This window comes from Saccopteryx bilineata, chromosome 12, assembly GCF_036850765.1.
Source record: "Saccopteryx bilineata isolate mSacBil1 chromosome 12, mSacBil1_pri_phased_curated, whole genome shotgun sequence".
NCBI classification, from domain to species: domain Eukaryota; kingdom Metazoa; phylum Chordata; class Mammalia; order Chiroptera; family Emballonuridae; genus Saccopteryx; species Saccopteryx bilineata.
This window is the reverse complement of record NC_089501.1, coordinates 21,027,269-21,236,207: the sequence shown is the minus strand read 5'-3', so window position 1 is coordinate 21,236,207 and position 208,939 is coordinate 21,027,269. Positions and strand designations below refer to the sequence as shown.

General features: G+C 38.1%; 1 protein-coding gene and 1 pseudogene across 1 annotated transcript; one reads left to right on the top strand and one right to left on the bottom strand.

The window, feature by feature from the left end:
• Positions 1 to 30,692: 30,692 nt before the first annotated feature.
• Positions 30,693 to 168,940, bottom strand: RNF217 (ring finger protein 217). The gene is made up of 6 exons (XM_066248150.1): positions 167,649 to 168,940; positions 84,090 to 84,323; positions 69,747 to 69,911; positions 47,305 to 47,506; positions 41,647 to 41,718; positions 30,693 to 40,310 (listed from the first exon to the last, which is right to left on the bottom strand). Exons 1-6 carry the CDS (start codon positions 168,816 to 168,818, stop codon positions 40,237 to 40,239), a joined length of 1,917 nt encoding a protein of 638 aa, XP_066104247.1. The 5' UTR covers positions 168,819 to 168,940; the 3' UTR covers positions 30,693 to 40,236.
• A 5,759-nt stretch (positions 168,941 to 174,699) lies between these two features.
• Positions 174,700 to 174,815, top strand: LOC136316558 (U2 spliceosomal RNA; annotated as a pseudogene).
• The last annotated feature ends 34,124 nt before the right edge of the window (positions 174,816 to 208,939 follow it).

The following is a 208,939-nucleotide window of genomic DNA, read 5'->3' as shown; positions in this document are numbered from 1 at the left end:
TTAAGCTTAGGGCCTGTAGCACTGTAACTCATACTGAATGAAATTTATTAAGCTTTTAAAGTTATATGTTTTGTCCCTAACACACTAGACTGCACTTCATCACTGTGCTTGGGGGCTATTTTAAATAGTAACCCCCCCACACACACACACACAAAGCACAAAAATGGTTTATTTGTAGTCTGTGAAAAGGAAACTTGTTTACAGTCTAAGAGCTGAAACAAGAAGGCAGAGCTTAGCCTTGTGTGACCTCAGCTGGAAAGGTATGCGTCTGTCTGCCCAAATTTCTCAGGGCTCTGCCCCTGTCTGGAAATGGCCATGAAGGTACTGCATTGATTTCGGTGTCATAAATAAAGTCTAATGTGCAGGCAAATTCACAAATATGGAACTTGCCAATAATAAACCAACTGTGTATATATTTTCTAGTTCAAAAACCCACAGGCCATGTCTATAGGTTGATGAGGCAGTCACATTTTTAAGAGAAGACTAGAAACTTAAGAGTTCTGCTCCAAGCCTGGGTTGGCACTGTGACTAGAAAGCATGGCTGAGGCTAGGAATGATCAGCTCATGTCTCACCTGCTCGGGTCCTTAGCTGTTACAGATCTCTCCCCTCCCCCTCCACCCCAAATCTATATCATCTTAATAAAACAAAGTATAGTATTTATTTACATTTGGTCTTGGCTTGCTATTTTTTCAAGGTTTTTTTTTTTAATAGTAAAGTTTGTCAGGGTCAAGTGTCAGTCCCATATTTCTTATCAAAGAGGCTTATACAAATTCATACCTTAAAAATGATTCATTGAATAAACAATTAACTAAGCCAGTAGGTTCTGTTCCATTTTGTATAAGTTACTGCCAAGGTATAGACTTAGTAAATGTTAATGGACTCTTCAATCTTTGCTTGAGAGAAGGAACATTCGTGATTTCCTGGTACATATAAAACACATCAGGATTTTCTTAGTTGTTGTTATGTTCAAGGTATCACTGAAATTTAAATTGCTCTATAGAACACCAAGCATAGAGCTTTTTAAATGGCTTTTGGTGATAGTGACCATGGATGCACCAACCAACAAGTCAGAATCAGTGATTAAATCAGTTTTAAACTCTAGTCAGTTGTTCTGGTCCCCACTCCCCTAGAAATTAAACACCAGGTTAGGCTTGACTCCCAGCTGTTAAAAGGAGCTAAAAATAGTCAATGACTTTCCAGTTTGAGTCATTTAACCTTCACCTAAGCTCTGACTCATTTTTCTCATTTATAAAATTTTAAGCTACTACCTACCCCCTTAACATCTTATCATTGTTTATAATAAAATATTGCTATTTATTCAGAAATGCTTACTGAATCTTCTCTGTGCCAGGGACAGTGTTAAATGTTAAGGCTAGAAGTAAAGGGCACGTTCCTCTTTACCCAGGGAGCTCATGGTTTGGGGAGGAGGAGGGCAAACAGATGCTTTATAAAGCAGTGCAGTGCGATGGGTGCTGGGCCAGAGGTGAGCCTGGTGTGGCACATGAGCAATGAGGGAGGTCCAAACTCAGGCTGCCGAAGGGATCAAGGAACATTTCTGTGACAATGTTTGCCTCAGCTGAGTCTTGAAGGATTAAGGAATTAACCAGATATATTGTGTTAGCCCCCAAATAATGGTTTAGCCAAGGGACACTATGGTTACATCCTTCCTTTTTCCTTAGTAAAGCAGTCAACTACGCCCTCTGTTTTTTTTTTGTTTTTTTTAAATTTTTTTAAATAATTTAATTTTTTTAATGAGGCGACATCAATAAATCAGGATACATATATTCAAAGATAACAAGTCCAGGTTATCTTGTTCAATTATGTTGCATACCCATCACCCAAAGTCAGATTGTCCTCTGTCACCTTCTATCTAGTTTTCTTTGTGCCCCTCCCCCTCCCCGTTTCCCTCTCCTTTTCCCCTCTCCCCCCGTAACCACCACACTCTTATCAATGTCTCTTAGTTTCACTTTTATGTCCCACCTACGTATGGAATAATGCAGTTCCTGGTTTTTTTCTGATTTACTTATTTCATTTCGTATCATGTTATCAAGATCCCACCATTTTGCTGTAAATGATCCGATGTCATCATTTCTTATGGCTGAGTAGTATTCCATAGTGTATATGTGCCACATCTTCTTTATGCAGTCATCTATTGACGGGCTTTTCGGTTGTTTCCATGTCCTGGCCACTGTGAACAATGCTGCAGTGAACATGGGGCTGCATGTGTCTTTACGTATCAATGTTTCTGAGTTTTGGGGGTATATACCCAGTAGAGGGATTGCTGGGTCATAAGGTAGTTCTATTTTCAGTTTTTTGAGGAACCACCATACTTTCTTCCATAATGGTTGTACTACTTTACATTCCCACCAACAGTGTATGAGGGTTCCTTTTTCTTCACAACCTCTCCAACATTTGCTATTACCTGTCTTGTTAATAATAGCTAATCTAACAGGTGTGAGGTGGTATCTCATTGCAGTTTTGATTTGCATTTCTCTAATAGCTAAAAAAGATGAGCATCTTTTCATTTATCTGTTGGCCATTTGTATTTCTTCCTGGGAGAAGTGTCTGTTCATGTCCTCTTCCCATTTTTTTATTGGATTGTTTATTTGTTTGTTGTTGAGTTTATGAGTTCTTTGTATATTTTGGATATTAGGCCCTTATCTAAGCTGTTGTTTGAAAATATCATTTCCCATTTAGTTGGCTTTCTGTTTATTTTGTTATCAGTTTCTCTTGCTGAGCAAAAACTTCTTAGTCTGATGTAGTCCCATTCATTAATTTTTGCTTTTACTTCTCTTGCCTGTGGAGTCAAATTCATAAAATGCTCTTTAAAACCCAGGTCCATGAGTTGAGTACCTATGTCTTCTTCTATGTACTTAATTGTTTCAGGTCTTATGTTTAGATCTTTGATCCATTTTGAGTTAATTTTAGTACAGGGGGACAAACTGTAGTCCAGTTTCATTCTTTTGCATGTGGCTTTCCAGTTTTCCCAGCACCATTTATTGAAGAGGCTTTCTTTTCTCCATTGTGTGTTGTTGGCCCCTTTATCAAAAATTATTTGACTATATATATGTGGTTTTATTTCTGGACTTTCTATTCTGTTCCATTGGTCTGAGTGTCTATTTTTCTGCCAATACCATGCTGTTTTGATTGTCGTGGCCCTATAATATAGTTTGAAGTCAGGTATTGTAATGCCCCCAGCTTCATTCTTTTTCTTTAGGATTGCTTTGGCTATTCGGGGTTTTTTATAGTTCCATATAAATCTGATGATTTTTTACTCTATTTCTTTAAAAATGTCATTGGAATTTTGTTGGGAATTGCATTAAATTTGTATATTACTTTGGGTAATATGGCCATCTTGATTATATTTATTCTTCCTAACCAAGAACAAGGTATATTCTTCCATCTCATTATACCTTTTTTGATTTCCCTTAACAATGGTTTATAGTTTTCATTATATAAGTCCTTTACATTCTTTGTTATGTTTATTCCTAAGTATTTTATTTTTTTGTTGCAATTGTGAAGGGGATTATTCTTTTGAGTTCATTCTCAATTGTTTCATTGTTGGCATATAAAAAGGCTATTGACTTCTGTATGTTAATTTTGTATCCTGCGACCTTACTGTATTGGCTTATTGTTTCTAGTAGTCTTTTTGTGGATTCTTTGGGATTTTCGATGTATAGGATCATATCATCTGCAAAAAGTGATACCTTTACTTCTTCTTTTTCAATATGGATGCCTTTTATTTCTTTGTCTTGTCTGATTGCTCTGGCTAGAACCTCTAATACCACATTAAATAAGAGTGGAGAGAGTGGACAACCCTGACTTGTTCCTGATTTAAGGGGGAAAGCCTTCAGTTTTGTGCCATTTAATATGATGTTAGCTGATGGTTTATCATATATGGCCTTTATCATGTTGAGATATTTTCCTTCTATACCCATTTTGTTGAGAGTCTTATACATAAAATTGTGTTGTATTTTATTGAAAGCCTTTTCTGTGTCTATTGATAAGATCATGTGGTTTTTGTTCTTTGTTTTGTTGATATGGTGTATTACGTTAACTGTTTTACATATGTTGAACCATCCTTGAGATTCTGGGATGAATCCCACTTGATCATGATGTATTATTTTTTTAATATGTTGTTGTATTCGATTTGCTAGTATTTTGTTTAGTATTTTAGCATCTGTATTCATTAGAGATATTGGTCTGTAGTTTTCTTTTTTGTGCCATCCTTGCCTGGTTTTGGTATGAGGGTTATGTTGGCCTCATAAAATGTGTTTGGAAGTATTACTTCTTCTTCAATTTTTTGGAAGACTTTCAGTAGAATAGGAACCAAGTCTTCTTTGAATGTTTGATAAAATTCGCTGGTATAGCCGTCAGGGCCTGGATTTTTATTTTTGGGGAGGTTTTTAATGGTTTTTTCTATTTCTTCTTGCTAATAGGTCTGTTTAGGCTTTCTGCTTCTTCTTGACTCAGTCTAGGAAGGTTGTATTGTTATAGGAATTTATCCATGTCTTCTAGGTTGTTGAATTTAGTGGCATAAAGTTTTTCATAGTATTCTACAATAATTCTTTGTATATCTATGTTGTCCGTGGTGATTTCTCCTCTTTCATTTTGGATTTTGTTTATATGAGTTCTTTCTCTTTTTTCCTTGGTAAGTCTTGCCAAGGGTTTGTCAATTTTGTTGATCTTTTCAAAGAACCAGCTCCTTGTTCTATTAATTTTTTCTATAGCTTTTCTGTTCTCTATTTCATTTATTTCTGCTCTGATTTTTATTATCTCCTTTCTTCGGCTGGTTTTGGGTTGTCTTTGTTCTTCTTTTTCTAGTTCCTTAAGGTGTGAAGTTAAGTGGTTCACTTGGGCTCTCTCTTGTTTGTTCATATATGCCTGAAGTGATATGAACTTCCTTCTTATCACTGCTTTTGCTGCATCCCATAGATTCTGATATGTCGTATTGTCATTTTCATTACTCTGTATATATCTTTTGATCTCTACACTTATTTCTTCTTTGACCCATTCAATTTTTAAAAGTATGTTGTTTAGTTTCCACATTTTTGTGGGATTTTTTGCCTCTTTTTTGCAGTTGAATTCTAGTTTCAAGGCTTTATGATCAGAAAATATGCTTGGTACAACTTCGATTTTTCTGAATTTACTGATGTTGTTTTTGTGGCCCAACATATGGTCAATTGAGAATGATCCATGTGGAGAATGATCCAGTATACTGGAGAAAAAAGTATACTCAGTCACTTTGGGATGAAATGTCCTGTAGATGTCTAGCATATCCAGGTGCTCTAGTGTTTTGTTTAAGGCCACTATATCTTTGCTGATTCTCTGTTTGGATGACTGATCTAGAGCTGTCAGCAGTGTATTGAGGTCTCCAAGTATGATTGTATTTTTGTCAGTTTTTGTTTTAAGATCAATAAGTAGCTGTCTTATATATTTTGGTGCTCCTTGGTTTGGTGCATATATATTAAGAATTGTTATGTCTTCTTGATTCAGTGTCCCTTTAGCCATTATGAAATGGCCATTTTTGTCTCTGAGTACTTTTGCTGTCTTGTAGTCAGCATTATCAGATATGAGTATTGCTATGCCTGCCTTTTTTTGGATGTTATTTGCTTGGAGTATTGTTTTCCAGCCTTTCACTTTGAATTTGTTTTTATCTTTGTTACTTAGATGAGTTTCCTGTAGGCAGCATACAGTTGGATTTTCTTTTTTAATCCATTCTGCTACTCTGTGCCTTTTTATTAGTGAGTTTAATCCATTTACATTTAGTGTAATTATTGACACTTGTGAGTTTCCTATTGCCATTTTATAGATTGCTTTCTGTTAGTTTTGTGTCTTATTTGATCCTTCTCTTTCATTTTTCTATCTTTTGTTTTTATTTGATTGTATTCCATACATCTTTCTTCTGTTGCTATCTTTTTTATCTCATGCGCTTCTGTGGTGGTTTTTTCAATGGTGGTTACCTTTAAGTAATGAAAAGGGTTCCTACCCTGTTCATTGTAGCGCACTATTTTGTGAGTACTTTTGCACTCCATCGTCCTTTGCTACTGTTAATCTGCATCCACTCCCCCCCCCTTTATTTTGTTGTTGTCACAGTTTAAATTTGGTTTTATTGTGTTCTTCTTGAAGCTTTTACTTGTGGCTTTGTTTTTTTTTTTGTTCTTTGTATCTGATTGGAGAACCCCCTTTAGTAATTCCTGGAGGGGGGGTTTTATGATGATAAATTCCCTCATCTTTTCTGAATCTGTGAATGTTTTTATTTCTCCTTCATATTTGAAGGATAGCTTTGATGGGTATAGTATTCGTGGCTGAAAGTTCCCCTCTTTCAGGACTTTAAATATTGGGGTCTACTCTCTTCTAGCTTGTAGAGTTTCTGCTGAGAAATCTGATGATAATATAATGGGCCTTCCTTTATATGTTATATTCTTCTTTTCCCTGGCTGCCTTGAGAAATTTTTCTTTGCCATTGGTTTTTGCCAATTTCATTATGATGTGCCTGGAGTAGGTTTGTTGGGGTTAAGAAAACTCAGAGTTCTGTTTGCTTCTTGAATTTGAGGCTTTAGTTCTTTCCACAGACTTGGGATGTTCTCATCTATTATTTGTTTGAGTATGTTCTCCATTCCATTTTCTCTCTCTTCTCCCTCTGATATACCTATTATTCTTATGTTATTCTTTTTGATGGAGTCAGATAATTCTTGTAGGGCTATCTCATTTTTTTAAATTTTTGAGTCTCTTTCTTCTTCTCTCTGTTGTGCCTCAAGTTGCTTGTCTTCTATTTCACTAATCCTCTCTTCTATCTGGCCTGTTCTATTAGGTAAGCTTGTTACCTCGTTTTTCAGCTCGTGCATTGAGTTTTTCATCTCTGTTTGATTTGTTTTTATAGTTTCAATTTCCTTGGAAATATATTTTTTGTGTTCATTGAGTTGTTTTCTGAGCTCCCTAAATTGCCTTTCTGTGTTTTCTTGTATGTCTCAGAGGATTTTTAGTATTTCTATCTTGAATTCTCTGTCATTTAGCTCCAAGGTTTCCAATATATTAAATTTTTTCTCCATAGATTTTTCCTCATCTATCTGTGTTACCTCTCTTTCTTTTGTATCCATGATATTCGATTTTCTCTTCCTTAATGGCATCTGAGGGTGGTTTTGTTGATAGTATTAATGAAATTTAATAAAGAATAAAAAGTTAAAAAATAAAAAATCGAAAAGAGTTGTTTTTTTTAAAAAAATTAATAATGAAATAAATAAAAATAAAATAAAATAAAAATTCAAAAAAAAGGAAATTATTCCCCCCCTCCTTTTTTCCTCTCCTCTCCTCTCCCCTCTTTCTTGAGAAAATCTTGTGGTGAACTGTGAATTATAACAAACAATGCCTGTAATGTTGGGCCTGAATTGGGGAAAAGTAATAAAGGGGCAAAAAAAAAAAAAAAGAAAGAAAGAAAAAAGAAGGGGGTATGGACCCACAAAAAGCAAATAAGGAAAAAATTTGGGTGAAGAATAAAATGATTTGCTTTTAGGTGTTGGTTGACTAAGAGTTATGATGAGAGGAATATGAGGGAAACAGGAAAATGGGGGGCAAATTAAAAAATTACTATTGTATTTAGTGGAACAAGAACTAGATAAAATGGAGAGCCAGGGATGGGAGCACTGCTAGTGAGTTAAAAAGGTGAAGTAAAAAATCCCCAAAATGCCACAAACATAAGTTTGATTCCCAGATAAGATAATTTGTTCGTTATTGAGGTTTGAATGAGAGGAGATGTAAAGGAGAAAGGAAGAAACTAGTATAGAGGGAGAAAGGAAAGAGAGAGAGAGAAAAAAGAGGGAACCACTAAAAGGAGAAAAAAGAAAAAAGAGGAGAGAGAGAGAGAGAGAAAGTTAAAGGTTTTGGAGTGCAACCCTCATAAAGAGAAAGGAAGAGGAAAGAAAAGATAATGGGAGATATAACACTTATGGGTAGTGTAGTTCAAGGAGAGGACAGAGTAAGACCAGCAGAGAGTTAATCGACCAAATTGGAGGAGGAAAAAAAAAAATTAAGAATGAAGATAAGAGAAACAAACGAACAAATATAATAAAATGGGATAGGTTATAAAGTCTGCAGATTATTCTTGATTTTGAGAGGTTATCTTTTTGCTTTTTCTTTTCTCTCCCTCTTCCTGGTCAGTGACTCTGTACCCGGGTTCTGCCCCTTTGGCACACTTAGGTAGAGGTTTGCAGTTGATAAGTCTCTATGGTGATGTCATGTATTGTGCTTTAGTCTCGTTGGCAGTCAAGGCTCATTATCATTTATAGGCTCTGACAGTGAGAGAGTCCATGTTCCTGGAGCCTCTCTCCTAGTCTTTCCTTCCTCAATTAGTAGCCTAATAATCCAGCTATGGGGTTGCTGCTGTCTCTGCCTGGATAGTAAGAGGCCCAAAGAGCTGGCAACTCCCCACTCTATTTCCACTCAGCACAGGGCTCTGGGTAAGGCTTAGTCAGTCAGAGCTGCTAGCATAATCAGGCGGGGCTTCCGCCCACTCAAAGACCTCTGGCTCTGCCACTCTGTCTGGTAACACGGGCGGGCGCCCACTCCCGGGGCGCTTGGAGGAAACTCTCGCTCACTATCTGCACGTGCAGACCAGGATATCAGGCCGGTAGTCTCACACTCTGAGTAAAACCCCCACCCGCATGGAAAAGTTCCAGCGTCGGAATTGGCTCTTGCTCCATCCCCGTGTGCGGCTTTTGCAAGGTGCTGGGACGGCCCGAGATTCCGCTTTTGGGCCCACACAAAGGCCCCTGACTCTGCTCCTCTGTGGGATAACACGGGCGTGCACTGCCGAGGCACTCGGAGGAATCTCTCCCTCACTATCTGCGCGCGCAGACCAGGATATCAGGCCGGCCGCCTCACCCTCTGAGTGAAACCCCCACCCGCACGGAAAAGTTCCAGCGTTGGAATTAGTTCTCGCTCCCTCCCCGTGCACGGCTTTTTCAGGGCGCTGGGGCAGCCCGGAGATTCCGCTTTTGGCCCACACAAAAGCCTCTGACTCTGCCTCTCTGTGGAGTAACACAGGCTCCCACTCCCGGGATTTTGGAAGGAATCTCTCGCCCACTATCTGCGCGCGCCGACCAGGGGATCGGGGAAAATGGCTGCCCCACTTGTCTTTCTTTGTCTGGGTTTGGTGCGAGTGTTAGCTTGTATTGCCCAGATTGCCACAGGAACAGTTTTTCCTTGGCTTGGATCTCCGTGCCACAGCCTGGTTTGGCCGTTTGTGCCGTGGCCTGGATCTATTCACCCCCTTTGCCCGCCTTAGTTTCTATATTCTCAGTTCCCAGTGAAAGCCGCCCTGTTTAGGTTAGTGAGGAAGGCAGAGCATTTCTTACTCCCTATTTCTTTCATGGTTTGGTTATATATTTAGCCAATTTTTTTGCTCGACCATACCTTCAGGTGTATTGCGAAACATCTGGAGGCTCCAAGGATAGGTTTTTCTGTTTCTGGTTGAAGATCTTGTTGAGTTTTGGGGGAGATTTATCGGTATCACTTCCTACCCCGCCATTACTCTGACGTCATCTCCCCGCCCTCTGTTTTTCACCTTTGTAGCTACTCCACAGAAAAAACAATGAGTAAATGTTTAAGTCAATGTAATCCCAGTTCACTCTTGAAGAATTGATCTTTCACCTGACCAGGCAGTAGCACAGTGAATAGAGCATTGGACTGGAATGCAGAGATCCCAGGTTCGAAGCCCCAAGGTCACTGGCTTGAGCACGGGCTCATCTGGCTTGAGTGCCTCACTGGCCGGTGCATAGGATCATAAACATGACCCCATGGTTGCTGGCTTAAACCCAAAGGTCACTGGCTTGAAGCCCAAGGTCACTGGCTTGAACCCAAAGTTTCTGACTTGAACCCAAGGTCTCTGTCTTGAGCAAGGGGTCTCTCACTCTGCTGTAGCCCCCTGGTTAAGGCACATATGAGAAAGCAATCAATGAACAACTAAGGAGCTGCAAGGAAGAATTGCTTCTCATCTCTCCCTCCTGTCTGTCTGTCCCTATCTGTTCCTCTCTCTGTCTCTTTCTCTGTCTCTGTCAAAAAAAAAAAAAAAAAAAAGAATTGATCTTTCTGCAGAGGTAGGGATGCAGTGGACTTTATAAATTAAAAAAAAATAAAAAAGGATGATGTACACAATAGTCCTTGCCTCGCCGACTTTGAGGTCACTTGTAACATAATATGTTGTAGGTGTCCTTGGAAGGTGGGCAGGGCACAAAAATGAGAGGAAAGAGAAAGGACAAATAAAGTATGCAGCTCTGGCTCACTGGCTCATGACCATTACCAACACACTGCAGGACAATGGGCTTTGCGGGGTTTATTAAATGTTTACGCTGAAAATTATTGTGTAACCTAAGGCAAGTTTCTTAGCCTTTCTGTACCTGAGTTTCTGCATTTTGTAGCAGATATTATATGAGGTAGAATTGATGGGTTCTTTCCCTCCCAGCTCACTGGGGACCTGTCTTTCTAGAGCAGTGGTCTTTCTAGCCAGCCCTCTTATGCATCAGCACCACCCACGGGGCTTTAAATCATTTCTGATACTTGAATCCCACTCCTCAGATATTCTGGTTGGCTATTATTATTATGAAAGTTCCCACCAAGGTAAAGAAAATAATGAAATAGATGTGAGTAGGCAGAGCAAGGACTTTTCACCACCTGCTTCTAGAGGAGTTGGGGAGGGAAGAGAAGATTGAAGGAGAGCTTTGACATGTGTCTGTCTGTGTCTCTTACACTTTCTTTTCCCATGCTCATCAGATCAAAGAGGACCTGACCTTGACAGCCCATGAAGAACTCAGATGACCTGATTGTTCTCAAAAAATGTTAAGAACAGAGTGACTGTCATTTTGTATTTCCCACACTCTCAAGTGGTATAGGAAAACATCTAGGCAATTCCTTGAGTCCCATGTGGTGTGATGAAGTTAGGAGAGAGACAACCAGCTAGTGAGCCAACATTCACAGGATGAACACTGATGGAAATAGAGAGTCAAGAGGTGAACATCAGATGAGTGTAGCTTGAAGGTATAAGGTTCAGAAGGCGTCACTCCAAAATGTGCCTTTGTGTTATGTTAGTTATTTTGATCTAAAGGCAACCGAGTCCCTATAAGCTCAAGAGAAGCTTCTACCCTCCACCCCTTAACTACCTCGAAGAATTTGAGCTAGGGGCTTTACCCATACTAAGAGATTATCAGAAATAACCTCTTTTGCCTTATCTACATGGCAGGACAAAGTATTAATTACTGAACATCTTATGTTTTTATCATCCTGAAATGACACTCTAACATCCCAAGGTGCCTTACTTCCTCCTCAGCTCAGAATGTCACAGATATCTGTACCAAATTTCCCTTTCTGTTTCTGAACCTGTCATGTATACAAGGTCTCTGATTCCATTATGTATGTGGGAGTGTGCACAAAACTAAACTTGATTTTTCTTGTCAGTCTGCTTCATGTCGATTTGTTTGTTCAACCAGCCATAAGAACCAGAAGAGGGAAGAGGAATTTCCCCTTTTCCCCACAGGCCATCAGCTAGGGTCTACTAGGGTCTAGGGAAACCTGAATGTCTGTCAAACTCATCCAGTTAATTAAATATGGAGTCATTGGTTTCATTCCTTCCTCTCAACCCCCACCTTATATTCCAAGAGGAGCTGGTACCTAGAAGAAAGAGGAGAAAAAAAAATCAGGCTAGCTTTTTATTTGTAACTCTCCGACACACACTTTCGTGTATACACACCCAAACATAGAGAGAAGGAGGGAGAGAGAGAGAGAGAGAGATTTTCCAAGCAGTTTTACAGGAAGGGAGAAAATACTTACTTTGAGACTGAGAGAAAACTAGATCATATACTAATATAAAATTGTGTACTAACAAAAAAACTAACAAAACTTAGTGAGTCTATACCAGCTGTCTATATGGGAGCCATTTTTAAGCCAGTTGAGGAAATAGTTATTGGAAAGGTACAAATATTTTGTTTATTCCTCAAAACATGTGACTTTTCAATAAATTAGTTACTCTATATAAAATCCTGTACAAAATAATTTAGTGTACACAGTTTGTTTTTTTCAAGTTTCTCTAAAATTTCTAGAAATATTTTCTGAATCCATCAAGTGTCCATGAAAGTTCAAAGAATTTAGAAAATTAAGGTGTTTTCTTTTTCGTTACAAAGAGACACATCATTTAAATGTACATACCTGGACATTCCTAGACACTTGAATGTTAAAGCTTACTCTTTTATACATTAAAACTTAAAAACGATAATCATTTTTAAAGAGCAATTAAAAAGAATTGAAATGTATTTGTTTTCCAAGGTCTTAACATAGGGCATTTCCACTTCACTTGGCACGGCTGGCCACTTTACAAGCAATTCTTAATTTTTTTAAAAATTTCTTTTTTAAAGAAACAGAGAGAGAGAGTCAGAGAGAGGGATAGATAGGGACAGACAGGAATGGAGAGAGATGAGATGCATCAATCATCAGTTTTTCATTGTGACACCTTAGTTGTTCATTGATGGCTTCCTCATATGTGCCTTGACTGCGGGCCTTCAGCAGACCGAGTAACACCTTGCTCGAGCCAAAGACCTTGGGTCCAAGCTGGTGATATTTTTTTTGTTCAAACCAGATGAGCCCACACTCAAGCTGGCGACCTTGAGGTCTCCAACCTGGGTCCTCCGCATCCCAGTCTGATGCTCTATCCACTGCGCCACCGCCTGGTCAGGCTACAGGCTAATTCTTTGTTGTATTGTGTGGTGTGTAGGAACATCTCGGGCTCCTCCTTCCCCCCATTAGATGCCAGTAGCAACTATTCATTTGTGGCAATCAAAATTTCTCTGGACATTGTCAAATTTCTCCTGGAGAGCAAAGTGATCTTCTTGGGTGAGGACCATCGCTTTAACTTTTTCTTGAAGATCCCGAATCATTATGAATAAAAATGATTGCCCTGTATAAGTCATGGAGCCTACAGTACAGGAAGGTCCTCAACCTTAGCCAGGGAGGAGACTTCTGCCATTATTTCCACATAGAGCTGCTGTTAGAAATTTCCCGTTTCTGTCATCGTCAGTCACTCCTCACCTGCTGCCTGACCAGGTGCCACTGTCTGAGAAAGAACTCAGAAGGGCTTTACCTTGTTTCCACAGAAAGAGGGGAAGAACAAGAGCAGGCGGCACGATCAGTGTGGCTCTCGCCCTGCACTCTCTACGGGCACCATACCAGAAGGTCTTTCTCTTTTTTTTTCTTTCCTTTTCTTCCCTTTTTTTTGTATTTTTCTGAAGCTGGAAACGGGGAGAGACAGTCAGACAGACTCCCGCATGCGCCCGACCAGGATCCACCCGGCACGCCCACCAGTGGCGACGCTCTGCCCCTCTGGGGCGTCGCTCTGCCGCGACCAGAGCCACTCTAGCGCCTGGGGCAGAGGCCAAGGAGCCATCCCCAGCGCCTGGGCCATCTTTGCTCCAATGGAGCCTTGGCTGCGGGAGGGGAAGAGAAAGACAGGGAGGAAGGAGGGGGGGTGGTGGAGAAGCAAATGGGCGCCTCTCCTGTGTGCCCTGGCTGGGAATCGAATCCCGGTCCCCTGCACGCCAGGTCCACGACGCTCTACCGCTGAGCCATCCGGCCAGGGCCTTTCTCTTTTTTGAAGTTGAACTGATTCATATTGGCACACACATTTACTGTCCACGGTCGCAGGGTAGGTCACAAACAACACTGGAAAATGGCACCTGCTGGGAATGCACTTGACCTTCAAGTGATTGTGTTCTTAACCCAATCTCTTTTCTTGAGAAAAGGGTATTTAAGAGGATTGAGACAACGTCACTTATAATTGACCTTCAAGTTAGAATGTGATCATCCGACACAAGGAATCTCAGATGCTGGAGAGAAAGAAGCCCCCAGGTTTGTTCCAGTCAGGTAATGGTGAGCCTGTGACTTTCTGAGATCCTAAAAGCTAAAGTTAGAGAAAATGTCTGTTTTCAAGCTGCTTGCATCTATTTTGCTTATTTTTTGGCATTCTTTTCTGCGTAGTGTTTATTATGTTTCAGTTCAAAATGTTCAATTTTTTCAGGATCACTAAAGAAAGAGAAAAAAAGAATGTGTTGTCAACAAGGACTAGGCCAGAACAGGACACAGCGGGGTGATGGAAACAAGAAAACTCCAAGGGAGAGGCACAGAAAGACAGAATAGAAAGACAAAGGCTTCTACCGCACAATCAGTTCTTTCATTACTCAGATTTTCTCATTTCTTAGAGGGTTTTTTTTCTTGTTTATTCCAAGGTGTGACTTCTTTACAGCTCCAGGATATTTTGTTGCTGATTAGAAAACGCTGAGGTTGGTGGCTGTGTTTCCCATGGCTGCTCTGGCCAGAGTGACCTTTAGATAAGTGGATATCACCACACCATTCTTGTGAAACAGAAACAAAAAATCAGGTGTGGTATAATTCTTCTTCAAATGCAACGGACACTTCTGGATTCATTGTTCACAAGTGACATTGAAAAATTAGAGAAAGATTACATAGACCGTCACAAGGGTTATTGATAAGTTGTTTAAGGAAAGTTGAAAGATGCAGGAAGCTCATTTGTTTTGGTAAAGGGAAATCTGCACACACACATGGTATTAAAATCACAGAATAGATCACAAACCACACTGCAGAACAGCCAAGGATTGTTTAGTGACCACAATAAGCGTTTTCTAAAACTTGCAAGTGACTCTCACATTCTGAAATCATCTGAACTGGGTCTTAAATAAATGTGATCCAAATTGATAAAAAAAACTGTGTAATGTGTCAATTGTGTCATACCAACATAAATTCTGTTATTTCAGCTTATGTCAAACTCAAGGGCCTGACCTGGTAGGAAGGCTTGTCTTAGTTAAGACCTGATCAGAAAGTCAGCTTTATTCCTTATGTGCATAAGTAAATAATACTAACTTTTTATTTTGAAAACTAAAAAATGAAGCAATTTAAGTTCAAATTGAATATACTGTATTTGCCCAGTGTTTTAACATATTTGTAAAGAATAAAATAAACCCATAATTGGGTTTCAACCATGTTTAATGGCAGGGAACCTAAGTTTTTAAGAGACTAAAGAAGTACATGTTAATAGTAGTTGTCTGAGTTATGGGATTATGAGCGATTTGGTTTCTGAGTTTTTCCAGTTGGCAATTAATGAATATATTACTTTCCCAATGAATAAAACAAATATTTAATTATCAAAATTCCATTGAAGAAAGGAACACATGTAATTTTGGTTGGACTAAATGCACAGTATAATTTATGCATTCATTTTTATCTCAAATATTGTTTCAGTTGTTTCAAGTTTTTGGTTATCATAAGCCAGGGCTACTATGAACTTAAGGAATGGAATTGCTGGCTTGAAGGGTATCAAATACAGTGTGTCTGTAAAGTCATGGTGCACTTTTGACCGGTCACAGGAAAGCAACAAAAGACAATAGAAATGTGAAATCTGCACCAAATAAAAGGAAAACTCTCTTAGTTTCATACCTATTCAGTGCAGTTCGGTGTGGGCTCACACACAGAATTTTTAGGACTCCTTAGTTAGCTATCCCGTATAGCCTCTACAGACTCATCACTGACTGATGGCCTACCAGAATGGGGTTTCTCCATCAAACTGCTGGTTTCCTTCAACTGCTTATCCCACCGAGTAATGTTATTCCTATGTGGTGGTGCTTCGTTATAAACGTGCTGATATTCACGTTGCACTTTGGTCACGGATTCAAATTTAGCGAGCCACAGAACACACTGAATTTTCCTCTGTAGCATCTACATCTCGACCGGCATTCCGTGGGCTGCTCCGCTGTATACACGGTGTTACGTCATCATCTGCGCATGCGCACATGCTGCCACATCATCCTACAGAAACTGGGAGGGTTTTCCTTTTATTTGGTGCAGATTTCACATTTCTATTGTCTTTTATTGCTTTCCTGTGACTGGTCAAAAGTGCACCATGACTTTACGGACACACTGTATTTAATTTTAAAATATAATTCTAAATTATTTAAAAAATTGTTTTCATTTTCTCTCATGCTTTCTCAGCCTTGTTTTAAAATTTTTCTCACTCCATATCCTTGTCATGTAAAAATGCTCTGTAAATTGTAAAGGCTATATATACATTGGAATAGACTAATATGAGTGATATTGATCTTTATAATTTTCTTCACAAACTTCATTAATATTTTTATTTTTATGACTATATTTAATTTAAATAAAATGTTTCTTAAGTGTTATCAATCTAGTAGGTATAAAATTGTATTTCATTGTAGTTTTAATATGCATGTCCTAGAATAATAAGATTAAGTATATTTTTATATGATTATTGACCATTATTTTCTCTTTTTTAATGTTCCTGTTCAATTGTTGAGTGCTTTGCATTTTCTGGTTAACTTCTGAAAATTCTGTACAGTTTTACATGCTAGTCTTTTGACAGTTTCATGTGTTGCAAACATTTTCTTCTATTTCGTAGCTCTTCTCATCTGTTTTCTGTATTTTTTAGTGGAAAGACAATCTAATCTAAATATAGTAACCTGGTCAACTTGTAATTTTTATGCTTTTCTGTTGAGTAAGAAAAAACATTTGTTATCCTGCCGTTATATTCTTATATATTTTCTTCTAAAGAACTTAATATTTTGTACTCCATTTTTAAATAAAAATGTCTTCCAGTTTGAGTGAATTTAATTTTGCTTATAGTAAAAAAAAGGAATCCAGTATATTTCCCCCCATATGATCCCAGGTGAATTATTAGTACATCTCTTCTTCCAACAGATTTGCAATGTCAACTCTATCATATGACAGTTCTATATATATATGTGGTTTTATTTCTAGAATATCTATTCTGTTTCATTGATCCACTTATTTACTCCTAGGCCAGTACTACAGAATCTTGTTTAATATAATGTTATACTAAATTTTAAATCTGCTCAGAAACATCTTCTGGCTTGTTGTTCTACAAAAGCGCTTGGCTATCCATAGCTCTTTATTCTTCATGTGCATTTTAGAATTAGCGAGACAAATTCTACAAAAACCACTACTAGAATTTTGATCAAAATATCATAGAATTTATAGATAAACTTAAAGATATTTGACTCCCCCATCCATGATTATACTAACTCCTTTTAAATTTCCTTTAATAGCTTTCAAAAAGTTTTATTATCTTAATAAAGATATTGAACTTCTTTTATTCTATTCATTCCTAAACTTTTGTATTTTGTTGCTATTAATAATAGTGTTTGAATTATAATTTCTAGCTTTTTGATGTTTAGAAATATAACCCAGTTTTTTTTTTTTTTCATTTTTCTGAAGCTGGAAACAGGGAGAGACAGTCAGACAGACTCCCGCATGCGCCCGACCGGGATCCACCCGGCACGCCCACCAGGGGCGGTGCTCTGCCCCCCAGGGGGCGATGCTCTGCCCATCCTGGGCGTCGCCATATTGCGACCAGAGCCACTCTAGCGCCTGAGGCAGAGGCCACAGAGCCATGCCCAGCACCTGGGCCATCTTTGCTCCAATGGAGCCTTGGCTGCGGGAGGGGAAGAGAGAGACAGTGAGGAAAGCGCGGCGGAGGGGTGGAGAAGCAAATGGGCGCTTCTCCTATGTATAACCCAGTTTTTTTAATATTGATTTATTTACTAAATTTGCTAAATTCTCATTTTTTTATAGAACCTTTTGGGTTATTTAGGTAGATAATCATATAATCCTCAAAAACAATTGTCTTTATATTTAACTCTCATCCATGCATACATATGTAACTATCCTTTCTCAGTACAATAATTAAACAGATTGCTAACCAGCAGAAATAGCTATGGCTGCCAAAAGATGGCTTCCATCTCTGGCATCTTCTAAATGTCTTGTGAGAATATCTCACTGGGGAACCTGGAACCCTGACGGTAATGGAGTGGGAGAAGTGTAGTTTTCATCCTTTTAGTCCTGCCACACAGAAAAATACTTGTTTAAAGACAAAAAATCAATAGGCAATACCCATCCAGTATTTTTACTGATAGAGTAAAAGAATTAATATCAAGATTATGTCAGGTCTCATAGAATTGGAAAAAATTTCCTATTTATATATTTCAACACTTGTGTATGAATGACCAGAATACACCCCACAACCTCTGTCTGGGGCTGATGCTCTGCCAATTTGGGATCGTGCTCACAACCAAGCTATTTTTAGCACCTGAGGGGGAGGCTCCATGGAGCCATTCTCAGTGCTCAGGGCTGACAAGCTTGAACCAATCAAGCCATGGCCATGGGAGGGAAAGAGAGGGAGAGAGAGAGAGAGAGAGAGAGAGAGAGAGAGAGAGAGAAGAAGGAGGAGGAGCGTAAAAGAAGATGTTGCTTTTCCTGTGTGCCCTGACCAAGAATCGAACCTGGGACATCCACACACCGGGCTGATGTTCTATCACTGAGCCAACCAACCAGGTCCTTAACTTGTGTTCTGCACACAGATAATGGTCTACTTCCAACTTCTAATTTTCTTTCCCTCCATACCTGGCAACAGTTAAACAACTACTGTCACAGTTAATTCAGTAATAATATCAGAGAATAGTCAAAGAAAATATAAATTAAAAACCAAGTTCAATGGACTAAATTAACCTAAAATAAATGTTGTATAATACTGACTTAAAAAATACATTGATATTCTCTTAAAAATATTGACATGTCTATATCAGGGTGCTTCACCTTCTGTGCTGGGTCAGCAGTTTAAAGCATTCACTAGCAAAATGAAGAAAATTATCACAACCTGACAAACTGCAGGAACTCTCAAGTAACATGGCATTTCAAACAAGTTCAGTAAGGAAAATGCATAATTATTCCCCTTAATTGTGAAATGAGTATAATAGCCACATAACTGCTGGTGAATAGAATCAATTTGAGAGCAAACAAGATCCATCAAATTGCTTGAATAATTCAATGTCCTGTTAAACCTTTTTTTCTTCCTCTTTAAACTCCTCTTATATATTGAAGGATTTTTGCTTTCTACCTTAAATTTTTTAAAAATTCCATCTCTATCTTCAAACCACTTTTGCTAAAATATCACCTTGCACTAATACACACACACTCACTCTAGTTATAATTCTCAATGAGAAGATTCACAATTGATTTTCATTATTTTGTAAGTGAAAGTGTCCCACCAAGATCTCTCTCATTTTCAAATAAAAGCTACACAATAATTTTGAAAACCACAATATATTTCAGTAAAAGAGAAATGTTTTTCTCATCATTTAAGTGTTGTTATTGATCATTTGTTTCACCTTTTACTTTATCATCATGATTTTATTTCCTTTACTCCCCCTTGCTTGTCATTGTACTAATTTCTGTTTGGCGTGTGATATTACCATACTATTCTAAGAAGTCTATTCTTCTGTCAGTATTTTTTTTTGTTTTTAAGGCTGTTTCATTTCTTCCAATAAGCTTCATTCCTTAATTCAATAAGTCTTTTTGTAAAGAAAATAAATGATTGCCTTCTTGTTTGTAATGCTTATACCTATTTTTAGCTCCATAGTTTAAAATTTATGACAAGTGCAGTGATTGTGTTATGTTTCTTTATCTGGACTATAGGTGATTGAGGAATAATCTAACTCATTTGGCTGTGCCTAATATTTTTGTTTTTTTCTTTTAACTCAGCCCCTGTACTACTGCCAATGATCTTTCTGAAACACAGATTTAATCATCTTTTTTTTTAAAAAAAGCTCTCCATATCCAAAGGGCATTTGCCAAAATTTATTTTGCTTGTTACTTTATATATACTTTCCTACAATGAAAACAAATAAGACAGTTTAAAAAATAGACTATTCCAAGATCAAATGTATTGGCCATACATGCAGATTTTCCATTTATCATAATGATAAAAAAATGACTTTGGAAATATTTATTTTCCCTTAATAAATAATTCAGTTTAAATAAAAATAGTAAATAAGTAATAGCTCCTTTGGATATGACAAAATAATCGTAAATGATAGTACCATGAGGAACCAGTGATCTAAGCTGAATACTGATTCAAAACTGCAGTGCCCAATATGAACACCAGAGGGCCCCAAATTATAAGCACTTTAAAACTTAAACTGTAAAAGATGACCTTATTTCAATAACAAATCCAATGATTATAATAGCTGTCATTTCTTTTTTTTTTTTTTTTTTTTATTTTTCTGAAGCTGGAAAGGGGGAGAGACAGTCAGACAGACTCCCGTATGCGCCCGACCGGGATCCACCCAGCACGCCCACCAGGGGGGGGCGCTCTGCCCACCAGGGGGCGATGCTCTGCCCCTCCGGGGCGTCGCTCTGCCGCGACCAGAGCCAATCTAGCGCCTGCAGCAGAGGCCAAGAAGCCATCCCCAGCGCCCAGGCCATCTTTGCTCCAATGGAGCCTTGGCTGCGGGAGGGGAAGAGAGAGACAGAGAAGAAGGAGAGGGGGAGGGGTGGAGAAGCAGATGGGCACTACTCCTGTGTGCCCTGGCCGGGAATCGAACCTGGGACTTCTGCACGCCAGGCCGAAGCTCTACCACTGAGCCAACCGGCCAGGGCTCATTTCTTGATTATCTATTTTGTTTTAAGCATTTTGCTAGACAATTTACATAAATTAACTCATTTATTTTTCACAATGTTCCTTAAAATTAACTATTATTATTTCAATTTTATAGATGAAATAATGCTATTATTTTGTTTCAATTTGATCTTTTGAATATAACATTGTTCTGTGCATAGAGCTAAGGCTTTGATATAAATTATCTAAATTATAATTTTTGAGAACCCTGTGGGTTAAATTATTTTACATTCTTTTTTATAAAAGAAAAACTGGGGTTTAAGAGATTAATTAATTTGCCCATGATTACTGTTTCTGGTGAAGACAAGTCTGTTTGAAGCTAACCCTTCTGATTTCACTAAGTCAAACAGCTTCTCAAGGCTCTCAGAGTAAATTCTTTTTCTTCATCTCTTCCTCATTTTCTGCATGTGCATTAGATGCATTGAACATATTAATTAAGTCATAGGTTAAAATTTTAACAGTAGTCATCATACAAGTCACAACAATGTTGATACAGGGTTGGAAGTTCATTACAAAATTCTTGTGTATCAGAAAAAAAGAATGATAAGTTCACCAATTAACATTAGATGCATTACATGATAAAATAAAGTGACTTATAATAAGGTAAAAATATAATCAAAATTAAAGTCATTTTTAGCTATAGAATTCTGAGTCTTTTTTTTTTTTTTTTTTTTTTTTTTTTTTTTTTTTTTTTTTTACAGAGACAGAGAGAGAGTCAGAGAGAAAAATAGATAGGGACAGACAGGAACGGAGAGAGATGAGAAGCCTCAATCATTAGTTTTTTGTTGAGACACCTTAGTTGTTCATTGATTGCTTTCTCGTATGTGCCTTGACTGTGGGGCTACAGCAGACTGAGTAACCCCTTGCTTGAGCTAGCGACCTTGGGTCCAAGCTGATGAGCTTTGCTCAAACCAGATGACCCCGCGCTCAAGCTGGCGACCTCGGGGTCTCGAACCTGGGTTCTCCACATCCCAGTCTGACACTCTATCCATTGCACTACCGCCTGGTCAGGCAATTCTGAGTCATTTTAGAAATGCAAGAATTAAATACCAAGAGAGTGCTGTATTACAAAAACACAGAGAGAGAGATCCAAAAAGAAATTCCAGGGTAATAATTATAATAATTATGGCTTTACTAATCATTACTTGACTCAGCTAATATTTATGTTACTAAGTACATTTCACTAGCACCCAGAGTGTTCAACACAAGAAACTTTCATTTTAGTTTCTACTAGAATGAAATATATCATGAAGGAAATTTGAATGTGAAATTTATAATACGATAGTAGTCCTACATTAGAACATTAACTTTGCCAACTTGGACTTGGTGAACATGTTAAGGACACTACTCATTTATGGATTGTTGTTGTATTGGCCAAGAGTTTGCTTAAAGGCTTTAATCACTGTAAAAAAAAATAGAAGACTGGATAAAGAAGATATGGCACACATACACTAGGGTATGCTACTCAGCCATAAGAAATGATGACATCGGATCATTTACAACAAAATGGTGGGATCTTGATAACATTATATGGAGTGAAGTAAGTAAATCAGAAAAAAACAAGAACTGCATGATTCCATACATTGGTGGGACATAAAAATGAGACTAAGAGACAAGGACAAGAGTGTGGTGGTTACGAGGGAGGGGAGGGAAGGAGGGAGAGGGGGAGGGGAGAGGGAGGGGCACAAAGAAAACTAGATAGAAGGTGATGGAGGACAATCTGACTTTGGGTGATGGGTATGCAACATAACTGAAGGACAAGATAACCTGGACATGTTTTCTTTGAATATATGTACACAGATGTATTGATGTCACCCCATTAAAATTAATAAAAATTTATTTATATAAAAAAAGAACATTAACTTTACTAATAAGTCACATTGAAAAATATAAATAGAATAGCCCTTATTCCCAAGAGCAAAGATAATTGTAGGATTAAAGCAGTGGTCTTCACAGAGATTTCTCTTTTTTTGTATGTTCTAACCTTTGAACAAGTACTTCTCTGTGACAAACCTTTCTACATTTCATCACCAGAATGTTCTCTAAATTGGTTGAAGCTTATGGATCCTAAGTATAAGTAAGATTTTGCAAATTGCAGGAGTTATAAGTAATAAGATGACTTCCATGGTTTGAATTTAAGCCAAAAATGGCTATGTTTGGATTGTAATGCACACTTTTTTTTTTTTTTTTTTTTTTTGCTATTTTCTGAAGCTGGAAACAGGGAGAGACAGTCAGACAGACTCCCGCATGCGCCCGACCGGGATCCACCCGGCACGCCCACCAGGGGGGATGCTCTGCTCACCATGGGGCGATGCTCTGCCCACCATGGGGCGATGATCTGCCCATCCTGGGCGTCGCTATGTTGCGACCAGAGCCACTCTAGCGCCTGGGGCAGAGGCCAAGGAGCCATCCCCAGCGCCCGGGCCATCTTTGCTCCAATGGAGCCTTGGCTGCGGGAGGGGAAGAGAGAGACAGAGAGGAAGGCGCGGCGGAGGGGTGGAGAAGCAAATGGGCGCTTCTCCCATGTGCCCTGGCCGGGAATCGAACCAGGGTCCTCCGCACGCTAGGCCGACGCTCTACCGCTGAGCCAACCGGCCAGGGCCCACACTTGTTTTTTAATGAGAAACTTTGAAGGGATTGGTAAGCTCCTTATACTCTATGCTTGCATTCTTGAATGCCTGGTGAATTTCATGAGTACACCAGTGAGACCATATTAGTCATTAGACTACTACTTGGGCTAGTGTCCTCACCCCACAGCCACCTCAAATGCTCTGGTTTATAAATTTTGCCAATCTCTGTAGTGTAAACAATACTACTTTTGCAGACTTGAAACTACCAACTTGATGTTACTGAGCAAGGATTCTGGAAGAGATAAAGATATTATAAATGACTTTCAGAAACTGATGGAAACCAGCTCAAGACATGCACATGAATACATAAAGGGGTGTGTGTGTGTGTGTGTGTGTGTGTATTTGAGACTAATGTAATTTTTCTGGCCTAAAATGCCTAAGAAATTGTCTTGCCTCTCTTCTCTGTTGGTATATTTATCTTCACAACACTGTATTGACACCTCTGTGCTCTCACATCTGCTCAGCCCATCCTTTTACTTTTGCCACACAGACGCCATCAGTTGCAGAACAAGTGACACCTGGCAGCCCCTTCCTCACACTTGCATCTTGGAAGCTCTCTGCCTCTACCTCATTGAATGCCCTGTGGACACTGTTGAGACCTTGCGATGCATGTGCAAACATGGAAGTATGGTGAATTCTTTTCCCACAGGGCAATTCTTGACTACAGGGGAGCAGAGCAGGTGGATGATAAACATCTCCTCGTCTGTGTTTGGAGTAGGCATGTGTTTGGAGTAGGCAGTTCCAAGGCACAGTCTGCATGGCTCTTCAGAGGGCTCTGTAGGATGGAAGCACATGCCTTGATAATGTATCCGAATGTATCCTTGGGTAAGCTTTCCTTCCTTTCCTGGTTCATTCTACCAGTGGCTCACTTCTGTTTCTTGGATTCACATCCCAAAATAAACTATTACCTTCAATGAGACACAATCTTGGTCTCTCCTTTTCTGAAGAGCACAGCTTGAGATTCTAGGCTACTGCCAAGGCTATATGATAGAAATTTGATGAAATATGATCACCATCAACAAAACTGAATAGGTTACTAGTCAAAATTCTGTCTACAAAATACTTTGTGTTCTCTTTAGTTTAAATAATTTAGTTTGAAAATTATTTGACTTAGATCGTAACTTCTAATAAAGAAAAGATAGCTTTGTGATAAAATCTAAATGGGCCCTATACAAAGAAGAACTACTTGTACAACACGGTCTATAAAATCAACTTCCTTGAGCTTCTTTTAAGTTTATGTATCAACAAATTATCAAAGACCAATAAATATACATTTACTTCATAAGCTGTCTGTTTCTCCTGCCCATATTCACAAAAATTTAATAATTATAATCATATACTAAAAGTATATGTTTAAGAAGGCACAAAACTCTCACATAGTGTTTAAAATGGTTGTGGAAATAATTGTCATAATATTAAAATAGCAGAACACTGTGATTAAGTTAATTTTTATATCTGTAAGTAAAAAGAAAATATTAATAATGAACTCAAAGGTAGTTTTAATTCATAACCATTCTGGCTTATATTATTTTTGGCTCAGGTTTGAACTACTTGAGTATGATAAGACAATTATTTCTGATTAATGTATTTTTATGCTTTTTCTTCTCTTCCAGAAATAAAAAACTTAATATTGAGGCTAACTAATTCAAATAAAATAAAATAAAATAAGAAACACTTTAAACATACATCATATCAAATAAATAAAACAAATATAAAATTTAAATGTTCTTGAAAACTTTAATGGAAAATACCCAAATACATAACCAGATGAGAAATACATATATTTAATTTGTCTATTTAGAAAAAAAATCAATTTTTCTAATTTTAAAACACAGAATTTGAATCCAAAAGAAAGTCATGTACAGAGAGAACTTGGAAAATGCAAAGAAGAATATAGGGGAAAATAAAAATCTACCTAATATTTGGGTGTCTTACTGGAACTCCAATGTTTCTGAGTCTGTCTGCAGTGTACACTTGCCCAAATCCGTTTACAGCAGCAGTTTGCAGAATAGAAAGAAAAAATAGTTTAATATTGAATTGGCCAATTCAGGGACGGGAAGCTATCGGACTCCCCAACACTGTGGACTAGGGGCTTCAGGGTTGTTCTGGGAGCTGATTCGTTGGCGGTGAGGCCAGGGGAATAAATCATTTCTTCAGGTGTTAAAGACAGTTCTCAGGACTGCTCCAGTGTCCCTCTGTCTAGTCCGGTGGTAGTCAATCTGGCCCCTACCGCCCACTAGTGGGCGTTCCAGCTTTCATGGTGGGCATTAGCGGAGCAACCAAAGTATAAATAAAAAGATAAATTTAACTATAGTAAGTTGTTTTATAAAGATTTATTCTGCCAAACTTAGTGAAAATCTGACATAAAGTACTTGGTAAGTAATTATTATTATATGCTTTAACTTACTGTAACTCCGCTTTATAAATTTTATAAAGTAAAGTGACTTCCCTACTTTATAAATCACCATTACTGTTGGAACTGGTGGGCGGTTAGAAATTTTTACTACTGACAGAGATACAAAGATGGGCGGTAGGTATAAAAAGGTTGACTACCCCTGGTCTAGTCTCATGAAAAAGTCCCCAGAGTGGTTACGTTACTTTAGGGCTGAGGAGCTGAAACATAATTTAGGTCCAGATGTCCTCTTCAGCCTGCTGCAAGTCTAGATGTTGTGACCATATTCACATCCTCTGCAACTGTCTTCGCTAGGGTTTAATCTGAATTTAATGAAAGTCATAAGGTCCCTCGGTTTCAGATGTAGGAACATCATTTCTCTTTTTTGTGTGTATGTAAATTTTAAAACTTCTAAACAAATTCATTGAAGTACAACTGACATCATCCTCTTAAATGTAAAGTGTACAATTAAATTAATTTTCAATATACTGTATGTATAAATCATTACCGCAATGAAGTTCATGCACATTTTTCAAAAATTTCCTCGGGTCCCTTTGTAATCCAGCCTCCAACCTCTTTCTTCTCTTACCTGGGATTCCAAGTGCACATACATTAGAACTTTTTACCTTGATCCATAGATCCTTAATATTCTATACCTTCTCTTCAATCGTTTCTTCCTATTCTTCAGATAAAATAATTTTTATTGATCTATCTTCAAGTGAACTTACTCTTCAGTCAGCTGTCTCCATTACGCTTTTGTGAAGCACAATGTAAAACATCCAATGAAGTGTTCCCTATATGACTTTGAGTCTAAATTGTTTGTTTGGTTTTTTTGAATAGTTATCATTTCTTTGCTGAGATACCGCTTTTCACTGATTTCCCCTTCTCCAGGTTTCTCCCCTCCATGACTCTGCCCCTGTCCTGTCTTCTGTCTGGGGTGCCAGAGGCAGATAAGGCGGCAGAGGACTCTCCTGGAGTTCTAGCAGCTGTGCCCTCTGAAACCTTGCCATTGGGGCAAAATCACTAGGGGAGGACTAAAATCCTTACCACCATGGGGTCTAGTCCTCGTTATGACTCCCTACCGCACTCGGCCTGGTCTCTTGTATTCTCAGTCTCTTCAGGTAGAGGGTTTTTATTTTATTTATTTATTTATTTATTTATTTATTCCAGAGAGAGCCAGAGAGAGGGATAGATAGGGACAGACAGACAGGAACGGGGAGAGATGAGAAGCATCAATCATTAGTTTTTCGTTGCGACACCTTAGTTGTTCATTGATTGCCTCCCCATATGTGCCTTGACCGTGGGGCTATAGCAGACCGAGTAACCCCTTGCTCGAGCCAGCGACCTTGGGTCCAAGCTGGTGAGCTTTGCTCAAACCAGATGAGCCCGCGCTGAAGCTGGCGACCTCAGGGTTTCAAACCTGGGTCCTCCACATCCCAATCCAACGCTCTATCCACTGCGCCCCCGCCTGGTCAGGCGAGGGTTTTTATTTTTGTCTACAGCAGGCAAGGTCAGCTATTAGGGGGTTAAGTCACTCTAGGACAACCTGTACTACTCAGAAAGTTATTTTTGTTTTATAAAACAATTTTTACATAAAAGTATGATGCAAAGGGCTTGTATTTTATAATAAAAATGTTTACCTATGGCTTTAAATACATTTGTTCAGCCTCAAAAAAAGTTTGGGGTTAAGTATTTGGGGCCTCATTTTGGATTATTTAAGAGTAATAGTACCAAGTTGAGCTGGAAGGAACATTTGGAAATGTGTTTCAGAGGGTCATTTGGTCGCATTTGACACTAACCTGTTCTGCTCCTGGACACACGCCTAATAAATTATTGCCACTTTCTAGGTCTTCATTAATGCATTTGCACAGAAGTAGGCAACAAGCATAGTGTTTCTAAGGGCTCTCAGCGAGGAGATGAGAGCAGTTTGAAGCTGTTTCCTAATGACCTGGTAATTGTTCCTCAACGATGTGTGAAGTGTCTCAATGGAAACCTCTTATTGCCTGAGGTGGCCTTAAGAAAAATATCTGGTTTTTATAATTACTGTTAGTCTAACGCTGAACTAAGTAAGTTTGAATACAAAAGTAGTGGGAGGTGAGACCAGTTGCATCAATCAGTCCTTTCTAACTACTTTTCATTTAACAAAACACTCTCAGCTTTTATCCGCATAGTCGATATTTGATCCGTGGTCATCAGGAAGCAACCCTGAGAAAAATGGAATGATTCTGGGAGCCTCTGGTGGTCACAGGAAATTCTACAGTGACGTGGGGGGTGTTCGGTTCACAGATTGACTCCTCTGAGGACTGAATGGTTCTAGCAATGAGCTCGCAACATGACTCCCAAAGTCCTTTGAGTGGCCTCTATTCTTGTTGCTCAGCGTATGGCCTCCCGGAGTTAATTGCTGCCGCCAGCCTTCCCTGCAGGGCCAGCTGCTTTTTCTGGTCAGAGGAGATAAACAGAGGCTCAATGGGAGATCTATTTCTGGGTGTTGAAAGGGCCTCTGTGCTGCTAGTTGGGGGGGGGGGGGGATCGTCCAACCTCCTTCATGGAACGCCTGGATGTTTCTCGGGGCTGTCCTCCGAATACCGAATACCGGCGCTTCCCGCGCCCGATTTCTATAGTGGATTGCCCAAGAGAAACAGCCTGCAGACGTCCTCAAAGTATGCAATCGTGTCTAAATTGGCAAAACGAAATTTTAATTTGGCAAGCCAACATGTGTGAGTTCAAAGTTTAATGACCAGAATAAGAAGCACATTAATTAGGGGGTGGGTCACAATTACAACCCAGCAATTGTTAATAAAATTCTCTGGGTCAAAAGGGATTTGCTTGAGGGAAAGGAGAAGGGAGTCCCCATTTCCTGAATACTGCTTGGAGACACCGATAGCCACAGTCTTCACAGTATGTGTATTCCCATCGTGCAGTTGTTAAAGTAAAATTTAACTTTATAAAACTGTGAAAGTTTTAAAATGCTGTAAATTTTATGACGTATTAATGTTCATTGCATATGTTATTGTGCGTTAGAGAGTTAGTTTCCTCGTATCCAAGGGAAGGAAACTTAACTACAGAGAGATTGGACACCCAGCCAAGGCCACAGCACCTATGAGCAGGCAGTAGAATCCGGGCCATTAGACTCATGAGTCCATGATCTTATCACTACCCCACACTGTAGTATTTATGTGATGTTAGTTTCTTCATTAGAAATGTACATCAAATTTTTGGGTACAGAAGTATCATTTAGGAAAACAAACAAACAAAAAAAAACCCTCTCTCTTTTATAATGATTTTCATTTCTGAACAGAAATAACCTTATGTCTTCTGAAGAAACCATTCTTACTGACACTTTGATTTTGAACTTCTGGGTTCCAGAATTGAGAGGGAAGACGGGTACATTTCTGTCATCACCTAGCTTGTAGGAAATGAATACAACTGCCTTGGTCAGTAGATTTGCAGAACACTGAACAGAGATGGCCACGGTGATCTATCCCAGGTGGTACTTGTGCAGGCTGGCATGCGGCAGGAGAAGATGCCGGGCCTGAGAATCAAGTAGGGGGCGGGGCCTGGAGAGCACGAAGGCGGAGGGAACCAGCCTGTGCCAAGGCCCAGGGGCTTGCCACAGCCTGTCTGGGTTAGAGAAATGCTAAAACTGAAGAGTCTGAACCAATTTTAAAAATAGTTTGCACCTGACCTGTGGAACAATGGGTAGAGTGTCCACATGAAATGCTAGTCGCCGGTTTGAATCTTTGGGTTGCCCAGTCAAGGGTTGCTGGGGACAGCGATGTTTGTGTGCACCAGTCCCTGCTTCCCTCTATCCAGGACTGCAGTATCCTTTGGCGCTCCTGCCGGGACCCAGGGTGTCTGGCTCTTCGGCCTGCTCCATGCACCAGAAAGCATCAGTCTACAGTGGGGGGTGGACAGCGACCTCATGTGGGGGCAGCCGCCCTGACAGGCTCTCTGTACCCTGGACAAAGGCAATTCTGACCTTTTTGTTTTATATTGTTGATGACTGAGATTTGGAGACTTGAGCAAAGGATGTTGAAATTGTGAAAGGGTTTGTCTATCTATTATCATCCTGAGGATGTTCGAGTTTTCACGGGGGGGGGGGGACTGCATATTGACAGGTAGCAGCCCTGAATTGGAATAAAACCTTTGTTGTATTCCAAAATATCACTAAACTCCTATTTTTAGTTTGGTAAACTTTGCAAAATGAGGACAGAAATAACACTATGGAGGTGGGTTGTAAGGATTATGGAAGGATGCATGTGAACATACTATATGAATGCACATACTATATGAACACATAGCAGGCGCTAGATAAATATTTCTTCTGAAATCATCTAAAACAACCCCTCCAATTTAAAGAAGTGAGGAGACCCCCAAAGGTGAAGTTAATAAGAATACACATCAGAGGGTGAGAACCCAAGCTTATGTCTGTCTAGTGTTCCTTCCATCTCCTGCTGCTGTTGGTAAATTCAAATCAGGTGCACTAGCTCTTTTGGAGAAGGAAGACTAATTAGAATCCCTGGCTTCATCATTTCTGGAGTTGAGAAATCTTGGAAAAAATCTCTGTTTTCTGAGAAGTGTTGGCATTTATTTTATAAGCATTTCAGTGCCTGTGATGTACGTACCAGTTGCAATAGAAGGTTCAGGGGACACAAAAGGGAGCAGAGCATGATCCCCAACCTCATGGAACTCATATTCTTTCTAGAAAGCCTCATATACAATACAGGCAAAAATAACTGACTGATTTGTGGGTGATTATAGAGTATGGGAAGGACGTTGTTCTGTTTAATGTTGAGAGTGCCTAGCCCAGCCCCCTTTGTCTAGGGAGCAACTGCCACCCTACGCCACACTCTTACTTCTACAACATTTGCTTCTTTATCACACCCCACATATGATGTTCAGACTCATCTTCACTGTCATGTGCACTTTCCTCAGTCACGACTCAGCAACCCAACACGATCCACCTTCCAAAAAAGCACAACCGTGAATTTCTGTTCATTTCTGCTTCCCCGTTCTCAGAATCTAGTGCAGAAATAACTTCACTCTTTCCAAATTTATGTGGCACTGTGAAATTTTACCTTTTAATCTCTTTAAATTCCAAATCTATAGGAAAGAAAGGACAAGAGTCTTCTCTTTTAAAAACTTTTATTAGGCATTACTAAATGATGCTGCACGGTGTACTGCACACAGCACGGGAGTACACAGCACTCCACAAGCATTCGTACAACAGTTCAGACAGTGACAATCAAAACACTTGATTCCCATTACATTTTTCATCCAAGTAGAGTGAGTGTTGTTATATTCTTCCATGAGATCCGATCTCATAATTAAGATTACTCTTCCATTGTAAAACAACTAACCAAAAACAATAAAAAAAAAAAGAAAGCCCAACCACAACAAAAGGCATAGGGACATTTGAAAGTCCAAAATTAGACTCCAAACTATCACAAGGTATTCATTTTGAAAGGCTTGCCCCTAAAATTTGTGTGATCTGACACTGGGTTCTTTTACTGCCAGCAGCAAGTGAGATTGCATTTGCTAAGAAGGAGCAGTACACTGACACGTATCCACTGAAAATTCTTGAGGTAATAGATTTTTAAATGTCAATGGTTAAAAAAAAAAATCAATTTCCAGGTCCTGTCCAGCAGGACATACCTGTTGGCTGGAAGATTATTATTTTTTTTGTCAAATATTTATACATATGTGCATGTATAGCCTGTGTCTTTGTCTTTTCTAAGCACATGAATTATTTTAATTATTCATCATACATTCATCACGAAAAGTTGAATGATATACTACGGTACATAAAGAATACAACAAAACTAGTTTTTTTTTGTTTTTGTTTTTTGTATAAAGCTAATACAAAGGCATGACTAAGAAGAGCAAAGTAATATATTGTACAAAATGTCTTCATGTCCATACAGCCCACTGTGAATGAACAACTACATGTAAATACTACACTCCGTGGTTTTCAGCATCTGTGTGGAAATGAATGACAGATAACACTTTGCCAAAGACAAGTTGTATAGAACTGGTCAAACTTTAAGTACCCTATAGTTACTTTTATTTGCAATGCTCTTTGCAAAGTAAGTCAGTCCTAATAAGAGCTATAGATAAAGGCTGATAGCCATTCCAACTCCTGTGTTAAACAATAATCATCATTCTCTTTTGTGGTTTAAAAATACATTTCAACTATAATGGCTTCAATTTATGGTGTTTAATATTCTTTTATACTTTAGCTTAAAAATGAACAATGAATTAAAGAAAAATACATTGGCTAACCTGCTGTTTTAGAGATAATACAGTGGATTAAGATAGCAAATGCAGTCTATATACATCCTAAAGATACACTGTCTCATCAGGACTTTAAATAGAAGGACCAAGTAACCTCACAAAAAATATATGGCTCTTTAGATAAGAAATAAAGTCAAGTGAAAAAAATAAGGCACCAATAACATATATAAATGTTATATACTCTCATCACACAAAGCACCGTATGAAAGATTAAGGGAACTATACATTAGTGCTATTGGAAAATGGTAACAAACCCAGTTTCCCTAGCTTTCATTCACCAATTTCTAACTTTCTTTTCAGTAATAAATGTATAAACACTACAATGGGGAGAAAGTACATAAAATTATCTATTACATTAAAAGCACAATTCATGGAACCAACAATAGCATAAAATATTCATTTGGCAAGAAGAAGTTGATTACTCTAATAATATAAAAAATTAAGGTCTTAAACACTTTTTATTTTCCAACATATTTATCTCAACAGAATTTTTTCTTTCCCTTTCCAATGTTCTTTCAGGAATTTCCATGATATTAATATCATCTTTTTATTTCTACCTGCCTCTTTCTTAAAATAGATTCATAACGGTTTCCTCCACATAGTTTTATGAATATTTAAATTAACAGTTTGACATTTTCCAACATCATTGAAAGAGTAAAACAAATCTCTTTTCAACTAGGCTAATTTTTGACATAAAAATATGACATTGTTTGGGAAATGACTACAAATTTTACACAAAATGAAAAGTATGCAATAGAAAAAAATGATGGACAAAATCTGGTACAAACTAGTAATGAGTGTCATTCATCTTACAACTGAAAAATTCTCATTTGCTATTATTCATGGAAATTCAATTAAAATGGGATATATTCTGATAATTAGGAGGACAATTTTACCTTAGAATTGCAATTTCTGAATATACAGTAATATATTAAACATCCAAACATTTTTTTAGTAATTTACACTCAGAAAAAAGAGAATGTGAATAATTTAATTGTCCCACAGTTTTGCAGTAGGTATACATACATATAAATATATCTGTTTAATGAATGTCTTATAGTCAATTTTGTTTAAAATAGAAATAAAACAACAGGTGGGCATCTTAATAAATAATGTGTTAACATAACTTAATATTTTAATGCTACTGTTTTTGCTTTCCTTCTACATAAAATTATTTCTATGATAATTCAAAATTTACTAAAGTTAATAATTGCTTTCATGAGCAACAAGATTGTCAATTAATTTTCATATTAAAAATCTGTAACAGATTGTCCTTGTCAAAGTAAATGGATTTATATATCTATATCTATATAGATATGATATATCAATTACTGTGCCAGGTTTCATATGAATTATAAGGTTGGTTTATTTTTTCAATACTATCTACAGAATTTTAATTACAATGAAAATGATAAAATACCAAAAGTAAACTGTTTCCATATGGAACTTTTTAAAAAAATGGGCCTTAGAAAAAGGGTTTGTAGTCAGCTGATAGAAAATTATATACTGTATCTAGAATTTTCTTTATAAAGGAACACAAAACAATATTTATATCAAATAGTAGGTAGTATTTACTTGAAAAGAACAGTGAAAGTATATTTGGACACTGAGGATATAATATGTTCATGATAAAAGTGTTGTTTTTAAGAATCACTAGATTTTTGAGACTATTTCCCCATTTGGGGCATGAGATGACCACTGAACAACCTTGTAGGGAACCGATGACAGATGGCACAGCTTGCTGGCTCTAAGGAAAGATATGAAATGACACTATTTTTACTATTTGTGGGGCCCTTTAATACCTGTCTGACTTGATCTTGAATTTTCCCACATCATGTACTAAACTGATACTAATTATAGCTTGAGTGTGGCTCATAGCTAAATCATATCAATGAAAAAGCCAAACATTTGCAAATGACAAATGGTTTCTCTAGAAAAAGAGTAAAATCAGAGTCAGTGTGATCTACTTTAGATTATCAAAAATTCCAATTATGAATCCTTGTTTTATATACAAATACTACACTATATAAATGCAGCCCCAAGTCCAAGCTATAGAATATTTTACAAAAACAAAGACGATAAACAACATATTTGGCCATTTTAGGTGAATCATGAATGACTTGATGTCAGGTTGGATGAACGTCCACATGCACTTTCTGTTCAACTAATATGCAAACACAGTACTGACCTGACAATATTCACGAAGCAATTTCTGAAACTTGGCTGTAGAATATTTTAGGCTCTATGATGAAACTGACATCTTCTCATTCATTTTACTTCTTGTAGGACTGGGCAATGTTCTCCAACTCTGTCCCAAGTACTCCTGATATATTTCAATTTACAGATAAAATAAGCCAAGGTAAATAGTTCATTACCATTGCCAAATTATGAAAGCCTTTCAGAGTTTGAATTTCATTTCCTTAGAATCAAAGGAGTTAAGGTGAGAAAGAATTTATCCTACATTTGGCCAAGATAAGAAGGGGACTGCAGAAGGAGAAAACAAGACAACCAGCAAGTCTATAAGAAAATAGGAACTTGATGTTCAAGTGTGAGAATTCATCCCTTCACAAGCAGGGAAGAAAGTCCTTTATTAATAATCATGGAAGAGAGTAACTAAAATGTGGGATAGACCTGAAAAAATATTTCCTATGGTATTAAGTCTGTATGCAGAATTAAAGACACCTAATGACATTTCTTCTATAAGCTAGAAGGAAGTGGGGGGAAAAAGTGTGGCAATATTTTGTGTGTTTTTTAAAAAACAATAATTTATTGCCTTTTATGTCCATTTTGTTACTCTCAACAAGGTCACTTCTTTAGCCAAAAGGAATATAGTTTGTCATAGGCATAATTACATGGTCTAAAATTGGCACTATGTATGTGATATAGGAAGGCTTCTGCTGATGCTTCCAGTGCACAGGTACAAGTCTTACATTACTGTGACTCTCTGCTCCTTGGATTTGAATAGCACCAACTAAACAGTGCACCTCACACTGTTGTGAATAGCACCTCACAACAGTGATATACAATAGAAGCCCCACACATTGTTAGCTATGAAATGAGTGTCAGTTCTATCCTTAAACCACAGTTACAGAGTTCCACTGCGTTTCTCTTTTAAAGGTTTACATCATTGGTTTGCACCTAAAAGGTAACATTTCACAGTCTTAAAAGCTCCCCAGTTTCTGGGCCTCTGCTTTTGGTCAGATGATATTTCAACAATTCTGTAAAATTACTTCAGTTTTATCAAAGTAAAAATTGTGGTTATATATATTAAAAATGGGATTTTAGAACTTATTTTCTGTAGAGGAAAATGTCATCATTATGTTATGAAGATTTCAAAAACCAATATTCTCAAATACAAAAATGCAGTTAAAACTTGCAGTAGCAATTGATATTTTTAACAGACATTCCAGCAAGGTTATTAGGTAACATTGATTAATTACTTGCTACGTTTGAGCTCTTGATACCAATTTCTAGGACTACTTGAACTTCAGAAACTCGGCTACAGTTTTTTCAGGTATATTTTACTTGCTTTAAACTTTCAGCTGCAGATCACGCCCCAAATTTAAACAAGTGACGCATATCTGATAACACTCTTATTCTACTGCCTTCATCAAATATATGTAATCAGTTTCTTTAAATTCTGTCAAAGTACTTAAATGGCACAAGTCGTTTAAAGTGCAATAATGAATTTTAAGGCTATATTAATAATAGATATTAGCACAAAACAATAAAACTGACCACATGGAAAATTACTTTCAATAGCTGGGATAGATTTCAGCCACAAATCGGAAAGGATAAGCGTACCATCTGATGGGAAGACTCACATTAAAGTGTATATGCAGCTTACTTATAAAATTAAAATCTAAAATGGCTTTTGGCATGATTTTTTTTTTTTTACAATTTTGAAGAACTTAATGAAATATACCAATTAGTATTATTTAGGCCACTAACTTTTTAAAAAATAATTATGAATTTAACAGGCAGCACAACGTCTAAGGTTAAAACTAATTGTATTTGTCTAACAAGGGAGAAGCTGGATGGATGTCTTGGCAGGCGTACTCGAGTTTCATAGAGGTCAGGGAGGAATGCCGATGACTGGCACATGCCAGAGAGAGTCCCCAGCCCCTCCAGTCCCTCTTCTTGTCTTTAGTGAACAGGAGCTACTAGAGTATCGGGGGGTAGTGACAAATGAGGTTGGGGAGGGTCAGCAGGGACTAGAAGAGATTACAGTGGTTTGAGAGGATTTTAGGGGAGTGATGGGCCATATTTTGGGTGGTAGGATTCAAAGATAAAGGCTCACCTGGGACTCTGGGACTCAAGAAATGGTGGGTGTTACAGGACAAGGAATCTCCTGAGAGGCACCTCTGAACCCTGACACCGCCACCGAGAAAGTACAATGAAAGATATCAGGTTGACCTGATTGGTGTTTAATTATCTTTGATTGTTTTCCCGTCTGTTTTACCTTTAGGATACACCTACCAGAAAATTAAGGAGGTGGCAACAGGATGATGCTTGCACCAAAAGGTTTGACCCCAATCATTAACTCCTCATGCAGAGGATTTTAGGGAACTGTGGGGATTTATTGTAAAAGGAATGTTTCAGATTATTCCACAATTTATAATTATCTCCACAAACCACCAAACCTTACATCAATCTAATTTATTTTTCTATGGCTAATTGTGGTCATTCGTAATTGCCAACACACTGCTTCCTACTTTTCACAATGGCATAATTAAGTTCCTTTGTGCAGCAACATGCATGAACATGGATAGTGTTTACCAAAAAAAGTGACAAATATGATCAATTCGGTTATTTCTTTTAAATCCCTCAAGTTGTACAATCAGGCCATCCAAATATATCAACGCATCTTTCTTGGATACCTTACAAATATCTCATTACATTTAACTTTTATTGTAATAAGATTAATTTTCCTTTACATGTTTTGGCAAGATCTTTATTTGGCTAATTAAGCAGGAGTAAAATTATCCTGCAGAAGATGTTTTCTGTAAAAATTATGCACTTTCATATAAACTTTTGTTCTCCAAGAAAAAGACCTCAAATATACTATCTCTTTGATCTCATTCACTGAAAATGCATTAAAATTTTATTTCAAATATCTTATAAAAACCAAATTTAAAAACTTATGAAATGCTACCACAAGATGACAGCAATATATGTAAAGGGTCTGCACTGATGCTCTATATTAGAGAAGTAAAAACAATCTTGATGTCCATTCACTAGGGCGTTAATTAAATAAAACAGCTTCACAGTGGGATATGTAGCAATTTATAAAAGAATGAGGTCAATATATTTAAACTCTTATGGAAAGTTGTCTACCAATGTATAATTAAATAAAAAATAAACACAGGATAGTAAGAATGTTATTATTCTATTTGTGTAAGACTAATACACACACAGGCACACACACACACAAACACCTATCTGTATATTTGTAGAAAGTGTCTACAACCCCTAAAAAATAAGGGGGTGGTTAAGCAGAGAAATTTGTATTTTATAATTCTATATGGTTTATTTTTTTAAAAAAATGTATATATTAAATTTAAAATAACATATAAAATGATAAGCTTTGGACAGAAGGCTATTTCTATCTTTTTATCTATATATGCTTCTTTCTCTAAAGTAGTGTTTAGAATTCATCTCCAAAATTACTACAACTATTTTACACCTCCAATGTTCACACTAACATAAATAATCTTTTTTAATTCCTTCTCTCTTTTTAAGATCTTGATGCCACAAATAATTATTTTCAGTCACCAACAAGGCCTAATCTATAACAGCTGTTAAAGAGAAAAATGCATACATTAATTAAAAAAAATCTATGCCATAGAAAAAGAAAAATTCTGTGCAACACAGTCATGCTTGCTTACACACTGATGAAGCAGCCTTCACTGATAACAGATATACTTTGTAATTGGGAAGCTGGGACATTTCCAAATAATATAAAAATATTTCCCAAAGATAAGTTATTCAAAGAAAGAAATAAAAATCCCTGAGTAAGCCAAAGACAACAGATACCTAAGAAAATAGATTATCTAAGACCAGAGAGTATATTATTTAGCCAGTTGGTATATATGTATGTGGCATATGTATTCATATGCATCTATGATCTATGGAAATATTGTATATGTATACACATATATCATACATAAATATATGAATATATATACACATATTTCTATGGACATATTACATATAGATACATATCATACATAAACATATCCACTAGATTTAGAATTTTCATATTCATATTGTCAAACTAACATCTAAGTCTGGGAAAGATAAAGTTACAAAAATTAAGCACTATATGACAGAATTACATAGATTTAGGAGGAAAATTCTCATTCTCTCAGTTTTAATACTAGAGCATATAGACTAGATACTCAAATATTTGTTGAATGAATGGATGCATGGGTGGATGAATGGAAACACGATTTGCTGAAGATACAGCACATCACTTTTTCATGTATGACGTTTGCTTTAGTAATATGCCATTCCAGAACCATAAATGGCATACTGTCCTCTAACTGGAAATAGTCTGGTCCAGGAGCTGTAGTATAACCGTTCTGAGTGTCATTCAGAGGAATGGAAATGGTCTGGCTTGTTCTCTATGCAAATAAACTTCATTAGCATGGACTTTTCAGGTCAAATAAAAATCATAACTGTTCTCATACCTTGGAGCCCAACACAAACTATCCATGTTCATGCATGTTTTATTACATAATTTATTTCAATTCACACAAGGTTGCTCTTAAATTAATGCTACATCTATGCAGATAGCTAATTTTAAGGATTTCGAAACAAGTGAAAACTTTATAGACTTCTTAGGCATCTTCGCTTCCCTTCCCTTCTGCTGATGAATTTTTGTGATGAAAACAAAGGAACAACATATCTTAGTTACTATCCTTTTCTTATTTGTAAGAATGTTTCAGCTAAGTAAAACTTCCTGAAAATATTTCCTTCACTTTTTTTTGGTTTTCTTCTCCAAAAGCAGTTTAGATTTGAGATAAACCGATAAACACAAAAGCTTTTTTTCCCCCCAAATTACTCCTCCATAAGGGTAAGAAGATACCAACACATTATTATGCCTATGAGCAGTAAACATAAAAAAAAAGCCTTCAAAACTAGTATTTGTTTTAATGAGAAATGAGGACAAATTAAAGAGAGAGAATAAAAGAGGTAAGAGGGTGGGGCTGTAAATAACGCCACAGCATTACCTAAAGCAGAATTATCTGTAATTACAAGTTGTTTTAAAAATTAGCAGAATAGGGATTTGTTTAAAAGCATAAGCAGTTCTCTCTACAGCAAACTTGCTAAACTACTAATTTTGCCTACAGGATTCATACAGTGAAAGCATTAGGCCAAAATATAAAAAATTTGAAAAGGCTGAAAGTTCAGGTCTTGAGAATTTCCTAAAATCAATCAGTTTTGTCAGTTTATAAGGTTTGATAATCCTTGGGGTGACAAGGCACACACTCCTGTGTGTGCATGAGTGTGTGTGTGTGTGTGTGTGTGTGTGAGACAAAGAGCAAGAAATAGAAAGGGTCAATATCAAAAGTGCCTGTTGTCTATATTGACTTTAATTCAGTACATCCCCAAATTATGCCCACAAAAGAACCATCATCTTTAAATATATGTAAGAAAATGTGGAAAAATAGTGTAGAAGCATGGAATTTGACAAGGACAAGGTCACTGGGCTGAGTTTTAATACAGTTATTTATACACCCACACATTCTACCTCTACACACATATACACTTCAGTAACTCATGGATTGTTTCATTAATTTAGTTTCATTAGTTCCCTTTTGGGCGCTGATACTTTTTTTTTTTTTAAACAATGATATCATCTGAAGAATGAAGGAATTAGACTGCTTGGGCCACAATGAAAACAGAGGCATACGGTGAACCTTCATCTTCTGAAAAGTGGCCTTGCTTTGTTGGTACAGGTGGGACTTCAGCTGTTCACACTGAGTCTCCCAAGATGGGCTGGAGGAAGGTTCAGGTACAAAGACAGTCCAAGCAGCTCTCGGGAGAGGCATGCTCAGACATTTCTGAGGAAAACTGATTCTTATTTCAAATATTTTCTTCCAAGACCCATTACGAAGTTCAGAATGATAACACAGATGTTTATAGTGTATGAAAGTGACCATTTTTAAAAAGCAGCAATCAGTAGAAGGAAAGGACAGGATACCATGTTGGAAGGACACCAGAGCTGGAGGCGTAACGGCTCGCGGAGAGCCACGGGGACACGAGACGGCAGAAGGTTCCTCGCGGCGCACTGCAGGCCGCGACTCTCAGCGGCTGTGCTGCTCTGTACAGCTCCCACCCAGACCAGCCTAGTCAGGTGCAATCACTGCACTTCACCAATGCATACCTGTCCGTGATCGTTTTCTCTGTTTTTTACAAAGGCAATAGATAGGAAACACAAATAAACCTGGGTGTCAAAAACAAAAAACAAAAAAAGATTAAATTCATTAGGACAAGAGGCATTTACGCTTCTGCAGTTGAAAAAATTTCCATTTTGCAAAAGATTTACAGATAATCATTATTGAGCAATTCATGCGAATGAAAAGAAGGCAGGCACCTGTGCTACAAAATGCATTTATCTCCACAAATTTCATTTGTTATTATTTTCCTTTAGCTCGCTCCCCTTTTAACAACCTCAGGGATACCAGTTTGCATATGGAATAATGGTTTCTATCAAAATTTCAAACCTTAGGTATAAGTCTTCTCTACTCTCTCTAGTTAGACTATGTGACACTATGATATTCACACTTCAGTTTCAGGCAGAATAACATACTACTTAACAACAGGGGCTGGGGAGCGAACGGCAGGTTTCATTCCCAGTTATGACTAGAGCAGGAAGCCTTAATTTCCTCAACTGTAAAATGCAGATAATAACAGTATTTACTACATAAAGTCCGACTCATTGTAATAACTTAAATGTCAGTTACTTTATGATTCTACCTGTCCTACACATGTCCATGACTTGCTAAAATGCAAAGTTATTTTATTTAGAAAATAATTCCATCCAATATGTGAAACAGTCATCAGAGATGCCTTTGTCGATAGCAATTAGTTTAATACTCTCTGAAGCGATGATTCATCAAGTGTGGTCTCTGGACCAGCAGCATCAGCACCACTTGAGAAGTTTTTACCACTCGCTACCCGTAGACCCTGCCCCCACACGGAACCAGGAACTGTGTGGAGGGGTCAGCAACCCGCGCTTTAAACAGCCCCCCAGGTTACTGTGAAGCACAGCGGAGCCTGAGAAACCACTGCTTTGAAATACAGATTTTCATATATTGCATCACCAATCCCTGATATGATTTCTATTTCCAGTGCGTAAGTATATGTTGGGTATTGTTCTTATCACATCAGTGGTGCCTTTTCCTACCCAGGGCGCTCTTTCACTAGAACAAACCAAACACCCAAGGGTGGACCAAAGCCTCTTTTCTTTGATGCTACAATCTGAGCTCAGAATGGGAAAATCTAGGTTCTAGTCCACTGAACTCTGTCACTAAAATTCTAGTTGTGTTAATACCAGTATTCAAAGGTGGTAAGTGATGCTTCATAAGTGTCACACAGATAACATCGTATACGAAACAGGAGCCTCTGCATCTGTAGGTCAGTGCTGAGGGCCTAGCTAAAGCAGCACGGAACAGCTTTCACGTCCACTTCGTCACAGACTCGCATTATTACACTTACACTCATACTCTCTCTATGGCACTCAGAGAATTCTAGTCTCGGGTAGGTTAAGTGTTTCTTACCTATTACAACTGCTATGGCCCCTAGTGCTAATCCCAGGACCAGGATTAGAGGTGCAACAAATAATTTTCCAGCTGGAAAACAAAAGGCAAAATTACTTAAAGAGTCTTAAAATGAATTCACTCAATAATTTCATCAATTTTTTTGTTATACTACAGCTCTGTATGTTATTTTTTTAAGGATGGCTGATTACAATTAAGGCAATATTTCTCTAAGGAAATACATCAGGTGTAGAACAAATAATGTATAGTTAGTAACTCCACTGAAGTCCTGGGCACATTAGTCAAGCACCTCATGAACCATTTATCCTTCATGAACCATTTATCCTTTATAAGCGAAAACTTCCAGAGCAACTGGCTCACTTGATTCTACCAGGACTTTCCACCCTTGTGCTTTTCCTTTAGACCTCTTCGGTTGTAAATTTTCAAGACTCTGAAAGATTAAGAAAGGAGTGACACACTCCGAGTTGTGTCTAGCAAATGTAATTAGCTCAAAAAATGGAAAGCTGATAGGTCCTATAGAGAGGATTTCTGCTCAAGCCCACATCTGAAAAGCGATTAATTTACTTCCTGGGTCCAAAGAAAATGTTAATATGAATACTTAATTAGCAACTACAGATGAGATGTTTTATTACATAATATTGTGAGAGGAAACTACCAATAAACATACAATATATTGAAAGTTATTTAAGTGAATCATTTTTTAACAAATTTAAAAAGGAAGCACTCTATAAAAAGGGCTAAGGCTAAAGGCTGATAAGAATGCCAAATGGCATCAAGTGGCCTTTTTTTCCCATAAATAAATAATTGAGCACTGATTATAATAAACTCTAGTGATATGCAAACACAGCACTGGGCTCACAATTGGAATCCCATTAACTTGGCACAAAAAAAGGAAATAGCACACACACACAAAGCCTAATACAACTATTATCTGGTTAATATCTTGTTAATATCTTGTCATTATTAGTAATCTTGATCTTAAGGCATGTGACAGCAGTGTAGCCGAAGACACCAACACAAGAGATGAGGAAGGAATGGAGGGATTTGCAATAGAATCACATAGCTGTTTAAGAATAGCCTGACCAGGTGGTGAAACTGGATAGAGTGTTGACCTGGGATGCTGAGGACCCAAGTTTGAAACCCCAAGGTCACTGGCTTGAGTGTGGGCTTACCAGCTTAAGTTCAGGGTCGTCAGCTTGAGTGTGGGATCATAGACATGACCTCAGAGTCGCTGGCTTGAGCCCAAGGTCTCTGGTTTGAACAAGGGGTCACTGGCTCAGCTGGAGCCCCCCCCCCCAGTCAAGGCTCATATGATAAAATGATCAGGGAACAACTGAAGTGCTGCAACCACAAGTTGATGCTTCTCATCTCAATTCCCTTCCTGTCTGTTGCTGTCTGTCTGTTTGTCTCTCTCTCTTGCTAAAAATAAATAAGCAATGCTATTCTACATATAAATGACAGTCATTTGGAATAATAAATTACATAAAAAAACAAAAAAGGAACATAATGGAGACAGAAAAAAAATGGTAATATTCTTAAAAACTGGTCTTTGGAATCATTTGGAACTATGACCACACAGATGGGGAACATCGTTTTTAACACTTAATTTAAAAAGATTACCATTCAATTGATACACTGTCCAACCCCATATTTAACTTATACTTTTCGACAATGACAAAATCTATTAAGGAATAGTAAATCTCATTGAACAAATACATTTTGTACATTCTTAAAGCTATGCTTAACTATTTAGAATATAATGGCTTTTATTTTTAAAGAATGTATTTTTTTCTGTACATGTAGCTCAGTAAGCTTGTTCTTGTTTCTTTTTAAAATAATTATTAGTATATTTTCATAATAGCAATGAAACATGACTGCAAGGTAATTAATAGCACTGTTATATTTTCCCAAACATTACAGAACTCCAAGACTCAGACATGTGCTTTCTCTGGAAAGTAATAAACTTATTCCAATTATGCAATCAGTGTTGAATACATGCTTAAGTCTACTTTTAAAACTGTTTTGAGGGATTAAGCATACACTCTTTTATTGCTAGATCACTAACAATTCTTTTATTTATTTATTTATTTATTTTTTGTATTTTTCTGATGCTGGAAATGGGGAGAGACAGTGAGACAGACTCCCGCATGCTCCCGACCGGGATCCACCCGGCACGCCCACCAGGGGGCGATGCTCTGCCCCTCTGGGGCGTCCCTCTGTTGCGACCAGAGCCACTCTACCGCCTAGGGCAGAGGCCAAGGAGCCATCCCCAGCGCCCGGGCCATCTTTGCTCCAATGGAGCCTCGGCTGCGGGAGGGGAAGAGAGAGACAGAGAGGAAGGAGAGGGGGAGGGGTGGAGAAGCAGATGGGCGCTTCTCCTGTGTGCCCCGGCCGGGAATCGAACCCGGGACTTCTGCACACCAGGCCAACACTCTACCACTGAGCCAACCGGCCAGGGCACTAACAATTCTTTTAAAATACCATCCTTAATAGTTAAAATAACACGTTCTCATATCAATTTATCATATCTTTTTTATTCTTATACTTAATTTCTTTCTCTTTTCTTTCTATTTTAAGTTATACTTGCAAATAAACCATTGTTGACTTATCTAGATAAAACATATTAAAATGACATTCATGTTACTTTAATTTCTTTGCAAAAGAATTGCACAAAATTTCCAATTCATTTAGTAGAATATAAAAGTCCAGCATTGTGTATTAACTTGACAAAATATTTGTTAATCAACAGACCAAAAAATAAACACATTTTTGCCCTGGCCAGTTGGCTAAGTGGTAGAACATCGGCCTGGTGTGTGAATGTCCTGGGTTTGATTCCTGGTCAGGGCACAAGGGAGAAGCACCTATCTGTTTCTCTACCCCTGACCCTTCTTTCTCTCTCTCTCTCTCTCTCTCTCTCTCTCTCTCTCTCTCTTTTTCCCTCCTGCAGCCATGGCTCGACTGGTTCCAGTGAGTTGGCCTTGAGTGCTGAGAATGGCTCCATGGCCTCTGCCTCAGGCCTAAGAAGAGCTCAGTTGCTGAGCAATGGAGCAAGGGCCCCAGATGGGCAGAGTATCACCCTCTAGTGGGTTTGCTGGGTGGATCCCGGTTGAGGCACATGTGGGAGTCTGTCTCTATGCCTCTCCTCCTCTCACTAAATATAAATAAATAAATAAGCAAACAAACACATTTTATTTTAAATTACATGTCTCTGAGTATCAATAACATTGAATATTTTAAATTAGGTTTATTGGCTATTTCAATTTCTTCAATTCTGGTTCCAGACTTCTTTGTCCTTTTTTTTAAAAAAATAAATAGTTATTATTGGAGGTGGCTCCATTATTTTTGTTCCAATAAGTTATTTGCAATCTAGAAATCAATTAAAAATCTATATTTTCTTTGCCATTAATGCCTTGAATATTTGCAAGGAATAATATGACAATGAAGAAATTTTTCTCCGTCACTTTTAGTCCCAAACCATTCATTGAATAATCTGCCTACTTTTTACCAGGGAGATGCCCCCATGTCAGAGGCTACTAACCATCCTCAAATCTCTGGCCTCCATTGTTCTCTGGGAGGGGAACCTCTGATCTGTATCTGGGCATGTGGCCACATGGAATACAGACATGGTTCCCATCCTCCAGCTGTGAGAGAAGAGCAGGCCCCTTCTTGGCCTCTGTCCAAGAACATCTGGAGGCTGCAGCCCCAAACTGAGGGAGCAAACTGGGTTACACCATACAAGGACAGAGGGTGGAAGGGCTTTGCTATGATCAATCCATCTTCCCTCGTATATTCCAGGGAAAAGGTAAGTTTGTGACTTACAGAGTAACCTCCTTTCCTGCCCTTTGTGCAGATGGGAGCGGTGGCAACCACTCCACTAGGGGTTATGGCCCAACAGGAGACAGAGGCAGCTGAGATGGAGGTGGGGAATTCGTGTGGGCAGGACAGCTCATCTTAACCCCAGCTGCTCTCTGCTTTGTCAGGTTTCTTTGGACACATGTGTACACACACACGGAGCAGAATACAGGCCCGAAAGAAAACCATTCACAGAAAGTTGACAATAAAAATTTTAAATAAAAATAGAACAGAAGGTACAGAGAAAATCTTTCCCTGCTGACAATGTCTATGGGCTGTCCATTCCATAGATGGTTAAATAACTCAACTCTTGTATGACTGAGAAGAGGATTCTTGTGAATGGAAGGAAACATCTTGTCACAAAATGGCAGTGTTGTAGAAAAGAAAAGAACTAACAACACAGAAAATTTAGGATTTTGTGTTTTTAGGTTGTTCTCAGTATGTATAGACTTACAAATAGGTTATAGCTCAAAACTTAATTTGCTATTAGTTTTCCCATGGTATTACTCTTATAAAATAGGTATTAGATTCCTTGGGAGATTCCTCCCAAGTCAATTTAACTAATAAGTAAATATTGGTTATATGATTATAGTATATACAGTTATAAGCAAATAAAACAATCATTGAAAATTATTAAAACAAATTGAATACTGTTGGCTATGGAAAATTAAGTTTACATTTCACTAAAGATATTTTTATAGAGATCATACAAGATTTTAGAAAATGATGGTACTGGTCTCCACAAGTTAAAATGAGTTTTAAAATACATGTTCTCTCTTTTACCTGATAGAAATATATCATCAGCACCAGCTTTGGTCTGATTAACCATCATTAGATTCTGGAGAGGGCATTAGTTTACAATAGCAATGATTGAGGACTACAGAGGGCTATAAAAAGATTTTTAAGAAATAAGCAAAAGGAGGTAACAAAAGGGAAATGTGGAAGATGTTAAAAGTATTGCACATACACAGGCCAAACTACCACAGAAAGACATATAATAGAGTTCCTTGTGATGAAAAGAGAGGAAGAAATCCCACAGTGGGTACATTCCAGAGAGGAGTACACTGTTATTGAAAAAAACGACTATTAGGTCTGAAGAACACTGCTTCACACAAGGTGGTGGCATTTGGCCAGAGCAGAAATCTGTGTTTATGTTTGCATATTTGTGTATGATGTTGTGTGTTGTTGAGGATGAGGAGGGAGGGAGAAGCTCAATCCAGAAAAACACTGCGCTTGGATATCTAATCTTGGACTTGTATGCAATGAAGGCATTTGAAATTCATTACATTAACTGTTAGCTATTAATATTAACATTTATGCAACAGAAAACATATACAATGACTTATCAACTATATAGATACTATGAAACTCCATTACAGGGCCATGAAACATACAGATATTATTTACTGTATAGCACAGCCTCCATGAATGAAGAGAATGTATGTGTAAGATTTGCTGCTGGGTAATGTCAATATGAAAATAAATGTGACATTGTTTGTCTCAACAAGTGCTTTACAATAGGGTTTCAGAAATTCAAAAGGCTAATTACTTCACATATCTGCAGAGTAATTAATAATTTTTTTAAACAAAATCTGCTTACTTATATAAGTAAGTAATCCTGTTAACAAACATAACTTTTTAAGTTTAAACTCAAAGGGAGAGAGAAAATATTCCTCCTGTTTGGGGCAAAGGCCCCACTAGAATACCTGGCAGGTGGTCAGCATTATCATGGCTATTACATTTCTAAGTTCTAGTATCATTGATTACTTCTAGGGAAGATTCCTGGAAGTCATGTTTGATACTCACCACAGACCGACCCTCGCACTAATCTCCTTAGATGAGGTCTCTCTGGGAGGTAGCGATATTTGCATCCAAATATACTGAGGTTTGATGTGTGGTCTCCAAAGAAACGGAGCTGGCGGTATCTCTCTCCACATCGGTAACAAAAATTAGTGTTACATTGTGAACAGGTCATATGATCACATCCTTCAGTTCTCTGGATGTGGATCTGTATCAGCAAAAAGAGAAAGGAAAGGAAAGGCTATTAACATGTTAAACAAGTAAATCTGGCAAATGTTAGGGAACACAAGTTTCTCCAATATAAAAAAAGTCCTACCTACAAAGCCTTCCTGAGGCGTCAATTTGCTTGTAATCACATCCTCCAAGATTGTATCAGTGTCAAATAGTTCATATTTGCAAAGCTCAGTAACATTTCCAGTTCTCATGCTGTTGGTTGATTACGACTAATATATAAACTAACACATCCTAAAGAAAACTCACATATCTTTCTAGACATACACCTAACTCAATGGTTAGGAGGCATTTTAAAGGTTTTGGAAGTAGATTTTGTTTATGATCAGCAAGAACAAAATGACTTGGGGAAAAGGAGATAAAGAGTATTCCTTAAAAGCAAGGATTATTGTAAACTTTTTGTGAATAAACATCAAGGAACAGAAGGCTCTTTCTGTGGAAGGAAATGATAGCAGCTATAAATGTCCTCACAATACCATTTTAGTTTCCAATTCTAATATAAATATTATCTGTAAAAACATTTATATAATTGTTTGTATAATTCGATTTGCGCAACTAAGTACCTTATTGAACTGCTGCCACCAAGTTACATGTAAATATAATTTCGCTCTTACTGTGACAAGGATTTGATTCCTGAACAGTCCACCATATACCCAATGTGGTCGTCACTATCTCAAGCACTGAGGCCATGTTTCTAATCAAGATTTTACTCTTTGAGATATAACTGGATGCTTGACACAGAATCCTCATGGACACTCATGAATCGGAGCATCTTTCACTCCAGTATGTGCACACGTAGGTTCTTAGGTGAGGATTCTTGAAATAGAACTTAGTATTTCTTAGAAGAAGGTTTGGAAACACTGTCCAACTCTTATATGATTGATACTAAACTTGATCTTAGCCAAGAGGCTGAGAAGCTGTAACTCTTATGTGATTAAAACACATAAGACCAACTAAAAACAGTCTTCCCATTTCACTAAAGAATAGGTACTTATTATGTATATTCAAGTCATATCTCAATTATTCTTACCATACATATATTTTTATGTTCTTAATCACACACACATTATATATATATAATAATCTTTGTTTAAAAAATTATTTAAATGTTTCCTATACCATTTTGACCATTGAGAGTTTCTACTCAAGACTTATAAGACTTGGCTTTGGACTAGTGTTCAGTGAATATTTTCTTGCAATTGTAAACACCACGAACAATATGTGAATGAAACCCTCCAGTGAATGCTTGACTCTTTAGTTAAGCCTTGGTCACAGTCCACATCTTCACATATTTTATTTGAAAGAATGCTCTTCTTCCCTGATACACAGAGTAGCTCCTTATCTTCTGTAGCAGTGCAATTATAATTATAATATATTTTTCAAAAACTGGACAATGAGCCTGACCAGGCAGTGGCACAATGGATAGAGCATTGGACTGAGACGCAGAGGACCCAGATTTGAAACCACAAGGTTGCTGGCTTGAGCACGGGCTCATATCTGACTTGAGCACAGGCTCGCCAGCTTGAGTGCGGGGTTGCTGGCTTGAGTGTGGGATCACAGACATGATCCCATGGTCGCTCACTTGAGCCCAAAGGTTGCTGGCTTGAGCCCAAAAGTTGCTGGCTTGAGCCCAAGGTCACTGTCTTGAGCAAGGGCTTGCTCGCTCTACTGTAGCCCCCTGGTCAAGGCACATATGAGAAAGCAATCAATGAACAACTAAGGTGCCACAACAAAGAATTGATGCTTCTCATCTATCTCCGTTCCTGTCTGTCCCCATCTGTCCCCTTCTCTGTCTCTGTCACAAAAACAACAACAACAAAAAGAAACAAGAACAAAAAAAAGTGGGTAATGATTGTGGAAATGGGATAAAATCATCTAGGAAAAATAGATCTTTAATGTGAAAAGAGAAATTAAAAGGGTGAGAGATAAAGAAAATTATCAATATCTAAATATAACCTTTTCTTTTTACAGGTTTTGCAAATAAAATTTTGAAGTTGCTAATTCCAAATCACATGCAAATAACTAAAAATTTAAACTTCGATTTAAAGAAAGCACATGAATTTTTTATTTTTTCCAAAGTTAGAAGCGGAGAGGCAGTCAGACAGACTCTCACATTCACCCAACTGGGATCCACCCAGCATGCTCACCAGTGGGTGATGCTCTGCCCATCTGGGGCATTGCTCTGTTGCGATTGGAGCCATTCTAGCACCAGAGGCGGAGGCCATGGAACCGTCCTCAGCGCCTGGGCCAACTATGCTCCAATGGAGCTTTGGCTGCAGGAGGGGAAGAGAGAAATAGAGAGGAAGGAGAGGGGGGAGGGTGGAGAAACAGATGGGTGCTTCTCCTGTGTGCCCTGGCCGGGAATCAAACCCAGGACTTCCACATGTCAGCGTGATGCTCTACCACTGAACCAACTGGCCAGGGCCAAGAGACCACATGAATTTTTAAAAGACATTTGAACCTGCTTTTAAAATAACTAAAGATTTTAATCATAGTATTGGTAAAAGTTTTATTTGAGCAATATACATATTTGTGTATCTGTGTATCTATCTATCATCTATCTACCAACTTGCCTATATATTTACATACCTATCTGTCTATATTCCTATTTGGAAAGTTTCTACCTATTTATCCATCTGTATACCTACCTACCTACCTACCTACCAACCTGCTTATGTATTTATATTTATCTACCATATTTTTCACTCCATAAGACACACCTGAGCATAAGATACACCTAGGGTTTTAAGGAGGAAAATAAGAAAAAAAATATTCTGAACCAAATGATGTGTTAAAATATTTAATAAAATACCTCCACTTTGGGGGGAAAAGTGCATCTTATAGGGCAAATAATATGGTATCTATCTGTCTATATTCCTATTTGGACAGCTTCTCAGTGATGGTGACAAGATTGAAGAAGTAGTAACTAAGCAGAGGGCAGCACATTGCAGGCAGCACAATAATTGGCACACAGCAGGCACTTAGTACATGATAAGTGAATGACCCAAGAAAGAAAAGTGTCCTAAGTTTTTGGCAGCATGTTTGGTATTCAAAGTCATTAGGATGATTGTAGGTCTAGTGTCCATTCTCTCCCAGTGGCTGATTGATTCTTGGTAGGTGGTCCCCTTTCTCACTTCTTCACATGGGTGACTCTGGGGTGGATGGATGCTGAACTAGAGAACACCTTCCTGGACAGGTAAGGGCTAATTTGTGGTGAAGGGCATATGAGCATCTACGGTCAAGAGTTATGAACAAATCATCATGTGGTCCATACAGGCAGAACTTAGTTTGTTTTTGTTTGTTTTGCCATTGCTATTGGCTAACCCATGCATTTAAAATTGGATTGAAATTTTTATCTTTTACCCGACAGTCTAGTCAGAGCAGATCCAGGTTTCATGGGTTCTGAAATTGGTCTCATTCGAGAGGCCCTCTTTAAGGAGAAGACTGTAAGTTACAAACAAAAAGTAGATACACAGCCTAGAAAGGGACTTGTGCGAGTGAGGGTCTCCGAAGCTTAAGCTCTCAGCTTCCTGATCAATGCAGCCCTAGCCCAGATTTTCTCCTCTGCTCTGCCTGTTTCTGGGAATGGTTCTGAAGGACGATTATAGCGCCCATCCCCACTTAGCACAGTGGATGGCATTCAGAATAATGTGGGCCAAAGGTCCTGTGGGACGCTGGAACTATTTCTGATCCTTTAAACCACCTGAGCATTAGGAGAGAACATATTCAAAGAGAACTGTTGAGCAGCAAAAATAAAGGCTACTTTATCATATGCTCAACTTTTTAATTGTATATTGTTTGATCTTAAAATGGAGACAATAAAGCTGAACACTTCCTGGTCACAGACCATAGTGATGCATTTGACTTACAAGGAGAAAGGGATGAATATTTGTTTAGAGCCCACTATGTGCCAAGAATTATAAATAGATTAGCACCTGTAAGCCTCATAAGCGTACCATGAGATTGGCATCCTTACTCATAACCAGGGCTGAGACAAGTCATCTGCTAGAGTGAATGGAGAAAGGATCTTAATTCATATATGGGTTTTTTATTATTATGCTAAGCAGCTCTTATTATAAACTTAAAGGTAAAGCCAGAGGTCAATCATATAATTTGTTAAATGACAGCATAATCTTTGCATTGGTCAGACGAACATGTTTGCTTTCCGGCACAAGGCAGTACTCAGCCTCTCTTTCAGCTTTGTCTTTGGGCCAACTCATTTATTTCATTAAAACAGTACAGGAAGGTCATTCTAATAAGTTAAACCTGTCACTGACAGTTTATTTGCCTCAAAATCTCACCTACCATTTTTACTGTCATTTTATATCTGTGTGTAATATTGTTTCACTGGGCTCTAAAATCTTTATATGACAAATTTGCTTTTTCATTTAAATCACAAAGACAGCAATTCATAGTCTCTCTGAGCAGTCTTTCCTTATTTCTAAGATAATATTCTAAATATAGCAAGCAACTGAAATATTATTGGTCCAATAATATTCTGCACAGGAGGTGATAGAATTCTAAGCTCTAATAATACTCTATAGTAACCTAACACATTGTATAATCACATGATTCTATAGATTAATTTGAATGCTTTACATGCATAAAAGCAATGATTTAATTTTGAAAAAATGATTCTACACAGTATACTTCCTTTAATACTACTGTGAATGTCTTGATTATATGTAAATATAATGTGATATTAACAGATACGAATTGATACAATGAAAGTTAATGTACAACAGGAGACACTGCTTTTCACATTTGCTGAGCAAGTTGTAATTTTGGACTAACACCCAGGGAAATATAAATTTCATATAGTAAATGAGTTCCCTGTGTATCCTGGTAAAGATCACACTTGGACAATGCCATCTTTATTTTCAAAACATAGAGCCTTAAAAAGTAGGCTTAGGCCCTGGCCGGTTGGCTTAGCGGTAGAGCGTCGGCCTAGCGTGCGGAGGACCGGGGTTCGATTCCCGGCCAGGGCACACAGGAGAAGCGCCCATTTGCTTCTCCACCCCTCTGCCGCGCTTTCCTCTCTGTCTCTCTCTTCCCTTCCCGCAGCCAAGGCTCCATTGGAGCAAAGATAGCCCGGGCGCTGGGGATGGCTCTGTGGCCTCTGCCTCAGGCGCTAGAGTGGCTCTGGTCGCAACATAGCGACGCCCAGGATGGGCAGAGCGTCGCCCCTGGTGGGCGTGCCGGGTGGATCCCGGTCGGGCGCATGCGGGAGTCTGTCTGACTGTCTCTCCCTGTTTCCAGCTTCAGAAAAATGAAAAAAAAAAGTAGGCTTAAATTACATTTATGTAAATTTCATTTTATTTCTCAATAAAGCTGTTTTGATTTATTATAATTTTATAACATTCATTAATTTAGCTTTGCTAAAAAAACAAATGAACCACCCAAATGGTTATAATTTATAATCAAAATTTTGTTTTTACTTAATCGATGGAGACAGTATGGCAGATGAAATATTCCTAATCCATTAGATTAAACTGACTACTCATAAACCACAAATGTCATTTGGCTTGTTTTTACTCACCAAGTGTTTTTCCATCTATAACAGATAAGTATGGCTGATACTTAGGGAGTTAAATACTTAAACACTAAATGTTGCTTATAACTCTTTATACTTATAAGTCATGAGATGAATGTTCAGAATATGACAGATTTTTTTTAGTAAGAGTTTTTGATATTAAGTCCACATTATAGTAGACAGAAATAACAACACAAACCAATTTTGAGCCTATGCTATTCTTCATAGGATAGATCAACACCTGTAATGAGAGATTATTCATAATATAATATATATTTTCAGTATCTGCCTTCATGTTGTTTACATTTATTTTAATAAATTGTCCACAAAGTTCTAAAAGTGGAACTAAAATTTGGCATTCTATTTTCATACAGAGTCTACTGATCATAAGGTAAAAGAGTAAGAATAAATGAACTGCTATATATCCAACTCATTTTATAATCAAATCAGTACAGACCTACCCATAAGTGTTTATCTCCTTCATCCAGAAATGAGGGCTTCTTTTATTCTTTAACCAGAAAATTATTACTCAATTAAATGTTATATTTTACTGTCACCAACAAACACCTTACTCTATGTTTAAAAGTATTTTAACATATGTGTTTGCATTAGTAGCTTTTTATATCTGGAAGAATTAATTAGAAACAACAATTATAAGAAAAGTTCAAATTTATGAATAGACACTTCTCCCAGGAAGAAAACAAACGGCCAACAGATATATGAAAAGATGCTCATCTTCTTTAGCTATTAGAGAAATGCAAATCAAAATGGCAATGAGATACCACCTCACACCTGTTCGATTAGCTGTTATTAGCAAGTCAGGTAATAGCAAATGTTGGAGAGGCTGTGGAGAAAAAGGAACCCTCATACACTGTTGGTGGGAATGTAAAGTAGTACAACCATTATGGAAGAAAGTATGGTGGTTCCTCAAAAAACTGAAAATAGAACTACCTTATGACCCAGCAATCCCTCTACTGGGTATATATCCCCAAAACTCAGAAACATTGATACGTAAAGACACATGCAGCCCCATGTTTATTGCAGCATTGTTCACAGTGGCCAGGACATGGAAACAACCGAAAAGCCCGTCAATAGATGACTGCATAAAGAAGATGTGGCACATATACACTATGGAATACTACTCAGCCATAAGAAATGATGACATCGGAACATTTACAGCAAAATGGTGGGATCTTGATAACATGATAAGAAGCGAAATAAGTAAATCAGAAAAAAACAGGAACTGTATTATTCCATACGTAGGTGGGACATAATAGTGAAACTAAGAGACATTGATAAGAGTGTGGTGGTTATGGGGGGGAGGGGGGAATGGGAGAGGGATAGGGGGTGGGGAGGGGCACAAAGAAAACAAGATAGAAGGTGACAGAGGACAATCTGACTTTGGGTGGTGGGTATGCAACATAATTGAACGACAAGATAACCTGGACTTGTTATCTTTGAATATATGTATCCTGATTTATTGATGTCACCCCATTAAAAAAATAAAATTATAAAAAAAAAAAAAAGTTCAAATTTTCCCCATGAATAATGCTCAGTTTTTACTTAGCTCACAATACCACATCTTCATAACAGAGGGATTTAAAAAATGTAAACATATACACAAAGCCTTCAAAGATCCAATAGAAAATTATGAACCTAAAATTCTTGCCCAACTATAAAATTAATATATGGGTACAAAAATTAAACAGTTCCAGAGATCCTAAGCCTCCTTTGCACCTTCTCTGGGGCCGTAACTCAAGGAAGCACTCATCAGTGAATGTAAAATTCAAGAAAAGACAATATTACTACATCCAAAAAAACCGATATAAGAAATCTGAGAGAAAAAGCCAGAAAACAATCAGTTTAATTAGGTACAAGAAGTCATTTGGTTTCAAGAACATCTTAAAAAAGATAATGGAATATAAAACAAACAAAATTTCTCAGGAGCCAAATATTAAATAACATGATAAATAAAGTGGTTATTTCTATTCTCAGTAAGGCAAAAAGGAGAACAATGAGAGCTTTCAGGAAAAACAAAACAAAAGGCATGTAAGTTGCAAATCTGAGGCATAACAAAATACGGCATGATCAATAACTGATACTGAGCAAGGATGCTAGGGTCATGTTTCCTAGAAGCTGTGATCTTATAGAATAGGAAATGTAATTCTGGCTCCATAATTACATGTGCTTGACTATGTAAACACTCAACTGGTTTTTAAATGTTAGAATCAACCTTTAGGAAAAAGAGAAGTATCAAATATTATATTAGAATAGAATGTGAAAGTTACTAAATCACACAACAGGAAAACCAAGTGACAGTTGAAGACTACGGGAAATAGAAGCAAAAGGAATTGTAGGAGAGCTAGATCCTCATATACCATTAAAAATTGTTAGAATACTGAACAGGTAACTAAATACATTATTTAAAGGTAAAAGATTATCAAAAGAAGAATTAAAACAATAATAACAAACAATTGGAAAGGGAAGAAATGCAATAGATAGATATGAATTCTCACCTATCACATCACACTAAAAGTGGTTGCCTCTATTATGGTATATACTACACTGTAAAAAAAATGAGATGTTGATTTCAAAATTATTTTGTGCCTCCTGCTAGGTTAGATTTTTAAAATCAATACTCTGATAACTTTAATTGTTCTTTAATGTACTGGTTTTCTTTGTAACAGAAAATTTCATAGATATTTCAAGTTAAGTTTTATGATTAATTCCTGACAGAAAATCTTTGAAGAACAGTGTAGATAGAGTATTGTCTATTCTCATTCTCCAGGGTAGAACTGTACTAAAGATTAGCCCCTAATTTTCTTCCTTCTTTTCTACTATACTTCTCTTGAGCCCATGCCCCAGGTTCTCGGAAATCATCAGATGTCAGTTTTCCCGTCCTTCACATTCACCTTTCCCTCTTTCCCGGTGACTGTACACCGCTTAGCCTGCCGAAAGTTTAGGTATCTCCACCTCCTAATAATCCTTCCTGTAATTCCACATAAACATCTAACCAATAATTAGCCTCACCCTACCATTTTTACCCATACTCACTTCTTAATCACCTCCTTAGTTGTCTGTAACCCTAAGTTGCTGAAACATCCAGATCAGTTACCTTTCTCCAGGAAACATTAATTCATTTATGCACTCAATGAATATTTATTTGTCCACTGATAAAATGTGATATGATCCTGCCCTTAAAGAACTTATAGTCTAAAGTATAGAAAGACATTGATCAATTGTACAAATAAATATACACTCATAAGCTATGACAGGTACTATGAAGGAAAAAAAAAACAACAAATTGTGGAGAGTACTTAATAGGAGGAGCTTGATTTGGTCTAAGGCTCAGAAAAGGCTTCTCTAGTGATGCTTGAGCTGAGAAATGAAGGTCAAGTCGCAGTTCACCAGTGAAGAGGACTCAGAGGCAGGCAGAGCATCCCCAGCACAACACGGTTATGACATTGTATCCATGAAATGAGAAGCAGCCTGTCCTAGCCCTGCTGTAGCATCTCTCACTCCACATACTAAACATACTAAACCTCTTGCATTATCTGCATCCCTCCACTCAAACTCTCTACTGCTTCCATTGGTAAGATCTAAAAGGGCCCAGATCCTGTTCATCTTGTTTACTGTTTTATTAAAAAGATTTACACAGGTCCTGTCACAAAGCACGTTCTCAATAAATATTTATTTTTTTAAAAAATGAGTCTTATCCATGACCTCCTAATCACCAAATCCAATTTTTAAATTCTTATCTAATTATATCTCCCAGTATCATTTAATCAGTTGATCTACTACCTCCTTCTGACATTTCATATACTGTCACTTCAGTGTCACTGCTTTTCCCGGTGCTCCTCTTGTCTCTTAGGTCCCTGTGTCTTCACCTGTCCTGACCCAAGGCTCCCATTTAGCACATATTCTTTGGGTAATCTCTTCTATACTCTTAATGATTTCAACTTTCACCAACTAGATCTCATTTCTTAATTCTCACGGTGGCCCTGGCTCCTTAGCTGCAGATTCATGTAGCATCTGCTTGCTGGTCACACATATCTATATGCCTTAAAGCTATTTCAGAGCCAAATAAGAAAAGCCAAATTCATGATCATTCCATGTCTGCCTCGCCCGACAACAACAAAACAAAACTAGGTCTATTTCTACATTTTATCTCAGTTTATGGTATCACCATCCATTTAGACACTGACGCTAGACATCTGGTGAATATACTTCTATTTCCCTCATCCAGTGGATCACCAAGGTCGGGTAGTTTTAGGCCCAAGATCCTTATCAAACCCTCTCCTCTTCTCCAGCTGTTTGACCACTAGCTTAGCTCATACTGTCATCATGTCCTTCTAGATATTTACAACTAGCTCCTTTCATATAATCAACTACAACCAACCTAAAATATAATTCTGATACCAGCATTCCCCTCCTTGCAATTCTTCAGTCTGGAGGAGAAAATCCAAGTTCCTTAACATTGCATGCGAAACTCGAGCTTCTGTCTGCTTTTCTAACCCAACCTTTACCACTTCCGTCTGTGAACCTTACTCTCAGGGAACCACAAAGTACGTGTGGCTCTTTGCTCACAGCACACATTTCCTGGCACCAGACTCTTGTTCTTTTCTTTTCTTTCTTTCTTTCTTTTCTTCTTCCCTCCCTCCCTCCCTCCCTCCCTCCCTCCCTCCCTCCCTCCCTCCCTTCCTTCCTTCCTTCCTCCTTCCTTCCTTCCTTCCTTCCTTCCTTCCTTCCTTCCTTCCTTCCAAGAGGAGGGGAGATAATGAGACAGACTCCTGCATATGCTCCAACTAGAATCTATCCAACAACCTCATAAGGGGCCAATGCTTGAGTACCAAGTTATTTTTAGCACCTGAGGCTGATGTGCTCCAATGGTGGCTAGGGCCAATGCTCAAACCAATCGAGCCACGGGCTGTAGGAGTAGAAGAGGGAGAAGAAAGGAGAAGCAACTGGGAATTGAACCCATGATATCCATACTCAGGACTGATGCTCTTTCCACTGAGCCACTGGCTAGGTTGGCCCATGTATTTTCAGTTGTAATACTCCCACTCCTGGATACTGTCCATCATGACCAAATCCATCAAATAATCTTTAACAACCCAGCTCTCCCTGGATTCCCCAAGATGAATGCGATGTTCCTTTCACCATGAACCCGCTTACTCAATGCAAAGCCCTACTGAAATGCAGTGTCATATCATTCTTAATGTAACGACTGTGTCTCCGCTTCTGTGAGATTGGCAAGAAAAAGAAACATGTTTACAAAGCACATAATGGAGTCTCACTAAAAGCCCATATAAGGAGGAAAGAAAAACGACACTTGGTCATTCAACAATTTCCTGTTTAGTGTTACACATGCCCAGGACTACTGTAAATGCTAAAGGTACTTTAAGAACCAAAATAGATCAAAGCCCTTGCTCTCATGGCTGTAAAATATATCTACTACTTTAAAATGTGATAAGGGGCCCTGGCCATTGGCTCAGTGGTAGAGTGTTGGCCTGGCATGCAGAAGTCCCGGGTTCGATTCCCGGCCAGGGCACACAGGAGAGGCGCCCATCTGCTTCTCCACCCCTCCCCCTCTCCTTCTTCTCTGTCTTTCTCTTCCCCTCCCGCAGCTAAGGCTCCATTGGAGCAAAGATGGCCCGGGCGCTGGGGATGGCTCTTTGGCCTCTGCCTCAGGCGCTAGAGTGGCTCTGGTCGCAACATAGCGACGCCCAGGATGGGCAGAGCATCGCCCCTGGTGGGCGTGCCGGGTGGATCCCGGTCCGGTGCATGCGGGAGTCTGTCTGACTGTCTCTCCCCGTTTCCAGCTTCAGAAAAATACAAAAAAAAAAAAAAAAAAAAAAAAAAGTGATAAGGGTATGGTGCAATGGAGAAACAATAAAACAGAAGGGGCAGATTACTTACTGAGGTAGGGGAGGGTGGTTACTGAGAAGCTGAGTTTTGCTCAAAGACATGAATGAAGTGGCGGGGAGCTGGCCATCCAGATCTTTGGGGAAAGAATATTTCAGACAGAGGAAGAGCAAGTATAGAGACCCTGATAAGGGACCATGACTGATGTTCCTGCAGCGCAGCAAGGAGGGCAGTGTGCTGGAGGAGGGTGACGGAAGTAGAAGGAGGGCGGAGGAATAAAGGGTGGAGGTGTGTGCACAGTGTGGCCTTTTAGGGTCATTAGGAGAAATCGCGTTAGCTTTGTGTGAGATGGGAACCATGGCAAGGTTTGATCAGAGGGTGACGCAATCTGCCTTGTGTTTAACAGCCCCGTTCTGGCGTCTGCATTAAGAACGCTGTGAAGAGTAGGAAACCAATCAGGAGGCCGTGCAAAAATCTTAGCGAGAGGAAGATGATGATGCCCTGTAACCAGATAAATGACAGTGGGGGTGCTGAGATGCAGTCAAATTCTGAATATACCTCAATGGTACAACCTACAAAATCTAACAACTCACGGATGTGGAGTGTGAGAGAAACAGAGTCTGAGATGACACAAATTCCTAACCTGAACAGCTAGAAGTGTGGAGTTACCATGTACTGAGATGGGGAAATCATGAGAGGAACCACCTTAGGAAGATGGTCCGACAATACGCTGTGTTGGAGAAACCTATGAAGGCCAAAGAAGACACTGAGCAGGCATTTGGATATGCACCTTTTCTCACAGACCCCAAATCTTTGTTCTGCTGCTGATTGTTGCCACCAGCAAAACTGGTACCCTGTTTTGAATTATAAGTTGAATCTGCTACAGAAAAAAAACAAAAAACTCTTAAAACTTGAAATGGAAATAAAAATAAATGGATTATCTAAGAAAGCTTTTGATCCTTTGCAAAACCGGCCTCATTTGTATTCCTATGAAAAAGGGCAACTTTTACTCAACTGTTCCCATTTCCATGCAGTTCACTGGACTCCATCCCTCTCAGTAGCCTTAATCTACAACTGAGACTCTCAATCAGGGCTCTCTGCCCCCTTGAAACGCTTCATTCAGAATCATGGGGGAATTTGGAGGGGGATGTTGGTTGTCACAAAGGTGGCTGATGCTGGCATTTATGGCTGTCCTGCATTGCCGGAGACATCTGCATGTAATTTTCTAATCCATTAGATGTTCATATAGGTGAAAATCTGTTTATAAATATATGGATATAGACCCCAAATCCACTTTACATATAAATGCAAAATAATGTTTGCATGGTTTTAACAGATGATAGATTTTTTAGGTATATAACTACTTTGAAAATTGAGAAAAGGTCAGTTATTTTAGAACCTAACTTCATTTTGTATCTAAGCCCAAACCATGTTTCATGGTTTTAATAGATATTGAATTGTCTAGCAATATAAGTAGGTAAATGCATAGGCATATATGCATATATATATATGTCTTCATTTTAAAATGTAAAATACAAAGTATTAATAATATTTTAGCTTCAAGTTTTCTTAAACCCAATTTTTTTAAAAAATCCAAATTTATGCATTATAAATAGGTACAAAAAGGTGACTGCTTCTTTATGTATTTTAATATCATGGTATGGAGCATTTATATGCTGAAATATATATTATTTCATTATAATGGTGTCACTTATTTCTAGTCTATATTATATTTAGGACAATATATTGATCTCTAAATAAAATGTCATGCATAGTCACATTATAGATTTAATCTCAGGATAGTAAACAAATATTAAAATTGTTTGTAATAGCCTGACCTGTGGTGGCGCAGTGGATAAAGCGTCGACCTGGAAATGCTGAGGTCGCCAGTTTAAAACCCTGGGTTTGCCTGGTCAAGGCACATATGGGAGTTGATGCTTCCAGCTCCTCCCCCCTTTTCTCTCTCTCCCTCTCTCTCTCCTCTCTAAAAATGAATAAATAAAATTAAAAAAAATTGTTTGTAATAAAAAAATGGGGCATTAGCTGCAATACAGTTTATACCCTAGGAAGTATTTGCCATTAAATAAGCAGACTCTTCTCACAAGTAAGATCTTGGCTTTGGCGCACCGAGAAAACAATAGTAGTGATAATTACTGCTCCAAAAGTAGAAGTTTCAAGGCATCTGGAGAGTTAAAAGGGATCATCAGTAGTCAGGGGAGGGTATTTTGTTTTCTAATGGGCAATGTTAGAAAGCAGTCACGGGCCCTCCGAGTGTGAGTCTGTAGCTGTGTGTGCAGTGCCAGAGAGTTATCTGTAAGATCCAACATTAATACTCCAACTTCTTCCGCAGCCACAGACAACATGGCTACATCAGACATAAGAGCCTACAGACATTGTTTTCGTGCCAATTTTATGCGAACAGGGGCAAGTTAATTATTGTCTCTGAAAACACATTCTCGCTCAAAACATCCTATTACAGGATTCAAGAGAATAAAATATCTAAAGGGAAATATCATGCCAAGTAAATTTCTTTAATCCCAAAATCACAATGAATTAATGGATGAACACAATTTATTTCCCATCGCTTTTTGTCCATTTACTTAACCTCTCTGAAATCGTTTCTACATCTTGAAATGGTGGTAATTACCCTTTCTTCACAACTTTCTTTTGAGAATAATTGAATGAGACAATAAATGTAACTTCTAGACTGCATTACTGTGTAAAACCTTAGAGTTTTACCAAAAGGTACTGAATAATTAAAATCTGGATCACACATTGGAATTTAGCATTTTAGGGTAACATCTAAGGATTTGAAGGGGCAACATATGTATAAAACTACAATGGAGATTGATGTAGTAAATATCATTATATGTTAGACAGTGTTATTATTATTACTGTGCTAACACCAAGAGGAAAACAAAGCGTACAAGGACATTTTCATTAATAAAAAAAGAGGACATATCAGAATTCATATCTTGGCATGTCTTTTAAAAACAATAAAATTGATAATCTTGTTCCTAAAAATAGGGAATATATATGTTCTCTATGAACCTGGAATAAGTGACTTAATTACTCAATTCTTTACACATTACTTTATATTAACATATTAAATGTATAATTTCCTAATTATCTCTATTCAATGTCTTAAAGAATGTCCTAAATCGAGATGTGAGATTATTTATAGAACAGAAGAATTAAGGTGGTCGGCTGCATGTAATCTAGCTGGCTGTGATTATATCTGTACCACATTACATAAATGTTTGTAGAAGTATTCCTCTTTCCTGATAGTAAGGAAGAAGGTAATTTGAGAAAGGAATGTTTGAGGAATTCCCCTTTAATTTTCTATTTTGAGAAATATTAACCCAACTTTGCTTTGGTAAACCCATACCCTGAGCAACATTTAACTTTTACCAGAGGAAGACAACAAACAAATCAGCCAAATCCTTAGAGGTTGTGTAGGAGAGCAGAGATATTTAAGCAACCCCAGAGCTGTAATGTTATAGTCTTTCTGTTCTAGTGTTAGATTTTATTTCTAATCGTGAACTATTTCAAACTTTCTATTAATTAGAGATAACGCAATCGACATACAGGGATTCACTGCCCGCCCACATTCAATAATGTTAACATGTTGCAATGTTTACTTCAGAAATATTTTTTGAAGAGACAATGCTTCCTTTATATAGTGCCTTCTTTTTATAATTGTTTCTTATCTTTAACTTCCTGTTTGCTTTAAACTGGCTTACGTCAAATTATCAGTTAAAAGGCCTGAGGATGTGTCTACTTCTCTTTTGAAAGTATGTAAAATAAACATATGTTAAAAAAATATACTCAAGAGGGCAGAAAAATGGCATTTGGAAATATGGGGTTTTAACAATTTAAAACTTCACAAAGAAAAAATATGATATAGCTAACAGTCAAAACCTGGTATGACAAATAATACCAATTGACTAATATTAAACTTTTTGAGTAAGAACCAAAAGATTGGATCATTAACCATTCTTATAAAGTTCTCACTCACATTCTAAAAAGCTCCATAACTGCTTTTTATCTTTAATAATATTTACTGTAATATTAGACAGTAATATTGAGATTTTTAATTCTTCTAAAATCTAAAATTTTAAGGCTTTTAGAAATACTCAGCTGGGTCTTTTGCTACAGATTTATAGTAAATTGAAACAAACATTTATTTTAAAATTTCCTTTGAATAAACATTTAAGAATGTGTCAAACAGTACAATTATATGTGCTTACCACTTTCTGAAAACAAAAACAATAAAATAGGTTACTTTAGTTTAAAGAATCATAATGAGTGCCCACTTTAGAATAGTTTAAGTATTTCAAGCTTTCAAACAAAACATAAATTAAAAAAAACACAATTTGCATATAAAAATGGTTAAGATGCTAAATTTTATTTCTTTTCTACCACAATATAAAAAGCATTACTGGGGTCCTAATATTGTTTCCAAAGTATTTCATTAACACTTTAAATTTAAAGCACATGTAGAATTGCTTACAACCGTGTTTACTTATTTGTTTTGTATTGTATAATTTGTTTGTTCATTTTTAGGTATGCATCCAACTTTTTGTTTTCTTTGCTTTAGCAATTCTTTTTCTTATTAACTCAACTGAGTTTAGTATTTTAACTGTGCCATAAGACATAGTCTCAAAATAAATTTTATATTATTTTGTTTTATTTCTTCTTTTTAGAGAGGAGAGAGAGAGTAAAAGAGAAAAAGAGAGAGAGAATTGAGGAGGAACAGGAAGTATCAACTCCCATATGTGCATTGAGTAGGGCAAGCCCCAAATTTTGAAACAGTGACCTCAGCATTCCAGGCTGACACTTTATCCACTGTGCCACCACAGGTCATAATAAATTTTAACATAAAACTGAACAAATATTTTATTCTCCCAACACAATTTAAATGCCTAATTGCTTTTTGAATTTAAACTTAAATTGATGATATATTAGATTTAGTTTTGTGCTATATTCAAGAAAGACATTTTAAAATTATCATGTATATTCTGTAGGTTAAGAATTTGTATAAAATAGAAAAGACATTTTAAAAATAACAATAGTGTCTAATAAATGACTGATGAATACTATGAAGAAGTAGTGAGATTCAAATAAAACTAGCTGAGTAAAGTTGATGTTATGCTGCTATTAATTTTTCATACAAATGTCCTTATAGATTAATAACTTCCAGAAATGTTTTAATATTTTTACTTTAGTATAAAGAAATCACACTTATGTATAAGTATTTTGATCATGTGTAGGGAGAAAAAATTTTAATATTCATCCTAGTTATTTGCAAAATTCAATGGTAAATAATACTTTTGATTACTCAGCATAATAAAATCTCTTTATAATAGTAGGGCAAATACACCTGTACAAAGTATGGAGGCATTACCATTTAACACTCAGTAGTAGAATAACCTTTTTTTTTTTTGAAAAATTAGCAACAGTAAGATTAGGGAGCTCAGCAAAGAGACTATTATATATAATAACTTTACATGCTTAGAAAAAAATTACAAATTTTTCTCAAATCAATATTCATGGAAAAATTCAATAAACACAATTAGGTTAGATGGTCTCATTTGGAAAGAAATTAGTTTGGTAGCCAATGCATAATAAACATCAGAATAAGTGATGGGTGAATTACAGAGTAAAAAAAGAAAGAAACATAGACCATTTCATTAAACTTTTGGCTAACAGATAACTTTTTAAGCTTAGGAGCAAACATTTATAAAAGATAGGTAAATATATCGGGTAAATATGTATGTGAATAGGTACACATATTTTATTTTCACTTTCCTATATATATTTATATATATGATGTGTGTGTGTGTGTGCACGTGTGTGTGTTTATATTCATTCTAAAAGGAAAAGATGATACATTTGGTCAAACAAGAATTTTTTTTTTCTTTTGTGGCAGAGACAGTGAGAGTCAGAGAGATGGACAGACAGACAGGAAGGGAGAGAGATGAGAAACATCAATTCTTTGTTGCAGTTCCTTAGTTGTTCATTGATTGATTTCTCATATGTGCCTTGACTGGGGGCTACAGCAGACCGAGTGACCCCTTGCTTGAGCCAGCGACCTTGGGGTCAAGCTGGTGAGCTTTGCTCAAACCAGATGAGCCCGCATTTAAGCTGGCAACCTTGGGGTCTCGAACCTGGGTCCTCCACATCCCAGTCCGACACTCTAACCTGGTCAGGCTCCAAACAAGAATTTTTAAAAGTTAAAAGTACACACATACACAGACACAAACTAATTAAGTTAAAAAAAATATAGCACTGATATAAAAAGAAAGTAATAGGCTGAAGAGAAAATATGTCAGAAAAGGAGTTTATGTTTTCAAATAAATAGTTCATTTAATATGATAATAAAATATATTTCCCTGTCCTGGCCAGTTGGCTTAGCGGTAGAACTTTGGCCTGGCGTGTGGAAGTCCCTGGTTTGATTCCTGGTCAGGGTACACAGCAGAAGCGATCATCTGCTTCTCCACCCACCTTCCCTATCTCTCACTTTCTCTCTTCCCCTCCCGCAGTCATGGCTTGAATGGTTTGAGCACAGTTGGCCCTGGGCACTGAGGATGGCTCTATGGCAGGGGTCGGGAACCTTTTTGGCTGAGAGAGCCATGAACGCCACATATTTTAAAATGTAATTCTGTGAGAGCCATACAACGATGCATGTACATTACGCATTATCTAATAAAAATTTGGTGTTGCCCGGGAAGATAGCTGTGATTGGCTCCAGCCACCCGCAACCATGAACATGAGCAGTAGGAAATGAATGGATTGTAATACATGAGAATGTTTTATATTTTTAACATTATTTTTTTTTAATTAAAGATGTCTGTGAGCCAGATGCAGCCATCAAAAGAGCCACATCTGGCTTGTGAGCCATAGGTTCCCGAACCCTGCTCATGGCCTGCCTCAGGTGCTAAATTAGGTTGGTTGCCAAGCAACAGAACAGCGGTACAGACAGGCAGAGGATCGCCTGGTAGGGGGTTTGTTCAGTGAATCGCAGTTGGTGTACATGCAGGAGTCTGTCTCTGTCTCCCTGCCCCCCACTTAAAAAAAGAAAAAAAATTCCACCTGACTCATATAAATGGACAAAGAATATAAACATAAAATTCAAAACAAGACATTACCAACTCAAAAATACATTTATATTCAATCTAAAAGCAAACAAGTATATTCAAAATACAAAAAAATATTTTTAAACTATTAAATTAGTGTTTTAAAATACTTGAAATGCTAATACGAAATGCTCACAAAGGAACAGTTTCTCAAATTTTTTTGGTGGAATTATGTACTGTCCAATCTTTTTACAATGCAAATTGGTAATATGTACCAAATGCTAAAGTATTAACATCCTTTAACTCAGTTAAAGGATCCCTTTAGAAAATATGCTTTTAGGCCTGACCTGTGGTGGTGCAGTGGGATAAAGCGTCGACCTGGAACACTGAGGTTGCCGGTTCAAAACCCTGGGCTTGCCTGGTCAAGGCACATATGTGAGTTGATGCTTCCTGCTCCTCCCCCTTCTCTCTCTCTCTCTCTTTCTCTCTATCCCCTCTCTCTAAAAATCAATAAATAAAATATTTAAAAAAATATGCTTTTAAAGGTCTAAAATACAGAAAAAAGATATATTCAAGATGAATATCATCAACACATTATTTATAACATGTAGATATTTTAAAAACAATCCCCAACCCAAACAAAACCAACTTGGATATCCCATAGCAGGAGGATATTTAAGGAAATATTACATAATTAATAAAATAAATGTTATAGAAAGTCCTTATAACATGAGAAAGGTTTGACATGTTAAGTGGAAAAACAAAACATATCAAATCATCTGCCTACTACAGTTATCACTTTAAAAAATTGAGTTACTTAAATAAGGAATGATTGAGGCATACTAATAGGTTAACAGTGACTATTTTGAAGTGGCATGATTCTGGATTACCTTTTCCCCTTTCTTTTCTAAGTTTTTATCACATATGATCTTTTTGAATAAAATGATCACTTAAAATCAAATTTATTATTACAATTATGAATTAATCTAAATAATTATAACTATGTAGGGTACCAAAATATATACTTTGGTCAAATGTTAAATGTATTTATCATTATTAAAACCATGTAGCCTTGTCTGTCCCTATCTATGCCTCTCTCTGACTCTCTATCTGTCTCTGTAAAAAAACAAAAACAAAGAGAACCAAAAAAAAAAAAACACTATGTGGCCTGACCAGGTGGTGGCACAGTGGTTAGAGCATTAGACTGGGATATGGAGGACCCAGGTTCGAGACCCCAAGATTGCCAGCATAAGCATGAACTCATTTGGTTTGAGCAAGGCTCACCAGCTTGGACCCAAGGTCGCTGGCTCGGGCAAGGGGTGACTCGGTCTGCTGTAGCTCCCTGGTCAAGGCACATATGAGAAATCAATCAATGAACAACTAAGGAACTGCAACAAAGAATTGATATTTCTCATCTCCCTCCCTTCCTGTCTGTCTGTCCTTATCTGTTCCTCTCTCCGACTCTCTGTCACAAAAAATTAAACAAACAAAAAGACCAAACAAGCAAACAAACAAACAAAAAAAACATGTAAAAGTATTCATATGAAAATATATGATCATTGTTTTGTTCACCTGGAAGCACTGTGTGAAATTTTTCTTTTTCACAAACTCCTAGCATCTCATCTTTCCTTTTCATATTTACAAATGTAAAGGGATTACTTATGAAAATAAAGCACTGGAGTATAAAATAAATATTAATTCACTGAGTTATATATCTTCATGCATTTCTATTATAAGAATAGAAATGCTTCATAAGGACAATATTATTTTGACGTCCAACCAAGAAAAAAAATAATTAAGAAAAAGCAAAACTTTAAAGTCATATGCTTAAAAGAAAAACTGAAACCATTTGTATTCAAAACAGGCAATAAAATATGACACAACTGCCATAATTGTTATGGAACTTGAATTGCACCAGACAGTAGATTCTCTGCCACAAGGTAGTCATGTAAACTGGTTCCATCTTCCTTCGCTTCTTTCCTTTCAGCTATTTGAAAGGGGAAGACCTTTTAAAGCCCTAGCCCTTTAGCCAATACTTCACAAGGGACTCAGTATGTATGTTTTCTCTTAACTGTTTATATTTGTTAAAACTAGAGGGAGTTATTAGTGCAATTCAGTAAAGTCCTTACAGTTGGCTGCCTTTTCTTTCTATACATCAAATTCTAATTAAAGTTAGATGAGGTATAATTGTAACAAATGTATATTTTTATGTATTACCTCAATTCACTCAGAATTTCTCCACTGCAAATGCTGCAGTATTGCTGGTTCAGCATACAGTCTCACAGCCAAGCTAATTGATCATTGTTTTCATAGCTTTCTAGAGAGATAAACGTATACTCATGTACAAAGTGTTAGGTGGAATAACTTAACAGCACTCCTAAATTCCTGCTGGCCTTTATTTATTTTGAAAGTGAGCAGTAGCTTTTAATAAACTGGAAAAACAACAGAAAGGGGGCATGGCCTTATTTTTCATTGTTCATTGATGGATAAAGAATAAAATGTATGGAGCAACTAAATGCAGTGATCTGAAGAAGCCCTAAAATTGAAAGGATAATTGCAGATGAATTGGCCTTCCTCAGGGAAGACAAAGAATGCTTCAGCACAAACATCTTTAGACCTCACTTTTAAGAGAGCCAGGTCATCAACTATTTCACAACTTTCTTCCAAGTTGTTAAGAATGCAACATGGTATTTTGTGCAATACTTTTACTACTATTTGAATAAACTAGTATGTGAATTTGGCACAGTGAACTTGTGCATCATATTCATCCTCATTAATCAGCTTCAGATACTTTTATTGCTTCAAGTTGAATTCACAATGATTAATTAAAATTTTTTTTTCTGAGAATTCACATTTTACCTATCTGGTGCTAAATCTCTAGGAAGAAATTGCAGAATTGTTCTTAAAAGGAAATAAAGCCCAATTTAGGCATGATTTAAAAAAAAAATAAATTTGGCAAGAAGCGGAAACCACATACGGTAGACAGCACACGCACACACAAACAATTTTCTAACGTGAGCTCTTTAAAAAACGTCAATTTTCAACAACTCCTATTATGCAAGCATCAAATGCAAAGTTTTCTGGCTGGACTGACTTGCTGACTTCTCTCCAGGCGGCTCTTGGATGGTTTGCATGGTTGACCGTCAATATCAAGGTTGAAGCTCCAATACCTACTAACTCTTGATACTTGCATGATACTTAAAGAGAAAAATGAAAAATAGCACCCGTAAAATTCCTAAGTCCTAATTTTAGCTTCTACCTCACCAGATTTACAAAAGGCAAATGATCAGCTTCCTGTGCTCCTGCAGTGACAAGTGACGGCAGAGGGAGAGACAAGCAGAGGACACAGGGATTCAGAGCCTGCCTAATGGAGACATGATTCTAATACATGTGGCAAACTGGAGATAATACTTTTATACCATTTTCATACTAGCTTTACCCCGCACCCACATCTGCACTTTTAAGTGGAAAAGAAGAATTTGGCAGTTTAAAATCAATATGCGTAGTCTCCCTACATTTGGAAATGCAATGCCAATAAGAATATATACACTGTTCATATATAAAAATTTCAATTTAGTTATGTAACATAATTATTCCTCTAAAATGAAGCAGCAGATATTCCTTTTTCTGCACACCTGTAGTAATAAAGTTATATATACAATTCACTTCAATGCTGTAATAATATTATTCGATGACATCCAAATGCACGCGTTTCTGTCCTTCCCGAAAGGTGACCTCACCTTGCACTTTGGACACTTCTGGGCGTTCCTCTGCCCATGCTCGATTTCGCTGGCCCAGTGTCGCAGCAGTTTGTCTCCTTTTTTGTACTCCTTGCAGTTAACACCTTCATGCCAAGGAGAGTGGCACTTAAAACACCAGATGAATTGGCAAGTGGGGCACTGGATCTGTGTAAGGAAAAGTAGGGTAAGTACTAGTAGAAATACTAAAGTGTCTAAAGAATAAGAAGGGTGATACTTGGGGAAATTAGCTTAAAGCTTATCATTTGTTCAGATGTAAAGAATCTCTTACTCTATAAGACATAAACTACAAGATAGGATTATTCTATTATTAAAGGAGGAAAGAGCTTCTTTGGCATGGATGATTTGGCTGTTTGTAGGCTATATTAGAATTAAATATTTGGGTCATTCTGAAAATCAATCTAGTCTTAAGAAAATCTCCTAGATTGAAACACAGACTAAAACCTGAAGGCTCATAATGCCCCAAATCCATATACTCAGGCTGCCCTTAAATTTGCTTTCCTCTTGAACCAATTACCCAGCCATTCCCATTGCTCTTCTTATCAATGGCTTCATTCACTTTAATAACATCAAAACCCCACCAATGCTCCATCAACTGAGAAGAAAATCCACTGGCAAATGAGCCACAATATCAATATTTCCTATGAAACACCACCTAAAATAATGGATACCCAACCTTTTTTTGCTATTAATCTAGGAGCAGTTACCGTAATTGTTTAAAAATAATAATACAAAGGATCTTATTAGAAATATACCAGTCTTGGTGGTTCTGTGGCTTTCCACTAGATATCTTTGTATTTTCACTGTGTGGCGGCATCTGTGAGAGTGTGTGCAGATGTTCATTGAAAATATTTGTCTGCAACATGATATGGAGGACCGTAGCTGACTTCCTTTACTATGAATGACGGAGGAGTATCTCATTCTCATATGGCATTTCTAGTCAAAACTCTTTAAAAACATATGTGCATTACTTGACTTCCCTAGACCTGTTTGATTAAAGTGAATTAATAAGATGTCTAACTATGAACAACATTGATAACTATTTTTCTCTGAGTTCCTGCATATTAATTACTTCACCGTAACTTGAGTGAATTTACTGACTACATTTTGAAAATCAGAATTACTTTTGATAAACTATATAAAATCACTACTTATTTTTTTTGGAAAACTACTATTTTGACAATGGTGGTTCCAGTATATACACTAACTGAGTGGCACTTAAAATCATAACTTTCGATTTAGAATTCAAAACACTGCAATTTCACTCATGTCAGGAATAGAAAATGTCCTTCCCAGGCAAATAGGAAGCAACAAAAGTACTTGTGCTTTTAATTTATATAAAAAAATAGCATTTTGTTATAAATTTTTAGATCTTTATTTATTTGTTGAAATTGTGTTATATGGTAATGCTTATACTGCTGCATTACCTGTATTACTTAGTTTTATCACCAAAATAATGCTGCAAAGTAAGAACAACACAAGTTTACAAAGTAGAAAACTAATCACAGAGATGAAATAACTTGCCCACAGTAATATAGCAAGCATGTGTTAAAAAGAAATTTAAACAAAAAGTCCATCTGGCTCCACGGCCAACATTCTTTCTGCTATACCAAACCCTTCTCATACTAAACAGCATTCTTTCTCTGATGATTAAAAAGCAAACTGTAGAAGTCAAATAAGGTCATGTTATTAAACTATTTTTTTTAGGTGACTGGAGGGGAGATAGTGAGGAAGAGTCCGGCATGTGCCCTGACCATGACGCATCTGGCAACCCTGTCTTGGGCCGACGCTTGAGTACAAAGCTATCTTTAGTGCCTGAGGCTGACTTGCTGGGACCAGCAGAGCTATTCTCAGTGCCCAGTGCTACATTCAAACAAATCAAGCCACTGGCTGTGGGAGGGGAAGAGGGAGGGAAGAAAGAATGGGAGAAGGAGAAGCAGATGGTTGCTTCTCCTTGAGTGCCCTGACCAGGAATCGAATCTGGGACGTCCATACCCTGGGCCAATGCTCTATCCATTGAGCCACTAGCCAGGGCTAAGTAATTCAGTAAGTCAGAATTTTACATTATTACCAAGATAAGGTAAAATTTGGACATCTTTTTCAAGATTTTACTCACATGAATTAAGATAATCTATGGCTCTAAGAAAGGGATGCTAATAGTCATTTAAATTAACCATTTTTGCCAGTTCTGATCATTAAAGTGAAAAGTCATATTTAAAGTAAGAAGACTGAGTTAAAGTATGTGAACTCCAGATAATAAAAGAATATAAAATTATCATTCCCCTGTGTCACTGAACCATGCAAGAAGGGTCTAACTATTACATGGGGCCAAAAAGTGCACTCATTGCATTTAAATATACTTTTCAAATGTAATGAATGAAATGTGGAAGATGTCAGAAGATTCTGCTTCTCTTCACGTATCTGCCATTATGTCAGTAGGGTCTAACCACTTAATTTAGTTCTCTTCTATTAGACATTATTCATAATTCTAAATCACTGGACTCTAACACTGTCAAACTAAAAACTTTCTCTGGTTTTTAACCAGTTCGCCAGATTATATTTATGAAACGAATAGAAGAATGAATGTAATGGTGCTTTGAATGGAGATTAACTCTGTGGATGTTAGATATTATAAAGGTCCAAGGATCTATGGGACCGAGTGTTGAGCTATCACCTCTACGGATCTCTAATGAAGACATTTAGAAATGTGTGATTCTCTGACAGCACCAGAATGATAAGGAATCTGACACCTACTCTCAATACCAGGGACTCTAGCTATCAATTTTTTGTAATAAACAACTAAGTCCTTCTGCAGATCTTCCTGCCAATCCTCACCATCCACACAGACTTGGTGGCAAACTGAAAGGAGTTTTACACAAGCTCTCAAGTGAATATAAATAATTTCAATTAAATTCAGACTTGACTACTTTCTGTCTCACTGAAAATATTACAATAATTATTGCTTTGTATTAAACAATAAAAGGTCGAATAGCCAATCCCAATAGCCTTGTTATTTAGAAACTGCACCTGAATGGTCCAAATACTGACTTTTTGGTTTAAAGAAGCCTTATTCATTCTGACCTCAACCATGTTAAAAAATCAGCCTTATATAACACACACAGAGACATCAATATTACATCTTCCTCCATTACATTATTTATATTTATTCTTTCACATGAAAAGCCATCTCTCAACCACAAATTTCCTGAACAGAGTGCCTGTCTTGAGTAATTACATTCGCAGAGGTCCCCATGCTCTCTCCTTGCTACTCAAGGGGTGGTCAGAGGAGCAGCACCGTCAGCATTGCCTGGGAGCTTGCGGGGGGAAAAAAATAATTCATGCCACACCCTAGACCCACTGAATCAGAGCTGTCATTTCACAGGGCCCCCAGATGATTCACAGACACAATAAAGTTTGAAAGGCACTGCTTTATACCCTGGGGCCCCACCTCCCTGGCCACAACTGATTTACAGAAATCGGAATGAGCCCCCATGCCAAAAGCATGTGTGTAGTGGCTGGCACGCACTCTGTGCAGCAGGGCGAACAGAGGCGAGCCAAGTCGGGCTTTCTGTCTTGAGGGGTGTAATTGTGATACACATGCTCTCTACGGTTGCAGTGGGGCAAAGACAGAGGAGGACCTAGTGAGCGTAGTGCAGACCGGGGAGAAGGGAACAGCAGTCCCGGCTAGAGAGACAATAAAGGGGCTCGCATGCTCCCAGAGCTAGTGTCCAATCCTCCATGAGCCCTTGAGCCCTGCCTAGTGGCTGCTAAGCCTGCTCTCCTACCATACCGACCTCCCGTGAAGCCTTACAGCAAACCTCATCCACGGCGGCAGCTTGGTAGAGCACATCTCTGATTCTTGTAATTGGAGAAAGTCCAAATAACACAATCTGTCTACTGAAATCTTATCCAGATCAAATGCTACTTGCTTTACAATGTCTTCCCTGTCCCTCCCCACCAGAATCAGTTAACATGTAGATGTGTCATCTCCCTAACAGCCTACAAGCTCACTCAGGGCAAAGGCTGCAGCTCCTTCATCCTGTGTTCCCTGAGTTAAGCAACACAGAGCTTCCGGCGCAAGAAGGAACTCAGTAAATTATATATAAAATGAGTTGTTTCGCATATAGCAAGTACTATATATCGGCTAACATTAAGTGAATTAAAAAAACCAACACATCTAACTTATGACAACTGACTTACATGATATGACTTCTTAGGTTAGCAGATGATGTTTACTAAATGTTTTATTCATAGGACATTTATCATGATTAATGTGCAAACTCTCCTACAAGAGTCAGGGCTGCAAGTGTTTCCAGAATAAAGTTATCAGAGTTAGGAGTCTTAATTAACTTGCTGCAGAATCCATGAAAGATAAAATAACTTTACATTACATTTTTAACTTTTGAATTTCCTTACTTTTTTTTCATAAATATGGGCTACAACAATACTTGGATGACAAGTTGAACCAACCTACTTTTCCTAAGCAAATGGTACTTTCTCTTGATAGTTCATCATGCCAAATAAAGAAATAATCCACAAAATAAAACAGACTTAGCACCAAAGAGCACAGCAGATGTATCTCTCCTTGCCTAAATTCCATATACCGCTACATACACAATTATTTAAAATAAATCACAAAATCATTACTGATCAAACTTTAAACATTAGACATCTACATGTAAATGTAGCATTACAAATACAAGCTAACTCAGGTTTCCAAGAATTTGCTTTACTAAAACTTCAGATGAAGAAAAATACTCAATAATAAAACATATTCATCCATTCATTTGCTCCTTTAAAAAATATTTATTGAGCACCTTCAAGCAGCCATGTTCTTAGTGTACTTATGTTAGGCACATAAAAAAGAATAAAAACACTTGTCCTCAAGGAATTCCCTGAAGGCTTACAAATATAAACCCAGAGAGGCATATAACCATGTAGTCACTGCTAGAGTAGAAGCTTTGATAAGCAGTGCCATGGAAAAGATGTTTCGGGGAACACTGGAAGATAGTGTTCAGAGGGGCCACGACCCTAAAATATGGTGGAATGTCACTGGGACAAGTGATGGGGTAACAGCACGGAGGCCTGAGAGCACATGGTGCACTGGAGAAATAGCGAGTGTTCTAGTGTAGCCCGAACAGAGATGTCACTTCAGTTGACTTAACCCCGAGCTTTGCCAAAGTGTCCAAAAACCGGGTCTAATTTAGTGTTAGATGAATGTACCTCTACTCTTGCTGTGTCTCTCAAAATACACTGTGGTCCAAAAAACTCCTTATCTGAAACATGTAAAACTACAGGATGTCAGACCAGAGTATGCTAAGAAAACTGACCGACATGCAAATAATAGGCCAACTTCCTAGGTATAAAAAGTTTTTTAATGACTTACTATGGTTTTTTTGAAGAGGGGAAGACTCTGAAGAAACACACCGTATTATAAAGATAAGAAAAGAAGTCTTTGATACATGGCTTCAAATGCTTTCAAGAAAGCACTATCTCCTTCCCTAGAAAACCAAATCCTAAAGCCAAGAATGGCAGAGCAGGGAGGTTCTTCACCTGGGAAAGCATGGTCTGACTTCTGGCTTCATTGTTTTCTTTGTTTAAGTAACAGTGTACATCACTGTAATTCAACATTTGTATACACTACAAATTGATTACCGCCAAAAGTCTAATCAACATCCTTGACCATACCACTGCCAGCCACCCTTCACCATTTTGACTCTCCCAGCCCCCTCCACCCAAGTCCCCTCGGGCAACCACCAATATACTCTGTATCTCTGAGTTTGTTTTTACTTTGGATTTCTTTTGCCCTGATTCTCATTCCCTAGGGCCCTGGTTGGCAAACTGCGACTGGCTAGCCATATGTGGCTTTTGGGGCCCCTAAGTGTGGCTCTCCCACAAAATACCATGTGCGGGCGTTACCTCAATAAGGAATGTACCTACCTATATAATTTAAGTTTAAAAATTTGGCTCTCAAAAGAAATTTCAATTGTTGTACTGCTGATATTTGGCTGTGTTAACTAATGAGTTTGCTGACTACCGCCGTGGGGTTTACCTCCTACTTGGGGATTTCTCCCTGACTGTAGTGCATTAACACGTGGCTTCATGAAGCACTGCTCCCTGACCACCGTCCAAATGTGGCCCAGTGACCCTTCCCTTAATTTTTCACAGCATCACTGACATTAAACCAGAAAATGAAACAGAAGCTTTCTTGAGGGCTGGGGACAAAAACGCAGATTAACACATAACTAGATAACCTATATGGCTATATGGTAGTTATTCGTAAACTTGACTGACTTCCCTCACGTTGAGGCCAGGCTCCTTGTACACATGCAGCACACTACTTATTGCAAAACACATTCACTTCAGGGCTAGCTTTTCTGTTCAGCTGGGAGGCATGCTCTTCTAGGGCGGCATGCCAGAAACTGGGAAGTGGAAGTTTTGTCCTTTAAAGAGTCCTCTCTCACCAGTTTGAAAATCCCTGCTTCGTCCCAGTTCATCTTGCTACTACCGCCTGGGAACACTTTCAAGCATTCACAGAGTTCTCTAAACCTCGAAAGCAAGCTCCAGAGAAGTGTTATCTGACAGAGCCTGTTTCTCCTCCCAGGGACTCACCTCCTCATCAGGCATACAAAAGGTACGAGAAGATTCTGTCCAGATTTGTGTAGCCCAAGCTCAGGAGCCAGTGCAGGATGGCATGTTCTGTTTTTAATAGGACACTATTCTGAACACACCAGGATAAGGCTGACGTCCCACAGAGATGACCCTATAAAGTAGCTCGTAGGCCATCTAATTACATAGCCGTGTGAGGAAATGGAAGTATGATATTTTCTGGGACCCATAGGGGAAAGCAGGAGAAAGATAGATCTCAGCCCAAAGGTAGGAATGAATTCTTTCAAAACGGAAAGGAATGATTCTATAAGTAGCAAGTTCCTTAACATCGGAAGAGTTCAGTCAGTGCCTGGGCCACCCAGGAAGCATTCTGTAGAGGGTTCATGCACTGTCGACTGCCACATCAGGTTCCCTTACAGATCTGAGAGGGTCAGTGTGCCAAAGTGAGACTACAGAGTGTGACAGGTGAGAAAAGCACAGTCCCAACATTCTCTAGACCACTTTATAATGAGTACCAGACTTGGCTTAGTTTTTTTTTTACTACTCGGCAGGCGATCAGGGAGAAATGCTTCTTCACTTATCTCTTGTGTTGAAGACCCAAGAAATGATGTGATAAAGTGAAAAACCAACCAACCAAACAAACAAACAAAAAAAAACAAACCCAATTCCAAGCCCCATTGCAGGTCAGTTTATGGTAGCTATGAGCCTTGATTATTATAGTTATTGTTTTTTAACCTTTTAAAAAAAAGAGTTTATTTGTTCATTTTAGAGAGGAGAGAGAGAGAGAAAGAAAAGGGAGAGAGAAAGAAAAGAGAGAGAGAAAGAAAAGGGAGAGAGAAAGGGGGAGGAGCAGGAAGCAGCAACTCCCACTTGTGCCTTGACCGGGCAAGCACAGAGTTTCGAACCAGTGACCTCAGCATTCCAGGTCAACATTTTCTCTACTGTGCCACCACAGGTCAGGCCACAATGAAAGAAGGGGAGATACAGAGACAGACTCCTGCATGCGCCCCGACTGGGATCCACCTAGGATCCCTTCTAAGGCCAATGCTCTGCCCATCTGGGGCTGTTCGCAAGAGAGTTATTTTATGCATCTGAGGCCGAGGCTCCACAGAGCCATTCTCAGTGGCCGAGGTTGATATTCTTGAATCAATTGAGTCATGACTGCAGGAAGGGGAAGGGGAAGAGAGATATAGAGACACAGAGAGAAAGAGATAGAAGGGGGAAGAAGGGAGAAGCAGATGGTTGCCTCTCCTGTGTGCCCTGACCAGGAATTGAACCTGGGACTTCCACATGCTGGGCTGATATTCTATTGTTAAGCCAACCAGTCAGGGCTTATTACAGTTATTGCAGTTTTTATTGCCAGAGGTAGGCTAAAATATCAAATGAATCCCAATACTTGACTTTTGTTGTTAGAAGTTCAAGTAAAGACTCTATAAAATAGTATGGCTAATTAATTCATCAAGAAAGCAACAAAAAACAATTTTAAGAAAGCATGTCATTAGTAACTAGAGGGAGAAATGCATCCCAATAAAATTTAGTAGTACTGCACTATAGCAGTGTGATATAATATGTGAGATGATAATGCCCCATTTGCTTCTTCAAACTGAGTTAGACAACTTCATCTTTCTCTCCCTCACAATTCTATATACTAACAACGATCACTTAAGAAGCAACACTTGTATTCTGTAGTCTCCTGACATCGATGGTGCATTAATGCCAAGAGAAAACAGTATATGTCATAAACTACACTGATCTTGCAGGGTTGATGCACAATCTAATTCCCACTTTGCAAACACTGTCAACTTAAAATGATGGTGTCAGAGAAACTGAAGAGCAAAGCGGCATACTAGCCACACTTTCATGGGGAAGCTTTTCTACATAGAAAGAAATCTCAAATCATCTTCACAAGAAGGAAGTTAAGCACTATTCATTCATTCATTCATCCATCCATCCATCCATCCATCCATCCATTTAATGATATCATACATACAAATTATCATTACTTACAAATAAAGTGGAGCAGCTGGGATTTGAACAAAGGATTGATAGGCCCCCAGAAGCAAAAATAACGGGCAGCCATTGTCATTCTTAGGTCCAAAGACCCAAGGGGGGAAGAAGTTTCTGGAGCCCAGTGAGAATAGGAACATGGGGGAGAGAACACCCAAGGGGAAGCTACTGCCAGAGCGTTGCTCTGACTCAGGGAGGGAGTGAGGATGTAACAACACATCTGCTACTCTCTCCTTCCATCCTATCTTTTCGCCAGTGGCAACCGTTGGCCGAATGCAAACAGAAATTGAGATGGTAAGGAGGCTGGAGAAGCATTCCAAAGAGGCACTTTCTAGAGTACAGAACAGGTCAGAGATGGCTCAATAATAGTTACAGGAAGAGGGCACACTGAGTAGGACCCAAGTTCCAGCCTTTCACTTAAGCATTATTTAAAGCACACCAATTAGGAATAAGACACCCATTGATTTGATTATATTCTTAAAGATCTTAGAAAAAACAGTTTACCGCTTAAAAAAATAATATATTTGTGTACGGTTTTGTAAAATACAATTTCTACCCAGAAGTTTTATAATTATAAGAGAAAAATAAAAAGAATGCTAAAAATATAAGGCAATAACACAGAGCAAGTTTCCCCAGGACATTTTATTGGCTTTTTATTTTACCTTATAATGAGTCAAAGGACCATTTTTTATCAAGGTTTTTCTAAATCCCATATTTGTGGTTAGAAGAGTGGGGATTATTAGTTTTGCTTTGAGAAAACCATAAGGAGAATTATTTCTAACACGTTTCTATGCTGACTTATATATGCCATTAACACACTCCAAATCAATATGGAAAGGGGGATCATTACTTGGTCTACACTTGGAAATAAGAAGGAAACCTAGAACTGTTCCTACTTCAGTAAAATAATGTCCAATTATTTTCAATCTACCTCTCTCTTCCATAAAAAACTTTCTTTTTTTTTTTTTTAAATAAATTTTTATTAATGGTAATGGGATGACATTAATAAATCAGGGTACATATATTCAAAGAAAACATGTCTAGGTTATTTTGTCATTAAATTATAAAAACTAACTTTCTTCACTTCCCCAAACATACATTTAAAAAAATTTTCTGTGAATTCACTGACCATGTCTCACCCCCAAATCTTATTGTTTTCCACCAGATCACTACTGAGCGTAAGATCCATGTTTTCTGGAAATCTCTCAGGTGCCCCAAAGGGTCCTCAAACTTAATGCTATCAGCATATTTTAAACTAATTTGTTGTCCACCCCCTAAACTGACTCCTCTTCAAGACACAATCAGTTTCATCCCTACTTGACTCCCACCATCCATCAGTCACCCAATTGTTTTTTCCACCTCTATTCTTTTTGACTTCTCCATCCCCTTCCCAGTAACCCAGGGTTGCCCATTTTGCCATCCTTCCAAAAAATGAGAACAAGCACAATAATTTCTAGCGTGCATTGAGAACTTAGGATTTGTGAGAGATGCTGTTAAACACTTTACATGCGTGACCTCATTTAATCCTTACTACCCTCTTATGACAGGCACTGTTACTACCCCAGCTACCACTAAAAGATGTAGAAATTGTACTCGAGGTCACAGGGGTAGTAGGTGGCAGGTTGAGAGTTTAAATTATTTTGAAGCTAGGGCTCTACCTACCCTTTTTAGCTTGCCAAATTCAAAATGGCAAGGCTTAGTTTAATGTGTTTATTCTTTAATGAAGCCTTCCCAGTATGTCCTGTCCTTTTTTTTCCCCTATGCTCCCAATATTTTCCACCCACATCTACTACCATATGCATTATTATTTATGCATTGGCCCTTTATTAGTTCCTTAAACAAATATATTTTGAGAGCACACTCTACCTGCCATAGTGTATGATACAGGTTGTCAGCAGTAAGCAAGCTTGGGTCTGGCCTCCTAGAGACCAGTGGGAAAGAGAGACCTTAAACAAACAGCCACACAAATACACCATAAAGTCCCAGATGATAATTGCTATGGAGAAAAACTTGAGGCGCTGCTGCTGCACCTGTCTGCAGGTATCCCGAGTGCCCTTAGGGCCGCAGCCTCAACAGTTTTATTTCCCCACCAGTAACTTTCCCCCTGGATAGATATGCAATCGGAGTCAAATTTAATATAATACATTATAAGAACTGTTTAAGTTAAAATTTAGAATTCTCATTGGAAAATAAATCAACCTTGCAGAAATAGAATGGTAAACTTTTTGGTCTCATGACAAGTATTGAGGGACAAAAAGAGGCAAGGTTGTCTCAATGTAAATCTCTCAGTTCAGGAACGCACTTGTTATATTTGATATAGCATGAGTTTGACAGAATTCAGAACATCATGAAAAGCTCTTTTCATTCAAACTTTTGCCAGAAGGGAGATGCTGAGTCAGGGCTTGGAAGCATAAGCTGGTTCTTGTTACTGTTTGTTGATATGTTCTGTTTACACCTCTTCCATCTGCTGAGTACAAAAGATTTAACAAGTGGTATTTACACACACACACGTGCACGCACACACACACTATTAAAATAAAATCCCCAAATATGATATTTTAAATCTTGAATTTCATGTAAGATGCAATCAAGGATATTTCTTGCTATAAAATAGCTGTGATATTTTTAAGCAATTTTAACTTTCTATGATAAATGCTTCTGAAGTGACAGCTTAAGCCATAATAAATGCTCAAAAAGCGACAATTTAGATCAAGATGTTGTAACTCAATGACTCAAATAGAATAGTACTGAAATATATATTATGAAGGTTTTATTATCAATAGATATGATACCTGCTGTAAATAGCATTATGAAGAGATTTTAACTTGCTCAGACAGGTTACACATTAGTAGTCACTTTTTTTCCCTGTTTCTGTTGCCTTATGACTCAATTAATTACATTCAAGTACAAGTGAATTACATTCACTATTCTTAAAATTAAGATAAACTATACCAATTTGGAAGTGTGTTCTGTTATTGGGGAAATAAAATTTAAAAATACAGCAAACATAAAAATTATTCGTGGAATCACCTCAAAGAACAAAGACCTTAGCCTCAGCTTAGGTGCAATCATGAATGTCGTAGTTGGTTTGCTGTAGACTCCATCTCCCTACTCATTACCCACACAGAGATGGACATATAAGTCAGGTGGCTAATGTTAATGTGAGAACTTGGAATTTAATGATGAAAAGTGTTATATAAATATTACACTAAATAGCCAAATCATTGCTTCAGGAATTGTTTGAATTATTCCTAGATGTTTGTACAATACAAAACAGAGGGATTATTTACCCTTTCTGTTATAGTAAAGAAGAATAACAACCATAATCAACCCCCAGTTCTGTGGCAGCTCTATTTTTCTTGAAATTTGCTTAGTAGTTTTACTCTGTTTTGAGATTTCTATCCCTCACCCGTTCCTGTGCATTTTAACTGCTTCACAAGCAGTAATATTTATTTTGTATTGAATTTCCTCTCTCCCCAAAGCTAATTTCCTTCTCCTCTGCTCATCAAAAGTAGAAAACTGAGTTGATCAGGTTTGAGATCTTGATGCCTTGACCCCTTGTTTCTCTTCTTACCTACAAGCCAACTGATACATGTGGGAGGAAGCCTGATATTGGGAAATGTTAACAGAGTACCCTTGGTTCACTTAGACTTATACTAAGAATCTATATTTTTCATATTTTCTATATTTCACTCTGAATATATGTGCGTTGTGATAAATTATGCTTGTCCCAACATAACTGGGTGATTTGGGACGAAATGAAATCTATAACATTTACTATTACTGCAGTTGTACCTTAAATTATACCCACTTCCTAAGGGAACTATATTTCAAAATTATTTCCACTTTGATTCAATTATGTATTCATCTTTAAATTAACACAAATTCTAAAATAATAGTTGGAGTTTATATGTAAATTACATAAATATATAAATTATATAAATATTTAAAATAATAATGTAATTCTAAACATAATGTAGAAAAAATTAAATAAGTTATGGAGTAAAAACTTCTAAAACAAGTCATTTCTGATACCGTCAAAGACAGAAAATTGGAATGATAATAAAATAATCTAAAAATATACAGTGTCAAATGAAAGTATTCTATTGCTTAATCAGCCTTCAAGATCATGGCGAGAGTATTATTTAGGTTATAAAATTTTGAATCCTCAAAAATGCACTATTTAGAGATGAAAACAAGAAAGGCTTTGTTTGTTTGGTTTTTTTTGATAGTTATGCTTTAAAGAGACTACACTACACAAAAATAGGAAATAAACAAAAATTAACTATGAGAGTGAAGCAGTTTCAAAGCGCAATCACTCATTCAGAGACTTTCCCCTAACCTAATTGAGCTCATCACTGCCACGGTGGGGGAAACTACTTGCTAAACCATGTTCTCCTCAAAGTTACAGAATGAGTAATGTAGCAACCACTGCTTCCAAGACACAGAACATGGGTGAAAACTTACCTTACATGGAGATGACTTCAAACAGCCTTTGAAACCACTTCATCCTGCCCCTCTGCTGCAATGACAAGGATGAAAACTACTGCCACAGGCCTCATCATTTTTCCACTTCATTTACTGCAAAGGTTCCCAATTCTGTGGCATATTAGAGTCGCCTAGGGAGACTCGAAAATTTGCCAGACGATTGTCCTGGGGTGGGCCTGGGGCCTTGGCGTGTCTAAAACTCTACAGGTGGTTCTAATGTGTAGCCAGGACTGTGAATCAATGATTTGCTCCTACAGCTGCCGTCATCGGTTTCCCTGCCTTCAGCCTGCCCTACTGTGACATCCTCATTAATGTGGGTAGAGTGATCTTTATGGAAGCCTACAGAACTACATTCAAACTTCTGAGTATAGCGTAAAGACTCAACAGGATCTGCTCTTGAATAACTGATGAGTTGCCTCTCCCCTGCTGTCTCTCCACGAACTCTACCAAGCACGTTTCCCACACGCCCGCCTCAGCTTCGGGGCCTGAACACTGACTCATCTCTTGCTCTGAAATGATCTCCACTCTTCATCTGTTTATCTGGCTGGAGAATGAGTCTTCTCTATGAAACCTCTCTGACATCCTAACCCTACCCCCTCCATTCACATTCTCAAAGCACAAGAGTACTGGGTTTCACGCTGTGTTTGGTTTTGTTTATTGAGTAATCATACTGAACTGTCACATACAGCATATGTCCCTCACGGTCATTAGTCATTTTCTGGAGCAGGGATGATGTCACATTTGCTTCTGAATCCCCCAAACTTAGCACACTGCCTCATACATAGTGACATTTTGTATTTGCTGAATAAATGGATGAATAGCATTTTATACTACTTTTACTTATTACTGACAGAGCCAAAAAGGGATTCTCATTGGGTATACTGAACAAGTCAAGTTTATACTAAATTTAAAAAGAGTCTTAGTATGTATTTAATATTTTGTAATAGTAAGACAATTACTTTAAAGACTAGCTTTTCAACTAAGCAACTAGATGAATGTGAAACATGGTTAAAGTAAAAGAAAAACCTTAATTAAATCCTCAAGAGTGTTCTTTTATCATCAGCCTCCCCAAACCATATATTTTCAGAATCAAAGCCAATATATACTCACCTTAGACTCCAGTAAGGGAAGGAAGCCCACTTACTGCCCACCACAAGTTGGCCTAATTTGGCTGCTCCCATCATGTGACATCTAACCCACAACTCTGGTGACCATGCTTACTTTGTATTTGCTTTCTGATCTGGAAGGGGTGGGAATATGTCCTTTTTTCTTGAAGGTTGTAAAGTGCTTGCACTGAGGACATGGCTTGGTGCTGGAATCAATACGGCCAAGTTCCAAGAAGTACTTATATTTGATGGAGTCTTCATGTGTCAAGTTATAGATAACTGTTGTTTCTTCCAGGAATTCAAAACATTCTGTGATAGGACATTTGATTTCTACTTGGCCATGTTGTACCTGTGTAAAAGAGCAGACGGGAGGGAAAAGAAAAGGTATTTGTTATTATGTCTATATTCTTTTACTTTCTTCATATAGTATTCTTTATTTAATGATTATAGTAAAAAATTACCTGTTCTTTTTCATGCTTCCTAACATAGTAAATGGTATCACTCTGGTACCTATATTGAGCAGTACTAAAATAATGAATGCTTCCAAAATGATTTACAGCATGTTTAAGCATTCTCTATCATTATAGTATTTGTGAACTTCAATGGACCTAAAACCACAGACTTATGAAAGAAGCAAATTATTATCCCATCTCTGGAAACCCCAGGGTGAGATAGCATTCAGGCAATGTGTCACTAAAGGGACAGCTGGGATGACAAAGCATTTCAGATTTTTCAACCTTAGTACAGAATACCTCAGCACTGGACTTCAGGCACATTTAACTATTTTATTTATTTTTATTTTTTTAAAGAGACAGAGAGAGAGAGTCAGAGAGAGAGATAGAGAGAGATAGTCAGAAACGAAGAGAGATGAGAAGCATCAATCGTCAGTTTTTTGTTGTGACACCTTAGCTTCTCATTGATTGCTTTCTCATATGTGCCTTGACTGTAGGCCTTCAGCAGACCGAGTAACCCCTTGCTCAAGCCAGCGACCTTGGGTCCAAGCTGGTGAGCTTTGCTCAAACCAGTTGAGCCCGCGCTCAACCTGGTGACCTCAGGGTGTCGAACGTGGGTCCTCCGCATCCCAGTTCAATGCTCTATCCACTGTGCCACTGCCCGGTCAGGCAGCATTTAACTATTTTAAAAAGGAACAGCAACAACAAAATAGAGATTATGAATATATATATAAATCTATTTTATATATATGATCTAGTAATTTAAAAATTATCTCCAAAGATGTCTTTATTTTCTCTGACTCTTCCATGTAAAGAACATATAATAAGAGTTCTTATCAGAATCACAAAGCAAGGAAGAAAACAAAATGCAACAGAGTAAAAAAGAATCCTAATGAGACCTGGTTACTACTGCAGAAATTAATAAAATGAATTGCTGCAAATGACCCTGGATTTCTATTAGGAGAGGAGAAGGGTACACAGGAATACTACACTTCACATCTGATGTGGGATTCAGATATGGCTAGTGGTAAAGATTATAATAGAAGATCAAAGCACAAAGTGTCGACACAACTTTTAAAAGATAAAGAAAATAAACTCGTTTGGAACAAGGAGTACTTAGAATTTTCTCCATAAGTGGCGAACAAGAGCTCTTTATACTCCTAGCGTCATAATCTCTTTTGTTCATCGTAATGTACAAAAGGGGGCAGTGACAGCTACAAGTGACAAGCAGCGCTAACCCACTTCTTTTTCAGTTGAGTGCACCTGACATCCTGACAAGGGAAACACAGTGACCTCAGTGGAAAGCGCCCGCTGTGAAGGCAGAGGGAGGAATGAGGAAAAGCTACCTCATTAGGGAAAGCACAGCATCGCTACCAAGATTGATTAAAAACAAACACAACTCTAATATCATTGCAACTTTTCTTTTTAATTGTGCCGCTTACCTGGCACAGACGTGAGGAAAGGTAGTGAAGATGCTACACGCTGAAGGATGCATGAGTACAATTATTTAATACCAGTAAAAGACATAGGCCGGGCTGAGAATGAAATGAGTCTGTCTTTGAATAAGCCTCCTGGTTAGCACCCCCCTGTTGAAAGCATAAATTACTACATAAATTTATGCAACTATTGTACAAAACATGGTCCAGAGAGGTTTTTCAAGTATTTGCCAAAAATAATTTTTTCTGCTTTTTTTACGAGTCTTCCTATAGTTACTATCAGATTTTATTACACCTGTTAGAGTTATGATAATGTTATGTTTTATCATAAATTATTTTCTCTTATAGCTCAAGACAGAGGTCCTCTGAATTTTTTTAAATAGACAAAGACCATGTGTGATATGATAAGAAACTGGTTTAATGAGATGTACAAGACATTTTAAAAATTAATAAATGTTTCCCCTTTTAATATTCTCTAGACATTTATCAAGCCCATTTCTGAGCCAGATAGTGGATTAGGCACTGCCAGTTTGCAAGTGTTTTTCAGTAAAGAGGTAGTTGTGATACCAAGTGGTGAGTGTGTCTGCCAAGGCGACAGGGAGGATATGGGGGAGGCTTGGTAACCTCAGACTTGTGAGGTTCAAGAGACACTTATTGGAAGAAGTGAGATTTCAAGTGAGATCATAAGATTACTAAAATTTAGTCAAAGTAGATTAAAGGTGCAGACAGGAGAAACAACATTGGCAAAAGGCTGCCGGTAAATAGAACACAGCACACCACAGGAGGTATACCCTATCTTTCCACATCCCGGTGGATCACATATCTATTCTACATCCTCACGTGAGATGGCAGCCTCCAGGGGCTAAGAGATGAGCAGTACGGCTGAAGCACAAAGTGTGAGTTCAGACAGGAGGCTGAGCAGATGAATGGGATCAAAGCACAAGGACAGAGCACGAAGCCATTTTAGGAGTCAGGACTTTTTCCCTATGAAAATAGAAAACTTCAGTTTCAGCATGTGAAAGATGATTTTTTTTTTTCATTCTACACTAATGGGGTCACTTGGCCCATCCTGGGTGACTCTTATTTATTGGGAAGCAGCACACTATAAGGGGCAACAGTTGGGATTTTCTTAGTCCCAGGTCAGTGTTTTAATCTGGACTCCCTCACCTATAAATTTATTTACTCTAACTATGTGAATGATAACAATAGAAGTGGTAACTTGGCCCTGGCTGGTTGGCTCAGTGGTAGAGCGTCGGCCCAGCATGTGGAAGTTCCGGGTTTGATTCCCGGCCAGGGCACACAGGAGAAGCGCCCATCTGCTTCTCCACCCCTCCCCCTCTCCTTCCTCTCTGTCTCTCTCTTCCCCTCCCGCAGCGAGGCTCCATTGGAGCAAAGATAGCCCGACGCTAGGGATGGCTCTGTGGCCTCTGCCTCAGGCGCTAGAATGGCTCTGATTGCAACAGAGCGACGCCTCAGAGGGACAGAACATCGCCCCCTAGTGGGCGTGCCGGGTGGATCCCAGTCGGGCGCATGTGGGAGTCTGTCTGACTGCCTCCCCATTTCCAGCTTCGGAAAAATGAAAAAAAAAAAAAAAGAAGTGGTAACTTCACAGCTACTCAGGGTCAGTCAGGTCTTACAGAAATGGAATATTGTTCAAGGGCCAGAACAATGCAGGGCAGCTCCAGGGGGCAGGTGATCTCATCACTCCTGCAGGAGGGTGTCCATTACTACACCACATGAGGACACCTACCGCCTTACCTCCAACCCAGTACCTTGTCTTCCTCAGTGTTTCTCAAGTCAGTCTGCAAAGCTACTCAATTGTCACACAATAGATAATTTCCTACGCTTTCATATTTTCTGTATTTGGCCTATACCATATCTTCTTTCTGAAAGTTCCAAAATCCCTACTACAATGAGCCAGATGATCGCATATTTTATTAAACAGAAGCACTATGCTAACTGTCCCATTGTTGTCACAGTCCGTGTCTGTCCCCACCTTTTTTTTGTCTTCCTTCCTTTTACAGTATAAGACCCAAATCTACTTCCAGGACAACCGCAAGGATCTCTTGAAGTACAGTATTTGTTGAGAATTCAAGTTTCCTGGCCCATGCAGCACCTACAAAAATTTTATCATTGCCGATAAGCTAGTCATTGGCAGTTTGGAACAATTACTCATATAATCCTTAGAATTACTCATACTTCTTCATACTAGCAATATCCCCATTTTCATAATACAGTGCTACTTATGGCCTACATCTCTTGGTCTCTACATGTCTAATCTTTTTTAGAATAATCTCCTAAAAAGATCATCTGAAAAGATCACTAGCAAACAAATCATCATGATTAAGCAAAGTACATTCACTTATTTATTCAACAAGACCTGCATATTTTTTTAAACATTTTAACATCTGAAAAGCCAAGATTATCCTACAATCAATAATCTTTAGTATTGTGTCATAGTTTAATTTGCAGTGTTTTTATTTTCTTGGTGGCTCATAATATAATACTGCATCCTACAACAGATCATGTTTTCAATTTCAATGAAACATGGTTTTTATTAGACAGTGTGATGGACTTTAGATAGATGAGGAGAGAGACGGGGCTTCTATTGGAGGAAATGTGTGATAGACAAGTGAATAAACCAGGCAGATTGTTATGAAGGAACTATACATCAGAGAAGGTAAAACTATGGCCTCAGGGCAGAATGTGCTTGATGTGCCTGTGTTCAGAGAACAGAACTGAGTGAAACACATCTGAAATGAGCCAGAACACACAGACCTGTTGACTGTGATAAAGGTGTGAATTTTACTCTAAGTTCAATATGAATCATTCACTGGTTTTATGATGAGTGACATGCTCCAGTCTCCGCTTAGAAATGGACTTGGAGAATGGACTGTAGAACAAAAGTAGAAATTGGGAGAATTGTAGGACCTGGTTTGCACCTGTTCTTCTTATCAGTGGCATCTGACTGTGGTAGGGTTGTCCAGGCAGTAGATGATGGAAGACAGAACTAGGTAACCAGAAGTAGGCGAATGAGGTTCATTATGGAAGTAGAACCAAATGGGGTTTGGTGACGGACCAGACAGAGAGGATGAAGTAAAGAAAGATATAAAGAATGACTTTAGGTTTTTGCTTGGAATATTCTGATGATTAGTGAGTGCTACTTACTGAGAAGTTTGTAATAAAATATAGTTTATGTAGATATGTGATGTTTGCTGTAAATGCAAATTTACACTGCAAATTTATTACATTAACAAGAATAAAGATCACTAATTGACCCTAAAAACATAGTGAGCTCCAAAAATATTACACTTAAAGGATATAAAGTAGTGTAAGTCATGAATCTTGCCTTCATGGAAATTGAGGACACAGCAATTAAAATTGTATTGACAGCCTTTCCTAGAAACTTGGGATTAGATGGTATTAATTTATTATTTTATCCAATGTAAAATTTTTTAATTAGGGATTACCATAAACATATGCAAAAGTTGGAAGATTAGTATTATGAACCCTTACGTACTCATTCTGCAAGCTTCAATGATAATCAATTCTTGGCCAATCATGTTTTTTTATATGCCCTGACCCATATGGCCCTCCCATATTACTTTGAAACAAATATCAGAAATCATGTCATTTCATTCATAAATATTGCGGTATGGATCTAAAGAAAATAAGTCTTTCGGAAAACATTACCATGGTATCAAATATCTCCCCTGAAGATCATGATTCAATATCAATTTAACAGTTTAAATAATGTGTCCTTTAGCCTGACCAGGCAGTGGTGCAGTGAATAGAGTGCCAAACTGGGACGGAGAGGACCCAGGTTTGAAACCTTGAGGTCGCCGGCTTGAGTGTGGGATCACCAGCTTGAGTGCAGAGTTGCTGGCTTGAGCATGAAATCATAGACACAACCCATGGTCGCTGGCTTGAGCAAGAGGTCAATTGCTCTGCTGTAGACCTCCAGTCAAGCACATATGAGAAAGCAATCAAATAACAACTAAGGTGGTACAATGAATAATTGATGCTTCTCATCTCTCTCCTTCCCTCCTGTCTGTCTGTCCCTGTCTTTGTCTTTCTCTCTGTCTCTGTCACACACACAAAAAAATATTTACAGGACTTTATGTACTTAATACACTTAAAGTCAAGATATTTTAAATTTCTGTTGCCTCAATGCTAATACTACTATTTATATCACTGGAAAATGCACTCTCAATTCTTCTGAACAAAAACATGTCCTTTCTTGTAAAACAAAATTACTTAACTCTAAAGGAATTTCCCAGGGTGTTATTTAATTTGCCACCTGGGAATACTCAAAAGTAATTTAATGGCACAGGTGAAGCAGACCTCTGGAAAAGTGGCATATTAATTAATTTAATTGTCCAGAGAAAACAACAGAGAAAGCAGAAACCTTGGACTTTGAAGTGTAATTTATCAAATGTGTGGTTTATGATTTTGGTCTTGGTTTTAAGTATTGGTCATGATAGTTTACACAGTGCCTTAGCCATTTGCTCAGTCAACACCAGGGGATGTCAGAGTTCCTTTTTCCTTAAAAATAGAACATGTTAATGTGGCAGAGTAGAAGAGAATACCACAACAAAGGCAATGTGGAAATAACGAAATGCACGCAGTACCTCCTATATGCCAGCCACTGTTCAAGCACTTTCTGTGCATTAATGACTTTGTGGAGCATCACAGAGGCAGAAACATTTTCAAGTTCATGGAGTTTCCCATAAGTTTATCGTCTGTAATTATTAGGGGTGGTTACTTTATAAATATGATTTTTTGTTTACTCAGCAAGCTATTATAAAGCACTGTGCTAGACGCCTTTAATTATCAAAAATACTAATGAAAAACATCACACCAAATATCCTAAAAGTTCTCTCAACCCCAGTAAAGATAATATGAAGAAAATCACACTGAGGCACAAAAAAGTGCTAAGTACCAAACAAAAAAGAAGTATCTTAAAAGCTACAGAGGAAAAAGACATGCCCACATAGAAAATGTTGTCCCCAGATGCCTTGTGGGTAAATTCTACTGAGAATTTAAGGATGAAACACCAATATTACACAACTACTCTCAAAGAATAGAGAAACGGGGGGAGGGAGGGGGGCGATTCACTGCTCAAGTTGTTTTATGAGGCCAGCTTAATCGTGATAGCAAAATCTGATAAGGACATTGCAAAAAAGGAAAATTACGACCTCTTCATAAACATAAATGCAAAAATCCAAAATAAAATATTAGAAAATCAAATTGGACAACGTATGCAAAAGATAATAATATAGTATGATCCAAAGATTATTCCAAGAACGTAATTTTGGTTTAATATTAAAAAAATCAACTGGCCCTGGGCAGCAGGCTTAGCAGTAGAGCGTTGGCCCGGTATGTGGAAGTCCCGGGTTCGATTCCCAGTCAGGGCACACAGGAGAAGCACCCATATGCTTCTCCACCCTTCCCCCTCTCCTTCCTCCCTATCTCTCTCTTCCCTTCCCGCAGCCAAGGCTCCACTGGAGCAAAGTTGGCCCAGGCACTGAGGACAGCTCCAGGGCCTCCGCCTCAGGCACTAGAATGGCTGCAGTTACAAGAACAATGCCCCAGATGGGGAGAGCAATGCCCCCTGGTGGGCTTTCTGGGGTGGATCCCGGTTGGTGCATGCAGGAGTCTGTCTCTCAGCCTCCCCGCTTCTCATTACAGGAAAAAAAAAAGTCAATTGATATAACTCACATGTTAATAAAATAAAGGAGAAAAATCATATAATTACCTCAATAAAAAAAAGTATTTAAGCATGGCCAGTGGTGGATAAAGCTTTGATCTGAAATGCTGAGGTGGCCAGTTCAAAACCCTGGCCTTGTGGGGTTAAGGCACATATGACAACCAGTCAATGAGCAACTAAAATGAAGCTACTATGAGTTGATACTTCATGATCTCCTCTACCTCGTCTCTCTGTAAAATCAATAAATAAAATCTTTAAAAAGTATTTAATAAATTCAACTTTCATTCATGTTAAAATCTTAGCAAACTAAGAAGAGATAAAAAACTTCTGTAATATGATAAATTATCTACAAGAAAACCCATAGTAAACATCATATCCAATGATAAAATAGAGGTTTCTTCTTGAGATTGAAAATGGGGCATATATACACACTTTCATTATTTAACATTGACTACTGCTCATAGTCAATGCAAAATAAAGAAAAAGCAAAATGAAAATAAAACAACTGGATATGAAGATATAAAATTCTTCATGTCTTGCAGACTGCATGATTGTTTATATAGAAAACCCAAAATAATGTACAAAGTATTAGAATCAATAAATAAATTTAGCAAATTTGCTGAATAGATTAGTACACAAAAACCAAATGTAGAGAGAAGACAAGATGATGCTGGAGTAGGCGGACGTACCAACTCCCACCTCCCAGAACCAAGGTGGATTACAAACTAATTTTAAGAACTATCATCTGGAAAAATCAACTTTGGACTAAACTAAGAGTACTCTTCAACCAAGGAACACTGAAGAAGCCACACTGAGACTGGTAGGAAAAGCAGAAATGCGGAGAGGGCTGCCCAGCTCCCCGGAGCGAACGGCAGCCAGGAGAGACTCGCGTGGCAGGAAGTGAGTTTAGCAGAGAGGGGAGGGTCCTGAGTCCCAGGAACAAAGCCCCAGCCTGCAGCCCCAGAGCCCAGAAGAGGCATATGGACAGTATTTAGCTGAAAACAAGTCAGGATACTGTTTGTGAGAAAGAGACTGATTTCTCAGACCCAGGATTCTTCTTAAAGGGACTGCGCAGAACACCTCTCTCACAACCACTCACCCGGCACTCCGGGGAATGGAAAGAAAGGAGAGGACCGGAGTAGCAGGAAGACAGTAGTGAGTCGTAGGGTCTGAGCTGCAGTGCCCGCAACCACACGGCTGAGGGCTCGCCGGAGGGCGGGCGGTGGCAGGACATGGAAGTGCGGTTCTGTCGGCTGGGGCAGAAGCCTGCTGGCTGCCACTGGGCCCAGGTGTGAGCTCAGTCTTGCTCGGCTGGGGAGGAGGGGTTGTACAAAAGTGGTCAAGCCCAGCTGCAGGCTACCTGTAATCCAGCCTGCAGGAGAAGGGCGGGAGCCCTGGAAGGGGTGGAGACCTGTCCTTGAGCAAGGGTGCAGGAGCACAGCCTTGCCCCACCCACAGAACCGAGGCTTGTGGCCTGACTTGGAAGCTGGCTCCTCCCATGGGTGTGGAGCCAAAAGCCCAGAACAGGTGGAGTCCCGCTACTGAGCGTGGGCATGCAGTCCTGTCCGGCCTGTGGAGCTAAGGCTTGCAGCAGTCCCACGCACCGGCTACTCCTGCAAGGGCGGGGTGAAAGCCCAGAATAAGGCAGAGACCCACAGTTGAGCAAAGGTGCTCGCCACTGTCCTCGGGGCTGAGATAATGCCAACCACGGGGGCGAGGCGAAGGCCAAGGCCACCAAGGCTTGTATACCTGAGCACGTGATCACAGCCACTCCCTGTGAAGGAAAGGTAGAAACCACAGCAACAGCCCCAGTGGGAAGGCACCAGCAACACCCATACCTAAACGCCCTAGGCAGCAACAGCAGAGAGGGTGGCGGCCTGCAGACAGACCACACCTAGGGAACAGAGGCCACACCCAGTGGACTCCAGTGGCCAAGACCCTCTTTTACACAGAGAAGATGAGAAGGCAGAGAAATGCAACACAAATGAGTCAAGAGAAATCCCCAGAAAAGGACCTGCATGAATCAGATATAACCAAATTACCAGATGCAGAGTTTAAAATAACAATTATCAGGATGCTCAAAGATATTAGAACAACAATAGATGGTCATTACGAACACCTAAATAAAGAGATAGCAGGCATAAAAACAGACATTGAAATAATAAAAAAGAATCAGTCAGAAATAATAAATACAATATCAGAAATGAAGAACACAATGGAAGGAATTAAAAGCAGGATGGATGAAGCTGAGAATCAAATCAGCGAGTTAGAGGACACAATAAATAAAGGCATGGAAGCAGAGCAGAAAAATAAAGAGACTCAAAAAGTCTGAGGAAACTCTTAGAGAGCTCTGTGACAACATGAAGAGAAATAACATCCGCATCATAGGGGTTCCTGAAGAAGAAGAGAAAGAACAAGGGATAGAGACTTTGTTCAAGCATATCATAGTTGAAAACTTCCCTCAGTTAAGGCAGGAAAACATCTCACATGTTCAGGAAGCACAGAGAACTCCATTAAAGAGAAACCCAAAGAAATCAACATCAAGACGCATCATAATGAAAATACCAAAGCTAAGTGATAAAGAGAAAATATTAAAAGCTGCTAGAGAAAAAAAGACTACCACCTACAACGGAGCCCCCATAAGGATGACTTCCGACTTCTCAACAGAAACACTTAAGGCCAGAAGAGAATGGCAAAAAATATTCAAAGTAATGCAGAACAAGAGCCTACAACCAAGACTACTTTATCCAGCAAGGCTATCGTTTAAAATTGAAGGAGAAATAAAAAGCTTTCCAGACAAAAAAAAAAACAAAAAAAAAACACTCAAGGAATTCACTACAACCAAACCAAGGCTGCAAGAAATGCTAAGAGGCCTGTTGTAAACAGATCAAAGAAGAAAAAGAATATAGAAAAAGAGGAATACAAAATTTTAAAGAATAAAATGGCAATAAACAATTACATATCAATAATAACCTTAAATGTAAATGGATTAAATGATCCGATCAAAAGACATAGGGTAGCTACATGGATAAGAAAACAAGACCCATACATATGCTGTCTACAAGAGACATACCTTAAAAAAAAGATGCACATAGACTGAAGATAAATGGATGGAAAAATATATTTCACGCAAATGGAAATGAAAAAAAAAGCTGGGGTAGCATTACTTATATCAGACAAAATGGACTTTAAAACAAAGACTATAGTAAGAGATAAAGAAGGTCACTACATAATGATAAAGGGAGCAATCCAACAGGAAGATATAACCATTATAAATATCTATGCACCTAATATAAGAGCACCCAAATATATAAAGCAGACTTTGATGGATTTAAAGGGAGAGATAACAGCAATACTACAATAGTAGGGGATTTCAATACCCCACTAACATCACTAGATAGATCCTCAAGAAAGAAAATTAACAAAGAAACAGCAGACTTAAAGGACATACTAGATCAACTCGACTTAATAGATAGCTTCAGAACCTTTCACCCTAAAGAAGCGGAATATACATTCTTTTCAAGTGCTTATGGTACATTCTCTAGAATAGACCACATGTTAGGGCACAAAAGCGGTCTCAACAAATTTAAGAAGATTGAAATCATATCAAGCACTTTCTCTGATCACAATGGCATAAAACTAGAAATCAACCACAACAGAAAAACTGAAAAATACTCAAACACTTGGAAACTAAATAGCACATTATTAAATAACAAATGGGTAAACAATGAGATCAAGGAAGAAATTTAAAAATTCCTAGAAACAAACAATAATGAGCATACATCAACTCAAAATTTATGGGATACAGCAAAAGCAGTCTTGAGAGGGAAGTTCATAGCATTACAGTCATACCTCAAGAAGCTAGAAAAAACTCAAATAAACAACTTGATCCTACATCTAAAAGAACTAGAAAAAGAACAGCAAGTAAAGCTCAGAGCTAATAGAAGGAAGGAAATAATAAAGATCAGAGCAGAAATATATGACATAGAGGCTAAAGAAACAATACAGAGGATCAATGAAACCAGGAGCTGGTTCTTTGAAAAGGTAAACAAGATCGATGAACCTTTAACCAGACTCACCAAGAAAACAAGAGAGAGGACTCAAATAAAATTAGAAACGAGAGTGGAGAAATAACAACTGACACAACAGAAATACAAAACATTGTAAGAAAATACTATGAAGAACTGTACGTCAAAAAACTAGACAACCTAGATGAAATGGACAAATTCCTTGAAACATATAATCTTCCAAAAATTAATCTGGAAGAATCAGAAAACCTAAATAGACCAATTACAACAAATGAGATTGAAACAGTTATCAAAAAGCTTCCAAAAAAGAAAAGTCCTGGGCCTGATGGCTTCACAAGTGAATTCTACCAAATATTCAAAGAAGAACTAACTCCTATCCTTCTCAAACTATCTCAAAAAATAAAAGAGGAAGGAAGACTTCCAAGCTCCTTTTATGAGGCGAGCATAATTCTGATTCCAAAACCAGGCAAAGGCAACACCAAGAAAGAAAATTATAGGCCAATATCCCTGATGAATTTAGATGGTAAAATCTTCAACAAAATATTAGCAAACCAGATCCAGCACTATATGAAAAAAAGCATACACCATGATCAAGTGGGATTTATTCTTGGGAGGCAAGACTGGTACAATATTTGCAAATCAATCAATGTGATTCATCACGTAAAAGAAAAGGAAGGAGAAAAACCACATGATAATTTCAATAGATGCAGAAAAAGTATTTGATAAAAATCCAGCACCCATTCATGATCATAACTCTCAGCAAAGTGGGAATACAGGGAACATACCTCAACATGATAAAGGCCATCTATGACAAACCCACAGCCAACATCATACTCAATGAGCAAAAATTAAAAGCAATCCCCTTAAGATCAGGAACAAGGCAGGGGTGCTCCCTTTCACCACTCTTATTCAACATAGTTCTGGAAGTCCTACCCACAGCAATCAGACAAGAAAAAGAAATAAAAGGCATCCAAATTGGAAAAGAAGAAGTAAAACTATCATTATTTGCAGATGATATGATATTGTATATAGAAAACCCTAAAGTCGCAGTCAAAAAACTACTAGACCTGATAAATGAATTCAGCAAGGTGGCAGGATATAAAATTAATACTCAGAAATCAGAGGCATTTTTATACACTAACAATGAACTGTCAGAAAGAGAAATTAAGGAATCAATACCCTTTACCATTGCAACCAAAAAAATAAAGTACCTAGAAATAAATTTAACCAGGGAGATTAAAGACTTGTACTCGGAAAATTATAAAACATTGATAAAAGAAATCAAGGAAGATACAAACAAGTGGAAGCATATACCGTGCTCATGGTTAGGAAGAATAAACACCATTAAAGTGTCTATATTACCCAAAGCAATTTATAAATTCAATGCAATACTGATTAAAATACGAATGACTTACTTCAAAGATACAGAACACATATTCCAAAAATTTATATGGACCCAAAAGAGAACACAAATAACCTCAGCAATCTTGAAAAGGAAGAATAAAGTGGGAGGTATCACACTTCCGGATATCAAGTTATACTACAAGGCCATTGTACTCAAAACAGCCTGGTATTGGCATAAGAACAGGCATTTAGATCAATGGAACAGAACTGAGAACCCAGAAATAAACCCACACCTTTATGGACAACTGATATTTGACAAAGGAGGTAAGAACATACATTGGAGTAAAGACAGCCTCTTCAAAAATGGTGTTGGGAAAATTGGAAAGCTACCTGTAAAAAATTGAAACTAGACCACCAACTTACTCCATTCACAAAAATAAACTCAAAATGGATAAAAGACTTAAATGTAAGCCGTGAAACCATAAGCATCTTAGAAGAAAACATAGGCAGTAAGCTCTCTGACATTTCTCGCAGCAATATATTTGCAGATTTGTCTCCACAGGCAAGTGAAATAAAAGACAGGATAAACAAATGGGACTATATCAAACTAAAAAGCTTCTGCACAGCTAAAGACAATAAGAACAGAATAAAAAGACAAACTACACAATGGGAGAGCATATTTGACAATGCATCTGATAAGGGGTTAATAACCAAAATTTATAAAGAACTTGTAAAACTTAATACCAGGAAGACAAACAATCCAATCCAAAAATGGGCAAAAGAAATGAATAGACACTTCTCCAAAGAGGACATACAGATGGCCAATAGGCATATGAAAAAATGCTCAACAGCACTAATCATTAGAGAAATGCAAATTAAAACCACAATGAGATATCACCTCACACCAGTCAGAATGGCGCTCATCAACAAAACAACACAGAATAAGTGCTGGTGAGGATGTGGAGAAAAGGGAACCCTCCTGCACTGCTGGTGGGAATGCAGACTGGTGCAGCCACTGTGGAAAACAGTATGGAGATTCCTCAAAAAATTAAAAATCGAACTGCCTTTTGACCCAGCTATCCCACTGTTAGGAATATACCCCAAGAATATCATAGAACTGTATGAAAAGAAGAAATGCACCCCCATGTTTATGGCAGCATTGTTCACAATAGCGAAGATCTGGAAACAGCCCAAGTGTCCGTCAGAGGATGAGTGGATTAAAAAGCTTTGGTACATATATACTATGGAATACTACTCAGCCATAAGAAATGACATCAGATCATTTACAACAACATGGATGAACCCTAATAACATTATACTGAGCAAAATAAGTAAATCAGAAAAAACTAAGAACTATATGATTCCATACATAGGAGCGACATAAAAATGAGACTCAGAGACATGGACAAGAATGTGTGGGTTATGGGGTGGGGGGGAAGAGAGTGAGGGGGATGGGGGAGGGGAGGGGCACAAAGAAAACCAGTTAGAAGGTGATAAAAGACAACTGGACTCTGGGTGATGGGAATGCAGCATAAGCAAATGGCAAAATAACCTAGAGCTGTTTTCTCTGAACATATGTACCCTGATTTATCAATGTCACCCCATTAAAATTAATTAAAAAAATCAAATATATTTCTACATTCTACTATCAGCAACTTAAAAATAATATAGAGCCCGACCAGGCAGTAGCACAGTGGATAGAGTGTTAGTTTGGGACACTGAGGACCCAGGTCCAAGATGCCAAGGTCGCCCACTGAGGACTCAGGTTCAAGATTCTGAGGTTGCCCACTTGAGTGCTAGCTCATCCAGCTTGAGTGAAGGCTCACCAGCTTGAGCACAGGGTCGCCAGCTTGAGTGTGGGACTATAGATGTGACTCCATGGTTACTGGCTTGAGCAAGGGGTCACTGGCTTGGCTAGAGCCTCCTACCCCCAGTCAAGGCACATATGAAATAGCAATCAATGAATACCTAAGGTGCTACAACTATAAGTTGATGCTTCTGATCTCTCTCCCTTCCTGTCTGTCCCTTTTTTTCCTTCTCTCTCTCTCTCTCTATAAAATAATAACAATACTATAGAAATGTACAGTTGAAACCTATATAATCTTATTAACCAATGTCACCCCACAAAAGTCAATTTAAAAACATAAAATAATTGAAACAAATAAATAAATATTAATAAGAAAAAAAGAAATAATATAGCAAAATTAAAAACACCAAGTATGAGTAAATCTAACAAAAGTTATCTAATACTTCTACATGGAAATATCTGAAATATTTTTGAGAAAATAAAATGAAGCAAGTAAATGGAGGGATATATCAGGTTCTAGAATTGAAAGATTCAATATAGTAAAAATGTAAATTTAGTCCATTTTTTTTTTTTTGTATTTTTCTGAAGCTGGAAACGGGGAAGCAGTCAGACAGACTCCCGCATGTGCCCCACCGGGATCCACCTGGCATTCCCACAAGGGGGCGATGCTCTGCCCATCTGGGGCGTCACTCTGCTGCAATCAGAGCTATTCTAGCACCTGAGGCAGAGGCCACAGAGCCATCCTCAGCGCCCGGGCAAACCTTGCTCCGATGGAGCCCTGGCTGCAGGAGGGGAAGAGAGAGACAGAGAGGAAGGAGAGGGCAAGGGGTGGAGAAGCAGATGTGTGCTTCTCCTGTGTGCCCCGGCCGGGAATCGAACCCGGGACTCCTGCACGCCAGGCTGACGCTCTACCACTGAGCCAACCGGCCAGGGCCTATTTAGTCCATATTGATCTACAGATTCAAGGCCATTTCAAAAAAAAATCTCCTGTTGCTTTCTTTTTCTTTTCTTTCTGAGGAGAAGGTGGGTTCAAAATTACAAGCTGATTCGAAAATACATATGAATAATTGTGATACTTTTGACCTAGAAAAAGAGAGTAGTAAGACTTGTTCTACAAGCTATAAAATGAAGCATAATGCTACAGTAATCACAAGAGTATGACACTGACCCAAGGATAGATAAGGTCACATCACAGAACAACAGAACAGAATAGAGAACAGAACCACTTATACAGATACTAGATGTACTGACACAACAGAGCAGTGGAGAGGAGTATTTTTTCAACAAATTATACTGGGCCACTTTCCCTTAGCCACCAAAATATGCTTAAATATCCTTAAAAAAATGCCAAAAGCATACAAAAGCAAAAGCCATTGGTGATTTAGTAATGGAAAACTATTGTTCCCTTTCACAAATCATAACATATCCTCTAAACAACTCTGAAAACTTTTCAGTGACACAAGAAAGCAACATTTTGCAAATACAGGTGATTTGAAGTTTATGAGTCAGCAGATTAGCTAGTGCCTTTGACTCAAGTGTGGGCACATTTAAGGTAAGAGATTCAGGAAATACTATTGCAAACTAGACATGTTGGCCAAGAAGAGTAATATAGTAGCTCCCTAAATTTGTTCCCTGTACACAACAAGGTATTTTTAGTTCTCTCTTGGGTCTTTACCCACTCTTATTGGTAAAGGATCTTCAAATACAAAGACAGCTATCACACCCCTCCAGTCTTTCCTTCCAGAAAAAACATCCACATATCTTTATTCCTCACATCTTGTTTGAAGTCTTTCCTTCTTCCTGGCTTTGTTGGTTTGTTACAAAGAGTGACAGTCAGAAATCAAAGCCATCATGTAGGTGTGGTCTGGCCACTGGGGAAAGAGGATTATCCTCAACCACAGTAAAAACTGAAAGAAAGGAAAACTCAAAAGAAAAAAGGTTCCAGGAATTATAACTTACTAAAATTAACCCAAGAAGAAGTGGGAAACATGAATGGGCCAATGACAATAGAAGACTGTAGGGTATGTCTTCTAGAAAAGCTTCGATTCTCTGGGTTTTCACCTATTGCAATGAAATATTTTCTTGTGTTCTCCTTCTCTCTCTTTCTCCTGTGCTTTCATCGCTTTACTTATCTTGTCTGCTTTTCCTTTTTCTGATCCTCAAATCAGAATCCTAAAAAAAATTGATCTTTTAATTCTTAAGGTAGCTTTAGGGCTTGCTTTTTTCTTTTTCTTTTCCATTAAAAAAAAATTACATTTAGTATTATCCTCTTCTTGCTTTTATTTATTTCATTTTGTTATTCTTTTCCTAGTTTCTTAAGATGCTTTCTTAGTCCCTTTTCTATGGTTTCTCTTTGTAAATACAGTTTTTGCTATGTTCTAAAATTTTGGCATAAAGTGTTTGTACTTCCTCTTTTAGGGTTTCTTAATTTCTATGCAGTTAAAACTTTTTGGTGAGTTCTTCTAATACTTATATTCAACTTTATTGATTATAAATAGAGAAAGTAAACTAAAATCTTAATTTAAAAATTATTAAGGTTTTATTTCTAGCCCATTAAATATATATTTTTTTAATTTAGTGAGAGGAGGGGAGGCAGAGACAGACTCCTACATGTACCCTGACCAGATCCACTGGGCAAGCCCACTAGGGGGCAATGCTCTGCCCATCTGGGGCCTTGCTCCATTGCTCAGCAACCCAGCTTTTCTTAGTGCCTGAGGTGGAGGCCATGGAGCCATCCTCAGTGCTCTGGCCCACCTTGCTCCAATCAAACCATTGCTGCAGGATGGGAAGAGAAAGAAAGAGAGAGAGAAAGAGGGGGAGAGAGAGAGAGAGAAGTGAGAGGGGACAGGGTGGAGAAATAGATGGCTGCTTCTCTTGTGTGCCCTGACTGGGAATTGAACCTGGGACATCCACATGCCCGCCAATGCTCTACCACTGAACCAACTGGCCAGGGCCTTAAATAATCTTTTTAAAATGTTTCTTGGATATTAAAATTTTTTTACTCTAATCAAAAGGTGTACAATTTGATATAGATGTCTGTTAAATCTAAGCTTTGATGTTTTACATCAATCCATCTATTAGCTCAATAATTATTTAGCTCCTTCACCTGACCCTGAAAGAGGAGTATTGAAATTGCGTACTATAATTTTTTCAAAGTGTTTGTACTTCTAGTTTATATATTCTTGGTTTATACATTTAACTGCAATGTTGCTGGTGTAAACAGGCTTATTCCATATCTGTAAATAGTCTTCTCCCTATTTAATATTTTTACCTTTAAATTCTCTATCTCATCAGCAATTAATATTGCTATTTCTTTTATGACTTTGCTCCTTTTAAATCACTTTGTTGTAAATAATTCTATGGATTAGTTTCAATTTAATATCCAAGTATTTATTCAGTGTCTACCATGAGCAAGACATTCGAGTAGCTACTGGGGTGGGGGGATTTAAAGATAAACTGCTACCCTCGAGTAATTTCCAGCCTATCAGTAGAGAGAGTCGTGAGTATAAATCAACACAGCTCCAGCAGAGAAGCACAAAGGAGAACTGGTTTCGACTGTCATGGAAAAGAAGGCATTTTAATTTAACCATGAAGAGTGACATGGATTGTAATAAATAGATTTGGCTATGTCTATTTCTTAATAATATGAAAAATAATATAGAGGACACATCTGATAATTTTAGATAAAAATATAATAAACATTGTACTTTTTTTAATTTTTATTTTATTTATTCATTTTAGAGAGGAGAAAGAGAGGGAGAGAGAGAGAGAGAGACAGAGAGAGAGACAGAGAAGAGAGAGACGGGGGGAGGAGCTGGAAGCATCAACTCCCATATGTGCCTTGACCAGGCAAGCCCAGGGCTTCGAACCGGCGACTCAACGCTTTATCCACTGCGCCACCACAGGTCAGGCAATAAACATTGTACTTCTATAAGTATGTAAAAGTATACATAAAGAAACATAAACTGAGAGGGGAAAAAGTATTAATAAAATTTGATTTTTCAGGTTGTTAAAAATATTTTTTCTTATTTAGCGTTCTAACATTTTTGTTAAGATTTTGATCATACAGTAATTTCTTAAATTTTGCCTAAGTGGTTTTTTTTTTGGAACTATAGTAGATGATAGCTCTGGAATTATTAGCAAAAGCAGTAACGAAAACTTATGATTGGTCTTGAAAATAAGACAGAATACACTGGGAATTCCGGTGTAAGTTTCCACCTATCAAAGCTGAAATATGAACATTTTTAAAGGTTATTTCTGAATACACTTGGTAGTCTCAGTTTACGCCATGTATCACTGTAGTAATGAATTCTGGGCTTTGCCCTAGCCCTCTGCCATGTGCCGTGGAGAAAGCAGTCTTGTAACTCAGTATTTTTCAACCAGTGTGCCATGAAACATGGTCAGGTGTACCATGGGGAAATTAAACATAGGTCCCCAAACTATGGCCCGCATGCTGGATATGGCCCGCAGAGGCTACGCTGCCAGCTGCCTCCATCCGAACATAAACATTCCCCTCACAATCCCTCCAGCTACCAGTGACAGGAAGAGTGGAGGCACAGGGAACGCTCACTGACCAATCACCTTCTAGGATTCATCCCGACCATTAGCGATGAACCAATAGTAGGCCGCCTCTCATCCACACCCAGGAAGGTCTCTGCTCCAGCAGCTGCGCACTTGTCATTGTGTGGCTGCGGGGAGTAGTTGAAGCTGCTACTCCTCCCCATGGTTCTGATTTCTAATCCTGGTCAGGACTGAAGGTAAATGTTGCCACCACTAGATGAAGCCTCAGTCTCAGCTGGTTATGTCTATCCTGATTGTGTATATAGATATTTGACCTTTTTCTTTTTAAAAGAGGCCCCTGCAGAGGGTGATATACAATGCATCACAATGCATCACAATGTTAACTAACTTTAAAGCTAAAGTTTGCTGATCTTCCTTTGGACAGTTTTTGGTTATCTGTTGCCAAGGAGTTCCCCATTCTGGCCAACAAAGCTATTTTGACATTGCTCCCATTTTCAACCACATATCTATGTGGCTGAGCTTCTCAAGCTTGACTGCGATAAAAACTAAAAACAGAGAGAGACTGAGAACTGTTGAGGAAGAGCTTCGTGTGTGTCTTTCTACCATTCCTGCCGGGATATCCCTTTTGTGTTCATCGAAACAGGCCCAGGTTTCACACTAAGTGAGTATAAATACATTTAGAAACTATATTATTAACTATATGTATAATATGTACTGTGTTAGAGTGTCATTTTGTGTCATTTTGGTAGGTGGTGTGCCCCAGGATTTTGTAAATGTAAAAAATGTGCCGTGGCTCAAAAAAGGTTGAAGATCACTGCTGTACCTAACTCAGCTAATCGCTGTGGAACTCCCTTCCTATGCAAAGCTGTCGTCATCTCAGCAATATTCCTGTTATGGAGCTGATGTCAAGAGTTTTTTTTTTAATCCAAAACCTTTCTTCTGGAAAATTGTTTAACAAACAGAATAACAAAATTGTTCTTTACTATTCTACGTGTCAACTTGAAAGTAATCCAAGTTCAATACTTTTAAAAAACAGATGTTCTATATTTTTACTTACAACCATTTAAATGTTTTTTTTTTTTCTCCTACAGGTTTTGGTCTTTCAGAATTGGCAAGTATCACTGCTTTCCCAAATGTCAACCAAGTTAACATAGTTCTCTAACATAAAAAGAGAAATTTCAAGTCTTTCATGCCAAAACAAAGTATCTTTGAGTACCATCCACTCAGTTCTAGGAACAGTCTGTTCATTACCTGGAGTTTGTAGATTCCATAAAAAAAATTTCCCTCTTTCCTGGCTTCTATTCATTATTTTCCAGGGACCACATTTTCCTTTCTAGCTATCTCCCTGGAACAAAGTTAAAGTGCATTAAAATATAAAAAGAGAAAAAAATTAAACTTTCTTTTCTTCTGATGTTTGAATTTTATACTTTCAAAGTAGAAAGAAATCTTATTCTAGGAGTATATCAATGTCTTTTAGAAATATGAATGGAATGGAGAAATATCTCAAAAAAGTCTTGCATGATCAATGAATAGAGTGTAAGCTTTCACTGAAAAGTTCTGTGACTAGATTGAAAAAAGGACTGGAAAACTCAGTATTAAATATCTTGATTTACTACAAAGACATTTAAGAAAATCCAATTTTGCTTCAATTGAGATTTTAAAGTTGATTGAGTACAAGAATGAAAACCTCTCAACTTTTCCACTGGTCAACAAGGTAAATCTTTCTCATTAAAATTGAAATAGTTTAAATGTAAGGTTTTTGATTGAAATAATTCACTTAAGGAAACAAGATGTGTAAAATATACACAAAGACAGTAAGAGAGAGACCACATTAGAAGACTGGGAGCTATAAAGAAAGAACACATTACAATATTTTAATACAGTAAATGATTATAAGTAAAATTTTTTAAAAAGTTGTTTTTTTATATGCCAAACATAGGTGCACATGTAAAGGGAAAGTAATAAGACTATTATGTTATATATAGTACTTATATACTATATAAATACTTTATATTTATAAATACCACTTTGCATTAATATTATTTCCAGTTTTATTATATGCTTTCATCTCTTTTTTATATTGAATTATAATAAATTTTGCCATGATATATATTCTAGAAACTAAATCCTTTTGGAACTACTCGAGTGCTTATGTATCAGAGAATTCTAACCTGAGGTCCTAAAATTACCTTTTGTGTGTTGCTTACCTGTGTTGTTGGGGGCAGAGACCCTTATATTTCATCATATACCTAAATCAGTGTCAGACCAAAAACGGATTAAGATAAATAAGGAAACTATAAATTATATTAACAATGGTACAATTCATTTAATGAGTACTATATCTCAGGTACTGTTACTCTTTGCATATGAAAATGCTAGCTGTATTATTAGTACATCACTGTTCTTTTGTGTTTGCTTTCATTCTTTTTATCCAGACAGGGAGATAGATAGGGGCAGTTACATTATTCACATACCCACTTGGTTTCCAAGGAATCAGTGTCACCCAGGTAAGCAGCACAATTCCTGGAGAGTTTACAGACTGAATATGGAAACTTGCCTTCTAAAAGGACTGACTTAATAAATATCTAACTTTGATTCTCTCTTTTTTTCCTGGATAAGATTTTTAATATGTGTTTTAGTTTTATCCTCTCAATACGGGGATGCGCAATGGCATTCTCTGTACCACAGAAAAATGGAGAACTCATGTCATGCTTGTGCTCTGCCGTCTTTTTTTAAGGTCCATGGTTGAAGAACACTGCTCTATAGGAAAGGCTTAAATTGTACACCTTCTAGAAACTTCTGGTATTGTCCAATAAATTGAATGATGATGAGAGCAGCAGCTAGTATTATTGAATGTTTAGTATCCAGGCACTGTTCTAAACACTTTCTATCAATCCCCTCATTTTTTTCCTGGTAAAGATCTCACCAGGATCCCAAAGCACAGAAGAGTAAGTAATTTGCCCACGGTCAGACACAAAGTGCTGAAGCTTTCAGGCAAACTCAGTCAATGCCAGAGCCTGAGCACGTCTCACTATGTGCCTACAGGTGCCTACTCACACTTGGCAAAACTAGCCACTTGGAATAATAATGCCATGTTGCTCCAGGTCACTGGGAATTCTTAAATGCTCCATCAAATGCAGTAAATGCCTTTCTAAACATGGTACTTTGATAACCACAGGCAGTCTAACCTTCATCTGTCTCCTCCAGGCACAGTCCTGTAGAAAAGCAGATGGTTTCCAAGCTCATCTGTGATGTCATTGTTTAGCAGCAGCTCTTCTCTGGGTCCCTCTATGTCACCCCTTCTTTACCTGTGAACCATTTCTAGTTTTCAACTGCTTCCTCAAGGCCTCACCTCCAACCTTCCCTTTCAGCTGACTGATACATATGTAATCAACAACCAAGTCTCCCACTTGACAGGACAAAATCCAGCATGATCAGGTGATGAGAACCCCTTCACTTTCTGTTCCTCTTAGTAGAAAGCAGGGCTTCCTAAACTTCCCACGACGACTATTTCCACCCATCCCGTCAGGGGTCTTAACTCTCTCTGGTAACTCCCAACAGTTAAGCATAGAAACACGCTCAAGTTTCTCCCACATTAAAAGTAAATGAAATAAAAACTCATTAGAACTGCATGTTCCTTATTAACCTTTGTACCTTATTCTCCTTTCATTTTCAGCCAAGTAAACTGAAAGATTATTTAGTGTTCTTGCGTCTATGTCCATATTTTCAAAACCACTGCTATCTGTCGCACCCCTCTACTTTAACTCAGTCTACAGAATTAGCAACAGCCTCAGTTGTCATCATCCCTGTGAATCCTTATCTCACTTGCCTCCTCTGTGGCACTGACACTGTTGACCTCTGCTTCTTTCTTGACCCTTAAGATACCACATTCTCTTGGAAACTTCCTTCTGTCCCTTTTGTGGATTCTTCCAATGTGTATCCCTTAAAGTTTCCTGTGTGTTCCTTAAAGTTTCCTGGGTCTCTAAGGTTTAATTTGCAACAAATTATTTTCACTGAGATATTTTTCTGTGTGTTATTCCTCCACCGCCAGTGTTTCAACTGTACACATACACTGAAGGCTTTCCCATCTGAACCTGCAGCCCAGATCTCTCTACTGAGCTTCTGATATCTACAAACACTCCATACTCCATGTCTCCAGTCAAATTCTTCAAACTCAGACTAAAACCCAACTCAGTGCCTCCCCATCTCTCCCTGACAGCCCACTTTCTTTCATGTTCCTTATCACAGGGAATGGCATGGAAGCCAGAAAACAAAGTGTTAACTCCTCCTGACTTTTATTTTGCCTCATTTCTCCTTCAATTAATCAGTCAATAAAATTCTACTTTATTCACTCTTCAGAGAACCATTTACATCTTGTGATCTCTGCTGCCTCTAAATCAGTCCAGGCTCTGGATGACTCCTTCCAAAACACAAACCTGATCATGATACTTGAGTGATTTAAATATTTCAATAATACCCTTGTGTCCAGGATTAAGTGAAAACTCCCCAGTATGTGAAATAAAGACCCTGTTCATGATTTGACTACTTTTCTGGACTCTCTGCTGCCATTCCTTCATTGCAGGCTACGCCCTGAGTCATACACTGGTGTGCCCCTAGAATAAGTTGTTCCTTAGACCTGGGACAGTTTCACACCTACTTGTTTGTTTGGGTTTTTCTTTGGTTGTTTGTTTTTTGCCCAAACCCTAAAGTCTTACCTCAGGTGGCAAATCATTTTGAAAGACTTTCTCAATCTCTCAAAACTGCATTAGGGGACCTTGTATCACCTGTAGCAGCCTATGCCTGTCATTGTATCTATCTCACTCCAGAGGGATTGCTTATTTTCCCCACTATCCCCTAAACTCTTTGAGGGCAGGAACTGTGCCTTGCTTACTCTTGCATCTCAAATTCCTCCCTCAAAATCTGGTACAGAGTGGGTTCTTATAAATATTGGCTGAAATTCAAGAGGAGGTTGATGTAGCTGGTGTTGGCTTTCTAGGTAATGATCAGGTAACGGGTCTCCAGCTACAGAGGACTATGGTCAATGAGGAGGCAGAGACACCGGTGACCAAGGAAAGCATGGGACCTCTAACCCAAGTACAGCATCAGTTATAGGGAACTAAAAGTGATTTCATTTGTTTTGCCTTGTACATAACATTACCTTGTTGGTAGAATAATTAATAGCCTGTTCTGGACTATATTAAGGGATTCTAGGAGTAATGAAGGGAGTGAGAGCCAAATTGGCTTTGATTAGTAGCTTTAAGAAGATACAAATGAGCAGTTTTAACTCTGAGGGCAGAGACCTCATATGGCTGGAAGGCCAGTCTCCCTTCCGGGGAAGACATATCCATGGCTGGACACAGACTCAGCTGTTGCACCCAACCTGATAACTGAAAGAACAAAGGCTGGGAGATAGGGGAAGAAACGCTTCTGGCCCTCTCTGTGGGTCAGCCCATTCTTATAGTCCAATGCCTTCACGTGTTCCTAGGCTGCTCTGATTAAAGGCCATTCATTTTAATTTTTTTTTTTGTATTTTTCTGAAGCTAGAAACGGGGAGAGACAGACAGACTCCCGCATGCGCCCAACCGGGATCCACCCAGCATGCCCACCAGGGGGTGACGCTCTGCCCACCAGGGGGCGATGCTCTGCCCCTCCAGGGCGTCGCTCTGTTGCGACCAGAGCCACTCTAGCGTCTGGGGCAGAGGCCAAGGAGCCATCCCCAGCGCCCAGGTCATCTTTGCTCCAATGGAGCCTCGGCTGCGGGAGGGGAAGAGAGAGACAGAGAGGAAGGAGAGGGGGAGGGGTGGAGAAGCAGATGGGCGCTTCTCCTGTGTGCCCTGGCCGGGAATCGAACCTGGGACTTCTGCACGCCAGGCCGACGCTCTACCACTGAGCCAACTGGCCACGGCCATCATTTTAATTTTTAATACACCAATTGCCTAAACTGTTATGGTCAACCAAAATCACACCAGATCCCTCCTATATATAATGGAACTATATAAGCTTTATGTAACTTTTGAATAATCTCATCATTTTTGAGGGAGAATAGAAACATATTTTTCTTCCTTAAACCAAAGAGATCTTGTTTGAGCTTCACTTTCTAGAACTAGTAGAAAAACAGATATGACTCACACTGGGGGCCTGGGGTGTGGGAAAGTGCTGGGTGAAAGTCTGGGTTGTCTCTTGTGTTTGTGCACCTGAAAAGTGCTTTGTAAAGGCAATTTAGCAAACTGAAAAGGAAGAAAAATTAGGCTTTGTCTTATTACCCAAATATGACCAATATCAACATTGTCATATATTTCTTTCTAGAATATACCATAGTTATTCCACATGCTCTCCAAATTCAATTTGGAATCTTGCCTTTCCATAACATAACGTGAGCATTTTCCATGTTATTACCATCTGTATGATCATTTCCGAATATGGTATAATATTTCAGAAAGTAGATGAGCCACATTAACCTGTGGAAGCTGTTTCCAATTTTGCACTATTATAAATAAAGCGATTACGAATAACTACATGCATAAAGCTTTTTCTGTATTTCAGATTACTTTTTTGGGATGGATTCCAGGAATTGAAGTGATTGGGACAAAGTATGTGATTATTATAGGACTCTTGACACATATTGTCCAACTGCTTTTCAAAAGCCATATTATTTGCAGTCCATGATAGTAACCATTTACCATGCCTTGCTCTGTATGAGTGCCATCATTAAAAACAAAACAAAAAAGAAGCATACAAACTAAAACAACATAGAAACCTACACAATTTTTGCTTTTAATGTGATAAGCATAATTGGTGATATTATTTTGATGTCTGGTTTTATTCATTTACTGTACTAACTGTAACCTTTAACATATATCAGCATACTTATTTGTTGCTTCCTCCTGTTCTGTGAGTCTTCCAGCCGTGTGTTGACCTGTAATAGCATGATGCTCTGTTATACTGTGCAGTATTCACGGAGATGATACAAAATTCCATGTGAAGTCAGAATACATTCCAGCAAGATGAGCCAAAGCAACAAGCCTGTATCCAACATCCAACCTGAACAGATGTTTGCTTGGCAGGCTAGCTGCAATAATTAACATTAGAAAGCAGGGCAATTAAAAAAATACAAGCGGACCGCACATCCATGAATCATGGCTCTGTAAATGTCCCTAACCATCTGGATAACTGGGATCCGAACCTCCATTTTTAGAAAGACCTACATGACAGCACAAAAAAGAGGGGGGATCTGAATGCTTCTGGGCTGACTCTTGAATCACTTCTCATTCTCCACCTTTTAATAGACATTGATGTCATTGTCTCAAGCGTCCTTTCCTCTGTTATATACTTCTGATAGGCACACACCGCATTTTATTTACCTTGGTATCTTAGAAAATCACCAGGCCCCTGTCTTGCATACAGTAAGCACTTCATATTTATTTGTTGAAATAAATTGAAATAAAATAATCAAAGCCTTGGCAGATGTCTGACCTCAAGCCAGAGGGTGTCTCTTAATTGCGCTGGTAGTTGTTTATCATTACGATAAACAATTCTGTCTAATGTCCTGCTGATGGCGGAAAGTCTGGCACAGGAAAAAGAACAGCCACGCTGCAAAGAGCAGCAAAGGAGAGCACAGCACTTGGCTTCTGAGACAGGGGCAGTGCCCGCCCAGCACGTCTGGGCCATGCCTGGCTTTACTGTGTAGTATTTCATAAAGCTGGCTGAGGTAGGAGGCAAACTGTGACTTCAATCTGATACGCAAAGTTGGCAACATATTATCATTTTAGTGTATTTCATGTTAGTCTCTATTACAGTTGTGTAGACTTTTCCCCAATAAACAGATGGCCACAGACAATTCTCAAAGGGAAAGAGGGGGGGGGTTCACCAGAATTAGCAACTTAGAGATTTTCATTTTAATGTCTCAGTATTATTTGATTGCATATTTTCAAAGCATTTAACAAAGATCTATCCCACAGTCTAGGAAACATGATGATTGCCTTCAATTCTACACCATTTCTTTCACAAAATCAAGATCTTCTCTAAGTCTCTGTACTGTCAAAGAATTTGCTAACGTACTGTATTTCCCCATGTATAAGATGCACCATTTTTCAAAAAATTTGGGGTCTAAAAACGGGGTGCGTCTTATATAGTGGTTGTAGATTTTTTTACTTGCATTTCCCACTTTTCCGTGCTTGTTTTTGCGCTCATTGTTGTAGACAATTTGACACCAGCAGGAAGAGTGAAGAAACCAACTACAGGAGAAGTTTGTACCTGGGTGAAAAAACCCTGGGATAATATCAAGATTGAGATTGTGGTCAAGTCATTTAAGAAGTGTGGCATTTCAAATGCCATAGACGGAACTCAGTAAAAGGCAAAATATGAAGACAGTGATTCATCATCAGACACAGATGAGGACAAGCTAATGGATGGGAGTTTTGACAGTGATAAGGAGTTGTATAAACTTTATGATGAATAAAACTTGAGTTCAATAACTTTATGTAATACATTTTATTTCAAATTTCGGGTCCCAAAATTAAGGTGCATCTTATATATGGGGAAATGTACTTTTAAAAAAAAAATAAAAGAATGCATGACATAATCTGTCCCTTCCATTTCTTTCTAGTTTCTAAGTTTGAAACAATCTCTCTGTCTCTGTCTCTCTCTCCTAGAGCTAAACTTCCAAAGAACCAGATTTCTTTTGTGGGGAATAATATTTTGAAAACAAGATCCAAGCTTCTTCTACTGGGGTATCACTGTCTAGGCCCTTTGTTAACCAGAATTATTAAAGACTTATATGCATATATGTATATAACTTTATATTTATATGTAAATTTAATATATATTTAAAAATAAAACATATTTAAAATATATTTTTCCTTTATTTTAAATCTGATCATTTCAAACTGATGTTTCCAATTCTAACCCAATGCTACAGGGTTCTTTCTCATTTTCTCTCATTCCATATTTATCTCTCTTTTCTCCATGGTGAAAAAACTAATATCAACACATTTATTTATTTGCTTTATTTTTCAATACATATGTAAGTTTCCTAATTGCTACACCAATAAACTAGCAACAACAAGCCACTACGTAAAATCAAGACTTATTTGAAATTCTCTTGGTTCTCAGAAAAAGCACAAAGTACTGTGTTTAAAGTAGTCTGAGGTTAATTTTTTTTGCATCTTTATGCAATCAGTTTGATCATTTAGTTCCCATAATTCTGTTTATATTCTAGATTCAGGATTATTTTCTTTGTAATATATTTCATTAAATTTTATTTTTGATGTGTAAAATCTTTTTTATTTTTATTTTATTTATTTATTCATTTTTTAGAGAGGAGAGGGAGAGACAGAGAGAGAGAGAGAAGAGAGACAGAGAGAGAGATGGGGGGGAGGAGCTGGAAGCATCAACTCCCATATGTGCCTTGACCAGGCAAGCCCAGGGTTTCGAACCGGCGACCTCAGCATTTCCAGGTCGACGCTTTATCCACTGCGACACCACAGGTCAGGCTGATGTGTAAAATCTTAACATGGTTTAAAGTAAAAACTATATCTATTATGTAGATAGACATATCTACATAATACATGTATATATGTACATAATATATGTATATATGTACATAAGATACACATATTATGTATATATATATATATATACTGCTCACAAAAATTAGGGGATTGTTTATCAAAGACTATGAAGTGATAAAACATATACCAAGTGTGTCATATACACACACACACACACTCAGAGTATTTTTCTTCCTACTCTACATTCTACCCCACTCTCACCCATCTTTATAGGTAACCATTCCACTGTTTCTAGTATATCCTTCTTGTGTTTCTTTTTGCAAAAATAAGTACATATATTCATAGACCATAATCTTTTTCACATTTTTCCCCAAAGTATTTTAAATCTAGTTGAAGAGATAAAGCATTCCCACATAAAAGGTAACTAAAGAATGCATGGCAAACTATTGGTGACAAAAGTAGTCCAGAAAATACATGTACCTAGTACTCAACGCTCCAGTGGTCTTCTTCAGTAAATTTGCCTGAGGTATTAGAAACAGATTCTAACAGTCAGTTTAAACATGCATAGAACCCAAAATGCCATAAAGAGTCAAATAGCTGCATTACCAAATATATAACACAGTAAAAATAAAATTTTCAAAATTATCTCAAGTAAGTTGTAGCCATTATTTGCACTTGTTCTGGAACATGAAATGAGCACTAACAATGTGCTATGCACTTGACAAGAAGGAAGGTTTTACTGTATGTAAGACACTGAAAATCATGAAAATCCACCTTAGAACTCTCAAAATGCTTAGCAATAGAAGTAGATATAAGCTGAAAACTCATTTAAAAATATAGTATACAATCTAATACTTTAAAATAGAAGACCTAAAACAAAACAAAATGCCCTAATAAGTAATTCGACCTGTCCTCAGAAGTAAAATCTTTATTAGTGATATGACCTTTAGCTAGAAATTAATGAAATATCCAGACATGATCATATCTGGATTTACAAGTAATTAAGTAAAGCCAAATCAGATGCAATCTGATTTCCTATAGCCTATCCAAAAGTTAATGGATTAAAGAATAAAATATTTTTGTAGTAAAATATTAAAATAGTATTATCATTATTTTAAGACTTTAGAACAGGGGTCAGGAAACTTTTTGACTGAGAGAGCCATAAACGCCACATATTTTAAAATGTAATTCCGTGAGAGCCATACAACGACCTGTGTATGTTACACATTGTCCAATAAAAATTTAGTGTTGTCACGGAGGACAGCTGTGATTGGCTCCAGCCACGCACAACCATGAACATGTGCGGTAGGAAATGAATGGATTGTCATACATGAGAATGTTTTATATTTTTAAGGTTGTTATTTTTTTATTAAAGATTTGTCTGTGAGCCAGATGCAGCCATCAAAAGAGCCACATCTGGCTTGCAAGCCATAGGTTCCCGACCCCTGCTTTAGAACATTGGTAACATATACCAAGTGTGTCATTTTGTTCTCTTCATAACATTCAAGAGGGAATTTTTATTACTGTAATTACCATCATTATCCCCATTTTGCAAATGATGAAACTAAGGCTGTTCAAAAGTTAAGTACATTTCCTAGGGTCACAGAACAATGAAATATTATCAATGTAGCCTAAAAGTCACGTGGCTATGTGACTGTACACTCTATTTTTGTCAATATTATATATGTGTGTTATTTTTAAAAGTCAAATGATTCTGACAATATTGATAATAAAAACAGAGCCTTGGTGGTTGGCTCAGCAGCAGAGCGTTGGACCAGGATGTGGAAGTCCGGGGTTTGATTCCCAGCCAGGGCACACAGGAGAAGCGCCTATCTGCTTTTCCACCCTTCCCCTTCTCCTTCCTCTCTATCACTCTCTTCCCCTCCCGCAGCGAAGGCTCCATTGGAATAAAGTTGGCCCCAGCACTGAGGATGGCTGCACATCTTCTGCCTCGGGTGCTAGAATGGCTCAGGTTGCAGAGGAACAACACCCTAGATGGGCAGAGCATCGCCCCCTGGTGGGCATAACGGGTGGATCCTGGTTGGGCACATGCAGGAGTCTGTCTGTATGCCCCCCACTCCCCTTCCCCTGCTTCTCACTTCTGAAAAATACAAAAATAAATAAATTAATTAATAATAAAAACAGAGACCCAACTCTAATCTTTATTCTGAGAGGGAAAGAATTCTCAACTCTTATCTATTTCTTTTGCTATTAACTCTATGTTTCTAGAGAATATTCTTATAAGATTAAAATTTAGAACCCTCATACCTTTCTCATCATTTTACTTATTTCCTTCCACCCAATAGAGTTGTGCCACCAGTTTTTGTTAATTAGTAATCCATATTTAGCCTGACCAGGTGGTGGCGCAGTAGATAGAGCCTCAGCCTCGGAGGCTAAGGACCCAGGTTTGAAACCCTGAGGTCGCTGGCTTGAGTGTGCGCTTATCAGCTTGAGTGCGAGGTCGCTGGCTTGAGTGTGGGATCATAGACATGACTCCACGGTCGCTGGCTTGAAGCCCAAGGTCGCTGACTTGCACAATAGGTCACTCACTCTGCTGTAGCCCCCCCCCCCCCCCCAGTCAAGGCACAATTGAGAAAGCAATCAATGAATAACTAAGGTGCTGCAACAAAGAATTGATGCTTCTCATCTCTCTCCCTTCCTGTCTGTCCCTGTCTCTGCCCCGCCTTGCTAAAAAAATAAATACATAATCCATATTTAGAATATAGTGACTACATAAGTAATATATATTATTTACTACTGAGACTTATAGTTTAATAACATTTTATTTTTATATAACTATTGCATCCCTAGGACTTAACAATTTCTTGGTTTTTCTATTTTCTAGGTTTCTATACCATTACTAATATTTTATAAAATTCTCCAACTGAATTCTAAGCTTTCCCTGAAGATTATTTTTCACACAATGAAAACAAGTTCATCCATTCCAATTTTTTCATAGAGCACCCTTGCTGGAGCTCTGTCCTGCTCTGAAATGGACTGGTGCTGGGCCTGCTCCTTCTCTCCTGTGTTTTTGTCCCCAGCTTCCTGGATTGCACGTTACCTGTCTTGCTTCACCTCCCCCATGTTGGTAGAGAATGTCCCCATGGGGGCATCACGTAATCCATATTTCAGAGGAGACTGAGGCAGTAAGAAGCTGAAAGATCTGTGAGCTAGCTTCACTGGCGGATTGCATTGTTGTAACCATGTGGCAAGCTGGCCACTTTGCTGCGAAATCACCCGGTTACTAACCTTAGGTATTTCTCCTCGGGTGACACACTCTGTAGAGAAGAATGTTATCCTTTGTACCTGGAAGTGTATGTCCTGTGCCCAGGGCTGGAGAATGTGACCAAAGAGGGTCTAGAAGATTCACTGCCCTCTATGTGGACTTGCCCTCAGATTGCTCCTTTGCAGTGCCCTCCTTCCTAACGCTGGGCCTGTGGCAGCCCTCCCCAGCCTCCAGTTCCTCCAGGGGAGAGGGACTCACCCACTGTGCAAGCTCCAGAGAGGTGAGGGGGCAAGTCGCTCTTCCTTATTCAGATTTTCAACTAATTCTACAAGTTTCAGCTCCACAACTAATCATCTTCTAAGCATTCTGGTGTCTCCTATTTCAAAGACTCTAAAATTCACTAGTGTAGACTACAATTTCTTGTTGCTATCCCCCCCTTTTAAAACAGTTTCCATTGATTTGAGAGAGAAAGAGAAAAAGAGATGAAGGAAGAGAGAGAGAGAGAGAAGCATCAACTCGTTGTTTCACTTAGTTGTTCCATTTCAATTGTGCATGTGTTGATTCCTTCTCTTATGTGCCCTGACTAGGGTTCAAGCCCATCACTTCTGGCATACCAGGTTGATGCTCTATCCACTGAACCACTCAGTGAGGGCGGTGTTCCTTTTTTTTAATCACCGAAGTTTCAAATGGCTCTGGTAAGTCTGTCATGCCTCCATCCATTCTCTTCTAATAAAAAGAAGTCTGGATTTCTGGTCCACTGTTGTCTGTCCCCTTGTTCTCATTGTCCTTGTGAGTTGAAATCCAAGTTTTTGTGAGTGTTAATGTGCTTGGAAAGCTTTAACTAAAACAAACAAGATGTTATGTTTTCAATGAAGATTCTTGTACTCAAGGAGATTTGTCCTTGAAGTAATACAGTGACTTCATTCTGTTGTATCAAAATGAAGTATGAATTAAGCCAACTTCTGAAAAAAAAATTGTAAATAATTTTATATATTTTTAATCTATACCAGTGCCTTCTGGATTTCCAGTAAGTCACTTAGCCTTATGAAAATAAAATTGTAACTTTCCTCAAATGTAACATCGGAACTAAGAAATTATTAAAAATACAAAATACAGACATGAAGCAATAGTATTTATTGGTTCTGTGCTTCATTAATCGATGTTAATGCCAAAGAAAGAGGCCCATTTGCCATGCCTCTATAATGGATAAACTTACAAGTTACTTTATCACACACTTTTGAATAGTTGGCATTAAAAATGCTAGTGGTTATACTTACAAAAACTCTAATTCCATTGATGGTGCACCATTAGAAAGCTGTGTGTAACCAAAAATAGTTAAAACGCATTACAAAATGATTAAGAATAATAATGTGGTAACTTTTGTTAAGAGTAAATGCTTCTCTATATCATTGGCTTTGTAATTCTATATGCTTTATTTTAATCTTTTACCACTGAATGTGTTAATCCATTTGTAATGCTATGCTTATGCCAACCTAACTACCGAACACAATTTGAACAGAAAAATTAAAGCGATTGGTGCCCACATTGTAAAAATATACACTCAGTTAAAACTTAATAACTTCCCAAATAACTTAAATACACATAATTAAGGAAAAATTTTAATCCCTATTTTAATCACAGGATTATATGTACTTGATTTGAGAGGTCTATAAAACATATGATCCTAAGACCAAGTAGGGAGAAATGTGTACAGTTCCCCCAATAACACTACCTAACCAGAAACCTTTTATTCTCTGATAGACTATTTTTTCTAGTTTAAGCATTCATGTACTTATTTTTTATACCTAATTTATAATTTCACAGAATCCTAAAGCAGATTATAATAAGACAAACAAGTGCAATAAAGCTAAAAAATAGAGGCCAACAAACACCTACCTGTCAGTTCATCAAAGAACTAGTGTTGATTAAAAACCTTGCTCAGGACAGCCCTAATTAATCCCCAGATTTAACTCTGTGTTTCCCAGTGCAAAGAAGAATGGGAAAAACCAGGGGTAAATAGCTGTTATTATCCAATTTTTTATAAAGCATTCTAACTCACTGGGAGAAAAAGTTTTTCTTACCTGAAATTCTAAGGAAATTTGTATGACACTTCCCGTAAAATACACTGACTACCATGAGAGGCAGTGTCATCAAAAGCCTTTTCCAAAAGATATTTTTATATGGCCATGTCTTCTTTTCTTTTTAGTTGTATTCACAGCTAAGATTTATGACAGCAAAAGGGAAAATAAGCAAAGAGAAAAAGCACATGGGAGAAGTCCATAGAAAACCAGGTGTAAGTTTCCAAGAGTGTTTTCCCAGTGGCCTTGTGCAAAACGCAGCGATGAACAAGGTATGTGAATGTTCTGGTTCGTTAGAGATCTGAGTGCCACGGTTTTTACTGAGGACAGCCCAGGTAAGCTTCCTCGGTCTGGCATGTACCACAATTCCAGACTCCTGAAAGAAAAGCAAGTTTTCAGGATGAACTATATTGTGTGCACAAACAGTTTAGGGACAGTGGCCCATTTTTAGGGAAAGTTTCAGGTCAATGTAAGAAAATGCTGATCACTCAAGTTCCCACGTGTCAGCCAAGGCACCAACTTGCAAGAAGGACTTTCTAAGACTGTTAGGCTCATGCCTGCTAAGCTAAACATTTTTTCTGAACAGATTCCATTAAACTAATGCACCAACGACCCACTGAGTTGATTTCACAACTCATTAATGAGTCATGACTCAGCCTGAAATCACAGCTTTAAAGTATCCCATCTTGAACTGAGAAAAAAAAAAAATTCTTCTGTTGACACCATATTCCCCTAAATGGTATTTATTTTTCTCTTTCACTGCACACTTTGTCAGTGTTCTCTATTTCATCTTACTTTCTCTCTTTGAACTCAGTATTTAATTTTTTTGAGAAGCTCTTACAATAATGATAAATATCCCTGCCATCTAGCAATAATAATGCTAAACTTGTATTTGCTTAGACTTTCATTTATGTATGTACATTTGTATATATTTTAAGAAACAAAATAGTACAAATGCTAAAGTCTCTTCTGATCTTCCCCAATGCTCTCATTTTCTCATTTCTTCCCCAGCGGCAGCCACTATCCTTAGAAGGCAGGTTTTCAAGCCCTCTTCATGCTTGCATGTATAAGTGTACCCATTTCTATATATTGTTCTGTGTTGTGCCTTTTTTCACTAAACATCTTTTGAGACCTACTTAGGTTGGCAGATAAAGATTTAGTTTTTTCACTTGAATGCTATTTAGTATCCCACATATAAATATGCCATATTTTATTAATCCAATCTGTTTTTGGTGGACTTTGAGGTCATTTCCAAATGTTAGCTCTTAGAAATAGTTTAGCCATGAATATCCCTGAAACATTACAGAATGAGTATCTCAGGAAGTAAAATTCTTGCATCTTTGGGAAAGTCTGTCTCTTTTTTTACATTACTTTTTTTCTTTCTCATTTTAATTGACTTAATTGGGGTGACACTGGTTAACATAATTATACAAGTTTCAGGTGCTCAATTCTACAACACACCTCTGTATACTGTATTGTGTGCTCACCCCCAAACCAAGTCTTTGTCTACCAGAGTTTATCTCCTACATTACTATCTTCTTTAAGATGATGGGAAAATATGGAAAAATACAGACAATATAAATATTGATTTATATTGTAGTATCCACATTTATCTGCTATATGATTATACATGTATATATAATTTAAATAAAATGTAATAAAATAAAAAAATTATACCATATAACTATTATAATTTGCATTCACGATTATATCATGATATGATTACAAACACGAAATAACCATATTTCCTTTCTAAAATATTTTAAAGTATCTTCTGCATATATGGGTGTCCCATTAGTGAATCAGTATCTACTATCATCATTTAGAGTTTTCCATATCTTCTCTACTACAGAATATAGGAGTGTATATCTTAGTGATGAGTATTTGTGTATATGTGTGTGTATGTATGTGGATTTCTGATTTTTTCAGGAAAACTCATAAAATTGCTGACTTTAAAAGTATGAACTTTTAAAAAGAGGTCTGATACATCTAATACATGGTTATTTTTAAAATCAACACTAATTATATGAAGAGCGATTTTAGAAGGATATAAAAGTAATGCAGATTAGGTTTGTAGCTTTTTGAAAATGTGACTTCAGGCAGGGCACTTAATGTGTCCCTTTACTTCCTTTTCTGGAATATCAACAATTTTTGTTGACCTTCTAATAAACACTAGATTAGTTGATCAGAAGGTTATGGGTTATTGTTAAGCTAATAAACACTAAACAGTATATACACTGATATCAAGAAAACTAAGTGGCTACTAAGTGTTAGGTGACAGTCACTAGTATTTAAATGGCAATGTTGATTGTTCTCTGTGAAAATAAAAACATGTGACTAATATGCCTGACCTCTGGTGGCGCAGTGGATGGGGCGTCAACCTGGAACACTGAGGTCACCGGTTCAAAACCCTGCACTTGTCTGGTCAGGGCACATATGGGAGTTGATGCTTCGTGCTCCTCCCCCTTTTCTTTCTCTCTCTCTCTCTCTCACTCTCTCTCTCCTCTCTAAAATAAATTTTAAAATAAACATGTGACAAATGTATATAGTTGCAGGACTAGTTCATCTCAGGACACAGGTGGTCTAAACAATATCATAAGCAGGATCAATGTCATTCATCGGGAAGCAGCTTTGAATCCAGTCAAGCAAATGACTAAGTCCTCATTAATACTATATTATAAATTAAGTAAGAGATGAATGACCTTGACCTGAAATAGTATTAATTTTTAATTAAATAATGAATTTCCCTATATTATAAAAATGGACTTTTCAGAAAATTCTACCCCACGTAAATGAAAGAGTCACTAAAGGAATGAGAGTGTTTATTACTACCATCAAAATGTCAAGCATCTAACGAATATGAAACACTTGGTTTTGGTGGGTTTGATTTTTGAACTTTTTCTAACAATAATTGGCTAAAAGATTCAATTCTTCCTTGAGGATGATTATTCTAGCTAAGGTTGGATGATGTAATAGGTATACAGAAGAACCAATATCTTATTTCCACCATCAGAAAGCATACTGTTCCATTAATAGCTGTACCAAATCATTTAATCAAAATAAAAAGAGGGGGAAGCAGAGCTGTATACTGAATATAATTTGATCTACTTCTATGTGCCTTGGTTTCATCAACTTATTGTTTTCCCAAGGAGTTGGTGAGCTAATGTATGCATGGCACTTAGAGTAAAGCTTGCAGTGCAGTACAAACTTAGTATTAGTTATTACGATCATTGTTATTCAAAAAATCTTCTCTACAATAGTATTTTGATAAAAGCACAGAAGAGCTTCGAATCTATTCTGGAGCACCTAGTTTACTCGGGGCCATCCATTCTGCCTTGACCCAGGAAATATAATATATGTACTGTACTACCTGAGCCTGTCTACATAAATGGCACCCTCTGGAGTTGTGTAACATATTAGCCCTGAATTTTGTCTGGAGACAGTTCCCATTTAGAGAAGCACCTGTTAAATTATAGTCACTATCAAAATATATTTTAAACAGAAGCCCCAAAACAGTATATACATGTGAACCGCTACCCATAATGGGTATATGTAGTGTTAATATAATTCTGTATATAAAACACACTGTAAATATGATAGAGTATATTTAAAATGTTTTCATTGTAGTTATCCTATATTATCAGTTTAACATTTTCAAATGTCAATTTGCAAAAACTTCCCAAATCTTGTCAGGTAAGGTAGTCAAACTTAAAAATCCCCATTCTGTTATGCTTACCAGAATATAGGTCTTTGTAATGCTTTCTATTTTAGTATTATATATATTTAAATATATTTAAAATATTTGAAAACACCTAGAATGCCTCACTTTCCTTTTATTCCTTGAAAGTGTCTTATGCTTCATGTTAAATGTTTTCTCTTTTAAATAACAAGATATCAAACCACCTTTGATTATATCTTTTATTTAATCTAGGCTTTTAATAAAATTCAATATATATATATATATTTGTTCCATGAGTATCTTTTTAAAAAGAAAATGGCTTTTGATTTTAAAATAACTTTCGGCCAGTACCTCTTGATGTGACCCATTCAGCTCCCACTGACATGCATACGAAGACAAAGGAAAAAGACAAGAACTCAGCTTGACCAGGTGGTGGCGCAGAAGACCCAGGTTTGAAATCTCAAGGTCATCGGCTTGAGCAAGGGGTCACTCGCTCTGCTGTAGCCCCCTGGTCAAGGCACGTATGAGAAAACAATCAATGAACAACTAAGGTGCCACAATGAAGAATTGCTGCTTCTCATCTCTCTCCCTTCCTGTTTGTCTTACCCTATCTGTCCCTCTCTGTCTCTCTCTATCTCCGTCACACACACACACACACACACACACACACACAGACACACAAAGAAAAAAGAAAGAAAATAATTCAGCACCAAAAACAGGGCTGGCGGTCAACATCTTACCAGGAAGAATTTCTTTCAATGGCACAGCTAATGGAAGTGGATACAAAGGAGGAAGAGTAAAGGAAAGAAAGAAACAAAATGCAATGGCAAACAAAGCACTGTATGAAAAAATACCATGAAAGAAATACTTGGTTCTTATTAAGCAATCATTTTTAAATTAAAAGTGACTTCTTCAGAACCTAGTACTTCCTTGTTCTCTCATGTAAAACTTCTGTCTCTAATTCAATGAAAGATGCAGCCACACTAATGAATGTTTGCAAATGCTCTACAACATTACCTAACCAAGTGAATTTTGAGTAATTACATAGCATTGTTAACAAGGCTAAAATAATTGGATCAAGAAACTGACAATCACAGAAAATGGCACCTGACAGAGGCACAGAGGCATAGCAGATACTCAGTAAACAGCGGCTATGATTATTACTGCATTATTGAAGATAGAAAGAAAAAGAGAAAGAGAGAGAGGAAGGAAGGAAGGAAGGAAGGAAGGAAGGAAGGAAGGAAGGAAGGAAGGAAGGAAGGAAGGAAGGGGAGAGAAAGAAGAGAAAAGAGAAGAGAAAGAAAAGAGAAAGACAGTCTTTATCTAATTATAATGCCAGGAATAGTCAGCTGCTATGAACCAAAGTCCTGTGGCATATTGACACATTATGTGAATAAGCTCTTGATGGCATTCATCCCCCCCTTTGCCTCTCACTTCCTTCTCACTCTTCCTAGAAAGAGATGGCGTCATCTGAAAAAGAATCACTTCTGCTTCTAAGCAAGTGAAAACAATCTACTGTCTAGGTGTCATATCTCTCAGAGGATTTGACAGGAAGTGTTTCAAAGAAACAAGGGCTCCTGCAGCACAAACAAACCTGCCCTCTTTGTCTGCATAACCTGCCTTTCTCCCTTTCGTGAACTGGCCTGTGACTATGGAGGAGGAGAGAAAAGAACTGGCTAAACAACAGTCTTGATTTTCCTTTTCCAGCAACAACCCAAGAACACAAGAAGAAAAATGGTGCAAGGTCAAAGAACAAATTCTCTTATGCATACATTTCTGACACCTCTGCTCAGAGAAGCCCACTATACCTGCTTGCTTTTACTTTGTGAACCAGCTATATAAAATTGCATGTACTGTGGTATAAAAAGCACACGTGGTAAGGTATCGTTTTCAAATATTAAATTGGGAAAAATATTTTATATGACACTGATTGCTAATGTCAGTATGAAGAAATGAATACTCTCATGAATTGCTAGTGGCATAGTAAATTATAAACTTTTTGGGAAAAGTAATTTGGTGACTTCAGTTCTGTATGATGAATTGAGCTGATTGGAAAAATCTCTGCATTAGACACAAACACATTAAATTACCAAATACACATTTTTACTACTTAGTTAAGCTTGAAAGTAGGAGTACAAAATCTCCTGGATCCAGAAGAGAGAGGAATCCAGCAGGCAGGTGCCAGATTCAGGCTGTATCTGAGGGCAATCGAAGGAAGGGATAGAGTCTAGTCAAAAGGAGACTGTGACCTCAGCTAAATGCACACAGCCCTAGAGGGTTTCTCCATTTGCAGGACTAACCAATACCCTGCCAAGGATGAGAGGCATGCCATCAGCCTTCACTGGGAGTCAAAAGAAAGACGTTCCAAGAAGTTGGAAACCGAGGCCTGGACTGTGCTCAGGCCTGGATGTCCAGACTCACAGTACCCCTGTGACTTATGGACCCCAAATAGAAAACTGGATATATGATTGGTCTGGGAGTAATGTTTAACTTCTTTGTAAGTATGGTACTCTTTCTTCACTGGAGCACAAGGGATGTCTTTGAAAAACAATCCCAGTAAAATGCCTGTAACCCTAAGCAAGTACAAGGTTAACAACACAGACACACACATGTGAGAAGCATTAGTCACCATACACTAGAGATTTCTGCATCCCAACCAGAACACATGGAAAAAGACTTAAGCAGGTTTCAAATGTTCAAACTGATAAAAAGAAGAATACAGAACAAACCAGTAGACAAGAATAAGGCTGCTGCATGAAAAAACAAAAAACAGGTGAAAAAAAGAAATTCTAGATGAAAAAGTGAACCATTAAAATAATCCAATTGACATCATGCAAGTGGCTTTGCCAGGGAAGTGAGCTTACGCACTTTTGCCTTTTCTGCAGCCCTGCACTTAGGAATTGAGTATTACTTATCACCTGCATTAGACAATGCCTCTAGCTGAAATTTCTCACAGTTATAATGTAAATGTTGAAATCTGGAAAAGAAAGTTCAGGGTTTTTTTCTCTTCATTTATTCAACCTTAACATCTCCACCATAATGGGATACTCTACTTCCATGTTCCCATTTTTACTCTAACACTTTAATTGATACCACTATGGCCTAGGAAGCAGGAATTCCACTGGGAAGCATTCGCAAGCCTCTGGTCATTTGCACGGGCTGATACAGACTTTAGCAGCAGCACTTGGCTGGACCTGGCAGAATGCCTCAAATTTTTCTATTAAATGAATAGCGCATTATTGGGTTCTTATAAATGGACACCTTTTCTTGCCTATTTCTCAAGGCTGTAGGACAGACACAGTATAAATCATCCTTACCTGCATTTTAAATTCTATTCCTAGGAAATGGAATATATTTCAAGCCTGAATTTGCCCCATAAATAATAATTTCCCATAATTCTTAATTATGCTTAAACGCCTTATGTTCCACAGAAAACCATATTTAATTAATTAGCCATCTATACTTGCAAGCTTTCTAGTGCATGTGATTCAATCACAGAGAATAACAAATTCATATTTAGAATTTATGGTATGCGATACCCTAGCATTACCTCTTAAAAAATTCAAGATTAAGGGTTTCTTCAAGGTTTCAAAGGTTTTGATTTAAGAAAAACATTCTTTCAAAAGATTTTCAAAGGAAGCTTTGAAGACGTGCTCTAGCAAGCTTAAGTGATGACCACTTGATGACCTAAAACCCGACTCTGATATCTGCTTTATCGCAAAGCAACATGTCCCTGCAGAGATCAGGTTTCTCCCTCTGTTGCTTGCAAACCTGAGTCTTCTGCTTTCTCATCATCGCCCGGGAGTTTCACCTTGACCCGCATGTTACGCAAGATATATCTGTCTTGAAATTGCAGAGCCAACATCTTTCCACAGACTTTTCTTTCCTTTGATGTCTCAATTTGCTGATTTTTCAATGTCAACAAGCTCCGGACACATCTCTGAGTGACTTGAGGCACGGCATTTGAGGGTCAGTTTGCAAAATCAGTCCTTTCCTAGGCAACCGTAAGTCCTACGTATGGGACTTCAAAAAATTCCCTTTTTTCCACTTTTGTCAACTATTTAAAAAAACCTGAATGCAAGGTGGGGCAAAAATCAGTTCACACTTGTTCATATAATACAATAATGAATAAATACTAATACAAGGATAAACTGTGTTCAGCATACTCACATTTGTAAACCTGCTTTTGCCCCACCCTATATTTGTGTGACTATAAAGGAGTGAGACTCACTTTCTAAGAAATAAATCATTTCCACCTGAGCCGTGGCCCTTTTCCTTTGTGTACAGGTTTATGCATTTACAATTTTACCTCTCCCTCTGCACAAAAGGCTTGTAATGACCATAACAGAGATCATTAAGAAGCTTCAGATGCTCACAGAACCTGACTAAGAGCCTTGTTCTTCCTCCAATGATGTTATCACGGCTCAGAACCCTTGTGTACCTGCCTTTGGGTGCTATTTCTTAGTCAGGCAAGGATATCATTCTATTATCTTGAATTTGCCTGACATTTATTCTCCTTCGGGCTAGGGCCTTCACTGCTCTGCTGATCTCCCCTCCACTTTTATTCCCACCCCCCTACCATGTGACTCCTCAGCCCCAGGGTAACTACCCTGGCGGGTGTGTTGTAAGGGTGAGGGCAGAGGAAAGGGCACTTAGAGTTGGAGGGCAGAAGAGAGGAACCACCCTGTGACAACAGCCACCGCTGCACAGGTCCACTGATGGACTGGGCCTCAGTATCAGGCTGACACTTGAATACAGGCCCTAAGTCAAAGAGAAACAGCATCATTAAATGCCTTGTTTCCTTTAGTAATTGGTTTTGGATATATGTATTATACATTTACCTAAAACTTTCCTAGTTATTTTTCCCCCAAACTATCTCTGAGAAGGGTTACTATATTTTATTGCAAAATGTTAAAGAAAAAAATTGTTAACTCACCATTAACAAAAGAAGATCAGACACAAAATCTAATGAAATGGTATGTGCAGAGTTTTGCAGAATTGAAACCTTTTGGCTGCTGGACAATGAGGCTAAACATTGGTGTTGGGATTATTAGATCTAAATTCTCATCACAGGCCTTCCCTAACCTCTCTGCACCTCAATTTCTTCTCCAAAACCATTTACTTCAATTTCTTCTCCAAAACCATTTACCTCACCAGGTGACTTTAAGGACGAATGGACAGCTTAAGTGAAAGGCCACAGAGATCTGACAATAGCTACTCACAGACACTCAATAAATACTTGGCTTTTCCTTTTATACAATTGCCTTTTAATGATAATGATGCTGATGTTGCCATCTACCATTGTTGAGTATTTATTATGTACTAGTTACTCTATTGCCAGTATAACAGGAGGACCCTAAGGTTTGAGGAAGTGAGAAACTTTTCCAAGGTCACAAGCCCACAGGCATATCCAGCTGACTCAAAGCCAGCACTGTTTTCCACAAAGAAATTCTCACTCCCTTCTCTTATCAGTTATGACAGAAACATGTAGCCTCTCCACTCTGCTCCTTACTGATCTGAACTTGAATAAACCCATCATGGGTAACAAAATAGTTTAGATTGATTTAACCCTTTGATTGCCAATCACAGCTATGTATGTCACACTTTGGTAGCAAATACAGAAAAATATTCAAATTATAGAAAGGGACGAAAAATAAGAAATCTGTTTTATTTCAATCAATGCACTGTACAGTAAATGTTAATGCTAACCACTAAATCATAGTACTTGAAGTACTCGAAGTCAAGACTTTAAACCTCATCTACTATGCCCACATATCTGATTCTGAGCTACCTTTACAAGGCTGAGCATGCGTGTGGATATTTATGTATGTGTATATGTATATACGTGTGTGTGTGTATATACTTGAAAAAAACTTTCAAGTATAGATTGCTAATTAGTGAAATATGATTTTCTATAGGACACATGGCATTCTAGCATAATTAAGAATTATGGGAAATTATTACTATTTATGTGGCAAATTCAGGTTTTATATATACGTATATAATATATGTTTTACCAGTCTTTGGCCACCACTTTTACTAAATCAATGTTTCTAATATACAACCAAATTTTCTTCCTTTTCTCCATATTCTCAATGAGGTCTCCAGACTCCACAGCATGCTGGTAACGGTGACCTCTCTGATGTATCTGCCTATTACTGGGGAGCCAGGGCTATCCTAGACATCAGGTAGCTTCCTCCAACAGAATTGGCGAGCCTCTCTTTTTCATTTGCATAGAAGAGAACCAAATAGAGTCCACAATCTACTTTAAGGACTTAGTTACATAAGTAATATCACAGGGAAGATTCCATTGTACTGAGGGATAGGCAGTCTTGTAAGTCAGCAGACAAGTCCTGAGGACACTGGCAGAAAGGAGAGAAGAGAGAAGAGGGGCTCAGGCAGCCTTCTCACAGGGAAGCGAAGGGTCAGAGTTGGGCTGACAAGGAGTACAAGGAAGAAAAGTAGGGAGGCAGCAGCAGGAATAATAGGGAAATGATAATTTGGGGAGTGAAAGTCAGGGAATGTATCCAGATTGGAAGCAAATGAGGGAACAAAACCAAAAGAAAGCACGGAGAAGCAAGCAATTCTTCTCAGTCCTGTGGGGAGATGAGGGGTGGCCAGGACAGCACTGAGATATTGAGATGGAAGCAAAAGTAGGACAGGGTTTCAAAGCGACTTTGGCCAGTTAGAGACCATGAAGCCTGTGATGAGCAGTAGAGACCTGAGGCCGTGGTTGACTCAATCCACAAGCGAGCGCATTGTTCCAGTGCCTGCAAAGTGGCCCCTAACTTCCTCTGCAGCCGCACGGGCCTCCTCACACTCCAGAAGAGCAGCACACCAGGCAGACAATCCATTTACAAACTGACGACTAGACAAAGATTCGGATAACCAAAGTAGGTCTCTTTGGGGTTAGTATTCTTTCCGCCATTTTACTCTCTTACAATACCAAAATTATTTAATGCATGCCATCTATGAGGAGTCTGAAGCTTATAAAAATTCCTGTAAATAAAGATCCTATTTCATACTTAGGTTACAACAGCACTTAAAATATACCTGTAAGGATTATTTTAGTGCACCCCGCCTCGGTGGAAGCACAGTAATGACAGAGGTCTGCCTCCCAATACCCCCTCATCTGTCAGGGATAATTGATGGAGGCAACATTTGCTCTCCAGTTGCTGTGCATTTTTTTGACTTATCGCTGTTCTGAATCACATCAGTCAGCATTAAAAGATAATCATGTTGTTTCCCTCTCTCAGCACAAATAATACAAAATCCACGCAATGAGTGACGCATGGAGGATTCTATTACAATGTGTTCCTATCACACAAGGAGAAACCCTATACCTCCTTCATAATTGTACACTTACAAGGGAAAACCAAACAAGTGTGTGAATTCTGGACTAGTAAGCAACATTCTCTAATAACTGTGATTCAGAATTTAAACTTTACATTTTGATCCTTAAAAGAACGTATTCACGAAATTGTCAGGGGATTAACTGAGTTATTTTGGTTTGCTTTTGTCATATTTTAATTCCTAGCTGACAAAAAATGTATCATTACATCTTTTCTTGTCATGTTATAGGAAACTGAAACTAATAAATGGTAGAGTTACTGTGGGATTCTATGTGTCAAGTCCTCACTAGATCCTTCATTCTATAGCTCTCAAATTATTAAGTCCAACAAGCCTGAAAGTACAACTCCATTTATCTCTGACCTCCGAGGCATAGCCTCTGGAAATGAATGATAGCAGGAATGAAGTATGAGGAAGAATAACACACAGAAAAACAGTAGCAAAAAAATACATTAAGAATACAAGAAAATTTATACTGAATTCAGTATGCCCTAATAGGCATTCTCAGAATACTTTTGCCTTCTTTTATTTCCCTTATGAGAAAAATCTCACAAATCGGCAGTGGGTGAACATCAACTGATAAGAGAATCAAAGGACAATTTAAAAATGAATATTTTTCAAAATGCCAAATCAATAAGTAAAAGGTAATCTCTGAGTTGGTGATTGAAACTTTGTGACTCTATATTCCAAGGCTGTTTGGGTTTTTTTAGAATATGTAGAATAGAAAGACAGTTCTTATATTTTACATTTCTGTACTTCTGAAACACCTCATAGCATTAAAAAGAGAACAACAAAAATGTCTGATATAAGTCTGCTACTCTTCACACCTGTGATTTAACTGTACTCTATTTTTTTTTAAAAAAACCTTTTTATATAATAATCCATTCAGGACCAGTTCTTCCCATTAATGAAGCATGCTACTAAACTATTAAGCATGATTTCAACTGGAACATGGAAAGCTTCTTCAAAATGTGCTGTACATAAATTTTTTTCCACTCCCTTGAAAACATACTGATAGCCTATATTTCAGTCCATATATTTAGATAAAATATATTCTAACATGTCTATTTTTCTAAATGCACACAAATCAGCCCTGGCCGGTTTGCTCAGTGGTAGAACGTTGGCCTGGTGTGCAGGAGTCCCGGGTTCGATTCCCGGCCAGGGCACACAGTAGAAGCACCCATCTACTTCTCCACCCCTCCCCCTCTCCTTCCTCTCTCTCTCTTCCCCTCCCGCAACCAAGGCTCCATTGGAGCAAAGATGGCCCGGGCGCTGGGGATGGCTCTGTGGCCTCTGCCTCAGGTGCTAGAATGGCTCTGGTTGCAATAGAGCAATGCCCCAGATGGGCAGAGCATGGCCCCCTGGTGGGCATGCCGGGTGGATCCCGGTTGGGTGCATGCGGGAGTCTGACTGCCTCCCTGTTTTCAACTTTAGAAAAAATAAATAAATGCATACAAATCAGAAATGTGCTATGTTTCCTAGAATTTTTAATTAATGTAAGGAACAAAGTTTCCTTTAAAACCATGAAAGAATAATATTTAAGGGTAAAGAAGTCAATATTGCATGTTATAATAAAATTTTTTTCTTTACAGCATTTATATTCATATAAAAATGTCAGTGGACAAATTATAACTCTTCTCTGACATCTCTAATACCTCCCCTTGCATTATACATTATGAGTTACACATAACTCATCATATATCATAACATTAGGTGTTAGTGTTTCTTAGACTGAGATCCAATACACAGTGACCACCACTGTACTCACAGGTTTTTTAAAAACCAGTTTTAAAGACAAAACTTCTCTTCAAGTGATTATTTGTGCCTTACACCATTATAATAGGATATGTCTTTATATTCTAGATTCTTCAATAAATTAAAACACTGATTTAAGATCAAGATAACTTAAAAATCAAGATAATGACACAATATGGCAAATTTTGCACTACTATTTGCCAAGGGCTAAAAGGAAAGGAACAGAGATATAAAGGCAGAACATAGATATTCAATAATGAGATCTCATTATATAAACCAGGGTTGATCAGTAGTCCAAATGGAGACAGGCTGGAGAGACCTGAGTCATCACATGATCAATGACAGGGCAATCAGGACCCTATTCACCTGCACTGATTTCGTTTAAGATGGAAAAAAAAGTTCATTGCGCTAAACTGTTCTTCTTAATTTGTGGTTACGTTATGGGTTGTGTAACTGTGCTGGGATCTATATTGAAATTTGTTTCAGTTTCAGCTGTAGAACTGTGTGAGAGGAATATGTATAAAGTACGTGAAAAGCATAACTGGATGTTTGTGTATATTCGAGCATTAACTCTATAGCAGGGAGTCCATGACAGTTTTTTTCCATCAAAGGTGATCTGAATAGCTCCCGATTTTCAGAAATCCTGCTCCATACCTTCCAAAGCAGTCTTTATCGTTCCATCTGAGCTGCGCAGCAGCCCTTCAAAGCTCACCTCCACTGGAGGATCAGGCAAGCGTGGCCCAGTTAGGTTACCTGCCCTGCTTGTAGTTACACTTGAGGCTCTGGCTAAGTACAGTGCTTTTTTTCTACAACATCACACTAACCATATCCGTGAATTGGGATTACAAGAAAAACCATTTGTATTTGCTTATTTTTCTAACAGAGCTGCGAGAGATGAGAGAAGAAATACACTTATAGGCATTCACAAGGCAGAAGGCATCCGGTGAAACTGGAGAGGAGCTGCTGGGCATGTCAGCTGAGGGGGCAGTGAGTCCCTGCCAGCTCCAAGTGCCAACTGCCCCAAGCACCTGCGGTTAGCCACCGATGTCACAAGCAGGCTAAAAACGGAATGGTGAGCCTATAAGAGGAAGTTGAAAATGAAATATCCCAAGACCAGCCAGTCTCAGGACTTGACTAGGAGACTTAGAACCAGAGCTAACAAGAGCCAGCAGCCTTGCTTGTCCTCACAATAACACACGGCATGTTTTCCCTTGTACATTCCTTAGAGGAACTAAGTCACCTTGAGACACGAAGTTGTGTGTTTGATAATAAATTTTGCTATACATCAACTATAAGTTCTAGACTATTTATAAGGCATAAACAGATATATTTTTCTTGAAAACAAAGTCTGGTGGCAAAAAGCACTTTTGAAGGACTCAACTCAACATGTATTTATTTAGTACTTATAACCTTTAAAGCATTGTTCTTGACTAAAATGAAATATAGACAACCTTGCAAACTACAAGTTTATAATCGTCTAGGAGCTTATATACTACTTTTTAAATTTTTTTGTGAAGGAGAGAGAGGGAGAACAGACAGGGTCAGACAGACAGGAAGGGAGAGAGATTGGAAACATCGAGTCATAGTTGCGATACTTTAGGTGTTCCCTGATTGTTTTCTAATACGTGCCTTTACTGGGGGATCCAGCCAAGCCAGTGACACCTTGCTCAAGCCAGTGACCTTGGGCTTTAAGCCAGCAACCTTTGGCTTCAAGCCAGTGACCTTTGGGCTTAAGCCAGCAACCATGAGATCATGTCTATGATCCCACGCTCAAGTCAGCAACCCTGCACTCAAGCTGGTGAGCCCGTGCTCAAGTCAGCAACCTTGGGGTTTTGAACCTCAGTTCTCAGTGTTCCATGCCAATACTCTATCCACTGTACCACCACCTCGTCAGGCGGGTGCTTATACTCTTATGTTGACAAATAATTACTATCAATTTGATAAGGTTATAACTAATATAAATAAAAATAATGTGGTATTTAGAGAATTCTGAATTTTGGGATGTTGGGCAAGGCAGAGATCTAGGTGTGCTAAGTAAGATTTACATTAGAATTTTAAAAAAGGGCCCGGGCTGCTTTAAAAAAGGCTCAGTGGTAGAGCATCGGCTCAGCATATGGATGTCCCGGGTTCGATTCCCGGTCAGGGCACAGAGGAGAAGCGCCCATCAGCTTCTCCATTCCTCCTCCTCCCACATCTCTCTCTCTTTCTCTCTCTCTCTCTTCTCCTCCTGCAGTCATGGCTCGACTGGAGTGAGTTGGCCTCTGGTGCTGAGGATGGCTCCATGGCCTCCACCTTAGATGCTAAGAAGAGCTTGGTTGCTGAGCAATGGAGCAATGCCCCAGGTGGGCACAGCACCACCACCAAGTGGGCTTGCTGGGTGGATCCTGATCAGGGTGTATGTAGAAGTCTATCTCTGCCTCCCCTCCTATCACAGAATAAAAAAAAAAGAATTAAAATAAAAATTTCAGTGGAATTACTCTTCACTTCCTCCTTGTCCATAACCAATGGCAGTCTGTATGTGTTAGAATCTGTTATGGAAATGGAGCATAGAAGAAAAAGGCAGATGTAAGTGACATAGAAAAAAGGAGAAGTAACCTATAGAAAAATGTAGTAATTGTCAGAAATGGCCAAGATTTGAGGCTAAGTTACTAGGAAAATGGAGGTGATAGTCACTGAGAAAGGAGTACAGGAGAATGAAATGGTGAAGGGTTGGAGAAAATATAAAAACTTCCCTTCTGGACAAATTTAATTTGAGGAATGTGAGGAGAAGTGTCTCTTAGGAGATGCCCCCACTTCGCAGTCAGAAAAGGGACTCTGGAGCTTGCCAGACAGATCAGGGCCACACTTAGAAATTCTGGAGTCATCCCTGGATGAGGGCTCCTGAAGCGATGGGACCAGAGGGGTCAAAAGAATACCTACAGGGTGGGGAAAGAAAATGGGTCTGAAAGCAGATTGTGGAAAAACACATTAATGAGAATATAGCATCAAGAGAAGTCATTCAGGGCGAGACAGACATAAAGGCAAAAGTGAAGGGAATATAAAGCAAGTCCCCAAGGACCACAGTGTTCAGGGCTGTGGAGGGGGTGAGCAGAGGGAAGACAGCAACACCCTGCAGCTAACATCAGGGTCTCCTCATGCACAAGCTCCTGTCAGAGCCTGAGGATGCTTTCGCAGAAATAAAATATTTTACCTACAATTGGTTGACATCATTGTCACTTTCTACTCTGACTTCCTCTCCACCACTGTGTCTGCTGCCATAATTATAAGTGAGCAGTCTTCAGATTTGCCTGAGGAGAATTTGAATTAGGAATATAATAAGTCTGAGTTTTGGGGATAGGTCCACATGATTCTTAGTCACTTTTGAAAATAGTTAACTAACTGGTAAGGCCCCAGGGTAGAAAAGACTTCCTGGAAAATCTTACTCCCTTTTGCACCAACTCACCTGGAGTCATGGACATGGATTGTATTCTGACATAATCATGTCTTGCAAAGCCCAGGGCAAAAAATGTGCAGTGAAGGAAAAACAAGGTTTGAAATACAAGAAATAAATTTATTAGCAAGAAAATGTTCCCAATCATCAAACACAAAACGTTTTAAACAAATTTTGTTCTCTCTGCCTAGGTCAAAGAGAGTTCTCTTCGATCAGTTTAACAAAACACACACCATGATTTCTCTTTTGTTTTAATAGAAATAATACAAAATAGAATGAAACAGCATGTCTGTGTGTGTAAGACACAAATTTTACATACTCCAGACAAGTCTGCACGTAAAGGTGCATGTCTTCTACATCCCAGCTGCCGATATTGTAAATATATGACACTTAACTACTTGTGGCAGATATGGACTCTCTTTATACTCTGTCTTCCACAAGTACATTACAATTTCTGTCCTAGAAACAAAGGTAATCAGAGTATATGCAGTAAAAAAATAAAGGCTTGTATGATCATGTACAAGGCAGTTACTACAAATATATCTTAAAATTCTACAACTTTGTAGGATATGTGAGCTTTTTAAAGTTCTAATTTGTTTTTATTTATTTTTTACTACAACCTTTTTTTGTGCCTAATTTTATATCGATTACTTAATATTCTTTGTCTTAAAAAGATACAGCCACACTGTGCAAGCTTCAGACTTCACAAAATCTGGACCTATCTCTGATAATAGATCTTACCTTCAAAAAAGCAACATGGGCGGAACAGTAGGGACAGAACTGCAAAGGATTAAAGAAAATTAAAACTTCATAAATGAAACAACTAAGGTGCAGCAACGAAGAACTGATGTTTCTCATCTCTCTCCTTCCTGTCTGCCTGTCCCTATCTGTCCCTCTCTCTGTCTTTCTCTCTTTGGCTCTGTCACACACATACAAAAAAACCCTCCATAAATGAATCATTAAAAAGTATAGAAAAAAAAGACTACACACTGGGAAAAGATACTTGTAACACACTAACTAAGGAGTAGTATTCTGAGTATAAAAATAGAACTCCTATGAATTTATAAGTAAGATACAAATAATCCAAGAGACAAATGAAAAAAAAAAGTGCTAATGACATGAAAAAGCACTTCAAAGAAAAGATGAATGGACCATAATCTCAAAAAACAACAAAACCATGCTGAATTTCATTGTAAATTAGGGAAATAGCATAACTCAAATCAGGAGATTTTTTTGTTGTTGTTGCTACCAGACTGGCAAAAGACAAAATGTGACACTACAAGTACTACTGAGGTTAGAGTGTAACAGGAGCTTTCACCAAAGGTGACAGCAAGCAGAAATTGGCATAACCATTTTGGAAGCAATCTGGCAATACCAAGCCACACTGAAGATGCACATTCTTGTGAAGCGTTTGTCAGTTTACCTTTCGCAAGCATAAACCCTGGAGAAATTCCTGTACATGTGTGTTATCCGTAATAGAAATAGCAAACAACAACAGGAGAAAAAATTCAAACATTTATCAATAGTATAATGTCTTAGTGAACTGGGGTGTACTCATACAGTGAGCTACAAAATAGCAGTGAGAATGAGCAGAATGCTATGACACACTTCAATATGGATGAATCTCAGAAATTTATCTTTCAACTTAGAAAGCGTGACATAAAAGAATATACAATATACGTTTTCATGTATATAAAGGCGAAATCAGGCAAAAATAAACAATACTGTACGGGGATACATACATCTGTGGTAAAGCTATATTAATAAATGATTCAATAAAACGCAGGATATTGATTATCTTTCAAGCTAAGACCACAGAATGTGTTTTGGATTGGCACCACAATGAACTGAACAGAACAGAGGTACTTTTGTGGTTCTAGTTCTTACGCAGTGTTATTTATTCATTTTATTAATGTTTTTTGAACTCTAACCATATGTTATATACATTCTTTTGCATGTATGATATTTCACAAAATAAAATTTGTAAGAGATTTAGAGAAAGGTAATAAAAGTATACTAACTTGAAAAAATTGTGAGTCAAGGAGGTGGAGGTAAAAATAACAAGCCACGAACATAGCCCTGTTCTGGGCTATAAATATAACTAAGAACTAGCAATAATCTTGTTTAATTCTTTCTTAATGGAAATATAAGTTTCCCTAAGGTGGTATTTGAGTACTTAAGATCTTGCTTTTGCATAATGTTAGCAGCCTGAATTTACAAATAATATTATATATTCCTATATCATCAACAATTCTTGTACTGTACCCCCCCCCCCCAACTATCTCAATGCTATCTCTTTCTGGCAGTGAGCTCCAAATCCCTCAGGCTGCCAAATGTCAGCCACACAGATATAAAATTCAGAGTCAAGTAACAGGTGCAAATTTTCAAGTAGAATTCTTACTCCTAAAACGATAAAAGTGCAATTGGAAACAGAATGCCACATAACTGCCTACGGTAGTATTACTAGCATTGAAGAAAACACTGAGAACCTCAGGATACATTCGCTTCAGGATACATTTAAAAGCAGGTTGTAGAAATTTTTGTTACCTATCTAAAGTCAAGTGAGTAATTTTTTTTTCTCCAGATTGAAAGCAGCAAAGGCAACTGAGTCGGCATTGGAGATCTGGAGTCAGAGTGTGGGCAATCTAGGTTATTTCACTTACAAGTGTGTGAATAATGTCCCTTAAGAGGCAACTGGAAATTTGAACACAGACTAGAGATATGATATTAAGAAATTACTGTTTTTTGTTCTGATATAATAATGTATTATGGTTACATTAAAAAAAGAGCTCTTACGTTATAGTTATACACACTAAACTATTTGCAGATAAATTTAGGTCAGGAATTTATTTTAAAGTGATAACTGGAGGGGAACTGAGCAGAAACAGATGGAACAGAACTGGTCAGGAGTCACTGCTGTATTTGTATTAATATAATGGGCGCATGGGGATTACACTAACCTGTCCATTTTTTACGTTTAAAATTTCACACAATAAGAAGATGCATACTCACATTCATAACACACACACACACACACACCCCTTATATATTTTTTCTCTAGGTTAACATTTTAATTAACTATTTCTTTCAGGCTTGCCATTTCCCCCTCCTCCCATCATGAACTTTCTGCCTTTCTCCAATCCCTCCTCCACACTCCAAGAAAACGCTTTGTTTTCTAAAATGCAAAACATGATTGTTTCATTGACTTCCAATGATTTCTCATTGCCTGCAGGATAAGAGCCCCAAATTCCTTGCTCCAGATGACAGGGCTCTGTGTCTGAGGCCCACTCGCCTCTCCGGAGTCCGCCCTGTTCCTACTGAGCCAGTTCACGTCAGTGGAAGGGCTGTGTCTTTCAGCCGCAGCTTGGTCCCTTCTACACCAGCTCAGTCCCTTCTACACCAGCTCAGTCCCTTCTACACCGGGCCAGCTCCTGTTTCCTCTCCAGGCTCACCTGAGGCCCTACGGTTCTCTCAGGAATCCTTTCTGACCAACGCGTACCTATCCTCCCTCACAGCAGCACCTGCATCCACCCCTTCATGTAGCACCCACTACAATGCAAGACAAGTGCTTTTACTTATTTGCCTACTTGTCTAGCCTGTAATTCCCTGACTTAAAAATATGGCATGTTCGCATTGTATCTCCAGGGCCTGGAATAGTGTATGAAGCATACAAAGTGTATCCAGTGTATATTTGTTCAATTAGAGAATAATCTTATTCTCCCATATTTCCTCAGCCTTTTCATCAAAGAAATAAAGAACTAACTGCATGTTGGTTGATAGGTAGGCTAATGATAATAACTTTAATAATAATAGTGTGGAGGGAGAGGGCAGAGAGTTAATATTTATTAGTGCTTACTATCTGCCAGTTATTATTCTAAATGCTCTGTATTAATTTCTTTAACCAGGAATCCCAAGATACTTATTAAAAATAAAGATTCCTGGGCCTGACCCTAGAACTAATAAATCAGCATTTCTTGGGGAAGGCCCGGGAATCTATTTTTAAATGTCTCATGCATTTTTGATATTAAGTCAGCTTTAGGAATAACTGGCCCAGCAGTACAGAGAAAAAGAAACTTCATATGATACCACATACAGTTTTAATTTTGAAGTTCATTGCTATCTAATATTTATTATTCTAAGATATTTACATTTAAGAATAATCTTAAGTACAGGCAAGGTCAATTATACTGGCTTCTCAGCTTATAAAACAAAAACATTCTGTTAAAATTCTGAATTTAGAAGCCATCACAACAATGTCTTTTTCTGATATCTAAGTATTACAACATCAAAGAAATAAGCTGTTTCAGGTAAGAGAGGCTGCTCGGCTTTATTAACAAATAAGTTTATTAAACTTTCAAGTTCTTTCACGTTAGAATTTGACAACAAAGTATATTAAACAAAAACTACTATCCTGCTGAATAATCATTCTTTGCAAAACTTTGGAATTAGAAACCACCAATATAATTTTATAATATTCAAAAATTAATGCCCTATTTTTCAAAACCAAATCTGAATTTTGCACAACAAACCCAATTTCAATAATAAAGCCTCCCCTCTGTCCACTCTTCTAAATTTTCATTACAGAGACCAGAATGAACTAATATCATCCATTGTTTTACTCTAGGCGGCAGTGGAGTAGCCATTTCTCTGCTTTATATCTACACACCATTAGAAACGCAAAGCATCACAAAGAATCCCCGTTAGGTACAGTCTTACCATGAATGCACTACAGCCTCTCCATTTCTTGCCTTCTCCTGCTTGACTATGTATTATTTATGAAACTTTCATCTGAAAATACAGAACGTGTTTTAATATATGTAGCTAAATGCGAGAGCAATATTAAAGACTACAGCTAGTTTTCTTAGAAAATAGTATCCTAATTACAAAAGTACACTTTTGTGATTACAATGTCCAATTAAAATAATCATCCAAAGGAAGTACTCCTTAGCATTTGTCGAGTGCTCTGCAGCCTGACTAATAATGCAAGTGTGATGCCCACACCGGCTGCACTGGCATCAGCCTGGAGCTTGGTGAAAATGCAGAACTCGGACCCATCCCAGAACTACTGAATCCACAGTGTTAACGAGATCCCACATGGCCTTCATAAGAAAAGCGCTGCTGCCTATCCAGGCGGTGGTGCAGTGGGTAGAGCATTGGACTGGGACGCGGAGCACCCAGGTTCGAAATTCCGAGGTCGCCAGCTTGAGCACAGGCTCACCAGCTTCAGTGTGGAGTCACTGGCTGAGTGTGGGATCATAGACATGACCCCATGGTTGCTGGCTTAAGTCCAAGGTCGCTGGCTCGAGCAAGGGGTCACTTACTCTGCTGTCACCCTCCAGTCAAGGGACAAAGGCACATATGAGAAAGTAATCAATGAACAACTAAGGAGACTAAGGAGCTGCAACAAAGAATTGATGCTTCTCACCTCTCTACCTTCCTGCCTGTCTGTCCCTATCTGTCCCTTTCTCTGTCTCTCTTTCTGTCTCTGTCACAAGAAAAACCCCCACTGTTTTATGATTTTCACAAATCATTTGGATCCCCTGGGTTCAATTCCAATTCTGGACCGATTACCTGAATCACTGTGGGAACTCCCCGTGTGATGACGGGCTCAGAGCAGCACAGTCTAATGAACTTTCTGTGGTGATGGAAAAGTGCTATGCTTGGGCTGTCCAAACAGTAGCCACTGGTTACATAAGTACTAGTTTAATTTTACTATTGAGAGTAAGGAACTGAATTTTAAATTTTATTTAATTTATATTTATATTTAAATAGCACCATGTGGCTATCTGACAGTGCAGGTCTAGAGACTACTGATAATATAAAATCCTTTTTTGTCCTAAAATCTTATAATTCTAGATCTAGGCAAATATCTGTTGAAGACATACTCTGTGTCAAATGCGTCAAATACTCAGGCTTCATCAATGAACAAAACGGACCAAAACTCTTATTCTCGTGGTTTACAATCTTACATGGGAGAGAAAGACGATAAAAATATATGCTGCACATAAATAAAAATTAAGATTACTGGAAGATACTAGGCTATGGAAAAACAGAGTGGATTAAGAAGGGATTAAGAATGCTGGTGCAGAGATTAGGGCTGGTAGCATCTATACATGAGACGCTAAAAGGAGGCCACCCGGAGAAGCTGACATCTGAGCAAGGAATGGAAGAAGATAGGAGTTAGCTGTGTAAATATTAGGAGAAAGACCGCACCCATAGAGAATAGTTTCTGCAAAAGTCATAATGTAAGTGAGGAGCTGGTATGAATGAAAACCAAAAGAGTCCCAGGAAGCTGTATGTAAGCAAGACAAGGCAGGAGAACTGGGAGACACTCAGAGAAGTCCAAAAGAGCAGAGGTTCACAGATCATGTTGGGCTGTCAGTCCACTGTGAAGCTTTGGCGTTCATTCTGAGGATCCATTGTAAAGGAGAAACACATCAGATCTTACATTGGCTTCACTTGAGATCATTCTATAAAAGTTCCAGGGGGGGGATAGTTAGGATCTTATTGCTGGATATCTGGTCAGAAATGATGGGGGTTTTGTTCATAGTGGTAGCAGCGAAAATGGTAAGTAGCTGAATCCCATATATATTTTAAAAGTAGAGATAACAACAGTGCATGAACTATCGGAAGGTAATACGAGAGAAAGAGAAGAGTCAAAGTTGATGCCAAAGTTTTCCTCTAAGTGGCTGAGAATAGGAAATAAGCATCAACTGAGATGGAGGCTACAGAAGGTATAGAGGGAACTATAAAGAACTGAGTTTTTGACATGTCAAACTTGAAATTCCCATTACACAATCAAGTGGAATCATATTACACAGAAGGGTAACCTATTCTGGAGTTCAATGAAATGGCCTAAACAGGAGATATAAATTAGAGAATCAATGGCATATAGAGAATATTTGCAGAAATTGTCTAACAAGACAAGAGCTGTGAGCATACATGAAGAAGAAAAGAGGACCAAGACTGTTGGGAGTTGAAACAAAAGTTAAGTGGTAGCTCATAAGGGGAGAAGTTAACAAGGAATCATAAAGGAAATATCCAGCGTGGAAGGAAGAAAGTAAGGAATCTATAGTGTCTTTAAGAGAAGTGAACAAAATGTTTCAAAATGGAGGGAGTGGTTGATTGTGTCACATACTGTTGAGATATCAAGTCATTAATAGCAAAAAAATAAAAAGGAAAAGACCATCAGATTAAATAATGTGAAGGTCAATGGTGACTTTTACAAGAGCAGTTACAGTGGAGAGGCAGAGGCAAACTTGATTGAAATGTGTTAAAAAGACAATGGAAAGAAGAAAAATTTGATAGCGAGTATAGAAAACTTGCAAAAAATGGACTATAAAGTGAGCAGATAAAAGTAATACTAAATGCAAGGCGAAATAGGGCCACGTGGTGTTTTTATTTGTCTTCATTTTGTGGTTTTTTTTTTTAAAGCAAAGAGCAATTGCAGTCAGTTCGTGTGCTGATGAGAACGATCCAATAAAGGGAAAAGTCAATAATATAGGACAGAGTTCAGCAAACTATTAGGCCTGTAAATTGTTTTATAAGCTAAGAGTGATTTCTACTCTTAGAAATGGTTAAAAAGGAAAATCAAAAGAAGAACAATATTTCATGGCATATAAATATTATAGAGAATTCATATTTCAGTGTCCACAAATAAAGTTTTATTGGAACCCAGCCAGGCTCATCATTTATGTACTACTGTCTATAGGTGCTTTTGCTTAACAATGGCAGAGTTGAGTTTCTATGATAAGAGATCAAAGCTGACATTTCATTAATTCCCTCTGCTGCACAGTGCACTATGAATCACAATGAGAGTTATAACTTGACAGTATTTCAAGCACCACACATATTGTCATGCAGTGACACTTAATTTTTTCCTTACCAATGCATATATCAAAAGGAGATTGAGTCCTTGGCCGGCTAGCTCAGCAGTAGAAAGTCAGCCTGGCGTATGGAAGTTCTGGGTTTGATTTCCAGCCAGGGCACACAGGAGAAGCGCCCATTTGCTTCTCCACCCTTCCCCCTCTCCTTTCTCTCTGTCTCTCTTCCCCTCCTGCAGTCAAGGCTCCATTGGAGCAAAGTTGGGTGCTGAGGATGGCTCCAAAAGCCTGGGCGCTGAGGATGGCTCCATGGCTTCTGCCTCAGGCGCTAGAATGGCTCCAGTTGCAATGGAACAACGCCCCAGATGGGCAGAGCATCGCCCCCTGGTGGGCATGCTGGGTGGATCCCATTTGGGCACATGCGGGAGTCTGTCTCTCTGCCTCCCTGCTTCTCACTTAAGAAAGTAAATAAATAAATATTTTATTTTAAAAAGGAGATGAAATGGATTTCAAATGTAATCCACAGTAGGGTGTGGATTATTTTATTTTTGATTTAGATGGCAAAGCATTTTGTCTGTTATGTAGTAACACCATAGCTACATTTAAAAAATATATATGTCAACATCATCACACTACACACTCATCAAAATATGCCCAACTTATACAAAAGCAATAGTCAGAAAAACTAGAAAATTTAAAACAGAATACCTACCATAGTGGAATTTCTTCACAAGATGTAAAAATTAAAATGAGGTTGCAACCAAAGTTAAGTTTTAAATGCCATATTATTTATTTATTCATTTATTTATTGAGTTTAAAGTAAAAGTGAGTTTATTAGTAAAGCAGAGACAGAGAATGGGCTACTTCACAGACAGAGCAGCCCCACTTTAAGGAATTTGCTTCCTTTATTGAGGTTCATTGAATCAAGGGGTAGAGTATTTAACAAGAAGGAAGATCTTCCCAGGAAAGAAGTGGAGATTTATCAGAGGATAGAAGTCATATTTTTTATACAAGTGCAAAAAAGCTGTTTACCAAGTGTAAGTTAATTAAATTGTTATATTGCATCTGTCAAAGATATGCTTCTAAAGAAAATAAACTTGTTTGGAACTATTAGTATTTTGCTGAGACAACTACTTGCAAATGGTTAAGAAAGTTGGAAGCAACAGAAGTAGTCAATTTACAAGGCAAAGATTTCAAATCATTTTCCATGGCTTTATATGTGTTAATAGATGTACAAATACTGCTTAATTGTTTTATTCTTTTATTTATTTTTTTGAGGAGTCAGTGCTGAGTCTAAAATGATAGAAAATTAGCCTTTATAAACTTTCTGTATGAAATAACTATAGGCAAGGGTATTTTTAAGAAGTTGAGAAGACACAAATTCAGTACACCTGAAGTTGAATCTGCTAAGATGTGTTTTTAACAGATTGTGGTAAAAATATCTGTAGAACAGAAAAAGGCTTAGTCTGACAAATTTATCAAAGCCAGTGAAAATCTAAAGTGTTTAAAGGTTATGCTCACTGTATTATTCATCAGCAGGTACTTTGTAAAAAAAAATATGCAAATCTATCATGTTACTGAACCAGTAGCATCACCAATGAAATTCACTTGCTTTCTTGGACTTAACTGTAATTAGCTCTGTGAATTTTGTCAGAAATAGAGGCTGAATATTTTGATTTGCTTGAACACACAACAGTTTGATAGGTTAGCAGTGGTAAAATTTAACTGCAATTTTTTAACCGCAGGGTCAAGTTGAAATTTTTTGAATGATAAGAACCACCTTCAATCATCTTTAGAGGCTAGCTTTTGCTAAAACTTTATTAGTGAATCCAACCTAAAATCACAGGAACTACAGAACTTATAAGCAAATCATTGTTTAAATGTAATAAAATCATTTTGCCAACTACCATTTGAATTGCAAGTTATGTCAAGCTACTTTATAAACTTCCTGTACTGTAAAAAATTAAAAATAAGTAGCAAAATCTCCATTCCCGTGCAAATTTGCAGCAGAGATATCTTCTGAGCTCAAAGTACAATTCCAATAGCCTTTTATACACCCTGATACAGATTCAATGGAAATTTCATCTTTCAAATTCCATTTAAGAGTCACAAAAGACCACATAGTCTATGATTCTATTTATGTTAAATGTTCAGAAGCAGCAAATCTATACAGACAGGAAATTTATTAGTGGTTTCTTAGGACTGGAAGGTGGGGTGAGGAGGATGCAGGGAGTAACTGCTAATAGATACGAGGTTTCTTTAAGAGAAAACTAAAATATTCTAAAGTGAGATCATGATAATAGTTTTACAACCTTGTGAATACAGTAAGTAACATTTAATTATACAGTTTAAATAGGTAAACTGTATCTGAAATGCATTTGTATAAGGATGTTTTTAAAAATCCATTTAATTGTGCAATTGTGGAAATTCAACCTAACCTTCAGTGGAGGTAATTAGTTTATAATGTAATGACTTTCTAAAAGGCAAATACCAAGAGAAAAATTTAATAAATCTTATAAGAGAATTCTAAAAGATAAATATATACTCATGTTAGTGGTTTGATATTGGTGTTTGGCAATGCATACCTGTGTTAAAAAAAAACATTTGAAGATGAAATATGTAAAATCTCAGTGAGATCAGCATTGACTGATGAATATTTTCAATTAAGACTGATAATAGGGAACACTAACAACATTGAACCCCAATACAGCAAAATGTTATCACATAAGAAATAGCTATAGTTTTCTTATTAGTGGATCTGAGTTACAAGTAAAAAAAATACCCTATTATTTTGTTTACCAGGTTGTCAATAAATATGTAGAAATTTGTTGTTGTTTTTTTCTCTTATCAGTTCCTGTACAATATTCTTGACTCTGCTTCTTGGTCTGCAAAACTTTAAAAAAAATTAATTATCTAGTCCTTTACTGAAAAAGTTTGCCAACCCATGATGTAGAAAAAAGAAGACAGCATAATGAAAAATTAAGTAAGCAAAAAAAGAAAGCTCTTGTACCAAGGAGGAAATTGGTTTAATTCAAACTTTTTAAAAATCTATTTGAAATGATTAGGCAAAATGACCTCATGGAGATAGGAAATATAATCTAAACATGCTAATTCAAAGACTGAAGACAACTGGGGGAAGAGATTAATGATGGAAGCCATGCATGTAGTATCTTTGTAAAAATCCAAAGGATACTTGAAGTCAGTATTTGAAAATAATCATAAAAGAAGTCTGTTGCCTCATGGTTGTCTTCTCCTTCCTCTAACCACAAAACTGCATCTTGATCAATGTGAAGAAAGAAAAAAGACCAACATGTCAACAACTGAGAACAAGGTCACAAAAAGGAAGGTAAGTATTTACAGAAATAGTGAATTTTGGCTTTGTAAATAGAAACACTAGTTTAAGATAAAGAATAGTATTGTCAAGCAATGAAGAATGAAGGCTGATGTATACTTGCACTCAGAAGGGAAATGGAGAATTACGTTCCTTTAATGGAGATGATGATTTCTACTTGTAACCTATCTAGGTTTTATTTTTAAAAGGCAATAAAAGATACTAAAGGCAGAAAGGAATAATCAGTAAAATCTTCATTTAATATCCAGATGAGTAATTATGGACTGGCATACATAATTTCCATCAGAGAGCGTTGGCTAGTTAGTACATAGGGTTACACTGGTTGAGCAACCGACCTCAGAGAGTGAGTTGAAGTCCAGTCATCTTATTTGTGGTATGCTACCCTGTTCTCTGTAAGACATGAGCTATCTAGTCAAAAATGTCAAGCTTACTTCAAAAATAAACCTAGATTCTATGTCACCAGGTATGTCATAAGAGCACAAAGATTATACAATATTAGAGTTAGAAGAAATCTTGGAGACTGCAGTGTTCATACCCTTAATTTTACAAGGACACTACAGAGTATTAAAGTGAACACTTGGTAAAACTTTTTAATTTTATTAAAAAATAAAAATACTTCTTTTCCAAAAAGAAAAGAAAATATTAAAAAGTAGATTAATATATCATACTATATGTATTCTCCAAAATTTCATTGCTTTTAAGCTGCTTAAATTCTGAAACGTGGCTGTTTTTTACTTAAAATTGTATTTTAAGTATATATTGTATATTTATGTTAATACTATAGATTTAGCTAAGTTTAAGTGCATCTGACTGTTCTACTTTATAAATATACTAGAATTCACTCATCCATCTCCTAATGATGAAAGTAGTTTACAATTCCTCAACTATTATAAATACTATTGTGACACATCGTCTGGTACACACCTTTCACACATGCACCTTTCCTGGGAACAAACTGTGTCTAAATATCGCTTTGTTGCCATATCCTAACCAGCACTTGCTTTGCATCAGACAGACTTCTTGATTTTTCCACTTTTAAGTGTAAGATTCTATTACATTTTGGTGTTGTAAATCTGTGTTCTCCTCATTAGTATGTATAAATCATAATGCACACTAATAATGAATACAAACTTTTTTGTATATCTGTATATCTTCTTTGGCCATTTATATCATTAAATTATATTTTCCTAATGAGTGATGTTTATTATTGATTTGTAGGAGTACTTATATACTATTGGTAATAACCCTTATGAAATATATACTCTAACAACACTGCGTTCCCAGGGTGTGAATTGTTCTTTACTGTAACTTATAGTTTAATTTTTCTCCCTCAGAGATTTTTCACTCGGAATCAAAAAGTTATTTTCTCTTATTTAGAGTTGTGTTTCTTAGGTGCTACCTAAGAAATCTTTTCCCATACCAAGGTTATACAACATCTAAAAATCAGATCTAATAATAGATTTCAAATTTTATTTATACATAGAAGCCTTTAGTATATCTGAACCTATTTCTTCATAAAGACTCTTAATTAATTTTTATGTGAGAAGCCAAGCATCCTTATACATTTGTTTATTGAAATGTCCACTCTATCTGTATCGTTTTACAGGAAAATTTCCATTACATCCCATGTCCTCATATAGAGCTGGGTCTCATTCTTAGCTCTTTCCTTCATTCCCTTGACTTATTTGTCTACATGTATAAAAGTACTATACTATTATAATTAACTTATCTTTAAATCATGTCTTGATATTTAGTAGGGCAAATTTTCTCTTCCTACTTATCCAAATTTTCTCTGTTAATCTTGGACCTTTATTCTTCAACACATCCAAAATAAATATGTTGATACACATTAAATTTCTAGATTAATTCAGGAAAACTGACATCTTTATGACATTGCATCTTCCCATTTAATGGGACACATCTCTGCATTAATTCAGGTATTCTTTTATTTCTGTCAATGATTTGTGATTTCTACTGTAAAGATTGTGCATATATTTAGGTTTACTGCTAAGAACCTATTTGAATTTAATTTCTCTTTTTCATTGGTTCTGGTTGATAGTACACCAAGACTGTGCTGCTCTTGTATCAAGCATATCTAAATCTTTTGTTGGCTCTGCTTCTCTCTGGATTCTCAGGGATATTCTAAGCAGGTAATCTCATCCTCCAAAATAATGACCATTTATTCTCTCTCTTTCCAAACTATATATCTGTCTATCTTTCCCATATTGCACTGCCTAGGCCTCACATAATAAAGCTAAACAGTAACAATAACAGCAAGAATCATTGTTTTTATCTAACTGAGTAGAAATGCCTCTGAGGTTTTACCACCAAGTTTGATATTTCCTACCTTGATACATCCTAAAAGCCAAAGAAACTACTTATTTTTAATTTTAATGAATGTTTTTTTCTTCATCTATGGAAACTATCAGATGATTTTTCTCCTTTGATCTATTAATGTGATAAATAATATAAAAAATATTTGTCAATGTTAAATAAAGTATTTGGCATTCCAAAAATAAACTCTTCTTGATTGTGCTACAAAATAGTGTTTTCCTTTTATTTTTTCTTAAGTGAGAAACGAAGGCAGAGAGATGGACTCCAGCATGTGCTCCGACCCAGATCCACCCTGAAAGCCCCCTACTGGGCAATGCTCTGCTCATTTGTGCGCATTCCTCCGTTGCTCAGCAATTGAGCTATTTTAGCACTTGAGGCGAGACCATGGAGCCATCCTTAGTGCCTGGGGCCAACTTGTTCCAACCAAGCCATGGCTGTGGGAGAAGAGAGAGAAAGAAAGAAGGAAGAAGGGGAAGAGTGGAAAAGCAGATGGTCACTTCTCCTGTGTGTCCTGATCAAGAATTGAATCCAAGACATCCACAAATAGTGTTTCCCAAAAATTTCATTTGCTGGACAGAATTATCTAGCTTCCTATTTATGATTTTTAAAATTAATATTAATAATTTTTACAATATTTTTTATTATTTTTATATTATCCAAGTCTGCCTTTATTTGTTAAGCTCATACTAGCTTCATATATAAACTGTACAATGTGCAAAGTTTTCACATACACCAACCCATTAAATGTCTTTCCCAAGAGTTACATGATTACAATATGGCAAGGACTGATACTCAACTGTTCTAACTCCAAGCTTTTTTTTACTGGTCCAGAAATTAAGCACTACATCGGATACAGATCCACAAAGTGCAGTAGAGAATTAATTAATTAATTTTACTAGGGGTTAAAGGTCACTATTATGTAGCCCCCCTCTTACAATAGACAATAAAACAGACTGACCCACATTGTTTTACTAATCATCTCTGTTCACGTAAGTATATGGCTGCAAATAAGTTAGCTTTGATACATAGATATCTACCTTGTAATGGATGACCTCTGAGGTGAAAGGTTAGGACATAAATCTACTAAACCACTACTCAGGCTCTAAATTTACTCTCGTCCTGCCCATAGTTCATCTACTACCTCAACCTTTTAATTTTTGTGTCTTGCTCTGTGCACTAAATAGACTGACTAGTCAGAGCTCAAGCCCACACCTTGGTTATTATAAAAACCAAATAAACAACAGAATTTGGTTGTCTCTAGCTCCCAAGACATGAAAACTTTTTAAAGTTAGTAGCCCTAAACCTTTTTTGGGTAATGGTCTGAAAACTCAATAAATGTTATGGACCAATTCACAAGAAAAAACATAGTTTGCATAAGATTTCAAGGCATTTGTAACCCTTCTGAAGACAATTCACAAACTGATAAGACTCAGAAGTTAAGACTTGCTGGTAAAGGGAATGAATAATGAACAGGAAATACATGGAAAGCTTTTCCTTTAAAACAAAGTACTCTGTAAAATGGTCTTTCTACCGTGACAATTATATCTGTTTCTTCCTTTTTCTCACCTGATAGCAAACCTGCTAATCAAGGCAAGATGAATGACTTCCTTTCAGAATTCTTCAACCTTATTTAGAGAAAAAATCTGAGTAATAAACCCATTTTCATTTGTTACTTGCAGATATCATAAAATCATCAACTTTTGACATGTTTTTCTTTATAAATTTATCAATAATGTATCCAATGTGACTTGGGAAACAAGTCTTTGCATGTAATAGAGACAAAAGTTAAGTCTTTAGAGGTTAGGTAGATAGGTAAAACAATTGTTTAATTTCTTTTCAAGTAGAATCTGCCATAGCATCACAAATAAATTATTAATGATAAATAGTCTATGAGATGGCAATGGTTATAAATTATTATGTAAAATGTATTATTATAAAATGCAATGCATGAATACCTTTTTGGTGGTTGAGGATGGAGTTTAGACTATGGAATTTTTTATTTATTTTTTCTGAAGTAAGAAGCAGGGAGGCAGAGAGACAAACTCCTGCATGCACCCAACTGGGACCCACCTGGCTCTCTGCCCATCTGGGGCATTGCTCCGTTGCAACCTGAGTCATTCAAGCACCTGAGGCAGAGGCCATGGAAACATCCTCAGTGTCCAGGCCAACCTTGCTCCAATGGAGCCTTGGCTGCGGAAGGGGAAGGGAGAGATAGAGAGGAAGGAGAGGGGGAGGGGTGGAGAAGCAGATGGGCGCTTCTCTTGTGTGCCCTGGCCAGGAATTGAACTCACCTGGTACATTCACATGCTGGGCTGACACTCTACCACTGAGAAAACTGGCCAGGGCCTGAAACTATGGAATTTTTATGAGACAACAATTGCATTTTTGCTATAGAAAATATCAAAGTATCTATAAAGTAAGAAACATTGAAAAATATTTTGTATAACTATGAATTAGTTTTTATTTTTCAATAAAATATGTTACTTCTGAGGGAAAATGGTAAAGCTTTGAGATCCAAAATTTAAATCCCATTCATACTTATAGAGGAAAAACAATTAATACACTTTAAAATGAGTTGTTCTTGACAGAAAGATTTAAAAGGAGAAAAAATGTTTAATTCCATGCAAAGAAATGAAATGAGATATTATAAATTTAATGAATGTTCTAAACGTAAAGTACAATTTTTAAACTACTTCAATGTTTCTCAATTGCTTTATAAACATGAAAGTACTCCTAGACACTACCTAGTCCCTATGATTGTTCACATTATTCTAATTTGAAAATATTTAAAATCGAGTAAACACTAGTGTTCCTTAAGTTACTTTTGTCCAGTGATGTTATATGGTAAGACAACCCGCACAAGTAACAAACCTGTTATAAAGACAAATACTTGAAGTTTTCTCATAAATTTTTAAAAAATAACATTTTATTATCTCCAACAGATATATTATTAGTTTTATGATCAATAGTAGAATATAATTAAAGGAAACACTTCAGGACAGTGAAATAAACAAATGAAGTATACAGGGGCAGGGAATTCAGTTAGGTTAAAATCCACAAAGTCAATCTTTGTTGATGTAGTTACTTTATCACTGTACTCTCACTAAAAACAAAGACAAGGACAGCCACAATCAAAATAGAACCGCTATTGTACAGTGAAGCCAAGACCCAGCTGTTCTCGCTAAAGGTAGAGGAAGTGGAACTGACACCAAAGGGAACACTGTTACGAAAACAAGAATTAGGAGTAGGAGATAGATATGTGTAAATAGATAGGAATTAACTGAGGAAACAAAAGACAGTCATCAAAAACAATTTTATAAAGTAAGGACAAGAACTAAGTTGAATTACCAAAAATATTCTAATAATTTCCTTTCAGAACTGAAGGTTGACCAGCAAGACCTCTGTTATCTGTGGGAACGGAAGGGTGGGAGATCCTATTTGTTTTAAATAATGATGAAAGCAAACCAGCAAAAATTGAGGAAATAGTTAAAACAACAAATTGCAAAAAATATTAGGTAGCAGAGGCTAGCTCAACTTCTTAGATAAACTGATTCTGACATACAGTGAAATAACAGCTATGCACACACCTGTGCAAAAGATGTTTTCCTATTTTTCGGTCAGTGACTTGTGACTTGGTGTCTCTGGAACCAAACAATTAAAACCAAGCAAACAAAAGCATCCCAGACAGGCAAGAGATGAGAGGGAATCAAGTTGAACGAGGGTTAATCCCACTAGAAAGATAAAGACTGCAGTCAGTACGTGAGGTTGTACAATTTGGGGATCTGAACAGAAAAGGCTGCAAAGACTGTCATGATGCTCTGCTGTGCCAAAGGCAATGTTGTCCCAACATATTTTTTAAAACACGAACCCCCAAAAGTGACAGGATTGGAGACATAACTGTCTGCGTTGCTTGATCGCCACTGCAAACCACTGTCTCTCTGTCTGGTGTACGGGCTTACCCCGCTCTTTGAAAGTGGAGCGTTCCTATGAAAACTTTCGTAAGCTGAATTGACATAAATGGAAGGAGCAATTACCTTATGACACAGCTTCCTAAGGAATGCACAAAATAAATCACGATAAAGCACAGACGTTCACACAGTTCAGAGCCACGCGGCCTGACGCTGAGACGCTGAGCGCAGCGGTGCAGTTAGTTCCCCAGGAAGGAGCTTGGTGGGGCCGCTCTCGCCGCCCCCGGAGCACTGGCCTTTCTTAACAGCTAACTGCAAAAGAAACACTGAAGGACATGTTCACTTTTAGCTTTATTTTCTTAAAAGCAAAAGTCCTCTTTGGATTTCTTTTGCTTAATGACAATAGGTACTAATTGCAGGTCTTTCGTAAAAGCCAAGCGGCATAGAGCGAACTTTTTCAGACAGCAAAAATACCTGTACAGCAGCTGCCTCCCAACCCCTTTCCCTGCCTCTGTTCTTACCACCCACGCCTCAGTTTGTTCTCCACAGCGAAGCCGGACTCTTTTTAAAGCACTGATTACTTTACAACTGTACTAAACTTGCCAATGACTTCCCATCACCGCTGGAATAAAGTTATCAATTCTATAGAGGGGCTCTAAATGATCTGACCAGCATCCACCTTTGTGAGCCATCTCTGACCAGAAACCGCTCAGTTCCCGGTTCCTGACACGCAGCAGAACCGGACCGGCTTTGTAGCCTCTGTCCCCCTGCATGCAGTACTCTGCTCTGTGCCGAGGTCTTCGTCCCACTGACCACTGCTCACCGTTTAGCTCTCGCCCCTCCACCTATATTTGCCCTACTGTCCACCATGTCCCTCTCCTACTCGTGGTCACCTGCACACTCTCGACTTTATTTCCACAGGTGTGCTTCTGAGTGTGTATGTGCCTGCTCACTCCACCTCGCCTGAGTGACATACCACCACCCCAACGCCCTTCTTTTGCTCTCGCTGTGCAAAACCAACACCATATTTTAGACAATAACCACTTCCAAATTGTTACTCCCATAAACACAGCTTTCTCTTCCTCCAATCACTTAAATCAACAATCAGCATCACATAATTTAGTCATAAACATTTCTTAATCATTGCCTAGAGAGCTTACTTTTCCCCGACTGAATTTCTACACTGGTGAAGTGTTTGAAAAAATTGTCTCTTCTCATAGTGATTAGCATACTGCTAAGCAAATATTCTGTACTCAGTAAATGCTGATAGTAGAATACAAATACTCTAGCTCCCCACTCCTTTGATTCCCTAAACCAACTGAATAGAGCAGGTCCTCAAATAACAGCATTTCCTTATAACCTTGATGAGATGCCATAAGAACTTTATGTATCAGTTAGCCTATGTTAAAATTGGTTGTGTTGTAAGTTATTTCCCTAAAGTCACAGAACCTACCAATGACTTTAAGTGGGTAATAGAAAACATATTCCATGGCTTCACCAAAGTGAAAGAAAAGAAAGTCTTAGTGGAAAAGATTTTCTATGTAGAAATTTCTGTAACCCAACTAATTACGTATTGAAACACATGCTCTATTTTGTTTATCCAGAAATGTTGATGAGATTAATAGTAATTCTTCCAGCTAGTCTCAGCTACAGTCTTAGTACCAGAAGCAGATACTTTATGATATGACTGTAAGATTAAGGGTAGTGTAAGGGTCACAGATCAGAATGTCATTAAATAGTCTGTAGGAAGACTGCTGACCTTGACCTCATTAGCATCCTGAACACACCAACAGGGTCCTAGCCATCTAAATGATAACACACACACACACACACACACACACACACACACACACACACACACACAATTAGAACAGAGTAATCCAAAAGTTCCAGTGAAATATTTAGCATCTTAATTTTAGTTTAATTTTATTCATGTTATAAAACATCTTATAAACACTAATAAAATTACTAAGAATTGTGAAAGCAATGTGTTATAACTGGCTTTCTTATTTTTTAAAAATCTTCATTCACCATTAAGTGATACTGGGCTTCAAAGGTCTATGTACAATTTATTTTGATACATTGTTTCAATTACTGTCATAAAAAAAGAAACAACTCACAGACCAGTTGCCAAAAAGTACTTTGTTGCTTGTGCTTACTAAATCATTTTGCTTGCTTTTCTTTCTCATATACCAAGTGTTCAAAGATCGTTAATAAAATTCAGCTAATAGCGTTACATCTTCCTAAATGTCAATCACCTACTCTTGCAACTAACTAGCAAGTGCTAAATTTTTAAATAGGGTTAAAAAATGTTTGAAACAATTCATTTAAGTGATTTTTAAGCATGAGAAAAGAAAAACCTTTCCAACTTTTTAACATTTATAGTGATTTTTTTTTTTTTTACAGTGACAGAGAGAGTCAGAGAGAGGGATAGATAGGGACAGACAGACAGGGAGAGAGATGAGAAGCATCAATCATTAGTTTTTCATTGGGACACCTTAGTTGTTCATTGATTGCTCTCTCATATGTGCCTTGACCGTGGGCCTTCAGCAGACCGAGTAACCCCTTGCTCAAGCCAGCGACCTTGGGTTCAAGCTGGTGAGCTTTACTCAAACCGGATGAGCCTGCACTCAAGCTGGCAACCTCGGGGTCTTGAACCTCGGTCCTCCGCATCCCAGTCCAATGCTCCATCCACTGTGCCACCACCCGGTCAGGCACATTTATAGTGATTTTTAAAGAAAAAAAAAAGCATATCGGAATAAACAGTATTTTCAGAAATCCTGAAAACTAAAAAGAAGCAAAGTATTGGGAAAAGAATACTATCATTTCAAATATTTCCTTTCCAAGCAATCCTTCTAAACTCTCTCTTCACCTTAAGGGTGAAGCCTCCGTGATTCACAATGTGACATTAAACACTAACTACAAAAAAAGGTCAAGTCAAGGAACACCTATTTTTGGTTGATTCAAACTACATCTGAAATCCAAGAATTTAGCTGGAAATGACTATACTTGAGTATACTTGTGATACTCAACCTTGAGACCTTCATATACACACATGCACAACTTTATTTTTTATTTATTTATTTTATTTATTTTTATATTTTGTATTTCTCTGAAGCTGGAAACGGGGAGAGACAGTCAGACAGACTCCCGCATGCGCCCGACCGGGATCCACCCGGCACGCCCACCAGGGGCAACGCTCTGCCCACCAGGGGGCGATGCTCTGCCCATTCTGGGCGTTGCTCTGCCCCGACCAGAGCCACTCCAGCGCCTGGGGCAGAGGCCAAGGAGCCATCCCCAGCGCCCGGGCCATCTTTGCTCCAATGGAGCCTTGGCTGCGGGAGGGGAAGAGAGAGACAGAGAGGAAGGAGGGGGGGGTGTGGAGAAGCAAATGGGCGCTTCTCCTGTGTGCCCTGGCCGGGAATCGAACCCGGGTCCCCCGCACGCCAGGCCGACGCTCTACCGCTGAGCCAACTGGCCAGGGCCACATGCACAACTTTAATATAAAGCACCAACACATTGGACATACAAAAAAATCTTCTTTATTTTTAAGGGCCTCTTATTTTCAAAATGTTTCCTCATAAACAATTTTGAAAAGGAGAAATGGTAACATAGAAAACACAATGAAGTGTATGGTAAGAAAGTCGGTTAAATGAGAACTCTTGGGAATGCACCGGTCATTTCCCACCACGGGCATCTCTGGCTGGAAAATAAAAACCCTCTACACTCTACAGGCTTATTGAAAGACATCCATTTTCCCCACGGAGGTCCCATGTTCATCGTATGAAAAAGTGTACACTAAGATCAGACCACACCAAAACCAAGGCTGATTTAACTGAACAGCTTTACTTAGACATAAACTAATAATAAACTGAACTGTAAACATTAGAAAAATGGCATTATCAAAGGAAACAAAACTCTAGTGAAATCTTATGAGGAACTGCTGTATTTTACCTTTTGTTTTAAATCGTTAAGCAACCAGAGGAAAAGGCGGCAGTGATTTAACCTGCTGTGCAACTCAACCCTAATGAGCTTCAGGAACACTGCATAGGGCCAGTAATCACGTAAGAAAATAAGAAAAGAATCAACACCGCAAAAAAGGAAGTAATTTTCTAGGTAGTCTGTAATTAGCTTCTGAGTCTTACAGTAGAGAATATTATTGAGGTAAATAGATTAGGAAGATTTAAAAAGGGATTAGTCATTCACATGAATGAATAAACCCAGAATTTAGTTACCTGAGCCAGGGAAGGGGGAGGAACACATCATAAAAGCGATATGCCTGCTATGTTTCAGGGTGCACAGATCTTCAACCAAGGAATCTGAATGGCTCTGCTTCTGGAAATTTAAATGGTTATCTATTTGCAAGAACATTAATCAAATGATGAATTCACCCAATCAAACTAGAATGTCATAAACAATAAAAATTCAATAGTGAGCCAATTTACCAGAGATTAACTAGGGTTGTTAATTCCAAGGTGTCATTAGACATATTATTTCTGTATAGAATATGACTGAGCTACAAAAAATATGTTACATCAACTCTTTTTATCCAGAAAGATATTCAACTTTTTCAAATATTATTTCTGACCACTACTGAAGCTAAAATTTTGATAATGAAAAAGAAATTAATTGGTTTTAAGAATTAGAAGAAATAGAAGCTGAAAATGATCTTGAGATATTTCAGTTACAATAAAATTATCCAAAATATTTCATTTTCAAAAGAGAATGACTTTTATGTAAGCTTTGCTTAAAATGAAATGAATTCTTATTATTAAACTATTTAAGAATAAAGCACACAAAAAAAACCACACCAAAGTATATTAATCAAAATAATGAAATGAGTTGGAAATATAAATGATTGATAAAACATGAAATTAAAAAAAAAATAAAATTGAGGCTCAAAACCTTTACTACCTTAATTCATACCATTTCAGATTTTTGTCTGAAATACTGTGGTACAGTAGTTTAAAAATATGGCCCCAATTCTTTGACACTTTCCCATAAAAAAAGTTGGGGTCTAAGTCCATTCCCCTTGAATATAGGTGAATTTGTGACAGTTTTGCCCAAGCGATGCTGTGTGGCTTCCAAAGTTAGGACAGATACGATTACGCAACTTTCTACCTCAGTCCCTTGGCACTCCGGCCCTGGAGGAAGCCAGCCTCCCAGTAAGAATTCCAGTGCCTTGAGGCGACCGTGCTGGCCATGCCACACGTAGTCACTTCTGAGACAGCCGCAGCTATCTTGAAATCAGCCAGCATCAGCTGCCAGCCAGTGAGTGAGCTGACATCTGACTAGAACCCCATGAGAAACCCCACGTGTGAACTGACCAGCTGAACCCTCCCCAAATTCCTGACCCACATGTCATGATCAAAATAAAATTGTTTTCTTGCGATCCAATGTTCTGGAGGAATTGATTATGCAGGTGACACAGTAACCAGAATAGGTTTAATAATGAAAGAAGTACCCCAGTGATAGATGGGATGCCAGGATCGAGTCAGACTAGGGCATTCCATTGCATTAACAATTTAAATATATTATGGAATAAAAGATCAAAAATTCAGGTTCGCATATCTACCCTATTTTTTCTACCAACCTAAACATCTTATAATTTACTTTCTATCATTCACTCTGTCTCTTAAGAAATATCTATTGAGCAACCTACTCTATTCTCGGCTCTATGCTAAGTGCTAGCTCTAAAAGCAGCTCAAAGAATAGCTGGGGGGGGGAGGGACAGATAATTAATCAAACATCAAATCATCACTCGAGCATAGAATGACAAAAGAGGATAAAATACAACGGCAGCAGAGTGAAAAGGACTCTAAAAGCATAAACTTCAGCGACCGAAGAGGAGGCGAAGGCCAAACCTCATAGTGTATTATGAACTGAAATCTTTATGTAGAGCCATGGGGAGGTCTTACAGGTGTTTAAGCAACATAATGAAATATTAAAGTTTTCATTTTAAATGTCATTTTGACTATTTGAATAATTTATTTATCAACAACAGCATCCTCTAGGTTATGGTCTTAATAAGGAAGTTTGCTATACAAATACTTATTTCATGCCTACAACATGCCAAGAGCAAAGAAATTAATCAGAAAAGGGGGAGGTGCATAGAGCAGAAAACAGTGAAATAACAAAAATCCTATAGTGAGTACAAAGAGTTATCGAAGAGTATTAAAAAAAAGGCTTAACACTGATACAGAGAGTCAAGAAGAATTCTCAAAGGAAGAAATATCGAAGCTGAGACAAGAAGCATGGGTAAGTGTAAAAGAGGCAAACCGGAGTCAGGGAGTGAGGAGACAGTGGAGCCCCTATGACAGAACCTCCTGCTACTCACTAAATCATCACCTTATACTTAAAGAGAGTCATAGTGTGCAAGGAACAAAACAAGTTTAATATGGCTGTAGGCTTTGGGGGGTGGGACTTGCTGAGAAAAAAAGGAGTGCGAAAGAGGAGTGAGATCACTCAGGCCCATGTACACCATGTTTAGGTTTTATTCTAAAAGAAACAGGCCAACCTTGAAAGGTCACGAAGGGGAGTGCCAAGACCAGTCTCGCATCTTATAAAGAACCCTCTGGCTGTTAGGTGGAAAATTTATGGAAAATGGTCAAGGTTGACATAGTGGGACCAAGTAGAAAGCTGTGGTTGAAATCTAGGAGAGAAATGGTGGAGGCCTGAGCAGGGGAAACGCCAGTAGAAATGGAGAAAAGTAGAGTAGAAGATAGAAGTATTTTTAGAATTGAAAGAACTTGGTAATGAATCAGGAGCAGAAGGTGAGAAAGAAGAAGAACTCGATAATGTCTGTCAAGTTTCTGATTTGGGTATAACTGAGAGAAAGAGGGAACCTCACAGGAAGGGCAAAGCATTAGAGGTATGGGAAGGAAGAAGAAGAAAGGGAGAAGATAAAGGTGTCTTTGGGTGGGAAATGTGCAGAAGAGAAACAGCTATACAGTACTGAAGGTGGTAAGAGTGATCTGGGCTAGAGGTAAAGAGTTGGAAATCAACAGCATAGCAATGATGGGAGTGAGATGGCCCCACTAATAGTATACAATGTGAGAAAAGAGAGGGCTTAGGATGGGATCACACAGACACCAACATTAAGAGATGGTAAAATAAGAGAGCTCAAATGGAAACAAAAGGAATGGCTAGAGAGAAAGAAAACAGGAGAGTGTGCCATTAAAATGTATCAGTAAGTCAAATCATAACTTTTCTAAACTTGATTCTTGAATTCCTTACAGGAAGATGAGGGTGAGTTTGGTAGAATTCTTTCTCTGGATCTAAATTTGAGCAAAACCCTTCTACTTCCCAAAACATGTAATTAAACATCTTCTTGACCTGGAAAACTTATGATTTTGTACAACACAGATATAAACTTAAAGGAAAAATAAAATAAATATATTTAACTTATAAATACAGTGTGGGGCAAAAGTATATTTCAGCTATTAGTATCTGAAACACAGTTTACTCTTGTGTTATTATTTATTCATTATTGCATTATTTCCCATAAGAACAACTGTAAACCTTTTGTGTTTAACAAATTTAAAGTCTGTAAAGCCTGACCTCTGGTGGCGCAGTGGATAAAGCGTCGACCTGGGAACACTGAGGTTGCCGGTTCAAAACCCTGCACTAGTCTGGTCAAGGCATATATGGGAGTTGATGCTTCCTGCTCTTCCCCCCTTTCTCTCTCTCTCTCTCTCTCTCTCTCTCTCTCTCTCTCTCTCCCCCCTCTTCTAAAATGAATAAATAAAATAAAAAATTAAAATTAAAAAAAAAAGTCTGTAAAATATTCATGGATTTTAGAACCAAGTGGGCTTAAAATGAAATCCCACCTTTGCCATTTTCTAGCTATATGATGTAGGGCAAGTTATTTACTCTCTATAACCTTGAGTTTCCTTATATAACATTCTACTACCTATAGTAGAGAAATGAAGCTCGTCCTGTTTTCTTGAACCTACTCTTATCAAAAAGCCAACCCCACCACTGCCAATTGAAAACAGCTTGATCATGGTTGCAAACAATCTCCTTGTTGGGAAATCTAATGGCAAGTTTCAATACTTGTCCAACTGAAACTCTCAGAAGCATTAGACAAAAGCGATTACTGTTTCCAAACATCGTCTTTGTTTGGCTTCTGGGTAACCACTCTACCTTGATCCTCTCCATGCATAACGGGCCTGCTCCCTTTCAGACTCTCCTCACTGGTTCTCTCGTGAATCCCAGGCTCCAGCTATGTAAACATTGGGCTGGTATGCCCAAACTCAATCCTCAATCCTCCTCTACCTACTATCACCCCCCAGGTGACCTCATGTCATCTATATGACCTAAAAGTTCAAATTCTTTTTTTTTTTTCTGAAGTGAAAAGTGGGGAGGTAGAGAGACAGACTCCCACATGTGCCCAACCAGGATCCACCCAACATGCCCACTAGGGGGCGATGCTCTGCCCATCTGGGGCATCGCTCTGTTGCAACTGGAGCCATTCTAACGCCTGAGGTGGAGGCCATGGAGCCATCCTCAGTGCTCAGGCCAACTTTGCTCCAATGGAGCCTTGGCTGCTGAGGGGAAGAGAGAGGTAGAGAGAAGGGAGAGGGGGAAGGGCGGAGAAGCAGATGGTCGCTTCCCCTGTGTGTCCTGACCAGAAATCAAACCCGGGACATTCACTCGCCAGGCTGATGCTCTACCTCTGAGCCAACAGGCCAGGGCCTCAAGTTCTTATTTTCTGTTCAGCTCTCTCTTCTGAATGACAAATGACAAATGCCTCCTCAACATCCCTTAGTGAACATCTAAACAGCTTTGCAAACTCAGTACAAACTTAGGATTCTTCCTAAACCTGTCCTCCTACGGCAGTCCTCATCTTAGTCAATGGCAACACCATTCTTTGACTTGTTTGGGCTCAAAAGCTGAGTCATCTGTGACTCTTTTTCTCTCATCCCACACCCAATCATTAGCAAATTCTGTTAGTTCAACTTCAGGATATACTCAAAATTCAACCAGGTCAAACCATATTCACCTCTCCTGCCCTGGTCTGAACTATATCATCTCTCCTCTGGATTACTGTCATAGTTTTCTAAATTGATGCCTTTGCTGACATTCTGGACTCCTTTAACAGTGTGCTCTCCACAAAGAGCCAGAGTAATCCCTCTGAAAGGTTAAGTCCTATCTGGTTAGCTCAAAGCCTTCTTATAGCTTAGCTTTCAGTCTCACTCGGAGAACATGCAAATTCTCTATGTTCTTCAGATGCTATCCAACCAGCCTTCCCCACTCCCCGTTGTCTCCTTCTTATTGCTTCTAATCTCATTCCCTGTGCTTCAGCCACGTGGAACTCTTGGCCATTCCTGGAATCTCCCCAAGCATGCTCTGTCTCTGGAACTTTATTTTGCTATTCCCTTAGATATCCTTGTGATTTGTTCCTTCACTATCATCTTGAAAGTCTATGCTCAAAAGTCAACTTGTAAAATAACCTTCCCTGACAGCTCCCTCCAAAACTGAAAATATATAAAGAAACCCCCCTAAATTTCTTATCACCCTTCCCTGTTCCTTCTTCTATATAGTTCTTATTATCTCCTAATATACTTTACTAATTTTATTGTCATTCTCTCCCTCTGCCCCCATATCAGCCTACCTAATATATAAACCCCTTGAAGGCAAGGGTTTTATCTGTTTTTGTTCTCTGTATCTCCAATACTATAAAAGTGCCTGGTATGTAACAGAAATTTAATATATAAGCAAATTAAAATTAAACAATAAATATGTATTAAAATGCTTAGAATACAGACATTCAACAAAGAGTTGTTCTTATCATCTGTGGAAACTTAAAAATTCAGGTTTTAATTATCCCAACATTGATGGGGCCATACTACTGGTAAAGTTGAAAGAAAATATTATATTCTAGGAATGACTTTCTTGTGGACACTGAATTTTTATTTTAAGACAGAACTTGATTTGGCAGGTTCATTTGGTTTATCATTCAAAACCCTTCTGAGAAAGTGATTTTGAACACAATAAACAGTTTTGTAAAAATGTACTATAACTTTAAGGGTGAGCCATATTTTCCTGAATGATCCAAAACAAATTTACCAAAATCATGTATTCTTTTAAGTAAAGGTAATAAATATTTTGAAAGAAGCAAGATGTTTATTGCTATTATATTTCCAATAAATAGAAAGAGCTATGAGAAATATGTGTATAGAGAAATGAGTAATGGATGGCTTTATTACCTTAAATTAAACATAATAGAAAGAATTGTAATGAGCTTACTAAAAGGCTAGCTGGTATTCCAGAAATGGTTTGATAAAGTCTTCCCAATTAAGGAGAAGAGATAAAGAGACCCACAAAGTCTGGGAACTTAAAGGAAAGTTTATTCATGTCCCCAGATGACGCTGAAAAGGAATACTGCCAACAAGGTTGTAAGTCAGCTTCTTAAGGACATTAAATACATTTTTAGAGTATCTCATGGTACTTGGCATACAGGTATACCCAATAAATGCTTGTTAAGTCATAAAAAGTACACTAACAAATAAATTAATTCTAAGAAATCATCACTCAATTATGTCCACATTGCCCATAACAAACTCTTAATAAAAAGCTGACAGCTCAATTTCTAATATACTCTTTTTTTTTTCTAGTTCTCACATAAGAAGTAAGAAAGAGCCTTCAAGTATAAAATTGGAGCTTTACTCTAAATGAAAAATCACCACTCGAAAGGTTTGAGTTGCCACCTTCGGTCAGTAGGACTAGTTGTGTTATCTGAGATCTCTTAGGCCGTGGAACGCAATGCAGGGCTTCTCTATGTCACCTCATCTCCAGACAGCTGGAAGGGACAGGTGACATCCAGGCAGCCCCAGACCACGTCCTGCTCGCCCAAAGCACCACCTTCAATGGGGCTTTCCTCTACAGAAATCAAATGCCAGTTAAAATCAGATTTGAACAGTATGAGAACAAAGAAAGAAATTGCTAAAGAGAAAGAAAGAAATTATTAGGCATACTATTAAAGAGACAGAAAAGGAAAATAAGGTCATGAGTCAGTAAGGTATGAAAGCAAACGTTACCTCACCCCTCCCAAAACGCACACACATGCACACGTACGTAATTCACTACACAAAACAATAAGCTTACATATGCCTCAATTTTCACTTTTCAAATTTGTAGAGTGACTTAAAAGATTACAGTTCATATTGTTCTTCACAGTTTCAGGACTACAAGAATCGCACCTGGCACAACAGGATCTGTAAACTCACCTGTGGGAAGACCACTGCATTCAAACTCCATACCAAATGTGATAGTTTCTAAAAATATGCAGGTTGCTTTAAGGTTTGAGGGGGAAAAAGTAGGTAATACTTTTACCCATAGAGGACTGGATGACTCAGAGTTTAATAATAGGATACATAAGCTTTCACCCCTAGGTCACCGATTCTAGGATGACTACCGTAGACTGTCACTTTAGGACACTACCATCTAGCAGCTGTTTTGTTCAAAATCTGTAGGAGAAATGCACTGCATGTCTCTATTAATACTCCTTCGACAGGTGTATACATTCCAACTCCTGAGCATCTGCCAATTGTGACCACTTTGAAGCCGAGTGATGAAAGCCGCAACAGCTGTTACCTCCAGAAAGCCCTTAGCATACTCAATTCTCTCCTGTCTTTATCTCAAGTACTAAATATTAATACTTCATATTATAACAGATCCTATTGTTTAAAACCAAAATCATAAAGGAAAGAGATCTGTGGATTTCTAAAACAAAATAATTTCCTTTCCTTTCCTTTCCTTTCATATCACTCTATGAAATAAATAAGACAACAACTTCTCCACCTAGGAAAGTGTGGTAAAGGCCAAACCAGTTGAGAAGGTCAACATTTATAATAGCTCAGTAACATGTAGGAAATGGCAGACATCTCTGAGACTGGACGCTTAGCCACAGCCATGCATGCATACATAGGTCCTTGGGAAATGCATGTCTAAATTTTATGTCTCAAAGCTTTATGTATCCAGACAACGTGGACCAATATAACTCCCACTACCTCTGTCTTGGTGCTTTCGAGTCTCTAGGTCAACACCTATGAAGAGCCAAAGATTATATGTAATTTATCAGTCCAACCTTTACCATGAGAAGTGGAAACTAGATGGTACCTACTGCACTGTAAAGTAATTCCATTGAGACGGGTTCGCCACAGCCTCAGTCACAGCATTAACTGAAGAATTACGTTTTGGAAAAATAAAAAGAATTACTTTTGAAGCACAGTATGAAGGTATTTAACTCACCATCGAATCTGCTGTGTCTGAACTGAAATAGTGACAATAGTGACTCACTGGCCTTTACCACACACTCAGTCCATGGCTCAAATGGAAATAAGATTTATTGAAGAATCTGCAGTCCTATCTTCCTCATCCATATCCATACTTTCTTACAAAGAACGCAGCATCATCTTTTAGGAGAAAGTTAATGTAACCAGGCAATAGTCTAACTCACACCTAGGATGCATTTTTAATGTTTGTATATAATGCTTAATAGGGACTCTGCTTTAATTTCAAGTGATGTTAAATTAAAGCATTATTTGGCATAGACTCAAAAAAAGTGAAAAATATAACTAATAACTTTGTATTTGAAATATATCATTTTATTTTTAAAGGTCTTAAGAACCCTACAAGTTCAGACTTGACAGATTTGCTTCTCTCAAACCGAAGGAACCTTATAAAATGAGAAAGAAAACATTCACTATGCCCCTTGATTGGGCTCAGTAAGGCAACAAGTCTACAGTTTGATTTGGTTCTGCTTTAGAACTGGTATGTCCTTACAGGTCACGATATGTAATTCCACTTCATAGATAAGGGAATTAAGACACAGAGAGGTTGCCACAAATATACTGTGTCATCTTTTTTAATAGATGGGACCTTAGAATTACCATAGATCAAAACAATTACAGCCCTGGCTGGTTGGCTCAGCGGTAGAGCATCAGCCTGGCGTGCAGGGGACCCGGGTTCGATTCCCGGCCAGGGCACATAGGAGAAGCGCCCATTTGCTTCTCCACCCCCACGCCCCTCCTTCCTCTCTGTCTCTCTCTTCCCCTCCCGCAGCCAAGGCTCCATTGGAGCAAAGATGGCCCAGGCGCTGGGGATGGCTCCTTGGCCTCTGCCCCAGGCGCTAGAGTGGCTCTGGTCGCGGCAGAGCGATGCCCCGGAGGGGCAGAGCATCGCCCCCTGGTGGGCAGAGCATCGCCCCTGGTGGGTGTGCCGGGGGTGGATCCCGGTCGGGCGCATGCGGGAGTCTGTCTGACTGTCTCTCCCCGTTTCCAGCTTCAGAAAAATACAAAAAAAAACAAAACAAAAAACAAACAAACAAACAAAACAATTACAACAACAAGCCCACATGTGTACCCAACAACAACAACAACAACAAAATGCTATATCTGTATAAGCTAAGAGTTTGTCAAAAAAACTCTTTAGTTCTAAGGTTGACAACAAACTTAGCAAACCTATCAGCTCTGTCTTTGTCTTTTACATTAGAACTATTAAGTCTTTGCCTTTTGTCTTAAACATCAAGAAGCTCAGAGAGAATTTAGTGCCCAAGCAGAATGACACTTTCCAGCCATGGATTCTGGGTGTTATCTCATTCTTTCTCTGTCCTCAGCTCTTCATAAGTTCAATACCACTATTAGCTGAGTATCTGTTATATGTCAGACAATGTTTTAGGTGCTAATGATAGAGTAGTGAACAAATCATGCAGAAACTCCTGTCTTCATGAAAATTAATTACAGATGTATAAAATAGAGTACACTAGTGTTATGGAGAAACTAAAAAGCAGGAAAGGAGATCAGGAGGGTGGAGTAAGGCTCATCTTTAAAAAGAGTGGTTAGTGAGGGCTATACAGGTGACATTTGCATATAGGCCTAGAAAGGAGAAGGAGGAGGAGTAGGTCAGCAAAGGGAAAGACTTCAGGGATATTCCAGGCACAAGGAACAATTGCAAAAGCCTTTAAGTCAGAGCACTCTTGGACTGCATTACTCATCCTTTTGTTATTAGTTTAAATAACGCATATTTTTCTTTATTGAAGAAAGTCAAGAACATACATACAACCATAAATGCTACAGACAACCTTCAGATACTATGACACTTCAGAGGAGTTTCTAGTGGTTTTGTACTGCAATGACTGTTCACCTTGCCACCCTCCCACTCCCATTTCTTCTCTACTGAAGATAAATTATTGTCTTTCAAAAACTAACTCACAGAAGTAAAAAAAAAAAAAAAAAAGCTGATTCTTTGGGGAAAGGACCCAATTAAGGAAATCATAATGCAATGCAGGGTACCCCAACCCATGGGGACTACCTCCCTTGCACTTGTAACCCACTGCATTTGTATCCAGTGTTTAACATTAAGAAGGACCTGGTAATGTTACTCTGGTTTACATCTTGTTATATGCTACTTTGTATTGTTGTTGTATACATCTGCTCCCAGGTGATTCCCTTTGAACAGGGCGCATATACTGGATGTGTCTGAATCTCACCACATGGCTTTACACATGAAAGCATCAATATCTCTTAGAAGGTGATGTCATAGAAACTACCTCAATGAGCAGCTGACATCTTCCTGTTTTAAGTATCGGTTTGTGGATAAAGCATGAAAGAAAGTCCACAGTCTCTTACAGGCATTTGGATCATCTCAACCATTTTGGGCATGTTACTGTCTGTGTAACATTCCATTCTCTGCCTAAATTTCCCTTTGCATTTGCAGTTGGACAAGTACACACCTTCTGTCTAGACACAAGCATAGATTAGCCACAAAACACAAAAGAACCACATGGTGCTATGTGGAATCCTGTTCAGTTCACTTCAGTCAAAGCTATTAAATACTATTACCGGAAAGGGATACAACATGGAACTACCAGATGCAAGAGCTATGAGACAGTGTTCATACAGTCTAGCAAGACAAATAGACGCACAGGAGCTACTTCGGTGAACATAAAACACACGGTATTTTGAAAGTATATAAGCAGTGGTCTGGCGGGCGAGGTAAGGCTGCACAAATCAGTTGGCACCTGAACAGCCAGGGTCTGAAAGATGAATAGGCCTAGGACAATCAGACACAGATCAAAGGGCATTCCAGATTGTGCAAAACACTGGCATAAACACAACAAATTAAAAACTGCTAGAAGAACACATTCACCAACAGTGAGGGAAAGCGGGTCTATGGCACTCTTAATCTTGCCTAGGGAAAACAGACACACGAACAAAAACACCCCCCCCCCCCCCAAACCAAGCTTTCCAATAAGGAGCTGAGCATGAAAGTTTTACTAGCACTTGTTTTATTAAGCCTCTTAGCTTTGCTTTGCTATTTTGTTCCCTCTTAAAGAAATAAAGTACTGTGCTGGCATAAAAGTTCAGTGAGAAAAAGTATTTCAATTTTACTGCGGAAAAAGGAAACTGAAGAGTGGGCAAGGGCTAAGAAACAAGTAAATTACACTTCTGGAATATATAAATAGAGCAAAAAAATATTTTTTTAAAATCAGGTATCATAGACACGAAATACTAATTCCAACCCTTCTCTTCACCAAGTCAATACATATTTCTTTTATGCCCATAATGTGTTAATTTCTGGGATACCAGGCCTATGAGGCACTCTCACTGCCCTTATCTCTGAGCAAGCTCTTGCTTGCAATCTAATAAAATAAATAAGCAGACCGCAATTCACTGTACCCCGTTTCCTCCGCGGTTGCCAACCAAAGCCCAAAGCTCAGAGCAGAGTTAAATTTCAGTCAAGTTAACCAGTAAGGACAAAACACTGAAATAATTACAACTGAGATGTAAAAAACCGATAGAGGTTCTCGGTAAAGGTGTCTAAGCACCTCTTCCTGTGAGCAGGGAGCTGGCGAGTTGGACTTCCTGGCCTGTGATTCGGAATGCTGAATGGGGCACAGAGGAGGGGACGGAGAGGGGTGAAATTACCTGGGAGCTCAGGTAGACTTTGAGGCACTCCTCGCACACGGCCTTCTTGCAGCAGGGCAAGGGCTTGATAGGCTTGTCTTCCAGGCACACCCGGCACATGAGCACCATGAGGGGCGCATAGGGATCCCTTACTCCACCCAGACCAGAATAGGGTGGAGCTCCCAACAGGCTGGGCACCGAGAAAGGCTCGGGTGCCAGGTAGAACTCCAGCTCGATGCTGCCGCCATCGGGGGACAGGGGTTCCGCTGGGAGGGAAAGCCGGGGGCTGGGAAAGGAGGAGGGGGTGCTGGGAGGGTCCATCACGAGTGGAACCCGAGGCGGCGAGGCGCACAGCGAACGCTGCTCCGCGGTGGGGTCCTGGGGCAGGTCGTTCTCCACGCAGTACACGGAACAACAGACTTGTCTCTTGGCGGGGATCAGTCGACGCTGACCCAGCACGTCCAGGACCAGTGTGTCAGGGGCCCCAATGTGGATCCTGGGCTTCGGCTCTTCTCCGGGGGGCGCCTCCTGCTGTTCATCCCCTCCCTCCTTTCGGTCCCCAGCTTCCTCCTCCTCTTCCAGCTGCTGTTGCAAAGCCTGGGGGTTGAGGGGCCCGGTGAGTGCCAGTCTCGCGGGTGGCGCGGGTGCTTGGCTCTCTATCCAGACTGGGAACCCCCGGCGCCTCGCTGGCTCCAGGGCGATCGTGTCCACGGAGACCGAGTTGCTTCCGCGGCCACCACCACTCCGATCCGCGGAGGCGGCGCGCGGCCCTGGAGCCCGGCCGCTGTCCTCCCGCGGCCTCGGGGGCTTGCGGTGTCCCGTGGTGCCTCTGGCGCGGTCCCCCGTCTCCTGGGGCCCGCCGCCGCTCACCGTGCTCTGCTCCTCACCCATCGCCGCCCGAGGCCCGCGCCGCCGCTGCCCATCCAGCCGCCGGGACCCCCACCCGGCGCCGGCGGGCAGCGGGGGCAGCGGTTCGGCTCTACTTGCGGCTCTGCTTCTGCTTCCGGGTCCCTCCTCCGGGGCTGGGACGCTCCGAGAGCTCCCTCCAGGGAGCTGGTGCGCCCCGGCCGCAGCGCGTGGGGAGCCGGGCCCAGCCCTCTGCTCCTCCTCCTTGTCCTGCTGCGCGGCGGGGTACCGCCTTGGGGGCGCCGAGGGCCGCTCTTTCCTGGCGCGGGTGCGCCCGTCCCACATACGGATCGGGGCGGCGCCGGGTACCCGCGAACCCCGGGCGGGGCAAAGGGGTCTGGAGGGAGGCGGTGTCAGTCCCGAGCCATCGCCTGTCCCCGCTACAGGCTGCGCGGGACTGCCGGCCTGAGGGCGGTGGTCCAAGGGTCTAGGGGCCTGTGGCGCCGCCCCGGCGCGCACCAAGCGTTGCAGCAGGAGCACGAGCTCGCCTCCCAGGTCCCTGGGGGAGAGGCCAGAGCAGGAGACCTCCCTCTGCTCCTGCTTCTCCTGCTTCACCTAGCGCCCTCCTTGCTGCCCCTGACCCCACCCCTTTGGTGCACACCTCCCCACACGTACACACGCGCGCAGGCACACGCGCGCGCTCACTCACATGCACACCCCGAGTGGGTGTGATCTAAGAGCCGCGATGCGCTCTTGCGCCCAGAGTTCGCACTCGGCCTCAACAAAACCCTTCTGAGCAGGCAGGCTACCCTTTGGGCTACGCTTTCAGTAGAACTTCCTACAAAATCACACTCAGAGCTGGAATGAGAAGACACTGGCCACTGAGGATTTGTTTTCTCTTTTTCCTCTTAAGGATCCATCCAATTTTAAATTTCCCAAAGAGAGAGTTCAGAGAAATAACAATAGGAATTATTCGTTCAAAATGCGGCGTGTGCAACTCTGTTTTCTGTCTAATGGCCTAAGAGGGATCTTTGAAGCCCCCAAATAAACCAAAAAGCACTTTTAACCTACTACTCCAACTGGAATTCTCATAAGTAATTTAAGATTTATCACTTTTTTCTCCTCTTCAGTGATCTTTTAGGAACTGTTTTTAAATATTCCAAAATGGGTAGCACATGTTCATAAAATGCCCTGGTGTAATTAACAAAGTGGATCATTGGTGAGAATCAAGAGGAATTTCATTAGCAGAACTGTATCTATTCCCCAAACTGTTTCCAAGACAACAATTATATTTGAGCCAGAACTTAATTATGTGTTGACCTATCTTTATTTTACAGGAAGTATTAGTCACCCAGACTGGTGTGTTTTAGTTCCCTAAAGCCAATGAAAACATCTTTGGGAAGCCAACCCTTGTTTTTTACATTAAGAGAGAGAATTCAATTTACACATTCATATAATAGGAAGGAGCTGTGAAGTGTGTACAAAATTTTCTGGGTTGTTCAAAATATTTTTCAAATCAGATGCAAGGTGACTAGCTATACTAGAAAGCAGTGTAACGCCACAGAACATGTTTGTCAAGGGTGTCTGATGCTCAGTTGCACCCCAAAGGGACAAATCCAATCTACCAGACTAAATGCCACCTCATTTACCAGTCTGTCCCAAGAATGAAGATTTCTTATTTAGAAGATTAAATGCTATTCAGAGATTTTTTTTTTTTTTCCAACTTGGCTAATTAATTGGTAACTGTTCTTCTCTCCAAATGATACCTCTAGTGTTTATTGTTATAAAGGCAGGAACAAGAAGCCCATATACTATATGTGCTTTTGAGTATGCCACCTGAAAACTACTGTTTTTTCAAAAAGCATACAAAATAATGTTTTCCGGGTGACCACAGGCTGAGAGTAAGACCAAAGTAACCATAATAGATACAAAAACCAAATTTTAAAAAATGTATATCTTTCAAGTGTCTGTAGGAATCAAACCCCTCAAGGCCCTCCCATAGTTTGGGACTTCCTCTCCTCCACCACCCAATTGTCATAGGTATTTCAAGAATGTGTTTTTGCAAAGTCCACCATTTTGTTCCTTATCCCCAGGTTCCAGTTCACTGATGTCTTATCTTGACACTGACCTAACTTGCTGTTCCTCCTGGGATCCCTGAAGGCGGTTCATAGCTCTCAGCCCTTCTTATTGCTAGGATTGCCAGGACTTCCTTCCTACAAAATTCATCTGGCCTTTGAGAAAGTAGAAGCAGGGCATGCCGTAGCTCGGCCGGGCAGACACACTCAGACTTGCCTGAGTTATAGGCCTAGCATCGCACGATGTTCAATCTGGGATCCACAGAACACCAGGACCATGGAAATGAGTTAAAAGGCAAAACTGAAACTCTGGTTTTACCATCCATTTCTCCTGAAAAGAAATGCATGAAGCATCTATGATGATTGTGCTGATAGAATTCACTTTTTAAAAAGAATTGTTTGAAAATATACTTTAGCAAAAACTTCACTTATCTACCACAAGCTAAATATTCTTGAAACGCATACCATCTGCTCATGTCAGACTATATACAGTTGTTAGTACACTATAAGCACCACCTGCCACTACTAGCTTCAGTTTTCAATATTTCTTAAACTGCAGCGAGTGAGCTATGCACCTTTCCTGAAACCAAGACTTCAATAACAGGAGACTATGTCAAGCTTGAGAAGTGACAGTCAACTGCTTTTAGTCATTTTGAACATTATTTTCTGTTACCACATTTCTTATCCTAGTGTTTAAATATGGCTTGTTTTGATTTTCTTGAAAACTTTTATTCAGACATTAATTGGAAAATTAAAAAGCCTAGATTTATAAACTTATTAGAAAAATGTTATGAAGTATCAGAAAAGCTGTAATCATTTAAATTTCACACATTAGAGGTAAAACTAATTTTTTAACTGTTGTGGAGAAGAAATATATGCTTAAATACCATGCAGCAAATCCCTAACTTCTTTTTCTACCAGTCCTTCAACTGTAAAACAGGTTAAAAAAATAGAAATGTTTGTTTTTTTTTAAAAAATACAAAATTATGTCCTGAAGAGGAATGAACAGGGTGAAGTGTTTTCCAGGTCTTCTTCTTTTTTTTTTTTCTTTTTTCTTTCTGAAGCTGGAAACGGGAGAGACAGTCAGACAGACTCCCGCCTGCGCCCGACCGGGATCCACCCGGCACGCCCACCAGGGGCGATGCTCTGCCCACCAGGAGGTGATGCTCTGCCCCTCCTGGGGCGTCACTCTGCTGCGACCAGAGCCATTCTAGCGCCTGGGGCAGAGGCCAAGGAGCCATCCCCAGCGCCCGGGCCATCCTTGCTCCAATGGAGCCTTGGCTGCGGGAGGGGAAGAGAGAGACAGAGAGGAAGGAGGGGGGGTGGAGAAGCAAATGGGCGCTTCTCCTATGTGCCCTGGCCGGGAATCGAACCCGGATCCCCCGCACACCAGGCTGACGCTCTACCGCTGAGCCAACCGGCCAGGACCCAGGTCTTCTGAAAGGCACAGTGGGATGTTGGTCCTCCTTTCCCGGTTTCTCCCCTCTTTGGCCATGGAGGGAGAGACCTTCAAATTATTAGGGGAAAGGGCATCAAATAGAAGAGAGAGGAGCACAATTGCTTTACTTTCTTTTCCCACCGAAACTCTTTTTAAAAATCCAAAGAGCAGACTTTATAAGATTATGTTAAAACTAAAACAAAACAGCGTATTTTTTCAAATAATAAAATGAAAGCACCAAAGTTTGGAAAACAGAGAAAACCAAGAGTAAGAAGGAAGAGAATATATTTATAAAAGTAAGGAAGGAGAGAAGGAAAGAAGGTGGATTGGAAGGAAGGAAGGAAGGAAGGAAGGAAGGAAGGAAGGAAGGAAGGAAGGGAGGGAGGAAGGGAGGGAGGGAATGGGGGGAGGGAGGGAGGGCGGAAGTGAGGTGAAGAACTTTATTACCTAGTATTCAAAATAACCACTGGAACTACTTTAACATGTTGGTGTATTTCATTCTAGTGTTTGCATCCGTGTGTATTATCGTTCCAATTTTAGTATATGTGCTGCCAAAGCAAGCACTGCATCTGTGTATATTAAATGTATATTAAATGATATGTGTTTTTTGCTGTTTTTTTAACTTAATAATATATCCTGAACATTTTTCATATTACTAAAATATCTGTACACCAGAATTGATGACCATAAAGAATTTTACTATTATAGACATGTCATAATATATTTAACCAGTTCCATTTTATTAAAAAAATAAGATTATTTATGATCTTAAGAAATTATATAACATTTAATATGTTAATATGTATTATATTTACATACAACATAAACTTTGTATATATTCCTAACATACCACGGCATAAAATCCTAAGAATTAAATTGCTACAAAAAAAGGTAGATGTAATATCGAGGCTTTATTACAAAAACTTACCACCCCATCAAAATTGAGAGCATGAGAGAGATTATTTCCCTAATCATTATAAGATGATTTTTAAAAATTAAAAGTACTGTAAATAATATATCACCTTTTAAATAACGAGTATATTTTGCTTAAATAAAAAGGGAAAAATCAAATATTAACTGTTGATGACCCTTGGGATATTTACCATGCAGAACTATATGCTATAGTTCTCTTTCCCTGAGGTTATGATAGTGACAGCTTTTCCCTCCTCACCTTTTTAAATTTCATCTTTACTTCTTCTGGTAACAGTGGTACTCTGAAAATGTTCGGAACTGAACTCAGTCATAGTTAATACTTCTAAATCTCAGATGCCAAGCCCTGATTTAAGAAATACAGGTGTGTTTTCTTATTGATTTTAATTTATTGTGTTTATATATTTAGATTCTAGGTCTATTTTTTTTTAAGTGCTCCAAACTCATTCCCAAGTGAATATGGTACCAAGGAAATCCCATCTGTCAGCCCACACCATGGAAGCCCTTTGAATTAAGACAAGAAGAGGTTCACTAACATCCACCCTTCCAACCTGAGAGGACCAGCTCCTCCTCTCTGAAGGAGTCACAAGACCTTGCCATTTAAAGGCCACTCCAAGTTTCTACTACTGTGGTTTTTGTTTACTAGAAAGATGTCAGCCCTGGCTCTGCGTCTAGAAATCCCCAGTCTGCTCTTTCCCAGTCACATGAAGAGTGAGCGCTGTTCTCTCTGTTCCTCAGCTTCTCTTTCTGAAAGGGGTGTCAGTCACAGCTGCCTTCTGCCGGGCTTTGTTTACAGCAGGAGTCAGACAAATTTACAGCCTGGCCCCTTCCAGGCCCTGCGACTGGAATGCCTTCTTGGTTGGGTAAACAAGCCCAAGATAAATCTCTCCTTGCACAGCCCTCAGTACCATCCTTGCTGGGTACTTCACAGTGAAAGACATCATTTTGTCCAAACTTCAGGTTGATGAAGCATCACAGTAACAGCGACAAAGGTGCACTTAGGACAGCACTTTTAGTTCTGAAGAGAGTAGAGATTTTCTTAGCGAAGGGAAAGGAAATCTCTTCCAAATTAGGTAAGGAAGAAAGGTCATTTAGAGAAAATGTGTTTAAAACAATAAACAACAACAAAAAAAACCAATAGAGAAGTGCTCACAAAGTTATGTTAAGTAAAAAAAGGGGGGAAAATGTCACGGGTTGCATGATTACTGCAGTACAGCAGGTATATGATAAAATAAAGATGAAAGTAATGTGATTATTCGGCTGATCAATCAGGGCGGTGGGAGGGTGGCTGTGATTTGGCCTCCCTGTAGAAAGGCCCCGGAGACCCGCCAGCAGCAGGAGGAGCAGAGGCCTCGAGGTTAGAGCAGGCTGGGACTCCAGGGGAAATAACAGGCCCACCAGAGGACTGGCAGAGGCATCTGTGGGTGCCCAGGGGTGCCCTCCGGATCAGCACAAGTCTGGGAGAGGGGCCAGCTGCCTGCACCAGGGAAGATGAAATCGACCAGCCCATCCTTGAACTTTATTTTACTTTGTGAAATTGACCAGTTTCTGCTATAAACTGTTATTTTCCCCATTGGGAAACAACTCCACAACAACCCAGCCAGTGAAACTGTCCAGCCCTTCACCTAACTGCAAATAGAGCCATCCTCTGCCTCCAGCCTTGACTGTCAGAGAACTGGAATCACCAATTCACCTGCTCCTTCTCCCCAGTAAAGCCCATTCTTTCTGGGCAAAAAAAAAAAAAAAAAAAAGTAGAAGTGGTTATTACATAGGGTAACATGGTATCGCTTCTCGGCCTTTGGGCTAAGATCAAGTGTAGTATCTGTCCTTGCCAGTTTCATAAGGGTGACATGGTTACGACTTTCTTACCTACTTTCCCACATTTCTAAAATACCGTATTGTTTTTATTTCATTTTTTTTCATTTGTTTTTTAGTTTATTCATTTTTAGAGAGAAGAGAGAGAGGAGAGAGAGAGACGGGGGGAGGAGCTGGAAGCATCAACTCCCATATGTGCCTTGACCAGGCAAGCCCAGGGTTTAGAACCGGCGACCTCAGCATTTCCAGGTCGACGCTTTATCCACTGCACCACCACAGGTCAGGCACCGTATTGTTTTTATAGCAACATATAAAAGAGAAGGAGAAGAAAAACATTTTTTAAAAGAGTGAAACACTTTTATTCTAATGAGCAAAGAAATAGGCTTGGTGTTAGATGTTATTTGCAGGCACACTTGCCACAGTGAAGGTAAGCAAGTCCTATCTGTGTTATGATTCAATTCAACAGACATTTCCTGATTATCTTTTTGATTCTGCATCAGCTTTGGAAAATTCAGTTTGCTTATTTGTTCAATAGAGAAAAAATCATTCTTTCCCCAAATTTTGTGTCTTTATTAAGTTTATGACTCCCATGAAACACTTTAAACTGTCCAAAACATCTTTCCTGCATGTAAAAGCCCAGTTCCTAGCCTTCTGCACATATTTAGTTCTCCTTTAAAACATTTTTAAAGGAAAAATGAAAGAATGGTCTTCTACAGAGACTTAAACTTTATATAGAACTATGGTTCTCAAACTGTGTGCCATGGTACCCTAAGGCATAGCAGCAAACTCTAGGGGCACCATGGAATATTTACACTTCTCCAGGGAATCACAGCATCACCTGTTGGACACTATTCAAACTACTACTGTTATTAGGAATTTCTTTTGGCCTACACGGCTCCATGAAAAATAACTAAGATACAGTGCTCCATAAACCAAGACAGCTTGGAAACTTGGGTTGGAAACCTTAGGTATAGGACAGAAACAACAGGATAGAGACCTTGATCTCTTAGTAATTTATATTTTAAACTAACAAAAGACATTTGTGTATTAAAGGATTAACCTTGCCTAATAAAAGATTTGGTCCTTGTCCTGAGCTCTTGACTGAAGGAATAGCCTAACCAGTGAGACTCTGTTTACCTGGGGTCCTTAAGCCAGGCACTGAGACTATATGAACAATGTGATTTATGTTGAGGTCTTGGGCCTCTTGTGGAGGGGCTGGGATCAATCATATCTATCTCGCTGACTTCTTATGAAAACCCTGGACACTAATGCTTAGTGAGCATCCATGGTTGGCAGTATTCCATGCATATGGGAGGAAATAGTGCTGTAGACAACTGCACTGGGCAAAGGCAACTGGCAGCTTCATGCCTGGTCTCTCCTGGGCCCTGCACTGTGTATTTGTATGTTGCAAATTTTAATTTGTATTCTTTCACTGTAATAAACTATAAGTTAACAGTTTCTCTGAGTTCTGGAAGTCTTTCTAGAAAATTATTGAACCTGACGGTATTCTTGGGAACTACCTGAACTATAAGAATGAAAAAACAAGTTCATTAACATTTTAAAGTTTTTATTTTTCTTGTTTTCCCAAGCAAAAAGATGTTAGTGGGAAGGTATGGTACTCACTAATGCAAAAATAAGACAAGTTTAATATAAAAGGAGAATAAGAGAAAATGTATTATCTTGTTCTGGTTATGCAAGAAGGTAGATTTCTTCTGATAACAATTAAGCAACTGACTTCTTTTGAAATGCAAGTTGCTTAAAATTGGTTTTAACATTTTGCTTGACAAAATCTAGCAAGAGGATTAAATGATTCTGAAATTTTCTAGACTGACATCTTAAGCCATTCAGTTGTATTTGCTTCAGAATTATGGCAAATAATTTTATCTGTTTATCTCTTAACACACTGTTGCCAAGTTGGAATGGGAGAACCCAGCTGCCTTTGGGGGCTGTTAAATATCACAAGCTGCTTCTGAAATGTTGTGGAATCAATAAAGCTCAAAATATTTTCTCAAATACTTTAAAAAATGTCTCAGCCTGCAAGTATCTTAAAAGGCTTTTATTCACATATTTCTAAGTCATTTCCATTTTATTTTTTTATCTTTAGAAGACTTTGGAGCTGTCATTATAAGCTTTATGAGAATGATGCTTTATTCCATAATTGTAAAATGGAAAAAGGACAAGACTGGAAAAATGAATATCTATATCTTAGTCATATTTTGTCATTGATTGTCTATGTGCCTGAATTTTTCTGGACCTCAGTTTTTATTTCTGTGAAATGGCAAGATTTGACTGGATGACTCTAAATACTAAAATCATTTTTCAGTTCAAAAGATATTAATCTGAACTTTGTGTACATTGTTGTAAAATGCATAGGACTTATGAGTGACGTCAGTAACTCAGTCCATGCCCTGAGGAATCTTGTCACTAAACAGAGAAGGCAGATGCCTAACTAAGATAAGTTTTGATGGATGCTATTGTACAATTGTAAACTGAGGACTTTGATAGTTGCAATGCAGGGAGTATTTCTGCTTAAGGGGATCACAGAAAGTTCCATGAAAGGCCTGAAAATGAATTAGATTTTTACAGATGGAGAAGGTGGTAAGAATAATAAATATTTCAGTGGGGGAATTATATGAGCAAACACATGATGGCAGAATATATATGGTGCCTTGAGTAGTAGCTGCAGATCCTGGTTGTCTGATCATATACAACATATAGAGGAAGGACAGATGAGGCAGGAGAGGTAAACTGACTCAAAAGTGTTCAGCCGCTTTGGGGTGGATAGTTCTATTTCTCTTCTAGATCCCCTTTTTGCTCTTCTGTACCCTCTGTGCCCCTACAGGCTGAGTCATAGGGGCAACCATCAGTAGCTTCATTTGCCTTCTGCCTTCCAATGCAGTTCAACCCAGGGAAGGCACTGGCAGGTGACCGGAGGGATTTGGTCTTTATTTTTCTGGCTCTCAGTTGGCAGTACTCTGTATATTGTCTGTGCCCCTCTATCAAAGGTCATGGGTGCTGTCATCTCTGGGTTCTGAGAGTTTCTTTGGGCTTAAGGGAGGTATGTTATTCTCCTATGGCTGTTATAACAAACTGGATTGCCGAAGACAACAAAAATGTATTGTCTTACAGTTCTGGAGGAGGCTAAAAGTATGAAACAGAAGTATCAGCAGGCCATGCTCCCTCTTAAATCTGTAGGGGAAAAATAATCCCTGTCTCTTCTTAGTTTTTGTGTTTGCTAGCAATCCTTGGCATTTCGGGACTTCTGGAAGCACTACTCTAATCTTTGCCTCTGTCATCACATGGCCATCTTCTCTTTGCATGTCTGTTTCTATGTCTCTTCTGATATGGATATCAGTCACAATGGAATAAGGGTCCTCCCTGCTCCAGCATGACCTTTATTAACTAATTACATCCTCCATAATCTTATTTCCAAACAAGATAATGTTCTGAAGTACTGGGGCATTACTTCACATATCTTTTGGGAAGACACAATAAAACTTGTAATAAGAGGTAAGGTTCACCACAGTTACTAATCTCAGGGTACTGCTCTATCTCTTATGCAAGTCCTAAACCCTGTCTACATGTGTATACTGGCCCCTTACTATGCTCTCTTAAGCTACCCAGTTTGCTTGTACCATCTGTTTTCTTCAGAGATTCTGATTTTGTAGACTGATTGCCTTAATGATTTGACCAGGTGTTTTGGTTTATTTTGCTTTGTTTTAGAGAGTGGGATATATTTAATAGGAGAGTAATGATCATATATGGGTTTAATAACAATAGATATCATGAAAAAGTAAAAAAAAAAAGCATTAGAGGAAGGAGACACAGGAGAGAAGAGATGAGATGGTAGCCTATTGTTATGCTGTCATGGTGAGTTATGGCAGGTTCTAAAGTGGGAAAAGACACTGAAGGCTTCCTGTAACCCAGAGTAAAATCTGATGTCTTCTTTAGGGTCTTTTCATAAGGCTCTCCCTTTTCTCACACCCCGCCTCCACCTTCTCCTCACTCACTGCACAGACTCTGACTGGTATGTCACTATTTCCCAAATGTCCTATCATACTGATACTCCAGGGTCTTGATCCATGTTTCCTCTGCCTGATGAGTTCTTGTGCCTTGTTATATGCATGAACTTCTCACTTTCTTCTGGTCTCAGTTCAAAATGTCCCTTTGTCTTAGAGACCTTCCTTACCCAACCTCGATAAAATATCACCACCCTCATATATCTCATCCTCAGTCATCTATAGCCCTTTATTTTATTTCTTCCCCAAATACTCACCAAGTGACATAGTATATCTTTATTTTTGAACTTGTTAATTATGTACTCCCCTTAGATTTTAAGCTCTGTAGAACAAGGATATTTTCCTGTTTATTATTCTGTCCTCAGTGGATAGAATGTATCTAGTACATAGTAGGTGCTCAATAAAGACTTATTAAATGGTAGTCACCATTAGAGATAGAATCTGTGGTGTATGGTAATAAATGTAATGTAGTGAAAAGGATGAGATCCATGGAATTAAATAAAGTTCCGAGGGTTTTTTTTCCCCCTTTCAGGTAAACCTGATTTTACACAAGAAATTTTTATGCTTTTCTAAAACAAGATCTTCTAAACCAGTTTAGTTATTTCTGCATTTTATATTTCAACAAAGATTGTTTTTCAAATGTTTTTTAAAAAATCCTAGTGTTAGTCATAGAAATCAGTCATTCTTATGAGACATGTGAGTAGGTTATGACTCACACACATTTCTTAGATGGAGTCTCTGATTTGTATCCTGTTACTCTACGAACAGATTCTACTGATACTGTGTGTCTCTGGGTTGTGGCTGGGACTTCTACAGCTTTTGCTCCTTTCCCTTAACTTCATTTTTTTAAACTTTTTATTAATTTTTCAGAGAGGAGGGGGGGAGAGGAAAAGAGAACAAGAGAGAGAAGGAGGAGCAGGAAGCATCAACTCCCATATGTGCCTTGACCAGGCAAGCCCAGGGTTTCGAACCGGCAACCTCAGCATTTCCAGGTCGACGCTTTATCCACTGCGCCACCATAGGTCAGGCCCTTAATTTCATTTAACAGTCTGATTTGCCTGTGCTCATTAGTTGACACAATGTTTCCATTATTATATATATTAATATAAAACAATTACTCGGAGAATTAGTTAATGTGTTTAACATGATTATCTATCTTGTTCTGTGACGTGTGATATTTGTTATTTAATTGCTTGCATCAGTTTTATGGATGACTGAGAGATACTGTCCAATTCCAATTCAGCCAGGCTCTAAGGCACAGACTTTCCCACAGTGAAGAAACTGTCTAGCACGGTGCCAGCATTTTCTCAAAATGGCGTCTGTGCGTGAAATTCTGCAGGCACATGGAGGGACAACCTGCTGACCTCCAATTGTTATAGTGAGTTATATGTGAGTCTGCAAAACCTCTCAGACCCTTTACTCTAGAGAGTATTTATGTTATTATTTTCATAATAACCCCTTTTAAATTTATAGGGGAAATGAAATAAGGAAATTAGGATAATTTTTAATGTTAGCAGTGATGAATAACTCAACAAACTTGAATCAAACATGATAACTTTTGGGAAAACTATCATCTTTGTTTTCTTCAAACCATATGGTTAATAAAGTATTTTAAATGCTAGATATAATACTTATGTTTTATGCTCATTAAAATGCCTCAGTGAGAGTTCAGAGTGTATTTTTCAAGATTTTATTTATTCATTTTTAGAGAGTAAGGAGAGAGAGAAAGAGAGAGAGAGAGAGAGAGAAGGGGGAGGCAGGAAGCATCAACTCCCATATGTGCCTTGACCAGGCGAGCCTGGGGTTTTGAACCAGTGACCTCAACATTCCAGGCTGACACTTTATCCACTGTGCCACCACAGGTCAGGCAAGCTCATAGTATGTAATCAGTTTTGGTTTTTTTTTACAATGTTCATTTGAAATACTACTAAGTAAAAGTTAAAAATAGGAACTTAATGAGAAATTCAATTGTTTGTTGAAAAATTATATAATAATAAAATTATTTTGAAAGGTCAAAAAACAGCACTTTCCTAGCTAGGGAGAGTTGTGACTGTTGGTTTTATGCCATTTTTCTCTAAATACAAAGAAGTTAGATTATTTTGGCTAAGGTTAGCTTTGCAAAAAATATCATGAAGTAAACAATGTGTGTGTTGGTGTTTCTTCAACCTTGTTTTTCTCATGGTATAAGTGCTGGAATTTTGTGCTGATGCTTGGAAAATAATGTTGCCCACTATATTAATCTGGCAAGAAAGACCCAGAATTTTCCTTCATCATTTCCTCCATCAAAACTTATGTCCAATTCCTTCAGGTCTTTGTGCTGTCCTCCAAATGACAGGGGTAAGTATTATCATTAAAAATATCACACATGGCCCTGGCAGGTTGGCTCAGTGGTAGAGCGTGGGCTGTGTGTGGAAGTCCTGGGTTCAATTTCTGGCAGGGCACATAGGAGAAGCACCCATCTGCTTCTCCACCCTTCTCCCCTCTCCTTTCTCTCTATCTCTCTCTTCCCCTCTCACAGCCAAGGCTCCATTGGAGCAAAGTTGGCCCAGGTGCTGAGAATGGCTGCATGACCTCCCCCTCAGGCACCAGAATGGCTCCAGTTGCAATGGAGTGATATCTCAGATGAGCAGAGCATCTACCCCTAGTGGGCATGCTGGGTGGATACCGGTTGGGCATATGCGGGAGTCTGTCTGACTGCTTCCCTGCTTCTTACTTCAGAAAAAAACACTAAATAAATAAATAAAATTGCACATATCTATAGCATGATTTACACTGGGTTTTCACATGCATTGTCTCATACCATTATTTAATATTATACCAAAGGAATATTCTGATATACAGCAGTCGACATACTATGGCTCACCATCTCTTTTTGTATGGACCTCAAGCTAAGAATGGTTTTTATGTTTTTAAGGATCTATTAATAAAAAAGAAGAATATAAACCAGAATTTCTCCCACAAATTTGAAGATATTTGCTATCGGCCAAGTCTTTAGAGATAGTTTACCTGTTTCTGGATTCTTTCTCTCTTGCTATCAATTTCTTTTCCTTAGAATGAAATGAGAATAAGTACTTCCTTCTCACTAACCATAGCCTGAGACCTTGCTGGCCTCACTGTACTTATGCATCAGTCTCTTTGCAGCTGTTATAGGAAGAAAGCAATGGAATAGCAGAGATAAATAAGACAATGTGATAGGAAAGGGTGGGAGGATAGAGTTGTCGTGTGAATGAGATTCCAAAATAGAATAGGAATGCTACTTTGCCCTGTTCTCCCTGAATTCAAATGTATCCTCAGAGTATCAACAATTAATAATAAGAAAGCTGAGAAGTAGAAAGAAGATGAAAATTGAGTACTTTGTATGGGGAACTCTAGAATGTGCTTTCATATACATCATCTTACTTAGTTCTCAATATACACAAATAGTGTCTTATGTATACCAACTACTCAAGAATTTTCTATGATTCCTAGCAGCTCACAAAATAATATGGCCCTAAAGACATCTAACAGAAAGATAGAATGGAGTTAGTAAGCTGTAGTGCTATATTGCAGAAGAAAAGTCACCAGGACATGGTCCAAATAGCTGTTATTGCATATGCAATATCAAGAAACTTTGGCTAATTCTCATCTGTGTTAATTTTTAACATAGTTATTTGGTCTTTATTTTTTTCATCTGCAAAATTAGATGGATCACTTGAATGTATTCCATATCTAAGGGCTATAGGTCTGAAATGCCACCCCTAGCTAATTGTAAGTAATTACATTCTTCCAGGTCTAAAATATATCAACAGTTAAGACAATGTAACATTGCAAGAAAGTTGTATCATGACTTTGACTCTTCTGAAGATTGTGAAAGCAAACTGGGATCAAGTTCAATAAAAAGATACAACTTTTCAGCCTGTCTTGTGATGGCACAGCAGATAAAACATTGACCTAGAATGCTGAGGTTTCTGATTCATAGCCCTGGGTTTGCCTGGTCAAGGCACACGTGGAAGTTGATGCTTCCTGCTCTTCTCCACATTCTCTCTCTCTAAAAATGAATAAATAAAATCTAAAAAAAATTTAAATACAACTTTTCAAAATGTATATCTACTTTGCTTGGCATGTTATCTACTATAATTGAACATCTTCTCCTAGAGATTTAACAGTTTTCAATGTTTTTTAAATTTCAAAAACTGAAAATCAAGTTCTGCTTCAACAGTCATGCAAGTTTCTATTGGACTAACCTTCCCTTACATAATAGGTTTGGTACCCTTAATCTTAGACCAGACATAATACTTAACTGAACATGGCTGATAGGCCTAACTGGAAAAGCCTTAATCACTGGGCTTTTAAAGAAATCATAGAAGAATATTTTTGTGACTTGAGAGAGACAGTTTTCTTAGACAGATTATGAAAAACAATGACTATATAAAACATTATAAATTATCAATGTATCAAACTTTAAAACTGCTCATTAAAAGACATGTACAACTCATCAAATTGAAGTCTGGGAAAACATTTTTTAAAACACATCTCTGATAATAAGAGACTGGAATTCAAGTTGTATTAATGACTTCTATTACTTGGTAGTAATAAGGTCAGACAATCCACTAAAAATGAGCAAAGATTTTGAAGAGAAAATTTTTACAGAAGAAGAAATATGGTCTGACCAGGCAGTGGTGCAGTGGATAGAGCATTGAGCTAGGATGCTAAGGACCTAGGTTCAAAACCCCAAGGTTGCTGGTTTGAGCCCAATGTCACTGGCTTGAGCAAGGAAGGGGTCACTGGCTCAACTGGAGCTCCCTGGTAAAGGAACATATGAAAAAGCAATCAATGAACAACTAAGGTGCTGCAACTATGAGTTGATGCTTCTCATGTCTCTCCCTTCCTGTCCGTCTGTCCTTATTTGTCCTTATCTCTGTCTCTCTCTCATTAAAAAAAGAAGAAATACAAATAACAAATAAGCACAAGGAAAAATGTGTACAATATTATTTGTCAGAAAAATGCAGATTAAAACTTCAAAAGGACATTTCTATACAACCATCAGAATGGCTAAAATTAAAAAGACTAATCATGCCAAATGTTGGTAAGGAAGCTGAGCAAGTTGAATTCTCATGAATACTACTTGGTACTGCAAAAAGGTATAACAACTTCATAAAATTTTTTTAACAATTTGTTGTAAACTAAACATATAACTATTATCATACCCAGTAATTCTATAAGATTGATCATAGTTTTATTTATAAATGATTCTTTATGAAAGGAGAAGAATGTACAAACAATGTACTATATATAGACTGAATATTTATGTCTCTCCAACATTTGTATGTTGAAATCTATTCCTCCAATGTGATTGTATTTAGAAGTGAGGTCTTTGGAGTCCTTATGAATGAGACTAGTCCCTCATAAAAGAGACCCCAGAAAGCTGCCCAACAGTAAACTGTCAATTTACAGTAAGCTGTCTATGAACCAGGAGGCGGGCTCTCACCAGACATAGAATCTGCTGGCACATAATCTTGGGCTTCTCATCCTCTAGAAATGTGAGAAATAAAGTACTGTTGTCTATAAACCACTCCATCTCTGATAGTCTGTTATAGTAGCCCGAATGCCCTAAAACACTATGCCTAATTGTTTTATATAGAAATTCAGATTTAATCCAGAGTGAAAACTTGAGAAGCTGGGCTCTGGGAGAAATGTGGCCAGATGGTCATGTGAAGAGAAAGCTCAGAGCCCATGAAAGGCATTGTCCAGTTACACATGACTTCTTGCTCTATCTGGCTGTCTAGCACATCTTAGACATGAAAGCATGAAATATATTCTGTGTTTTATAAAAATATAAATGTAATGATTGCATCTGTGCAGCTCCTTTGACCGCTCTGAAAATGAATTTTCCAGCTATCACTAAACTATATTATAGTTAGCCTTGAACGGGAAGACAATGAATGATCTACTAAAGAGATGGCATCAGCCCTGGCTGGTTGGCTAAGTGGTAGAGCGTCAGCCTGGTGTGTGGATGTTCTGGATTCGATTCCTGGTCAGGGCACACAGAAGAATCGCCCATCTACTTCTCCAGCCTTTCCCCTCTCTCCTCTCTCTCTCTCTCTTCTCCTTCCCTCCTGCAGCCAAGGCTTGATTAGAGTGACTTGTTCTGGGTGCTGAGGATGGCTCCATGGCCTCAGCCTCAAGGCACTAAAAATGGTTTCTGTTGCAACAGAGCAAGGGCCCCAGATGGTCAGAGCATCATCCCCTAGTGGGTTTGCCAGGTGGAAACCAGTTGGGGTGTATGCAGGAGTCTGTCTCTGCCTCCATGCCTCTCACTAAAATAAAAATATAATAAATAAATAAATAAATAAAAAAGATGTCATCAACCTGTGCCTGAGCAATCACAGGATGTACAGCCTTTCTCATGGAACATTTTCAGTGAATTATTTCAAGCAACATTCATCATGATGCTACCCAATTTAGATAATCTTTCTCCACCTATATATTTCTAGTAAGATTTTAATTGTATTTACACCTTGTTATTTATCAACAGAACCATGTTGTTAACTTAAAGGAATGAAAAGTTTAATGAGTTTGAATAATTGTATCTTTATGCAGGGTCCTTCATTTTTCTGTCATCTTTGTCTTGTTTGGAATTATTCTTGAGTTGTATCAAAGTCACATTCACTGTCCACTGCTTACCTCTAACACAGCAGTTATTTCACTATCTTCTAATCATTGTTTATTCGTCTTTCTTCTCCATCAAGACATAAATTCCTTGAAGGAAGAGTCTTCACTTACACATCTTATATATATCAGTCAGAAACTCAAAAATGTTTGTTGATGAATAAATGAATACAGTTTATAGAGTCATTCAGATTCAACTAGGCTTTTACATGACGAAATAAAGCTACGTTAAGTCAGCATAGAGTTACAAAAAAGAAAAACAAGTAAATTGATCCAAAGATAAAATTCCAGGAGGCCTTATCTCATACATAAAATGGCTTAATTCCCTGTCTAGGTCACCGCCCTTTCTGGTAGCAAGGATCCTGGAAAGTTGAAGCTTCCTTCAAGTGATGGCTTAGGTATATATTTAATCTAGTCTCTGTTGAAGCATCCCTAATCTGTGAAGAATATATTTCTCTAGTGACCACTTTCATGTCCCCTAGATTCATTGTCTCTGAGCCTTAAACAATGCTAAATACTGACAGATACATTTTTCTGATTGTGTGCTTTTTGTCAATTATCCCATTTGTAATGGCATATTCCATAATGTGTTTATATTATAGAATGAAGTGTCATTAATATATTGCTGTCATGAATAATTAGAATAAATATTCAAATCTCTTATTTTGGCATACAAAACCGATATGGTTCTGGCTCTTGTCTACTTTTCAACTTCATCTCATAACTTTCTCTTCTCCCCATACCATGTTCCACACCTATGGGCCTTATATTCTCTCCATATGACAAGGTTATTCCTACCTCAGGGCTTTTACACTTGCTACTCCTCTGCTTAGTATGCATTCCCTCCCTCAACCCCCATGTATGCACGGCTATTCCTTCTCCATATTCAAGTCTCAGCTCATATGTAACTTCTCCATTCATGCTCTACCACCTCACCCAGAGTCATTTTCTTCATAACACTTACTACCAAAGAACCTCTTTTATTTATTTTACTTATTTATTCATGGATTTTTCCATTTGAACGCAAGTTCCATAAAAACTAGGACCTTGTAGAATTTCTTCAATGCTGTAAAACCAGCTTCGGTGCTTAGAAGAGTACCTGACACAGAGTAGGTCTTGAAAAATCTCTTTAATGAAAAATTTCTTTAATGATAAAAGATAGTTTGCTTTCCCCCCACTACTTGTCGGTAGTTAGCCTGGTTTTCGGAGTCCGAGAAACATCAAGTTTTAACATCCACTAACGTCTCCAATTAATTCTCAGCTTCTCTGCTAGTCTATTCATTGAGATTGCCAGGGCTAATTATAATGACTGAGGTTAGGGCTCTTTTATTCCTCCTCTTTGTAACTCTGCACTTTTGTCTCCTCAGTAGTACATGTGTGCTGATTATTTGATTGTTGTTCATGCAGAGAAAGATGAGCTCTAGACAGCTGGAAATATGAAATTACTCTGAAGTGAGAAACAGAGCATAGATATTGGGATTCATGCACGTAGAGATGAAGCTATAGGTGGAAACTCTCATGGACAGTTACATTCAGAGGGAAAAGAACAGAGAATCCCAGCTAGGAACTCTGGGAAACAAAGAAAGACAGGAACAGACCTACTTGATGGAGGGAAGAGGATGGGAATGGGGAAAGAGTGTTAAAATTTTAAAAAGTGATGAACAGCAGTGGATTGGTCTAGAAGAAATAGTTTCACTAAAGCTGGGGGATCAAAATATGATTACAAAGTGTTCTAGAAGAAGGTGAGTGATTAGCCATCATTTTGGCATTGAGATTCCTTCTTCACTTCCTTGGCAAGCAAAATATTGGATACATTATTGTGATTTAATGGACTAAGTTGTCTGACCTGATTTTTCAGAAGGAATATCCATACAAATGTATTTCTATTACTTTAGATTTATTGGTTCTAAATGTAATTGGAACTGGATTTTCTCCATTTATCTGAGCTTTATTCATTTTTTTTTATAAACTCATACTTTTTACTGCCTTCCCTTTGGCTACAGTTCTGTCTCTACACCATTCTCAAAGTCATTTAAAAATGCCCAGTGGGGTTGATAGCTCCTTGGGAACTCTCAGAGAAAACGTTTGCCATGGAAAAGGAGGTGAGGTACAGTAAATAATATACCTGCTCTCACCAGAAGGAGAAAAGCAGGATGTGTCACTGAGAAACCCTGGAGAAAGGAACTGGGAGAGAAGCAAAGCTTTCCCAGAAATGTTGGACCTGTGGAAGAGGTGTGGAAAAGACACACAGAATCGTACCTCTTTTCAAAGTAATTAATTTGTCAATCCAATCAAGTTGATTGGAAAGGCCAAGGTATTCTAGTGCCATATCCGTCATGAATTGGCTATCTGATTTAGACAATTTGTTCAGCTTTCATAGCTTCAGTTCGCACGTTTAAGTGACAGTGAATTGGATTTAGGTAATCTCTAAGATCTCACTGAGATCTAACATTTTGTGATTTCTTAGTGAATATGGCAAAATAAATAATAAAAATAAATAAATGGAAATACTAGCTTGTTAGCTTTCTTGTATAGATATAGAGTCCACTGAATAATCTTTGGAGTTTTTTGTTGTTGTTGTTGTTTCTCTTTTTCTTTTTAAATTTATTTATTGATTTTAGAAAGAGAGAGAGCCTAACCTGTGGTGGGCTGTGGTGGCACAGTGGATAAAGCATCAACCTGGAATGCTGAGGTTGCTAGTTTGAAACCCTGGGCTTGCCTAGTCGAGACACATGAGGGAGCTGATGCTTCCTGTTCCTCCCTCCCTTTTCTCTCTTTTTCTCTCTCTCTCCCTCTCTTCTCTCTAAAATGAATAAATAAAGTCTTTAAAATATTGGAAAACAAACCCAAAAAACATTTTATAATAGCTGCTAAATAAACATTAAGAAAGAGAGAGAGAGAAAGAAATATTGATTTGTTTTTCCACTTACTTATGCATTCACTGGTTGATTCTTATATGTGCCCTGAATGGGGATTGAACTCTCAACCTAGTGTACCTAGTGTACAATGCCCTAACAACTGAGCTACCTAGTCAGGGTTAATCTATCTTTCTTTCTTTCTTTCTTTCTTTCTTTCTTTCTTTCTTTCTTTCTTTCTCTTTCTTTCTTTCTTTCTTTCTTTCTTTCTTTCTTTCTTTCTTTCTTTCCTTCTTTCTTTTCTTTTCTTTCTTTCTTTCTTTCTTTCTTTCTTTCTTTCTTTCTTTCTTTCTTTCTTTTCTTTCTTTCTTCTTTCTTTCTTTTCTTTCCTTCCTCTTTCTTTCTTTCTTTCTTTCTTTCTTTCTTTCTTTCTTTCTTTCTTTCTTTCTTTCTTTCTTTCTCTTTCTTCTATCTTCCTCCCTCCCTTTATCCTTCCTCCTCCTTCCTCCCTCCCTTCCTTCCTTCCTTCCTTCTCTCCCTCCCTCTTTCTTTCTTTCTTTCTTTCTTTCTTTCTTTCTTTCTTTCTTTCTTTCTTTCTCTTTCTTTTCCTTTCTTTCTTTCTTTCTTTCTTTCTTTCTTTTTAGATCCCATAATCATTTTTTAAATTTCTGTATTATTTTCATAGAGAAATTTTATATTTTTTTAATTGCAAGATAAATAAAACATAATACACTAGGAAGAATATTCAAAAACTAAAGAAGATAAATGTCAAATAAATGTTCTCAACTCATGTCTGACCAGGCAGTGGCACAGTGAATAGAGTGTCGGACTGGGATGTGGAGGACCCAGGTCCGAGACCCCGAGGTTGCCAGCTTGAGTGCGGGCTCATTTGGTTTGAGCAAGGCTTACTGGCTTGAGCCCAAGGTTGCTGGCTTGAGCCCAAGGTCACTGGCTCTGCTGTAGCCCCCTGGGTCAAGGCACATATGAGAAATCAATCAATGAACAACTAAGGAACTGCAACAAAGAATTGATGTTTCTCATCTCTCTCCCTTCCTGTCTGTCTGTCCCTATCTGTCCCTCTCTCTGACTTTCTCTGTCTCTGCCACAAAATAAAAATAAAGTTTTCAACTTATTTTATTATTAATTTATATTTATTATTAAAGAACAAATCTGCACAGTCAAAACAAAAGGAAGAATTGAGGCAATGATTCTGATTCCTGTAAGGATAAGAGGAAAAAAGATTTCCATGAATAATGTACACAGAATAGCAAGACACATGTTTCTTCTGTGTAGGCCCACAGTGAAAGAATGTTTTACCTTTTTAACTTACTAAACCTCTCTTGTGCTTACCAAGTAGCTTGCAGTTCTTTAATTACTAGTGACATTGAGTATCTTAGTGTGTATTTATTCACTATTTGTAGTTCTCCTATCATGTTTGACCATTTTTCTGCAATTGATTTATATATATTAAAGTTATTAACCTGTTGTCTACTATAGATATGTTAACTTGCTTTGTAGATTTAAGCAATGTTGTAATAGCCGATCACATTTTATTTTATTCAATAATTGTTTTTATGGACACTTGTGGTTTTATTCATGCGACAAATCAGATACCAGCTTGTAGGACAGTAGTCATAGGAAATATCTCTGAATGTCTCATAGGTACTTCCTAGTAAACTATAGTTTTATATGGTCCTGTTACTGACTTGAACCAGTGGGATTCTAGCTCAGTGTCTTCATTGCTAATCCAGTAAACTGGCCTCTAATGCTTCTGTATGCCTCATGGCCCCTTCCCAAATAATTATTTCTGATGTGTTATACTTATTCTGTGTATGCTTCCTGGCATGCGGGATTTTATCTTTCAAATATTTTTAAGTATTAAGTGTGCCAGTATTTCAACAGGAACCAGAAAAAACGCAAAGAGATAAATCATTTTTGGCAATAAAGGCAAAAAAATAATAGATAGCTTGTATTGAACTAGAATTGTGGGATCAGAATTAATATTTTGCCTAATTTTATGTTCTTAGAAAAAGATGGGAGAAATCTAATAATTATCTAATTTACTGAAGGTTGCTATCATATGAGAAGAATCTACATATTAAGAAAAATTATTTTTGTTTTATAAAGAAGGAAATACTGGGCATTAGTTTTTATGTTACATTAAAGTTAAGAATTGAATATTTTCATAGTTTTACATGATGAATAATAGGCAGACAAAAGCTATGACCAAGAAGCAAATGAATTATAATAGAAATTATTAAATTAACCAGCTGTTCATTCTAATATACAGGGGAATGTTGGAATAAATTAAGACTAAGTCACTGTATTATCCAAATTAGATCATGTGTAATTCTCAACAGAAGGGTTTATCATTTCTTTCTATTTTTTTTATTATTTGAAGGAATTTTAAGCACTGAACAGTTGTAAATAATTCATTTGGAGTAGTAATATTACAAAACCCCATTTCATCATCTATAATATGAGGTTTAAAATATTAATAATTTAAGAGTTTTCTAGAAAATAATATAATTAAGCAATTAAATATGATCGATCTATACATGGGATGGATCATATTTTTTATTTAATTACATTTCTCCTTTAGGAAATATTTTCAGAATTAGATCTTTAAAAAAACTTATACTTAAATGAGTGGATGAAATAAAACTTCTTTCATCATCTGACTTCATAGAATCTGTTTCCTAAAAAAAGTCATTTTGGCTCTGGCCAGGTAGGTCAGTTGTTGAGAACATTATCCCGATATGCCAACATTGTGGGTTTGATCCCTGGTCAGGGCACATATGGGGGTCAACTGATGACTGCACAAATAAGTGGAAAAACAAAACTATTTCTCTCTTCCTCGCTCTCTAGAAATCAATACATTTAAAAAAAAAAAATTCACTATTCAGCTAAGCTCTTCCTTTAAATCTTCAAATGAGTTAGCAGCTAAATTTCAATAAATTTAAACCAAATGCCGCATGTGAAAAAAAGTAAATTCAAAAGTTAAATTGTCTTTGAATAATAAAAAAAATATATATATAGTTCATGGACTCATTCCTATTTCTTATGACTAGCTTACAACCCAGGACATATAGTCTATAGATCTTTTGCATTTCATTTTAAATAATTCAGTGATGTCTTAAAAGGTTAGTCAGGCAATCACAGATTAATCACAATGTCAGAAATAGTTTTAAATCAAGATTTTTCTCAAATGTCTTTTTTCTTTTTTGCCCCAGTAAGTATAAACAATTCTGAGGAAAGTCTTGGTGACCTGGTCCACTGAAGGATAGATCAGAAACTGAGGCTGAGAAATGCTTACCTCTCCCGCTCCAAATTAAATCACTATTCTAGGTCATTGCTTTATCAACCCTGTACTGAGATACTGTTTAAATACAAAAATGTTGAAAATTTGGAACAATTAGAGAGCTCAAAACAAATCAGCCAAATTTATAATGAAACTATTCTGTATATAAGGAGATCTCATAAATTTTAGAAAAGCATCTATATAGAAACAGCATTATTTATTCGATGGCTTTCTGAACTATGCCTTTGAGAAAAACTCTTTACTTCTCTAGCTCTGTCATATACTGACAAAGTACATTTCTGGCTATCCTTGTAAATGAGTTGTTTTTCTCTAACATCGGTTGGACATTACAACATACTTTCTTATCTTTTCTTTAGCGTCAGCTTTATCGCTGTCTCTTTTTCAATCTCCCTCTCTCTCTCCTTTTTTTTTTTTTTTTGGTCAGGGCCTACTCTCTAAATGTTCACATTGTAATATGTGTACCTTTATTTTCCACAGAAATAATTTTTCCAAAGTATAAAAATATCCACAAAACTGAATTTCCCAGTCATGCCATAAAACACAATATGTCATGGTTGAGAAACACTGTACTAAATCTAATCTGCTTATATATCCATTTCCTTTTCTCCTGATTTATGCTTTTATAATCTGTCTAAATTTCCTATTTTTCTACATCATTTAATATTTTTCAGGCATGTAGTGACTTTTGCTTCATTTCCTCTTTTTTGTTGCTGTTGAGCTGTCAGCCTTTCTAATTCTTATTTTTCCCCTAAATCTTTGGACTCGCTCCAACCTTTGTAGTCCATTTATAATAGAGGTAGAAGGAAATTAAGAACTCGTTGAATGTAGTCTCCTAGGACAGGGCAGAGAAGCACAGCATTGTTAGGATACACTCTTCTTTTCCATTTTTGATGTACTCTAGAATCTAGACCATCCACATGGTTCTGGAGGGAGTGCCACTTTGGGGCCGGGAGATGTGGCAGAGGTCCAAAACCATAGTGTTTTGGAGCCTGGCGAGTCATGAGCATGACTCATCATGACAATGAAATTGTTCCACTCTGCAAATACCAGTTTCAGCAGTATCTGGGCTCGAATCCTCACTCAAGCAAAGGGAATGCTATACCTTGCTTGTCTGGATCACAGTGTAAACAGCTTGAGTTCTGGACAATGGCCAACCTTCAACCTTTCTAAAACTGCCAAAGAGCTCACTGTTTTTACAGAATTGTGTCTGTGGACCCATATTTCCATTAGACTGGAGGATCTCCAGGTATTTGCTTAAGGAAATCATTAAAATTCAATGCAAATCAAGGCCAGATTTCCAGAAGAAAAAATTCAGCAGTAAGTATTTTTCAGGCACATGATTTCAAGATACGTTATTTAGATGTTCAATATGTGGTTATACTACAAGGAGTTAAAATAAGCTGTAACTGTTTAAAATACAAGCCCTTTTGCAATTTGAAATAAGGAATATTTTGGTTGGGGTTTATAATATAGCACATAGAAAAATTTTAGAGGTGGAGGATAAATTTGTTTATTTAATGGTAATATAATACCACTCCATTATATCATTTCCCTGAGACTTGTGCAAGATGTAATTTTCTGTTGAGAATATAAAAGTGATGTATTGCCAAATAGAAAGATCAAGAGAGGTTCATTGTAGAGAAATGTAAAAAAGATCAATAAACAAATAGCATTAATTATTAAACTTCATTTTTACTCTATATGAAGCTAGTCAGGTGCTACGTACAAACAGAATACTAAAATTCCCAAATTAATATGTTAAAGGACACATTGGAAAGTCAGACTTAATTAAAAAATTAAATGAGTAAATACGATGCCATATAAATGCTAAATTGAATGTTTACAACTTATTTAGATATAAAATTTATAGAGAAAAACTTACCATTTTGTATCTAGCATCTCCATTTTGTAAGTGACGTAGCCCAGGCCATAAACTTATAAGAGATTCTCTTACTGTCACACAGCTGGCCTGGTTCAAATAGCTCCCTGGCTCCTGATCTAATGCTAACTACATCAGAGAATAAAAAATTATACATTAGCCTGACCAGGCAGTGTAACAGTGGATAGAGCATCAGGCTGGGATACAGAGAACCCAGGTTCAAAACCCCGAGGTTACCAGCTTGAGCACAGGCTCATATGGCTTGAGTGTAGGGTCGCTGACGTGAGTGTGGGATCATGGACATGACCCCATGGTGGCTGGCTTGAAGCCCAAGGTTACTGGCTTGAGCAAGGGGTCACTCACTCTGCTGTAGTCCCCCGGTCAAGACACAAATGATAAGTCAGTCAATGAACAACTAAGGTGCCGCAACAAAGAACTGATGCTTCTCATCTCTCTCTCGTTCTGTCTGTCTGTCCCTCTCTCTGTCTTTCTTTCTCTGTCTCTCTCACACAAAAAAATTATACATTAAAAGCAAATTCTTTAACCAATAACATTTAAAAAATAATTATGAATCTGCAGTATTTTTATTAGAGAACATATTTTTACATGTATGAGTGTGGTAATTAGCTCCCAATAACATCCTAGTCAGTTCATTCGTATGACTATTTGAGAAAACTTGAACATATTAATAATAATATGGAGAAAACATATAGAAACTTTATAGGCATAACTAAAATGTTAGTATAATAACATTTAAAAAATGTTAATATAGTATATTCAATTACAAAACATGCCCTTTCATCCCAAGGTAAAGCTCAGACTATTTTCTCATCAGAAATATAAACTTGTTTTCTTTTGAAAGTGTTTTGAGACAGATACAGGTGTCATTTTGGGAAGAAAATAGGTGCTTAGGAAAGTGGCATAAGAGCACAGGAAAGTTAGAAAGAAAGAAAATAAAAAAAAACCACATATAGTTATCCCTTATAATTTAGTAGTTGAAGGAAGCCACTGGAGTGATTTTAAAAACAAATTAGATCAAATCTTGTTTTTGCTCCAATTGGTCATTGGCTTTCTGAAGCCAGGTAAAACAAAGAGTCTTTATCAGGACTTATATGGTCCAGCCTGCTTCCTCTAAGATGAGCTTTCTCTCTTCCTACTCCACTGTGTACACATTGACTCTTTTACTCCAAAGTCACTTCCTCCTGGGAACCTATGTGTGTGTCTTTTCCTGCTGCCTTTAATGCTTTGTCCCCAGATAGCAGATAGCAGTGTGGCGGACTCCTGCATGTCAGTTTGATTTCTCTCTAGATGTGGCCCTTGCCGCACCAACTTCCCTGTCCAGAACATCTTTCCCACACAACTCTACCACTCAGACATCTTTATCCTGTTTTGTGTCACAGCCTAGCACTTACCAATACATGAAGTTAAGTTACCCATTGCCTGTCTGTCCCATGAAAATATAACCTCTATAAAGCCAGAAACTAATACTTTATGAAAACATGTATGTTTTCTTTTGCACTTACTCTAATCCCTGCATTATAAGTGTTTTACATTCACTTTCTCGTTTCTCATTTTATCTCCATAATAACCTTATTAGAAAAATACTATAATATTATCATCATTTACAAGTGGGAAAACTGAAGCTTGTAAGACATGAACATTTTGCCTTAAATTACACAGGTAGTAAATATTTCAGACAGGGTTTAAACTTAGATCTTTTGGGTTTTAAACCCTGAGCTGAAAACAATAAGAGAAATGGGGTTTCAAGGCAGGTAGGTGATGTAATCACTCATATATACAAAGTGATAAACCCAAAGCAGAATGCAGGGAATAAATAGAACCATGAAGAGAACTTCTATACAGACCACAAAAACATGTATTGCATCATCTGAGATAAGCAGAACTAAATACTTAGTAAACTGTTAAAAATTATTTGCTTATATAATGCAAAAAAAGAGTTGTTCATGCTATTATCAAGTCAATTATACCATCACGTTTGAATATAGGATTATGAGTTGTTAGAGGCAGACAATGTTTTAGATCTCATGACATGGCTTTCTGCTTCACCGAGCCTCCTACCTAAAATATGAGAGACTCTTCATATATCAGATATTCAAAATATATCCAAATATGGGTTAGATTTTTTTTTTCTTTCCATCAAATAAGTTATTTCCTCTTTTAACCTGCCCTTAATTTTTCTGAAAAAAAAAGTTTATTTCCTTTGGTGAGTGTTTTTGTGGAGTTGAGACAACAATAGATCTGTGTTCCCTTCATAACTCGCTTTGGTTATTGAGGTCCTTCTATCTAGTAGAGAGTCTACCCAGATCTACTGGCAGTAAAGAGACCCCTCGTTAGCTCAGAACCAATTCCTCCCTTTACATAAAATAAGAAGCTTTATTTTTTTTTATTTATTCATTTTAGAGAGGAGAGGGAGAGACACACAGAGAGAGGAGAGACAGAGCGAGAGAAGGGGGGAGGAGCTGGAAGCATCAACTCCCATATGTGCCTTGACCAGGCAAGGCCAGGGTTTTGAACCGGCGACCTCAGCATTTCCAGGTCGACGCTTTATCCACTGCGCCACCACAGGCCAGGCTAAAATAAGAAGCTTTAAAGCGGGCTGAAAGTGTAAAAGGATTTCTCTTATCTCTGAAGCAGCTGGCAAGTGGCTGTTTTCTGGAGTGAGCATACAGTCTTGGCTGTCCCTTTGGAGTACATATTCTGAAGTATCCTGAAGCACATCTTCAGAAGACTAAGCCATGGAAACACAAAGACTGAAGTATCAATTCCCAAAGTCATCAGATTAAAGGACTGGGATAGAAGTTGAATCCATTTTGTTTGAATAAGTCCAGTCAAAGCTGGTCAAAGTTGACTTCAGTCTTCTGTTCAAGTGACAGATTACAAGCTAATTATTCTACAAGGAACACAACCAGTTTACTTGTCTTTTGGTGTTTAAGTAGAAAACCAAGAGTGCTCTGGCTCAAATTAACTCAGTGAATCAGGCTTTCTATGGAATTAATCAAACAATTATATCTAGTACTGGCTCCAACATGCTCGCAGGGATTTTGTTAATAGATGATGTAGTGATTTTAAGAGTGCAAACGACAGAACTAGACCATGCAGGCATATCTCTGCTAACCACAGAGATTTCTTTTTTGTAAGGCATAGAGTAATTCTTGTCTTTACAAATCTCTAATGAAATCCCTAAAAGCATGGGATATAATTAAATTCAGAGTTCTTCAGGTGATTGAGGTTGTCTGTGTATATAAACATGCGGTCCAACTGGACGGGCTTAAAAATTCCTTGGTTAGCTTGTCTGCATTTGCTCTTGCTTTTCACTGTGCTTTTAAATGGTCCTGTTAAGTTAGACTGTCAAGATGGTGAGGTTCCCTGTTTGATTTACTCACGCCGCATGAACCCACACAGACTGTTATGAATGCCACATTTGAGAAAAATCTCCCATTTGTGAAAACATATTAGGTCACATTAAAAAGAGGATTAAATGAATCCCTTTTTCAACAAGTTTTTGGTAGGTAGAAAGGAATGCTGAGGTGACGCCTGTGTAATGGTAGATCTACAGATGTCTCTTTCTCATGGAAATACGCTCCATGGGCTAACTTTCGTCATAGTGGGGAGGGGAGAACTATCAGAAGCATGCTTCAAATTACCCTGGAATGGAAGGCTAGCAAATTAAACCCTGAACTGCTTCAGGGTTTTTAGAGATCAGAGCAGGAAGCAGCCTACATATTTTCAAAAAGATATTTTATTGTGAGCTTTGCTATTCCTCAGCATTGCCAGGAAAGTTCTCCTTTATTGCTATACATGTTAGCATGCTGCCAATTAAGTGTGTGACCCATTTATGTTATTTCCACAGCCTTTACTATGGACACATTTTGTTTTAAAGGTCTCAAATCCATTGTTTTTCAATGAAATTATAAATCCAGTGGATTGAAATGCATGTTTAGGTATATTACATAGTGTGTCCTAAGTGAGATAAAATAGGGTTTTGTGGACACTGTCTTCCAGAGTAGAGTGTGTCCCAATATCCAGCAAGGTCCATGGGAGAGCATAGCATGACTAATGTTCACTCTTGGGCCACAGAAATACATTCAGAGTGTTGAAAAGAAAAAAACTTTTCAACTAGGAACACTTTAAACATTTTACCAGGTAAATTACTTATCTCTGTTTCATTAAGGTATTTTTCTTGAGATTTTTATATTGTTCTTCTATTTGGAACATATTCCTTTGTTTCTTCAAAATGCTTGACCCTCTGTGTTGGTTCCATGCATGAGATGAAAGAGTCACCTTTTCCAGTCTTGAAGGTCTGACATTGTGCAAGAGGTAAATCTTATCATTCAACCCTGCCCTAGCCCTTGGGTATCTCCCAAACCTTTGTGACTGTCCAAACAGCCTAGTTTATTTCCAGTGGCTCTCAGTAGTTGAGTTTGTGCGTGCCCAGACCAGTTGGTGTCCCAAAGGGAGGCTCTCAGTCAGCACGTAGGTTCAGGCTGGTTGGAAGCCAGACCCTCAGGCAGCAGCTTTTAAAGAGGGCAATATACTGCTCACAAAAATTAGAGGATATTTCAAAGTGAATGTGAAGTGATAAAAAGAAAGAAGGATTTGATTTTTTTTTAATTAAACAAGAACATCAGAAAAGCAAACAGCAAGTCAAATAAAATTGTTTGATTATGCAAATGAGATGCAAAACCAACTTTTATTTCATTGGTGAAAATGCGCTACACAAGAGGCTGAAAGTACTGGAGTATCTGCATGTTCTCTGACCCCTTAATTTTTGTGAGCAGTGTATATACAGCCCTGTGAAACCACAAGCTTAAGCCTCACTGACCACGAGAGCCAGGCCACCTGGAGGTCCCCTGGGCAGCAGACACAAAACCGGGGCTCCAGATGAGGGTATTTGCTCCCTTCTGGGAGATATTGGTGAGTTATAGTGAGGGAGAACAGGAGTGTAAAGATAGCATCTCCCAGCCTGTGTTCCCTGAGAGCAGTTTTGTAACCTCTACGTACGTGCCAAACATCAGGCCTTCCCCAGAGGCCAAAGCTCCAGGATAAGCAAGTAGGACTCTTTCACACACAGGCTGGAGTGTGTTTCAGTCTGCTGCCTATACAGTGCCCTGGGGATGGCAGCCCATTAAAGGCTGTCTCTTTGATTGTTACAGTCTCATGGGATCCAGGAATGTAAGCCTCCCAGGTCACTAGAGCTGGGTAATCAAAGGGTATCCCTTGGGAAACAGATGCCATAAACAGGCACCATCTATAAGAATTGGAGCACCAGACACGTGTAAGAAGAGCTGCCCTTCTACAGATGCTAATGTTCTGGAGTGCAGCAGAGGGAGAGCTTCATGATAGCTCCCGCCCTCCCAAGGTCCCAGGAAACAATGACATTAAGTCAGTGGTTCTCAAAACTTTTTGAAGTCGGGTGCATTTAAAATCCTACAAATAATTGTAGGTGCACTATATACAAATTTCTGAGAAATATGTTATAATAATTAAGTCAAATATTAAAGAAAAAATAAAGTCCAAGAGTGTTTTTATGGTAATTAAACAAAATAAATGACAAAATTAAATTTATTCTGACATTAAAAAACATTGTTATGTTACATTTTTTGAGTTATGCTTTTTAGAATTCATAGAAAAGAGTGGTTAAAAAATTTTTAAAAAACTACAAAAAGGTTATCTTTTTATAAATATAGATACATTCTTAGTAAGATTTAGTAAATTCAGCAGGTCCTGGCATGAACGTGTTAAGTTTTTTCATTCTTGTGCTTATGAGGAACATGAGCCTGATGTGTCCGAGCGATTTCTTCAATGTTTGGGCATATATTTGAAAGGCAAACTCTCATTTCCTTGTCAGTACATTGAAGAATTCCTCTCTTTTTATTCTTGTGTTGAGTGCGGAAAACCCCCACCATACATATCATCTTAACTTTACACCAAATGAACGATAGAAGAAATTTGCCTCCAGTCTTTCTGGGAAACATGGGGGGTAGTGTAAACAATCCAGCACCCCAATTTAACAGCCTTTTGCAACCTAATCAGGTAAGTGAGATGGGGATTTGGGCAGACTGTCAGCTTACAGCCAATTCCCCACACCTCTGTCCCCCCCAAAATCTAAACTCCCAAAACCCTGTTGGTTTTTTGGTCCCCAACAGGCACATATTTCTCTGGAATACCATAGGGCACACCTGGAAATCTTCTAGGGTGCACCAGTGTGCCCTGGCGCACACTTTGAGAACCACTGCATTAAGTTCTTAGATGTGTGCTTAATTAGAACCCTGTCCCCCAGGCTGCAACTCTGACGATAATCTAATAGCCCACTTTCACATAAAGACTGAACTCTGGGTCTATTGCCTTCTGCCCTGGGATGGTAGCTGTTTAAGAATTCTATAGTGGTTGGTTGTAGTCCTGTAGGATGTAGGAGTGTGAGTCTTCCTGGCCACCAAAGCCAGGCAATGCAGAGGTGATCTTTGACAGCTGCTACTTCAATATGGTTCTGTCTCATCTACTGAGTGGGACAGGGTGACTCTGCCAGTATTTAGTTTTTAGTTGTTTTATTTCAGAGAAAATTATTCCATATATAGTTGTAGATTTTCTGTGTCCATGGGGAGAGGTGAATTAAGGCTCTTCCTATGTTGCTATCTTCATCTGGAAACATCAAGCTATTTTCAAACCCAAATACTTAGTGTTAGAAGCACTAATCAGTCTAATTTCATAGAATAAAAAAAAATCTAAGTAAAGAGAACAGTCTAAGATTGTTTATTGCTATAAATTTTTCCTCTCAGACAGAAAGAGAGTAGGAGACTCTACCTAGAACAAGAAAGAAAAATGTTCTCCCTAAGCCATTTGTAAAAGTCTTCTCACTGTTAACTTGCTTTTGAGCCCAGATAAGTTGTGAATCAAATATTTGTAAAGGTACATTTAGTTTTTTAAGTCTCAAGATTGTGGCTGCAGTACACTAAACATGTAAAAGAATATATGTAGATGAAGGTGTATCTGGAGGATGGCCAAAGAGAGCAAAACTCATGGCTGGACAGGAGCTGCTTCAGCAGTACAGGCTGCGAGCCAGGCAGGTTCCCTTAGCAAGGCCGTGAACATGTCCTGAATTCGGAGTGTATTTCAGGAGACATCAGGACCTTGTGATGACACTCCCTTCTACAGGCTAGACTTTGGTTTTACTCCTATCAATTTTGGGCCTTATCCAAGAAAGTACGACAAAGATATATATCAAAAAAGATTAATTTGGTTTTTACGTGATTTCTCCCAAAAGACAAATACATTGCAAGGATGTAAAGGTCTGCATAATATGAGTTTACTATTTTATTTTATTATTTGAGAATATACAAGTTGACTCTATAATCAATTGCCAAAATAAAATTATTTTTAAGTATTAATTAAACACCTTTGAAAAGTGATGTGTATTTATACCAAGAGAAGATTTTGGTGAGTTTTTGGTTTGTGAGGGAAGAAAGAGACAATAGTCTTATTTTCAAATTCCAAGATACTAGCCAAATTTTTCCCCCCAAAGAGATGGGACCTAATATATTATTCTTTAAAGGTTGCATAATGTTAAAAACAGACAAACAGAGTATCTTGACAAGAGAATGTAGAGCAGAGGGAGAATTTACTAAATTTTACTTTCTCCTGATAGCACAATAATGACAAATAAATTAAAGATTAAATTTAGTAGAACAAATTTAAAAGAACCATATCAATTACAAAAGGCATCTAAAAAGTAATGGGAGAAAAGGTCAAAGAAATTTCTTTTAATGTATGCTTCATTTAGAGTTTATAATCGCAACTCAAATATTTATTTAAAATATAAGCAATTAGAAACAACTTAGTAAAAATCATTCATATAACAATCAATTTTTCATCTACAGGTGGAAAATTTGAAGATGTGCATAAATTAATTGTCTAAAAGTGTCAATGTTCTGAGAAATAGACATAACAGTTTTTGTTCTGTGTGGTAATTAAAAAACAAAATTAATTACTTTTAGAATGCATGGGCAAAGTTTGATAACACATGATAGGTAGATAATCCATTTTTTTTTCTTTTTAAGGAACTAACAACCCTTAATAATATGAGACAATATACTCTAGGGGTCAAGTTAGTGGCAGATATGGGAACTGTTGTAGGGGTTCTGCAGAGGAGAAGATCTAATTTTAGAATGGTCAGAAAAACTTCTGAAAAGAAACACGGTTCCGGTTGGATCTTGAGAACATTGGGGAGCTCTCCCAGTGAAGGAATTCAAGCGAAAAACATTTGATAAAAGAAGACTTTCATAGACGTTGCAAAAAGAAACTGAGATGGTGATTTCTGCTCTCCTACAACTCATATGTAAATGAAAGACTGTATACACAGAAAACAAAATATATATCTATTTAGAGAGATGTGGGAGAGATAAAGAGAGAGAGAGAGTGAGAGAGAGAGAGGTGGGCAGAAGGAGTGGGAAGTATCAACTCATAATAGTTGCTTCTCATATATGCCTTGACCAGGCAAGCCGGGGATTTCCAACCAGTGACCTCAGCATGCCAGGTCAACGCTTTATCCACTGTGCCACCACTGGTCAGGCGCTATGAAATATGATATTAAAAAAAACATTATATTTTACATACAATGTAAATTAATATATATAGTGGGCTATCTAGCCAATGCTGAGAAAGCATTAGGATGGGAGTGTAATTCTGGGAAAAATTAGAAAAAAATTGTGGAGTAAATGGGTATAGAGTTACAGTTTAAAAAGAGCCTTTGGCGTAAATTCCTAGTCTTAATTTGACATTCTCATGAAACTATTTGATTGCCCAGTTAAATATATCTTGACTGCTCATTCTGTAGTAGGTTTTCAAAGTGTAATGAACCGAATTGAAAAGGCTTTTCCCTTTATCATTCATTATAAATGTAACTTGTAATTGCTACAATGAACTATAATTACCTAAAGCCAGATTAGATGAAATCTAAGTGCCGTTACTATCTTCTTTAATTAGAGAAGGCAAGCTCGAGGGAAAAGGCAAGTGGATCCGGTGACGCTGGCTTTTACTTAAGCAGAGCAAGAACACTCCAGGGAAGTTAGGATCTAATACTCCAATTCTAAGTATAGTAATGCATTAAAAAGTTTACCATTTAAAGAACTATTATTTCTGTTATTTTGGACTCACATCTGAATTCTCTGAAACCTCTAGTTTGGCTTTCTCTGTTAAAAAGCCTTTCTTTTTTTATGGGTCCAATAAAAATTCCACTTCTGACAACTAAATATAAAAAGAGAATGACTTAATGGTTGGAACCAATAAATGGGCTTCCCCAATTTAATATTCATGCATGTATTTTTCACATTAATTATATGACAATTGTTTCCCTTTCCCCCTCATATTTTAATTTACAAGGGAAGATAATGCTAAAGTTGGAGAGATGAAAGAAAGAGCCTGTTTTTGTACAGAAAAAATAATTCTACAAATGTAAAGACTAGCTATATTTCCTTTCACATTTCTAGGTCTTTTTCAAAATTATTTACTACTGAATGGTAATAAATAACACCGGGGAACAAAATTTTTGTTGCATCCACAAAAACATTTGTTCTTACCTAATTTGAATGTGCTGACCTCAAATCTGACATTAGTTTTTCTCTGTAAGCTACAGTTTTTTTTGCAATTGAAGATTTTAGGTTTTCATCTTATTGTAAAATTTTCAACATTTTGTTTAACATAATGGAGTAGAATGTTTTCTTGGGCACCATCTTTATGAAAATATAATAATTTATATAATGCAGTAAATACACTAATACACTAAAAGATATGATTGCATCAGAATTTGTCTACAATTTCGAAATAGAACATATTAAAACACTTATTTTAATCATAAAATTTGCGCAAACTTATTTAAATTCTATTCAGGCAAAAATTTGCGTTTGTAGCTCTTGCGTTTGTATACTTGTTGAGGACAATCTCATTGGCTCCAGCAGTAGTCTGCTCATCACTAACAGCTCCAAGATTTTCGGGAAACTTATCAAGGTGACTGTTCACAAAGTGAATCTTAATGCTCATGTTACATCCACTGTCACGGAAAGCCAACAGCATCCTTTGAACCAGAAGTTCATAGTTTTCTGCTTTTTTGTTGCCAAGAAAGTTCTCTGTAACTGCCACAAAAGACTGCCATGCTGCTTTCTCCTCCTTATTCATCTTCCTGGCAAATTCTTCATCACATATGAGGGTTCGAATTGAGGTCCATCGAATATACCTGCTTTTATCCTCTCAAAAGACAAGGCAAGAAAAGCAGAAATAATGTTGAAAACATTCACTTTCTCTATTCAAAGCCTGAACAAACTGCTTCATTAAGCCAAGTTTGATGTGAAGTGGGGAAAAAATGATCCTGTCTCGATTAACTGCAGGTTCATTCACAATATTTTGCATCTCTACTTCCAGAGCTTCATGTTTCAGCCACTCCTTCTGTGTCCAGTGTTTCTCCCGAGCTCAGCTGTCCCACAAACACAGAAAGCAAGGATACTTTGTGAAACCTCTCTGTTGTCCTAGCAGGAAATTTACCATTTTAAGATCCACACAAATGATCCACTTATACTCCTCATACTTCAGAAAGTCGAGGACAATTTTTATGTCGTTATAATCTTCTTGCAGATGAGTTGAATAACCAATTGGAATCGCTGCATAAACATTACCATTGTGTAGGAGAACACATTTCAGACTCTGTTTACAGCTGTCAAGAAATAGCCGCCATTCTGTTGGACTGTAAGTGGTAACACCTAGCTGGCTGAGAAGATTACTGATATCATGACAGTAAACAAAGTGTTTGTCTTCGGAAAAAAAAGTCCACAAAAATTTGTTCACGCTTCTTGAAATGGGGTACTTTAGCTTACCCGTGAAGTACATTCTTTTCTTGAAGCCTGGAGGCTAATAACTCAGCTGCTTTCTTTGATAGGCCCAAATCTCTTACTAAGTCATTCAATTTGAGTTGGCTAAACTGCTGAGGGGTTAATGACTGCTTGGCATCAGAAGAAGACCCTTCAGATTCTACAATCATTTCCTCATGCATCTTATCAAAATACACTTGATCATCATGTTCACTTTCTTCATCCTTAGAAGAAATAAAACCATTGAAAACTGGAACCGGGAGTGTCTCAGAGTGTGGGATAGGTTGTGTTGCTGAAGGAACATTAGGATATGCAATCATATGCCGTTTTTCTTGTTGATGCCCTTTGTAGGGATTAGACAGAAATAACAGTCACTGCTGTGATCCTTAGGTTCACGCCAAACCATGAGAACACCAAAAGGCATTCCTTTGCATTTTCCTTTTGTCCAGTCACAAAACATTTCCTCACAATTATAACACACAATATGAGGAGCCCAATTCTTGTCTTGATCGCCAAAGGGAACTTTAAAATAGGCAATATATGCACATGTCACAAATGCTGAAATATTGCACCTTTGACCTTGAAGTGTGTAACAGCCACATATATAACATAAGGTGTCAGGACTATTCTTACATTTATACCTACTCGAAGAAGCCATGATTCAATCTTAAAACAAAATAAGAGGGTGGTTTTTTTGTTTGTTTGTTTGTTTTTGTATTTTTCTGAAGTTGGAAATGGGGAGGCAGTCAGACAGACTCTCGCATGCGCCTGACCGGGATCCACCCGCCATGCCCACCAAGGGGTGATGTTCCGCCCATCTACGGCGTTGCTCTGTTGCAACCAGAGCCATTCTAGTGCCTGAGGCAGAGGCCACAGAGCCATCCTCAGCGCCAGGCCATCTTTGCTCCAATGGAGCCTTGGCTGCAGGAGGGGAAGAGAGAGACAGAGAGGAAGGAGAGGGGGAGGGGTGGAGAAGCAGATGGGCACTTCTCCTGTGTGCCTTGGCTGGGAATCGAACCCGGGACTCCCACACGCCAGGCCGATACTCTACCACTGAGCCAACTGGCCAGGGCCAAGAGGGTGTTTTTATCAGATAATAATTTTTTTTTTCTGAAGCTGGAAACAGGGAGGCAGTCAGACAGACTCCTGCATGCACCCGACCGGGATCCACCCGGCATGCCCACCAGGGGGCAATGCTTTGCCCCTCTGGGGCGTCGCTCTGTTGCGTCCAGAGCCATTCTAGTGCCTGAGGCAGAGGCCACAGAGCCATCCCCAGCGCCTGGGCTATCTTTGCTCCAATGGAGCCTTGCTGCGGGAGGGGAAGAGAGAGACAGAGAGGAAGGAGAGGGGGAGGGGTGGAGAAGCAAGTGGGCGCCTCTCCTGTGTGCCCTGGCCGGGAATCGAACCCGGGATTCCTGCATGCCAGGCCGACTCTCTACCGCTGAGTCAACCGGCCAGGGCCTAAATTTTTACATTTAAAAACAACTACAATGATGTAAAAGTGATGTTGGTAAAACATTAATTGCCTTGTGGTTATGCTCAATCCAAGAGTCGTTGCCCTTTAACTCCAATTTAAAAACCAATGCATGCCATTAACTGTAACAAAAGAAATTAAAATTGCATAAAAACTAGAGCATGCACCAAAAAACAGATTTCAGATTTGAAATCAGCAATGCAGAAATATATAGAAACAGTTCTAAAACATCACACAACAGAAAATGAAAAATAATTTGTCCCCTATAATTTCCAGAGAATTATATAGATAAACTCCTTCCAATTGTCAAGAAAATAAAACCAAAACCAAACAAACAACAAAAGAATGGCTCAGACCTTCTGCTTGTGCACGCTCAGACCCTGATTCCCCACTGTGCCTGTCATGAAGCAAGATCTGCGCATGCCAGCCAGGTCTCTGAGGGACTGCTAGCAGCAGCCTTGGAAGGCACATCAGGAGCATTTGACAAGATTAAATATAGTTAGGGAACTTTTACTTTTATTTCAATAAACAGGGTTTCATTGTGGTCAACCAGGGGCTCAAGAACTTTTTCTGATGAATTAGTCAAAAAGAGATATAGGGGGTGAAGACTTCTTTTCTACATATTTTATGCTGGAGCTGGGATCCAAAACAATATGATGTCTAAGGGAATAATATTTGCAGTAAGAGAACTCCGGGTTTCAATTACTCTGTGTGACCCTAGAGAACTCTCTCTTTTTTTTATTTTAAAGCAAAACATTCTTTCTACAAATTAATGCATGGCCATTGTAATGAAAATCTTCAAACCACAAACCATACTAAAAAATGTAAAGATTTATAATTTCTTTTTCTCTTTTTAGTCTTACTTCTCAGAATTCATAGGAACCATTTTATATACATATATTTTTTCTGTCATTGGGTGTTAATTTTTTTTAACAACAACAACAACAACAAAATTTCATTGATCTGGCAAAATGCTTTTATTGAATATCCGCAATTATGTGGGTGAACTATTTAACCTTTCTGAGCTTAGCACCCTTAACTTTAAAATGGCATGTTAATTCTGTGCAAAAATTGATTTGGACGACCTTCTGACACCATATACAAATAAACTCAAAATGGATTAAAGACTTAAATGTTAGATTCAATACCATAGTCGAACTATGATCCTAGCACGCGGCCTACAAACCATCTTACCCCTCATAGCCTCCTGATGACTTCTAGCAAAGCTCACCAAGGAGAAAACACAGGCAGTAAAATCTCAGACAATTCTCATAGTAATATATATATATATATTTTTTTTTTCTGATGTATCTCCTCAGGCAAAGGAAACAAAGAAAAAAAATAAACATATGGGACTACAGCAAACTAAAAACATTTTGCACAGCAAAGAAAACCATCAACAAAATGAAAAGACAATTCAGTGAATAGGAGAACACATTCACCAGCAATTCATTTGATAAGTAGCTAATTTCCATAATTTATAAAAAACTTATAAAACTCTACACCAAGAAAACAAACAATCCAATTAAAAAATGGATCAAGGATCTAAATAAACATGTCTCCAAAGAGGACATACAGATGGCCAATAGACATATAAAAATATGCTCAATGTCACTAATCATCAGATAAATGCAAATTACAACCACAATGAGGTATCACCTCATATCTATCAGAATGGCTATCATCAATAAATCAAAAAACAATAGTGTTGGTGAGGATGTGAAAAAAAGGCACCCTTATGCACTGTTGGTAGAAATGAAGATCTGTGCAACCACTGTGGAAAGCAGTATGGAGTTACCTCAAAACATTAAAAATGAAACTGCCTTATGACCCAGCAATTCTACTTCTGGGAATATATCCAAAGAAAACTAAAACAATAATTTTAAAGAATATATGCACCCTTATGTTCACTGCAGCATTATTTATAATAGCCAAGATTTGGAAGCAGCCCAAATGCCTATCACAAGTGGAAGTTACAGAGATTTCCCACACTCCCCAGCCCCCACATGCATAGCTCCTCCCATTAGCAATATCCCACACCAGAAAGGCACATTTAGTACAACTGGTAAACCTACATTGACACATTATTATCACCCAGAGTCCATAGTGTACATTAAAGTTCACTATTGGTGTTATATCATACATTTCATGGGTTTGGACAAAACTATGACATGTATCCACCACTATGGTATCATACAGAGAATTTTGCTGCCTTAAAACCCCTCTGTGCTCTACCTATTCATCCTTCCCTCCCCTGACCCCTGGTAACCAGAGACCCTTTTATTATCTTCACAGGTTTGCCTTCTCCAGAGTGTCACATAGTTGGAATTACATAATATGTAGCCTTTCCAGATTGGCTTCTTTTACCTACTCATGTACATTTAAGATTCCTCCATGTCTTTTCATGGCTTGACTGCTCCTTTCTTTGTAGCACTGAATAATATCCCATTGTCTGGATGTACCATGGTTTATTTATTTATTGACTTATTAAAGGACATCCTGATTGCTTCCAAGTTTTGGTAATTATGAATTAAGTTTTTATAAACATTCTGGTGCAGACTTTTGTGTGGACATAAGTTTTCAGCTCCTTTGTATAACTACCACAAACATGATTGCTGAATCATATAGTAAGAGTGTGTTTAGTTGTATAAAAAGATGACAAGCTATCTTCCAAAGTGGCCATACTATTTTACATTCTTGTTGGCAATGAATGAGAATTGTTGCTTCATATTTCATCAGTATTTGGTGTTGTCAGTGTTGCAATTTGGGCCATTCTAATAGGTGTCTAGTGGTATCTTGTTTAAATTTCTAGTTCTCTGATGACATATGATGTGGGGGATCTTTTCATATGCTTTTTTTACCATCTGTGTATCTTCTTTGATGATGTGTTAAAACAGACCTTTTTATTTATTCATTTTATTTAAACTTTTTTTTCATTGCAGTTGACTTACAAAATTGGTTTCAGATGTACAACATAGTAATTAGTTATTTATGACTTACAAAGTGATCATCCTGATAAGTCTAGAACCTACCTGACACCATACGTAGTGATTACAAAATGATTGATTATATTCACTATGCTGTACTTTACATCCCTATGACTGTTTTTTGTTTTGTTTTTAGATTTTATTGATTTT

Bases quoted from the DNA above. Each gene is read 5' to 3' on its own strand.
- RNF217 (XM_066248150.1), bottom strand. From the start codon at position 168,818: ATGTGGGACGGGCGCACCCGCGCCAGGAAAGAGCGGCCCTCGGCGCCC. The intron at 84,324-167,648 runs GTAATTTCACCC...TCTTTTACACAG, and splicing joins AAGTCTACCTGAGCTCCCAG to GTACAACATGGCCAAGTAGA. The intron at 40,311-41,646 runs GTAAGAAACACT...TTTGACACCCAG, and splicing joins GGCCATAGCAGTTGTAATAG to GTTTATTTGTGTTTCCTATC.